Source organism: Ovis aries, chromosome 15 (assembly GCF_016772045.2).
Source record: "Ovis aries strain OAR_USU_Benz2616 breed Rambouillet chromosome 15, ARS-UI_Ramb_v3.0, whole genome shotgun sequence".
In the NCBI taxonomy this organism is placed as follows: Eukaryota; Metazoa; Chordata; class Mammalia; order Artiodactyla; family Bovidae; genus Ovis; species Ovis aries.
The window spans coordinates 43665947-43954304 of NC_056068.1; the positions used below are offsets into that span (position 1 = coordinate 43665947).

The 288358-nt window shown below is 41.8% G+C and overlaps 1 protein-coding gene across 8 annotated transcripts; it reads left to right on the top strand.

Annotated features, from left to right (window-relative positions):
* The first annotated feature begins 1109 nt into the window (after positions 1–1109).
* STK33 (serine/threonine kinase 33) lies at positions 1110–200634 on the top strand. 8 transcript variants are annotated; one of them, XM_060399945.1, is made up of 15 exons: positions 1293–1511; positions 61021–61139; positions 61793–61858; positions 99152–99546; positions 100861–100974; positions 107632–107745; positions 112741–112845; positions 131586–131724; positions 134622–134710; positions 136714–136798; positions 151533–151608; positions 156298–156410; positions 156861–156946; positions 179275–179472; positions 199819–200634. In XM_060399945.1, exons 4-15 carry the CDS (start codon positions 99322–99324, stop codon positions 200023–200025), a joined length of 1551 nt encoding a protein of 516 aa, XP_060255928.1. In that variant the 5' UTR covers positions 1293–1511; positions 61021–61139; positions 61793–61858; positions 99152–99321; the 3' UTR covers positions 200026–200634. The 8 variants fall into 8 exon arrangements, with proteins under 8 accessions (XP_060255927.1, XP_060255930.1, XP_060255928.1 ...); XM_012095813.5 differs by lacking the exon at positions 61793–61858; XM_060399944.1 differs by lacking the exons at positions 1293–1511; positions 61021–61139; positions 61793–61858 and adding an exon at positions 1110–1188.
* The last annotated feature ends 87724 nt before the right edge of the window (positions 200635–288358 follow it).

Sequence of the window (288358 nt, forward strand, 5' to 3'; positions counted from 1 at the left end):
GAGTGTAAGACTACACAGCTGCTGATTAAAGGCAGATTCATGCACTTCACAGCTCAGTGAAGCAGATGGTAGAGCTTCGTTTGTTGGACACTGTGGCACCAACACTCATGCTTGGATAAAGGCAGGGTTGGGGGAGACAGGCAGAGAGAAAATCCTTGCACGCTGTTCCAGACCCTTGTTAGACAACAGTTCTGTACTTCAGAACAAAGTATGGCCAATACCCCAAAGTTCTAGGGTATAGGACATGGTGGGGATTATTGAAAAATTTGTAATACTGAAGTTACCAGTTGCTCATTAGCAGCCATTATGAGTTGTCAGGTGAAACTGACAGGAGGAACCCATTGCCAAAGGTGGACTTCTACCTCTAAGAAGTAAAATGAATCGACCTCTGTACCAGGTTCTTGGCTATTAATCAAATAAACTGTAGAGGACATCTGTCTGAATAATTAGGCTAGTGTTAGGAGAGTTGAATTTCTTTCCCCCCAGCTGCTAAAGAGCAGGACCCGTGTCCACAGAAGCCATTCCTAGATCAGGTCAGAAATATATTAGCATACAGCTGGAGTCCGTGTTTCTAGCCGTTATTGCAGGGGGCATGCATTGAGATGGTCCACAGAGCTTTGCGGCTAACACATATTCCTGGGAATTGCCTTTTGATCTGTCAAGAGCCTTCTCAGCCCCTCTGTGGGGACAAACACCATGCACTTCGGGGGCCTTCCCCCAGCACCGATATTCATTTTCCTGACTTTTAGGCCAGCTCTGACCCCACTGCGGTGCGAGGCTTACAGGACCAGCTCCAACTGGCTGCCCCAGAAAGCTTCCGGGCCCTGAGCGAGAACTATGGCCTGGATATCCTCTCGGTTCAGTGATATCATTGCTATAAAGGTTTAATTTCCTGTAATAGGTGTCTGCTTCTCTGTACCTAAGATAGGGTTCTCAGGTCCAGCTCTAGGAGAAGCTGCTCGCGGGGACGCCCCTGAGCGCACCTGGGGGTCTCCCTCCTTGTCAGCCCGGCTGCGGGGAGAGGGGCTTCGCGCCGGCCGATGCACTTTGTCCCCAGGCGGCCCCCGTCCACCTCCCTGCGGTTGCCCCGCCGGCCGAAAAGTTTCTCCAGGTGCGGAATTCCGGGCTCGGCGACCACCGGAGCGGAGTGTGCGCGCCAGTGGGAAGCCAGCCCGCCTGCGGGCCCGGGTGAGTGGCCCCTGGCGTCGCGGCGCAGGGCGGGCCCCGCGGGGTGGGCGGGCCCCGCGGGATGGGCGGGAGGGCACCAGGCCGAAGCTGGCCCGGCCGTTGCTATGGTAACGCGCCGGCAAACCGGCCGCTGGGCCTCCTCTGCCCGGTCGGCTGGCGGCTCCCGGCGTCCCCTCTTAGTGTGTCCTGGGGCCCAGCCGTTGAGACCCCATTTCCCCTGGGTCGGCGTTTGGGGTGGTCCCTGGTTCATCTTCACCTTCTCACCTTGACCCCCGTCTTGGGACGTGAACCTTTTTTGAAATTTAAAGCGAACATACTCTAGGGTAAGTATAGCACATTCTTAAAAGTTCTAAATTTGTGGCTTCCCTTCCGCTATCCGCCTTCTCTCTTTTTTTACTCTCCTAGAGTCTGGCACCTAGGAGGACCTCATTATATGATATAGCTCTTCCTTACAGCACTTAGGGTAGTTCTTTGCACACAGTGGGTGCACGTACAAGGAGATAGATAATATGACGCTAAGAGGAGCCTCTGTGTGGACAGGTAATTTAAGCGCTCTACCTCAGTTTCCTCATCTGTAAATGTAGAGTATAATTTCTACAAAGTGTGGTGGGTTTGAAGGAGCCTGTATGTGAAACTGCTTTGTGAACCGTAAAATGTCAAGCACTTGGGGTTTAGTTTTAAGGGATCTTTATATGCTGCGCGTGGTTTAATTCTCCGGGTCCCACACTACCAGCCAAGGGGAGAACCTTCTCTTTTGTCTGACCACCGAACTGCTGCAATATCCAACCGGAAAATATGGTCGTGCATCAGAAGAGGGCTCTGCCAATGGAAAGAAACATCGTTTCACACTTAAACATTCTTAGTTTTAGGCACTCTTTCAGGTTCCCCCCACTTCACATTGCAACTGCCCTGCAGATGCCTCACACATTTAACTGTCTAACTCATGTAAAACTCTCTCATATTCCTATCTCAGTGAATCATACCAACATCCATCTAGTTTGCAAGCCAAAAGTCATGGACTCTTTCTCCATGTCCAGATCATCAAGTTCTGTTCATTTTATGTTCAAACCAGACTGAATTCCATCCACTTCTTTTAGTCTCTATCATTGTCACCCTAGACCGGGCTGTCAAGGTCTCTTGCCTGGCCTCCTGTAGTGGCCTCCAGACTAGTCTGAAGGTATTCACCTATCCTTTCAATATTCTCATCTATTCTTACCCTGCAGTAGGAGAAATCTTTTGAAAACTAAAATTTCATTATAATACCCTTCTCCTCTCCCTTGCTTAAAGTCTGTCAGGATTTCTTACTACTTTTAGGATAAAGGTACCACTCTTCAATGTGGTCTATAAATTGGGTGACCATATATTTTATTTCGCAGACCAAGATACCTTTGAGAGTAAAAGAGAATATTACTTACACTGGGAATGTCGCTCAGGCAAATAGGGGCTAATGTTATTCCACTTATAAGGTCCTGTAGCATCTACCTCCTCTATAGTGTGAAAATCTCTCAGTCATGTCTGACGATTTGCGGCCCCACGTGACCGACTTTATTTTTTGGGGCTCCAAAATCAGTGCAGATGGTCACTGCAGCCATGAAATTAAAAGATGCTTGCTCCTTGGGAGAACAGTTATGACCATTAAAAAGCAGAGACATTACTTTTTCAACAATGGTCCGTCTAGTCAAAGCTATGATTTTTCCAGGAGTCATGTATGGATGTGAGAGCTGGACTGTAAAGAAAGCTGAGCGCCGAAGAATTGATGCTTTTGAACTGTGGTGTTGGAGAAGACTCTTGAGAGTCCTTTGGGCAGCAAGGAGATCCAACCAGTCCATCCTAAAGGAAATCAGTCCTGAATATTCATTGGAAGAACTGATGCTTGAGCTGAAACTCTAATACTTTGGCCACCTGATGCGAAGAAATGACTCATTTGAAAAGACCCTGATGCTGGGAAAGATTGAAGGTGGGAAGAGAAGGGGATGACAGAGGATGAGATGGTTGGATGGCATCACCAACTCAATGGATATGAGTTTGAGTAAACTCGAGGAGTTGGTGATGGACGGGGAGGCCTGGCTTGCTGCAGTTCATGGAGTCACAAAGAGTTGGACACAGCTGAGCGACTGAACTGAACTGGACTGTAGCCTGCCAGGCTTCTCTGTCCATGGAATTCTCCAGGCCAGAATCTTGGAGTGGGTAGCTGTTTTCTTCTCCAGGGGATCTTACCAACCCAGGGATCGAACTCTGGTCTCCTGCACTGCAGGCAGATTCTTTACCATCTGAGCCACCAGGGAAGCTCCTTATCTTACACCAGGCTTCCCTTGTTCTCTGTGTTCCAGTTACACTGAGTCCTTTGTCTCCCGTCTTCCCTCCTACTACAGGGCCTTTGCACATGCTCCTCTCCTTCCAGGTATTCTCTTCCCTCATCTTGTTAACTCTTGCTCATCCTTCACTTCTCAGGTCAGATGATTCCCAGAAAAGCTGCCACTGACCACTCTGTCTAGGACAATGCCCCTCAGGGTATAAACTTTTCTGATACCAAGTATATCTCCTTAGTAGCATCATCACAATTTTAATTTTCTCCGTGTGTCTGATACATAGTATGTAGTTAATAAATACCTATATGTTTTTATTATAAAGATTTTCCTATTCCATTAAATGATCTCAAAATAACCATCATGGTTAAGAGCACAAACTCCAGAGCCAGGCAGATGGAGAGATTTGAATTTCAGTTCTGCCACAATTCCTTATCTGAAACCCATGGGGCTAGTTGTGCTTTAAGATTCAGAATTTTTTAGATTATAGAAGGACAACATGGTTTATAAACTGCATCCCTTCTGGTGTGGTTTTGGGCAGCACTCTGTAATCAAACACATTAATTTTTCTTTAGAAAGAAAACTTCACTCTAAGTGAGAGATAAGTAAAGACTATACATACTTTTACATGAGTTCAGGTCAGGTTTTGCCAAGAAATGGATTTGCCACAAATTTATGAGAACATGTGGTATTCAGAGCTTTTGGATTTTAGGATTTCAGATAAGGGTATATGAATCTGTGCCAGTGTAACTTTAAACCAACTACTTAACTTTTTGTGTCTCAGATTCCTCAGCTGTGAAAAGGAGATGATACTAGCACCTATTTACCTTACAAGTTCTGTTTATGCTGTTGGAGGAGTAAATGAGTTAATACATGTTAACTGCTTTGGACAGTGAATGTTACTTAATCAGGGCTATAGAGGAATCAGCTCTTACTATATCATTTTTATTTGCCCCATAATGACACTATGGATGAACCATAATTTATTTGTAATTTATGTATTGTTTGATAGTTATATTTAAAATACAGAAATGTAGAGATGAATTTCTTTATAGTTAAATCTTCCAAGTAGATTTTTGATTACTGAAGATCAGTTCCTGAAAATGAAATTACAGAGTCAAAGGACAGATGAATACTCTTCAAACATACTGCTACCTTTGGAAAGATTATACCAGTTTACCATCTTGCTGTCACTTTTATGACATCTGTGTTAGCATTATTATTTTAAAAAATCTTCAAATTTCACAGATAAAAATATTATCTCATTTTAACTCACATCTTCTATTGGAATGTGAAGTCAAGTGGGCCTTAGAAAGCATCCTATGAACAAAGCTAGTGGAGGTGATGGAATTCCAGTTGAGCTATTTCAAATCCTGAAAGATGATGCTGTGAAAGGGCTGCACTCAATGTGCCAGCAAATTTGGAAAACTCAGCAGTGGCCACAGGACTGGAAAAGTCAGTTTTCATTCCAATCCCAAAGAAAGGCAATGCCAAAGAATATTCAAACTACCACACAATTGCACTCATCTCACATGCTAGTAAAATAATGCTCAAAATTCTCCAAGCCAGGCTTCAGCAATACGTGAACCATGAACTTCCAGATGTTCAAGATGGTTTTAGAAAAGGCAGAGGAACCAGAGATCAAATTGCCAACATCTGCTGGATCATGGGAAAAGCAAGAGAGTTCCAGAAAAACATCTATTTCTGCTTCATTGACTATGCCAAAGCCTTTGACTGTGTGGATCACAATAAACTGTGGAAAATTCTGAAAGAGATAGCAATACCAGACCACCTGAACCTGCCTCTTGAGAAACCTGTATGCAGGTCAGGAAGCAGCAGTTAGAGCTGGACATGGAACAACAGACTGTTTCCAAATAGGAAAAGGAGTACGTCAAGGCTGTATATTGTCACCCTGCTTATTTAACTTCTATGCAGAGTACATCATGAGAAACGCTGGGCTGGAAGAAGCACAAGCTGGAATCAAGATTGCCGGGAGAAATATCAATAACCTCAGATATGCAGATGACGCCACCCTTATGGCAGAAAGTGAAGAGGAACTAAAAAGCCTCTCGATGAAAGTAAAAGAGGAGAGTGAAAACGTTGGCTTAAAGCTCAACATTCAGAAAACGAAGATCATGGCATCTGGTCCCATCACTTCATGGGAAATAGATGGGAAACAGTGGAAACAGTGTCAGACTTTATTTTTTGGGGCTCCAAAATCATTGCAGATGGTGATTGCAGCCATGAAATTAAAAGACGCTTACTCCTTGGAAGAAAAGTTATGACTAACCTAGATGGCATATTCAAAAGCAGAGATATTACTTTGTCAGCAAAAGTCCATCTAGTCAAGGCTATGGTTTTTCCAGCAGTCATGTATGGATGTGAGAGATGGACTGTGAAGAAAGCTGAGCACCGAAGAATTGCTGCTTTTGAACTGTGGTGTTGGAGAAGACTCTTGAGAGTCCTTTGGGCAGCAAGGAGATCCAACCAGTCCATCCTAAAGGAGATCAGTCCTGAATATTCATTGGAAGAACTGATGCTTGAGCTGAAACTCTAATACTTTGGCCACCTCATGTGAAGAGTTGACTCATTGGAAAAGACTCTGATGCTGGGAGGGATTGGGGGCAGGAGGAGAAGGGGACAACAGAGGATGAGATGGCTGGATGGCATCATGGACTGGATGGACATGAGTCTGAGTGAACTCCGGGAGATGGTGATAAACAGGGAGGCCTGGCATCCTGCGATTCATGGAGTCGCAAAGAGTCGGACACGACTGAGAGACTGAACTGAACTGAACTGAACTGATGTGGGGACAGGAGGAGAAGGGGACGACAGAGGATGAGATGGCTGGTTGGCATCACCAACTCAATGGACATGGGTTTGGGTGGACTCCGGGAGTTGGTAATGGACCGGGAGGCCTGGCATGCTGCAATTTATGGGGTCGTTAGGAGTTGGACACGACTGAGCGACTGAACTGAACTGAAGCATTAAAAAATCTTCTTACTAGCTATTAGCTATTTCTTTTCTGTGAATTGCCTGCACAAGTTCTTTGATTGTTTTACATGGAGTCTCAGCTTTTCCCTGGTGGCTCAGGTGGTAAAGTGTCTGTCTACAATGAGGGAGACCTGGGTTCGATCCCTGGGTTGGGAAGATTCCCCTGGAGAAGGAAATGGCAATCCACTCCAGTATTAGTGCCTGGAATATCCCATGGACAGAGGAGCCTGGTAGGCTAGAGTCCATGGGTTGCATAGAATCGGACACGACTGATCGACTGCACTTTTGCTTTCCTTTCAGCTTTTTGTTAATTGTTTAGTTTGATTTCGCCTTTCTGGCCCAGGCAAGAGGAGCCAGCATGCTGGACTTTGGCTGGAATTAGCTGGAATAGTTGAATTGGTTTGTATCCCTGGAGCCTGGGGCGAGCTGTTACTTGTCTGAAGATGGCAGAGCAATGTAGAAAGCTGGGTTGCAGAGGTTGGACCTTGGGGAAAATCTGAAGTCAAGATCAGGTTGTTTATCTGAGTCTCCTGGTTAACAGGCCTTAGGAGAAGGAGAGTATCCAGATAGGAGGCAAGGAACTAAGGCAGAAGAAAGAGGCAGACTGATCCTGAAAGCTCTGAGAAACTATAACGTTTTTTAAAAAGGAACCTAGCAATTTCTTGTATGGATGAGGAGGGGAACGTGGGGGTTGGGGTCGGGGTGGCACTGTCTAGGCCAGACACTGATTTGTGTAAACTCTTTATAGAGTAAGGATATTAACCCTTGCTTGCTGGGGCATTTCTCCTATAGTTGCCTTTTTTTTAAAAAAAAAATCTTTTTATAATTGCCTTTTCATTTAACTTATGGTGGTTTTTGATTTATAGAAATTAAAACAATTTTATATGGTCTACTCAACCTTTTCCTTTTTGATTCATTACTTTTTATGCTTAGGAAGTCTTTTTCATACAGAGACCAGTTAACAAATTACATTTTCTTTAAAAATGTTATTTTGTGAGGTCAGCAAATCAAGGAAGAGTTCATGAAAGTGAAAGTGAATTGAGTAGTGTGATTTCCAATAAAAAACCTAAAGGATGAGAATATAAAGGTTGATATTCATGTCATCTTCCTGTCTCCTTGAAGATAGAAGAAAAGAGCTTACACGCCGTAAAAGACCGATGAAGACTTTTTCTGCCAGTGTCTGTTGTACATTGTGAACTTGTAGAACTGTATCCTTAGAGACTTTTAGAAGTGTTCTGAAAGAGAAGATGTGATCTCTGAAGATATTTTCTACTTCTTTTATCTGCCTCACCATTCTATATAGTGTTTCAAGCACCCGCAGTTGTTAGATACTGAGAAATGATTTCCCTGTTCTTGTCAGAGGATATAAAAAGGGAAAATGCGATGTAGAATTAATTGCTGACCTTCCAGGCATTGGTAAATTAGTATGCTTTGAGATGTGCTTCAGGAAGAATTTCCCTTCCTGTGGAGCTCCAGTAGGGATCAGAGGTGAATTGTGTTTTGCTTGGATCTTAGGGTTCAGAATGTGACGAGTTAACAACTGTATCAATATATCTTTTCTTAGTTTATTAACTAAAATAAATTGTGAGATGAATGACTAATCACCTCACAAATTCCTGCAGTTTTATTGACCCAAAGTTGTTTCATTTCAGGATGTTTTGTAAGATGAGGGGCAGTAATTATTAGAATTAACTCAAACTATCCTTTCTATTAATACTTATAATAAACTAAATATCTTTGTTAATGACCATTGACTTTTCAGTTGGACTGTCAGTGAGGATGTGAGGTATAACATCAGGAATAACGCAAGTAAAAAACACCTTATTGATGAAGACAGGTTGATTCAGAAATTCTCTTTGCCTTATTATTTGATCTAAATTATTTAGTAGATAGTAAAGAGCCCACCTGCAATGCAGGAGACCCAGGTTTGATCCCTGGGTCAGGAATATCTCCTGGAGAAGGAAATGGCAACCCATTCCAGTATTCTTGCCTGGGAAACCCATGGACAGAGGAGACTGGCAGGCTACAATCCATGGGGTCACAAAGAGTTGGACACGACTTAGTGATTAAATCACAACTTTAAGTATATAAGCTTCATTCAGCAAGTATTTAGTCGGTGCTACAATGTTCCAGGTACAGTTAATAGAATACTGTCTTATATTTTTGATTTTACATTGTATGTGTGCAGAGTTTATTTGTAATTCAATATTCTTAACATGAGCTGTGTTCACCTGGAAAAACTGGTCGTTTGGACTCATACATATTCATTCAGAGAATATAAGAAAAAGCCCTATAGAAGACGTTCATCCAGTCTCTAAGGTTGAGATGCTGGTAATTGAAAAGTTCTACTCTGTTACTCTGTCGTTATCATGGTGGAATGCTTGTCTGCAGCAACAGAGCTTGCTAGGAGAGAATCCATTTACCATTTACCAAAGGCAGCTCATCTGAGGCTCAGTTTCTTATACTTGAATTCTTTCAAGTCTGTTTGCTGTCAGCAAATCTAACATAGAGGCTCTTATATCTGCTCCAGGGAGTTCAGCTTCCAACCAGCCGAGATATTGGGAAGAAAGCAAATAAATATCCTTGGATGGTTTTTCATGGAAATCAAATTAATTTTTCCTCTCAATCTTCTTTATGTTGGTGTGCAACTTATGACAAAAAATGCAATACTTTTCATATTTGTTATTATGAAAGTAAACACCAATGTCCAGCAGTGATTTTCAAGTTAACTTCATTGCTTCTCTGTCGTATCTCTTTGATAGTACATATGTTATAATGTGTACACTTAGCTCCTTTTTATACTTGCAGGTCACTTTAAAAAAATTGAGAGATAATTAAGATACCATATAATTTGTTTTTAAAGTGTAAAATTAAGTTTTTAGTACATCACAAGGTTTTGGAATCATCACCACTATCTAGTTCTAGGATGTTTCGTAACCTCCTAAAGAAACCTCACATCTGTTAGCAGTCACTTCCCATTCTCCCTTCCCCTAGCCCCTGGCAAGCACTAATCTGCTTTCTCTATGGATATGCCTGTTATCATGGACATTTTGTATAAATGGAATTGTACAATATGGACCCTTTTGCATTTGGCTTCTTTCACTTAGCATGATGTTTTAAAGAATCGTTTCCGTTGTAGTATGTATTAGTCCTTCATTCTTTTCTATAACCAAGTAAAAGTCCACTGTATGGATATACCACATTGTTTTTATCCATTTATCAGTAGATGGCGATTTTGGTTGTTTCCTTTTCTTTTTTTGCTATTATGAATAATGCTACTGTGAATATTTATGTATAAGTTTTTGTGGGAACACATCTTTTCATTTCTCTTAAGTATATATCTAGGATATCCAGGAGTAGAATTGCTAGTCATTTCTACGTGTGACTTTTTGAAAACTGCCAAACTGTTCTCCAAAGTATTTGATAGTTGCACCATTTTGCGTTTCCACCAGTAATGTGTGAGGAATCTCATTTTCCACGTCATCACTAATCCATCTTTTTGATTATAGCCATCTCTGCAGGTGTGAGGTGATACCTCATTATACTTTGGGTTTGCATTTCCCTTATGACGAATGATGTTGGATGTCATTGGCTATTTGTATATCTTCTTTGGAGAAGTAGCTATTTAACTCCTTTGTTTATTTTTAAAATTTGATTTTTTTTATTCTTGAGTTGTAATAGTTCTTTATATATTCTGAATATTAGACCCTTATCAGATGTATGATTTACAAACTTTTCCTCCCATTCTGAATGTTGTCTTTTTGGTTGTTGCCTGGTAGTGTCTTTTGAGGAAAAAAGGTTTTAGTTTTATGAAATTCAATATATACGTTGTTACTTTGATTGCTTGGCTTGAATGGAGAAGGGAATGGCAACCCACTCCAGTATTCTTGCCTGGAGAATCCCATGGACAGAGGAGCCTGGTGGGCTGCAGTCCATGGGATCACAAAGAGTGGGACACGACTGAGTGACTAACACTTGCTTGTCTTTAGATGTCATGTGTAAAAAATTGTTGCCTAATTCACGGTCGTGAAGATTTACTTGTATTTTTTTTTTTTTCCCTAAGAGTTTTGTGGTTTTAGCTCTTGTATTTAGGCCTTTGATCCATTTTGAGTTAGTTTTTGTGTATGTGTAGAGTAGGTGTTTAGATTCGTCCTTTTGCATGAGGAGAGCCTGTTGTCCCAAGACCATCTGTTGCAGACCTCACATTATTTGTTTAAGTCAACTTGTAAGTCCTGTTGTTTTGATGAAACATTTGGCTGATACCTTGTCACCTCAATTGGATGCCACCATCCTACACAGAAGACATTCCAGACAAAGGAACATCTGTATTGCTAATTAGTACTTTGGTTACCATCTCTATGTAGGCTTACAACCTGGTGAGTAGGCTTGCAGGGGATGTAAAAAGCTTCAGGGCTGCTTCCCCTTCTAATTTAAGGCCTCTCATGTCCACCGTGGTGATGCCTCCTTGCCCTCTTTCCTCTTAATTATAACTTGATTGCCACTTGACCTTTTAGAGAACAGGAAAAGTAAAAGAGGCTTTGCTTTTCTCTAAGCTGGAGAGGCCCTAAAATTATCCTTCCAGACTAATGGGAGGAACGTGGGAAGAGTTGTGAACCTTTCAACAAAGAAAAGGGAATATTCTCAAGGGAAGGCAGAACTCTTTCATTTCTTCATGCTTCCCATTGAAAGCTCCACCCTCTGGAATCATAACCCAATTGAGCCTTGGCTTGTTTCAGAACTCCTTTTTCTTGGAGTGGAGTGATAGGGCAGGGAGACTTGTGTTCCTCCCAGGGATTCAGGTGTGCAGTGGGGGAAAAGCTTAGGACTGGGGTCAGGCTCATCTGAGTTCAAATTTTGTCCCTGTGTGTCTATCATTGGTTTCTTTATCTATCAATCAAATGAGGATTATAATCTCAACTTCCCAGAATTATTATGAAAAACAAATCAAATATCATATCTAAAGTGCCTAACAAAATTGTAGCCTCTCAATAAAGGCTTGTTTCCCTTCTCTTTTCCCCAAATCTTCTGGGAAATTTGTGTAAATACAGCCTTTTAAAATTCCACAGAATCTTGACACTGAAAGAGACCTTCATACTGATGACCATATCACTTTGCTGAGCCTGTCAAAGCTCTTTTCATGTATATTTACTTGATTTATTCAGTCAATTGATTTTATTGATCAGTCAGTGTGCTTCAGGCACTGTCTTCTGTATTGTTTGTCACTAGTCAGTAGAGAAGAGATGAAAGACGTATGACACACAACCTGGCATGTGGTTGACACTTCACTTATCCTACTTCCCTGATTTGATTCATTCACTTACTGAACTGTGAGCCAGATGCTATGCTGGATTCTTGGAATACAAAGATACCGCTTTTGAGAGCTCACTATGTGTTTTGGAGGAAAGTACACCAAGAAACAATCATATCCCATAGGAGTTATCACAGCAACATGAGGCTTGGTGCCGTGGGAACTGGAGGGGAGCTCTCCTGAGTCTGCTAGGGGTAATCAGGGGAGGCTCAGCAGAAGGGGAAAGGGATCTGAGGCAGGATGAAGGCCTGGTGTTGGAAAGAGTGTAGGCCTTTAAGAAAGCTGATATCCAGGGGAACAATCGGAGACACTGACTGACAGGCTACCAGTGTCCAGCTTCCAAACAGCCTATTATGCTGGGCCAAGATTTGAGGTCAGTTTGGGTGGAGACAAAAGCATAATTTGTAGTTTAGAATCTGTTAACATCTGTCTTGGTTTTATTCTTCTTCTAAGTGAAAGTGAAAGTGAAGTCGCTCAGTTGTGTCCAGCTCTTTGCAACCCCATGGACTGTAGCCCACCAGGCTCCTCTGTCCATGGGATTCTCCAGGCCTGGAGTGGGTTGCCATTTCTTTCCTTCTCCAGGGGATCTTCCCGACCCAGGGATCGAACCCAGGTCTCCTGCATTGCAGGCAGATGCTTTAACCTCTGAGCCACCAGGGAAGCCCTTATTCTGAGCCTAGCTTAAAAAATCCTTTTGTCTTTAGCATTTCCCCCAAGCATCTAATCTAATATGTTAGGCTTTTGCCTTCCTGCTTCTCTTTTGATAGCGTTCTGCCACTTGAATATTGTCCTAGGTTACTTGCCCATCTACTTTGGTATTATGACCTTACAGTTCATGGAGAGCTCCCTCTGTGACTATGTGCTTTCTCTGGAGGAATCTCTGTCCTGCTTGCCCCAGGGCTTAGTCAGAAATAGGAAAGACCCATCAGGGTGGCTGAGCCCTAGTAGAGAGGGCTATTGAAGAATGGCTGGGTACAAGGGAGGCCCCTGAACTGGAGCTGCTATCCGCTGGAGATTGTGATGTTGGCACAGGCATGGCCTCCCTTCTGAGCTTCCCATAGTCACTCACCCATGGGCTCTGCTCCCGGGCTGTGTCCTCAGGCCCCTCTTGCTTTGCCTGAAGCAGAGGAATTGAGGGTTGAAGAGTGGCTCGAGAGTCTTCATTTTGTTGGGGACAGCCTCCTCCCGGAAGCCACTCACTTATCCCCTCAAGACAGTCTAAGCTGGCCCTTCAGATGTGAAGGAACATGTCTGAATTTCCAGAAGTCACTTGATGTAGGAATTTGTTCTGAGATCCTTCCTTTATTATAAGTCATTGAAGGAACTGGCCTTGGAAAGAAGATTGGTGGGAAGGGGGGATATGAGAGCTGTTTTGAGATATTTGAAAGGTTGTTCCAGCACAGTAGACAAGGTGCCAGATTTCGGTCTTTAATTCTGACGGTCCTTCTTACTGGTGGTGGTTTTTTTTTTTTTCCATCTAAATTCCTTTCAGCCTAAAACAATTCTGTGAGTCAACAAATGAAGCAGGCAGTGACTATACTGATTAGATCTAGATTCTTGAGGCAGATTGAATGGCAGTGATTTAGCTTTCTGAGCTCAGTCACTAGTAAATTGAAATGGTAATAGCTGTATTTATTATACTCAGAATTGAATGAGTAATTAATAAGCCATCCCTTAACCCCATATTATCTCTGTTTTACAGACTAATTTTTTTCAATAGGATTTCCTTAATTGTATCAAATGTTTCTAGAATGCTTAACATGTCTGATTTGTATAATCTCCAGGGAAACTGAACAGTCTTAATTACATCCAGTATTTTTATTTCATTTGACTCTTTAGATGAAATGAAAAGTAATTTATTTTAAAGGCTACGGTTGCTTTATATATGCCTATGCTTATGGAAAATTTAGCAAGTTTTGGTCATATTACTTTCTCATTACCAGTATCTCAGGTAATTTAGATTGTGGACTAGCATGTAGTGCGGTTAACTTCTTTCAGAATGAATAGCTAGATGACACTATATTTTAAGCTACCTCCCCCTCCATTTTTCTCATCACTATCTTTGGTTAAAACTGACTTATATTTTCTATTTATCTGGCTATGTCTATAGTACATGTTAAGACTTGTTCCCTAGGAAGGACAGCGTTCTTTGGTTTTACTCTTTCCTAGTGAATAAATGTTGGTAATAACTTGTGGAGTATGACTGTTCTAGATGCCATTCTTTAGTTAAGATATTGGCAAATTGAACTATGCCTAGAGGAGATTGAAGGGCCTGGAATGGTGCAAGGTCTTTAAATGATATGAAGGACAGCTAAGGTATTGGGGATGTAGAAACGATGGCTATCCTCTAGGAAATATGACCGGGGGACACACATTCATTTCCTTTATACCTAGAAGACTGAGACCTGTTAAAGATGGATTAGGCATATCTGCAAGGACAGACGAGTTACATCCTGAAAGGAGGGTTTATAGGGTGATGATTTTGGCTTGATATGAGGAAAAATATTCTATTGTTGGCGTCTGATGGAAACGAACTTCTTGGGGAAAGTAAAGACTGGGATCCCTGTGGTTGGAAAACTTTTAACAGTGACCATGTCAACATCGCTCAGTTCTGTGAAGGAAATTCCATGCTGCATCAGATGTCCTTTGAAATCCTTTCCAATTCTAGGATTCTGTGATTGCCTTTCCACTCCTGATACTATGACATGACCGCTTCTCCATTCTAGGTTTCACTTTAGTGATTTAAGTGATTGATTTTATATTCATGATCATACTGTGGCCAAGAAGGCTGTGATATGATAGATAAAATCTTCCTGACATTAAATTGTTTTCGTAGATAATTCACAAAGTGTATATGTACCACATGCACGTGTATGTTTATACACATATCCATACATCTATTTTGTATAATTGAGTTGCTATACTTTCATAGTTTTGTCCTTTGTTCCTGTTGTTCTAAAATGTATCAAGCTATAACCTATATAGACTTCTGAGTCTCATAAGAACTTTTTTTAAACATTTATTTATCACATTGATTTAAAAAAATACAGTTAAGTGTTCAAAATAAAGCCGATAAAAGAGCTTTTGTGGAAGTAGGAATTAAAAACTGGTAATTTTATTTTGAGAATATTTGAGAAAGATCTATAAATAAAATAGTAAGGACATTCAATTAATGTCTTATATATTTAAGAATAGGAAGTAGGAGCACTATAGTCATTTTGGAAAATTGTGTTTTCAGACTCCCTTACTAATTGGATTTTTGAGTGCAGTATTAGTGGTTTCAAATGGAATCACAATTCATTGCAGTTCTGACCTGGGGTAATAGATATAGAGGTAAAATGAAATCCATCTTCCTGAAGAAATACTGGTTTTATGAAATGATTAAACTGATTTTAAAATAAAGCATTAAGTACAAACCACTAAGAGTTCAAAAAATACTTACAGGCCCTGTGAAAGAAGATTTAGTGCATTTAGCTTTCAAACAGTTTGCTCATTGTCGATGCAATGCCTTTACATTGATGTGAATTATCACGCCAATAAATTAATAAAAAGGGGGAAGTTAGCATGTCTTCTCTTTGGAATGGGCTAAACCTCCAGGGATAGATGGTTCTCTTTTGGAATAGACTTTCTTCTGAGGTGATAAGGCTCCATCTAAGTGTTGGGTTTCTTTTCCAAAGCCTTTAGAGAACTTTAGAGCAGTCTGTTTTTTGGGATGAACCTGAGTACAATGTGGGTGCTCTTAAAGCTTTGATTTGATTTGGTATTATGAAAAAGAAAGTCATTGTGCTGGGAGAATTTCCCTGGTGAGAAAGATACAAGTTTTATAGGACTCTAAGAATTCTTTAATACTTTTCATTGTGTATGTGATGATAGCAGATTACATCTCTCTTCCATGAACTTTACACAGTCCAGGCTATTGGCATTAGAGTATTTTATGGGGAATGTCCTTCAGTTTACTGGGGAGGGAGGTAAATCCTTGGCAGTCTTGGAGAATGAACATATTGTATGACTCTGCTAAAAATGAATCTTCCATAGGATAGTCTTTTCTTCTAACTCTGGTCTGAACACTGTGTAATGTAATAGTGATATAGAATGTTGAAATAATCATTTTTCCAATATTTGGGTATCTGTTACAAATATTGAACAAATGAATTTATCACTTCATGTTTGACCATTTCAGAGTCATGTTGCTAAGTGAAAATATGACAATGAATTTCTGTTGAGAATATCTCACATTTCCCCCTAGTAGTAAAACATCCTCATACATCTTTCTTAAAATATTAAAAATATTGGCCATGGACAACCATTTTTGAAGTGGTTTGAATCATTTACAAACCTACCGGGGTATGGAACAATTTTAATTTTTTCTTTTTCTCTTCCCACTTCTGCTCTCCCTGCTTCTCTCCCTCCTTATTTTTTGGGAGGGGGATGCCCTGTCCTTCTATATAGGCTGTATAAAGACATCAACATGGAGCTCCTTACTTTGTAAGCTTTTTTTGTAGAGTGCCATTGGTTGAGACTGAGTAGTCCTTATTTCTCTTATTAATTAATATTAAAGTTCACTGGATTATCTGAACGTTAACTTTTAGCAATTTAACTTCTTTGAGGCTTTTCTCCCCTTATTTCTGTGGGAATTCTCTACCACTTCAACTACTGCCTTGTGACTTACTTGTATAAACAGATTGCTCTTTCTCTTCCTTTTTCTCATTTCTGCAAACACCAAATACCTACTATATGCAGTGATAGCGCTGTAGATATAGTGATGAATTAAAAACACCGTCTCTGTCTTAATCAGAATCTGGCGACAGAGAGGTACTTAAGTAATAGAGTGTGATGAAAGTAATGCCAGAGCTGTGTATAAATTGCTACAAGTATAGAGGGTAGAGAAGGCTTCCCTGGTAGCTCAGCTGGTAAAGAATCCGTCTGCCAGGCAGGAGACGCCAGTTTGATTCCTGGGTTGGGAAGATCCCCTGGAGAAGGGCATGGCAGCCCACTCCAATATTCTTGCCTGGAGAATCCTCATGGACAGAGGAGCCTGGCGGGCTACAGTCCACGGGGTTGCACAGAGTCGGATACGACTGAGCGACCAAGCGCAGCTTGGCAGCATAGAAAGTGGAGAAGCTTATTTTGTGTATGGGAATGGGGAAAATAAGAGAACTGAAAATTGACTGTTAAGGTAGAGGTAAGATTGAATACTTATTAAATTTTTTACTTGTCAATGTGTTAATCTGCATGGATTTTAGGCAGTGATTTTTCAGTTCAGTGTGGTGGAACTTACAGTTGGTCAGGAGATTCCCTATGATAGGTTTTTGTTTTTCTTATTTTCCAGAGGCTCTTAGCAGGAGCTATATTGTTGCTCATGATTTCTTGCTTCTGTAAGAAACTCGTTTTCTATTGGAAACTATTTCTACCTATTCTTCAGAGAGGCCTTTTTTTTTTTTTTTTAACCATTTCCCAAAGATTCTGACCTTGTCACTGGAGAGTCACAATGATTAGATTCTATGTCACATTGAGTGTCTTTTTAAAACTTTTAACTTCTGAAGTTATTACATTTTATTTACTTGACTTACTTTAGTTAAAATAATCCTTACACTTAATGTTGTTTGAAAAATATTCATAAATCTTATGAAGCTCTATTTGTGATATTAAGTAATTTATTCAACAGATATTTAATAAAGCAGGCATGTGACAGACATTGTGGTGAACTTTGGGATAAAAGAAATATGTGGTCTCTACCTCCATATAACTTGTAGTTAGATGGAGGACTATAGACAAGCAAATAGGCAGTAGAGAAAAGGGCTCTGATAGGGGGATATATGGTGCTGCTTGACCCATAGGAAGGGCACCTGGTCCAGATCTGGGGGCCAGGAGATGTGTGTTTTTGATGAAGTAGCATCTAAATTAAGACTGAAGCGTAGGTAGAAATTATCCAGGTAAGAGGTAGAGTGGTGGGGCATGGTATTTCAAGCAGAGGACATAACATATTTAAAGGTATGGACCTGAGAGATGTGAGACCTGAAAGAATTTTATGTGTGGAAAGAATGATGACAGGAACCTGCATGGTGGCTGGGGTGGGAAAGTGGATAAGGATGAGGCTTGAGCCCATATCACACATATCATGCTGGACTCCTTAAGTCACATTAACAAATTCTAGACTTTAATTCACAGTAATAGGGAGTGATTGAAGGACTTTAAGAATGTTGTAAGTAGATATGCATTTTAGAAAAATCATTTTGGCTGCAGTTTGGAGAACATGTTGGGAGAGGGCTAGAGATGAAGAGATCAATTAATTGGAGGCTGGTATAGTAATCTAGGTAAGAGATATTGGAGTTGTACAGTAGAGAGATAGCCATGGGCACAACATGACTAAAACTTTAAGTGGGATGGAGGCCCAGATTAATTGGACATTGGACCATGTTTTGGTTGTCTGTCTTGATGAAAAACTTGGATTTTACACCAATGTAGAACAAATATCTTATGACATTAAAAAATACCATGTTTCTGTTAAAAATAGTAGTGAATACTATGAAGTTTACCAGACATTATGCTAAGCCCTTTACATTATATTAATTCTTTTGTACTTTACAATAATCCTATGAGATAGTTATCAGCACTTTCTCAACTAGACAGATGAGAAAAATGAGGCATAGGTTCAGTAATATGCCCAAGGTCAGATGCTGGTAAGTGCCCAAGCTGGGATTTGAACCATGCTAATTTGGTGCCAGGGTCAGTCCCCTCGGTCAACTGCTCTCCAGTCCTGGAAGTTCTGGGCTAGGTGTGGGCCCTCATCTCCAGCTTTGTCTCTTTTCCTATTCTGAATCCATTCTGAAGAGAAGTAGATTCATTCTATAGATATTTAGAGGTAGAAGCAGGGTTGGTGGATTTAGGGAGAGGATTGGAGGAGAGTAGCACGACTCTTAGAGTTATGAGGGTGATGGGGGGACTCTTCGGGGGTGACAGGGGGACCATTCACTGAAGTAGGGGTCTCAGGAGGTGAAGGTGGAAGGACAAGTCCAGGCAAGGGTTGAGGATGGAGGATGAGGCAAGATAGTCATTACTGATGTGAACATGTTGAATTTGAGTTGCTTGTAGGTCATGCTTGTTGATATAATCAGTGCAGGCCTAAGTTGTTTGCTGTTGCAGTAGACGGAACTCAGAAACCTAGGGCTACCAGATTCAAGGGAGCCTCTGTGGACAAAGTCTTGGGGGGCATAGTTCTAGGTAAGGGAAGAACAGTGTGCTTGATGACATCTTGGTAAGAATAGACACTTCCTGGCAAGACTGTAGATGAAATGAGCATTGAAATGAGAAGATCTGAATTCTAGGCATTCTTTCCCCTGTAAAGCATGTGGCCTATGGCATGTCACTCCTCTTCTTTGGCTTTCATTTAATTAATTATTAAAATCATTTAAATTCATGTGTACATTCATATATAAAAATCATTTGAATTCATATTTAATAGATTGGTCTTCCACCAAAAATGTTCATCTACAAAAGAGGAATAAAGATGTCTGCTCAGCGTGTTTCATAGTTGTTGAAAATTGAGAATGTCCTTTAATGGATCTTCTATTTCCGAGATTCAGTCCCAGGAATCGAACTAAAGTGTTTGAAAATACTTTATAAACAGTAAAATGGTAATACGCTTTATAAATTGGTGGCCTTTGTTATTTATTAGAGATTTTATATTAATAGATATGTCTGTATGTAATGGCAGATGTATAATGGCTCCTAATTGACTTGCTTATGAAATTCAAAGTCTTTAGCTAATACTCCAGGGTCTGGGCCAGTCTCTAGTGGTTATACAGTAGATATAAATGGTTGGATGCTGTATCTTTTTAAACGAGGAACTAACAAAATTTGCTCACTGAGAATAAGAAAGGGAAAAAATGACTGATGATGATGGTAACTTTGTGACTTCCAAGTCTACAGTGACATTTATGTAGAATATTGAATAATCATAGTTTCCAGGATCTGTGCTAAGTGATTTATATACTTGATTCACTCTGATTCTCGCAGTCACTATCATCCTCATTTTACAGATTTAGGAAACTGGGGCTTGGAGAACTTGCCTAAGAGCTGGGACTTAGTTCAGATCTTTTATCTACAGAGCCTCTGTGTGTAACTACTGCACTGTATTTTATTTTAAAGTCTAATTATTTTTTTGAATAGATAATAGTTGTATTTGGTACATAATTTAAAAATAGACTGGTATAAAGTGAAAGTCTTCCTTTCGTCCCTGTCTTCTTGACACTTATTTTCCTACAATAAGTATCCTTTCAGAGATTTGTGTGTATAAATATATAAAACATTCATGTAATAACATTTAGTACATTATATACAAATATAATTCCACCCTTCTTTTATGTAAATGGTAGTATGCTGTATGTCTTCACCTTGATTTTTTTGCCTGATAGTATCTAGGAGATTGTTCTATTTTTTAAAAAAGTCTTCATTTTCCATTGCTGCATAATATTCTCGGAGAAGGCAATGGCACCCCACTCCAGAACTCTTGCCTGGAGAATCCCATGGATGGAGGAGCCTGGTGGGCTGCAGCCCATGGGGTCACTAGGAGTTGGACATGACTGAGCAACTTCACTTTTCACTTTTCACTTTCATGCATTGGAGAAGGAAATGGCAACCCACTCCAGTGTTCTTGCCTGGAGAATCCCAGGGATGGGGGAGCCTGGTGGGCTGCCGTCTATGGGGTCGCACAGAGTCGGACATGACTGAAGCGACTTAGCAGCAGCAGCAGCATAATATCCATTGTATAAATGTACCACTAATCCTTTATCAAAGGGCATTTGAATGTTTCCCAATATTTTGCTATCGTGAGCAATGCTATAATATTAATAAATAACTTTGAATTTAGGTTGTTTAGTACATCTGTGAGTCTACTGTGGATGGTAAACAAGATCCAAGGAGATTGCTCTGAATATGGTGAAATTCACTGTGCTCTATTTTATTACTAACATGGAAGGTTTTTTTTTATCCCAAGTACAGATATGTGATAAATCAACAAATATGTGAGTGCTTTTCTGTCAGCAGGGCTCTGCATCAAGCAATGCAGTCACATATATGTAAAGGCTTGTGAATTTCAAAAAAATGAGAAAAGAGAGGGTTATAGCATAGTTGACTGACTAATGAGAAATGAGCAGTCATTTCCTCAACAAAGTTAAACTTTGATTTCTGAAGAAAAATGGCTCGTTACTGCACAGAAAGACTTCCCCAGAGAAGCAGTGATACATTTGACCTTTAGTAGGTTTATCGTATGATTCTTGTTCAAGAAATTTGCCATATGAAAATGGCTATAATGGCTCTGTTGCCAGTGAATATATCCAGAAAATGGGCAAAAATAGATTCATTTCTGTATGTGAAATGAAGAAAACTAAAGAAAGACCTGCAGAGCTGATCAAATGGAAAAGAGTGAGAGTGGAATATGTACTCATATCTTCTTAGCTTCAGTGCAGGTAGAATATAAAATGACTATGAAGATAAACATCTATATTGCACAGTACTTTTTAAATCTGTTACTGAGTAGACAATTACTATTTTTCAGGAGTGGTACTAGATACTTTAAAATAAGCATGAAGAGTATAGAAATGTATTTATATGCCCAGATAAACAGAATTAAGGAGGGTGACATGGCAGAATCAGGAAACACATATAAGATCATTCTATTTACAGCACATTGCATTAATAGTAAATAATAAATTAAGTTTGTGAAAAGTCATATTCAGTTCAGTCACTCAGTCATGTCTGACTCTTCGCGACCCTATGCACTGCAGCACACCAGGCCTCCCTGTCCATCACCATCTCCCAGAGTTTACCCAAACTCATGTCCGTTGAGTTGGTAACCATCTCATCCTCTGTCGTCCCCTTCTCTTGCCTTCAGTCTTTTCCAGCATCAGGGTCTTTTCAAATGAGTCAGCTCTTTGCATCAGGTGGCCAAAGTATTGGAGTTTCAGCTTCAACATCAGTCTTTCCAATGAACACCCAGGACTGATCTCCTTTAGGATGGACTGGTTGGATCTCCTCGAAGTCAAGGGACTCTCAAGAGTCTTCTCCAACACCACAGTTCAAAAACATCAATTCTTTGGCACTCAGCCTTCTTCACAGTCCAACTCTCACATCCATACATGACCACTGGAAAAACCATAGCCTTGATTAGACGGACTTTTGTTGGCAAAGTAATGTCCCTGCTTTTTAATAAGCTGTCTAGGTTGGTCATAACTTTCCTTCCAAGGAGTAAGTATCTTACAGTTTCATGGCTGTAGTCACCATCTGCAGTGATTTTGGAAATCTGACAAAATTGGTCCACTGGAGATGGGAATGGCAAACCACTTCAGTATTCTTGCCTTGAGAACCCCATGAACAGTATGAGAAGGCAAAAAGATAGGACACTGAAAGATAAACTCCCCAGGTCGGTAGGCACCAATATGCTACTGGAGATCAGTGGAGAAATAACTGCAGAAAGAATGAAGGGATGGAGCCAAAGCAAAAATAACAGCCAGTTGTGGATGTGACTGGTGATAGAAACAAGGTCTGATGCTGTAAAGAGCAATATTGCATAGTAACCTAGAATGTTAGGTTCCATGAATCAAGGCAAATTGGAGGTGGTCAAACAGGAGATGGCAAGAGTAAATGTCGACATTTTAGGAATCAGGAAACTAAAATGGACTGGAATGGGTGAATTTAACTCAGATGACCATTATATCTACTACTGTGGGCAAGAATCCCTTAGAAGAAATAGAGTAGCCATCATAGTCAACAAGAGTCCGAAATGCAGTACTTGGATGCAATCTCAAAAATGACAGAATGATCTCTGTTTGTTTCCAAGGCAAACCATTCAATATCATGGTAATCCAAGTCTATGCCCTGACCAGTAATGCTGAAGAATCTGAAGTTGAACGGTTCTATGAAGACCTTTTAGAACTAACACCCCCTAAAGATGTCCTTTTCATTATAGGGGACTGGGATGCAAAAGTAGGAAGTCAAGAAACACCTGGAGTAACAGGCCTTGGAGTACAGAATGAAGCAGGGCAAAGGCTAATAGAGTTCTGCCAAGAGACTCTACTGGTCATAGCAAACACCCTCTTCCAACAACACAAGAGAAGACTCTACACATGGACATCACCAGATGGGCAACACCAAAATCAGATTGATTATATTCTTTGCAGCCAAAGATAGAGAAGCTCTATACAGTCAGCAAAAACAAGGCCAGGAGCTGACTGTGGCTCAGATCATGAACTCCTTGTTGCCAAATTCAGACTTAAATTGAAGAAAGTGGGAAAACCACTAGACCATTCAGATATGACCTAAATCAAATCCCTTATGATTATACAGTGGAAAAGTCGTATAGGCTTTTGAAATTAGAGTCAAGACTGAGTTTGATTTGCTCTGTATGATCCTAATTTATTAATTATGCATTGGAATGTCTGTTGATTTTCCTTTCTGGCTATTTTCTGTTTCTTAGTTGTTAGCTCTAGAATCTGTAGTTAATGAACATTTTTTTCTGTATTAAGCATTGTTTTATTTATTTACTGTTTATTTTTGGCTGTGCTGTTTCTTTGTTGCTGCATGCAGGCTTTCTCTAGTTGTGGCGAGCGGGAGGTACTCTCTAGTTGCGGTGCACAGGCTTCTCACTGTGGTGGTTTCTGTTACTGCAGAGCCAGGGCTCTAGGCATGCGGGCTCTGACAGTTGCAGCGTGTGGGCTCAGTAGTTACAGCTCACGGGCTCTAGAGTCTGAGCTTAGTAGTTGTGACACAAGGGCCCAGCTGCTCCGCAGCATGTGGGATCCTTCTGTCTCAGGAGTTGAACCCATGTCTGCCACACTGACAGCTGGATTCCCAACCACTGGACCACCAGGGAAATCCATTAAAAAACTTTAGAATGCAGACTAAGGTTACTTTAATTGTTGAAAAAAAATTAAAATCTCTCATCCAAAAATATAACTTCTTATTTGTATTGTATTTGGTAGATAATTACTGCATGTAGCAGAGTGATTACTATCATATTTTGGTAGTTGTATCATATAAGCTATTATAGTACTCTCTGTTAACTCTCTGCTAGATTTTTTGGGCTTCTGTCCTCCTGCATTTTCTAAATGAATCTTCCTGTCCCACAACCTCTGTTTTGACACATCGGGGTTCTTGCTGTAGCCGACTGTCTTCCCTCAATGTGTGATTAGACTAGAGTTGGCTAATTGATACTTAAGTTTTCTGCACTTAATTACCTGGGCTCCTTGGTATATAAAGGTGAAATGATCAGATATTCTCATTTGTATAACACTTGACTGTCGGTATCTAAGGACTTTTCTTATTTCCCATAATTTTTCAAGGTCTGTCAATATTGGCTCTGAGGTTACATCTGCAGCTTTTCTTTAGCAGATAGTTCAGGGGCGCCTAGAGTGGTTATGCCCTTTTTTTTGTCTCACATCACCTGTCTGCATCTTCTCTTCTCACTTTGTGTATTCTGTACATTACATTCTCTTTGCTAAAGAAGGAAGAAACAAAATAGGAATCAACACATTTTATGATGTGATCATACATATATCTTATTACTGTTTCATTCTTTTATGAGTTGTGACACTTCTGAGGAATGCTTACATTTATGTTTAGTCTGATATAACAAGTTAATCCATTTATAAAATAACTATTAAATCAACTATTGTTATAAAGTTACTATGTCTTTGAGTCAGGCATTAGTTTTTAAATGTTCTAGTGATAATATTCAACTTCTCATGATATTCATCCAGGTATTTGGAGATAAAATGGAAAGCAGTAAGAGTTTGGGGTTCACTCTGGCACTTTTGGAAGTTTTGCTTGAGCAAGAACTGCTGTAACCTATTGGGTTGTGGTAGCTTAGAACTTACTTTCCGCTTTAGCATCCCTGTGTGTGAACTGGCAGCTATGATGATTCTCATTTTACAGCTCAGAAGATTGAGGTGCAAAGGTTAAATAGCTTTCTCAAGAATACTGAATGTTCTATAGCACAGTAGGAGTTGGATCTGAGTATTATTCTACCAATGGGATCATATATCTCTGAGTCTCTCTGATTAAGTAGTTTCAGGTGAAGCTGCTGCTGCTGCTGCTAAGTCGCTTCAGTCGTGTCTGACTCTGTGCGACCCCATAGATGGCAGCCCACCAGGCTCCCCCATCCCTGGGATTCTCCAGGCAAGAACACTGGAGTGAGTTGCCATTTCCTTCTCCAATGCATGAAAGTGAAAAGTGAAAGTGAAGAGGCTCAGTCGTGTCTGACTCCTAGCGACCCCATGGACTGCAGCCCACCAGGCTCCTCCGTCCATGGGATTTTCCAGGCAAGAGGACTGGAGTGGGGTGCCATCGCCTTCTCCGGAAGCTACTGCAGTCTGTTCTTTTGTCCTTGGTCACTTACTGTTAATCAAGGAGTGGCAATGAATCATAGTGATTTGTTTAAAAATAGTTGCCTGGTTATTTAAGTTATCCTGCATGGTGCATTCTGCTTTGATTGTTTCTCATAAATTTGTCAAAATTCTTTAGTAGGATTCTTTTTTTCCAAAAACGCTTATTTAATTTCTGTTTCTTTTCCCAATAGTTTTTTATATTTAAGAATCTAGAGTAATACCTTTTACGTTCTGAAATTTGGGAAACATTTTCACTTTAAAATTAAATTAGCCTTTAATTTCTGGTTTCAAAAATTTATTTCCCCCAAAATGTATTATTAGCATTGCTTAATTATAGAATATATATAGGAAAGTTGAAATTCTTGTTGCCTTTATCAGCTTAGTGCATTTGACTTTCTTTCTTTCAGTGGTATAAGTTTATTTTCTGAGTCCTGGTTTGAAAATGATTGAAGTTAAAGTATATTTACAGTTAGGTCACAGTTTGCAATTATAGATACCTCTTATATGAAAAATGCATATTTTCTAAATTTTTGGTCTATAAATCTCTATTTTACTGTTTTTGATGAGAACTAGTTCTTAAATTAGACCAGTGGATTAGTGCATGAAATTTGTTGAAAACTGTTTCTTTGCAGTATTCTGATGCTTCCTAAATATGTATCTGACATTCACCTCATATTAAAAATTTTTTTTTTAATTTATTTTGAGATACTTGTAGAGTCATATGCAACTGTAGAAATAATACAGAGATTTTGTTGGAGTCACCATCCAGTTTCTCACAGTGGTAACATCTTATATAACCACAGTACAGTGTCACAATGGGGAAATTGACATAAATATGACCTGTGTACCTTGTTCAGATTTAACCAGTTTTACATGCCCCTGTGTGTGTGTGTGTGTGTAGGATCTCTCATGCCACGATCTCCTCCCTCTCTCTCCACCCAACCCCTGGCAACCACTAATCTAGTTTCTGTGGTGTTGTCATTTCAATAATGTTATATTCAAGCCCCTTATTATTTTTTCCCCTTCATATGCATGGTGTCTGAAAATAAGAACACTTACAAGAAGAAGGACTAACAATTCTTAATATTTGCTTCTATATTATTAGCTAGTCTAAGGTTCTCTTCTCTTTGTTAGGAGGGTAAGGTTATCACCTTAATGTTTTCTAGGTAAATTACTTTCCCTGGGCATAACTCATAGTTTTCATATACTAAAACGCTGAGTTAGTAAATCTGTGTAGTTGACACACTAAAAATGCTTTTAATTCAACTTTCCATTTAAATATCACCTTTTAGAGAGACTTTTGATTATTCACACTAAAGTAGCCTCCAAGTTATTCTTGATCTCATTGTCCTATTATTTTAATTTTTATTGTTTATTAGTCCATCTCTCCCTCTTTACCCTCTTAAAACAAACTCCATGAGCATAGGAACTTTATTTGTGTTTTCCACTTCATATTTCCGGTGCCCAGAGTGTAACTATACATACAATGCTGTTACTGAATGAAAAGTATTTTATGAGCCTAAAAACAGAAGCCAATTTTTAAATTTTGATGATAAATTTTAACTTTTTATGATACCCTGACAATGCCTGAGTTTTGGTATATATTGCTGAAATGTTTGAATCATTTTATTATAATTTGGTTCACCAATGATTTATTTGGAACATTAAATCTCAGGGAGGTGAAACAGTTCTTTCATATCCTAATCAGGGTCCTTTAAAGTCACCCAGCAGTCTTTTGAATTGATAGGATTCTAGAACATCTAGCACTGGCTTAATTTTATAGTATTACTCTTAACAGTTCAGTCTGGCAGCCAATTTCCTGGGATGGAAGCCTGGGATTGAATAAATGATAGGCATTTATTATTAGCTGTGTGGCCTTGTGCAAATTACCTAGTTACCTCTCTATACCTTGGTTTCAAAATCTGTAAAATGGGGATAACATTAGAACTTATTTTATAGGATTCTTATAAGAATTAAGTGAGACTGCATTCAAAAAGCATTTAGACAAATTCCTGCCAGATAGGGCTTCCCAGGTGGCACTAGTGGTAAAGAAGCTGCCTGCCAGTTCAGGAGATGCAAGAGTTGCAGGTTCGATCCTTGGGTTGGGAAGATCCCCTTGAGGAGGGTTCGGCAACCCACTCCAGTATTCTTACCTGGAGAATCCCATGGACAGAGGTGCCTGGTGGGCTACAGTCCATAAGGTTGCAAAGAATCAGACGTGACTGAGGCAAATTAGCATGCATGCATGCACCTGCCACATAAAAGATGTTTAATAAATGTAAGCTGTTATTATTTGGAATGAGAAAGTTATTATTTGTTTTATTCACATATCAAGCACTTGAAATAACACCAATTTGTGATATACATTTAATCATATAGTGATGTATCATAAGAGTTTTATCTGTAATTGGAAAATGGATTCTAGATTTTTTTATTTCCTCTTCAAATAATTTGGAAGGTACTAAAAAACCCCAAAGCTTGAATGCCTAAGAACATACTTTCTTATTTGCTGTTTATACTTCTTGCTTTGAATGAGAGTGATCAATTCAGAATATAGACTGTTCATTTGTTGTCCATGTAAATTATGATCACTAGTATGAGTTTCCCAGGCATTGGTTAAATGCTGATGGTGAGAGAATGAGAAGGATTAGGAATCTACTGCCGTTTGTTTTTAGCTCTCTTCAGTCCTCTTAGAGCTCTCTCTTCATTCTTTCATCTCAAATGCCTGGTTTCTGCTTGCTGCCCTCTGGCACACCATCCTATAGACATTTTCGACACTATCTGCAAATGTTGATTTGCTAACTCTGGCTAGCTCTTTAGATTAAGTTAGTTTCTGTAATGTCTGCTGCTGCTGCTAACTCGCTTCAGTTGTGTCTGACTCTGTGCGACCCTATGGACAGCAACCCACCAGACTCCCCTGTCCATGGGATTCTCCAGGCAGGAATACTGGAGCAGGTTGCCATTTCCTTCTCCATCTGTAACGTCTCCCTTCTGTGTAACAGATTTATAGGAAGTTGCATAGAAATGTTCAGGGAATTCTGTGTACTTATGGGCTTCCCAGGTAGCACTAGTGGTAAAGAACCCACCTACCAATGCAGGTTCGCTCCCTGGGTCAGGAAGATCCCCTAGAGGAGGGTCCACTGCAGTATTCATGCCTGGAGAATCCTGTGGACAGAGGAGCCTATGTACTAGGGTTCACATAGTTGTAAAGAGTTGGGTACAGCTGAAGCGACTTGACAGCAGCAGCATGTGCTTGTTACCCATCCCCCTCCGACACTAACGTCTTACGTAACTATAATGTAGGATCAATACCAGGAAATTTCTGTATGATTTTTGGGGTTGTGTGTCTGTGTGTTTGTATATTTATGATTCTGTGGAACATTTTGTCACGTGTGTCACTTTGTACAACTATCACTATGTCAAGATACTGTTCTCTACCGTCACCATAAGGCTCCCTTGTGTTCCTCTTTTATAATCATACCCACCTCTCCTGCTGTCTGTTAACCCCTTGACAACCAGTAATTTGTTCTATAGTTTTGCTATTTCATGAATGTTATAAAAATAGAATCATAGAGTATGTCACATTTGGAGATTAATTCATAAAGTATGTTACATTTTGGGATTGGCATTTTTTACTCAGCATATTTCCCTTGAGGTTCCTTTCCTTGTTATTGCTGAGTAGTATTCCTTGATGTGGATGTACCACAGTATGTTAATGGTTCACCCATTGAAGATCTTTTGGGTGGTTTATGGCAGTCCACTCCAGCACTCTTGCCTGGAAAATCCCATGGATGGAGGAGCCTGATAGGCTACAGTCCATGGGGTCGCAAAGAGTCGGACACGACTGAGTGACTTCACTTCGCTTCTTGGGTGGTTTCCAGTTTTTGACTGGTACTCATAAACTTCTGTGAACATTTATGTACAAGTTTCTGTGTGAACATAAGTTATCATTTCTTTGAGATAAATGCCCAAGAGTACAATTGCTTGGTATGGTAAGTCCATTTTAGTCTTTTAAAAAACTGCCAATCTATGTTTTAGAGCAGCTGTGTCATTTTATATTTCTACCAGCACTGAGTAGTCTGATTTTTCCAGATTCTAACCAATATTTCATATTGTCCTTATTTTTTATTTTGGCTGTTCTGATTGGTGATAGCTCATGATTATAATTTGTATTTCCCTAATGACTGATACTGCTGATCATCTTTTCATGTGCTTATTTGCTGCTTATGTATCTTCTTTGGTGAAATGTCTACTCATGTTTTTTTTTTTTTTTTTCCTGTTTTCTAACTGGAGTTTTTTCAATGTTGAGAGTTCTTTATGTATTCTAGATACAAGTCCTTGTCAGACATGTGATTTGCAAATAGTTTCTCCTAGCCTGTAATTTGCTATTTTAATCTTTAACAGGGTCTTTCACAGAGCAAAATTTAAGAAATTTCAATGAAGTTAACTTATCAGTTTTTTCTTTTCTTTTGAAAAAACTGATATTCAGTTTGGAGTTTCTTGAACTTCTTACATCTGTGAGTTTATAGTTTTCATCATGTTTGGAAAAATTTCAGCCATTATTTCTTTATTTTTTCCCCTCTTTTCTCTCCTTTTGATTTTCCTTTTATAGGTATACTAGGTGTTTGGTATTGTCCCATGGATCACTGAAGCTCTGTTTATTTTTTTCTGTGGCATTTTTTGCCTCTCTGTAGTTTTGTTTTGGATAGTTCCTTTTGCTGTGTCTTCAAATTCACTGATTTTTCCTTCAGAAGTACCCAATCTGCTGTTACTCTTACCCACTCTGTATTTCATTTCAGGTATTGTATTTTTTATCTGTAGAGATTCCATTTGAATCATTTAAACAATATCTTCCATTTCTCTCTTAATCTTGCTTATGTATTTCTTTTTTAAACATGGATAGCGTATTTATAGTAGTGATTTTAACATCCTTGTCTGCTAGTTCTATCAGCTCTGACAACTTGGGGCCATATTTTCCTGAATCTTTGCATGTTAGCCAGTTTTTAATTGGATACCAGACATTATGACTTTCATGTTGTTTGTTAATGAAGTTAGTTGACTTTCTTTACGCAGTGTTGGATTTTGTTCTGGTATGGGGTCAAGTTACTCAGAGTTAGCTAGCTAAAGCCTTTTGAGACTTGCTTTTTAAAACTTGGCAGCCTTTGTTGTTGTTTAGTCGCTAAGTCACTAAGTCGTGTCCCACTTTTTTGCAACCCCATGGGCTGTAGCCCACCAGGCTCCTCTATCCATGGGATTTTCCAGGCAAGAATACTAGAGTGGGTTGCCCTTTCCTTCTGCAGGGGATCTTCCCGACTTGGGGATCAAACCGAGTCTCCTGCATTGTGGGAGGGTCCTTTACTACTGAGCCACCAGGAAGCCTAGAGTAGCCTTTAGTGTAAGGCCAATTGATCTCTTTATTAAGATGAGCCCCTTCTAAGAATCATGTCTGTTGCTCTATGTATTTTGAGATCTCTGTTTTCTGGCTGGTGTGAACAGGAACTGCTCCCAGTCTTGTATGAGCTCTGGGAGTTGTTCTGCTTTTTCTTCTCAAATCTGTCTTTCCTCTCCTCTGTGCCCCCTGCCCCTCACCAAGTCTTGGGTAGAGTTTAAAAAAATTAATTTTTTATTGTGATAAAATACATGTAACATAACATTTGCCATTTAAACCATTTTTGGACACACAATTAAATGGCATTAATTATACTTGCAATGTCATGCAGCTATTACCATCATATAGTCCCAGAACCTTATTATCACTCCAAAAGAAACTCTGTAACCATTAAGCAGTAACTTTCCATGATCTCCTCCTCCAGCCCCTGGTAACCTCTAATCTACTTTCTGTCTCTCTGAATTTGCCTATTCTGGGTGTTTCATATAAGTGGAATCCTGCAGTGTTTCTGTTTTTGTACCTGGTTTCTTTCACATAGCATAATGTCTTCCAGCTTTATCTGTATTGGGGAGTTTTGGTCTCACACATGTGCACATCAGGTCTTAGCCAGAGACTCATGTATACCTTTCTATAACTCTCTGGAACTCTGTGAGTTTCCTCCTGGAACTAACTTGGACTGCTGGGCTTTTTTGGGGGGGAGGATCCTCCTCCCTGTGCTGCATTCTGGAAACAACTACTGGGCAGCAAGCTGGTACAAGTGTAGAACCCACTGTGTCCGTTTTCCTTCTCGCGGCTAACACAATCCTGTTGTCCCTTTGTGTGAATACCTGAAAACTGTTGTATCACATATTTTGTCCAGTTTAAGGTAGAAGGGTAAATATGCCACTTGTTATTCCATCTTGACTGGAAGTAGAAATCTCCGGTATGGGTATATGTATGTGTGTGTTTTTGACAGTTGTATTGGTTTATAACTGACATGCAATAAACTATACACGCTTATAGTTTGATTTATTTTGGTATGTGTATACTTGTGAAACTATCATCACAATCAAGATGATAAACATATCCCCCACCCTCAAAAGTTCCCTCATGGACCTTTTAATTACTTCTTCCTGCCTTTCTATACCAATTCCCCATCCCTAGGCAACCCGTGATCATTTTTTGGTCACTATCGATTAATTTGCATTTTCTAGAACTTTTTGTAATTGGAATCATACTGTTCTCTCTCTCTTTTTTGTTTGCCTTCTTTTGCTCAGTGTAATTGCTTTGATATTTATCCATGTCGTGGTGTGTATCAGTGATTTATTCTTACTGCTGGGCAGCATTCTGTTGTATGGATATACCACAGTCTATTTACCTTTGCACCTGTTGGTGGACATTTGGATGTTAGTAGTTTTTGGCCATCACACATAAAGCCGCCATGAATATATATGTATAAGGCTTTTTGTGAATGTTTTTATTTCCCTTTGGCATATACCTAGGGTGTACCAAACTGGATTCATAGGATGGATAGGTGTATGTTTATAACATTATTTCCTAAAGTGATTATACCATTTTATAGTCTCAGCAACCACATGAGATGGTTCCTATTGTTCCACATCATCCCCAATATCTGTTGTTAGTCTTTGTAATTATAACTTTTCTCAAGGTGTTCAGGAGTATCTCATTGTGGTTTTGACTTGCATCTATCTAATGACTAGTGATTTTGTGAATTTTTTCTATGCTTATTGTCCATTCATTTGTCGTTTATAAGGTTGCCCATTTTTGTGATGGGTTATATATGTTTTTATAAATGGCACCCCACTGCAGTACTCTTGCCTGGAAAATCCCATGGACGGAGGAGCCTGGTAGGCTGCAGTCCATGGGGTCACTAGGAGTCAGACACGACTGAGCAAATTCACTTTCCCTTTTTACTTTCATGCACTGGAGAAGGAAATGGCAACCCACTCCAGTGTTCTTGCCTGGAGAATCCCAGGGACGGGGGAGCCTAGTGGGCTGCCATCTATGGAGTCTCACAGAGTCAGACATGACTGAAGCGACTTAGCAGCAGCAGCAGCATATATGTTTTTTATTATTGAATTGTAGAAGTTCTTTATGATTCTGTTAAATATATGTATTATATATATTTTTTTCAGTCTGTGGCTTACATATTCATTTTCTTATTGTTGCTTTTTTTTCTTTCTTATTTTCTTTTTGAGGAACAGAAGTAATTTTGATGAACTAAAAGTTATCAGTTTTCTTTTGTTATTGATATTTTCTATGTTCTTTCTAAGAAGTCTGTAACTTGTTTTAAAGTCATGAAAGTATTCTATATTTTCTTCTAAAAGCTTTTTAGTTGCAACTTCTCCTTTTATCCATTTCCCATATCATCCATTTCAAGTTAATGTTTTTATGTTGTGGAAGATAGGATTTGAAGTTAAAAATTTTTTTCATATGAGTATGCAGTTGTTTCAGCACCATTTGTGGAAAAGACTCTTCTAATTCGTTGAGTTACTTTGCCACCTTGTTGAAAATTAGTTGCCCTCTGTTCTGTTCCATCAATTTCTCTAATCTTATTCCTTTTAATGGGCTTCCCTGGTGGCTCAGATGGTAAAGAATCCATCTGTAATACAGGAAACATGGGTTTGATCCTTGGGTTGGGAAGATCCACTAGAGAAGGGAATGGCAACCCACTCCAGTATTCTTGCCTGGAGAATTCCATGGACAGAGGATCCTGGTGGGGTACAGTCCACGGGGTCACAAAGAGCTGGACACATCTGAGTGACTAACATACACACACAAGTCCTTTTTAGTACCATTAAAGTATCCTGATTACTATAGTTTCATACCAATTCTTGAAGCCAACTTTTCTCTTTTTCAGAATTATTTTGATTTTTCTGGGATGTATGTATTTACAAATACGTTCTGGAATCAGTTAGCCAGTTTCTATAAAGTGTGTAGAAAGGTTGAGAATCACAGAACAGACACTGGTAAATCCATGCCTTTTGATGTTGATTAGAAGTCATCTTGGGGTCTTCTCTAGAAAACATTGCCTAGGAGAACTGGGCTTTATTTTGTTTGAACTTTCATATATTTTAATTCCTAAAAAGGAAACTTATGCTAATAACCTTCAGGTCTTTGCCTGAGTATATAATTGCCTTGTCTGTTTTGGCATCTTTGGTAGAATTGAATTGTTACTGTCTCTGTCTTAAGAAATTCAAGTGTTGATTTAGTACAAGAAAAACAAGAAGATAACAGAGGAGGCACATCACTGATTAAGTATGTCTACAAAAGATATGTAAGAGAATGAGGTTTTTTCCTCTAGTATCAGAATTAATCTTCCTTCTACTACCTTACATATTCTAGACAGGTATTAGGGACATACTCAGAGACACAATTTTTATGGCACTGTGCTTAGCTTTATTGCTTTTATATTTCCAAATAAACTTGAATTTTCAAAAAACTTTAAACAGCCTATTTTTTGGCTGTTTATCCTCAAACACTATATGCTTTAATAGTGTTACATTTTTTAGTGACTTTAAATTACAGACAGAATTATATTATAGTATGTATGATGCCTTCTAGAATTTACCTAACCACACTGTAGTATTCATTTTTATAATTAATTCTGAGTTGTGGTTTTTACATATATAGAGCATTATCCACAATTTATGATTCCAATTACATAAATTGGTCCTTTTTACTCTCTTGTATTAATATATGGAAATGTTATGAATAAGATCTTAGAGGAACTTTTACGTCATTTTAATGGGTTCATATTTGTATTGAATAAATGAATTGCAACTTTTAATTTCAAATTGGAGTGTTCACAGAATAAAAAATTTGAGTTAGCTGAAATAAACTAGGGCACCTCAGGACAGTGATGGAAATAACCAAGAACCGTGTTCATTTTATTAGAGAGATCATATTGTTTTATGGGAAAAACAATCCATTTCGCTCCAGATTACAATTATTTGTTGTAATGAAGTACCTGGGAATTATAGATCATTTTTCAACTTTATGGGCATTTCTTTCACCTGAAAATAATTATTGACTTGAGCTTTCTTTGGGAAAAGAGGTGGAATTTTTATCATTAACTTTGTAGAAAATAATCTTTTTATTCATTAATTAGATATATTCTAGATGTGGTGGGATACTATTTTAAAAAGTTAGAATTCTGCACGGTAAGCCCAGTCAATGGATAAGTTGGTTGTAGAAAAATGCTACACGTATGATTCAGAGAATCTGAGACAGGTGGTGATTTAGTGTGCATATGCTCCAGACATTAAGCACACAAGGAGTCCAAAGCCTGACAGATCCAGGTGATCTGGAGCTGCAAGTGGTTTTCGTTTAAAAGAGTATGTGGTGTTGTTCATCATGCTTGTATTGGGACAGCAGAAATACTTCCCAGGATTTCCCACAGAATATCATCCACACACAGTTCACTTGCTTCTGAGTGCCTCCTGTGTTCTATTATAAACAGGCATAGCTCATGCATTTCTGCAAATAGGAGGACAAACTGAGCTGTTGCTGTGCTAGTACATTATTGCCTAATCCCTGAAGAAATGTGTTCCTCCCAAGACTCTTTTGCTTTTCTCCATATCCTCTGAAATTATTATTTGCCTCCAGCCATAATACCTTCTTATGGTTCAGATGGTAAAGAATCTGCCTGCAATGCAAGAGACCTGGGTTCAATTCCTAGGTTGGGAAGATCCCCTGGAGAAAGGAAAAGCTATCCATTCCAGTATTCTTGCCTGAGAAATTCCGTGGACAGAGAAGCCTGACGGGCTACAGTTCATGGGTTCACAAAGAGTTGGACACAGCTGAGTGACTAACACACACACACACACATAATCCCTTCTAGCTATGGATAATAATGACCAATAGTGTTATATCACTGAGTTGTGTATCATAATGTTCTGTATATGTTTTGTATATTGATACATTTACTCCTCATGTCAGCCCATCGAGGTAGGTAATATTTTTCCCGTTTTACAGATAAGGAAACTGAGACAAACATTACACAGCTAGAAAGTAACAGAGATGAGCTATGAAACAGAGTCTTTGCTTTTACCCTATTATGTTCTGCCTATCTTGAATTAAGTAAATCCCAATTTACTTACACTGAATCAGTAAATTTTATTGAATGTTTTAAACATCCTTTTAACAGTGTTGTAAGTTAGCTCTATGCACATATTCGAGATCTCTTCAAAAAGCTTGTGTAGTAATTTCTTTAATTTCCACTAGAGGTCAGTCTATCACCTAGGAATGTTTATGTTTATTATCTACTGTCTATTCTTGGAAGTGCAAAATTTAAAGCATACTAAGTTAAAGAAGTATGCTTTGAAAGAGACTTGGGCAATAGAGTAACTTTTGAATTATAAATATAATCAAAGTCATCTTTATAGTAAAAGCATATATGACTATTACGAGACCCAGTAATTGGCTCAATAAATTGTATTTACAGAATTTAATCAAGATGTCCCATGAGATGATATCCAGCATAGAAAAAGCTAATGACCTTGACCTTTCTATATTCCATCTAAGCTACCCACAAATTAAGCATTAAACCAATCTTGGCTTACTAGTACTCTAGATTCTTTCTTGATTCATTTAATTCAGTCAAGGAATTATAATATACTGTGAGAGTAATGGAATAGTGAAATTATTTAAAGTCCCCTAATAGACATTCTCTGGTAATTTTAAGGCAATATAGGTCTAAGGATTTTTTAAGTATCCTAGAGACTTCTACTTATCAGCTTTCTAGTTTTCGAAATAACAATGTATTGAGTTACAGAAACCAAGAAACCAAGAGTCTTCATTTAGAAGCGACATTTCGAGGCAATTTTTATGGTTATAAAAGGGTCCTGAGCACAGAGTGATTTATCAGTTGACCAATAATGTTAGTTATATGTAAGTTAATGGTTCTGGCTATCTCTAGGCTAAATAAAGCCTTTTAGGCAACCTTCAAAGTAATGGAAACAATCTGACTTGACTTCAGATTTGTCACAGTGAAATGAAAGGTAGCGTACAGAAGAGGAGGCAGGGAGGGAAGTTACATAGCAGCGGTGAGTCAGCAGAGTTTATAGGTCTGGATAGGTAATAAATTGGGCTTCCCTGGTGGCTCAGCAGTAATGAATCTGTCTGCCAGTGTAGGAGATGCAAGTTCTCTCCCTAGATCGGAAAGATCCCCTGCAGAAGGCAATGGCAATCCACTCCAGTATTCTTGCCTGCGAAATCCCTTGGACAGAGAAGCCTGGCAGGCTATAGTCCTTGGGGTCACATAAAGTTGAACATGACTGAGTGACTAAATGACAACAACAACGTAATAAGTTAAACCCAGGGACTGTTGATAGAGTGAGGGATGATAGCGTGAGTCCTGTGAAAGTTGCTCAGTCATGTCCAGCTCTTTGCAACCCCATGGACTGTAGCCTGGCAGGCTCTTTTGTCTATGGAATTCTCCAGGCAAGAACACTGGAGTGGGTAGCCAGCCATTCCCTTCTCTAGGGGATCTTCCCAACCTAGGGCTTGAACCCAGATCCAACTGAGCCACCAGGGAAGCCTAAGAATACTGGAATAGGTAGCCTATCCCTTCTCCAGGAGTTCTTCCCAACCCAGAAATCAACCCGGGGTCTCCTGCAGATTCTCCAGGCAGATTCTTTACCAGCTGAGCTACCAAGGAAGCCCTGTTCAGTTCAGTTCAGTTCAGTTCAGTTCAGTCACTCAGTCGTGTCCGTAGATAGAGATAAATAGGCAGAAGCAGAGAGAATATTGGTGTTCCAGGTAGATAAGTTACATCCAAGACCAGAGACTTCTTCAAAGGCAACAGAGAAGAACAAAAGGGTATTAATGTAAGAGTTTATGATTTCTAATTCCAGCAGTACATTTCCCCTGTTGTGTACTTGCTGTGTGTCAGGTACTGTGCTAAGACACTTTATATATATTATCTCATTTTCTCCTTATAATCATCTTTTAATACAAACAAGGTGACTGAATCTCAGAAAGTTTCAGTAACCTGCCTGGAGTCATATATAGCTTGTAAATAGTAGAACTGGGATTTGAACCCAGGGGTTTGGGACTCTAGCCATAAGACTCTGTTTCCTGACGCAGAAGGTGTTTTGTTTTTTTTTTCCCTGCCCCAGTTTTATTTTGCCTGCAGTATAGGCATACTCATAGGCTTACATCCAATGGGAAATTAACCCCACAGGTAAACCCCACTTACAACAAAAGTAGAGGGTTATCACTTCCAGGGAGATGGGGATGGGGATATTTTTGTTCAGAATGTGAAGTTTTTTAACCTTTGCCTGTAAATCACAGTAAAGACCTATATTCTTCATGCGGCAGTGATTAGATGGTGGTGAATCTTTCCCTTGTACTTCTCACCACTTTGTTGTTTTTTTTTTTTCCCTCTCCTAAAATCCACTAATTATCTTACTAGGTGTCCTCTCTGTTGCTTTGGTTTTTCATAAATGACACTCCTGGAGGTGCCCTCTCAAGGACTTTCTAGAGTCTTAATAGGAAGAGTAGTGGGCCAACCTAAAAGGAAGTTTAGGGATCACTAATTTGGTCTGTCAGTGTACTTTTGTCACTTTATTTTTATACCTGCAGGCAGCAGTGCTTCTGAGACCTTTTAGTCCTTTAAAGATAGCTTTGATCCTAGATCTCTTTCTGCTTGGGATATGTTTTTGAAGGGATGAGGACAGAATGTCAGCTTTCTTCTCCCAAAGGCACCCGTTGCTGAATTTCCCCTATAATCTAGGGCTTTCATCATTTCCTCCATGTTGATGGTGGCACTAGACCTGGGGAATAGCATTTATCTTTTGTTTTTTGACCTAAGTGACTGGTAAATGGTGAAAGGGCCATCAGCTAAGAATGCTTTTAATAAGGCCCTCTTTTCTTGTGGTCTAGCCAGGGTCTACCTGTGGTCAACTGCAAAAGTATTTCCCAAGTTCTCTCACTTTTTTATCTGAAGTTGCTTGAAGGTGATACTCAGGAAGAGAACATTCACATGCCATACAAGGGCAAGCAAATGGAAAGTTCTTTTCTTTGTATAGCTTTTAATCTCTTGGGTAAAACTTTGATTTATTTTGACAAAATAATACAGAATTCTTAACCCAGCAGTATAATGTAACACTAAATCCACAAGGGCCAGAATTCCCTTCCAAGCCTTTAGTAGAATTCTGTAAGGCCAAAGTGTCCACTTTCTTCCAAGAGGCTTTTGGGATTGAATTTACTCATCCTTTGAATCCCATGCATGTCCCCAAGTCAATCCTGTCTTCTACCTGCTCTGACATAGACGAGGAAGATGGCTAATGGGAATTCCCTACAACCAAATCTATAAGCCCACTTGCACCTGCACCCCCTGCTCTTCCTCAGATAACTTCCCAGCTGGCTTTCCTACTTGTTTCCACTCTTGTTCTCGTACACCCTACAAATAGAGTCATATTTTACAAATACAGATATGATCATGTCATGCTTGAAGCTTAATTATTACCTTGCATTGCTCTTGGGATAAAGCCTCAAATATTTAATGTAGATTACAAAGCCCAATAGGAGATGGCCCCTTGCCTACCTCACCATCTTTGACTGTCAGCAGCATAGCCCTTTTTTCACAATCCGGGCACACTGACTCTCTTTAATTTCCTCCAATCTGCCAAATTTCCTCCTGGATCCTCCTTTTGGAATATATCCTTTACAACAAGATAACTGCTGGTTGTTCTTCAGATCTCTGCTGAAGTGTCACCTTTTCAGAGAAATCCCAATATAGTCATATCGCTTTAAATTATCAAGTTAATTTGCATTATTTTCCACATGCTTTTATTGCCAGAAAGTTCTTATCTTCCTTTTGAGGACTCTTCCTTCACTGTGTATTATCTAAGAACCTGGAGGTTCATGCACCAGGTCAGGGGTGAACTGGAATCTGGTAAGTATATCAGTCAGTCAGTCAGTCAGTCCGTTCAGCCTCTCAGTCGTGTCCGACTCTTTGCGACCCCATGAATCGCAGCACCCCAGGCCTCCCTGTCCATCACCAACTCCCGCAGTTCACTCAGACTCACGTCCATCGAGTTAGTGATGCCATCCAGCCATCTCATCCTCTGTCATCCCCTTCTCCTCCTGCCCCCAATCCCTCCCAGCATCAGAGTCTTTTCCAGTGAGTCAGCTCTTCCCACAAGGTGGCCAAAGTACTGGAGTTTCAGCCTTAGCATCATTCCTTCCAAAGAAATCCCAGGGCTGATCTCCTTCAGAATGGACTGGTTGGATCTCCTTGCAGTCCAAGGGACTCTCAAGAGTCTTCTCCAACACCACAGTTCAACTGTTGCCAAAAAAGACTGTTGATGTTGAAAATGGCCCTGCACATCCCAGAGTGAAACTGAAAGTGAAAGTCTCTCAGTTGTGTCCAACTCTCTGGAACCTCATGGACTATCCATGAACTATTCCATGGACAGTCCATGGAATTCTCTAGGCCAGAATATTGGAGTGAGTAGCCTTTCCCTTCTCCAGTGGATCTTCCTGACCCAGGAATCGAACTGGGGTCTCCTGCATTGCCAGTGGATTCTTTACCAACTGAGCTGTCAGGGAAGCCCTGATCCCAAAGGGGCAGATTATCTTTTGCATTGTGATGACCTACTCAGGCTGAAGGATGTATCGTTAGTTTATATTCACATACCCATTATTCCTCAAAGCATAACCATATATCATGGTGGTTCTAGGCTGGGCTAAAGTCACTTATCCTCCATAAACCTTTGGGCCTGCTTGAGCTTAGATTACCAACTCAGACAGCTCCTGCGTATCAAGTATCTTTTTGATAACAAGCGTTTGTTTTGTTAAAAAAATTTGCACCAGGGCTTTCCTGGTGGCTCAGATGATAAAGAATCTGCCTGCAATGCAGGAGACCTCGGTTTGATCCCTGGGTCAGGAGGATCCTTGAAAAAGGAAATAGCAGCCCACTAAAGTATTCTTGCCTGGAGAATCCCATGGGCAGAGTTCATAGGATTGCAAAGAGTCGGACACAACTGAGCAACCAACACTTGCTTGCATCCCTTCTTGCCAGAGACTCTGGTAAGTGCCATGTCAACAGGTTTCCTTAACTTTGAATCCCAAGAAATATCCCAGAAGGCCAATAAACTTTGCATTCACCGAGAATAAAAGGTAGTTATTTTTAGACTGGACCATCAAGAAAGGTTCTACTAATACCCAGATATGGGGTATGTCCTTATCTTGCATTCTGTGTCTAAAGGAGGCAACTTAGGTGATGTCACAAAATAAATAAAATAAGCTTCAAGGAGACTTTTGACTCTCATACTGAAAGGGACTAGCTAGATAGCTTAATCTACACCTCTTGGGTACTCTATGTAATTTTTCCTCTGACACAACTACCTTTTTACTCATTTATTGATCTGTTATCCTTGTGATTATCTGTTTAGATGTTTGTCTTCCTCATTGTAATATAAGCTCCAAGAGAGTTGGAACTATTTCAGCTTTCCTCATTGAGTATCTTTAGTGCCTCTCAGAGTGCCTTGCATATAGTTAACATTCTATGCATGTTTGTTGAGTATGGACTGTAAGATTTTCAAAGTAGATTTTAATAGTAACTATTATTTCTAAAAATTCAGAAGATTTTAGAAAAGTAAAGTCATGTTGTTGCTGCTGCTGCTGCTAAGTTGCTTCAGTTGTGTCCGACTCTGTGCGACCCCTTGGACTGCAGCCCACCAGGCTCCCCCGTCCCTGGGATTTTCCAGGCAAGAACACTGGAGTGGGTTGCCATTTCCTTCTCCAGTGCATGAAAGTGAAGTCACTCAGTCATGTCTGGCTCTTAGCGACCTCATGGACTGTAGCCTACCAGGCTCCTCTGTCCATGGGATTTTCCAGGCAAGAGTACTGGAGTGGGGTGTCATTGCCTTCTCTGAAAGGCATGTTAACCAGTCTCTATCATGAAACTAATTCAAACTCAATAATCAGAATAAAAAGCAAACACAAAAATTTGATGAAACCAGGAAAGGACTCAGTATACGTTATGGACTGGTATCTAAGAAGTTTAGTAAAATATGGACAAAATCAAGGGAAGATGCTAAGACTTGATACACACCTCTCTAGATTGTAAATGGTGCAAATTTCACTCAAAGTGGAAGATCCTGAGTGCCTCATCCTTTGAGGTTTACACATTGGGGCAGGCCATGTGAAAAATTGGAAAATCCCCAAGGGAGCAGGTTCCATATCTTAGAACAGAGGGAGAAATAAGGCTAAGGGAACAGAATCTTTTTATACTGGACTTCTAACCTATAATGAAGTAGGGAGGAAGAAATGACAATGAGTTTTGTAGAATGTTGACCAAAACAAATGAACAGAAATGAATAGGTAATGAATTAGCAGACCAAAGTTGGCTAAACTGCTTTACTCTAAGCATACATTTCAGATTCAGGATTATTTTGGGAAATAGAAATTCTAGAAAAATACATATATATTAATTTGAAAGGAATGTAGGATTTTTAACAATTGGAATTATGGCATTGAAACATGTATAATATCATATAAGAAATGAATTGCCAGTCCAGGTTTGATGTAGAATACAGGATGCTTGGGGTGGTGCACTGGGATGACCCAAAGGGATGGTATGGGGAGGGAGGTGGGAGGGGGGTTCAGGATGGGGAGCGCATGTACACCCATGGCAGATTCATGTTGATGTATGGTAAAACCAATACAATGTTGTAAAGTAATTAGCCTCCAATTAAAATAAATAAATTTAAATTAAAAAAATAAAATTAAAAAAAATAAAAGGAAAGCAAGGCAATCACTCACTGCAGTAAGAATCTTGGGATGTGAGACTTCAGCAGCTGGCCACCATGTTTCCTGCCTTGTGAAGGAAGTTGGTCTCCCTGTGGTGGTAAGAACCAAGACAATATGTAGAAGAAAAAATAAAAGATGAGAGAAACACTGCTGGTTGAGATCAACAGTCCTGGTAGTGGTGGTGTTCATGTCTGTGGTTCCGGTTATCCCTGAGGGCCAGCTGCTCTTTATGCATTTCCTGGAGTTATGTGGGGTATTCTAGAGTCTTTTCAATGCATTCCTTTTGTCCAAGCTAGTTCAAGTTTACCTTCTGCTGTAGATGTACAACTAAAAATTCTAACTGATATACTATAGACAATAAAGACAGGCAGAGAGGATCCAACATAGGCATTATTGGTGTGCCTAATAAAGAGAGGAGGACAGATGGGTAGAAAATATTCAGGTATATAATGGAAGGAAAAGGCCTTCAGAGATGAAGGAAATTTGTAATCTACAGATTAAAAGGGCACACAGTTCCAGGAAAAACTGAGACAGGACAGACAATACCAAGTAAGCATATAATAGCAAAGTTAGTATACTTTAAGCCTGAGAAAAGGCTCTTACAGGCTTCCAGGCAGAAAAAAAAGTTACCCAAAAGGGGGAGAATCAGGTTGGCTTCAGGTATCAGGGTGGTGGTGGCTGGTGGTTTAGTCACAGAGTCTTGTCAGACTCTACGACCCCATGGCCTGTAGCTCACTAGGCTCCACTGTAGCCCACTAGGCTCCGTGGCTGTCTATGGGATTTTCCAGGCAAGAAGACTGGAGTGGGTTGCCATTTCCTTCTTGAGGGGATATTCCCAACCCAGGGATCAAACCGGGGTCTCCTGCATGGTAGTCAGTCTCCTGCATTACGGGTGGATTCTTTACTGACTGCCCCACCAGGGAAGCTCAGGTATCGTGGTAACACTCAAAGCCAGGAGGCAGTGGCGCAGTGTCTCTGTATGTGGGCAGACTTGATGCCTAGTCAAGCAGTGGTTTACATATAAAGGTAGCAAATTATATTCACAAACATTCGAGGATCTAGTTCCCCCCAAACTGCCTCATGAATAAAATTAGTTTGCTCAGTGATAAGTAAGGATAAAGAATTTGAGAGTGGAGAAACAGGTCTAGTAAAGGGCTCCCAGAGTATGTGGAATCCATTTAAGTATGGATCTAAAATATGAGTGACTGCAACAGAAGAAATGTAAAGGCTGTACAGTTAATAATGAAAAAGGAATTACATAATAAATATAAGATGGGAAGAAAGAAGAGGTAAAGGTATGTAGAAGTATGTGAGCTGCTTGTTTTTCTTAGTGGAGTCACTAAGAGTTAGAGAAAATCAGTAGTTAGAGCTTAAAGTTGATGAATTTCCTGGTCTGAGTTGAAATCTTGGCACTGCTTCATACCAGCTGTGTAACCTCAGATAAGTTTAAACCTCATCCATAGTCACAGAATCTTCATCTGTATCATGGCGATAATAACACTACCCACCTACTTAGCTTGTTGTGAGGATTAAGTGCAAAGGATACAAGGATTAAGTGCAAAGTGTTGTGAGGATACAAAGTGCTTAGAATAGTGCTTGGCCCTGAGTAAGCATTCAGTAAAACTTACTTGTTATTATTTTAAGGAGAAAATTTGGGCAAGTAGTTTTATAATCTTAGGGCAGAGAAGGTCTTCCTAAGTATAACTCTAAACCCAGAGATCATCGAGGTAAAGATTAATAATTTGACTTCATAAAAAGCAAAGGGCCTTTGCATAGCAAAATCACCATGATAAGAATCAATGAACAAACACTCAAGTGGGGAAGAATAATTGTAAAATGTTTTGACAGAAGAAGGATTGATGTTGGTAATATTCAGGGGTCACTGATAAGTCAACAAGAAAATATGAGCAAACCAGTAAAAAAATGGATAATCATATGACTTTATAGAAAAATAAAAATATTAAAAATTTGAAAAGTTACTTAGTTTCACTTATAATTAAAGAGGTAAAATGAGATTGGGATGCCATTTTTCACTTATCAATTTGACAAAGATGAAAAACTTGGAAATTTCTAATGGTGAAAAGGATGTAATGAAATAGGCATTCTCATATCCTTTCTTGAAGACAATTTGGCATTTATCAAAATTATAAATATTCATATATTTTACCTCTGCAGTGCTACTTCTAAGAATACATTCTACAAATATATTTATTCTAAGGTACAAAGATATATGTAATAGGATGTTTTTTTTATTGCATTGCTTATAATAGAAACAATTTGAGAACAATTTACTTGACTATTGATAATAGTTTATTAAATATTTTAAGGTACTTATATACCTTGTAATATTACATAGTCACTAAAACAAAGGCTGTATGAATATATTATTGACAATGAAAAATGACTGCACTATAAATTTAGGGAAAAAAGTAATTTATATGAGAATACATGTGTGTGTATGCTAAGTCACTTCAGTTGTATCCAACTCTTTGCAACGCTATGGACGGTAGCCCTCCAGGCTCCTCTGTCCATGGGATTCTCCAGGTAAGAATGCTGGAATGGGTTGCCATTCCCTTCTCCAGGGGATTTTCTCAACCCAGGGATTGAACCTGCATCTCTTGCATCTCCTGCATTGCCAGGAAGGTTCTTTACCACTGGCACCACCTGGGAAGCCAATATAAGGATATAGTGTGATCTTATTTACTAAAAATAATGCATAATATATTCTTACATATATGTATAGAAAACGTCTAGAATACTACATGAGAGCCATTAAAATTAGTTCTCTCTTGAGGTGAGGAATAGAGGTGCTGTTAGTATCCTCTCAAGACTTAGTACCCTCAACACTCAAGTTTTCCAAATTTTTTTACAGCAATCATCTTCTAATTTCATAGTAATTAAATAAAAGTAATCTTCAACTAGTGGTAACTGCTGACTGTGTTGCTTTTGAAAATGGAATTTAATATTTTGGTACTGAAATTGTTTTGGATAAATAGCAAAACCAATCAAGTAAGTTCAACTAACATTTATTCAATGGAAATAAATAAGCCCCTATTTTTTATAAAGCACTGACCTGAGTGCTCTTGATGCTTACAAGCCTGTGGAATAAACAATGCTCGATAAACACTGTAAATAGAGGCTCAGACATTTCTCCTGGAGGTTGGATTTTCCTAAATAGAAACAGGTGAAATGGGATCTGTTAACAGATACTCTTTTCACTATATGACCATTGTTATGATACCAGCCTAGCCCCAAGGACAAGAGCAGTGCTACTGGAAAGATTTATGAGTTCAGGTATGCCAGTGTGTTGGCTTCGTTGCCTTGGTTATCATAGTAGTGACTGCTGAGGATGAAGAGAAAGTGTGAGAAGGTGTGCTAATGATGGTAGTGAAGATGACAGGACAAGATGATCCTAATTTCTAAGTAAAAACCAGATTTGATCAAATGTTATGTTTATCAGTAATATTTAGATTTTATGTCACTATATACTTATTGCTTTAAAGGCAGTGATTTTATGAAGAAGATTGTACTTTCATGGAGCCTAGCAGGCTCCAGTATTTCCAGAGTTTGCCCATATGACTTACACAAATCTATTTAGGAATTGTGACTTTTTTCCTATTAGAGAGTCTGTGATTCTTCAAAGTCTTGTGAACTCAAGACATTTGAGCAATGAGAAATGATTGCAGTATCCGGTTGGCACTGGTTGGTTGATTCTAAATACCCATGCAGTCAGTTCTGCTATTAAAACTTGAGAATTTATCTCAGCATGTTTATTATATATTAGGAAGCAATTTGGGCTTCCCTGGTGGCTCAGACAGTAAAGAATCTGCCTGCAATGCAAGATACCTAGGAAGATCCCCTGGACAAGGGAATGGCTACCCACTCCAGTATTCTTGCCTGGATAATTCCATGGACAGAGGAACCTGGTGGGCATGGGGTCGCAAAGAGTTGGACACTGCAATTTCAGATAACCTTATTTCTATCACTTAACAATTAATTCACAAACTACAACCTTTCAAGCACTCACATCCACAAACAAGCTTCAGGTCTTTTTCAAGATAAAGTACAATATTTATATATTTTCCTTACCATTTGATTTGCGTGAAACTGTGCTACCAGTTGTATTGGATTCTTGTATTTTGTGTGTGTGTCTCTGACAATATTTTTGAACGTTGTGTCCCTAACTGCATTTTTTCATAAAGCACATGTGTTCTATTGTGCGATTTTTGTGTAATGGTGTTTTTGAGAATGCAGATATCTCTTTGTAGCAAAACAATCTACCTCCTTGCACAAATCTATGTTGATCTTTTCATTTTCAGTTTCTGTAGTGCATCTGGTTTGCAGAATTTAGTTGCACAAAGACCTCCAAATGAATGTTGAAAATCGTGTTTTCCCTTTGTTCTAGGTACTCCAGTGTACCAAGTTAGCTCAGCATTTTGAGTTCAGCCAACTTCTTTAGTTCCTTACTGCTGGTTAGGCCTTCCTAGTACAGGTATACTGGTGAATTAGGTGATTTTTCTAAATTTTTATGAGGGCTGCATCTGGTCATAAAGTCCCAAATGCCACATGTTGAACTCCTTTGGACTTTTATTTTGGTCTCTGAGGGAGAGGGAGAGGGTGGGATGATTTAGAAGAATGGCATTGAAACATGTCGGCTGTCATGTAAGAAACGAATCGCCAGTCTAGGTTTGATACAGGATGCTTGGGGCTGGTGCACTGGGATGACCCAGAGAGATGATATGGGGAGAGAGGTGGGAGGGGATTCAGGATTGGGAACTCATGTACACTCATGGCGGATTCATGTCAATGTATGGCAAAACCAATACGGTATTGTAAAGTAAAAAAAAAAAAAAAGGTTCATTAATTGCTAATCATTTTTTTTTCCTTTTAAACTTTTTATTTTATGTTGAAGTGTAGCCAGTTAACAATGTTGTGATAGTTTCAGGTGGACAGCAAAGGGATTCAGCCATATATATACCATTTTCCCCCAACTCCCTTTCCATCCAGTTTGCCACATGACATTAAACAGAGTTCCCTGTGCTATACAGTCCTTGTTGGTTATCTGTTTTAAACAGTGGGTACATGTCCTTCCCAAACTCCCCATCCCTTAACCTCCATTCTTCCCCACTGAGAACCATAAGTTCATTCTCTAAATCTGTGAGCCTATTTCTGTTTTATAAATAAGTTCATTTGTATAATTTCTTTTTTAGATTCCACATATAAGGGATGCCATATCTTATTCTCCTTCTCTGTCTTATTTCACTCAGCGTGACAATCTCTAGGTCCATCAGGACGTGTGTGCTAAGTCACTTCAGTTGTGTCCGACTCTTGCAACCTATGGACTGTATCCCTGCAGGCTCCTCTGACCATGAGATTCTCCAGGCAAGAACCCTGGCATGTGTTGCCGTGTCCTCCTCCAGGGGATCTTCCCAACCCGAGGATGGAACCTGTGTCTCCTGCACTGCAGGTGGATTCTTTACCACTGAGCCACCAGGGAAGCTCCTAGGTCCACCCATGTTGCTGCAAATGACAGTGTTTTGTTGTTTTTAATGACTGAATAAGATTCCTTGCTAACCTCCTATGAAACATTATACCATGTTTGTGGCCTGGAGGTCAAAAGTATAAATAGCTTGTGATTTAAAGCCATATATTTATCATGTGGAAATGAATTGTTTGTGAAGAAATTTAGTCATCTTTCTTTGAGGGTTTCGTCTACTCCAGTGATGATTTAGGTTAACATAAAATATTTCCTGTTGAATGCTGAAGTTCTTTTTGAGGCTCTAACATGGCATGCATAGATCAAGGAGTTACTACAAGTATATAATCACCTATTTACAACTGACTTATAATGTTTACTCTGTACTCAGATTCCAGTCCTTATTCCAGTTATTTAGTAGTTGCTTTATGAATTTTCTCATAAAAATATGAGAAGTAGAAATGTATATTCTGACTGGAATATTTGATTTAAGATTTTCTGTGTAAGAAGTATAGACTTTTATTATGATTCTAGAAGACAAATTTTATTCTGATTTTAGAAGAGAGGAATTTGGGCTTGTTCTAAGTTGAAATTTAAGATTTCTTTAAATCCTCCCTTTGGAAGAAAGTATTTTTACCAATAGCACATTTAGCAGAGAGGGACATTACAGTGGTGGCCTAGAAACCTGTTCTTCTCCTCTTCATTCATTCATTCTTCACAGACCAAGTGTTTGTCAGGCACCTACCCTGTGTTGTCCCTGATAGCTCAGTTGGTAAAGAATCCACCTGCAATGCAGGAGACCCTGGTTCAGTTCCTGGGTTGGGAAGGTCCACTGGAAAAGGGGTAGGCTACCCGCTCTAGTATTCTTGGGTTTCCCTTGTGGCTCAGCTGGTAAAGAATCTGCCTGCAATAAGGGAGACCTGGGTTTGATCACTGGGTTGGGAAGATTCTCTGGAGAAGGGAAAGGCTACCTCCTCCAGTATTTTGGTCTGGAGAATTCCATGGACTGTATGGTCCATGAGGTTGCAAAAAGTTGGACACAACTGAGTGACTTTCACTTTACTTACCCTGTATTATACGGTTTTAGGCTCTGGAGAATATGATGATGAACAAAAATAGTAATGTCCTTTCACAATCTAGTGGGAGAGAGAGATTTTAATCAAATTATTGACCAAAATATATAATTATAAATTGTGATAAATGCTGTGAAGAAAAAGTATATATTCTTTTGAAAGGAAAAAAAACCAGGTAGACCTAATTTGGATAAGTGATTAAAAAAGGCCTTTCTGAGGAAGTGACATTTAAACTTAGACCTACAGGATAAGGAGTTTACCGGAAGGGAAAGGGGGTGGAAGGATTTCCAGGCAGAGGCAAGAGGTTTTGTGATATCATTTTATAGTACTTATGACCTTTTTAGATGCTTATATAATTAGGTACTAGTCTATGAGCAAGACAGTTTATAGAGCTGTGTAACTGAAAAGATGCATATAAATTACATTTTTATAAATGAATTCCTGAATTCCTGCAGGCTTACATTATATTCACTGTGCTATATCATCTGCCTTTGATTGATGTTCAGTTACTTCAATTACAGCTAGATTGATTTTTCTAAAGCACAATTTTGATGATGCTTTTTCCTGCTCAGAAACCTTTACCAGCTCCCCAGTTACCCAACAAAGTCCTTACTTTTCAGCCCTCCCGCATTGGTCCTGGTCTTGGTGTCCTACCTCATCTTTAATTACTTCTTTTTCTTCAGTGCTCTCTGTTAGCCAGTGGAATTTCTGGATGAGCCACGGATGCTTTCTCATAGGTCCACCTTCACTTGTATTGTTTCTATTCCCTTATGTTTACCTCCTGAGATTGTCCAAATCGCATGTATATTTCCAGGCCCATCACAGATATCCCCACTTAATCTCAGTGTTCTTCTCTGATCAGCCCAGCTGAAAGTCACCTTTTTTTTTAAAAAAAGTTTTATTTATTCATTTATTTTATGACTATATTTCATTCATTAATTCATATGATATAAAATATTCATTTATTTTACTTATTTTGGCTGCACCCTCCAGTATGTGGGATCTTAGTTCCACAACCAGAGATTGAACCCACACCCCCTGCATTGGAAGGTGGAGTCTTTACTGGACTGTGGGTGAAATCCTCTTCTGACTTCTTGCATGCATGCATGCTAAGTTGCTTCAGTCGTGTCTGACTCTATGTGACCCGTTGGACTGTAGCCTCCCAGGCTCCTCTGTCCATGAAATTCTCCAGGCAAGAATACTGGAATGGGTTGCCATGCCCTCCCCAAGGGGATCTTCCTGACCCCAGGGATCAAACTCGCATCTTTTATATCTCCTCCATGGGCAAGTGGGTTCTTTACCACTAGTGCCACCTGGGAAGCCCTCTGACTTCATATGACACATTATTTTTACTGCTCTTTAAGCTCTTTACTCTTCTTGTTTTGTTTTGAAGTTATTTCTAGTCATGTCTTCCCCACTAGACCTGTAAGCTTCTTGAGGCCAGAATTTGTGAAGGATGAGTCTTTGCTTTTCTCACTGTGCCTAACATAATCTCTTGCATATGGTAAGGTCTAAACAAAAAAATTTTGGAAGGGATTTAAAAGTTAATTGTTGGTTGCTAGATTGCTTATAGAAAGTTGTTAGTGGCCTCTAACAAAATGCATCAAGAGATTGATATAAAAAAAATCTTTTGTAATGTTGGTCATCCTAAATTCTTGTTTTCTTACAGAGCTGCTACTCACTTGGGATGTTTGTATGTCTTTTTGCCCATTTCACTGACACTGATTCACAGAGATCATTTTAGATTCATAAATGGTACTGTCATTTCCAGTTTTACCTCTCTTTTGAAGGTTTGCATGCTCATTTAGCTGTAAAAAAGACGAAAAGAACAAATCAGCCCTCTCCAGTTGTTGATACCCAGCGGGGAGAAATAGATTTGAAAGCATGTCTAGATAATGTACTTATTTTGATTGTTTTGGGTTTTCCAAGTGCAAGTGACTTCAAATGAGTTTGGAACAATCCCACACAGAATTTCCTTATTCATTGGTTCATCTGGACCTATACCTCTGGTGGACAACTTTATAAGTTTTTATTAAAACCCATTTCTCTTTGAGAAGCTGTGCCCTTTATTTCTGCCTGAATAAACATTTGAACAGCTTTTAGATTACTCTTCAATCTATGACTATAGGACCATGCCATAGCTTTAGTTGACGTAATTCTTAGTTTATTTTTTATATTGAAATAACATTATCTAAGGCAATATTTAAATATGCAGGATTTCTGATAGAAACATTTCTCTCCAAGGACAAGTAAAACAAAGTATAGTTGCAGAATAATGTGTAAGTATCTATGATTTATTTAGTATTTGTAATTCATTTAAGATTACTGTTTTGGCTAGAAGCATCTCTTTGTCAGTCTTTTTCAATTTTATTCACGTTACCCTTTATATTAACAGCAGATTCTTTCAAAAGAAATCATTTAGAAATTTCATATTTTTATGATTAACTCTATTGTTCTTAAAATTTAACCCTTGAATAATGTATGATTCTCTGTAAATTGATGAGTTTATCAGAGGTTCTTTCTCTTTGACTGTGATTTACTTTTCTTATAAAATTACTGTATAAATATTAATAGTAAAACAAATAAAATCTTTTAAGTTATAAGTAAAAAATGAAATATCTGTAATTCTTTTCAGGGGCAATCATGATTCTAGGTATTTGTTAATTTAAGAAATCTCTAAATAGACAGTGATTAAGGAGACATAAATCTGGATTAAAAAAGTAGAAAAATCTTAATTTCCTCTCTGGATGCAGTTTTCATATTAAATTAGGGACCCTAGAGTTTAAAAATAATTTTCTTTCTTTTAAAAAAATATTTTTTCATTGATTTGGCTGTATCAGGTCTTAGCTGTGGCATGTGGAATCTTGTTGAGTTGCATGGGCTTCTAATTGTGGGGTGGGCTCAGTAGATGTGGTGCAGGGGCTCAGTTGCTCCACAGTACTTGGGACCTTAGTTCCCTGACCAGGGATTGAACTTGTGTCCCCTGTGTTGAAAGGCAGATTCTTAACCACTGGACCACCAGGGAAGTCCCCCAAAATTTCTTGAAGATTGTTTTGACCTGGAAGTTGTGCATTACTATTTAAGAAGATCATGTGGGCCTTTTAACCTTTCCTTGTTACATTGTTCACATGATGAGTATTTGCTAAAGACTATTTGTTTTAATTATTTAGTCTTAACATGTAAATTTGAAATACACTGATTTATCAACAAATATGGCCAAATAAAGTAATAGTGTTTTAACTCCCGTAGTTAAAAACTATATATTCTTGAACTCTTAATAACTGAGGGCATTTGAAGGTGTTTTCATTTGCTAATTTGAATGACAATTAAATGGTCAATATAGTGTTCTTCTTTTGGATTCCCTTGGAACCATATCATAGGGCAAGATCCTTGACAGACACGTGGTTTCATTTGGTCATACTTGATACCATAGGGGAATGAGATGAATGAGTAGCTAAAGGTCTTGAGGATAGAAATAGAGCCTGTATTAGGCACAATCAGATTGACAGAGATAATCAGAAGGTATAAAAAGTACAAATGAAGTGATTTTACTTATTAAGGTTCATTCTTTCATTCAACAAATATTTCTTCATTGTTCAAGCACATCTGATTGTGTGCTTGGTATTGCTTTAGATCAAGGGTACTCAGCCTTAGCACTGCTGTTGTTTTGGGTTGGATAATTCTTTGTAGTGGGCCTTTCTTGCATTGTGGATGTTCAGCAACATCCTTGGCTTTTAACCTTTAGATGCCAGTAGCACTCCCCTGGTTGTGACAATTGAAAATGTCCCCATACATTGCCAAGTGTTCCCTGGAAGACAAAATCACCAGTGATTGAGAACTACTATTTTAAATAAACATTCTAAAAGCAAATGTCTTGAACTATATTTTGCATTGTTTCCCTGTTTCAAATGGTGTACATGTTCCATGTAATTTGGTCTTTCAGTGTTTCCTGGGTAGTGCCCTCTATGGAAAAATGACTTAGGTTTTATAATGGAATATGCAACTAGGCATATTAACTATAAAAATAACAAATAAATACCTTATATTTTAATATTAACTGTTGATTTAATCATAATTTGATAGCATTTATGACATCTGGGATAAAATAATCTATTTCTTGATCTTTTAAAAAACACTTTGTACCTAAGAGCAAATTCTTACAAAGAAACCTAAATGCTTGTTATTTTTCCCTCCTTTTAAGAATGATCCTATTCATCTTTTGTTTTAAAGGCTCTGTAACTTATTGGTGCTGCATAAAAATTCCATTATTGTAGAAACTGTTCTCTTTGCTTCTCTGCAGCATCCTTTTCTGAAGTTATGAGAGATATGAAACATATTCTGAAAATTCATTCAAAGCTTTAAAACTTATTATATCCAGGAGAGACAGATTTAAGATTGCTGAGGTTTCTGGTTGAAGTACTTCAAGCAGAAATCCATACTCCATTAGACTCTCTAACATTGTGACCTTAATTTTCCAGATATTTTGCCCTTTAAATTGAAAGCAGTATTTTAATACTGTTTAAGTCTTCTGGAGGGGCTTGTAATATCACAGACTTAAGTTGTGAAACATTTGAAGCAATTGAAAAGTAAAATAGCAACTGACTTGAGACTGTGTATCATTATATATATTTTTTACTTCAGAATATACAATGATAGAAGGATATGCAGGAACATATCTAACGCATTGAAATTTGTGAAAAAAGCTATTTAGTAAGTTGTTCACACTGTACTCGAGCAGAATTTCTTACATGGGGCTGATTCCTGGCATTGCCTAAAGAGTTTCTCATTGGGAATAGTTGTTATATTCTCTGAAGTTAGGAAATTTACTTTGTATAAAACTCTGCTGTAGGTGAAATGAAAATCTAGCTACTGAGTTATCCTGCTTCAGCAGATAAAGCAGGAAATATAAAATTGTCTTACACTACCAAGTCAAGAAACTGAGAACTCTTTACCAAAAATCCCTATATGGAAAAGGAGAAATGAAAAGCCTCTGTTCTTTCATTAGTAAATAGTCAGTTTTTAAATATATACTCATTGAAAAATGTATATATTTTCTCAAGTAATTGATATATTGGGTTGGCCAAAAAGCTCATTTGGGTTTTTCCTTAACATATTATAGAAAAACCCAAAGAACTTTTTCACTAACCCAATAATTTAATCCAATTCCTATCTTAAAGGTATTAAACTGAATTGAATTCCTTAGGGACCCTTAATTGCTTTGTCTATTTTCCACTGTAAAATGTTGTTTAGAACCTAAATTGATCATATAATCTTTAGTTTATGGCTCCACTGAAGGATGATTTATCAAGTATCTTTATTAATTTATAGCTTAAATTTTATATTAGCCTCTGTGTATTACCTAAATTATGAGTTAGCTATTAAAGGGCTATGGTACCCTCTCCAAGTTCTTTTACACATATTCATGTGAGTTAAATGCCAGATAAATCACATGACTATATTAATGCCAGGTAATTATTGCATGAGTTGCTAGGGTGCATTCTTTAGCATAAAAAAGCAATTGCAGGTAGTTTCTTTAAATCTTTTGCTGTCCTGTTGTAATCCAAAACGAGGGTAGTTTGCCCTTATTAGTACTGATGTTTTATGAGTTCTCCATTGCTTAGGCTAAAAGTGAAAATATCCTTGCCTTTTGGCAGAATGTAACCTGTTTTTGGAGAAGGAAATGGCAACCCACTCCGGTATTCTTGCCTGGAGAATCCCCATGGACAAAGGGGCCTGCCAGGCTATAGTCCATGGGGTCGCACAGTCGGATATGACTGAGCGACTAAGCACACAACCTGTTTTTGCTGAGAGTTTGGTTTGGTGAGTCTTCAGGTGAGTTTTTAATCTCTACTTTGTTGGTCAGCAGTCTTAGCGCCTATTCACTGATGCACTGTCTCCCAAAAGATTATTCATATCCTCATTAGATCAGGACAGAGAGATCCTTTGCCTCCACTGAAAGGACAACTTGTGAGATGCAGTGCAGTGTCCAGAGATTGTCTTCAAGCCCCTGGAGGATTGAGCTTGATACACGGTATAAGAATGCCTTTTCTGTGAACTTGCCATATCATTCAGGAGTGAAGTCCTCTGGCTAGACCTGACACTTCTTGGATGTGGCTGAACATCAAAGGGAGAGCAGATTCTGGACAACTCAAACTTAATCATGCCAGTTTATATCAGAAGTATATTTGGAAACATTCCTCTTAGCTTTTATATACTTTTACTCTTGTGAGAATGGTTAATTGGCCAGACAGTAGTGGTTCATTGTTCTTTATTTATCTCCTGAAGCAGTTCCTGACCCTGACTTTTAGGAGCTCTTCTTTTTGGAAAGTAAAGCTTTAGATTTCTCCCCTCTTTAGGACCTTTTAAAAGGAGTAGGCACTCTGCTTCTCTTTCAAAATCTGTAGAGATGTGCATACGTGTGTGTCCATTCATTAAGCATTTGTTGAACACCAGACATTAGTGCAGGACACATTCTGTTAGTTTGGGTTACTCTGCAAAATTAATGGGAAATTGGCTATATTCCCGACCTATTTTGTTTTTCCAGAAAAATTTTTGCAATTGGCGTTTTTTCTTTAGTGACAACAAAGTAATTTATAAAAATATACCTTATGAGTGCTAAAGACAAAGTCCACCCTTAATATTTCCCTTGACAGAACATCTCAGCATGGAAATAGAAGATATAAAGAGTAATAACCGAGTGAAATTTTAGTATTCAAATGAAATTTTAGTACTCAAAAATATGATTTAAATAAAAAGCTCTTTAGTAGTTAGATTTGTTTGGCTAAGTTCTAGTTCAACTATTACACAATAATACTTCATAAGTAGTGTTGTGTATTTCCTATTGTTTCATGTCATAAATTTCGCATTACATCATCAGACACATAGTGTCCGGTGGTCCCACTTTTAGTGGGATTAATGTTCATCAGTCCCCCTGTTCATGGTGAAGGTACCTTACCGATCTTTCTTCTCTTTCTTCTCAGTGTTCTGAAATTTCGTGATTATCAGTGTGGATCATTTTTCATTAATTTTGCTGTGAAATCTGTGGGCTCTGTCAATTTGGAAATTCTTTACTCCTATGAAAGTTTATTTGTATTATTTCTTTGATAATTGCTTCTCTTTTATTTTCTATATTTTTTGTTTGAACTCTGGTTATTCACATGTTGGACCTCCTGGGCTGATCCTTAATTTTCCCATCTATTCACTCTCATTTCCACCTTTTTGTCATTTGGTCTGTTTTCTAAGATATTTCCCAAATTTATCTTCTAACTACTTTTTTAGATTTTTCAGGACTCCCTCTGGTTTCTGAATATTCTTTTATTGTGGCTTCTTATTTTATGGATATGATATCTTTTAACTCTCAGAGGATATTTTTATATATATGGTATAATTTTGCTCCTGGCCTTCTCTCTTTTTTCTCTGAGATCCTTTCCCCCTACTTGTTTGTTCTCTTTCATACTTGAGACTTTCATAAAATGTCTAACTATGGTTTCCTATTTAAGAGTGAGGTATTAAAGTTGTGTCACAAGCTCTGTGTCACCTAGTAAAGGTGCCCTGGTAACAATCTAAGCTCTTTTACTAGGGGATGCAGTGGTTGTGGTGGCTTGGTGGTAAAGAAGCCACCTGCCAATGCAGGAGATGCGAGTTTGATCCCTGGGTCGGGAAGATCCCCTGGCAAAGGAAATGGCAACCCACTCCAGTATCCTTGTCTGGGAAATCCCATGGACAGAGGAGCCTGGTGGGTGACGGTCCATGGGACTGCAAAAGAATTGGAAATGATTTAGCAACCAAACAACAACAAGCAGGGATTAGGGGAAGAACCCCATTCGGTCAGTACCTATGCCCCTTTTTGCGTATCAGGCAGTTTCTCCAGTGAGGAAGTTTTGGTCTCCAGCTAGGGTGATGTAAGCCTGGTTCCATGCATTATAGGGGGTAAGCAGGGCAAGAGGGATGGAGTATCTCAGTATGGTACTTCACTTTTTGGTTTCAGGTATACTTGAACCCCAAGCCAGAACCTGTCTGAGGGATAACTTCTAGTCTTTTGTAGATTGAGGAAGGTAGTGGTCTGGCTGTGCAAAATCTAGGACACTTATGAAAATTTTGCATTGACTAGGACAATTCAAATCTATAAATTGCTTTAGTAATAATATTTTAGACCATAAACAAAGTAATCCAATGCCTGGGCCATTTTTGTTTCTTATCTTGAGGCTTAGAAGAGAATAGTAGACAGTACCAGATACTGGTAATTGGGACTAAAGTGACACCCCTACACCCAAGTGGTCTTGGCAAATTTACTGTATCTTTTGTGTAAAAGAAGTAATAATCTTTATAAAACTCATTGCTGTGCCAGGTTTAAGGATGGATTTACATACTCTCCCCTTCCCTGATATCCTTCTGAGATGCTGAGAAGATTCTGTCTAAGGGAAAAGTGTGCACTTTTCTCATTCCTAAACACTTAATTCAGTGTTTCACATTTTCCCAGAGATAGCCAGTGTGCAGGGTCCTTTCAAAGGCAACCTTTTTATAGTCCTTGGTCTCCTTAAGATCAATAGGACCTTCTAAGATATATGTTCTTTTCTGAGTATTGCAGATTGCAGTTCTCTAATAATAGCAGTTTTATTTTGGTGGATCATGTGTCACTCAAAACAGCAGAATACCCACTGGACCCACAGCTCACCTAATTGTTTTCAATGGATAGTGATTTAATGTTACAAAGTTGTGTATAGCCATTTCTTATGCCTTAGAGCAGTGGCTCTCAAACATTTTGACCCAGACCTCAGTATGAAAAAATTTACCTTGCTACACACACACACACACACACACACACACACACACACGCACGCACGCATACCTGAACCTAGTTTGAAGAAATAATACCTTTATGACAAGTGTTATACTCTCATATCTTCTTTTATATTTAAATTTAGAATGTTGTGTCCCACAAATGATCTAGTTTGTGAATCATGGCAGTTGTGGTTCTTAAAGTTGGGGTAAGGGGGTATGGTAGATTGTAGACCTTTTGGTACTCTTCTCAGAAGAATGCCCACACACTCACAGACACAAATTTTTATACATGTTTTCAGGAGATGTACAGTCTTTAGTTATAAACATGGACTCCCCAGTTCTAAAAACTTCTATGCTGCATAAAATCTGGAGTTATCTAGCTTTTCAATACATTTCACCCAGCATACTGAATATCATCAACTTTACAGTCCCATCTGCCCTTCCTCCTTTTCTGTTGCTAGGTGTTAATACAGGATTTTAGGCCAGAGAGACCACATAATAAATAATGCTTCCTCTTGTGCATCAAGGTTAAAAGTCTCAGAGGATTCATATTCTTTCTGGGAATGCAGTTGTCTTTGTGGTATTTAGAGACAGTGCACAGTAACTAGAGAGACTTGCTTCAAATATGTCAGAAGCCATTGTGTCCTTTGCAGAGCTGCTCCTTGTCTCTGCATATCAGATGCTTAGCAACTGTAGGCTGATTACCTGCCCACCTTCACTTTAAGTTGAGAAAGTTATTTATTACCAGTTACCTTCCCCAAATAGATGCCAAATAGATGGGGAAGCAATGGAAACAGTGACAGACTTTATTTTGGGGGGCTCCAAAATTACTGCAGATGGTCGCTGCAGCCATGAAATTAAAAGACACTTGCTCCTTGGAAGAAAAGTTATGACCATCCTAGATAGCATATTAAAAAGCAGAGACATTAATTTTCCAACAAAGGTCTGTCTAGTCAAGGCTATGATTTTTCCAGTGGTCATGTATGGATGTGAGAGTTGGACTATAAAGAAAGCTGAGCACCAAAGAATTAATGCTTTTGAACTGTGGTGTTGGAGAAGACTCTTGAAAGTCCCTTTGACTGCAAAGGAATCCAACCAGTCCATCCTAAAGGAGATCAGTCCTGAATATTCATTGGAAGGACTGATGCTGAAGAACTGACTGACTCATTTGAAAAGACCCTGATGCTGGGAAAGATTGAATGTGGGAGGAGAAGGGGACGACAGAGGATGAAATGGTTGGATAGCATCACCGACTCAACGGATGCAAGTTTGAGTAAACTCCAGGAGTTGGTGATGGACAGGGAGTCCTGGCGTGCTGCAGTCCATGGGGTCACAAAGAGTCAAACACAGCTGAGCAACTGAATGAACTGAACCTTCCCCAAGTGTTCTTTGTAATCACCACCTGATATTTCAAATGGAGCCACAGCTTTGTTGTATGTACTTCTGCCCCACCCACTGCTGCTTTCACTTTTCATGCTTTCTACCTTTCCTTCCACAGATGTTTATTGAGTTTTTCCTACATTCCAGGCTTTGTGAATGCAAGGAGTAATACAGGGGTAGGAAAAATCCTATCTGTGTATGCCTGGCCACCCTTGCCTTGCTCCTCTGGGACCTCTGCTATGTGGTCAGTTTTCCCGGGCCACCATCCTTGGGCTTCATGGCAGCCCTGCTGCTGACTTCCTGATTTATTGGGGTTGAGTATTTAACTGTTTCTTGCCCACACTGGAAATTTTCATCTGCAATTTTTTTTCTGCCTGGAACTATAAGCACACACATATATTTTCTTGTGCACTTTTTCTTTTGCCTAGCACCAAAAAAATGCATACTTTCTTTTAAAATAATAATGTAAATATGCAAAGTTTAAAATGTCATTTCTGCTGTTGGTATGTTCTGAGTCACTATTTTAGAACTAACATCATGGGAAAATGGTGTTAATGTGCAAAACTCACCCCTAATATTAAGAGGATCTTTGAAAGATGTCTTAATAATGGGGACATTTTCAACTGATAAAATATAGGCTCACAGCATTTGAAACATTATTAGTATTCTTTCATGAGCAGACATCAATCTCAGAAATCTTGTGTACAAGCATGATAAATTTGGTCTGTATTACACTCTGATAAAATATCAAAAGAATTCTATTTACTTCACTTCGTTATGAATGTGAAATATTTATATATTTTTGCAATAACTTCCACAGCAGTTGGAACAAAATCTAATACATTGTTAATGGTGTAGTTAAAAATGTGTGCATTATATCCCTGTTTGGTTGCAGTTATCCAACAGTGTTTTTTTTTTTTTTTTTTTTTTGAGAAGATTCTTAAAACTCATTTATTTTGTAGTCAGGTTCCACAAGTAAATGCCCATGGTAAACATCTCTAACCAATCATAACATTCTTCCTCACTGAACCTGGACAGTTTCACATCCTCTTCAACATGGTGATGCAGGTGGTGAACTGAGTGCCTGTAAGATGAAAGCTATTTATCATATTTCTTTTGCACTTTAGCCATTAGTGTCAACAGGAGTTACCAAAAGTTCTGAAGTTTGGAAAAGGGAAGCTATAATGAAGTAGAATAATATAGTGGTGTAGTCAAGGGTTGGCAAACTTTGTTGGCAGAGGGCCAGATTTTAGGTAATTTAGGTATTTTTAGGCTTTATGGATCATGGAAGTAGACATAGGCACTATCTAAATGAATGAGCGTGGCTATATTTGAATAAAACTTTATAAAAACCGGTGGCAGGCCAGACTTGGCCAGCAAACCAGTTGCTGTTTTAAATCACTGCTATTCAAAGTCCATCTATGGACAAGTGCTGTGAACACTACCTGTTTGCTTCTTGGAAATGAAGTTTCTTATTCCACACTCTAGACTTACTGAATCAGAATCTCTGGAGATGGTACCCAGGAATCTGCATGTTTACTAGTTGATAAGGTGATTCTGGTGCTCATTAAAGTTTGAGATCCTCTAGTTTTATATGGCACTTCTTTCAAAGTTACATAGGGCTCAAGTATGAAACTACCCAATGCATTTAATTAATGGCTGATCTTTAATCACTTTTCCTATCTTTCTATGGTGTTTGATCTACTCAAGCTTTATACTTCTTTTTGGGTCATGACTGGGAATTCATGTTCTGCTAGAAAATTACTGATTTCCTCTAGGGTTCAGATTTTTTGCTGTGGTGGCTCTAAAACATTTCTGCAATTTTTAAAACAGTTCTGTTAAGGCTTGGATTTATGTTCACTCCCTTTGGATCTAGGTAGGATTATGGTTACTTCAGCCAATAGAATATGGTGGAAGTGATACTATGTAACTTCCAAGGCTGGTTCAGAAAAGGTCACGCACCTTTTATCCCGTTCTCAGGGGGTCTTTCTCTGGGAGAAGTCTGCTGCCAAATAAGAAGTCTGATGGCTCTGAGCCCGCTGTTCAGGAGAGGCCATGTGTAAGCTCCTAGCTATCCACCAGCATCTATTGCCCTCCAGGTGAGTGAGCCATGCTGGACACATTATCTAGTTGAACTTTCAGATGATGACAACTCAGCTGGCATATCAAGGCAGTCACAGGAAAGACTCTAGCCTAGATGAGCCTTCCCTGACTGATAAAATTTGTGAGCATAATAAAATAATTATTGCTTTAAGCCACTGATTTTGGGGTACTTTGTTATGCAATAATTGTGACTAAGAAAATTACTGTAGAATTGGAAGTATTATTGTTTTATAATTATTTTAATGACTTTCTCATCTGTGCTTATGATTTCTTTTATACTCTGAATCTTTTATATGTATATATATTTTTCCTCTGTTTCTTTTCTATTACAGTTTATTACTAGATATTAAATATAGTTCCTTGTGCTATACAGTAGGTCCTTGCTGTTTATCTGTTTTACATAGGGTGGCATGCATCCATTAACCTCATACTCCCAATATATCCCTCCCCACCTTCCCCTTAGCCATAATTTTTTTCCTATGCCTGTGAGTCTGTTTATTTTGTAAATAAGTTCGTTTGTATCACTTTTTTAGATTCCACATGTAAGCGATCCATATAATATCTGTCTTCGTCTGACTTACTTCACTTAGTATAATAAGCTCTGTATCCATTCAAGTTGCTGCAAATGCAACTTTATTCTTTTTTACAGCTGAGCAGCCATTGTGATGTATGCACCACATCTTCTTTATCGGTTCATCTGTTGGTGGACACTGAGGTGCGTCTATGTCTTGACTGTTGTAAATAGTTCCACTTTGAACATGGGTATGTATGTATCTTTTTGAATTAGAACTTTCATGTTTTCCAGATATATGCCCAGGAGTGGGATTTCTGGATCATATGGCAACTCTATTTTTAGCTTTTCAAGACACCTCCATACTGTTTTCCATAGTGACTGTACCAGTTTACGTTCCCACCAACAGTGTAAGAAGGTTCTCTTTTCTCTGTATTCTCTCCAGCATTTGTTATTTGTAGACTTTTTGATGATGGCCATTTGGACTGGAGTGAGGTGGTAACTTGTAGTTTTGATTTGGATTTCTCTAATCATTAGCAACAAAGGTCCGTCTAGTCAAGGCTATGGTTTTCCAGTGGTCATGTATGGATGTGAGAGTTGGACTGTGAAGAAAGCTGAGCACCGAAGAATTGATGCTTTTGAACTGTGGTTTTGGAGAAGAGCGCCACAGTGCTCTTGCGAGTCCCTTGGACTGCAAGGAGATCCAACCAGTCCATCCTAAAGGAGACCAGTCCTGGGTTTTCATTGGAAGGACTGATGCTGAGGCTGAAACTGCAATATTTTGGCCACCTCATGTGAAGAATACACTCACTGGAAAAGACACTGATGCTGGGAGGGGTTGGGGGCAGGAGGAGAAGGGGACAACAGAGGATGAGATGGCTGGATGGCATCACTGACTCAGTGCACATGAGTTTGGGTGAACTCCGGGAGTTGGTGATGGATAGGGAGGCCTGACGTGCTGTGATTCATGGGGTTGCAAAAAGTCAGACACGACTGAGTGACTGAACTGAACTGAATGATTAGCGATGTTGAGCATCTTTTCATATGCCTTTTGATCATCTGTATGTCTTCTTTGGAAAAATATCTAGTTAGGTCTTCTGCCCATTTTTTTATTGTTATTGAGCTGTTTGTGTATTTTAAAAATTAAGCCCTTGTTGGTCTTATCATTTGCAAAATATTTTCTCCCAGTCCATAGGTTATCTTTTCATTTTGTTTATGATTTCCTTTGGTGTGCAGAAACTTGTAAGTTCGATTAGATCTCATTAAAAAAATTTTTTTTGCTTTTATTTCTATTACCTTGGGATACTGACCTAGGAAAACATCACTATGATTTATGTTGGAAAATGTTTTACCTATGTTCTTTTCTAGGAGTTTTATGGTTTCATGGCTTATATTTACATCTTTAAGCTAATTTGAGCTTACTTTTGTGTATGGTGTGAGGCATGAGATGGTGGATAGTATCACCGACTTGATGGACATAAGTTTGAGCAAGCTCCAAAAGTTGGTGATGGACAGGGAGGCCTGGCGTGCTGCAGTCCATGGGGTTGCAAAGAGTTGGACACAACTAAGCAACTCAAATGAGCTGAGCTGATGATGTGAGGGAGTGATCTAACTTCATTGATTTACATGTGGCTATCCAACTTTCCCAACACCACTATCTTATCTCTTTTGTATATCATAGCATCCTTTGTTGAATATTAATTGACCAGAGGTGTGTGGGTTTATTCCTGGGCTCTCTAGTCTGTTCCATTGATCTATATATCTGTTTTTGTGACAATACTGTGCTGTTTTGACTACCATAGCATTGTAGTATTATCTGAAGTCTGGAAACATTATGCCTCCAGCTTTGTTTTTTCATCAGAAAAAACATTTCATCAGAATTGCCAAAGCAGTTCTAGTCTTTTGTCATTCTGTATACATCTTAGGATTACTTGTTCCAGTTCTGTGACAAATATTATTTGATAGGAATCATGTTAAATCTGTATATTGTTTTGGGTAGTGTGGCCATTTTAACTAAATTATTCTAGTCCAAGAACAAGGGATATCTTTCTGCTTCCTTGAATCATCTTTGATATCCTTTATCATTGTTTGATTCTCTGTGTATAAGTCTTTCACCTCCTTGGTTAGGTTTATTCTTAGGTATTTGTGTGATTTTAAATGAGGCTGTTTTTATTCTTTCTGATATTTCATTGTTAGTATAAAGAAATGCAACAGATTTCTGTATATTAATCTTGTATCCTGATACCTTGCTGAATTCATTTATCAGTTCTAATAGTTTTTTATAGAGTATCATGTCATCTTCATGTAAGGATAATTTTACCTCTTCTCTTCCAATTTGGACACTTTTTATTTCTTGTCTAATTGCTGTGACTAGGACTTCCCGTGCAATGTCAAGTAGAAATGGTAAGAGTGGGCATCCTTTTCTTGTTACAGAATTTAGTGGGAAGGCTTTCAGCTTTTCACTATTGAGTATTATGTTGGCTGTGGGTTTGTCAGAAATGGCTCCTGTTATTTTGAGATATGTTCCCTCTATACCCAGTTTTGGTAGAGTATTAATATTTATCATGAATGGATGGCTAATTTTATCAGATGCTGTTTCATTGTCTATTGAGATGAACAAACAAAACCTAAAGTCAGCAGAAGGAAGGCAATAAGAAAGATCAGAGAGTAAATAAATAAAATAAAGTTTAAAAAGATAGAAAAAAATCAATAAAACCAAGAGGTTTTTTTTTTGAAAGGAAAAGCAAAATAGACAAACCTCTGGCCAGGCTCACCAAGAAGAGTGGACCCAAATAAAATAAAAAATGAAAGAGGAGAAATTACAGCCAATATCACAGAAATAAAAAATACCATAAGAAAATATTATGAACAGTTATATGCCAACAAAGTGGACAATGTAGAAGAAATGTTTCTGGAAGCATACAGTCTGCTAAAACTGAATCTAGAAGAAACAGATAATTTGAACAGACCAATGACTAGAAGAGAAATATAATTTGTGAAAAACAAACCAAACCAAAAAAAAAAAAAAAAAAACAACTCCCTGCAAACAAGAGTCCAGGACTATATGTTTTCACAGGGAGATTCTACCAAATATAGAAAGAAGAACATATACCTTTCTCAAACTCTTCCAGAAGATTGAAGAGGAGGGGACATACCCAAAGTCATTCTATGAAGCCATCATTACCGTGATACTAAAAGCAGACAAAGATACTATCAAAAAAGAAAATTACAGGTCAATATTTTTGAAGACTATAGATGCAAAAAATCCTTAGCAAAATATTAGCAGATTGAATCCAACAACACATAAAAAAGATCATACACCATGATCAAGTTGAATCATATATATATTTTGATTTTCTTTATTTCTTTATCTTATTAATCATGTTAAAGAATCAGTTTTTAGATTTATTCATTTTCTATTTGAGATTTGTTTTATTAATTGAAGCTTTACTCTTTTCATCTTTTCTTTCTGCTTTCTATTTATTTGTTCTTTTCCTAGTTGCTAAATGTGAACACTAATTTTCTTTTTCATTTTTCTTCTTTTATAAGAAAAGCATTTGAAGCCATATAATTTCTTCTGACTATAACTTTCACTGTTCCCCATAATTTGGTAGGAAACATTTTGCTGTTCATAGTTTTCTTGAGAGTTTGTAATTTCAATATTGTTTTTCCTTTTATCAAAGCATTTTGGAAAATATTTCTAAATTTCCAAATAGTTTTTTCCTTTACTAAGGGAGGAAAGGGTCTTTCATTTATCTAACATATATAATAAGTACATATTTCTCTACTACTACAAGAAAATAATATTCTGTTTTCCACACCAAGACCCTCTCTTCTTCCTTTACCACTGAGTTTGTCTTTTCCTTTAGGATGCTTTTAATTCCTGATACCCCACATGAGAAGTTTAAATACTTTTCCTTCTACTGTCTCCACAGGCCTGTCTTCTCAAACCTAAGTTGCATTAACAAAAAATAGTTTAGTAAGTTGTTTCAGCCCATGATTAGTTTTTTATTCTTTGCTTAGTGTTTCAAGGTACCTTGATGCTCCCCACATTCTTGTCTCCTTGGATGCAAAGGCTTTCTTCCATCCTAGGGAGCAGGAGGGACATAGCACACTTCTTTAATCCCCACTTTCACTGGCCTCAGGACCTAGGGGAAAATACTTAATAAATAAATAAATAATGTACTTATTTTAATTCTGTCCCAATTTTGTATATATTTTATGGTTCAGATGTTCTGTTTAGACTGTTGATTTCATTGACAATTTTGGAATGAAATATTCCTGTAAATATAAAGAAAGGAAATCAACTGCAGCTAACAACAGAATTTCAGAAAAAAAATCTGCCTCATTGACTACGGATCACAACAAACTGTAGAAAATTCTTAAAGTGATGAGAATACCAAATCACCTTAACTGCCTCCTGAGAAACCTGTATACAGGTCAAGAAACAACAGTTAGAACCGGACATGGAACAATGGCCTGGTTCAAAATTGGGAAAGGAGTATGGCAAGGCTGTATATTGTCACCCTGATTATTTAACTTCTATGCAGAGTACATCATGCAAAATGCTGGACTGCATGAAGCACAAGCTGGAATCAAGATTGCAGGAAGAAATATCAACAACCTCAGATATGCAGATGATACCACTCTAATGACAGAAAGTGAAGAGTAACTAAAAAGCCTCTTGATGAAGGTGAAAGAGGAGAGTGAAAAAGCTGGCTTAAAACTGAACATTCAAAAAATGAGGATCATGGCATTTGGTCCCATCACTTTACATTAAATAGATGGGGAAACAATGGAAACAGTGACAGACTTTATTTACATGGGCTCCAAAATCACTGCAGATGGTGACTGCAGCCATGAAATTAAAGGATGCTTGCTCCTTGGAAGAAAAACTGTGACAAACCTAGACAGTGTATTAAGAAGCAGAGTTTTGTTTTCTTGTTTCAAAGGTGTATCAACTAGTTGTTATTTGTTAAATGTGATCTAAAATTTAATAAACCATAATTTGGGTTTGATAAATTAGTTTTTGATTACCTAAGTTGAAAGAGCCGTCTTGTGTTTTATATCTTTCCATCTTGTATTTTATACCTTTGTTTTCTGTCTTGCATGGAAACTATTTGTATATATGCCATATTATTTCTTTTTAGATTGAAATGATCTAGGACTTTACTATTTTGTTTCTTTTATAAGGCTCATAATTCCTCACAGATAGTAGAATTTGATATTATTATTCAATAAATGATTGAATAAATGGATATAATTACCATTGTGATAATATTAATAGTAAAGTGATTATAGTTATGATCATAAATTTACCATGGTAACTTTTTATTATTATATAGACTATATATTTTTGGATATAATTGAAATATAGTATATAGTACATACAAAGCTGAATTCTGTTCATCTGTGAATCTCATATTCATCTGTGAATCTCATATTTAGATACTGGATAGCTCTTTCAGCATCTGGATATGGCAAAATCAATGACTTAAGCAGTAATTTACCCATTTAATGCAGATTAAACATGTTTATGTGATAAGTTATTACTTCTCCTTTTGTCTTTCCAAAGCATATAGAACAGATTTGGGCCAAGTTTTGAAGCTGTTTTGCATGCGTGTGCTAAGTCGCTTCAGTCATGTCTAGCTCTTTGCGACCCTATGGACTGTAGCCTACCAGGCTCCTCTGTGCATGGGATTCTCAAGGCAAGGATACTGGAGTGGGTTGCCATGCTCTCCCCCAGGGGACCTTCCTGACCCAGGGATCAGACCCGTGGCTCCTGTAGCTCCTGCATTGCAGGCAGATTCTTTTCCTGCTGAGCCACTCGGGAAGCCCATGAAGCTGCTTACCAATGCCATATAGTGGTGGGGTAGTGGGGAAACTGTGTGGCAGACTTAAGGTAAAACTGGGGCTTGGAGAACACCTGAGCACCTTGGAAATGTAAGTAGAGGTAAAGGCAGGTGCTCTGAACAGTGAGTGGACTAGTGACAGGGCATTGAGAACTCTGTGATGTTTGGCGCTTATCCTAGAAGAGAGTAAAGGGACAAGAGAAACAACATTGTCTAATTAACAAATCAGATAACACCTGTCAAGTTTATGTCTAAGCTTTGCCATTAGTTAGTGTATTGAATATTTTAACAGCTTGTCTTCCACCCACATTGGGAAAATAGTAGTATAAAGGAGACTCAGTTCAGTTCAGTCACTCAGTCGTGTCTGACTCTTTGCGACCCCATGAATCGCAGCATGCCAGGCCTCCCTGTCCATCACCAACTCCCGGAGTTTACTTAAACTCATGTCTATCAAGTCGGTGATGCCATCCAGCCATCTCATACTCTGTCGTCCTTTTCTCCTCTTGCCCCCAATCCCAGCGTCAGGGTCTTTTTAAATGAGTCAACTCTTCGCATGAGGTGGCCAAAGTATTGGAGCTTCAGCTTTAGCATCAGTCCCTCCAATGAACACCCAGGACTGATCTCCTTTAGGATGGACTGGTTGGATCTCCTTGCAGTCCAATGGACTCTCAAGAATCTTTTCCAACACTACAATTCAAAAGCATCAATTCTTTGGTGCTCAGCTTTCTTCATAGTCCAACTCTGACATCCATACATGACCACTGGAAAAACCATAACCTTGACTAGATGGACCTTTGTTGGCAAAGTAATGTCTCTGCTTTTTAATATGCTATCTAGGTTGGTCATAACTTTCCTTCTAAGGAGTAAGCGTCTTTTAATTTCATGGCTGCAGTCACCATCTGCAGTGATTTTGGAGCCCCCCCAAATAGTCTTGACACTGTTTCCACTGTTCCCCATCTATTTCCCATGAACTGATGGGACCTGTTGCCATGATTTTCATTTTCTGAATGTTGAGCTTCAAGCCAACTTTTTCACTCTCCTCTTTCACTTTCATCGAGAGGCTCTTTAGTTCCTCTTCACTTTCTGCCATAAGGGTGGTGTCATCTGCATATCTGAGGTGATTGATATTTCTCCTGGCAATCTTGATTCCAGCTTGTGCTTCTTCCAGCCCAGCGTTTCTCATGATGTACTCTGCATATAAGTTAAATAAGCAGGGTGACAATATATAGCCTTGATGTACTCCTATTGGAACCAGTCTGTTGTTCCATGTCCAGTTCTAACTGTTGCTTCCTGACCTGCATACACATTTCTCAAGAGGCAAGTCAGGTGGTCTAGCATTCCCATCTCTTGAAGAATTTTCCACATTTTATTGTGATCCACACAGTCAAAGGCTTTGGCATAGTCAATAAAGCAGAAATAGATGTTTTTCTGGAACTCTCTTCCTTTTTCCTTGATCCAGCAGATGTTGGCAATTTGATCTCTGGTTCCTCTGCCTTTTCTAAAACCAGCTTTAACATCTGGAAGTTCACGGTTCATGTATTACTGAAGCCTGGCTTGGAGAATTTTGAGCATTACTTTACTAGCGTGTGAGATGAGTGCAATTGTGTGGTAGTTTGAGCATTCTTTGGCATTGCCTTTCTTTGGGATTGGAATGAAAACTGACTTTTTCCAGTCCTGTGGCCACTGCTGAGTTTTCCAAATTTGCTGGCATATTGAGTGCAGCACTTTCACAGCATCATCTTTCAGGATTTGAAACAGCTCAACTGGAATTCCATCACCTCCACTAGCTTTGTTCGTAGTGATGCTTTCTAAGGCCCACTTGACTTCACATTCTAGGATGTCTGGCTCTAGATGAGTGATCATACCATTGTGATTATCTGGGTCATGAAGATCTTTTTTGTACAGTTCTTCTGTGTATTCTTGCCACCTCTTCTTAATATCTTCTGCTTCTGTTAGGTCCATACCATTTCTGTCCTTTATCGAGCCCATCTTTGCATGAAATGTTCCCTTGGTATCTCTAATTTTCTTGAAGAGATCTCTAGTCTTTCCCATTCTGTTGTTTCCCTCTATTTCTTTGCATTGATCACCGAAGAACGCTCTCTTTTCTCTCCTTGCTATTTGGAACTCTGCATTCAGATACTTATATCTTTCCTTTTCTCCTTTGCTTTTTGCTTCTCTTCTTTTCACAGCTATTTGTAAGGCCTCCTCAGACAGCCATTTTGGTTTTTTGCATTTCTTTTTCTTGGGGATGGTCATGATCCCTGTTTCCTGTACAGTGTCACAAACCTCATTCCATAGTTCATCAGGCACTCTGTCTATCAGATCTAGTCCCTTAAATCTATTTCTCACTTTCACTGTATAATCATAAGGGATTTGATTTAGGTCATACCTGAATGGTCTAGTGGTTTCCCCTGCTTTCTTCAATTTAATTCTGAATTTGGCAATAAAGAGTTCACGATCTGAGCCACAGTCAGCTGGTCTTGTTTTTGTTGACTGTATAGAGCGTCTCCATCTTTGGCTGCAAAGAATATAATCAGTCTGATTTCAGTGCTGGCCATCTGGTGATGTCCATGTGTAAAGTCTTCTCTTGTGTTGTTGGAAGAGGGTGTTTACTATGACCAGTGTGTTCTCTTGGCAAAACTCTATTAGTCTTTGCCCTGCTTCATTCCGCATTCCAAGGCCAAATTTGCCTGTTACTCCAGGTGTTTCTTGACTTCCTACTTTTGCATTCCAGTCCCCTATAATGAAGAGGACATCTTTTTTAGGTGTTAGTTCTAAAAGGTCTTATAGGTCTTCATTGAACAGTTCAACTTCAGCTTCTTCAGTGTTACTGGTTGGGTCATAGGCTTGAATTACCGTCATATTAAAAGGAGACTAACTGTCACCAATTCTTAATTCCTAGTGTTTGAATTTCCATTCAAGTCCATAGTTGTATGCAGTGGATCCTAGGTGACCCAGTCCACTTATTATTTTTTTGTGTGTTCCCACAATACCAACCTTTATTGAGCACTTAATTCATTCTCCTTTGTGTTAAAATTCAGTTCATTTCAGTTCAGTCACTCAGTCATGTCCGACTATTTGCAATCCCATGGACTGCAGAAAGCCAGGCCTCCCTGTCCATCATCAACTCCTGTAGTTTACTCAGACTCATGCCCGTTGAGTCAGTGATGCCATCCAACCATCTCATCCTCTCTCATCCCCTTCTCCCGCCTTCAATCTTTCCCAGCATCAGGGTCTTTTCGAATGACTCAACTCTTCACATCAGGTGGCCAAAGTATTGGAAAGTGTTAAAATTAGTAGGTCACATGTCCAGATTTGTATTTTTCAATGCCAATTTGGTCAAACTTTGGACTATGACTATTACTGGGTGGGAAAATCAATTTAGTAGAGTGATAATAGGGTGATGTGACAAGAGTTTTTAAAAATTGGGAATAGAATAGATAAGAATAACAAATAGAGTATATTGTAAATATTAAGGGTGTTTTCAATTAATAGTCAATTTCATTGTGTATACACATGTGTATTAGTTCTTAATGTGAAAGTATTCTTTGCTATTATGGGTTTGACATGGATATGCATTATCTTTCCTCCTTCACTGTTACCTTTACCTTTCTCTTTACCACAGAACTTACCAATGAATAGATAGAACTTATCAAAGAATCTTTTCTGGGCATAAGGTGAAGCATTTGGTCATGATTTAGACTCATTCCCTGTTCCATTACCCTACAATGTGTATTGAGGGCTTATAATTCATTAGGCACTAGTGTAAGCATTTAATCCTCATAATAACCTATGAAATGTGCTCTATTATCCCAAGTTATTGATGAGGAAACTAAAGTACAAAAGTAGATTAAGTAGATTAAAAACACAAATTTAATAAGTGCGCAAGACTTGAACCTAGGCAGTCCATGATGTAATGCAAAGAATATAGCATTGTTCACCGGCAGAGAGCTAAGCTAGAGGGTTAGTTGGCCTAGGGTTTTGCTAAGGCTCTTTCTTGGGGTAAGGCTGCCGGAGAAAAGACTGCACATAGTCTTTTTTTGTATGACTGGGCCCTGAAATTAAGTAAAACTATAAGATAGACTGAATTCTTGCTTTTTAATTAATATTTTGATGCCTTGTGGACGGAGCTTGAGATAAGTGGCCAAATGTCTTGCCTTTTAAGAATTCATATTTAGTCTGCCCCCATCAAGTTACTTAATTTAATCTTGGCAACTTTTCAGGGACAACTTAATATTTGAAAGTTTTACCAGTTTAAAGTGTTTTACTCCATGGTTGCACAACCATCACTACCTTATAATTCTAGAACATCTTCGTCCCCCAGAGAACCTCATACCGATTAGTAATCACATCACATTGCCACCTTTTCCCCTTTCCCTGGGTCCTGACCATACGCTATTCTACTTTCTATCTGTATGGATTTGCCTCTTCTGGACATTTCTTATCAATAGAGTCATTTAATATATAGTCTTTGAATCTGGCTTCTTTAATTTATCATTTTATTTTCAAGGTTAATCCACATTGTACATGTATCAGTGGCTGAATTTTATATATATATATATATATATATATATATATATATATATCACATACCACATATTGTTTATTCATCAGTTGATAGATATTTAGATTGTTTCTAACTTTTCTAGCACTGTCAATAGTGCTGCTTTGTTCCATTATGTATAAGTTTTGTGTAATATGTTTTCAGTTCTCCTGGATCTATACCTAAGAGTTGTTGGGTGATATGGTGACTCTTTCCTGAAGAGATCTCTGGTCTTTCCCCTTTTGTTATTTTCTTCTAATACTAAGCAGTATTCACTGAAGAAGGACTTCTTGTCTCTTCTAGCTATTTTTTGGAATTCTGTATTAATTGGATGTACCTTTCCCCCTCTCCTTTGCTTTTTGCTTCTCTTCGTTCTTCTGCTATTTGTAAAGCCCCCTCGATAATCACTTTTCCTTCTTGCTTTTCTTTTTCTTTGGGATGGTTTTGTTCGCTGCCTCCTGTATAATACCATGGACCTCTGTTGTAGTTCTTTGGGCACACTGTTAACTAGATCTAGTCCCTCGGATTAGTTTGTTACCTCTACTGTGTATTCATATGGGATTTAAGTCATACCTGGCTGGCCTATTGTTTTTCCCAGTTTTCTTTAGTGTAAGCCTGAATTTTGCTATGAGAAGCTGATGGTCTGAGCCACAGTCAGCTGCAGGTCCTGTTTTTGCTGACTGTATTCAGCTTCTCCATCTTCGGCTACAAAAAAAAATTGGAAACATCATAGGAGCATTCCACCCAAAGATGGGCACAATAAAGGATAAACATGGTAGCGATCTAGTAGACACTGAAGAGATCAAGAAGAGATGGAAAGAAGACATGAAAGAACTGTATAGAAAGATCTTAACGAACCAGATTACTACGATGGTGTGGTTAGTCACCCAGAGCCGGACATTCTGGAGTGTGAAGTCAAGTGGGCCTTAAGTAGCATGGCTGTTAATAAAGCTAGTGGATATGATGAAATTCTAGCAGAACTATTCAGATCCCTAAAGGATGATGTCATCAAAGTTTTGTATTCATAATGTCAGAAAATCTGGAAGACCCAGCAGTGGCCACAGGACTGAAAAAGATCAGTCCTCATTCCAATTCCTGAGAATGGTAGTACCAAAGAGTGTGCTAATCAGTGGACAGTTGCACTCATCTCCCATGCTAATAAGGTCATGCTTAAAATCTTGCATGCTAGGCTTCAGCAGTATGTGAACCAAGAAATTCCAGATGGCCAAACTGGGTTTAGAAAAGAAAGAGAAACCAGAGATCAAATTGCCAACATTCGCTGAATTATAGAGAAAGTAAGAGAATTTCAGAAAAATATCTATTTCTGTTTCATCGACTATGCTTAGAGCCTTTGTGTGGATCGTGACAAACTAGAAAGCTCTTAGAGAGATGGGAGTGCCCAGACCGTCTTACCTGTCCACTGAGAAATCCGTATGCAGGTCAAGAAGCAACAGTTAGAACTCTGTATGAAACAACTGATTGGCCCAGGATTGAGAAAGGAGTACAACAGGGCTGTCTGTTGTCACTCTGTTTGTTTAATTTATACGCTCAGCACATCATGAGAAATGTCAGGCTGGATGAGTTACAAGCTGGAATCAAGATAGGCAGGAGAAACATCAACAACCTCAGATATGCAGATGTTACCACTCTCTAATGGCAAAAATCAAAGAGCAACTAAAGAGCCTCTTGATGAGGGTGAAGGAGGAGAGTGAACGAGCCAGCTCAAGACTAAACATTGAAAAAACTAAGATCATGGCATTTGATCCCATAACTCCATGGCAAATAGAAGGGGAAAAGATGGAAACAGTGAAAGGTTTCCTTTTCTTGGGCTCCAAAATCACTGCAGAATGGTGACTGCAGCCATGAAATCAGAAGACAGTTGCTTCTTGGCGGGAAAGTGATGACAAACCTAGACAGTGTGTTGAAAAGCAGAGACATTACTGTGCCAACAAAGGTCCATATAGTCAAGGATATGGGCTTCCCAGTGGTCATGCACGGTTGTGAGAGCTAGATGGTAAAGAAGGAAGAATGCCAAAGAATGATACCTTCGAACTGTGGTGCTGAAGAAGACTCCTGAAAGAAGACTCCCTTGAACAACAAGGAGATCAAACCAGTCAATCTTAAGGGAAATCAACCCTGAATATTCACTGGAAGGACTGATGCTGAAGCTGAAGCTCCAGTATTTTGGTCGTCTGATGCAGAAAAACAACTCATGGAAAAGTCCCTGATGCTGGGAAAGATTGAGGGCAGAAGGAGAAAAGGGCATCAGAGGATGAGATGGCTGGCTGGCATCACCAACTCAGTGGATATGAGTTGAGCAAGTTCCAAGAGATGGTGAAGGACAGGGAAGCCTGGCATGCTGCAGTCCATGGGGTCACAAAGAGTCAGACATGACTAGGTGACTGAACAACAACAACGTGGTAACTCTTTAATTCTGGAGAAAACACCAAATTGTTTTCCATGGCTATACCATTTTATTGATACATTCCCACCAGCTATACCATTTTGCATTTCAGTTATTTCATATTCTCTCCAGCACTTATTGTCTGGTTTTGTTTGTTTAACTGTAGCCATCCTGGTGAGTATGAGGTGATATCTCACTGTGGTTTTCATTTGCATTATAATAATGACTAAAGAAATTGAGTGTCTATTCATGTGCTTACTGGTATTTGTATATCTTCTTTGATAAATTAGAGTTTTTGATTACCCACATTGGAAAAGCTTGCTCTTTCCATCTTGTGCTTTATACTTTTGTTTTCTGCCTTGCACTGAAATTATTTGTATATATTCCATTTGTTTCCTTTTATATTGAAAGGATCTTTTTTTCCAAGATTATTTTGGCTATTCTGTATCCCTTGCATTTCCATATGAATTTTAGGATTGTCAATTTCTGCAAAAAAGAAAAAGACAATTGGAAGAGGATAGTGATTGCATTGAATTGGCAGATCAGTTTTGTGGAATATTGCCGTGTTAACAATATTAGGTTTTCCAGCCATGAAGACAGTGCCCTTTCATTTGTTTCTTAAATTTCTTTTGATAGAGTTTTTTTTGTTGTTTGTTTGTTTTCATATACAGATCTTATACTTATTTTGTTATTTAGTCATGTTTTTTAATATTATTGCATTGAACCACTTTCTTAATTTAATTTTCTGATTTTTCACTTTTGGTATATAGAAATACAACTGATTTACATATATTGATCTTAAATCCTGAAGCCTTCATTAGTTCATTAGTGAGTATATGTATGTGTATTCCTTAGAATGTTCTATATACATGATCATGTTATTTGTAAGTAGAGATAATTTTTTATTTTTTCCATTCTAATCTGGATACTTTTTATTTTATTTTCGTGTTTAGTACTCTTCAGGCTAGAACTTCCAGTACAATATTAAATAGGAGTGGTGAGGGTAGACATCCTTGACTTGTTCCTGATTTGGGGAGAAAAGTTTTCAGTCTTTCACCATTAACTATGATGTCAGCTATGGGTATTTTGTGTTCCCTTTGTCAGTTTGAAAAAATTCCCTTCTGTTCCTTGTTTGTTGAATTTTTTATCTTGAGAGAATATTAGAATTTATTTTTTTTTTTCTGCAGGTATTGAGATGATCATGTGTTTATTTTCCCTGGATTGTGTTAATATAGTGTATTACATTGATTTCATATGTCAAACCAACCTTGTATTCCTAGGACAACTCTCCTCTCATTGTATTGTGTAATCCTTTTCATATGTTGTTTGATTTAGTATTTTGGTGCTATATGCTGCTGGTACTTTGTTGAGGATTTTTGCACTTATCATCTATCATAAGGAATATTGATCTCTAGTTGTGCGTGTGTGCATGCATGTGCAAGTATGTGATGTCTTTGATTGTTTTGTTATTAATCTAATACTGGCCTTTGGCTACTCATTTCATTTTTGAAGGATAGTTTTTGCTGGATTTAGAATTCTTGACTTATAGATTTTTTTTTTTTCCCCAAGAACCTTGAATGCGTTATTCCATTTTCTTCATTCTGTTTCTGATAAGAATACAGCTGTTAATATTATCGAACGTTTCTTGAATGTGATAAGTCACTTCTCTCTTTCTGAATTCTGTTTGTCTTTTGACAGTTTGGCTAATATATGTCGAGATGTGGATCTTTTTGAGTTTGTTATATTTGGAGTATTTTGAGCTTCTAGATGTGGACATTAATGTTTTTAATCAAGTTTGGACGTTTTTGACCATTATTTCCTCACATATTCTTTCTTCCCATTTCTGTTTCTCCTTTTCTTTTGAGACTCCCATTATGCATATATTGGTACAGTTGATGGTATCTCCACATGTTTATGAGGCTATGTTTATTTTTCTTTATTCTTTTAACTTTTGTTCTTCAAACTAGGTCAACTTCATTGACATATCTTCAATTGAGTTCATTGTTTCTTTTTTTCTGCCTGCTCAAATCTGCTATGGAGTATCTCTAATGAAATATTCATTTCAATTATTATACTTTTCAAATCCAGAATTTGTTTGAGTTTTTAAAAAGTAACTCCTATATCACATTGATAATCTCTATTTGGCCAGATAACCTCATACTTTCTTTTAGTTCTTTAAACATAGTTTCCTTCAGCTCTTTGAACATATTTAAACTAACTCATTTGAAGTATTTGTTTAATAACATATGGCCTCCTCAGGACCAGTTTATATTGAGTGCTTTTGTTCTTCTGCATGGCCATACTTTCTAGGGTGTGTGTGTGTGTGTGTGTGTGTGTGTGTGTGTGTGTGTGTGTGTGTGTGTGTTTTGCATGGCTAATAATTTTTTGTTGAAAACTCAAAAATTTAAAAACGTAGCAACTTTAGAAATCAGACACTCTCCCATTCCTAGGCTGTTTTTGCTGCCTTGGTTGTTGTTGTAGTAGTTTGTTTAGTGACTTTTCTGAACTAATTATGTGAAGTCTATGTTGTTTGTTTTGTGTGGCCACTGATGTCTCTACTTGTTTAGCTTAGTGGTGACCCAGTGATTAGAAGAGTTTTCCATAAATGCCTGTGACAAACAAATCACCAGCCTTTGCTGAGAAGCTTTATGTTTATGTTGGGGTGTACCTTCAACACTCAGCAAGGTGTGTGACAACTGTTACCCTTCATTTCCTGCTTATGCAGAACCTCAGGGTCAGCCAGAGAATGAGAGCTTAGGGGCTTCTGCAGCCTTTATTTTGTTTGGATACAGCCTTATACATGGCTGTTTGTGGTCTCCTAGATTCCCAAGACTATGTTGGAGCTTTTCAAAGCTTGTATGGATTAATATTTCCTAGCTGTTCCTTTCAAGCTTTTTTGGTTAGTCTATTAGTTGCTCCATGTAGTAACCAATTCCTCAGGCAGCCGAGAAGTTAAAACACTTGCTTGTAATTGTTTTCAACAATTGCCCTTTGGGAGAAGGTTTTCTGTATGAGGTGAGTTTTGAGTCAGGCCAAATACAGACTGACTTATAAGTGGGGTCTTCCAGGGAACCAACAGAAAGGTCAAATAATGACAGTTAGTTGGGAATGAGGACTTAAAATGGCTCCAGTTCCCTTCTTCTCTACTCAGTGACTACTAGGATGTACCAGTAATGTGGGCTGTTATTTTTCAAGACTATTGCAGAGATGAGAATGGGGGATAGAACTAAGAGAAGTTAAAATGTCACAAAATGTGCTGTTCTTCCTGAGATATGCTATTTATTGATTTAAAGATAAACACTTCCAGTATTGCTGGAAGGCTTTTCCAGAGCTCTGAAAAAGTTTATTCTAAAAAGTTTGTCAGCTTTTTCATTGCTTTTATGGATGAACAAAATTTTGGAGGTCCCTAATCTGCCATTTTTGCCAACAGTACCCCATAGCTTAATTTTTAAATACAATTTTCCAGCCCTCATCTTTCTTAAAAGTTTTAAGGCATTTGGCTTTTGACAGTCTTTCCTTCATTAAATACCGCCCCCCCCTTTTTTTTTGCCTCTATGGTTATTCTTTTCCATTGTTCAGTGGATGTTCTTCCTCTGATTATCCTTTAGAAGTTGATGTTTTTGAAAGTTCTGTCCTTGACTCTCTTATGTTTTCATTCCACAATCCTTTCTGGGTGATCTCACCTATACATGATTTCAGTTGCCTCTTGCATGACATAATTCTTAAACACAAGTTTTAAATCTAGATGTCTCTTTATCTTTGGACTTATGTAGCCACTGTGTCTTAGACATTTCCACCTCAGTGTCCTCTAACTTTTCTCTCTCTCTCTCACCATGGTCATAGGCAAGCAGTTATAAAGTTCTATCACTCTACTTCCTAAATATCTGTAGAATCTATTTTCCTCATCCCTGATGCTGCTTTCCTAATTAAGACTTCATTTCTGTCTTGCTTAAATTGTTATAATACTTTCTTGTCTTTCCATCCCCAGTATTGTTCTGCCTTTCATACATTTTCTATACTGCAGGTAGAATACACCTTATAAAAAGCGTATTTCTTTTGGTAACTTCTTCACTGGGTAAACGATAGCTAACAATATAGACACCATCCCTGCTTTCAGGGAACTTTGGATATAGTGAAGGACACAAACAAGTAAGTGACCATGTGCAATTCAGAGTATGACGGAGCAAGTATAGTGCACAAAAGAGAGGCAGACACTCAGCTGGGATTCAGGGTATCAAGAAAATTTCAAAGGAGATGATGCCTAAGCTAAGATCTGCAAGAAGAGTAGAAATTATAACAATGAAGGGAAGAATGGGAAAGAACATTTCCAGGCTAAGAGTACATGTAGAAAGGCCTAGAGAAAGCATAACATCACAAGAAAGAAATTCCATATGTTAGAAAACTTTACATTGAGGAAGTAGTATGCATTAAGCCTGAAGAGGTAAACTGAGGCCATATCATACTGAAGTGATTTTTATTGGGAGGAAACATGGTGAGATTTACATATTAGAGAGAACAGTTTGGCTAGAGTATGGCAAATGCTTTGGATGAGAGGATTGATTTGATCAAGGTGACCAGTTAGAAAGCTCTTGCATAGTAATCCAGGCAATGGATAATGTTGATGTAGGCATTTGGAATAGAGAAAATTGAATGGATTTGAGAGCTGTTTTAGAAATAGAATTGTTGAATGTGGAGACCAAGGGAGAGAGAGAAACTAAGGAAAATTGTATTATTCAGTTAATAAAGCTGTCTATTCCAATAGCTATCTATTTAGAACATAAAGTTGTTTTTAAAAATTGAAGTAGAGTTGATTTACAATGTTGTATTAGTTTCAGGAGTACAGCAAAGTGATTCAGATATCTTTATCTATTTATCTATGAGGATTCTTGTCTATAATAATTATATTGAATATAGTTCCCTATATATTTACTATTTGTTTAAATATCCCCTATTTACTATATAGTTATAGTAAATCTTTGTGTTTTTTAAAATCAATTCCTTTTGTAGTATTGTGTGTCTGTTAATCCCATACTCCTAATTTATTCCTCCCTATCCCCCTTTCTCCTTTGGTAATCATGAGTTTGTTTTCTATGTCTGTGAATCTCTTTCTGTTTTGTAAATAAATTCATTTGTATTATTTTTTAGATTCCATGTTTAAGTGGTATAATATTTGTATTTGTCTGACTTAATTCACTCAGTGTGATATTTTCTAGATCCATCCATGTTGCTGCAAATGGCAATGTTGCATTCTTTTTATGGCTGGGTAATATTCTGTTGTATATATGTAGCCACATATTCTTTATACTTTCACCTCTTGATGGATATTTAGGTTGCTTCTATGTCTTGGATATTATAGATAATGCTACTATGAATATTAGGGTATATGTATCTTTTTAAATTCGTTTTCATCTTTTCTGGATACATGCCCCAAAGTGAACTATCTGGATCATATAATAGCTCTATTTTTATTTTTTTTAAAGGAACCTCCAATACTGTTTTCAGTAGTGGCTGCACCAATTTACATTCCCACCAGCAGTGTACAAGGGTTGCTCCGCACCCCCTCAACATTTGTTATTTGTAGCCTTTCTGATGACAACCATTTGGAGCTGAGTGAGGCGATACCTTAATGTATCAATAGTTTTGATTTGCATTTCCTTGGTGATTAGTGATGTTGAACATCTTTTCATGTACCTTAGAACATAAAGCTCTTATATATGTATGTAGGTAAGTAAGTATGTACATTAGTGATAAGAAAGTATATGGTACTTTATAGATTTTCTTTTAAAAGTTATCTATGTTTGACATAAGTCTAAAAATCTAAGCTCCCCTGGAAATTTAGTGTCCTCTTGGTAAAAGCTAGTATGGGCCTAAGATCCGGTCAGTTTATTTATTTCTGTGAGCCTAGCCTTGTATTTCCTATCAGGATTCATGATTAAAATCCTCTCAACATTTCTAGTCAACTTTTTTTTAATCATAAGGATAAAACTACATAGTTGATATTGTCAGTTTTCCCATGCTACAGAAGAATGTTTCTGTTTTGGAATTTTCTCTATAAATCAACCAAAAACTTCTGCAATTTTCTGTTTGTAGTGTAGTAGAAGATCTGACCAGGGTAAAAGTACTTTTTATCTAGCGAATTTATGTCTACATGACTACCTTTTGCTATCTGATTAAAAAGCATGCTTTGAAATGTAGCATTCTTTGAATTTGAAGGCCTGTTTTAAAGTTTATCATTTCATCACCAAGATAGAAAAGAGAATCGTTGATTGTTTTTTAGAAGAGGTTTAGAAATTCATATATTTGTACTTTCATATATTTCTGTATGGACTTTGAAGAAATAATAACCCCATAACCACTATTCCCTGAACTATTCTAGTATTTGTTAAGTGGATGGGTGGTTGGATATGATACTGTTAAACAAAAATAGCTTTCAGTTTAGCTTTAATCAGGATCATTAATCTGAATTTATTTTAGGAAACAAAGGAAAAATTTAGTATTAATATTATCTTTAAAATGTTATAGAGGACATTTTAAATCTTCATCATAAAAAAAGAGAGAAATAATGGTTTCCTTTTAATTGAAGACAAAAATCCCATGGCTCCAAAAAGGAAATCCTCTCTATTTTCAGTTGCTTTTAAAAATCTTGAACCTGTCAGTGAAATTGTGTAATCTAGTAATAACATGCCTAAGGCTTATTGCCTTTTCTTGGGCAACAGTATCAGCAAATGATGTGCTCTATCGATTTTAATCACATTGTTTTTACAGTTCCATTGCAATGTTTGGAAAACTCACCAAGTAAATAAATCTGTGGATGCAGACACCTCTTTTTCCTCTGAGAACCTAACCAATTACATATTATTCCTTCTTGATCAGTCATTGAGGTATAACGGAGTAGTAATATTTTGAGAGACTGTGGTCGTGGCTAGGCTAAAATGTTCTTGATGTCCAACATTATAATATTAAAAAATGTTTATAAATGTGATATTTGAGTGCCTGTAGCATTCAGAATTTAACATTTAACAAGCTGCTTGTGGGCTAGTTCAGCAAGCCATTTCCTCTACAATAAAGCTGCACACATCTAGAGCAAACTCCCATAAGGTTATATTCTAAACTAGCTATGAGCTAATTAGATGACAATTGTATATTGGAAACTGTGTAGAACAATATTTGGAGCATTAGATTGAGAAATTATGACTGATAAAATAATTTTCTGATCTATTGAGTTTTGGCAGAATTTCATAATAATAAAAATTTCAACTTATTGAAAACTTACAATATGTCAGGATTTTACATACATCAATCCTATCCTTGTAACAATTCTGCCATGTAGCTCTATAGACACCATCTATGTATTTTGCATATAAGGAAGTTGAGACCACATAGGTTAAGTCACTGGTGAGGAATTTGAACCTTGGTCTAACAGTAAAGCTCAGGTCTTTCTGATTACCAAGGGCAAACAAATTTCATTTAAAATATTCTATACATGTGAAATTGAACCATTATCTGAGAAAACTTCTGAGATTTTCTTGTTGTTCAGTAGATCAGTTGTGTCTGATTCTTTGCAATTCCATGGACTGCAGCACACTAGGCTTCCCTGTCCTTCACCATCTCCTGGAGCTTGTTCAAACTCATATCCATTGGGTTGGTGATGCCATCCAGCCATCTCATCTTCTGTCATCCCCTTCTCCTCATGCCCTTCTCCCCATGTCTCCTCAAGACCCTCCTCAGGGTCTTTTCCAATGAGTCTTCTCCTCCCACCAGAAGGCCAAAGTATTGGAGCTTCAGCTTCAACATTAGTCCTCCCAATGAATATTCAGTATTGATTTCCTTCAGGATTGACTGGTTTGATCTCCTTGCAGTCCAGGAGACTCTCACCACAATTCAAAAGCATCAGTTCTTCAGTACTCAGCCTTCTTTATGGTCCAACTGTCACATCCATATGTGACTACTGGAAAAATCATAGCTTTGACTAGACGGATCTTTGTCAGCAAAGTAATGTCTCTGCTTTTTAATATGATGTCTAGGTTTGTCATAGCTTTTCTTTTAAGGAGCAAGCGTCTTTTAATTTCATAGCTGCAGTCACCATCTGCAGTGATTTTGGAGCCCAAGTAAAGTCTGTCACTGTTTCCATTGTTGCCTCATAATGCTCATAAATTGTTCAGAAGTTTGGGGTCTTTAGACCCCAGATGGTAGAATGGTGCTGTTCTATTTTCTGGGACTGATGTAGCTTTGTTTGCAATAGTGCTGAATTTGGAGTAAGGATGTATGCATATGTCTGTAAAATAAATAACTTAATATTTTACTGTGGAAGTCATACTGGGGAGTTTCTCTTGATATTTTTTGTTATTTTGGAACTAATTAGAAATAAACCATATATTCTCTCACATTGAAACATTGACTCTAGTGAATTTGTCACTAGCCTCTTATTTGTTCATATGGCAGTAGATTTAGGTTGATTGTACTATCTAGGACTTATTCTGCATACTTTAGAGCTTTATAGCATACGTTGAAGTCCTCTGTCCCCTCCATGACTAAGCTTAAAATGTTGCTGGAGATATTAGTGTTGGCAGTCACTAATTAGTGTCACTAGCTAGTGTGGCTAATTTGTGTCAAGGTTGGAAGTGCTCACTTAAAACTGTTCGCAGCAGTGCTTTCTTTCTGGCAGCTCTCTCAGAGTGAGGACCTCATGTTCCGCTCTACCCCATCTGTCTTTTGTGCCTAGTGGAGCCCCTATTCTTCAGTGAAGATACTCTTGTTAAACCTGATATTTCCTGAAAGTGCTTCTTCTCTCTTTTTATCTTCGCGCAGACCTGACTTTCTGTCTCCCATTGTTTTTGTCTTCAAATGGAAACCACTTTCTTCTACTCCTCTCGAACCATAGGTTTTGGGCCCTTGCACGTGCTGGTGTCGCTGTCTAGAAAGCCTTTCTTTGACTTGTTCACCAAGTGAACTCCAACTCATTCCAGTTCTCCAGCTCATTCTGAGTCTTTAAGACTTAGTTTAATAGATGCAAAAAACTTTTGACAAAATTCAACATTTATTTGTGATTAAAAACTCTCCGAAAAGTGGATGTAGAGGGAATGTACTTCAAGATAATAAAGGCCAAAATTAATTAAACTTACCATCATACTGAACTGTGAATACCTCAGAGAATTTCCTGTAAGGTCAGGAAGACAAATATGCCTACTGTCTCCACTTTTATTCAACATAGTATTGGAAGTGCTAGTTATAGCAGTCAGACAAGAACAAGAAATAAAAGGAATCCAAATTGGAAAGAAAGAAGAAAAACAGTCACTGTTGGCAGATAATATGACATTACACAGAAAACCCTAAAAATGCCACAAAAAAACTACTAGAGGTCATCAATGAATTTAGTAAAGTTGCAGGATCCAAAATTAATATATAGAAATCTGTTGCATTTCTATATATTAACAACAAACTATTAGGGAAGGAGTTTCATTTGCCATCATATTAAAAATAATAAAATGCCTAGGAATCAGCCTATCTAAAGAGGTAAAAGACCTGTACTTGGAAAACTGAGACACTGATGAAAAAAATAGAAGACACAGTGAAAGAAATACTCATAGACTGGAAGAATTAATATTGTTAAGCTGCTCGTAGACTGGAAGAATTAATATTGATAAGATGAGCATAATACCCAAGGCAATCTAGAAGTCCAGTGCAATCTCTATTAAAATACATTTTTCACAGAACTAAAACAAATAATTTAAAAATTTGTATGGAAGGACAGAAGACCTCGAGTAGCCAAAATAATCTTGAGAAAGAGGAATAGGGGTGGAGCTATCATGTTCCCTGAGGTCGAACTCTACTGTTAATACAAAGCTATACATTCCTTTTCATGTTGTTGGTTGTCGCTCAGTTGCTAAGTCATGTCTGACTCTTTGAGACCCCATGGACTATATAGCACACCAGACTTCTCTGTACTTCACTATCTCCCGAGTTTGCTCAAACTCGTGTTCATTGAGTCGGTGATGCTATCTAACCATCTCATCCTCTGCTGTCCACTTCTCCTTTTTTTTTTTTTTTAAGTTTTTTATTTTTTAAATTTTAAAATCTTTAATTCTTACATGCTTTCCCAAACATGAACCCCCTCCCACCTCCCTCCCCATAACATCTTTCTGGGTCATCCCCATGCACCAGCCCCAAGCATGCTACATCCTGCGTCAGACATAGACTGGCGATTCAATTCACATGATAGTATACATGTTAGAATGTCATTCTCCCAAATCATCCCACCCTCTCCCGCTCCCTCTGAGTCCAAAAGTCCGTTATACACATCTGTGTCTCTTTCCCTGTCTTGCATACAGGGTCGTCATTGCCATCTTCCTAAATTCCATATATATGTGTTAGTATACTGTATTGGTGTTTTTCTTTCTGGCTTACTTCACTCTGTATAATCGGCTCCAGTTTCATCCATCTCATCAGAACTGATTCAAATGAATTCTTTTTAACGGCTGAGTAATACTCCATTGTGTATATGTACCACAGCTTTCTTATCCATTCATCTGCTGATGGACATCTAGGTTGTTTCCATGTCCTGGCTATTATAAACAGTGCTGCAATGAACATTGGGGTACATGTGTCTCTTTCAATTCTGGTTTCCTCGGTGTGTATGCCCAGCAGTGGGATTGCTGGGTCATAAGGTAGTTCTATTTGCAATTTTTTAAGGAATCTCCACACTGTTCTCCATAGTGGCTGTACTAGTTTGCATTCCCACCAGCAGTGTAGGAGGGTTCCCTTTTCTCCACACCCTCTCCAGCATTTATTGCTTGCAGATTTTTGGATCAAAGCAATCTTGAGAAAGAAGAATGGAACTGGAGGAATCAACTTGCCTGACTTCAGGCTCTACTACAAAGCCACAGTCATCAAGACAGTATGGTACTGGCACAAAGACAGACATATAGATCAATGGAACAAAATAGAAAGCCCAGAGATAAATCCACACACATATGGACACCTTATCTTTGACAAAGGAGGCAAGAATATACAATGGAGTAAAGACAATCTCTTTAACAAGTGGTGCTGGGAAAACTGGTCAACCACTTGTAAAAGAATGAAACTAGATCACTTCCTAACACCGCACACAAAAATAAACTCAAAATGGATTAAAGATCTAAATGTAAGATCAGAAACTATAAAACTCCTAGAGGAGAACATAGGCAAAACACTCTCAGACATAAATCACAGCAGGATCCTCTATGATCCACCTCCCAGAATTCTGGAAATAAAAGCAAAAATAAACAAATGGGATCTAATTAAAATTAAAAGCTTCTGCACAACAAAGGAAACTATAAGCAAGGTGAAAAGACAGCCTTCTGAATGGGAGAAAATAATAGCAAATGAAGCAACTGACAAACAACTAATCTCAAAAATATACAAGCAACTTATGCAGCTCAATTCCAGAAAAATAAACGACCCAATCAAAAAATGGGCCAAAGAACTAAATAGACATTTCTCCAAAGAAGACATACGGATGGCTAACAAACACATGAAAAGATGCTCAACATCACTCATTATTAGAGAAATGCAAATCAAAACCACAATGAGGTACCACTTCACACCAGTCAGAATGGCTGCGATCCAAAAATCTGCAAGCACTTCTCCTTTTGCCACCAATCTTCTCCAGCATCAGGGTCTTTTCCAGTGAGTTGGCTTTTTGCACCAGGTGGCCAAAGCATTGGAGCTTCAGCTTCAGTCTTTCCAATGAATATTCAGGATTGATTTCCTTGAAGGTTGACTGGTTTGATCTCCTTACAGTCCAGGGGACTCTTACGAATCTTCCCTAGGACCACAGATTGAAAATATCAATTCTTTGGCACTCAGTCTTCTTTATGGTCCAACTCTCACATCTGTACATGACTACTGGAAAAATCATAGCTTTGACTAGATGGATCTTTGTTGGCAAATGATGTCTTTGCTTATTAATAATGCTTCTAGGTTTGTCATAGCTCTCCTTCCAAGGAGCAAGCATCTTTTAATTTCATGGTTGCAGTGATTTTAAAGCCCAGGAAAATAAGATCTGTCACTGCTTCCACTTTCTCCCCTTCTATTTGCCATGTGATGGGACCAGATGCAATGATCTTAGATTTTTTAATGTTTAATAGGCACTGTACAAATGTTATTTAGTTAGTTGTCACGATAATCATATAAGAGAGTTACTATTAGCTCCTCTTTATATATCCCCATATGTACAGAGCTAGTAAGTAGTAGACGTGAAAATTTAATCCTGATCGCTATCATTCTAAATTTTGTTTCCCACTTGATTACATTACTTCCCTGGTAACTCCCTCTTTTATATTACTTTTATACTTTTTAAAAAATTTTTATTTTTACTTTATTTTACTTTACAATACTGTATTGGTTTTGCCATACATTGACATGAATCCACCACGGGTGTATATGCGTTCCCTTTTATACTTTTTATATACTGATGATTGTATGTGTGTGTGCTCAGTTGCTCAATCATGTCTGACTCTTTGCAACCACATGGACTGTAGCCTGCCAGTCTCCCCTGTCCATGGAATTTTCCAGGCAAGAATACTGGAATGAGTTCTTACTCCAGGGGATCTTCCTGACCTGGGGATTGAACCTGCATTTCTTGTGGCTCCTGTGTTGGTAGGCTGATTCTTTGCCACTGTGCCACCTGGGAAGCCTATACTGATCATTATCTTTATCATAATCATTATCACTAAGGCCCATGACTTGATAATTTCTTTATTCCCTGTGCCCAGAACAATCCTTGGTATATAACAGATATTCAGAAAGTGTTCGCTGGATACATGCACACATGGTTAGATGACTGGGTTCTATGTTGTTCTGTTCTCCTGCTTTGTCCTCTCTTGCTCACTGCTTAACTCATTACTGTTCCCTGAAGACTCTTGGCTAGTCGTACAGAACCCTTACCAGTAAGGGCCTTTTAGGTCTTATTTCCCCCCTCTTTGCTATTGTTGAAATTAACAGACATGCCACATTGATGACCAAGATATGACATTATAAATGCCTTTGTTCTGACTAAGTCTGGGGTTTGTGTGCTGCAGATAAATGACTCATCATTAGAAGTGAAGAGAACAGTCTCTTCTCAAAAAATAAGTATCCTTATTTGAGGTGATTTGGCTAGGGAGCCTGAGAAAATTAACATATATATCACATGAATTTTTTTGGTTTCATCTATGACAGTAGCCATCATGGTCAACAAAAGAGTCTGAAATGCAGTACTTGGATGCAATCTCAAAAATGACAGAATGATCTCTGTTCAAATCCAGGGCAAACCATTCAATATCACAGTAATCCAAGCCTATGCCCCAACTAGTAATGCTGAAGAAGCTGAAGTTGAATGGTTCTGTGAAGACCTACAAGACCTTTTAGAACTCAACTAACACCCAAAAAAGATGTCCTTTCATTATAGGGGACTGGAATGCAAAAGTAGGAAGTCAAGAAACACCTGGGGTAAGAGGCAAATTTGGCCTTGAGATATGGAATGAAGCAGGGCAAAGGCTAATAGAGTTTTGCCAAGAGAGTTTTGCACTGGTCATAGCAAACACCCTCTTACAACAACACAAGAGAAGACTTTACACATGGACATCACCAGATGGTCAACACCAAAATCAGATTGATTATATTCTTTACAGCCAAAGATGGAGAAGCTCTATACAGTCAACAAAAACAAGACCAGGAGCTGACTGTGGCTCAGATCGTGAACTCTTTATTGCCAAATTCAGACTTAAATTGAAGAAAGTAGGAAAAAAACCACTAGACCATTCAGGTATGACCTAAGTCAAATCCTTTATGACTATACAGTGGAAGTGAGAAATAGATTTAAGGGACTAGATCTGATAGACAGAGTGCCTGATGAACTGTGGATGGAGGTTCATGACATTGTACAGGAGACAGGGATCAAGACCATCCCCATGGAAAAGAAATGCAAAAAAGCAAAATGGCTGTCTGGGGAGGCCTTACAAATAGCTGTGAAAAGAAGAGAAGCAAAAGCAAAGGAGAAAAGGAAAGATACAAGCATCTGAATGCAGAGTTCCAAAGAATAGCAAGGAGAGATAAGAAAGCCTTCCTCAGCGATCAATGCAAAGAAATAGAGGAAAACAACAGAATGGGAAAGACTAGAGATCTCTTCAAAAAAATTAGAGATACCAAGGGAACATTTCATGCAAAGATGGGCTCAATAAAGGACAGAAATGGTATGGACCTAACAGAAGCAGAAGATGTTAAGAAGAAGTGGCAAGAATACACAGAAGAACTGTACAAAAAAGATCTTTATGACCCAGATAATCACAATGGTGTGATCACTCAGCTAGAGCCAGACATCCTAGAATGTGAAGTCAAGTGGGCCTTAGAAAGCATCACTGAACAAAGCTAGTGGAGGTGAGGGAATGCTAGTTGAGTTATTTCAAATTCTGAAAGATGATGCTGTGAAAGTGCTGCACTCAATATGCCAGCAAATTTGGAAAACTCAGCAGTGGCCACAGGACTGGAAAAGGTCCGTTTTCATTCCAATCCCAAAGAAAGGCAATGCCAAAGAATGCTCAAACTACCACACAATTGCACTCATCTCACACACTAGTAAAGTAATGCTCAAAATTCTCCAAGCCAGGCTTCAGCAATACGTGAACTGTGAACTTCCAGATGTTCAAGCTGGTTTTAGAAAAGGCAGAGGAACCAGAGATCAAATTGCCAACATCCGCTGGATCATGGAAAAAGCAAGAGAGTTCCAGAAAGACATCTATTTCTGCTTTATTGACTATGCCAAAGCCTTTGACTGTGTGGATCACAATAAACTGTGGAAAATTCTGAAAGAGATAGGAATACCAGACCACCTGACCTGCCTCTTGAGAAATGTGTATGCAGGTCAGGAAGCAACAGTTAGAACTGGACATGGAACAACAGACTGGTTCCAAATAGGAAAAGGAGTACGTCAAGGCTGTATATTGTCACCCTGCTCATTTAACTTATATGCAGAGTACAGCGTGAGAAACGCTGGACTGGGTAAAGCACAAGCTGGAATCAAGATTGCCAAGAGAAATATCAATATCAGATATGCAGATGACACCACCCTTATGGCAGAAAGTGAAGAGGAACTAAAGAGCCTCTTGATGAAAGTGAAAGAGGAGAGTGAAAAAGTTGGCTTAAAGCTCAACACTCAGAGAGCTATGATCATGGCATCTGGTCCCATCACTTCATGGCAAGTAGATGGGGAAACAATGGAAACAGTGTCAGACTTTATTTTTCAGGGCTCCAAAATCACAGCAGATGGTGATCGCAGCCATGAAATTAAAAGACTCTTGCTCCTTGGAAGGAAAATTATGACCAACCTAGACCAGCATATTAAAAAGCAGAGACATTACTTTGCCAACAAAGGTCCATCTAGTCAAAACTATGGCTTTTCCAGTGGTCATGTAAGGATGTGAGAGTTGGACTATAAAGAAAGCTGAGTGCCAAAGAATTGATGCTTTTGAATTGTGGTGTTGGAGAAGACTTGAGATTCCTTTGGACTGCAAGGAGATCCAACCAGTCCATCCTAAAGGAAATCAGTCCTGAATATTCATTGGAAGGACTGATGCTGAAGCTGAAACTCCAATACTTTGGCCACCTGATGCAAAGAGTTGAGTCATTTGAAAAGACCCTGATGTTGGGAAAGATTGAAGGCAGGAGGAGGGGATGACAGAGGATGAGATGGTTGGATGGCATCACTGACTCAATGGACACGAGTTTGAGTAAGCTCTGGGAGTTGGTGATGGACAGGGAAGCCTGGCCTGCTGCAGTCCATGGGGTTGCAAAGAGTTGGACACGACTGAGTGACTGAACTGAACTGATGACATGCATGTTTTATATGAAAGAAGCGCAAGTCAGTTATTGTTAGTTAAACAATGTGTCAAAAAGTAGTCATTTTTTTAAATTGAATATGAGGATCTGAGTAATATTAAGGTTTATTCAGTTCAGTTCAGTCACTCAGTGGTGTCCGAATATTTGTGAGCCCATGAATCGCAGCATACCAGGCCTCCCTGTCCATCACCAACTCCCAGAGTTCACCCAAACTCATGTGCATCGAGTCGGTGATGCCATCCAGCCATTTCATTCTCAGTCGTCCCCTTCTCCTCCTGACCCTAGTCTCTCCCAGCGTCAGGGTCTTTTCCAGTGAGTCAACTCTTTGCATGAGGTGGCCAGAGTATTGGAGTTTCAGATTCAGCATCAGTCCTTTCAGTGAACAACCAGGACTGGTCTCCTTTCAGATGGACTGGTTGGATCTCCTTGCAGTCCAAGGGACTCTGAAGAGTCTTTTCCAACACCACAGTTCAAAAGCATCAATTCTTCGGCGCTCAGGTCCAACCCTCACATCTATACATGACCACTGGAAAAACCATAGCCTTGACTAGACGGACCTTTTTTGGCAAAGTAATGTGTATGCTTTTGAATATGCTACCTAGGTTGGTCATAAGTTTCCTTCTAAGGAGTAAGCGTCTTTAAATTTCATGGCTGCAGTCACCATCTGCAGTGATTTTGGAGCCCAAAAAATAAAGTCTGATACTGTTTCCACTGTTTCCCCATCTATTTCGCATGAAATGATGGGACCAGATGCCGTGATGGTAGTTTTCTGAATGTTTTAAGCCAACTTTTTCACTCTCTAGGACAAAGCTTTATAGTTGTTAAAGACTGGGCTTAGTCAGCCGAAATCCTTAGAGTTTTACAATATGGTATATCATTGAAGTAAATACTTGTATATATATATCCTTTAAGATTCACAAATTTGGGAGTGTAGTTGTAACATCTTGTCTGATAGGAAAACTGTCAGAAGTAGATGGCAATTTAGAGTAGAGGATTAGGGTCAGGCTTGGTATTGGGGTTTTGGTGTTTTGCTCTAAAATGAGAGCTTCAAGGTAGAGTGAGTGTTGGCAGTTAGTTTTTTGGCCAGGAGGTGTCTTCAGGTATATTATTTTTTTACATGATAAGCACTGGCTCTTTTACCCTAGGCACCTACATTGCATATTATACTTGTGTGTTCAGAAACACTGTTTCTATCAATCACTGAATAGTTATCAATCAATAATCCTTATTTAATAATGGAGATCTTTACTGAATATAGCTGAAAAAGCTGAGTGCCAGAGAATTGATGCTTTTGAACTGTGGTGTTGGAGAAGACTCTTGAGAGTCCCTTGGACTGCAAGGAGATCCAACCAGTCCATCCTCAAGGAGATCAGCCCCGGGATTTCTTTGGAGGGAATGATGCTGAAGCTGAAACTCCAGTACTTTGGCCACCTCATGCGAAGAGTTGACTCATTGGAAAAGACTCTGATGCTGGGAGGGATTGAGGGCAGGAGGAGAAGGGGACGACTGAGGTTGAGATGGCTGTATGGCCTCACTGACTCGATGGACGTGAGTCTGAGTGAACTCCGGGAGTTGGTGATGGACAGGGAGGTCTGGTGTGCTGCGATTCATGGGGTCACGAAGAGTCGGACATGACTGAGTGACTGAACTGAACTGAACTGAACTTACTGAATATAAGATGACAAGGAGAATAGAACATAGTCCCTGCCCTGGATGTTGTCACAGTCAAGAGAAGTATTTTTGTTGTTGTTGTTGTTTTTTATTAAACTAATATTACTTATAAAGAATCTTAAAAACAGAGATCATGGAATGTATTGTTAGTGTTTTATTATAGACTGTTTGGAGTTGTCATGCCTTCAAACATCTGGCTACAAGAAGTAGGTTGCCTGTTTGTTCAGTTTCTGAGTCGTGTCCAACTCTGCAACCCTGTGGACTACAGCATGCCAGGCTACCCTATCCTTCATTATCTCTTGGAGTTTGCTCAAACTCAAGTCCATTGAGTCGGTGATGCCATCCAACCATCTCATCTTCTACTGCCCCCTTCCCCTTTTGCCTTAAATCTTTCCCAGCATCAGGGTCTTTTCCAATGAGTCTGCTCTTTGCATCAGATGGCCAAAGTGTTTTAACTTCAGCTTTAGTGTCACTCCTTCCAATGAATATTCAGGGTTGATTTCCTTTAGGATTGACTGGTTTGATCTACTTGCTGTCCAAGGGACTGTCAGTAGCCTTCTCCAGCACTACAGTTCAAAAGCATCAATTCTTCGGCACTTAGCTTCTTTACGGTGCAGCTATCACATCTGTACAAAAACTACTGCAAAAACCATAGCTTTGACTATATACACCTTTGTTGGCAAAGTGATGTCTCTGCTTTTTAATATGCTGACTAAGTTTGTCATAGCTTTTCTTCCAAAGAGCAAGCATCTTTTAATTTCATGACTTCAGTCACTGTCTGCAGTTATTTTGGAGTCCAAGAAAATAAAATCTGTCACTGTTTCCACTTTTCCCCTTCAATTTGCCATGAAGTGATGGGACTGGATGCCATGATCTTTGTTTTTCTAATGTTGAGTTTTAAGCCAGCTTTTTCACTCTCCTTTTTCACCCTCATCAAGAGGTTCTTTAGTTACTCTTCACTTTCTGTCATTAGAGTGGTATTGTCTGCACATCTGAGGTTGTTGATATTTCTCCTGGAAATCTTGATTCCAGCTTGTGATTCAGACAGCCCAGCATTTCGCATGGTGTACTCTGCATAGTATACCTAATACATATAGTACACATAAATAAGCAGGGTGAAAATATACAGCCTTGACATACTCCTTTCCCAATTTTGAACCAGTCTGTTGTTCCATGTCTAATTCTAACTATTGCTCCTTGACTTGCATTCAGGTGTCTCAGGAGACAGGTAAGGTGGTCTGGTATTCCCATCACTTTAAGAATGTTCCAAACATGAACCCCCCTCCATGAAAAATAAATAAATAAATAAAAAAAAAAAAAAAAAAAAAAAAAAAAGAATGTTCCAGTTTGTTGTGATCCACACAGTCAAAGGCTGTTGTGTAGTCAATGAAATGAAAGTAGATATTTTTCTGGAATTCCCTTGCTTTTTCTATGACATCCTTGTTTATGTTTAAATATCATCTATGATTTCTTACAGCTGACCTTCCAACCTCTATTTGAACACTTATAGTGACAGAGATAGTCTTTCCTGTTAACTTAGACAGTTCTGAATGTTGGGAAGCCCTTTGTATCAGGTTGATATTGGCTTGCAGTGTCTTTGAATCACAAAGAACTCTAATTCCCTCTGCAGATCTATGAAGAGACCTCTGATATTCCCTCCTCAACATGACCCCTTTGTTTCTTGATAATTTTTCTATACACCTGCTTATTTTCTGCCTAAGTGATTTGTGATTATGGCTCTTCCCCCGCAAAATAAACACTCACAGATTTTCATTGAGTGTCCATTATGTACAGGATCAGCTGTGCTGACATAATGGTCCCTGACTTCAGATTACTTTTAATGTACATGGAGAAAAGACACTGGATAACAACAAGAAAAACATCAGAGAAAGAATTGGCAGGGATGGGGGAATCTCTCCCGTTTCTTTAAACCGTACTTTCTTTGTAAAATCTCTGTTCTTAAACTGTCAACATGGGGACCACATTTAAGACTGTCCCTCCAGATTATAGTTTAATCAGTGAGGAGTATTATGCAAATTAAAAATTTTAAATCTGATGGCATATGCTAGGTGTTAAATGTCAGAATTTTTAAATGTCTGAAATAAAATAAAATGAAATTTAAACATACAATAAATCCTTTTATAAGACAATATAGACCAATTTTCCTAATTATGACCTTAATGGAGATAGTAAACAAGTGCTGGTCTCATTTAACAACAGTATGATCTAGAAAGCTCATTTGGCCCCTCTTTAGGTTCTGTAAGCATGTTATGAAGACAAGTAGTTGAGAAGTGAATATACAGTCATTCTGCTTGGTCTGCATAATGTCAGACAATCCATAAGGTTTTTTTCTTCACTTGAATAGGACACATTTTTTACTGAATTGACTTGACTGTTAGGTTCCTTGTAGACATAGTCTTAGCAAAGAAAGCTAAAAATTGCTTTTGGGGAAGAAAATTGTAGCTAGTTATATCTCATAAAACCATTCTTGTGTTCATTTTCGAGGAAATTACTGTAAGTGTGTCTCGTAGGGCCAGTGTGTTAAGAGACCTTTTTATGCTGAAATAAAAACTCAGAGAGTTTCCGTATCAGGGTTGTTCTATTGACTTGTTTTACTCCTGAAAATAAAATGAGAATCTCTCGCCAAAGGAAAGCTCACATTTGTTAAACACTGACATTATTTGACCTTATTGTATTTATTTACATTATGTTTAATACTATGCATGTCCAGTCTACGGGGACACAAAGAAACTATTACATTATAAGTTTCTTTGGTTTCCTAATATGTTTTTCTATCCAAAGTCCTGTTTACATGTAATTCCATGGTTCTACATAAGAAGAGCTATTCATCTTTGTATTTACATAGAGATACGCTAGGTTTGCAATACCTGGTTCATTTTATGCCCCTAAAATATGAATGACATCATTTGGCCCACTAGACAGGTTTATTTTACTAACAAATCTTTCAGATCAATTCATAAGTGAGACAGGAATAAACGTGAGTAAATGTTTGTTCTATTTTGGTTTTTAAGTTAAAATAATTAGAATTCAGCCAGCCAAAAAGAAATTAAATTCAAAAGCCAATCCTTCTCAAGAAATTTTGCATACAGCTATTCCACCTATTGTTTTAGCATTGCTAGGGTAAGAAAGTAGAACATTACTTTGGCAAATGTAACAGTTGGTAAGCTGGGAAGCAGAAATGAAGCTTGTCAGTGAATACCAGGAACTCCTATATTTTCTGAATATAGCTACCAAATACTTCTAGGGCAATGGATGTGTCAGAAACTGGAGCGAGAAAGTACCTGGAAGTCTATGTCAGTGTCAGTGATACTGTGATAACTTGACATTGAGAGACTGAGGGAGAAACTAAAGAAAATGCTTTCTGAACTGAGCTAAGAAAAATACAACTATTTTCAATCCACAAAATAAGCTGTCTTAGAAATGGGAAATTTAATATTTAAAGATTCTCTTGAAAGTTTGTGGATATATATATATATATATAAAAATATATGGAGAAGAAAATGGCAACCCACTCCAGTGCTCCTGCCTGGAAAATTCCATGAACTGAGGAGCCTTGACAGGGGCTCCTATCCATGGGGTTGCAAAGAGTCGGACATGACTGAGCGACTTCACTCACAGGATTGGGAACACGTGTACACCTGTGGCGGATTCATGTTGATGTATGGCAAAACCAATCAATATTGTAAAGTAATTAGCCTCCAATTAAAATAAATAAATTTAAATTAAAAAATGATTGTAATAAAAAATAAAATAAAAGGAACAATAAAAAACTTGAGGGATATAGTAAGAATGCTTTTAGGAGTATTGTTTATAATGAAGGAACTTAGCTACATTTTAAATAAACCTTTACATTATGAAAACTTCTTTCAGTTTCTTATAAAAAGTACTATAAAATCAGTATTCTTAATGCATGCATAAAATGATGCCTTGCATATCTGATATGGGACTTTTCTACACCTGCAGAGAGAAAGCATTATTTTTTTTTCTAAACAGAAAGGCTGTTATTTGCAGATCTACTCTGCTGCTCTGAGTCATTGATGGTTACAGGCTTATATATTTAACCTGAAATGCAAAGCATTTTCTTCCAAGGCCTAAAGTTAAATCATTTTTCAGTGTGCATAAAGGTACATTCTGAGTTTTGTTTGTCTTGCTACATATACTTGGAAAACAAGGTCAAGCATTTGTTAAAATGTGTGTATGTTGGCATCAGTTGCATTCTTTTTTCCCTCTGCCTGTCTGAAGGGTACCCTTGATGTACCTTTTCCAGTGCTCACCATTATGGGTTTTAATCACATCAGTAGGATTTTTTGTACTGCTTTGGTGAAAGGTCATACTTATTGGGCTGACTTGCCTATTTATTTCTATCTAGTAATCTTAGAATATGCTGTTACCTAGGATAAAGATAAATACAGGCACACCATTTAGGATTTTTGCATCTCTTCACAGAAAAGATTGGCATATAAGAGCTCCTCTGTTTTTGAGAACACTGCCATGATCTGATTTTGGTTATTCTAACTGAATGAAACGAATTGGATGGCTTTCATTGCTATGAAACAGTTTGTGTACTTAGTCACTTAGTTGTGTCCTACCCTTTGTGACTCATTGGCCTGCCAGCCTCTTCTGTCCATGGGAATTTTTAGGCAAGAATACTGAAGTAGGTTGCTATTTCTTTCTCCAGGGGATCTTCCAGACCCAGGAATCTAACCGTGTGTCTCCTGCATTGCAGGCAGATTCTTTACCCACTGAGCCTTCGAGGAAGCCTCATGAAACAATTTACATATATGGAAATAATCTGTTCCCTAAAAGTAGGAAGGAACTCTGATACAGAACTTCCCAAGTGAAATGATAAATGCTGTGAACAAAAATAAAGCAAAGTAAGGGAACAGAATGAATGGCCTGCTATTTCAGATGAGATGGTTAGAAGAGGTCTCTCAGATGAGCAGAAATCACCATGAAGTGAGGGAGCAAGCCATGCAAATATCTGAGGAAAGCGCATCCTAGCAGAGGAAGCAAGGGCCAAAGCCGCGAGAAGGCACTGTGCTTGGCATATGCAAGGAACAGCAAGGAGACCAGTGTATTTAGAGCAAGGGAGAGAGTGGAGAGAGAAATCTGAGAGGGAGTGAAGGTTCAGTTTATTTGAAGCCTTATAGGCAAAATTCAACAGAACCTACATTTCTTTTTCATTTCTGTTCATCTTAAATTTTGTTTTTTAATATGTTTTTCTCTTTCTTTGATTTGACTTCTCATGTAGTATTTTTTTTGTTCTTTCTTTTTCTATTTTTAATAAAGTTTTAAGAATAAAAGTTTTTCTTTAAGTACAACTTTGCTTGCATTCTGTAAGGTTCATGGCCAGAAGTCAACTGCAAGGGATGTGCAGAAATGGAGGATTTTAGTTAGCATATTGCTATCCCAGACAGAATTAGGGTTCTGTTAATAAGGAAGAGTGGGGGAATAAATATTGGATAAACTACTAGCAATATCTTTCACAAAATCCTTTGGGCCTGGAAGATTTTCCTATAGATTCCCAAGCTGTACAGACTATTACAAAGCTTCATGAGATGGAAGGATAGCCAATTTATTTTATAAAACTGCCAGAATCTTGTATCAAAACCTGATAAAGATGAGTGAAAAGGAAAATTAGAGACCAGTTTAACTTATGAATATAACTGTGAAAAGTCAGAATACAAACATTTCAATTTTTCAGCACATTGAAAGAATCATCCATCATGATCATGTAGGGTTCAGAACCAAAATGCAAGAGTGCTTTAATATTAAGAAAGCTTTTAATACCATAGAACATACCAAAAAATCAAATAAGAAAAATATGATAATCACGATAGGTAAAGATTTGATCAAAGTCAATCCTTATTTTTGATTAGAAAACCAATCTTAGATAACTAAAGCTAGAAATTTATTTCTTTAATGAAATAAAGATATCTAGCTCCTATTCTGGTCAAGTTTATTCCAGTTCGAAGAACAAAGGTATATTCTATATATCCCCAGACTTATCGATCTATGACTTCAAAATATGCTTTCAAGTAATATCTGAAGTAGGATGGCAGGGAACCATGATGCTGTACTCCCAGTTACTTCTGGAAGTTTCTCAGTTTCTTTTTCATGTGCTGCAGAACACATCCCCCCTCATTCCTAAACTCACATGTTTCCAACTTGCCACTATACATATTGCTGCAATAACTGGTTAGGTAGAATGATGGGCATACCTGTTTATTTAGGGAAAAGTAGCACACACTAGTTCCTGTTTTTCTATTTGAGAGTAAAAATAAGATACTTCTGATATTGCCTTTGAACTTTTAGCATTAGATAGCTTTATAGAATCAAATTACCTACTCCTTTGTGAAATGTATGGTATGGATTTGGGGCATTCCAGGTGACTCAGTGGTAAAGAATCTGCCTGCCGATGAAGGAGACACAGGTTCTCAATCCCTGGGTTGAGAAGATCCCCTGGAGGAGGAAATGGCAACCCACTCCAGTATTCTTGCCCGGAGAATCCCATGGACAGAGAAGCCTGGTGAGCTATATAGTGCATGGGGTGTAAAGAGTCAGACATGACTTAGCGACTGAGTGCACCACAACATGGATTTACTCTGATGGTATGTAGACAGAGGCTCATTAACTTTTGAAACCACAGTAATGTGTGTTTTATACAAGTATTTTAAAGCCTTTTTTATTTACTACAACCCACCTTATGAAATGCATTTTATATTGTGACCAAGTGTACACACACACATACACACACACACATGTTCTATACATTCATAACTAAGTAATTTTTTTAAAGTTTCATAAACCGTACCAAGGAGCTATGCAAAATGCTCTCATATATTTATCTATTTTATTCTACTTTATTTTTAAAAATTTGTATCAACCCACCGAATTTCCTTAGACCACACTTTTTAGCAGTTCAGAAGGTGATTCTTTGGGCTGTTAAATAAATATCCGGAGTTCAAGGAATCAATTCTGGAAGATAAGAATGTATTGGTTTTTAGAAATGTATTCTAATTTCATTGTAAATATTAACTTTTCATGTATAGGCAGGATGCTTTTGGTGCTAGTTGCTAGTTTGTCTTTGATTTCTAGGAGAGTGATAGGATAAGAAAGAATTTTCTAAATGGAGATTTCTTTTCTTCCTGCAGCTCTCATGTGTGACTGGAAGTGGAGTGCATCATTAACCTAAGGACCTCACCACTTGGAAGTTACAGTTTTCACCACCAGCCTACCTTTTCCTTTTCGGTCTGGTTCTTTTCCTCAAACAGCAGAAACATCTTTCTTTTAATAAAGTTGCTTTTGTTGCAGAGTTAAGCAAATGGCTGATAGCAGCTGTGGTAAAAAATCCACAAAGTGCCCCCACTGCTCATCTGCTTCTCAGAAAAATGCACTTTGTACATGTTCTTGTAAAACAAAGCTTTCTCCAATGTCAGTGGTGGAAATGTCACAGACATCAAGCACAGGCAGTTCAGAATTTACATTTTCACCAGAAAAAAAAAAAGAAAAAGGAGCCAGCAAAGATGTTACCTGTGGAAAAGATTCGGTAAATATTAAAGATTCTACATCTCAACACAAGTTGATGTCCCATTCCCTAATCCCATCCCTGCATTCATCCTTATCCATGGGTCAGTGCCTTCTTTACTATTAAGGTAACATTTCTTTCTTACAGAAGAGGTAAGAAAAATCAGTTGATAATTTCTTTCATTCTGTTAACCAACCACTGCCCCAAATTAATGATTTCCTAGGATTATAAGTAATTTGGAATGTTATTCCAGCTTTTATTTAAAAAATGGTTTATATGGAAATTGATCGGTTTTCAAATTGAATTAAACCTGAATTTGGGGGCGTTTTCTTCAACTGATGCAGAATGAGATTTATGATTGTGGTTAAATACAGGGTGGTTATTATTTAAGACAGTTCCTGGTTATCTAGATGGAATATCAAATATACCTTACAAAATTGATTTGCCTTAGTTACAATCTGTGAATATGCAGTTGGACAGGTTTGGGTATGTTTTCCTTTATAGAGAAGAGGCACTCTGGAAGATTGTCATTGATAGAGCATAAATTTGGAGACAGAGAGCAGTAAGTTTAAGAAAAGTTAGGTTATCAGTCCTCAAATTTATACCTTTTTCAAATTTTCACTATAAACTGTTATTTCTGAATTGTATTATGGTATAGTTATTGCCATATAGATGTCTCTGAGTGAATTGTTGCTATGTTATTTTCATTCAAAGAATATTTTGTGACTGTCTGGTCAGTAATTTCTTGTGTATAACCTATTTGAGATGATTGTTATGTCTTGAAACAAGAGTGATTGAGAAAACTGTGAAGTTGCCTTCTCTTGTGATTTTAAAGATTTTAAGTCTTGATTTATCTTCTGTGCAGGTCATCATGTAGAATTGCCTGGATTCAGGGGATTAGATTGAATAACTTCCTAAGGCCTCTTTTAGCCTAATGAGTGAATGAATTATATAGGGCTTTGAATTTGAAAAAGGCAATAAACTATCTTGTATACAATAAATATCTTGACACGTATTAAATTTTTTCAGATTATCTAAATTAGGGTTCTTACTTTGTTTGATCTTCCTGGTGGCTCAGATGGTAAAGCATCTGCCTGCAATGTGGGAGACCCGGGTTCTATTCCTGGGTTGGGAAGATCCCCTGGAGAAGGAAATGGCAATCCACTCCAGCACTCTTGCCTGGAAAATCCCTTGAATGGAGGAGCCTGATAGGCTACAGTCCATGGGGTCACAAAGAGTTGGACACGACTGAGCTACTTCACTTTCTTTCACTTCACTTTGTCAACAAGTATATTGTATCTTAATATTAATATCAAAATTTCTTTTTGGTTCAAGCCCTCAAAATCTTCAAATGTAGAGAGAAAACCATCTCAACAACAGTGGGGTCGGGGCAACTTCACAGAAGGAAAAATTCCTCACATAAGGATGGACAATGGAGCTGCTATTCAGGTATATAGAGGCCAAACTGAAGCTACTAGAACATTTTCAAATTTCTTCTAAGTCAATGTTCATGACAAATGTGATTTAAAAAGTCTGTCTGTAGGGAAAGAAAAGAAAAGAAGAAACTTAACTATTTTTAAGATTGTTGAAGTCTTTACTAAAGCAACTGCGGACTAATTATTTTTTTCTGTTCATAGAGATGTAACTTGACTTGCGTAATTAAGTGGAGGACATTTATTAGATAAAATGAGAGCATTTGGTCTCCAGGTCTTGCCGGTTGCTGAGGGCAGTTGTGAAATCTTTATATAGACCTATTTGAGAGGAAGAGAGAGACCAGATGACTTAGATGGTTTGGCTCTTCACTTCTTCGATGACCAGTAGGGAGGCCAAAATTTCCCTCGTGGACTTGCCCATTTTTTCCCAGCTTGTGATTGAATGAATACCAATATTATTCTTCCCAGGATTCTAGTTCTTATATGCAAATATGACTTAAATTAAATACCATCTTAGAAATTAAAATGTGTTCCTTTAATCCTAGATTGAAGGAACTACAATAGGAACAACTACAAGAGGAAAATTCCATTAATGTTAAATAACTTTGAACAATTCTTTTAAAAAATATTTAGCAATCTACTTGAAGTGATCAGAAAAACTTTCTAAGAAACTCTGACCTGAAAGCTTAAATCTTCCCCTGTGAAAGATTTTGTTAAGTCTTACAAAATCTTGCAAAAGACCTGCATTAAAAAAAAATCCACAAATTTACTGTTTTAAATTTGGTCATAAGAGCTTATTTTTTTTTCTTTTTTTTAAATTATTTTTTTATTTTTTATTTTTTTAAATTTTTATTTTTACTTTATTTTACTTTACAATACTGTATTGGTTTTGCCATACATTGACATGAATCCACCACGGGTGTACATGCGATCCCAAACATGAACCCCCCTCCCACCTCCCTCCCCACAACATCCCTCTGGGTCATTCCCGTGTACCAACCCCAAGCATGCTGTATCCTGCATTGGACATAGACTGGCGATTCGATTCTTACATGATAGTATACATGTTTCAATGCCATTCTCCCAAATCATCCCACCCTCTCCCTCTCCCTCTGAGTCCAAAAGTCTGCTCTACACATCTGTGTCTCCTTTTGCTGTCTTGCATACAGGGTCATCATTGCCATCTTTCTAAATTCCATATATATGTGTTAGTATACTTTATTGGTGTTTTTCTTTCTGGCTTACTTCACTCTGTATTATCGGCTCCAGTTTCATCCATCTCATCAGAACTGATTCAAATGTATTCTTTTTAATGGCTGAGTAATACTCCATTGTGTATATGTACCACAGCTTTCTTATCCATTCATCTGCAGATGGACATCTAGGTTGTTTCCATGTCCTGGCTATTATAAACAGTGCTGCGATGAACATTGGGGTACATGTGTCTCTTTCAATTCTGGTTTCCTTGGTGTGTATGCCCAGCAGTGGGATTGCTGGGTCATATGGCAGTTCTATTTGCAGTTTTTTAAGGAATCTCCACACTGTTCTCCATAGTGGCTGTACTAGTTTGCATTCCCACCAACAGTGTAGGAGGGTTCCCTTTTCTTCACACCCTCTCCAGCATTTATTACTTGCAGATTTTTGGATCGCAGACATTCTGACTGGTGTGAAGTGGTACCTCATTGTGGTTTTGATTTGCATTTCTCTAATAATGAGTGACGTTGAGCATCTTTTCATGTGTTTGTTAGCCATCCGTATGTCTTCTTTGGAGAAATGTCTATTTAGTTCTTTGGCCCATTTTTTGATTGGGTCGTTTATTTTTCTGGAGTTCAGCTGCATAAGTTGCTTGTATATTTTTGAGATTAGCTGTTTGTCAGTTGTTTCATTTGCTATTATTTTCTCCCATTCAGAAGGCTGTCTTTTCACCTTGCTTATATTTTCCTTTGTTGTGCAGAAGCTTTTAATTTTAATTAGATCCCATTTGTTTATTTTTGCTTTTATTTCCAGAATTCTGGGAGGTGGATCATAGAGGATCCTGCTGTGATTTATGTCGGAGAGTGTTTTGCCTATGTTCTCCTCTAGGAGTTTTATAGTTTCTGGTCTTACATTTAGATCTTTAATCCATTTTGAGTTTATTTTTGTGTGCAGTGTTAGAAAGTGATCTAGTCTCATTCTTTTACAAGTGGTTGACCAGTTTTCCCAGCACCACTTGTTAAAGAGATTGTCTTTACTCCATTGTATATTCTTGCCTCCTTTGTCAAAGATAAGGTGTCCACATGTGTGTGGATTTATCTCTGGGCTTTCTATTTTGTTCCATTGACCTATATGTCTGTCTTTATGCCAGTACCATACTGTCTTGATGACTGTGGCTTTGTAGTAGAGCCTGAAGTCAGGCAAGTTGATTCCTCCAGTTCCATTCTTCTTTCTCAAGATTGCTTTGGCAATTCGAGTTTTTTTGTATTTCCATACAAATCTTGAAATTATTTTTTCTAGTTCTGTGAAAAATATGGCTGGTAGCTTGATAGGGATTGCATTGAATTTGTAAATTGCTTTGGGTAGTATACTCATTTTCACTATATTGATTCTTCCAATCCATGAACATGGTATATTTCTCCATCTATTAGTGTCCTCTTTGATTTCTTTCACCAGTGTTTTATAGTTTTCTATATATAGGTCTTTAGTTTCTTTAGGTAGATATATTCCTAAGTATTTTATTCTTTTCGTTGCAATGGTGAATGGAATTGTTTCCTTAATTTCTTTTTCTACTTTCTCATTATTAGTGTATAGGAATGCTAAAGAAGGCCACTACATAATGATCAAAGGATCAATCCAAGAAGAAGATATAACAATTATAAATATATATGCACTCAATATAGGAGCACCGCAATATGTAAGACAAATGCTAACAAGTATGAAAGGGGAAATTAACAATAACACATTAATAGTGGGAGACTTTAATACCCCACTCACACCTATGGACAGATCAACTAAACAGAAAATTAACAAAGAAACACAAACTTTAAATGATACATTAGACCAGTTAGACTTAATTGATATCTATAGGACATTTCACCCCAAAACAATGAATTTCACCTTTTCTCAAGTGCTCATGGAATCTTCTCCAGGATAGATCACATCCTGGGCCATAAATCTAACTTTGATAAATTTAAAAAAATTGAAATCATTCCAAGCATCTTTTCTGACCATAATGCATTAAGATTAGATCTCAATTACAGGAAAAAAACTATTAAAAATTCCAACATATGGAGGTTGAACAACACACTTCTGAATAACCAACAAATCACAGAATAAATCAAAAAAGAAATCAAAATATGCATAGAAACGAATGAAAATGAAAACACAACAACCCCAAACCTGTGGGACACTATAAAAGCAGTGCTAAGAGGAAAGTTCATAGCACTACAGGCATACCTCAAGAAACAAGAAAAAAGTCAAATAAATAACCTAATTCTATACCTAAAGCAACTAGAAAAGGAAGAATTGGAGAACCCCAGAGTTAGTAGAAGGAAAGAAATCTTAAAAATTAGGGCAGAAATAAATGCAAAAGAAACAAAAGAGACCATAGCAAAAATCAACAAAGCCAAAAGCTGGTTCTTTGACAGGATAAATAAAATTGACAAACCATTAGCCAGACTCATCAAGAAGCAAAGAGAGAAAAATCAAATCAATAAAATTAGAAATGAAAATGGAGAGATCACAACAGACAACACAGAAATACAAAGGATCATAAGAGACTACTATCAGCAATTATATGCCAATAAAATGGACAACGTGGAAGAAATGGACAAATTCTTAGAAAAGTACAATATTCCAAAACTGAACCAGGAAGAAATAGAAAATCTTAACAGACCCATCACAAGCACGGAGATTGAAACTGTAATCAGAAATCTTCCAGCAAACAAAAGCCCAGGTCCAGATGGCTTCACAGCTGAATTCTACCAAAAATTTCAAGAAGAGCTAACACCTATCCTCCTCAAACTCTTCCAGAAATTGCAGAGGAAGGTAAACTTCCAAACTCATTCTATGAGGCCACCATCACCCTAATACCAAAACCTGATAAAGATGCCACAAAAAAAGAAAACTACAGGCCAATATCACTGATGAACATTCCTTTTCCCTTCCATTTCTTCCTTCTCCTTTTTCCTCATGCAAAAATCCTCCACAAAATTCTAGCAATCAGAATCCAACAACACACTAAAAAGATCATCCACCATGACCAAGTGGGCTTTATCCCAGGGATGCAAGGATTCTTCAATATCCGCAAATCAATTAATGTAATTCACCACATTAACAAATTGAAAAATAAAAGCCATATGATTATCTCAGTAGATGCAGAGAAGGCCTTTGACAAAAATCAACATCCATTTATGATTAAAACTCTCCAGAAAGCAGGAATAGAAGGAACATACCTCAACATAATAAAAGCTATATATGACAAACCCACAGCAAACATTATCCTCAATGGTGAAAAATTGAAAGCATTTCCCCTAAAGTCAGGAACAAGACAAGGGTGCCCACTTTCACCGCTACTATTCAACATAGTTCTGGAAGTTTTGGCCACAGCAATCAGAGCACAAAAAGAAATAAAAGGAATCCAAATTGGAAAAGAAGTAAAACTCTCACTGTTTGCAGATGACATGATCCTCAACATAGAAAACCCTAAAGACTCCACCAGAAAATTAGTAGAGCTAATCAATGAATATAGTAAAGTTGCAGGATATAAAATCAACACACATAAGAGCTTTTGTAAAAGAAAAATGTATTCATTTATCAGCTCACTCATTCATTCCTTGATTGGATTATGGGAAAAATTCTCAGTTTTCCTTCTTTTCTTTGCCTTTGTTCTCCCGCATGCTTCTCAGGAGCCATCTCTTTCATACCATTTTCCCTTATGTTCCCAGAATTTTAGCTCTGGTCTCTGGCCCCAGTGTCATTTTGTTTTTTTTTCTTTTAACTTAAGACTGTATGACTTAAGTAAAAATTTTCTCTCTTGAGTTACAAATGGTGTTGTGCAGTCACTGTGTCTGACTCTGCTGGACGGCAGCGTGCCAGGCTCTGTCCTCCACTGTCCTCCAGAGTTTGTTCAAATTCATGTCCATTGAGCCAGACATGAGACAAGCAATAAAAAAACAGGAATTATGTTTTATTCATCTTTGTAGTCCCCAAAGTATTTATCACAAGAAGATAGCTAAGAAAAATCCACATGTTGAAGCTGAACATTTTTCTTTTCTTCTTTTTTCTTTCCCTTTCTGTGTCTTCCCTTCTCGCCTTGTGTCTCTTTCCTTTCCTTGGTTCCTCTCTTCTTCTCTCTCCTCCCTTCCATTTCTTCCTTCTCCTTTTTCCTCATGCACTAAGCATGACTATTTTGCTTACAAGGTTTCAGGCAGGCTTTTTAAAGGATAAAAAAGAAACACCTTTATAAGGTGTTTCTAGACCGTCTTGGAAGGAAAAAATTGAGTCCAAATATTTGTAAGCTAGAGAGTAAATAATAGTGTTTGAGGACCAATGCATACATGTTGAAAAAAGTCAAAAGGACAATCACCATGGTGCAGAGTTAGGCAGAAAAGCCCTTTGTGAAGTAGGTAAGTAATTAGTTGGATACTCCATCTTCTTTTACAAAAGTCAGAAAGGAATGTAAGCAGGAAAAAATATGAAGTCTAGCAGTAATTTATCTGTTGCAGGGTGCAGATGAAAGTAGTCACACAGGGGGAATCTGGCATCTCTAAGGCAGGCTCTAAGAAGTCTCCAAGAGAGACTTCCTCCAGTGACATTAGCTCAGGGGTTCTCTTCTGTTCTAATCACTGGGCATAATGGGTCTAGAAACTCTTGTTAATGCCCTGGAGTTGATTTAGATTAGGGAGACTGGCTCTCTCCAACAAAATTCACAAGAACTGAAAGTGTAAATGAGTTACCTGCTTGTTATTTTACAACATGAAATGGAATGCTGGTATTGTCAAGACCAGTGCATTCCGTCTTTGTAAGCAGGAGTGAAGTGATAAACAGAAGGATCCTTGGTTTGGATAATGTTACTATGGATGGTTTTAATTTTTTTCTAAATGCTTATTTAAAAACTTTAATAAATATAAAAAAGGATTTATATGATCCTTTTCCTAAAACAAAACAAATAAAACAACAAAAATGATTATTTAGTAGAAACAATGAAGAGAAAGGTTACCTGGTAAACAGGAAAGCAGTTGTCTAGTGGTTAATATGTGTTGACTTTATAGTATAGTTCTCAGAGTTTGGGAATAATTTTTTGGACAACTTATTTTATACAAACAGTATATATTTATATATTTGTATACATGTTTTAATAGTCCGTTCTTCTTCTTGTGAAAACATTTCTTTAATATTATAGTTTATGAGAGTTTCATTTTTTATATATTTGAAGTTTTCCACGTTTCCTCATTAGGATTTTTATGGTTTTTCTCTAAAGGATATTTAATTAGACTCATCAAAACTTATTTTTGCTTAATTAAGATGTTTTTATTTATACTGAAGCAAATATGTGGTGTCGGTGCCTTCTATTTGATTTTGCCCTGGAGCACAGTCACTCTTCCCTTGGGTGGATGCCTGTCAGTATTATATGTTTATTTGTCATACCTGATGAGTGGCAGAGAAAGACAAAAGAACTCTTATTTTTTTTATCTAGGAAATCTATACCTTTGGAAGAGTACTGGGACAAGGGAGCTTTGGAATGGTCATTGAAGCCATAGACAAGGAAAGAGAAACTAAGTGGGCAATTAAAAAAGTGAACAAAGAAAAGGTAAGGCTTCTTAGCATCATACTGAGGGTGCAGTTCTACTGCAAGGTCGGGTAGGCAGTACAGTTTTTCACACTAATGCAGCTGACCCTTAGGGACAGACCCTGGGCTGTTGCCCTGGAGAAATGTGGGTATTTCTCTAGCCTTCTGGGCTTCCCTCATAGCTTAGTGGGTAAAGAATCCACCTGCAATGCAGGAGACCCCCGTTCAATTCCTGGGCTGGAAAGATCTGCTGGAGAAGGGATAGGCCACTCACTCCAATATTCCTGGGCTTCCCCTGTGGCTCAGCTTGTAAAGAATCTGCCTGCAATGTGGGAGACCTGGGTTCGATTGGGAAGATCCCCTGTAGAAGGGAAAGGCTTCAGTTCAGTCATATCCAACTCTTTGCGACCGCATGGGCTGCACGCAGCATGCCAGACCTCCCTGTCCATCAACTCCTGGAGTTTACTCAAACTCATGTCCATTGAGTAGGTGATACCATCCAACCATCTCATCCTCTGTTGTCCCTTTCTCCTGCCTTCAATCTTTCCCAGCACCAGGGTCTTTTCAAATGAGTCAGCTCTTCGCATCAGGTGGCCAAAGTATTGGAGTTTCAGCTTCAGCATCAGTCCTTCCAGTGAATATTCAGGACTGATTTCCTTTAGGATGGACTGGTTGGATATCCCATACAGTCCAAGGGACTCTCAAGAGTCTCCTCCAATACCACAGTTCAAAAGCATCAATTCTTCGGCGCTCAGCTTTCTTTATAGTCCAACTCTCACATCTATACATGACTACCGGAAAAACCATAGATTTGACTAGATGGACCTTTGTTGGCAAAGTAGTGTGTGTGCTTTTTAATATGCTGTCTAGGTTGGTCATAACTTTCCTTGCAAGGAGCAAGTGTCTTTTAATTTCATGGCTGCAGTCACCATCTGGTGTGATTTTGGAGCCCTGAAAAATGAAGTCTGTCACTGTTTCCACTGTTTCCCCATCTGTTTGCCATGAAGTGATGGGACCAGATGCCATTATCATAGTTTTCTGAGTGTTGAGTTTTAAGCCAACTTTTTCACTCTCCTCTTTCACTTTCATCAAGAGGCTCTTTAGTTCTTCTTCAGTTTCTGCCATGAGGGTGGTGTCATCGGCATATCTGAAGTTATTGATATTTCTCCTGGCAATCTTGATTCTAGCTTGTACTTTACCCAGCCTGGCATTTCGCATGATATACTCTGCATATAAATTAAATAAACAGGTGACAATATTCAGCCTTGACGCACTCCTTTCCCTATTTGGAACCAGTCTATTGTTCCATGTCCAGTTCTAACTGTTGCTTCCTGACCTGTGTACAGATTTCTCAAGAGGCAGGTCAGGTGGTCTGGTATTCCCATCTCTTGAAGAATTTTCCAAGGTTTGTTGTGATCCACACAGTCAAGGCTTTGGCATAGTCAATAAAGCAGAAATAGATGTTTTTCTGGAACTCTATTGCTTTTTCGATGATCCAACAGATGTTGGCAATTTGATCTCTGGTTCCTCTGCCTTTTCTAAAGCCAGCTTGAACATCAGGAAGTTCACGGTTCACGTATTGCTGAAGTCTGGCTTGGAGAATTTTGAGCATTACTTTACTAGTGTGTGAGATGAGTGCAATTGTGTGGTAGTTTGAGCATTCTTTGGCATTGCCTTTCTTTGGGATTGGAATGAAAACTGACCTTTTCCAGTCCTGTGGCCACTGCTGAGTTTTCCATATTTGCTGGCATATTGAGTGCAGCACTTTCACAGCATCATCTTTCAGGATTTGAAATAGCTCAACTGGAATTCCATCACCTCCACTAGCTTTGTTCGTAGTGATGCTTTCTAAGGCCCACTTGACTTCACATTCCAGGATGTCTGGCTCTAGGTGAGTGATCACACCAATCTTGGTTGTGAAGATCTTTTTTGTACAGTTCTTCTGTGTATTCCTGCCACCTCTTCTTGGGGCCAAACCATGGTGGAGGTAATGAAGATAATGGTAACTTCCTTCAAAAGGTCCCATGCGTGTACTGCTACACTCAGTGCCCCAACCCTGCAGCAGGCCACCACCAACCCATGCCTCTGCCGGAGACTCCTGGACATCTTGGACAAGTCTGGATCAGTCTCTTGTGTGGTCACTGCTCCTTTTTCCTCGGTCCTGGTGTGCACAAGGTTCTGTTTGTGCCCTCCGAGAGTCTATTTCCCCAGTCCTGTGTAAGTTCTGGCATCTCTGTGGTAGTGTTAATGGCAACCTCCTCCAAGAGGGCTTATGCCATACCCAAGTCTGCTGCACCCAGCCATACCCAAGGGAAATGCTACCCACTCTAGGGAAAGGCTACTCACTCCAGTATTCTGGCCTAGAGAATTCCATGGACTCATGGGGTTGCAAAGAGTGGTGCATGACTGAGTGACGTTCACTTTTGCTTTCTTTCTTTTACCAGAGTCAGTTGAAGATGAGGGTTGATTATCAGTATATGTAGATGTAGGGTTGTTGTCTTCCTAGTGAGCATTAGGTCCTGATAGTCTCTCCTGATGTGGTTCTGATATACTTTGCCCTATCCAGCCAGTCCATCCTAAAGGAGATCAGTCCTGGGTGTTCATTGAAAGGACTGATGCTCAAGCTGAAACTCCAATACTTTGGCCACCTCATGCGAAGAGTTGACTCATTGGAAAAGACCCTGATGCTGGGAGGGCTTGGGGGCAGGAGGAGAAGGGGGTGACAGAGGATGAGATGGCTGGATGGCATCACTGACTACATGGACATGAGTTTGGGTGAACTTCAGGAGTTGGTGATGAACAGGGAGGCCTGGCGTGCTGCAGTTCATGGGGTTGCAAAGAGTCAGACATGACTGAGTGACTGAACTGAACTGATCCTCTCCTTTCCTTTCATTCATTATTTCCTCATTGATAGCCAACTCTGTTCATCCTACCAGCTCTTTCCATTTGAATCACTTTCTCTCCAGCTCTCTTCTGTACTGTTTACCTTGTATCCGCTGTAGTTCCCACTTTAGATTGCACGGGAGTGACAAATGGAGTGGGCTTCTCTTTAAGGGAGAATCCAAGTCTTCAAACTTCATAACTGATCACTTCATCAACTTGAAAACAGTTTCTGTGCTTGAGGAAAAAGGCAACATTACCATGGTGTTTTTTCCCTTGGGTCTGTGATATTACATTTACAAAATGAAATAGTAGGTTATATGCATTCTTTAAAAAACAAACAATAGGGAATTACATATCATTTCTCCCTGAAGTTTAGCTTCCCTGGTGGCTCAGAGGTTAAAGCGTCTGCCTGCAATGCAGGAGACCTGGGTTCGATCCCTGGGTCCGGAAGATCCCCTGGAGAAGGAAACAGCAACCCACTTCAGTATTCTTGCCTGGAGAATCCCATGGACAGAGGAGCCTGGTGGGCTTCAGTCCACGGGGTCGCAAAGAGTCAGACACGACTGAGCGACTTCACACTCACACACACATATCATTTCTCCCTGAAATTTAATAAAGTAACATTAACTCTTAATAAGGGGAGATCCAGAGTCCTTCCAGAAATCCCTAGGATTAACTAAATGGGATTTCCTTTGTTTCTTTGGTGTCAGATAGGGTTAGGCTTAGCTTTCAGGGTTATATAGTCATTTTCTTGCAACTTTAGGAATTCATAATCTTGCACATAGATATTGATGCTGAGACTTTTCAGGACACCAAGATAGTAAAATAAAATTATATAGTCAGTATATGAATTGGACAATATATTACTGCATTAAATATAGATAAACCATTTGTGGTGGGAAGTAGGAATAGGCTTGAGATGAATTATTAGGAGAAATTGTGACATCTGTCCATGTCTATTCTCTACAGGAATTTATTCCTCAAAGCCACTATTTCTCTTAATAACTATAAAGTTATTTCTCCTCAAGGATTCATCCTCCATGGGTGGGGCACAGTGGGTTTTCAGTTTCCTATCACTTTTGAGATGGTAATGTTTAAAGGGTAAAGATACTTAGAAGCAGGCATGACAGTAGGTACAATTTTAACTAGGTAAAATTTGCCTTATGATCAATCTCTTTCCAAGTCCTTCAGGAACTGCTGTGTCTCTTCTAACTTTGGGGGAAGGAGTGGGTTAGGAGGAGGGAGGGAGGAATAAGAGCTTTGTTATTCCTTTCAGGGATATTTTTATGTGAATGAGGACAGTGTTTATTCTTGAATGATTACGGTAATTTAGATATCAAAAGGGATGATGATTGGGGTGGTGGTAGTGCTGGCAAAGGTGGAGAAAGCCCTTCCGGAGTATCTTAGATGATGGTGTAGATAATCAGTTACTTGCACACCTGACGGTCTGGTCAGGTATGGTTAAGGATTTCACCTAAGGAGGTAATTTGGAGTTGGGTTGGTCTGAAGGCAAAAATCTCCATTTCCATTGTGCACTCTCTCTCTTTCTCTCCTGCTCTTTCTCTCTCTATCAAATTTTTGAGGCTGGGGGACTAGGAAGTGATATAATGCAGGGCGAAGTGTAAAATCTCAACTGCCTATTGTTTCCTTTTGATATGTATATAAATGTAATGGAAACAAAGCAAGATAAAACAAAAACATTTTGTTTTACCAATAACTGACATTTAATGAGACAGATGCCTTATATCCATTTTCTAATTGACATCCCTAGAAAGTAGATTTTGTTTTTATTATGCTACCATCAAAGGATCAACATAGTTTTGAAGGAAATACCAAAAAGCATATTAAGAGCTGCAATAATTTTGTGATGTGACAGAGACCATGTTGTTAGCTAATTTATAGAAACCATCCAAGAAACAGATATGATTTGAGGCTGAATTATCTCTTAAAATTGGGCAAAGGAAAGAAAGGGTATATGTTAATCTTATCATGCAGATAGGTTGCATATTATCTTTTGGAAAAGGAACTTTCTGAAAAAAATATAGGAAAAAATATAAAATAACTCTAACTTTTGTATTGAGGTATGTGGTAATGAAATTCTTACATGAAATCTGTATTTCCTCATGATCTAAGGCTGGAAGCTCTGCTGTGAAGTTACTTGAACGGGAAGTGGACATCCTAAAAAGTGTGAAACATGAACATATCATACATCTGGAACAAGTATTTGAGACACCTAAGGTAAAGCTGGGCTTCCTTGGTGGCTCAGAGGGTAAAGAATCTGTCTGGAATGTGGGAGACCTGGGTTCAATCCCTGGGTTGGGAAGATCTCCTGGAGAAGCAAATGGCAACCCATTGCAATATTCTTACCTGGAGAATTCCATTAACAGAGGAGCCTGGCAAAGCTTTATCAGGTGCTGCATTCTGAAAGTTGTTATTTTTACAAAATTAATATCCCCTTGAGAAGTAGTCTCTTTGGGACACAGTGGCTTATGTTTTTGGCATGACTCTGTCACAGCACTCTGTCAGTGGAGATTGATGAAAAGCATTCTGGAGGATGTTTTATTGTTGATTGTATACTTAGGTGTCTGATGATTAGATTGATGTCTTCAGTGATATTTCTGGTGGCATGTTGGGAAAAAAATGAAACAACTTCAGATATAACCCAGAGTGATCAGAGCTTCCTTAGAAGTGGCTTTCCTTTTTGCTATGGTCCTTGGTTCTACATTAGAGTCCCTTGGATTAGTGTCATAATTCTGCAAGGTTAACTTCATAGTAGAGTTGGTATGGTTGTTTGCCATTCTGCAAAAGTTGTTTATTGCCCATGAGCCTGGGTGTCTCTCTGCTAGGAGGTGGTGTGATATAGTGGTTAGGTGTGCTAGGTCAGATTGCCTGTACAATTTAATACTGGATCTACCACTTATTAGTTGTGAGGCCATGGACAAATTACTCAACCTCTCTACTTAAGTTTCCTCATCTGTAAGACAGGTTTAATGATAGTTGGTTTTCAGTTGTTAAGTCGTGTCCAACTCTTTGAAACCCCATGGACTGCAGCATGCCAGGCTTGCCTCTCCTTCACTATTTCCTGGAGTTTGCTCAAACTCATGTCCATTGAGTCAGTGGTGCCATCCAACCGTCTCATCCTGTGTTGCCCCTTCTCCTCCTGTCTTCAATCTTTCCCAGGATTGGGGCCTTTTTCAGTGAGTTGGCTCTTCACATCAGGTGGCCAAAGTAATGGAGCTTCAGCTTCAGCATCAGTCCTTCCAATGAATATTCAGGGTTAATAGTATTAACCACATTTAGTTGTGGAGGGATTAAGTGGGAAAATGAGTATAAAGCATATGTCTCATTGAATGTTAGCTATTGTTCTTTGTTTCTTTTGCCAGTTTCTAAGGCAGCAGTAGTCAATTTGGGTTATGCATTGTGCTTGATTCATTAGGAGTGCTTGGTAACTATTAGAGATGACAGTTACCTTTACAGGAGGCCATAAATGGCAATGATGCCAAAAGCCTTCCCTGGTTTTTTAATCTTAGAGTTGTGACTTACTTTATCCTCAGATCTTCTTAGAATAGTTTTATCCTTTATCACTGGTTTTAACCAGTTTGATTGCGTCGTGCCTTAGTGTAGCTGTGTTCATGTTTCTTGGCTTGGGTTTCATGGAGCTTCTTGGATCTGTGAGTTTATGGTTTTCATAAAATTTAGGAACATTTTGGCCATTATTTTTTATGCCTCGAAGGACTTTCAAGTACACATGAGATTGCTTGATATTTTTCAGAGCTTACTGACTCTCTATTCATTTTTTTTCAATCTTTGTTCTTTCCTTATTGAATTTAGCAGAGTTTCTATTGTGATATCTTCAGATTCTATAACTTTTTTTCTGTAACATCATATATGCTGTTTATACTTTCTAGTGGAAATTTGATTTGGATCATTTTTGTATCGTCCATGTTTCTACATAACATGCTTACTATTTCCTCCTTCTTCTTAAATATAGTTTTAATAACTTTTACTGCCTTTTTCTATTAATTATATCATGTGTGCCCATTTAGGTCCATTTTAAGTGATTGATTTCCCCTACTTAATTATGAGTTATATTTTCCTGCTTCTTTTTATGCCTGTTCATTTTTTATTGGATGCTGGCTAATCTTTTATATTCTTACAGCTATTCTTGAGCTTTATTCAAGACATAGTTGAGTTATTTAGAAATAGTTTGATACTTTTGAAGCTTAATTTAAACTGTTTGGTGGCACCACAGAGCCTTTGGTCTGGGCTAATTTTTCCCTAAGTAATGAGGTAAGACCCTTTTGAGTACTCTGCCCAATGTCCCATGAATTATGAGATTTTCCACTCTGGCTAGTGGAAGTAGGAACTCTTCCTGGCCTTGTGGAGACTTCAGTCATTGTTCCCTCTGATACTTTTGCATGGTACTTTCCCCAGCTTTGGGTAGATTCTTTTTTTTTTTTTTAATTTACTTTTTATTGAAAGATAATTGCTTTACAGAATTTTGTTGTTTTTTGTCAAACCTCAACATGAATCAGCCATAGGTATACATATATCCCCTCCCTTTGGAACCTCCCTCCCATCTCCCCATCCCACCTCTCTAGGTTGATACAGAGCCCCTTGTTTGAGTTTCCTGAGCCATACAGCAAATTCCCGTTGGCTATCTATTTTACATATGGTGATGTCAGTTTCCATGATACTCTTTCCATGCATCTCATCCCTCTTCTCCCCGCTCCCCATGTCCATAAGTCTATTGGCTGTTTCTCCATTGCTGCCCTGTAAATAAATTCCTCAGTACCATTTTTCTAGATTCTGTATATGTGCATTAGAATATGATATTTATCTTTCTTTTTCTGACTCACTCCACTCTGTGTAATAGGTTCTAGGTTCATCCACCTCATCAAAACTGACTCAAATGTGTTCCTTTTTATGGCCGAGTAATATTCCATGTGTGTATGTACCACAGCTTCTTTATCCATTCATCTGTTGATGAACATCTAGGTTGTCTCCATGTCCTAGCTATTGTAAATAGTGCTGCAAAGAACAAGGGGATACATGTGTCTTTTTCAATTTTGTTTTCCTCAGGGTATATGCCTAGGACTGGGATTTCTGGGTCATATGGTGGTTTTATTTCTAGTTTTTTAAGGAATCTCCATACTGTTTTCCATAGTGGATGTATCAATTTACATTCCCACCAACAGTACAAGAGCATTCCATTTTCTCCACACCCTCTCCAGCATTTATTCTTAGTAGACTTTTTGATGATGGCCACTCTGACCAGTGTGAGGTTATATCTCATTGTAGTTTTGATTTGCATTTCTCTAATAATGAGTGACGGGAAGTAGATGGGGAAACAGTGTCAGACTTTATTTTTTTGGATGCCAAAATCACTGCAGATGGTGACTGCAGCCATGAAATTAAAAGATGCTTACTCCTTGGAGGGAAAGTTATGACCAACCTGGATAGCGCATTGAAAAGCAGAGATATTACTTTGCCAACAAATGTCCATCTAGTCAAGGCTATGGTTTTTCCAGTGGTCGTGTATGGATGTGAGAGTTGGACTGTGAAGAAAGCCGAGTGCCGAAGAATTGATGCTTTTGAACTGTGGTGTTGGAGAAGACTCTTGAGAGTCCCTTGGATTGCAAGGAGATCCAACCAATCCATTCTGAAGGAGATCAGCCCTGCATGTTCTTTGGAAGGAATGATGCTAAAGCTGAAACTCCAGTACTTTGGCCACCTCATGTGAAGAGTTGACTCATTGGAAAAGACCCTGATGCTGGGAGGGCTTGGGGGCAGGAGGAGAAGGGGATGACAGAGGATGAGATGGCTGGATGGCATCACCGACTCCATGGACATGAGTTTGAGAGACCTCCGGGAGTTGGTGATGGACAGGGAGGCCTGGCACGCTGTGATTCATGGGGTCGCAAAGAGTCAGACACGACTGAGCGACTGAACTGAACTGAATAATGAGTGATGTTGAGCATCTTTTCATGTGTTTGTTAGCTATCTGTATGTCTTCTTTGGAGAAATGTCTGTTTAGGTCTTTTTCTCACATTTTGTTTGTCGTGTGTTTTTCTGGCATTGAGTTCTGCCTGTATATTTTGGAAATTAATCCTTTGTCAGTTGTTTCATTTGCTATTATTTTCTCCCATTCTGAGGGTTGTCTTTTTACCTTGCTTATAGTTTCCTTTGCTGTGCGAAAGCTTTTACGTTTAATCAGATCCTGCTTATTTACTTTTATTTTTATTTCTGTTACTCTAGGAGGTCAGTCATAGAGGATCTTACTTTGATTTATGTCATTGAGTGTTCTGCCTATGTTGTCCTCTAAGAGTTTCATAGTTTCTGGTTTTACGTTTATGTCTTTAATCCATTTTGAGTTTATCTTTGTGTATGGTGTTAGGAAGTATTCTAATTTCATTCTTTTACATGTAGCTGTCCAGTTTTCCCAGCACCATTTATTGAAGAGGCTGTCTGCTCCATTGTATATTCTTGCCTCTTTTGTCAAAAATAAGGTACCCATAGATGTATGGGTTTATTTCTGGGCTTTCTATCTTGTTCCATTGGTCTATATTTCTGTTTTTGGGCCAGCACCATACTGTCTTGATGATTGTAGCTGAAGTTAGGAAGGTTGATTCCTCCAATTCCATTCTTTCTCAAGACTGCTTTCACTATTTGGAGTCTTTTGTGTTTCCATATGAATTGTGAAATTTTTTGTTCTAGTTCTATGAAAAATGCCATTGGTAATTTGATAGGGATCACTTTGAATCTGTAGGATGCATTTGGTAGTATAGTCATTTGCACAACATTGATTCTTCTAGCCAGGAACATGGAATATCTCTCCATCTGTTTATGTCATCTTTGATTTCTGTCATCAGTGTCTTATAATCTTCTGTGTGCAGTTCTTTTGTCTCCATAGGTAAGTTTATTCCTAGATATTTAATTCTTTTTGTTGCAATGGTACATGAGATTGATTCCTGAATTTATCTTTCTGATTTTTCATTGTTAGTTTATAGAAATGGAAGTGATGTCTATGTATTGATTTTGTATCCTGCAACTTTGCTAAATTCACTGATTAGCTCCAGTAATTTTCTGATACTATCTTTAGGGTTTTCCATGTATAGTATCATGTCATCTGCAAACAGTGAGAGCTTTACTTCTTTTCTGATCTGGATTACTTTTATTTCTTTTTCTTCTCTAATTGCTGTAGCTAGGACTTCCAGAACTATGTTGAATAATAGTGGCAAAAGTGGACACCCTTGTCTTGTTCCTGATCTTAGGGGGAATGCTTTCAATTTTTCACCGTTGAGAATAATGTTTGCTGTAGGCTTATCATATATGGCCTTTACTAGGTTGAGGTAGGTTCCTTCTATACCCATTTTTTAGAAGAGTTTTAAACATAATGGGTGCTGAATTTTGTCCAAGGCTTTTTCTTCATCTATTGAGATTATCCTATGGTTTTTATCTTTTAATTTGTTAATATGGTGTATCATATTGATTGATTTGCATATATTGAAGAATCCTTGCATCCCTGGAATAAACCCAACTTGATCATGGTGTATGAGCTTTTGATGTGTTGCTGAATTCTGTTTGCTAAAATTTTGTTGAGGATTTTTGCATCTATGTTCATCAGTGATATTTGCCAGCAGTTTTCTTTTTGTGTGTTGTCTTTGTCTGGTTTTGGTATCAGGGTAATGGTGGCCTCGTAGAATGAGTTTGGATGTGTTCCTTCCTCTGCAACTTTTTGAAAGAGTTTTAGAAGAATAGGCATTAGCTCTTCTCTAAATGTTTGATAGAATTCTCATGTGAAGCCATCTGGTCCTGGGCTTTTGCTTTTTTGGGAGATTTTGATCACAGCTTCAATTTCAGTGCTTATAATTGAGTTGTTCATAATTTCTATTTCTTCCTGGTTCAGTCTTAGAGGATTGAACTTTTCTAAGAACCTGTCCATTTCTTCCAGGTTATCCATTTTATTGCCATATAGTTGTTCATAATAGTCTCTTATAATCCTTTGTATTTCTGCGTTGTCTGTTGTAACCTCTTCTTTTTCATTTCTAATTTTGTTGATTTGATCTTCTCCCTTTTTTTCTTGATGAGTCTGGCTAAAGGTTTGTCAAATTTGTGTATCTTCACAAAGAACCAGCTTTTAGTTTCATTAATCTTTACTATTATTTCTTTAATTTCTTTTTCATTTGTTTCTGCTCGGATCTTTATGATTTCTTTCTTTCTACTAATTTTGGAGTATTTTGTTTGTTTGTTTTTTTTCCACTTGTTTTAGGTGTAAAGTTAGGCTGTCTATTCGATGTTTTTCTTGTTTCTTGAGGTAGGACTGTATTGCTATAAACTTCCCGCTTAGGACTGCTTTTGCTGCATCCCATAGGTTTTGAGTTGTTGTGTTTTTATTGTCATTTGTTTCTAGAAATTTTTTTATTTCCCTTTTGATTTCTTCAGTAATCTGTTGGTTATTTAGAAATGTGTTCTTTAATCTCCATGTGTTTGTGTTTCCTACAGTTTTTTTCTTGTAATTGATACCTAGTTTCAAAGTGTTGTGGTCAGAGAAGATGCTTGATATGATTTCAATTTTCTTAAATTTACTGAGGCTTGATTTGTGACCCACGATGTGGTCTATACTGGAGAATATTCCATGTGCACTTGAGAAGAAGGTGTGTTCTTCTGCATTTGGATGGAATGTCCTGAAGATATCAGTGAGATCCATCTCATCTAATGTATCATTTAAGACTTGTGTTTCCTGGGAAAACTGGTCAACCACTTGTAAAAGAATGAAACTAGAACACTTTCTAACACCATACACAAAAATAAACTCAAAATGGATTAAAGATCTAAACATAAGACCAGAAGCTATAAAACTCCTCAAGGAAAACATAGACAAAACACTGTCTGACATAAATCACAGCAGGATCCTCTATGACCCACCTCCCAGAGTAATGGAAATAGAAGTAAAAATGCACAAATGGGACCTAATTAAACTTAAAAGCTTTTGCACAATGAAGGAAACTATAAGCAATGTGAAAAGACAGCCTTCAGAATGGGAGAAAATAATAGCAAATGAAGCAACTGACAAAGAATTAATCTCAAAAATATACAAGGAAGTCCTGTAGCTCAATTCCAGTAAAATAAACGACCCAATCAACAAATGGGCCAAAGAACTAAACAGACATTTCTCCAAAGAAGACATACAGATGGCTAACAAACACATGAAAAGATGTTCAACATCACTCATTATCAGAGAAATGCAAATCAGCACCACAATGAGGTACTATCTCATGCCGGTCAGAATGGCTGCGATCCAAAAATCTACAAACAATAAATGCTGGAGAGGGTGTGGAGAAAAGGGAACCCTCTTACACTGTTGGTGGGAATGCCAACTAGTACAGCCACTATGGAGAACAGTGTGGAGATTCCTTAAAAAGCTTGAAATAGAACTGCCATATGAACCAGCAACCTCACTGCTGGGAATACACACTGAGGAAACCATAATTGAAAGAGACATGTGTACCCCAGTGTTCATTGCAGCACTGTTTATAATAGCCAGGACATGGAAGCAACCTAGATGTCCATCACAGACGAATGGATAAGAAAGGTGTGACACATATACACAATGGAATATTGCTCAGCCATTAAAAAGAACACATTTGAATCAGTTTTAATGAGGTGGATGAAACTGGAAGTAAGAGTAAAGTAAGAAAGAAAGAAAAACACCAATACAGTATGCTGCTGCTGCTACTGCTAAGTCACTTCAGTCGTGTCCGACTCTGTGCGACCCCATAGACGGAAGCCCACCAGGCTCCCTCGTCCTTGGGATTCTCCAGGCAAGAACACTGGAGTGGGTTGCCATTTCCTTCTCCAATGCATGAAAGTGAAAAGTGAAAGGGAAGTCGCTCAGTCATGTCTGACTCTTAGCAACCCCATGCACTGCAGCCTACCCTGCTCCTCTGTCCATGGGATGTTCTAGGCAAGAGTACTGGAGTGGGGTGCCATTTGCATATATATGGAATTTAGAAAGATGGTATCGATAACCCTATATGCAAGACAGCAAAAGAGACGTAGATGTATAGAACAGTTTTTTGGACTCTGTGGGAGAAAGCGAGGGTGGGATGATCTGAGAGAATAGCACTGAAACATGTATATTATCTTATGTGAAACAGATTGCCAGTCCAGGTTTGGTGCATGAGACAGGGTGCTCAGGGCTGGTGCACTGGGATGACCTAAGGGATGGGATGGAGAGGGAAGTGGGTGGGGGGTTCAGGATGGGGAACACATGTAAACCCATGGCTGATTCATGTCAGTGTATGGCAAAAACCACTACAATATTGTAATGTAATTAGCCTCCAATTAAAGTAAATAAATAATAAAAAGACTTGTGTTTCCTTATTAATTTTCTGTTTTGATGATCTGTCCATTGGTGTGAGTGGGGTGTTAAAGTCTCCTACTATTATTGTGTTACTGTCAATTTCTCCTTTTGTGTCTGTTAATGTTAGTCTTATGTATTGAGGTGCTCCTTCCTATGTTGGGTGCATAGATATTTACAATTGTTATATCTTCCTCTTGGATTGATCCCTTGATCATTATGTAGTGTCCTTCCTTATCTCTTGTAATCTTCTTTATTTTAAGGTCTATTTAGTCTGATATGAGAATTGCTACTCCAGCTTTCTTTTGCTTCCCATTTGCATGAAATATATTTTTCCATCCTCACATTTTCAGTGTTTATGTGTCTTGAGGGCTAAAGTGGGTTTCTTGTAAATAGCATATATATGGTTCTTGTTTTTGTATCCATTCAGCCAGTCTGTGTCTTTTGGTTGGAGCATTTAATCCATTTACATTTAAAGTAATTATTGATATATATGTTCCTATTACTATTTTCTTAATTGTTTGGGGGTGATTTTGTAGATCTTTTTTCTTTTGTATTTCTTGACTATATAAGTCCATTTAATGTTTGCTGTAAAGCTGGTTTGGTGGTACTGAATTCTCTTAACTTTTGCTTGTCTGAAAAGCTTTTTATTTCTCCATCAATTTTGAATGAGATCCTTGCCGGGTATAGTAACCTTGAATGAATGAATGAATGAATGAATGAAGTTGCTCAGTTGTGTCCGACTCTTTGCGACCCCATAGACTGTAGCCTACCAGGCTCCTTTGTCCATGGGATTTTCCAGGCAATAGTGCTGCAGTGGATTGCCATTTCCTTCTCCAGGGGATCTTCCCAACCTAGGGCTCGAACCCAGGTCTCCCGCATTGTAGACAGAAGCTTTACCGTCTGAGCCACCACAGTAACCTTGGATGTAGATTTTTCCCTTTCAGTACTTTAAATATATCCTGCCATTCCCTTCTGGCCTGCAGAGTTTCTTTTGAAAAGATCAGCTATTAAGCAAATGGGGTTTCCTTTGTATGTTACTTGTTGCTTTTCCCTTGCTGTTTTTAATATTGTTTCTTTGTGTTTAGTCTTTGTTAGTTTGATTAGTATGTGTCTTGGCATGTTTCTCCTTGCGTTTATCCTGTATGGGACTCTTTGTGCCTCTTGGACTTGATTAGCTATTTCCTTTTCCATGTTGGGGAAATTTTCAACTATAATCTCTTCAAAAATTTTCTCTTCTTCTTCTGGGACTCCCATAATTTGAATATTGCTGTATTTGGTATTGTCCCAGAGGTCTCTGAGACTATTCTCAGTTCTTTTCATTCTTTTTACTTTATTCTGCTCCTCAGAAGTTATTCCCACCATTTTATCTTCCAACTTCCAACTTCCGATTTGTTCTTCTGCTTCAGATATTCTGCTATTGATTCCTTCTCAGTTCAGTTTAGTCACTCAGTGGTGTCCGATTCTTTGCGACCCCATGAATCACAGCACACCAGACCTCCCTGTCCATCAACAACCCCGAGTTCACTCAAACTCATGTCCATCGAGTTGGTGATGCCATTTGGCCATCTCATCCTCTGTTGTCCCCTTCTCCTCCTGCCCCAAATCCCTCCCAGCATCAGAGTCTTTTCCAGTGAGTCAACTCTTCGCATGAGGTGGCCAAAGTCTTGGGAGTTTCAGCTTCAGCATCAGTCCTTCCAGTGAACACCCAGGACTGGTCTCCTTTCAGATGGACTGGTTGGATCTCCTTGGAGTCCAAGGGACTCTCAAGAGTCTTCTCCAAAACCACAGTTCAAAAGCATCAATTCTTCGGTGCTCAGCTTTCTTCACAGTCCAACTCTCACATCCATACATGACCACAGGAAAAACCATAGCCTTGACTAGACGGACCTTTGTTGGCAAAGTAATTTCTCTGCTTTTCAATGTGCTATCCAGGTTGGTCATAACTTTCCCTCCAAGGAGTAAGCGTCCTTTAATTTCATGGCTACAATCACCATCTACAGTGATTTTGGAGCCCCAGAAAATAAAGTCTGACACTGTTTCCACTGTTTCCCCATCTGTTTCCCATGCAGTGATGGGACTGGATGCCATGATCTTCGTTTTCTGAATGTTGAGCTTTAAGCCAACTTTTTCACTCTCCTCTTTCACTTTCATCAAGAGGCTCTTTAGTTCTTCTTCAGTTTCTGTCATGAGGGTGGTGTCATCTGCATATCTGAGGTTATTGATATTTCTCCTGGCAATCTTGATTCCAGCTTGTGTTTCTTCCAGCCCAGCATTTCTCATGATGTACTCCGCATAGAAGTTAAATAAGCAGGGTGACAGTATACAGCCTTGACGTACTCCTTTTCCTATTTGGAACCAGTCTGTTGTTCCATGTCCAGTTCTGACTGTTCTAACTGACCTGCATATAGGTTTCTCAAGAGGCAGGTCAGATGGTCTGGTATTCCCATCTCTTTCAGAATTTTCCACAGTTTATTGTGATCCACACAGTCAAAGGCTTTGGCATAGTCAATGAAGCAGAAATAGATGTTTTTTTGGAACTCTCTTGCTTTTTCCATGATCCACTGGATGCTGGCAATTTGATCTCTGGTTCCTCTGCCTTTTCTAAAACCAGCTTGAACATCAGGAAGTTCACAGTTCACATATTGCTGAAGCCTGGTTTGGAGAATTTTGAGCATTACGTTACTAGCGTGTGAGATGAGTGCAATTGTGTGGTAGTTTGAGCATTCTTTGGCATTGCCTTTCTTTGAGATTGGAATGAAAACGGACCTTTTCCAGTCCTGTGGCCACTGCTGAGTTTTCCAAATTTGCTGGCATATTGAGTGCAGCACTTTCACAGCATCATCTTTCAGGATTTGAAATAGCTCAACTGGAATTCCATCATCTCCACTAGCTTTGTTCATAGTGATGCTTTCTAAGGGCCACTTGACTTCACATTCCAGGATGTCTGGCTCTAGGTGAGTGATCACACCATCATGATTATCTTGGTTGTGAAGATCTTTTTGTACAGTTCTTCTGTGTATTCTTGCCACCTCTTCTTAATATCTTCTGCTTCTGTTAGGTCCATACCATTTCTGTCCTTTATTGAGCCCGTCTTTGCATGAAATGTTCCATTGGTATCTCTAATTTTTTTGAAGAGATCTCTAGTCTTTCTCATTCTGTTGTTTTCCTCTATTTCTTTGCATTGATCACTGAAGAAGGCTTTCTTATCTCTCCTTGCTATTCTTTGGAACTCTGCATTCAGATGCTTATATCTTTCCTTTTCTCCTTTGCTTTTTGCTTCTCTTCTTTTCACAGCTATTTGTAAGGCCTCTTCAGACAGCCATATTGCTTTTTGCATTTTTTTCCCATGGGAATGGGATTGATCCCTGTCTCCTGTACAATGTGATGAACCTCTGTCCATAGTTCATCAGGCACTCTGTCTATCAGATCTAGTCCCTTAAATCTATTTCTCACTTCCACTGTATAATCATAATGGATTTGATTTAGGTCATACCTGAATGGTCTAGTGGTTTTCCCCACTTTCTTCAATTTAAGTCTGAATTTGGCAATAAGGTGTTCATGATCTGAGCCACAGTCAGCTCCCAGTCTTGTTTTTGCTGACTATATAGAGCTTCTCCATCTTTGGCTGCAAAGAATATAATCAATCTGATTTCGGTGTTGACCATCTGGTGATGTCCATGTATAGACTCTTCTCTTGTGTTGTTGGAAGAGGATATTTGCTATGACCAGTGCGTTCTCATGGCAAAACTCTATTAGCCTTTGCCCTGCTCCATTCCGTACTCCACGGCCAAATTTGCCTGTTCCTCCCCTAGAGTATTGTTAATTTCAGTAATTGGTTGTTTGTCTCTGCATGTTTATTCTTTAATTCTTCTAGATCTTTGTTAATTGATTCTTGCATTGTCTTCATTTTATTTTCAACATTTTTTAAATCATATTTACTATCATTATTCTGAATTCTTTTTCAGGTAGGTTGCCTCTTTCCTCTTGATTTATTTGGACTTCTGTGTTTCTAGTTTGTTCCTTTATTTGGGTAGTATTTCTCTGTGTGTGTGTGTTAGTCACTTAGTCGCGTCTGACTCTTTGCAACCCAGTGAACTGTAGCCTGCGAGGCCTCTCTGTCCATGGAATTCTCCAGGCAAGAATACTAGAGTGGATTGCCATTCCCTTCTCCAGAGGATCTTCCCAACCCAGGAATCGAACAATGTTCTCCTGCATTGCAGGCAGATTCCTTACTGTTTGAGCTACAGGAAAGTCCTTAGTGTTTCTCTTCCTTTTCATTATTTTTTTTTTTTAACTTATTGTGTTTGAGGTCTCCTTTTCCCAGGCTTCAAGGTTGAATTCTTTCTTCCTTTTCGTTTCTGCCCTCCTAAGGGGCTTCCCTTCTAGCTCAGTTGGTAAAGAATCTCCCTGCAGTGCAGGAGACCTGGGTTCTATCCCTTGGTTGGGAAGATCCCCTGGAGAAGGAAATGGCAACCCATTCCAGTATCCTTGCCTGGAAAATCTCATGTACAGAGAAGCCTAGTGGGCTGTAGTCCATGGGGTCACAAAGAGTCGGGCGCGACTGAGTGACTAACACGAACACTTAAGGTTGGTCCAGTGGTCTGTGTAAGCTTCCTATAGGATCAGATTTGTGCTAGGTTTTTGTTTGTTTTTCCTCTAATGGGCAAGGCTGAGTGAGGTGGTAACCCTGTCTGCTGATGATTGGGTTTGTATTTTTGTTTTGTTTGTTGTTTAGATGAGGTGTCCCACACAGGGTGCTACTGGTGGTTGGGTGATGCTGGGTCTTGTATTCCAGTGGTTTCCTTTGTGTGTGTTCTCACTATTTGATACCCCCTAGTAGGGTTAGTTCTCTGGTAGTGTAGGGTCTTGGAGTCAGTGCTCCCACTCCAAAGGCTCAGGTCTTGACCTCTGGTTAGGAGCGAAGGTTTCACACGTGGTTTATTATGGCATTAAGTGAGATTAAAACAAATACCCAAAAATGAGAAACCAAAGATGAACCTCAGACAAATGGCAGTTACAAATTCAGGCAAATAATAATTAAAATAATGAAATATACACATAGACATATATACCCATGAACAAAGCGAAAACAGTCCACAAAAATAAAATACAATAGATTGACCCGGTGAACAAAGGAAACCAAAAATTATATTTACCAGTTAAGAACAAAACTAACTAAAGCACAAACAGGAAAACAAAACTAAAGCAAGGTGCCAAGTGGAGAATAAAGCAACGAAAACAAAACTAACAAATATATTAAGAGGAAAAGAAAGAAAGAATAGATATGCAGAGTTAAATAGAGGTAGATGAAGAAGATTTATATACATTAAAGATTAACTGCAAGGAGAAAGGAACAGTAGGAAAGGCAAACAAAGGAATAAATGAAAAAATATAATAGGTTTAAAAAAATTAAAAGTTAAAATTATAAAAAAGAGAGAAGAAAAAAAAAACAGAAGAAGAAAAAAGGAAAACCCCACAGAACTGCAAAAGCCCGACAGAGATGCAGAGGTTTATAACAACAATAAAAAGTGTGACTGAATATACACAAATACATATACACCCATAAGCAAAATCAAAACAGTCCAACAAAAGTAAAGTATAATAGATTGACCTGGCAAACAAGGAACCAAAAATTATGTCTACCCGAACAAAACTAACTAAAGCACAAAATGCAAGACAAAACGAAAGCGAGGTGCCAACTGGGGAATAAAGTAATGAAGATAAAACTAACAACTATGTTGAGAGGAAAGGAAAGAAAGAAAAGAAAGAATAGATATGCAAAGTTAAATAGAGGTAGATAAAGAAGATTTATATATATTAAAGATTAACTGCAGGGGGAAAAGAACAGTAGGAAAAACAAAGGAATAAATGTAGAAAAAATAATAATAGGTTTAAAAAATTAAAATTAAAAGAAGGGAAGAGAAAAGAAAAAGGAAACTCCCCAGAACTGCAAAAGCCCAATGTAGAGGCAGAGGTTTATAACAACAAGAAAAAAATGTGACTGAGAAAAAATGAATAAAAAGAAAAAGCTCAAAAGCTTAATTAGATTTCATAGTGCCAATAAAATTGACAACTACAACAGAGGAGGGGAAAAAATCCAAAAGAATCTACAGAACAAGTCAAAACATAAGAATAATAAGTGTTTTCCTTGAGTCACTGCTGTCAGATTCCTTTCCCTCGCTGGGAATCACAGTCCACCTCACCTCCCTAGGATGCCCTCTAACACTGCTGATCTCTGGACCTGCTGTGGGGGCAGCTCAGATTCTAATCAAGTTCTACTCCTATGTGTTCTTGCCTCCAATGTCAACAGGTATTAGAACTAGTGTGTTTTCTCTTGTGGGAGCTCTCAATGACCTTTTGTATATTCCATAGAGACAGTCTGTCTAGTTGATCATGTGGATTTAATCTGTAGCTTGTACAGCTGGTAGGAGGGTTTTGGGTCTTCTTTCTTAGTCACACTGCCCCTGTGTTTCAATTGTGGTTTATTTCCACCACTGCATATGGGCCATCCACTGGGGGTTTGCTCCTGAGGCTGCCCTGGAGGACTTGGGTTTGCCCCTATGAGGGCCAGGTGTGATGGTGCAGCTCCCTGCAGAATCGCAGGGATTCTGGCAGTACCAGGTACTCAGAGGAGTTGGCGGCTAGGGCAGTAGGAAATATAGTGCTCTAGAAGGTTATGGCAACCAGTATTGACCAATAGCTCCAGTATTCTTACCTGGAGAACCCCCTTCCTGACAGCGAAGCCTGGCAGGCCACAGTCTACAGGGTCACAAAAAGTTGGACACTACCGAAGCGACCCTGCACGCATAGGTGCAAGACCTTTTTTGCCTGTGGCAGCTCTGCCCCGGTGAAAGCTGAGCGTGAAGGTGACACAACTGCTTGGCTTGGGGGACCCTGGAGGCGCCAAGTGTGCAGGTGCACAGACTGCCTCCGCTGCAGGAGTTACAGCCCCATCAGAATCTTTTTTTGTGCCTCTTGTGGCTGGTGATCAGAAGTCCTCTTTGGCCAGTCTTTCTCTCTAGCTCCACCGGTTCAGGCACTTAGAGGGCTTCCTTGCCTAGGGTCCTTCTCTGTTGTTCACTCATCAGGCACATAGAGGGGCCCTCGTGGTTGGGGTCCTACTCTGTAGATCAGCATGTCAAGCACTTAAAGGGGCATCCTGGGTGGGGTCCTACTCTGTAGTTCAGTGCCTCAGGCCTTTGCTGGGCCAGCCCCTCTGTTGTTCAGCTGCCAATGCTGGCATGTAGGGGAAGAGAGGCTATGGTGATGGCTCCAGCCCCTATGCATAACTCAGCAGTATCTCCTTGCTTCCCTGGCTGCCCAGCTTTCCTCTGCAGGCATTTCCCAGCACAACCTCCTCCCTCACATCCCTGATCCGTCTCTCCGCAGTCAATAGCAGCCCTCGCCCAGGGATTGCTCCACAATTCTTAAGCTCCATCTCCCAGCTGGTGTGCCTTCCAGGGGGTCTGCATCCCTGTCCAGGGCATGTATGGTTGAAGCAAGCGCTGTCTGATTCTCATTCCATTTAGGCTGCCACAGATCAGCTGTTTCACTCTCAGCCTTAAATATTTCTCCTCTGACTCAGACAATTGCCCGTATGTGGGGATCGGACCCCTGCTTCAGTTCCCCCACCTGCCAAAGGCAGGTCCAGTCCTACTAACACTCCTGTTTTTCCCCTTGGTTCCTTCATTCTACCAAGTTTTACGTGGGTCTATATATTATTTTCCACTGGTCAGGTACTCCTGTCCAGTCTCAGCTGGTGTTCTGCGTGCACTTCTGTGTCTGAAGGTGTATTCCTGATGTATCTGTGGAGAGAAATGTACTCCACGTCCACCTACTCCTCCACCATCTTGTTTTCCTCTGGGTAGATTCTTGATACATATGTGTTAGTTAGTACTTTGCTGAAGAGTTGAGGGTGGGATCGGCAGCCACCTACAAATCTATAGTGCTTTCTTTGTGTATAGCCTTACCCTCTTTGGCAGTCTCGCCTGTGGAGTTTAGTTGTCTTGGCCTTCCTGGACTCTCAGCACCATCTCCTCCGTTCATGTAGACTGTTGAGCTCTGCTTGGGTGTTCTTTCCCTTCTCTATAGCTTGGAATCTCTAGACAGTAAGCTAGGATAATCTTGGGGCTTGTCTCATAGGTTTCTCCTCTGTCAGGGATCACTGCCTTGTGCTGCCTGATGACTAATGTCTGAAAATTGTTACTTCATGTATTTTATCCATTTTTTAGGTTGTTTCAGGAAGGAGGACAAGTCTGGTCTGTTCCTTCATTTTGGAACATAAGTGGGAGTCCAAATCTAGAATAATTTGAAGGCAAAGGAAACCGTCATCTGTGATTGTATTTTTTACCTATTGTTTGCCTTTGATTCACAAAGGTCAGATCTGTCTCCCCATCTTCCCAGCTCACACAAATACCTAGACTTCCAGTTGAAGCCATCTTAAAGATTAAAGGGAATTGTTAACTGACTGGTTAGGCTAAGGTAGTAATACTGATCATCCGTTGACTATGTAGGGTTTCTTGTGAGGCCACATTCTCCAGGCCTACACAATTATTTTTTAATAATTACAGAAAGACTTCTGAAAAACCTTTATTGATAATAACTTTTATCAGCTTACATGTTTTAAATTGATCAATTTGTATTGTAAGCACTGCTAATGTAACTTTGCCTTCCAAATAATTCACTTACCATTTCATTTCATGATCTCTGCCATGCTGTCAGTGGAAAAACTATGGCCTAGTTCAAAAGCTTATTTTTGCATTAGACTTTACAGAATTCTGTAGTTACTTTTGAAATTCTAAAGCATCCTAAGGTTTAGTGAGTCAGAATTTTGACTATAGGAAGAAAGGTTGCTAGCCTTCTCTTGCTTTCCTGCTTGCCGACTGAACACAGAAGTTGCATCAGGAGTGGTAATAGAATAGGATCAGGTCCCAGAATCTTACAAACAACAATGAAAATGTAGTGGCACAGGACAAAATGGAGACGTGGAGGCTGTTCTGCGTCTGAATAGCAACAGGTATGAAAAAGGCATGCATTTTAGTTGACTGGGAATCTTTCTGACTCAATAGATGACCTGACTATTGGAATACTTAAAGTGAGTATAAGAAACATCCACAGATACAGCAAGTATGGAATAGGCATTTCATTTGTGGCTTTTACCACTTATACCCCGTTAGTCACTAAGTTCCACTATTTCTCCCTCTGCATATTTTCACATCGTTTTCTTCTTTTCTTCATTCTGCTCCTCACATCTACCCTTTTATGAACAGAGGTCAGTATACACAGCATGTGAGCCAGTCTGGAGTGCAGCCTGTTTTTTTTATGGCCTGTAAGTTAGGTTTTTTACGTTTTTAAATGGTTGGAAAGAAAGGTTAAAATAGTAATATTTCATGACATGTGAAAATTATATGAAACTAAGTTCCAAAGTCCATAAATAAAGTTTTATTGTATTGTTTATGGGTGCTTTTATGCTGTGACAGCAGAGCTGAGTGGTTACAGAAGAGGTTGTATGGCCTGTGAAACCAAAAATACTTACTATCTGTATCTGGCTTTCACAGAAAAGAAGTTTGTTGAGTTCTGCTCTGCATTGCTATTGGAGTGGAGTGTTTGTTTAGAAATGCAGAGTTGATGATAGCACATACACTTCCTCCACTCCAGACATAAGCTTAAAAATCTTCCCTGGTAGGACTTCCCTGGTGGTCCAGTGGTTAAGACACTGAGCTCCCACTATGGGGGGTATAGGTTCGATCCCTGGTTGGAGATCACAGAGTGGGTAAAAATTAAAAAAATATCTTCAGTGGCTACTTATTGCATATGGGGGGAAAAATCCAAGCTCCTTTGTGTGACATCCAGGACTCTACAGCCTGGCACCAACCTGTTCTTTCTGGCCTCCCCCCTCACCATTCCAGTCTTCTCTGACTTACCAAAATGCTATTAACACTGAGATATGTGTTATTCTTTAACTGCCCTAGTGTTATTTCCAGCTTTGGAGTCTGCAAATGCTGTGTGCTATGCCTGTCCTTGCCCATCTTTTCTACCCATAAATCCCTGTTCAGTCATCCAGACCTGCCTGAAATGGCACCTCTTCACAGTGAGTATTTTTTAGGCTCGCCCCCTCTCTGTAACCTCATCACATTTTGGACAGTCCTCTTCTGTTAGCACTTATCACATGACATTGTGATTATAACCATACTCTGAGCTCTTTGGAGGTAAATAGTATGTTTTATGCTTGCTTTTTCCTCTAGTAGAGCTTCCCTGGTGGCCTCTGCAATGTAGGAGACCCAGGTTCGATCCCTGGGTCAAGAAGATTCCCTGGGGAAGGGAATGGCTACCCACTTCAGTATTCCTGCCTAGAGAATTTCATGGACAGAGTAGCCTGACGGGCTACAGTCCATGGGTTTGGAAAGAGTCGGACATGACTGAGTGACTAATACTTCCACTTTTTCCCCCTCTAGTATCCTACAGAGTACCTTGTACATGACAGATAGCAACTATGTTAAATGAATAGACTGATTAAGATTATAATGATATTTCTATTCTCTGTATACAATATATAACATTTAAACATACCCAACTAAATAATTTGTGCTCTCTCTCTTTATATTTATGTCAGAAAATGTATCTTGTGATGGAGCTTTGTGAGGATGGAGAACTCAAAGAAATTCTGGATAGGAAAGGTCATTTCTCAGAGAATGAGACAAGATGGATCATTCAAAGTCTCGCCTCAGCTATAGCCTATCTTCACAATAACGGTAAGAAGAGGATCACCCAGCTTATTGACGCCATGAAGGCAGATAGCACTTTTGTTTAAGGCTGATTGTATTCAGGATTCATAGTCACAGAAGTAATGCCTACTGATACAGAAAATTTGATTTTAAAAATTAAATTTTTTCCTTTGTAACTTTATTGATATATTTTAATTAGAAACAAGACAGGTATGCAATTACATTGTCCATGGATAAGAATGAAATTATGAACATTTCTATTCAACAACTTGAAAAGAAGCTAATATTATTAAATCCAAAATAGAAAATCAATAGAAGTGAAATTTCTAAAAACGCATATATTAATAATAATGTTAAAAATCTGCATATACTAGGCATTTAAAAAATTTTGGACTTAATTATTAGAGCAGTTTTAGGTTCACAGCAAAATTGAGAAGTTACAGAGATTCCCAAATACTTCTATCCATGCATGCAAATACTTCCCCATTATTAGCATCCCCTGTCAGAGTGGTTACACTTGTTACAGTTGATGGACTTGCACTGACACATCGTTATCACCCAAAGTCCATAGTTTACATTAGTGTTCGCTCTTGGTATTGTACATTCTATGGGTTTTGACAAATGTATGATCCACCAGTAGAGTACCATATGGGAGTTGTTTCACTACTTTAATATCCACATTTAAATATTTTTCTAATTCTTCTAATTGCTTTACTATTCTTTGGTATTATTGCTACTGTTTTTCCTCATGCTCCTGCTTTTTTTTTCCCCTTCAGTGTTAGTTTGGCTTACATGTGACCTTAGAAGCTTCTCATTTTATCAGTTCGGTTCAGTTCAATTGCTCAGTCGTGTCTGACTCTTTGTGACCCCATGGACTGCAGCACACCAGGCTTCCCTGTCCATCACCAACTCCCGGAGGTTACTCAAACTCACGTCCATTGCATCTGTGATGCTGTCCAACCATCTCATCCTCTGTCATCCCCTTTTCCTCCTGCCCTCAATCTTTCCCAGCTTCAGGGTCTTTTCCAATGAGTAGGTTCATTGCATCAGGTGGCCAAAGTATTGGAGTTTCCGCTTCAGCATCAGTCCTTCCAATGAACACCCAAGGCTGATCTCCTTTAGGATTAACTGGTTGTATCTCTTTGCAGTCCAAGGGACTCTGAAGAGTCTTCTCGAACACCACAGTTCAAAAGAGATGAAAAAAACTGTTCCAGAGAGGTCAGGGGACATGGTTAGGTGTGCAGAGCTGGTGCTGGAACCTAGGGGCTCATTCAGCAGATGTTCCCTAAGCACCTACAGCATTGAGGTTGGTCTTAGAGTTTACAGAGGTTCAAACACAAGGCACCTGCCTCTCAGGGAAATTGGTGAGAAATGGCGTATGCAAACAAATTGATGATTTGTTTTCTAATGGAGTACAGAAAACAATATGATGATTTTTTGAGAGCAATATAGAGAGCATGGAGCATAGGTGTACTAAGTGCCTCATTTGATTTGTAAAGTCAAGCAAGAATTCACAGAGGAAGCAAAACTTGAGCTGAGGAATACAAACTCAGGTGAAAAAGGGAGGGCTTTCCAGGCAGAGAGTGAGGATTTTTGCAAGAGCAGAAAACCAAAGACTTGATATTTTGCTAATTTCAGTTCTCCCACATTAAGCTATAAAGTCAGTATATTTCAAACTAAATCTTAACAGGATTTATCATGGAACTTGATAAAATTATTTTGAGAGGGATGAGAATAGTAAAGAAAACAATGAAAAAGAACAGTGAAGGCAGCAGAGAGACTTGCCCTGCCAAGTGTCAAACCACATTATGAAGATATATTAGTTAAAGTTTTGTGGTGTTTATGTAAGAAGAAATAAGGAGAACAGTAGAAATTCTAAACACAGGTTGAGTGTGGAAGGGAACTGTAAACAACTAGGAATAGTAGACAGTCCAGGGCTCATCCAGCCTCCTTTCTCCGGAAATTATACCTATAGATTTTTAAGTTTAGGGAAATGATTGCAATGGACATGGACTGGATCAGTTATTTGCAAAGGAAATATTTGGTACATGAGAGTATTTGCATGTACATAAAAGTCCTGCCTGAGCCCTGACATATTCAACTGGTGATTTTATGTCTCACGGGTTTTTGTTTTTAACTTTAATGTATAAAGAGTAGAAAAGTGGGACTGATAGTGCAGAAAATATATTGAAATAAGTATAGCTTGTATACATGTAGCCAAGTTGCAGTATGTTAAATGTTTATGCTGACAGTAACATATGAATAGAAGTAAAGAGGTAATCCTGTCTTTAAAGAGTGAAGGGCATGGGAAAGCTTCCTCCTACAGGAAGTAGCTAACCTTGGACATGATCCTCTTTGACACTCACCAGGCCATTCATGATGAAGAGTGGCCAGTTGGAGCAGCAGGGGGCTGGGGAGAGGTCAGGGAGTCAAAGAAAGTGGCTCCTTAAGGTTAGAAACGTGGAGAAAAGGGATATGAATATAAGGGAATGAAACAGGGGAGAATTATACCTGGCCCGCCTCAGATTTTTTTCAACAGTTCAGTTCAGTTCAGTCGCTCAGTCGTATCTGACTCTTTGCGACCCCATGAACCACAGTACACCAGGCCTCCCTGTCCATCACCAGCTCCTGGAGTCTACCCAAACTCGTGCCCATTGTGTCGGTGATGCCATCCAACCATCTCATCCTCTGTCGTCCCCTTCTCTTTGCCCTCAATCTTTCCCAGCATCAGGGTCTTTTCAAATGAGTCACCTTTCTGCATCAGGTGGCCAATTCAGCTTCAACATCAGTCCCTCCAATGAACACCCAGGACTGATCTCCTTTTTCAACATCAGTGGATGTTAACTGGTCAAGTTCTATTTGTGTCCACTCTAATTATTTTTCATTATCCATTTCATTTGATTTGTTTTTTATTTTCTTGGTAGATATAGTACATAGAGATCTGAAACTGGAGAACATTATGGTTAAAAGCAGCTTTATTGATGCTAACAACGAAATGAACTTAAACATAAAGGTAAGAAATGGTGGTAAATGTTTGCCTATAAATAGTTTGATATCAAAGTGGCAACGTACGTCCTCTTTTTTAGATACATTTCAGAAGCTTTTTAACAGCCAAAAATAAGCAGCCTGTGCTAAAAAAATTAAAATTTCACAAAAGAGGTTGTGACTGACAAGAATAATTTTACAAGTTAAGTAGTGCTACTGAATTTTTTTAAAGTAGACATTCATTTGGATAGTTCTGAATCATTAGTTAATAGCAAACAAACAGATGCTCTGATTTCTAATTAATTTCAAAATTATGCCTGGTAGTTTGATGTAAATGTGTTACAGATTCAGAGAAAAAGTACACATTGGCTGTGCCTTTGATACTAAATTAATGCTAAAGTCTGTATTTCTCATTTAAAAATTTCTTGGGTATTAATATTTATGTCCTAAGCACAGTTAGTATGCCAAGTATTTATTCTTGAAGACTTTATTCAAATTAAATGTTCTTTAATGTCAAATAAATGATCAGATACATTATTTATTACTTAGCATTTTAAAAGTGGTTGCTTTCAAAATATATGAATGCATTAATTTGGGAATAAAATGTTGTCTTTGAATAACTTGCTCTGTTGCATTTATAACATAAATAGGATTAACAGTATTGTTGTTATACTCAAATAAATATTTTTAGATGTTTCCATTATAAGCTCTATGAGTGTAGGAATTCTGTGTGTGTCTTATTCACTGTTGGTACCTGGAATAATGCCTGAAATATAGTATGTGCTCAATTAATATTTGGTACATGAAGGAATAAATGCCCTCCAAAGAACTGAATTGGGTCATGAGAACTTTTATATATTTGATACCTGTATACATTTTCTGTGGAGAAAGATAATGTATCATGATGCTCCAAGTAGGGTCATCATGAACACTCCTGGAGAAATTTATTAATCTCTTTAGAGAAATAGTGATATCACGTTGTTGATAGGAATATTTTCTTACTCCATAAGGTACTGAAAACTTTACATTCAGTGTCTGTGGACCACAATCTTATCTTTGGTTGTATGATCAGTAAATGTGCCTGTTTTTTCTGCTTTCAGCCCAAGGCTGTTCCAACTTGGGAGACAATACCAAGGGCACACACTGAATATTTAATAACCAAATGTTTAACGACCAAGATTTAGACCTGAGCAGAAAGCCTGCAGTTGTAGCAGTAGGCCTCCCGTGTATTTGTAGTTATATTGTGTATTTTTTTCCCTGTTAATTTGCTTCTCGTAGTTTATAATAGTGTAATAATTTTTAAATTAGTATACTCTAGAAACACAGAGGAAATAATAGTAAAGAAAAGATAGCATTGACTAGAGAAAATATTTTATAAATAATTATAAAAAAGGAGGAGTTTCTGTGAGTGCTGACAAGAATAATGATTTGCATTTATAACAGTCCTTTAAACTGAAACATAGCTTGAGCATCCGAAAAATAGATAATAAACTTACCAAGGCCAGAATGTATTTTACAATGAAATAACTTTATAAAGATAAATTTTTATTTTAAAAAATGTTAAATGCCTTCTTGGACGAGTAACTCCCTATGTTAAACTGGTGAATTTAAATTAGAAGGAGTGAATAATCAACATTATGGGTGTTTTTTCAAATTTTGAAAAACCAAGTTTCTCTTGACCAGGTTTCTTTTTCACAAGGAGGGGCGGGTGGGAAGGGGAAGCAAGGTCTTTATTAGTAATGCAAGGAAAGCCACTCTGTCCTCAAGAATTCCTGACCCAGAAAGATGTTATGGGGAGGGAGGTGGGAGGGGGGTTCATGTTTGGGAATGCATGTAAGAATTAAAGATTTTAAAATTTAAAAATAAAAACTAAAAAAAAATAAAAAAAAATAAAATAAAATCAGAAATTAAAAAAAAAAAAAAAAGAATTCCTGAATTAAATGCAATACAGTGTAGTGAAAATCCTGTAGGCAGAATGTGTGAACTTTGGATCTGGAAAACTGGTGACTCTATGTGAATTTCTTCTTGCAGGTGACTGATTTTGGCCTAGCAGTGAAGAAGCACGGAAGGAGTGAGGTCATGCTGCAAACCACATGTGGGACACCCATCTATATGGGTAAGTTAGGAGGCTTTAAATGATTTTTTTTTTCCTATAGAAAAAAGTAGAACAACTTGTGTGGATTAAAATTTGAGCAGTTTGATTTTGCATCATGACTTAATGGCCCTGATCAATCTACCTTTTCTTTTCTTAAAAGTGAAAGTATTTTAGTTGTTGTCACAAATTTCATAGTTCTTATCTTTGGAGATTATAGTGTTCATCATTTCTCTGGGCTCTTCTTATAACTGTTTATGTCTCTTAGATATCATACACCCAAACCTAATTATCATTTTGTTAATTTATGCTAAAATAATACATGTGTTTTGCTTCTTTCCATTTTTTATCCAATTTCATTGCCATCCAGTAGTTTTTCATAGAGTCCTGATTAAATATATTTCATAAACCAACAGTTTCTCATTTTTATAAATGTGATTTTTAACAGCATTCTTGAAGTATAATTTAGATACCAAAAAAATGTACCATTCAGTGATTTTTCATACATTCACAGAGTTTTACAGCACCACCACAATCCAATTTAAGCAATTCTACCCCTAGCAGTTGCCTCATGCCCGTTTGCTCTCAATCTCATTCCCATCCCAATCCCAGGTAACCACTGATCTTTGTCTCTCTAGGTTTTCTGTTTCTGGATATTTCATATAAATGGAATCATATAACATCTAGGCTTATACACCTGGTTTTTTTTCACTTAGCATGATGTTTTTGAGGTACATCCCTGTTGCAACACATATGTGTAGTCTGTTCTGTTCTAATAGTAAACAGTTGTCCATTGTATAGACATGCAACACTTTGTTTACCTATTTATTAGTTGATGCACGTGTAGATTGTTTCCAATTTGGAGCTTTGAATAATCCTGCTTATGGATATTCATGTTCAAGTTTTTATGTGGGCATATGGTTTCATTTTCCCTGGGTAGCTACAAAGAAGTGAAATTGCTGAATCATATATTATTTATGTTTATGCTTTTTAAGAAACTACCAAACAGTTTTCCAAAGTACTATAAGATTTTACCTTCCCACTAGCAATGTATGAGAGTTCCAGTTTCTTCACATCCTTTCTAACTCTTTATATTACTTATCTTTGTAATTATAGCCATTCTGATGGGTAGGAAGTAGTATCTCATTGTGATTTTTAATTTTCATTACCTTAATGACCAATGATGTTGAACATCTTTTCATGTACTTGTTAGTCATTCATATGTCTTACAATAGATGAAATGTCTATTCAAATTTGTATCTATTGAGGCAATCATATACTTTTTAAATTTATTAAAGAAATAATTGCATTAATAGAAATGTTGAACTATCCTTGTACTTCTGGATTAAACCTCACTTGGTTTGATATATTGCTATATTCAGTTTGATCATAACAGTATGGATCACAACAAATCTGTGGAAAATTCTTAAAGAGATGGGAATACCAGACTGCCTTACCTGCCTCCTGAGAAATCTGTATGCAGGTCAAGGAGCAATAGTTAGAACTGGACATGAAACAACAGACTGGTTCAAAATAAGGAAAGGAGTATATCAACACTGTATATTATCATCTTGCTTATTTAACTTAAATGCGGAGTGCCTCATGTGAAATGCCAGGCTGGATGAAGCTCAAGCTGGAATTAAGATTGCTGGGAGAAATATCAATAACCTCAGATATTCAGATGTGCCACCCTTATGGCAGAAGGTGAAGAGGAACTGAAGAGCCTCTTGATGAAAGTGAAAGCGGAGAGTGAAAAACCTGGTTTAAAACTCAACATTCCAAAAATTAAGATCATGGCATCTGGTCCCATCACTTCGTGGCAAATAGATGGGGAAGCAATAGAAATTGTGACTGACTGTTTTTTCTTGAGCTCCAAAATTAGTGCAGATGTGACTAAAGCCATGATATTAAAAGACACTTGCTCCTTGGGAGAAAAGCTATGACAAACCTAGTCAGCATATTAAAAAACAGAGACATTACTTTACCTACAGAGGTCTGTCTAGTCAAAGCTATGGTTTTTCCAGTAGTCATATATGGATATGAGAGCTGGACCATAAAGAAAGCTGAGCACCGAAGAATTGATGCTTTAGAACTGTGGTGTTGGAGAAGACTCTTGAGAGTCCCTTGGACTTCAAGGAGATCCAACCAGTCCATCCTAAAGGAAATCAATCCTGAATATTCATTGGAAGGACTGATGCTTAAGCTGAAGCTCCATACTTTGGCCACCTGATACGAAGAGGCAACTCATTGGCAAAGATCCTGATGCTGAGAAATCTTGAGGGCAGAAGAGGAAGGAAGTGACAGAGGATGAGATGGTTGGATGGTGTCATCAACTCAGTGGACATGAGTTTGAACAAATTCTGGGAGATAGTGAAGGACAGGGAAACCTGGTGTGCTGCAGTCCTTGGGGTTGCGCAGAGTTGGACATGACTAAGCAACTGAACAACAGCAAATAATTCAGTTTGTTACCACTTTATTTCAGAACTTTGAGTGTAGCTTTCTTTCCTGCTGCCCTTATGTTTTTTGATGTTAGGATTATACTATCCTCATTTTAAAAGTAAAATATTTTCATTTTTTGTATATTCATGAACCATTTAAGTAATAGAAATTACCTACTCATTAATTATTTGATGAGATTTCCCCTTAAAAATTTTTGGTCCTGGTACCTTGTGGGGATAAAATTTCTATTATTTTTTTTAAGTTTCTGTTTATTTATTTATTTTGGCTGTGCTGGTTCTTTGTTGTTGCACACGAACTTTCTCTGGTTGTGGCAAGCAGGAGTTACTCTTTGTTGTAGTGTATGGGCTTCTCTTGTTGCAGAATATGGGCTCCAGGCACTCAGCTTGTGAGCTGAGTTGCTCCACGGCATGTGGGATCTTCCCAGACCAAGAATCAAACTTGCGTCTACTGCATTGGTAGATGACTTTCTAACCACTAGACCATCAGGGAAGTCCCTATTATTTTTAATTTATATTAGGTTATTTAAGTTTTTCACATCTTGAATCATTCTGATAATTTATATTTTTCAGAAAATTGTTCATTACATTGTGATTTTAAATTTTATTGGTATAAAGATGCGTATTACATTCACTTGTAATTCTTAGATCTGTGGTTTTAGCTCCATATTGATTCTTAATATTTATTTAGAAGGCAATATAATTTAATATTAGCAGTATGGCCTCTGACATCACTGGCTAACTTGGGACTGTAGATCTGCCACTTGCTTTCTGGTTAGCCCTGTACAAACAACTTTGTCATGGTTTCTACTTTTGTATAATAGGGATTATGCCACCCTTCTATTTAAAAAAATGTAAAACTCTCACTCTTTGCAGATGACATGATCCTCTACATAGAAAACCCTAAAGACTCCACCAGAAAATTACTAGAGCTAATCAATGAATACAGTAAAGTTGCAGGATATAAAATCAACACACAGAAATCCCTTGCATTCCTATACACTAATAAGAAAGTAGAAAAAGAAATTAAGGAAACAATTCCATTCACCATTGCAACGAAAAGAATAAAATACTTAGGAATATATCTACCTAAAGAAACTAAAGACCTATATATAGAAAACTATAAAACACTGATGAAAGAAATCAAAGAGGACACTAATAGGTGGAGAAATATACCATGTTCATGGATCGGAAAAATCAGTATAATGAAAATGAGTATACTACCCAAAGCAATCTACAAATTCAATGCAATCCCTATCAAGCTACCAGCCATATTTTTCACAGAACTAGAAAAAATAATTTCAAGATTTGTATGGAAATACAAAAAACCTCAAATAGCCAAAGCAATCTTGAGAAAGAAGAATGGAACTGGAGGAATCAACTTGCCTGACTTCAGGCTCTACTGCAAAGCCACAGTCATCAAGACAGTATGGTACTGGCATAAAGACAGACATATAGGTCAATGGAACAAAATAGAAAGCCCAGAGATAAATCCACACACATATGGACACCTTATCTTTGACAAAGGAGGCAAGAATATACAATGGAGTAAAGACAATCTCTTTAACAAGTGGTGCTGGGAAAACTGGTCAACCACTTGTAAAAGAATGAGACTAGATCACTTTCTAACACCACACACAAAAATAAACTCAGAATGGATTAAAGATCTAAATGTAAGACCAGAAACTATAAAACTCCTAGAGGAGAACATAGGCAAAACACTCTCCGACATAAATCACAGCAGGATCCTCTATGATCCACCTCCCAGAATTCTGGAAATAAAAGCAAAAATAAACAAATGGGATCTAATTAAAATTAAAAGCTTCTGCACAACAAAGGAAACTATAAGCAAGGTGAAAAGACAGCCTTCTGAATGGGAGAAAATAATAGCAAATGAAACAACTGACAAACAGCTAATCTCAAAAATATACAAGCAACTTATGCAACTCAATTCCAGAAAAATAAATGACCCAATCAAAAAATGGGCCAAAGAACTAAACAGACATTACTCCAAAGACATATGGATGGCTAACAAACACATGAAAAGATGCTCAACATCACTCATTATTAGAGAAATGCAAATCAAAACCACAATGAGGTACCACTTCACACCAGTCAGAATGTCTGTGATCCAAAAGTCTGCAAGCAATAAATGCTGGAGAGGGTGTGGAGAAAAGGGAACCCTCCTACACTGTTGGTGGGAATGCAAACCAGTACAGCCACTATGGAGAACAATGTGGAGATTCCTTAAAAAGTTGCAAATAGAACTGCCATATGACCCAGCAATCCCACTGCTGGGCATACACACCAAGGAAACCAGAATTGAAAGAGACACATGTACCCCAATGTTCATCGCAGCACTGTTTATAATAGCCAGGACATGGAAACAACCTAGATGTCCATCAGCAGATGAATGGATAAGAAAGCTGTGGTACATATACACAATGGAGTATTACTCAGCCATTAAAAAGAATACATTTGAATCAGTTCTAATGAGATGGATGAAACTGGAGCTAATTATACAGAGTGAAGTAAGCCAGAAAGAGAAACACCAATACAGTATACTAACACATATATATGGAATTTAGAAAGATGGCAATGATGACCCTGTATGCAAGACAGTAAAAGAGACACAGATGTGTAGAACAGACTTTTGGACTCAGAGGGAGAGGGAGAGGGTGGGATGATTTGGGAGAATGGCATTGAAACATGTATACTATCATGTAAGAATCGAATCACCTGTCTATGTCCGATGCAGGATACAGGATGCTTGGGGCTGGTGCACGGGTATGACCCAGAGAGATGTTATGGGGAGGGAGGTGGGAGGGGGGTTCATGTTTGGGAACGCATGTACACCTGTGGTGGATTCATGTCAATGTATGGCAAAACCAATACAGTATTGTAAAGTAAAATAAAGTAAAAATTAAAATTTAAAAAAAAGGACCTATTTTGTGTCAGACACTGTTCTAGGTGTTGGAAATATAACAATGAACAAAACAAGAAAATGTGTATTGGTGCAAACATTAATAAGAAAGATTAGAAAAAAATATCTGGTAGGTTAGTGAGAAATGCTAAGGAAGAAAAATAAAACAGAAAAGGGGAGAAGATGTACTTTATGATGGTAATAATAATATCTTTTTATCAGATTGACATAGAATTAAATATAAAGTGCTTAGCACAGTACCTGGCACTTAGTGCTCAATTTTAGTTTTTATAATAATACTAACCATTTTTTCTTGATCAAATTTATTATTGGCAAGACTATTTATTGAGCTTTCAAAACCCCGGCTTAAGTCTAGTGGTATTTGATTTTCATTGATTTCTACTTTTATTTTTCTCAATTCCTTCTTTCTACTTACTTTTGGTTTATTTTTAAACTTCGTAAGTTAAATGTTTATTTTCACTCTTCTTATTTTCTAATAAATGCATTTAAGGCTGTATATTTTCCTCTGAGTACTTCTTTAACTGTTTCTTTTACTATACAATGTTCTAATTGTTATTAATTTCTTAATAGTCTATGATTGTAGTCTTCTTCTTTAATCCAAAAATTACTTTGAAGTGCTTTTAGAATTTTCTGTGGGATGTATTTGACACTCATATGATTCTGTGTTAATTTATCTAGCCTTTTGGTTTTCTATCTAATTTTCTTCATTTTACTAGGTAATTGTGAGTTAAAAGATTTCAACTTTTAGGAATTTACTCTGTGGTTGAACACAGGTTCATTTTTGCAAACATTACTTCGGATATTTTGAAAGCATGTACCCTCAGCCCTTTATATCTGTGGGTTCTACACCTGCAGATTCAACTAACCAATGATTCAAAGTATTTGAGAAAAAAGTTTCCAGAAAGTTCTAAAAAGCAAAACTTGAATTTACTACACAGTGGCAACTATTTACATAGCATTTATATTGTGTTTGGTATTATATGTCAATCTAGAAATGATTTAAAGTATATGGGACAATGGTAGGCTGCAGTCCATGGGGTCACTAAGAGTCAGACACGACTGAGTGACTTCACTTTCACTCTTCACTTTCATGCATTGGAGAAGGAAATGGCAACCCACTCCAGTGTTCTTGCCTTGAGAATCCCAGGGGCAGGGGAGCCTGGTGGGCTGCTGTCTATGGGGTCGCACAGAGTTGGACACGACTGAAGCGACTTAGCAGCAGCAGCAGCAGCGTGGGTAGGTTACATTCAAATATTAAGCCAATTTGTATAAGGGACTTATGCATCCATGAATTTTGGTATCTGACAGGCCTGGGGGCTAAAGGGTTAGGGTCTGAATCCTGAAACCAATCCACTACAGAAACCGAGGGACAACTATATACTCCTTGTTTGTCAAGCATGAAAGTGTATGTATGTGTGTATTTATAAAACCAAACATGATACTTTTGTGATTCAAAATTTTCATTTTATTAATTTTATTGAGATATAGTTGATATGTGTCGTCATTTAAATAATTTTTAATTCTTCAAGCCCATTAGCAAAATTTACCTTTCCATTTGTTTGTGTTGTCTTCAGTTTTTTCTCCCAGTCTATAGGTTATCTTTTCATTTTGTTTGCTGTAGGGAAACTTTTAAGTTTGAGTAGATCTCATATGTTTATTTTTCCTTTTATTTCTATTGCCTTGGGAAATTGACCTAAGAACACATTGGTATGATTTATGTTAGAGAATGTTTTGCTTATGTTCTTTTCTAGGAATTTTATGGTGTTGTGTCTTATATTTCAGACTTTAAGCCGTTTTGAGGTTTTTTTTTTTGTATGGTGTGAAGATGTGTTATAAATTCATTGGTTTGCATGTGGCTGTCCAACTTTCCCAGCACCACTGTTGAAGAGATTGTCTTTTTTCTATTGTGTGTCCTTGCCCACTTTGTTGATGGTTAATTGACCATAGGTGTGTAGGTTTATTTCTGGGCTCTCTGTTCTGTTCCATTGATCCATATGTGGGATTGTTTTCTTAATTTTTTTCTGATAATTTGTTGTTAGTATATAGAATAAATATCTGCATATTCTATATCTTGCTATTTTACTGTATTCATTTATTCTAATAGTTCTCTGGTGGCATCTTTAGGATTTTCTGTATATAATATCATGTCATCTGCAAACAGTGACAGTTTTACTTCTTCCTTTCCAATTTGGATTCTTTTTACTTTTTCTTATCTAATTGCTATGGCTAGGACTTCCACTACTTTGTTGAATAAAAGTGAAAAGAGTAGATATCCTTATCTTGTTCCTGCTCTTAGAGGATAAGAGTTTTTTTTACCATGTAGAAGGAACAGATAAATGTTCTCCGTTCTTTACCATTGAGTATGATGTTCACTGTGGGTTTGTCATTATGGCCTTTATTATATTGAGGTATGTTCCCTCTCTACCAATTTTCTAGAGAGTTTTTGTCATACTGCTACTGCTACTGCTAAGTCACCTCAGTCATGTCCGACTCTGTGCGACCCCAGAGATGGCAGCCCACCAGGCTCCCCCGTCCCTGGGATTCTCCAGGCAAAAACACTGGAGTGGGTTAAAAGTGAAAGTGAAGTCGCTCAGTCGTGTCCGACTCCTAGCGACCCCATGGACTGCAGCCTACCAGGCTCCTCCGTCCATGGGATTTCCCACACAAGAGTACTGGAGTGGGGTGCTGTTGCCTTCTCCGTTTTTTTGTCATAAATGAATGTCAAATTTTGTCAAAAGCTTTTTCTGCATCTCTAGGGATGATCATATGATTTTTACCCTTCATTTGTTAATGTGGTGTATCACATTGATTGATTTGAAGATACTGAACCATCCTTGAGTTACTGGACTAAATTCTACTTAATCGTGGTGTGTGGTTCTTTTAATATATTGTTGAATTTAGTTTGCAAGTTTTTTACATCTGTGTTCATCAGTGATATTGGCTTATAATTTTCCTTTTTTTTTTTTTGTAGTATCTTTATCTAGTTTTGATAATAGGCTGATGCTGGCCTTGTGAAATGAGTTTGGAAATATTCCTTCCTCTTTAACTTTTTGGAATAGTTTGATAAGGATAGGTGTTAACTTTTCTTAAATGCTTTTTAGAATTTACCTGTGGCACTATCTGGTATTGGACTTTTATTTTGGGGGAATTTTTAAGTTACTGATCCAGTTTCATCACTGGTAATTGATCTGTTTCTGTTTTTTCCTGATTCAGCCTTAGGAGATTGTGTATTTCAAGAAATTTATCTCTTCCCTCTAAATTGTCCATTTCATTTGGTATATAGTTGTTCATAGTAATCTCTGATGATCCTTTGTATTTCTGTGGTATTGGTTGTAATTTCTGTTTCATTCTGATTTTGTATCTTTTTTCTTAATGAGTCTTGCTAAAGGTCTGTCAATTTTGCTTATCTTTTTAAAGAACTAGCTCTTAGTTCTGTCTCTTTTGGTGATCTTTTCAATATCTTTTTAGTCTCTGTCTCTTTTATTTCTGATCTGATCTTTTTTTTTTTCTTTCCTTCTATTAATTTCAGGTTTTCTTTGTTCTTCTTTTTCTAGTTCCTTTAGATATAACGTTAGATTGTTTATTTGAAGTTTTTGTTGTTTCCTGAAGTAAGGCTTGTATCTCTATAAACTTCTCTATTAGAACTACTTTTTTCTGTGTCCAGTAAATTGTAGATCATTGTGTTTCCATTTTTATTTCTCTTTAGGTATTTTTGATTTCCTCTTTTATTTCTTCAGTGGCCCATTGGTTGTTTAGTTGTATGTTATTTAGACTTCATGTCTTTGTGTCTTTGCAGTTTCTTTTCTTTTCATTTTGCCCAATTCTTTCTGTCTAATTTCTATGTATTAGGTATGTTGGTTATATCTTCTGATCTTGGAGAAATGGTGCCTTATATAGGCAATGTCCTGTGGGGACCACCAGTGTGCTCCCCTCTGACCACTGGAGTTGTATGTTCTAGGGGTGTCCCCTATGTGGGCTGCAGGCACCCCTTTTTGGTGGGACTGACTACTGTGGGCACACTGGTAGATGGGACTGGTCCCCAACCTGCTTGGCTTTGAGGCTGTGCCACATAGTGACTCTGGGCTTGCTAGAAGGTGAGGTAGGCTTACTGCAGGATTAACTGCATGGCCTATGTAAGCCGTGCTTACACCTGCTATTGGCCTGCTGGTGTACAAGGCTTGGTGCCTACATGGCTGCATGGTAAAGGGGAGTGCTAGTTTGCTGTGGGGTGGGCCAGGTCTTGGTAACTGTCTACCAGGGGTTGTGGGGCTGGTTTGTGCCTGCTGGTGGGTGGGGCTGGTCCTGGCACTAATAAGCTAGAGGGAGGAAACCAAAATGATGCTTACCAGCACCAGTGTCCATGTGATAGAATGAACTCCCCACAATGGCTGCTGCCAGTCCCCTGGGGGAGTCCTAGCTGCTTCCTCCTTCCCTGGGAGGTTTTCCAAGATCTGCAACTGGATCTGACCTGTTTTTCAAACTACTGCCTCTGAGCTGGGTTTCAGAGTGTGAGATATTGTGTGCACCCTTGAAGAGCAAAGTCTGTTGTTTCCTCTAGCACTCCAGCTCTCCTGGATATAAGCCTTGCTGGTCGTCAAAGCCAGATGTTCTGGGGGCTTATATTGCTGGTGCAGAACCCCTAGACTGGGGAGCCTGATGTGGGGCTAAGAGTCCTCACTCCTTGTGGAGGAATTCTGAGATTGTGACATTCCTCCTGTTAGTGTTTCACTGACCTGGAAATGTAGGTTCTAACTATAGTATGTCTCCTCCCCTCCTTCCCATATTCTTGTACTTCCTACTTTGTGTCTTAATTGTGGAAAATTCTTTTCTGCTAGTTTTCAGGTCATCCCTATAAATAGTTACTCTGTAAGTAGTAGTCTTCAGTTCTGTCATCTCAGCCACCAGCCCATATTATTAATTTTGCTTGCTTCCTCTGTTTATTTCTAAGAGAGTTATAAAAGTCACTCACTAATGTAGGGCTTTAGTAGGTTTTTTTGTACTTTTAGTAGATTTATTAAAAATATTCTTTATGGAAGCATAATTTGTATATAATAAAATACACAGATTTTAAGTGTAAAGTTTAATGAGTTTTGACAAATGTATATACTTGCACATTACCACCTCAGTGAAAATATAGAATATTTCCATCACCCTAGAAATTTCCTTTGTGTCCCTCTCAGTCAATCCCCCACCCAAACCTTAGCAACCACTGAGGATTTCCATTGCCTTAGATTAGTTTTGCTTGTCTAGAATTTATACAAATTGAATCATAAGTATATATTCTTTTGTGTCTATCTTTTTCTGTTCCATGTAATGATTTTGAGACTTGGCCATGTTGTTATATCAGTAGTTTATTCATTTTTATTCCTGAGGAGTATGCCTGGTTCATTGTTTGTCTATTTGATGCATAAAGTTTCTAAGTTGTTTTATCTTATTTGGGAAGAGGCTACTTTAGATTCTGTTCATATCCTCCTGTTGGCAAAAGACATCTGGTCTGTAGTTACAAGGGGAAAATATATCCAAGCATCCTGAGTTTTATGCCTGCTTATTAGTTGTCTACACTGATAACAAGTGAGAGAACAAGAGAGAAGACAGATGGTTTGTGGGGCTTTGCTGACTTCCTAAATGGCTCTTTGGCACAGTTGCTTTGGCCTCTGCCTCCCTGTGAGAGCTGTGATGACAGTTCACGTAGAAATGCCCCTGGTAATTAAGATGACTCTGAAACAATGAGGGCTCTGAATTCCAGGCCCCCACTGTGTGGTAGACCTACGTGGAAATCTGTCAGGGAATCAGATCATGGAATCGGCCCCTGTCATAGACACATGGCCATAGAGCAGCTTGAATGTTTATGATTCAGTATCTAAAAGTTTAAGGAGGGTTATAGAATACAAGTAATTGCTTAAAGGAAAACAGTAATTAGTTAATTTTAAGTGATTTGAAGACAAATTACTTAGTTTGTTAATTATCTATAGTTGAGTCTTTTCTCATTCTTCTGTTTACCTTTCAGCTCCTTTTTTTGTTGCTTTTTAGTTCCTTTAAATAGTTAGAGGAAATGAAATTTCATTTACTTTTACTGGTTACAGACACACTGTGTGTGTGTGTGTGTGTTGGGAGGGGTGATTGAAACTGTTTTCTAAAGTGAAAACACCTTTTACATGGCAGATACTCTGTAACTGTGTTACTTTAGGTGAGTCACTTAATATGTGTATCCAGACCTTAATTTCCTCACTGGCAAAGTGAGTCAAATGCCTGTGTACCCATCTCACATGATTCTTAACATAATTTATATGAATAGCATCACTGATGCAAAAGTACTTTGTAAATTTTAAATTTCTATTCAAATACACACAGTTGACCCTTAAACAATGTGGGAGTGAAGCTACGTGTTAACTTACTGTTGGCCCTCTGGGGTGTGCCCTAACTGTAAGGGTGTAATAGATATATTCCTGGAATAGCAAGCATATTCAACTTTTTAAAAACCCAGCCATTATTTAAAAATCTAATCATTAAAAAAGACCTTCATGACCCAGATAATCACGATGCTGTGATCACTCACCTAGAGCCAAACATCCTGGAATGTGAAGTCAAGTGGGCCTTAGGAAGCATCACTAAGTGGAGGTGATGGAATTCCAGTTGAGCTATTTCAAATCCTGAAAGATGATGCTGTGAAAGTGCTGCACTGTATATGCCAGCAAATTTGGAAAACTCAGCAGTGGCCACAGGACTGGAAAAGGTCAGTTTTCATTCCAATCCCAAAGAAAGGCAATGCAAAAGAATATTCAAACTACCACACAATTGCACTCATCTCACACGCTAGTAAAGTGATGCTTAAAATTCTCCAAACCAGGCTTCAGCAATATGTGAACCGTGAACTTCCAGATGTTCAAGCTGGTTTTAGAAAAGGCAGAGGAACCAGAGATCAAATTGCCAGCACCCAGTGGATCATGGAAAAAGCAAGAGAGTTCCAGAAAGACATCTATTTCTGCTTTATTGACTATGCCAAAGCCTTTGACTGTGTGGATCACAATAACCTGTGGAAAATTCTGAAAGAGATGGGAATACAGACCACCTGACCTGCCTCTTGAGAAACCTATATGCAGGTCAGGAAATGACAGTTAGAACTGGACATGGAACAACAGACTGGTTCCAAATAGGAAAAGGAGTATGTCAAGGCTGTATATTGTCACCCTGCTTATTGAACTTCTATGCAGAGTACATCATGAGAAATGCTGGGCTGGAGGAAGCACAAACTGGAATCAAGATTGCCGGGAGAAATATCAATAACCTCAGATATGCAGATGACACCACTCTTATGGCAGAAAGTGAAGAAGAACTAAAGAGCCTCTTGATGAAAGTGAAAGAGGAGAGTGAAAAAGTTGGCTTAAAGCTCAACATTCAGAAAACGAAGATCATGGCATCTGGTCCCATTACTTCATGGCAAGTAGATGGGAAAACAGTGGAAACAGTGGCTGACTTTATATTTTGGGGGCCTCCAAAATCACTGCAGATGGTGACTGCAGCCATGAAATTAAAAGATGCTTACTCCTTGGAAGAAAAGTTATGACCAACCTAGACAGCATATTGAAAAGCAGAGACATTACTTTGCCAACAAAAGTCTGTCTAGTCAAAGCTATGGTTTTTCCAGTGGTCATGTATGGATGTGAGAGTTGGACTATAAAGAAAGCTGAGTGCCAAAGAATTGATGCTTTTGAACTGTGGTGTTGGAGAAGACTCTTGAGAGTCCCTTGGACTGCAAGGAGATCCAACCAGTCCATCCTAAAGATCAGTCCTGGATGTTCATTGGAAGGACTGATGTTGAAGCTGAAACTCCAAAACTTTGGCCACCTGATACGAAGAGCTGACTCATTTGAAAAGACCCTGATGCTGGGAAAGATTGAAGGCAGGATGAGAAGGGGATGACAGAGGATAAGATGGTTGGATGGCATCACCAACTCAATGGACATGGGTTTGGGTGGACTCTGGGAGTTGGTGATGGACAGGGAGGCCTCGTGTGCTGCAGTTCATGGGGCCACAAAGAGTCGGACATGACTGAGCGACTGAACTGAACTGAATCATTAAAAGATGTGCTGCTGCTGCTGCTGCTGCTGCTGCTGCTGCTGCTAAGTCGCTTTAGTCGTGTCTGACTCTGTGGGATCCTGTAGACCGCAGCCCACCAGCCTCCCCCATCCCTGGGATTCTCCAGGCAAGAATAGTGGAGTGGGTTGCCATTTCCTTCTCCAATGCCTGAAAGTGAAAAGTGAAAGTGAAGTCGCTCAGTCGTGTCCGACCCTTAGAGACCCCATGGACTACAGCCTACCAGGCTCCTCTGTCCATGGGATTTTCCAGGCAAGAGTACTGGAGTGGGGTGCCATCACCTTCTCTGAAAGATTGCTACCTCAAAATAAAATAAAGTTCTACTTTGCGAAGATTGTTTGAAGGAACCCTATCATCTCAATAGATGCAGAAAAAGTGTTGACAACATGCAACATCCTTTCAAAGGGCTTCCCAGGTGGCTTAGAAATAAAGAAACCAGCTGTAATTCAGGAGACTTGAGTTCGATCCCTGGGTCAGGAAGATCCCCTGGAGAAGGAAATGGCAACTCACTCCAGTATTCTGCCTGGGAAATCCCGTGGTCAGAGAAGCCTGGTTGGCTACAGTCCATGGGGTCACAAAAGAGACAGACATCACTGAGCAACTAAACAATAACAACAATCCTGGGCCCATTGTAAGTAAGAAGCACAGAGTTGAGGAGTCAGAAATACCTGGACCCTAGGCCTCCCCTGTGACTAACTGCCTCTTTGATTGAGTTATATTATAGGTGCTCTCTCTTTGTCTTAGTTTTCTCATTTAGAAAATGTGGAAGATAATTCATACTGTCATAGGAGTGCTATGAAGTTACTATCACTACTGTTATTTTGCCGAAGTGATTTATAACCGTTTATCTTAGTTTCTCTGTAAATCCAGATTTCCACATTTGGGGCTTGCTTTAAATTGTATCTACTTAAGACATGTTTTCAAAATTATTTTTGGCAAAAACGAAGATATAGTTGCCTTCTACTATAACTCCATGATCTTTGCAAGATCATTTCTTAACAACGTGAAAGAGATGAAAAGTTGTACATGTAGCTGTGCAGTGTGTGCCGTCATTCCATTAGAAGCTAAATGACAGGAGGGAGGATACAGCGACATCAGTTGTTAAGGCCTGTACATTATTCATTCAACATCTGCTGTTGGTTCTCTTTTTCCCTATGGGGGAATAAATTACATCACATCAGCACGTTTTTCATGCTTTGTGTTTAAGCATTTAAAAGTCATTTATTGTATTATTAATATTATTTTATTTCTGCTTGTTTGGCAGCCCCTGAAGTTATCAATGCCCACGACTATAGCCAGCAGTGTGACATTTGGAGCATAGGTGTCATAATGTACATTTTGTAAGTAGCCTGCTAAATGTACAATTTTAAATGAATGGATGTCCTCTAACAGTGGAATTACATAGATTTTAATTGAAAGCGAAACAGTATAATGTCAAGAAAGCAACTGAAGAAACAACTGGGAAGTTATTCTAAAATTTGTCTTATTCATTGTCAGGTCCATCTATTAGGTATTTTTTTTTAAATACAATCAACTTGTAAGTTTCAACTTTGCTTTTCATTGATCTATAAATGCTGCAATGCACTGTATGATCTGAGCAAAGTGAAAAACTTGCCTCAACACCTCTCTGATCCTTTGCTACAAACTAAAAGCTTGTTTGTCTTTTCTTGAGATTCACTTATAGAGTATCAGGTAGATTCACTTATAGAGCATCAGGTAGAGGGAAGGTCCTGGACCTGGCACTAGGGCTCCCCCGTGGACAGGGCATGTTCAAGCAGCCGGCAGTAACCAGATAAAGGTTCAGTCCAGGGTCCAGGGAGTATTCTGTGGTTCCTAATTCTCTTCATGGTACTGAAAACATTGGTCTTTCTTGTTCTCTCTTTTGCCTCGCTCCCAGGATTCAGTCAGACCCCATGGCCTATACTTTTCCTTTGAGGCGTCCTCACATATTCAATTTTTCTTCACTTGTATCATTTCTCCTTATGACCCCTTTCTAGAAGATTACAGTGTCTTTTTGTCTGTTCTCCTTCTTCTGGTTCATCCTTCACACAGTTGTCAGGGTTGTCTTTCTAAATCACAAATCTGGTTATACTGCTTTCCTGACTAACAGCCTCTGTTGATTCTCCCTTGCTATGGAAACTGTCAGCGCAGCCCCACATGACATGATGCAAGGCTTTCCCAGCCTGGCTCCAGCATGCCTTTCCAGCCTTGGTCTGCATGTGTGTTCCCATGCACTTTCCCTCTTGTGGTGTCCACTCGAGGCTGCTCCTTATGACTCAAGTGCCCTGTGTTTCATGCCTCTGGGTCTTTGCTCATGTCCTTCATTCTGCCTCAGTGTTCATTTTTCTTCTGTACTAACCTCTTTCCTGGGTGTGTCCAGCTCATACATTCGCAACTTCTATTTCCCTGAGTCCTACTCTGCCCCAGCAGAGTTAGTATGCTCATGGTGTATATACATTCCCTTACTCCATGGGATTTAAGGCAACATATTAATATAAAGGTGCATGCAAAACAGTAACACTGAAAGAAAAACAAGATAATAATATTTAATCAGGCAAATTTGCACATGTATAAGTTTGATGGAATTAATTTTTCACTGTTCTGTGTTCTCATTATACTTCTAAAAGCTATATTAAAATGTGCAATTATTGTATTATATGTATTGTCTCTGTTTTTCTTGCTCTAAATTCCATGAAGGACAGAGATCTGATTCATCTTTGCATCCCTAGTATCTGGCACCATAGTAGACACGTAGTCAGCGCTCAATATATGTTTTTTATATTGAATTAAAGTGAATTGTCTGAGAGTGTTCTGAAAAGTTAGTGGTCATTGTTCTGCTTCTTGGTGAGTATGAACATTTTTCTGTTGATGCAACATTAGTTTTATGGTCACATTGAAGATTTCACTGTGCACTACCTCTTCCAGATCGTTTCTAAATATTGACATCACAGTAGTTACATTTTCACAGTCCTGTGAAATGAAATACACAGGCAGTAGAAATTGGATGTTGTGATTGTAGCTGTAACTCAGATACTCAGCACATCACTGCTTAGACTGCATAAAGTATAAATGTATTCACAAAATTTTTGATCATTGTTTTGTGCTGCTTAGGATTATATTAAAACTCTGAGCCTTAGTTTTAAATTAAAATATAGCTATTTAAAATTAGTGTTTTATTCTCTCATGACTTCTAGACAATACAAGTCAAACATAACATATATATGTAATCTATTATTATACCAGTTGTGGTGTTTGCTGCCTTCTTGATTTGAATTTGGTGTATTACATGTCTTAAATTTTTTCCTCCTACTTAAAGATATAATTTTAATTTTTCTGCTTCTGAGTGTGACTGCATATCATAATAAAGATATTTTTTTTCCTTTACAGTAGATTCTTACTTCAGAGAAGGCAATGGCACCCCACTCTAGTACTCTTGCCTGGAAAATCCCATGGATGGAGGAGCCTGGTGGGCCACAGTCCATGGGGTCGCTAAGAGTTGGACACAACTGAGCGACTTCACTTTCACTTTTCACTTTCATGCATTGGAGAAGGAAATGGCAACCCACTCCAGTGTTCTTGCCTGGAGAATCCCAGGGACTGGGGAGCTGGTGGGCTGCCGTTTATGGGGTCGCACAGAGTCAGACACGACTGAAGTAACTTGGCAGCAGCAGCAGCAGCAGCAGCAGCAGCAGCAGCAGCAGACTCTTACATAGCTAATCAGTGCCTGTTCGTTAATCTACCTGAGCCCAGTGGTCTTATAGATCATTTCCTTCACCAAGGGCACAAACATATTACCTTCTCCAGGGGTGGGGAGGGGTTTCTTATTTATCAGTTACCCCTGATTCATTGCTACTTAATTGGACAATGATAGCATACTTTCTCAAGGTGAAATTAATATGAATGCTCTTTATGGGCACCATCTTTTGCTGTTTTGATTCCTGTGAAACAGAAAATAATCGGAAGGCCATAAGAGGCATTTTTCATGTTCTGGATTCTCTTTTCTGGATGTGCAGAAAATTGCTGTCATAAAATTTCATGTGCTGCTGATTGACCAACCATTAGATACATTTTGTGTAAGTAAAATTGTAAAGGACAGAAAAAAGTGAAATTTTAAAAACATAGCCCTTGAGCTATAGTTGCATGTTAGGCAGTATAGGAGCAGCTAAGAAATCAGTGAATGTGCATACCACTGGTTGTTAACAGACTCAATGAGCTGGGCTTTTGCTGGCCTGTACTTGTTATAATAGATAGTAACTGCCCATAAGACCATTTTTCTGACTTTTTTTGAATGGCATTTAAAAACTAAATAATAGTAAGGCAAATTGAATAAACTGAGCCAATTGAATCAGAGAGAGAAGGGTTAGAATGAGCTGGAGAAAGAGAAAGTATTAAAATCAAAGTTTGTGGAACAATTTAATATTTATTGCTTAACAAGAACCTATTGGTGATGAAAAGCTCTATTGTCCACCCTGGTTCGATAAGCTACTAGGATGAAAATGACTCCCCCTCCACACTGGAAAAATCATTATTATCATAATCATTATCATGTAGAATATTTATCAAATGTAGACTTATTCACGGAGAAGGCAACGGCACCCCACTCCAGTACTCGTGCCTGGAAAGTCCCATGGATGGAGGAGCCTAGTGGGTGGCAGTCCATGGGGTCGCAAAGAGTCAGACACGACTGAGCGACTTCACTTTCACTTTTCACTTTCATGCATTGGAGAAGGAAATGGCAACCCACTCCAGTGTTCTTGCCAGGAGAATCACAGGGACGGGGGAGCTTGGTGGGCTGCTGTCCATGGGGTCTCACAGAGTTGGACACGACTGAAGTGACTTAGTGGTAGCAGCAGCAGACTTATTCAAAAAATACGAATGGGAAAGATTTTTAAAGAAACTTAAGAAAAATGTAACTTTAAAAAATCAGTAAAAATCTGTTAAGAGACCTAGAAAACATACTTATGTACATAACAGACCAGCATTTGGAAAGTGTAATGGACTTATGCCAATTTATTCTTTCAGTAATAAAGTGGAAAAATATAATCCTGAGAGCTGAAGAATAGACATAGAGAGTTAGAATTGCCTCTGTGATGAGTCCAGGTCCAACTTCTGTCTGGTTGTCATTGGGAGAATCTGGTTGTTATCTACAGAATTGCCCTCAGATGTTGGATTGACAATAAAGATGATGGCTAACATTCGCAACTTTTAAGCACATAGTTTTGGACTGGATCACCTACTGATGCATAGGCTTGCCATGCTCTTTGTAAAGTACAGCATAGTACTTCCTTTAAAAGGTTCTAAAGACTCATAGTCCTGTACTACTGAATTTACAATAAGTCCATGCTTACTGTATACACAGTACTCATGGCTTTACTGACGCTGGTTGTTGCATGCACTCAGCTTTCACACTTCCAGACGGAAGGGTCAAATTCATCATCTGGTTTTCCGCCTTCAGATTTTCTTCATTTTGTATATAATTTTTGAAGAGTTGTGGCTATTTTAATGGATTTTTAATTTTGACTCAGAGCCAGTAGGCCCCACAATCATTCTTACCATCATCACCAGTCTTTGTGTAACATTTTACTATGGATAAAATTCTTCCATTGTCACTAGAAGAAGTAATCTCATTAGACTGTGATAACTCAGTGTATCTTTCTGTTAAGTCCAGTATACCTTAAGGCATAACCTTACCCTTGCTCACATTGAAGTGTTTCTCCTCTGTTATCCACCACTATTACTGTGCACCTAAACTCACGCACCTTTTTGTATTTTAACCCCATTTAAGCTTAGTGTTTTCCCACCTGGAAGAGCTTTGCACATGTGGAAGTTCCAACGGATACAAGAGCCTAGCACTAATCTCCCCAACCCCCTTTTTTTCCATTTCTACATCCAGAGAAGTTCCCACCTCTTCCTCTCCTTTACTTAAATATGAAGCACCACTGCTTTCAAGTCCTATGGAAACTTAATTTTTAATAGCCTTATTTTGATTGTTCAAAAGAATCTAAACAGAATGATTGCCTTTTCTGTAGATTATGTGGAAAAGCACCCTTTATGGCAAGCTCAGAAGAGAAGCTTTTTGAATTGATAAAAAAGGGGGAACTACATTTTAAAAATTCAGTCTGGAATTCCATAAGTGATTGTGGTAAGTATAGATGTTTTATTATTTATTAAAGCAAATATGCACAATATAAGAAAGCCAGCCAGTAATTTAGATACTTTAAATCTCTGAGTAGCCGTTAAATTTACTTGTAGAAATAAAAACTATTTTCTTGTGGAAATAGTGCTATCTTCACTGTGACTTTTATAGCTGAAACTTTAAACAAAAACAGAAAATGTATACTAAACATTGAAGAGGAAATTTTCTGATCAAATAGTTAATTTTTACTGAAGACTATAAGCCAGGTAATTCAGTCAATAAAACCTCACTTTCAGCCTTAAACTTTATTTAGTATTAACCATATGTACTGATGATATTTATTTTATAACTGATATGTTTCCTTCATGTCATACAGACCTAATCCTAAAATTGGAAAATACGTGATATTAATTATAGTCAAGATATATAAGATAGGATTTTTTCCTTTATTTGCAGCTAAAAGTGTTTTGAAGCAACTTATGAAAGTAGACCCTGCTCACAGAATCACAGCTAAGGAGCTGCTAGATAACCAGTGGTTAACAGTAAGTTTCAGTACTACTGCCTTTTAAAAAAATTTTGGCATGCTAGCATTGCTTATTTCTTTTCATCTGGCCTTATAACCTATATATAGTCTTAAAACAGTCATTTAGTTTCATCTTCTGACAAGTTAAAAAAATTGAGTGCTGACACATTTCTGAAATGGGTATTTTCAAACTGTTAAAATTACTACCACAGTTGTTTATATGTGTTTATAGAGGTTTAAATGAACTTTTCTACTGTATCAAGTCCAGTAGAATAGAGCTGAGAAATGTCCTTTATTAAAGATGTAGACTGTTGAAGCAGTCTGTATAGTTTAGTGATGTAAAGCACTGGAACTGTCTACTTCTCTTTCAGCTCTTTGGATGCAGAGAATCTACAGGGACTCAGAAAAGCCAAGGTCTTCTAACAGTGGCTGTTGCCTGGCTTGAAATCTTGTCATTATTCATTTGCATATCTATTTCCCCCATTACACTAATGCCTCGAGCAGTAACCCTATGTCTTAAGTGATCTTTGTATCCCTGTACCCAGAACATTTCCTGGTCACAACAGAACTTTGGAAGAGGATGCTACTACCTCTCAATAATTATTCTCTCTTTCTTCTTTGGTCATGAAGATCCTGACTTTTCACTGGTAACATTCTTATCTAGTCTTCTTTACTAGTTATCCCCTATCTTTGCTAGTTACAGTGCTGGTCAATGAGATCTAAGTGCAAGTAAGAGTAATCTCTGGGAAGTGCCCTTAAATGGAAGGAATACGGCATTCCTCACATCCATCTTCTTTTCTAGTGACTGCAGTGCAGCTGTGATGGATGGAGTTTGAGTAGCCATATTAGATAATAAAGTGGAATATAAACAGGATAGCAGAGCAGCACAATTCTAGGAACCAGGGCTCTTAGCATATAGAGCTGCCACACCAGCCCTTGACTGCCTTCCTCCAGACATTTTTAGATGAACAGGAAACAAGTGACTGTCATCTTTGAGATACTGTGAAATGTGCAGTTAAGCCTAATACCAGTTAGTACAGTATTCAGTAAATAATGGCTGAATGAGTAGATGATTCAGTAAATGAATAAGTCTGTAGGTATGTCAGAAAATGCCTGAGAATGGAAACTGGAGATTCCAGACACATAGGAATATTTTATATCTTTTACTTACTAGACATTGTGTTAGGTACTGGAGATACATGATATGCTTATATTGCAGTAGTACTGTTGAAGAATGATGGTGGCTTGGGCAAGGTGGTAGCAATAGAATTGAAGAGAAATAAATGTGATATATTTTTAGATATATTTGTTAGTACTTGATGATGGATTAGATAAGGGATGAGGATAAGGGAGGAATCAAGGATGAATTTTGGATTTTGCTTTAATGACTGGTTGGATGGTAGTGCCCTTTACCGAGATGTGGAAGAGATACATTTTTTTCCTGGAGGAAGAGTGGTGAGTCAAGAGTTCCACACTGGACTTGATAAATTTGAGATGCCTATGTCACATTCAAGTGGAGATTTCCAATAGATCATCAAAACTATGAGCCTGGAACTGGAGAGGAATGAACTGGAGATATAAATCTGTGAATCCTGAGTATACAGATGCCATATAAAGCCATTTGTGTTGAAGAGATGAATTAGGAAGAAAATGCAGATAGAAAGGACAAGAGGCCTCAGCAGTCTGCCTTCAGACACTGCAACATTTAGAAGAGTAGAAGCTAGCAATGGAGGCTGAAAAGGAATAGCTAATGAGGAAAGAGGAACGTTAGGAGAGTAGTGCCAAGGAAGATGAGTGAGAAAAGTGTTTAAGAAAGCAAGAACAGTCAGCCCCCAGATAAATGCTGCCTAGAGGTCAAGATGAGAATGAGTTTTCATAAGAATGGCCAACAGAGGAGTTGATGGTGACCCTGGAGTCCTTGATAGATTTTAGATACCATAAATTTATAGTGATACCACTGTGATTTTCCTTTGGGAATTTCTAATCATTTATTGGAATAATTCTTTTTCTTTAAGGGCTAAAAAATTGCCTTCACTCAAAAATGGTTTATAATGCCCTCTTCTATGAATGTGTTGAACTCTCAAATGATTCTGTGCAATAAGTATTTCTGGCCTAAAGTAATTGTGCAAATGAGTTAGCAGCTAGATCATTGCAAAACAACTGAGTAGATTTGTAGTAGAGCAAAATAAAAAAACTGTAAAACAGATGGTGTGCTTTAGAAATCTATCTCTTTTCAGCATCACACAACATTCGGGTTTGGCCATTTAATTATTTGTTTTCTAATTAGTGAAACTTTATTTCTGGCTTTGGTCATTTTTCCAGAAGTCTCCATTTTTGAGCCTCTGTAACAATTTGTCTCTATGTAGTCCTTGCCAAATGGATAGAGAAGTGACAGATAGCGTGTACTATATCAGACTATCCTGAGGAGTTCAGTATATGAAGTTTAGAATACTGGCATTTTGTAAACTTCTGAAAGGCAAAACTCTTTTCTTCTTAACCACTTGAAGTCTCGCTTCCTGTAATTCATGTCCTCTGTTTGAAATAATCTAAAGAGGACATGTTAGTTCTCTCAGTGCCTTACCGCTTTGTAACCAGAGCTTATCTTCCAATACCGGACGAATAGTGACCTTCTTTTCAAAGAGCTTTATTGGATAAAAGTCTCCATGGTTTAGTCTATATATCATGCATTTTGAAATACCGTACGTATCTGAAAAGTATTCTGAGAAAAATAATCATTGCTTCCCTATGTACATTTAAATGAATGGGTCTTAAACAGATATTGTCATCCTGATTTCAAAAATCCAAGGTCAGATGCAAGGAAAAACAGCCAATAAATGACTTTCCTACAAAGGGAGGGTTTGATGATGACACCCATTGCCAGGAGTGTGCCTGTTACCCTCTTTATCTGTTTCTACCTTTTTGCCCTCTTTATTCTCAACAATAGTTCAGGAGTTCATTCCTTGTTAGATAGTTACAGTTGCCCCTTGGTATTCAATCCCCTGATAACAACTAACACCAAGAATTTGCACATTAAACAAGTTTCCCTGGTACTTTCAATGCCTGCTATATTTAAGAACCTTGCTATAAATTAATGAAACATTTTTCTTCTATGGCTTGTCAAAAAGCAGTTTCCAGATTTGAGCTCTGTTGATATTATTCAACAATTCCTTCAAAAGATTTTTTTTTTTGTGCCTGCCATGTACCATGCCTTGTGCTAGGTAATAAAATTCAGTTAAAGACATATAGGACCCAGTCTCTGACATGAGGAATTTACAATATAATAAGGGAAACAAGCTATGTATAAGATATAATGCAAGGAAGAAAATGATAAATGGCATAAGAGATTGCCAAATGACCAGAGAGGTACAGAGGCAAGCGAGTGTGAAATCAGGAAGTTTAGTTTGACTGGCAGATAAGATGCCTGCAGGAAACAAGTGGGAAATCAGACTTTTAGAAAAGGAAGGAAAATTGTGAGGGCCCTTGAATCCCAGACTAAGGAGTTTTAACTTCCTGCCATAGATAGTAGAGAACAATTGCATGCTCTTTGAAAGAAGGAAATTATTATTATAGTGTGTCAGTCTTGCAGAGTGGCTTATTGTAAATGGGACAACAGTCATTTAAATGTCTATGTTGATTTTAACAAGTGTTTTCTTTATTTTAATTCATAAGACACTATATGGGTACAAAGATGATTAAAACAGTCTCTCCCTTGAGTAATTCACCACAAATTACAGTGTACTTTGCTTTATAGACACACTTTACAAAGCTCTTATAATGAAGTGTAGGGTCTAATTTCAGAACACTCTTTCCTACATATGAACAGGTCTTTGTTCACTAATTTACAAATTGTTATTCAGGTTTTAGTCATTAGCTTTTGACCTTTAGCCTGTGCACTTTATGTAAAAGAATTGAAATTTTCTGATACCTAACTAATTATTGGGTGTTTTTTTGCTACCATATATTTTCATCCGAAATATATTAAGGCTCTAACCTTTATATTACTATATTTAGTTACTCTTAAATTATGAATTATCTTATGTATATGAATATGATTTTGAAGTCCTCTTTAATGAAGTTTTTTTAAATTATGTTAAAAAGAACCTCATGAACCAGAACCTTGGGCACTTATTCAATATTCAATGATTGATACATACTTAATAATTTAAACAAATATTTATTGAATAACTACTATGTACTGTGGAGGACACAAAGATGAGTCTGGCATAGTCCTTTCCTATAAGTTGCCCACACCCTAGTGGAGGGATTAAAGAAAAAACACAGGCAGAGAATGCATATTTGATATGTGTGTGTGCAAAAGTCTGCCTGCAATACAGGAGACCCGGGTTTAATCCCTGGGTCGTGAAGATCCCCTGGAGAAGGAAATGGCAACCCACTCCAGTATTCTTGCCTGGGAAACCTCATGGATAGAGAAGCCTGGTGAGCTACAGTCTATGGGGGTCACAAAGAGTCAGACATGACTGAGCAAGTTTCACTTCACTTAATATATATATATTTAAAATAAGCATATAAAAATGTATTCTATATATATGTGGTATGTAATAAAATATACACTATAAAATATGTAAATGTTCTCTAAATATTATTATATACTTATATTTATATTATATGTATATTATATACTATATTTAATATATAAAACATGTATTTATAAAAGTAAGTAGTAGTAGTACTATTAGGTTTTTAAGAAGAGAGCTATTATTCCTTTTAGTGGATTATAAAAGCTACTTAAGTGAGAAACTTGTATGCAGGACAAGAAGCAACAGTTAGAAATGGACGTGGAACAGTAGACTGGTTCAAAATTGGGAAAGGAGTACATTAAGGCTGTAAATTGTCACCCTGCTTATTTAACTTCTGTGCAGAGTACATCACGTGAAATGCCAGGCTGGATGAATCACAAACTGGAATCAAGATTGCTAGGGGAAATAGTAACAACCTCAGAAACGCAGATGATACCACTTTAACACTTAAATGGCAGAAAGTGAAGAGGAACTAAAGAGCCTCTTGATGAAGGTGAAAAGGGAGTGAAAAAGCTGGCTTAAAACTCAACATCCAGAAAACTAAGATCATGGCATCCAATCTCATCACTTCATGGAAAATAGATGGAAACAGTGGAAACAATGACATACTTTATTTTGTTGGGCTCCAAAATCACTGCAGATGGTAGTGATTGCAACCATGAAATTAAAAGACACTTACTCCTTGGAAGAAAAGTTGTGACCTACCTAGACAGCATATTAAAAAGCAAAGACATTACTTTGCCAACAAAGGTCCATCTAGTCAAAGCTATGATTTTTCCAGTAGTCACATATGGATGTGAGACTTGGACTATAAAGAAAGCTGAGTGCCGAAGAATTGATGCTTTTGAACTGTGTTGTTGGAGAAGACTATTGAGACTCCTTTGGACTGCAAGGAAATCAAACCAGTCAATCCTAAAGGAAATCACTGCTGAATATTGATTGGAAAGACTGGTGCTGAAGCTGAAGCTCCAATCTTTTGGCCTCCTGATGCGAAGAACTGACTCATTTGAAAAGACCCTGATGCTGGGAAAGATTGAAGGCAGGAGGAGAAGGGGACAGCAGAGGACAAGATGGTTGGATGGCATCACCAACTCAATGGACATGAGTTTGAGCAAGCTTCAGGAGATGGTGAAGGACAGGGAAGCTTGGCATGCTGCAGTCCATGGGGCTGCAAAGAGTCGGACACAGCTGAGTGACTGAACAACTGCATCTTTTCTGAGGATTAAACCTAGGGTAACTTTAGAGAGAAACCTCATGATAACAGGATTCAGAGAATAGTGATACCCCAGGAAGATAAAGGGCTGTTTTGAGATGGCATGTATGGTGGGTGAGACTACAACCTGGGCAGGAAGTAAAAATAGGAAGACAAAGACAACCCAAGTTCCCCCTTTGCTTCGCTTTTTGCCTTGTGACACTGGTGCCTGTTCTCTCACAGGGATCAGAAGTAATAAAATCTGAGCAGTGCTGATGCCCTGCTTGAGTGAGAAGCTAAGGAAAATGGGTGGGAACTACTGGGTCTAAACCAATGACTTACCTGTTGGCCTCCACCCCCTAGGATAGGTAGATTATAGTTTTAGAAGTGTCTCCTCCTAAGGTGACTTCTCCTTGGAAGAGAAGGTTATGAAATCCTGAATTGAGGAGTTGCTTGGTGGGGGCAGATTTTTGGTGCCTGGAATTTTGAGCTCCTGGGGCTGAAGATCTGGTTCTGGTCTGTTTTCCTGAGGAGCTAGTACTCCCCAAGGAGTGTGAGCTCACAGGCCACATTTCACACACTGTTAAGAGAGTTTAGACTAGGCAGACCCAGACTTTAGAAGTCAACAAAGTGAACATGCTAAAAGAGATATGTGAAGATGTTAATAACATAAAGCAAGAAAAAAAGAGAACCAAGTAGAACCATTTAGGTGTAATAGTTGACAGAGATGCAGTTACATAGGATAAGTAGTGAAGTGGGTGCAAATGAAGAGTGAATTAAAAAAACTACATGATCAGATTATGTAACTTTAATAGAGCTTTATAGAAGGGAACAGATGAAGATAAACATACTGAAAACTTAAGCAAAAATGAAGCTATGTGGAGCTGAAAGTAAAAGTTACAAGATTCATATAATAGTAATCTCAGGCAAAAAAGTGAAAATGAGCAGAAGGAAATCTTTTAAAAATAATAGAGATAATTCATCACAATTAAAAACAAAAGACTTCAGCTTTAAATAATGATAGACTACCAGATAGGAAAGAGAGGGAAAAACTGCCAAATAGACATAATAAGATCTAAGAACATCAAAAACAGAAAATTCTCAATGTTCCCAGAGAGGAAGAGCAATATCATAAAAAGAACAGGAATAACCTTGACATCTTACTTTTTAGCAGCATTACTGGATGCACGTTTAAATGGAGTAATAATTCTAAATGTATTAAAGGAAAAACATTTAAACTTAGAATTTTATATCCATTGACATTGTCATTCAAATGAAAGGCAATGATAAAAAATATTGTTAAGTATACAAAGCCTCAGGTTTGCCACATAAGTCATAGATTTAAAACTTGTAAAAATAGTTAAATAGATCAAAGAAACTCAGTAGACGCTGTAAGAGCTGTGTGTACCAAGAGTCTTGAAACACCTTGGTAAAGTCTGTTGGTGTCCAAAGAAAAAAGGAGAGAAAGACCAAAGAAGAGGACACAGTATATTGATGATAACACAGATTTAAAATGTGAGATAATGTACACATGATAAGCATTGAGAAAGGAGAGAGAACATTGTTACATCAGAGGATGCTAAACTGGAAGATGTAGACAACAGATTTTCAAAGCCATAAAGGATTAAAAAAAAAAAGTATAGAGTGGGACAAGTTGTAATAAACTTGAATAGTAGAAACAATTTCAAATAAGTTAATAGGTTAGAAGTACCTGTTAAAAGACATAATGTCAGGCTGAATTTTTAAATTTCTAGCTAAGTGCTATTTTACAGGAAGCACATTTGAAGCATAAGGGCACAGAAATATTGAAAGAAAAAGAGTGGAAAAGAACACACTAGGCAAATACTAACCAAAAAAAGCGTGAGTAACTGAACTAATATTAATTAAATCTACCTTGCTACAAACAAATCATCCTCATTAGAGATACTGAAGATTACTGTATAATGATAACAGTTCAATCCAAACAAAATGTGTAAGTTTAAACACATGCAACTAATAAGGTAATCTCAAAAATATGTGTCAAAAATCGACAAAGTTCCATAGAGGAATTGGCAAATTCACCACTATAGTGGGAGATTTTAACGCACTTCTCTCAATTACTAATATGTGAAACATATGAAAACAGAAGTAAGGATATTTAACAATACAATTAACAAGCTTATTTTGGTGGACACATACAATTGTGCATCTAACAATTAAGGAATATACATTTTTCTTAACCACACATGGAAAGAACATTTACCAGAATTAATCTAACCAGGAAGGAAGCAAGCCTTAATAAATGTCACAGATTATGTTCTCTAACAATACACAATTAAGTTGAAAGTTAATCAAAATGAGATTAAATACTGCATATATTTGGAAATTAAATCACATGCTTCTAGATAAGTCATGGGTTAAAAAAATAGATCCTAATGAGAAAAAGTTTTTAATTTCTAGAACTGAATGGTAATGAAAACACAGCATAAATGTGTTTCAGCAGAAATTTATTAATATCACCTAATGTATATACATTAGGAAGAAGAAAGGCTAAAAGGGAACTATATATCCAACTGAAAATTTTGGGAAAATATCCCAACAGAATATACACAAATAAGTAGTAGGAAAAATAAACCTAAGGATGAAAATAAATAGAAAGCAAAGGTACAAAAGAGAAGATCAGTAAGACCAACATTTTATTCTTCAAAAAGACCAACAAATAGACAAACCTTTGGCAAAAATAGGAAAGAAAGAAAGAAGTCAAAAATAATATTTCATAGGAAAAAAGAAATACAGCTGCAAATAAGGCAAAAATTAAAAGGATAAAGATTAAAAAGATATAGGAATAGCATCACCAACTGTTTACTAATAAATCTAAAAACTTAGGCAGCATATTAATTCTTCATATTCTAGTATAACAAAATTAGACCAGTGAAAAGCAAACATATGAAAAAGATCTATTTTGTTTATTTATATAGATCTAAAACCTTAAATAAAATATTAGGAAGTTGGATTCAACTGTGCTTATAAGTAGGTCATAATCATGTTGGATTTTCCCTAAAATACAATGATGGTTTAATTTCAGAAAAAACTATAAATATAAATTCCTACATTAATATATTAAAGGAGAAAAGATATCATCATTTCAAAGAAAGCACTTGTCTTGTAGTAAGACCCAACATACATTCATAATTTAATTAGGAATGAAAGAAAACCTCCATAACCTGATAAAAGATTACAGCAAATATCATTTTAAATGGGAAATGTGAGAATCATTTTCTTTAACGAAAGAGCTAGTCAAGGAAATCAGCTTCTAGTAGTTTTTTCAATATTGTTGATCTTTGTCTAAGACAAGGAAAATAAAGTCATGAGAATTGGAAAGCAGAAATAAAACTTTTATTATTTGTATTATTTGTACAAATGAGTAGACAAACTCTTATAATAATAAGAGAGCTGACAAAGATAGCTAGATTTAAGGATGGTATACATCAATAAGAGTGTCAAATCAATACATTGTACACCTTAAACTTACACAGTGTTGTATACCAGCTGTGTGTGTGTGTGCTCATTCAGTCATGTCCAACTCTTTGTGATCCATGGGCTGTAGCCCACCAGGCTTCTTTGTCCATGGAATCCTGCAGGCAAGAATACTGGAGCAGGTTGCCATTTCCTACTCCAGGGGATCTTCCTGACCCAGGGATCACACCCACTGCTCTTGCTCCTCCTGCCTTGGCGTGAGGATTCCTTACCTCTGTGCCACCTGGAAGCCCTATATACTAATTATACCTCAGTAAAACTGGGGAAAAGAAGATTGATATGCAAAGTCGATTGCACTTCTTTTCACTAGCAACCAACAATATAAAATGCAAAAAAAAAATGAAGACATGTAAAACTGTATTCACAAATTTATAATTTCTAGAAATGCAGCATTAGATTTGTAAGGCCTCTTTGAGGAAAGTTATGAAATTTTATGGGAAAACATTGAAGAAAAGCTCAAGTATAAATATATACCATAATTTAGGTCAAGAGACTAAATATCATAAAAATGTATTTCCTCGTATTGATGTACATATACAATGCAAATCCAATCAAAATTCCTCTTTTCGCAACCCTAAAATTTATAGTGAAGTACAGAGGGTCAAAAATAGCCAAGGCTTTTTTGAGTATTTTGCTGTAACAGAAAATAAGACTAGTAGCACAGTGTGATAATGATATAGTAGTAAGCAAATTGACCAGTAGAATAAAATAGAAAGTGTAGAAACATATCCATACATGTCTGGAACATTTATGACAGTGGTAGTATGGTGCATCAGTGGAAAAAAGGAGAGATTATTCAATAACTGGAGTTCAAATAAATGGCTGTCCACAGGAAGAAAAAGAAATTGGGTTCCTATCTCACATGGTAGACAAAAGTCAACTTCTAATCAGTCAAGGACTTAAATAATAAAAATTTACATTTAACTTTTAGTGTAAATATAGGTGAAACCCAAAGTTATTAACATAAAAGAAATGAGGAATAAACTTGACTTACATTAATCTTTAGAACTTCTATTCATAAAACAGCATTTTAGGGAAAGATGATAGGATTATAGACTAGGAGAAGGCTTTTGTAACCCAAATAACCAAGAAAAAATTAATATCATGAAATCTCAGTGTTTCTTACAAATCAATACGAAGTAGACCAACCACCTAGTAGAAAATGGACAAGCAACTGGACAGGACCAGACATTTTTACAAACAAGGACCTACATTTGGCTAATGAACATGCAATGAGATGTTCAGTTTCATTAGTGATCAGGGAAATACAAATCAGGACTTCAGTGAGATAAACTAAAAATTAAAAAGTCTGACAGTAATAGGTTTTGGAAGAGATGCAGATAAAGAGTCTCTTTAAATCATTGCTGGTGAGAGTAAACTGGTACAACTACTTTGGAAAAAGGGTTTGAAAATGTTTTGAAAAACATTATCTATTAAAGTTAACCATTCACATACTCTATACCAAGAAACTTAATTTTTAAGAATATACCCAAGGAGTTCTTCTACATATATACCCTTGGAGACATACACAGTAATATTTGTAGAAGTGTTTATAGGAGCAAAAAACCCAGAGTCACCCCAAATTCCCTCTTCCTAGAGAATGAATAAATTGTGGTATAGTCTGACAATGGAATATTGTACAACTGTGAAATGGTTGAGCTACATGTAATAATATCAATGAAGCTATGAAATTTATTTTTAAAGTAATCATAGTTTTATTAAGATATAATTTACTTAGTGTAAAATAGACAGATTTTAAGAGTTTAGCTGATGAATTTTTTATATGTATACTTTTGTGTAACCACTGCCCAGAACAAAATACAGAACATTTCTACCCCCACCAGAAAGTTCTTTTGTTCCTTTTTCCTAAGTGCACTTTGTGCCACTCACCAGCAATGGTGTGAGAGTTCTAGTGTTGCTCCACATCCTCTCCAGTGCTTGGTATTATTCAGTTCAGTCGCTCAGTCGTGTCCGACTCTTTGCGACCCCATGAATCACAGCACGCCAGGCCTCCCTGTCCATCACCATCTCCCGGAGTTCACTCAGACTCACGTCCATCGAGTCCATGATGCATTCCAGCCATCTCATCCTCGGTTGTCCCCTTCTCCTCCTGCCCCCCAATCCCTCCCAGCATCAGAGTCTTTTCCAATGAGTCAACTCTTCGCATGAGGTGGCCAAAGTACTGGAGTTTCAGCTTTAGCATCATTCCTTCCAAAGAAATCCCAGGGCTGATCTCTTTCAGAATGGACTGGTTGGATCTCCTTGCAGTCCAAGGGACTCTCAAGAGTCTTCTCCAACACCACAGTTCAAAAGCATCAATTCTTCAGCGCTCAGCCTTCTTCACAGTCCAACTCTCACATCCATACATGACCACTGGAAAAACCATAGCCTTGACTAGACAGACCTTAGTCGGCAAAGTAATGTCTCTGCTTTTGAATATGCTATCTAGGTTGGTCATAACTTTTCTTCCAAGGAGTAAGCATCTTTTAATTTCATGGCTGCAGTCACCATCTGCAGTGATTTTGGAGCCCCCCAAAATAAAGTCTGACACTGTTTCCACTGTTTCCCCATCTATTTCCCATGAAGTGATGGGACCAGATGCCATGATCTTCGTTTTCTGAATGTTGAGCTTTAAGCCAACTTTTTCGCTCTCCTCTTTCACTTTCATGAACAGGCTTTTTAGCTCCTCTTCACTTTCTGCCATAAGGGTGGTGTCATCTGCATATCTGAGGTTATTGATATTCTTCCTGGAAATCTTGATTCCAGCGTGTGTTTCTTCCAGTCCAGCATTTCTCATGATGTACTCTGCATAGAAGTTCAATAAGCAGGGTGACATTATACAGCCTTGACGTACTCCTTTTCCTATTTGGAACCAGTCTGTTGTTCCATGTCCAGTTCTAACTGTTGCTTCCTGGCCTGCATACAGATTTCTCAAGAGGCAGGTTAGGTGGTCTGGTATTCCCATCTCTTGAAGAATTTTCCACAGTTTCTTGTGATCCACACAGTCAAAGGCTTTGGCATAGTCAATAAAGCAGAAATAGATGTCTTTCTGGAACTCTCTTGCTTTTTCCATGATCCAGCGGATGTTGGCAATTTGATCTCTGGTTCCTCTGCCTTTTCTAAAACCAGCTTGAACATTAGGGAGTTCACGGTTCACGTATTGCTGAAGCCTGGCTTGGAGAATTTTGAGCATTACGTTACTAGCGTGTGAGATGAGTGCAGTTGTGCGGTAGTTTGAGCATTCTTTGGCATTGCCTTTCTTTGAGATTGGAATGAAAACAGACCTTTTCCGGTCCTGTGGCCACTGCTGAGTTTTCCAAACTTGCTGGCATATACAGTGCATCATTTTCACAGCATCATCTTTCAGGATTTGAAACAGCTCAACTGGAATTCCATCACCTCCACTAGCTTTGTTCATAGCTTGGTATAGTTAGTATTTTTAATTTAGATACTTTGGTAGATATATAATGGTATCTCATTGTGGTTTTAATCTGTGTTTCCCAAATGACAAATGAAATTGGTCATGTTTCATATTTATGCTTATTAATTTATGCTAATTGGTCTTTGAATATCTTTTTTTATGAAATGTCTGTTCAAGTCTTTCTCCCATTTTCTATTTCTTTTTAAAATGTATTGATTTATAGAAGTTGGTTACATATTTTAGATGTAAGCCTTTGTCACATACACAAATAAATGTATGCATAGTAATAAGCATTATAAGAAGGTGACTTAAGAAGAGAACATGAAAAGAATTACTGCATATCCTTGCTCAAGCAGGTGTCTTATGAAAAAAAAAAAAAAGAGATCATTAGAAATTGAGGGTCTTGAAACTGATTCCCTGCAAACTGTCCCTGCCCCCGCAGGCCATATGAAGTCTCCTTCTACAGGCAGGTACACACTACATACTCCAGTCTGAAGAATGTTGGTTTGGAATATATTGAGTCTGTTTTCATTTTTCTAGCTTTATTGAGATATAATTGACATATAACATATAAATTTAAGATGTACAACAATGATTTTATACATATATTATGAAATGCTAATCACAATAAGTTTAGTTAATACATCCATCTCCTCGCATAGATTAATGTTTTTATTGTGATAGAAACTTTACACAATGGTGTATTACTCAGCCATTAAAAAGAATACATTTGAATCAGTTCTGATGAGATGGATGAAACTGGAGCCGATTATACAGAGTGAAGTAAGCCAGAAAGAAAAACACCAATGCAGTATACTAACACATATATATGGAATTTAGAAAGATGGCAATGATGACCCTGTATGCAAGACAGCAAAAAAGACACAGATGTGTATAGTGGACTTTTGGACTCAGAGGGAGAGGGTAGGATGATTTGGGAGAATGGCATTGAAACATGTATACTATCATGTAAGAATCGAATCGCCAGTCTATGTCCGATGCAGGATACAGGATGCTTGGGGCTGGTGCATGGGGATGACCCAGAGGGATGTTGTGGGGAGGGAGGTGGGAGGGGGGTTCATGTTTGGGAACGCATGTACACCCGTGGTGGATTCATGTCAATGTATGGCAAAACCAATACAGTATTGTAAAGTAAAATAAAGTAAAAATAAAAATTAAAATAAAATAAAGATCTATCCTTTTAGCAGCTTTCAAGTATACATTACAGTATTGAAGGCTCAGCAGCACCTCTAGCTAGAAATTCTTGGCAGACAATTGGAAATGCACTTTTGGTATAAGGGTAAATTACTCAATTTCTCAGGCTGTTTCCTCTTAAAGAACAGGAGTATCAACACCAACCTTGTCTATTTTCATTATTTGTTCTACTTGTGAAAACAAAATCACTGAGGTGACTGTTAGGAAAAACTTTTAAGTGGTGCACTTGCTTACTTTGCTGCTGCTGCTGCTAAGTCGCTTCAGTCGTGTCCAACTCCGTGCGACCCCATAAACGGAAGCCCACCCAGACTCCCCCATCCCTGGTAGTCTCCAGGCAAGAACACTGGAGTGCGTTTCCATTTCCTTCTCCAATGTGTGAAAGAAAAGTGAAAGGGAAGTCGCTCAGTCGTGTCCGACTCTTAGCGACCCCATGGACTGCAGCCTACCAGGCTCCTCCATCCATGGAATTTTCCAGGCAAGAGTACTGGAGTGGGGTGCCATTGCCTTCTCCCTTGCTTACTTTAGTGATCCATTATTACCTTTCTCCACTGCTGCCTTGGACTCACTGAGACCCATTAGGGCATGTTTAGTGATTTTGGGTGCCATCAGTCCTATGACTTACATTGTTTCTTTCCCATATAATTTATATTAATTATTAGTCATATAATAGTTGCCATTGCTGCTACTGCTAAGTCACTTCAGTCATGTCCGACTCTGTGTGACCCCATAGATGGCAGTCCACTAGGCTCCTCTGTCCCTGGGATTCTCCAGGCAAGAACACTGGAGTGGGTTGCCATTTCCGTCTCCAATGCATGAAAGTAAAAAGTGAAAGGGAAGTCACTCAGTTGTGCCCAACTCTTAGCAACCCCATGGACAGCAGCCTGCCAGGCTCCTCCGTCAATGGGATTTTCCAGGCAAGAGTACTGGAGTGGGTTGCCATTGCCTTCTCCAAATAGTTGCCATTACCCTTGGTAAATGATTTGAATGGTAAACAAAGCAGGAAAAATAACTTCTTCCGTCTATTCCCTCATTCCCTCTTATTAAAGATAACCATTGTTAAATCTCTTATGTGTTCTTTTAAATACATTCTGTATAATTTTTGGCATCCACTTTTCACAAATGAATTTACATTACATAAACTTTTCTTTTTCATCGAATGTATTTTGGGATGATTTCCTTATTCTTTTTTAAAAAAAAGCAGCCTTGTATCCAAAACCATGGATTATTTTATTATTTTATAATTTTATATAAAATTATTATTTTATTTATTTCTATTATGTTTCCCTTCTGAATATGAAATATTTAAACTGTTTCAGGCCTTTTCTATTACAAACAGTGGTGCCACAAATGTTCTTGTAAATATACATTTGTATACTGTGTCAGCATATAGGATAAATTCTTAAAAGTTGAACTACTGATCTCTGAGAGTGTGCTTTACACATTTTGATGGTTTATAACTGACTAATCCTCCCATAAAAAGCAAGTAAATGAGAAACCTGTTTCCCCACACCCTCACCAAGAGAATCGTCAAACTTAAATTTATGTCCATCTATTAGGTATAAATTGGTAACTCATTGTTTTGATTTGGATTTTATTAATTTTGTAAAGTTGAGCATCCTTTTATGTGCTTTTTTATAAAGTGACTGTTCCATTTTCCTGGTGGTAAAGAATCTGCCTGAAATGTGGGAGGACCTGGGCTCATCCCTGGGTCGGGAAGATCTCCTGGAGAAGGGAATGGCAATCTACTCCAGTATTCTCGCCTGGAGGATCCCATGGACAGAGAAGCCTCACAGTTTACAGTGCATAGGGTTGCAAGGAGTCAGACACAACTGAGCAATTAAGCAGCAGCAGCATTCCATTTTCCTATTGAAAAGATTTTATCCCTCAGTAAAGTATTCTAGCTATTTATGAAAAGTAGAAAATAAAGACTATGAAGTCCCAGAATGTTTCCTTTTAGCTTAGCTTATTTTATATTTTATACCATCTTATCCCAACTCATACATATTATTCATTCATTTAAAAATATGTATTAAATATTTATTATTTACAAAATACCAATAGGCTCTATCCTTGAAAAGGCAAATTTTGTTAGGTGAGGATGTATGCTTGGGTCTCTATTTGTAGGACCTGCCTACTCAGGTATTAAGTCCAAATATTGGTATTTGACCAAACTTCTCCTCTATGAATGTTCAGCTTTCTAGCTTTTCGAAATAAAATAATCTCAAGCTGTTAGTTAAACAAGTAGAAATTTGTTAACCAAAAGGTTGGTTTTCTACTTATGATAGCCTCAGATTATCAGCCTATTACTGCTGAGTTCTTGCTATTTGCTGTTTCATGGTTGATAAGTTCGGGGCGTGACTCCCTGAACACAGCCAGTAAAGGGAGTTCAGAAGTTACTGTTCTGATGGTGAGGTATCTCCGCAATCTGCAGTGTCTACCCTAAAATTATACCAGTTTTTCTTTGGTTGATTCATGTATAATTTCTCTTCAGCCTAGAAGGCTCACGACACGCAGCCCTGGGCCACTTAATCATCTGATCAGTGCAAGTATTTGATGCAGTTTCTCCTTCAACTGCTAGCAAGCAAGAAGCGGGGAGTCTAGTAAGTTATTGGATGGACTTTAGACAAGAGAGAAAGTGTGGAGTCCATACCACTGCTTGTGTCCTGTTTGCTATCACAAACAAATATAGGAAGCAAATAGTTAAAATTTTATAAATAAGTAGAGTGTTTTTGAGGGGATGATGTTCCTGTTCTGGATCTTTTGCCCTTCTCCCCAGTCTCTTTGAAATAAGAAATAGGATCATTTCTTTGAATACTAAGTTCCTCTACTTTAGACTTGTAGAGTGTCAGTCACCAAGCTCTTGGGTGTGTGTGTGTGTGTGTGTGTGTGTGTGTGTGTGTGTGTGTGTGTGTAAACCAAGTGTTTGAAAGATTGCTAGAAATGCAGGTTCAAGATAGTACAGGTAGTTCTTGCTTTACACAATAGTGCAGAACCATAAAGATAGTATATATTGAAGCTGTGAAAAATGATTTTAATAATCAATGGGAAAAATTATGATCCATGCCCTTTAAATTTTTGTTAAATATTTAAAAAAACTCCCTGTTAGTTATAAATAAATATAGGGAATGAGACAAAAGTAAAGCTATTTTTTTTGCACTGTAATTTAAAACATTAGAAATATTGAGAATTAAAGTATCTTATTTTTTGGTTAAAAAGTTATCAAGATTAGTTTAAAGAATGCTTACCTTCTTATAATACAGAGGGAAATATCTTTTTTATGCCTTGGCAAATTGTCATAGTGTTTTACAAGCTTGGATTAACTTGTAACATGGTATCCTTTGTCTTTCCAATGTCACGAAATATCTCTGAAAATTCTTTAAATTTGTTTTTTGTGGGCACCATATTCCCTGAAGTATCTTCATCCTTCCTCATTTGTGCTGCTAAGTTTGCCTTACTAAGTTCCCTTGGTTGCACATCTGGATTCTTTCAGTGACGGTGTCAACATTCTCATGGTCAGCTATTTCTTCTATCATCACTCCATTTACATGTGATTCAGCTTTTACTTCCAGTATTATCACTTTAGTTTCTTTGTTGCAGTTTCATCTTTGTTGGCAAGTTACCTGGGAGACAAAGAGGCAACACAACTGTAAACATTGCTGTCTGTGTGTGAACCGAGTAGCAGATGGATGGTGTCCAGTCACCAATAGACATGACTGGTCACTGGCCATGATGCATATCTGTAATTACATGGTGATGGTGTATTGAAGAGCTCGCAGTGAAGTTTGAACTTTATGTAATGATAGTTATCGTACCATAGTGACTAAAATTTGAACTATGTTGCTGGGTGACTGATACTATTTAACTAATTCATGATGACTGAAATTCATGTGTATCAGGGCTGTGCAAAGCCAATACTGCCTAAATAAATTGGCTATCACATGGTACTGATTGCATATGATTTCTGTAGTAATTACAGTTTGTTGGGTATGCTGATTGTACAGTGAGCCCATTCTTTTGGGCTTTTTGGAGGTGACTCACAGAATGTAAATTTTAATCTTCTATCTACCTATATCAGGACAGGCTAGATTATGCTGTGGTAATAAATGACCCAAATCTCAGTGTTCTTGACGCCTTCCATGGCACATTGGCTTGGAGGAGGGAAGCAAGTTCTGTTTCCCTTTGTCTTCACTCAGGGACCCAGGCTGAGGGAACTCTGTCTTTGTGCTTCTATTGTTACTAATACAGGTATTGAGAACATGTAAACCACAAGCTTTCAAAGTTTCTGTCTAGAAGTGACATGCACTATTTCAAATCACATTTTCACTGATCAAAACAAGTCATATGGTCATGTCTCAAAAGACGTAGAGAGGCAAGATTCTAATATGCGCCTTGAAGACAGGAATGTTGGGTAAGCACCATCAATAACTTCTATGGATCCAGAGAGTTAACTTGTGGAGTTTATCAGGGAAGGGCAGTTGAGGACTAGGATTACAGACCTAGATGTGTGAGATTATTTCTGTTTTCTAATGAGAGGTTAAAGTTCAAGGCAAAGTTGTGTGTACTGGTATTCTATGAGCCTGGACACTGTGATTAGTGTTCAAGGTTGCAAGGAAGCCAGGAAGTTATAATAGAGAGGCCAGATAAATCACTGGGGTAAAGCAGGACTGTTGACAGAACCCTGGAGATCAGAAATCATTCAGACGAGACCTCTGAGACTGTCTACTGTTCTAAACAATTTCAGTTCCTTTTTGGTCTGAGCCTTCATCTGTGCTTCATTTAAGTTGATGACATCTTTGGAAGTTCTGGGATACTTAACAGAGAACTTAGGCCTCGAAAGAAGTGTAGGCTAGGGGTTGGCAGAAGGCATGGTAAGGGTATTCTAGGAGTAAATGGGTAGAGGCTGCAGAAGTGCAACCAAAAGTAGGATGCTGTGAAAGTGGTAAGAATATAGATCTTCTTTAAAAAGGATAACGTTGAAGAACGACAGGGAGTGAATTGCATAATGATCCTCACACATGGACATCACCAGATGGTTAACACCGAAATCAGATTGATTATATTAAAGATGGAGAAGCTCTATACAGTCAACAAAAACAAGACCAGGAGCTGACTGTGGCTCAGATCATGAACTCCTTATTACCAAATTCAGACTGAAATTGAAGAAAACAGGGAAAGCAGCTAGACCATTCAGGTATGACCTCAATCAAATCCCTTATGATTATCCAGTAGAAGTGAGAAATAGATTTAAGGGCCTAAATCTGATAGATAAAGTGCCTGATGAACTGTGGAATGAGGTTCGTGATATTGTACAGGAGACAAGGATCAAGACCATCCCCATGGAAAAGAAATGCAAAAAACCAAAATGGCTCTCTGGGGAAGCCTTACAAATAGCTGTGAAAAGAAAAGAAGCAAAAAGCCAAGGAGAAAAGGAAAGATATAAGCATCTGAATGCAGAGTTTCAAAGAATAGCAAGAAGAGATAAGAAAGCCTTCTTTAGCGATCAATGCAAAGAAATAGAGGAAAACAACAGAATGGGAAAGACTAGAGATCTCTTCAAGATAACTAGAGATATCAAGGGAACATTTCATGCAAAGATGGGCTCGATAAAGGACAGAAATGGTATGGACCTAACAGAAGCAGAAGATATTAAGAAGAGATGGCAAGAATACACAGAAAAACTGTACAAAAAGGATCTTCACGACCTGGATAATCCCGATGGTGTGATCACTCATCTAGAGCCAGACATCCTAGAATGTGAAGTCAAGTGGGCCTTAGAAAGCATCACTATGAACAAAGCTAGTGGAGGTGATGGAATTCCAGTTGAGCTATTTCAAATCCTGAAAGATGATGCTGTGAAAGTGCTGCACTCTATATGCCAGCAAATTTGGAAAACTCAGCAGTGGCCACAGGACTGGAAAAGGTCTGTTTTCATTCCAATCTCAAAGAAAGGCAATGCAAAAGTATGCTCAAACTACCGCACAATTGCACTCATCTCACATGCTAGTAAAATAATGCTCAAAATTCTCCAAGCCAGGCTTCAGCAATACATGAACTGTGAACTTCCTGATGTTCAAGCTGGTTTTAGAAAAGGCAGAGGAACCAGAGGTCAAATTGCCAACATCCGCTGGATCATGGAAAAAGCAAGAGAGTTCCAGAAAACATCTATTTCTGCTTTATTGACTATGCCAAAGCCTTTGACTGTGTGGATCACAAGAAACTGTGGAAAATCCTGAAAGAGATGGGAATACCAGACCACCTGACCTGCCTCTTGAGAAATCTGTATGCAGGTCAGGAAGCAACAGTTAGACCTGGACATGGAACAACAGACTGGTTCCAAATAGGAAAAGGAGTACGTCAAGGCTGTATATTGTCACCCTGCTTATTGAACTTCTATGCAGAGTACATCATGAGAAACGCTGGACTGGAAGAAACACACGCTGGAATCAAGATTGCCAGGAGGAATATCAATAACCTCAGATATGCAGATGACACCACCCTTATGGCAGAAAGTGAAGAGGAGCTAAAAAGCCTGTTCATGAAAGTGAAAGAGGAGAGCGAAAAAGTTGGCTTAAAGCTCAACATTCAAAAAACGAAGATCATGGCATCTGGTCCCATCACTTCATGGGAAATAGATGGGGAAACAGTGGAAACAGTGTCAGACTTTATTTTTGGGGTCTCCAAAATCACTGCAGATGGTGACTGCAGCCATGAAATTAAAAGATGCTTACTCCTTGGAAGAAAAGTTATGACCAACCTAGATAGCATATTCAAAAGCAGAGACATTACTTTGCCGACTAAGGTCTGTCTAGTCAAGGCTATGGTTTTTCCAGTGGTCATGTATGGATGTGAGAGTTGGACTGTGAAGAAGGCTGAGCGCTGAAGAATTGATGCTTTTGAACTGTGGCGTTGGAGAAGACTCTTGAGAGTCCCTTGGACTGCAAGGAGATCCAACCAGTCCATTCTAAAGGAGATCAACCTGGGGATTTCTTTGGAAGGAATGATGCTAAAGCTGAAACTCCAGTACTTTGGCCACCTCATGCGAAGAGTTGACTCATTGGAGAAGACTCTGATGCTTGGAAGGATTGGGGGCAGGAGGAGAAGGGGACGACCGAGGATGAGATGGCTGGAATGCATCATGGACTTGATGGACGTGAGTCTGAGTGAACTCCGGGAGATGGTGATGGACAGGGAGGCCTGGCGTGCTGTGATTCATGGGGTCGCAAAGAGTCGGGCGACTGAGCGACTGAACTGAATTGAACTGAACTGATTCCATGCTTTGTATTTGTCTGTGTCTTTAACCCTGAATTTATTAAGCTCTGCTAATCCTCCACAGTGTACTCAGATGGCTGCCCTTAAAGTGCTTGGCTGTATACTACTCTGTATCCCTGTTGCTTAATGCTTCAATCCATTCACATGTCAAATTAATTTAGAATCACACCATAGTTGTACTCATGCCTAAACTTTCTATTTTTAATCTAAATGTGATCCAAACTTCTTGTCCAGACTTTCTCTACTAGTCTGCATTAGGAACAAAAATATTTAAGGCATAACTAGTCTAGCAGGAGCCCTTTGAGACTGCATTCATGCATTTCCTGGCATTAGATGGAATATTTTATTTGAGAAAAATATAGCTAATATTAAGTGGTTAATTTTGGTATGAGCTACTCACATCTGGAATTAAACAGCGCATAGAGTACATTATAATCAAATGGTCACATTATATTTAAATCTTCCAGTCAACTAAGAGCTTTCAAGTCGAACGTCTTTATTCTTGGATACAATACCAGACTAATCAGCTGAACCTAGATTTTCTACCTAGACATTTTGATGTTATGTAGACTCACCCTAGGGCTTCCCTGGTAACTCAGAAGGTAAAGAATCTGCCTGCAATGCAGGAGACCCAGGTCAGTCCCTGGGTAGGGAAGATTCCCTAGAGAAGGGAATGGCAACCCATTCCAATATTCTGGCCTGGAGAGTTCCATGGTCAGAGGAGTCTGGTGGGCTACAGTCTATGGGGTTGCAGAGTTGGACATGACTGAGCGACTAACACACATGTACACACAGGCTTACGCTTAGTGTTAGACCCAGTAGACTTTGGACAACTTTTTTCATTCTTTCAGTTTCTTATTAATTTTCTAAGAACAGAGCTATAAGGGGGTCTTTGGATTCTCGGGACTTGCCCTATCTAGTGTTCTTTTGCACAAGCATGCTGTATTATTCTTTTGAAACTGAATATTCTCCCACCCCTAAATTTTGGTATATTATAAAAAGTATTACTGAAGAGGTCTGAGACATGTCAGTTCAAGGAGTATTCTCAAAAGGGCATCAGAAGTTTTGCTATTTATTCAATATTATAATTTTTCCGTGTGACTTAGTGAATTTGTGAGATTATATTACTGAAATATGTAAGAGTCTTCAATTTTTTAAACTGTTTATAACACCAAAAATTCGTCATTTAATATTAGGGCAATACACTTTCTTCAGCGAGACCAACCAATGTGTTAGAAATGATGAAAGAATGGAAAAATAACCCAGAAAGTGATGAGGAAAGCACAACAGACCAAAGAGACAGCAGGTCTGGACAAGAGGAGCTGAAAGTTTACAAACCCAGCCGAAATGTCCCTGATGTCAGTAACTCTTCAGATGAAGAAGAAGGAAAACAGGTAGGAAGAACCAACAAAACATAGGAAGAACCAACAAAACAGGTAGGAAAAACAATACCTTCACAACACTTGGAACATTTTTGCAACTCTTTTTGCTGTTGGATTGTAATGCTTTGTAACAAAAGAGCCCCGCATGATAAAGAAAGTAAAGCTTGAAACTAGCATGATTTAGTGATGTGGCCTAGATGCTTATTTTAAGATCCGTGATTATATAGTGGAGGGGTCTGCAAACTTTCCCTTTAACAAAGAGTGAATATTTTAGGCTTTGTAGGCCGTAATAGTCTCTGTCACAACTTCTCAATGCTGATATTATAGCATGAACACAGGCATAGACAGCAAATGAGTGTTCCAGCGAAACTTTACAGACAGGTGGTGTGCCAGATTTGGCTAATGAGTCACAATGAATAATGTATGTATTTTACCAGATTATACAATTTGGAATGGGTTTATGTATTACTTCAAAAATTACTATTACATTAGTTAGTCATTTCCAGTTTTATGATACCTAAAATTGTTTGTATAGGCTTACTATTTTACTTTATTAGATACAGTTTTACTGTTTTTGGTGAATAAAATCTAGCAACATTTGGTTAATTCTAGATTGCATTCTACCAACTCAATATCCTGACAATTTACCCACATCCTCTTTTCTTTTGTTTCTGTGTTTGAGGAAAAACTTTCTGTACATTTGTTCTCATTCTCATCTTGAAGTCTAATCAGCATGTTTGAGCTCTTCTTTAATGATGGAACATCTTGCCACCGAGGGCCAGATTTACCTCCAGGCACGCCACTTCTTATGAGGAGTTGCTGCTTTTCAGTTCTCTGAGACCTAGAGACGGGCAGAGTGGAGAGAGGGACTGAAGGGTAAATCCTGACCCACAGTCAGGAAGGTACAGCGTGGCTGTCTGTACCTGCCCTGCCACGAATTCTGTCAGACACTTGAGGAAAGAGACCCAGTGATCTGGTTGATTTTTATTTATGCATTGGGAATTTCTTCGTCTAGTTGATAGCAAATGTCTAGATAATAAGCTTAATGTTTAATTATTTAGACATTTTGAAATAGCCATATTTTTATGTAATGTAAACATAAGGTTATTGAATCCCTCTCACCCTCTCCAGTCTGTCAACAACTCCTGCAGTGCTTAGCAGCTGTGTGTATTTGGTATTCTTGTTAAAAATAATATCCTAAAAACCCATGTTTGCACTTCCTCATTGAACATAGTTTGAAAAATTTCTTGTTAGCTGACTTGGAATTTTATACACACATACATGTGCACACACATATATAAACATACTCACACATATATACATACACACACACACTCACACACTCTCATGCACATACATTACGTTTTACGCACATGCATCAACAATATACTCACACATGGTAGTGATGATTTAGTTGCTAAGTCATGTCTGACTCTTGTGACCCCATGGACCCACCAGGCTCCTTTGTCCATGGGAAACCCCAACCAAGATTACTGGAGTGGGTTGCCTTTTCCTTTTCCAGAGGATCTTCCTGACCCGGGGATCAAACCCAGGTCTCTTGCAGGCAGTCTCCTGTATTGCAGATGGATTCTTTACCAGCTGAGCCACCAGGGAAGCTTGTATATGTGTATATATCTACATATATGCATATATACAAGTATATATATGTGTGTGTATACTCACATATATACAAACACAAATCCAGACATACACATGTATATACACATTATCTTTTGTAGTCTTGGATCATATCTATGTTCACTGAATCTGAACATAAAATATCCTTGTAAACCAAATGTTTGGTTGTCTTCCATCTCCTTTTTCATTGCTCTGTCACGTCTCTGCTCTCCTCCTACGTTCTCTTTGAGTCAGAGTAGAGGGGTAACACTTGCCGTGATGTTCTCAATGTGATGTTCTCAGCTACTTCCAATTAGGGAACAGAAGGATTGGAATTTGAGGTGCTTATGGATGCTAGAACTAGACTCAGTGGATTGAAAATTTAAGAATATACATTTCTACTTATCAACAAGAGCTTTTCCACAATCAGAGCTCACCTGCAGTAGCGCAGGTGGGACTGTGGATAGTAAACCTCACCTTTCAGCCATTGAATATATTCATGCAGGCTCTGGAAAACTACTTGTTATAAATGCTGTGCCAGGAATTTCTACATAGTGGGTAGGAGTTTGCCCTGGATGTCCTTTAAGGACTTTCCTGTGCTTAGGTTTTGGCTGTGACATCTTGGGAGGAATACCTTACCTCATTTGGGAGTTTTTCTGAAGAGTGTTATCCCTTAAAAGAAAATCTTCTCTTGTATATTAAGTTTTTTCATGGATTTTTATGAATAAATATGCACTTTGTTAATTGCATTGAAGTTGAGTTTAAGAAACTACTTCTTTTTCCCCCAAGATCTTCATTAACAGCAAATAGTAGAGAATAAGATTTAAAGTGATAACTGAAATTAGGATTGGCCATTTAGTCTTGAGTCCATGCAGGATTCATATAGTAACTAATATCCTTAAGAGTGAAACTTTAATTTTATTAAAAATCATTCCAATAATATTGAAATATTTCCCATGGGAAAAATTCATTTGTTAAAATTAGATTATATGGATAATTTGATATGATAAATATTTACCCTTACTATAAAGAGATGTATATGATTCTTTTTCCATTAAAATACTTGAAATTTGGCTTTACTGTAAATGCAGATTGCCACAGATCTGCTTTCCATTGTATCATTGTTCTCTCTTCTGGAGAATCTGATAAATCCCTTTAGAGCTCCTGATTTTGTAATTCTCACAAATGAGAGTAATCACACTTTTCAGATAAGTGACAAAGTACTTGGAAAACTAGCAGAAAAAGTGAGGAATTATTTAAAAACAAAAACAAAAAACACTTGAACTAAGCACCTTCCTCTTTCTCTGGGTAACTCAATGCCCTGGGCATTATGGAAAAATACACTGTGTATCTCCTCATTGTTCATGTTTGGATGAAGATATTATACTTCACCATTTCAATCTTATTTTCAAATAGTTGGCGTTTGGCAATGTCCATTTTTTTATTTTCATTTTCAACCTTTAGTTTGTTTTCGGTAGGTGTATTTTTTTGAAGATAGAAATGTTCTCTCATATATCTTGTATTTTACAGCCTGAGTATGACTAGAAAGTGTTTTGTGTTATTGGGAACCCTCTAAATTCCCCACAATGGGTTCTTAATCTACTCTATCAGGCAGACCCAAGAGTTTAACTCCTATAGCAGCATTGACTCATCTTCAAATGAGACACTTGGCAGACTATTGCTTATTGCAGGAACATGCCTTTTCACATTCAGCCCTTAGTGATTTCTGATAAGCAGTACACTACTTTCATTGTTCATTAAGCTCAAAAAACAATCGAGGAGAAATGAAGGTCTGTAATTAAAATGCACAGCCCCATAACCATAGAGGGAGCGACTAGCAACTCTGCATGTAACAAAAGTATATTTGCATTATAGAATTCTCGCTTAATAAGGAAGAAACTTCTTAGCTGTTAATTTGCTTATTGAACACAGTCTTGAATATACTTATTCAGTGAAAATGGAAAATTTTTGTGATCATTTTTCTTGACCGAAGACATGGACTTTGCAAAATGAAGGAAATGGTACGTGTATCAGATATTTTTTATCCAGTCTAGAAAATAGAAAGGCAAGGTGTTTTAGCAATTTTGAACAGTTATTTTGAGCAATGCAATGTGTTCATTAGCAGTTCTTCAAAGACAAAGAATATCTGAATTTAAATAAGATTGAAATTAAACGGTCGAACTTTGTAGTATATTGACCTGTTGTTGTGAGGAAAAAGTCAAGTTTTCTTAGTATTTTAGTAGTGTAGGATAAAAATTTCTGTTGTTACAAATTAAATCTTAGTTCCCGGAACCCCTGTGAATCATGTGCAAGGTTTGTGGTGCTTCCATATTTGGGGCACACTTTTATATTCCATTCCTGAAGCACTGTAATCTGGCATGTGTGCCAAAGCATTCCATTTACAATGTCCTACTGGTTAAAAGCACAGGCTCTAGATCTGGGCTGCCTAGATTCAAACCCTGGCTTTACCACTTACAAGCTCTAGGACCTTGGGCAAGTCTCTTGGCCTCTGTTTCCTCATATCTAACATGGGAATAATAATGACATCAACCAAGAGGTAAATGAAATCATGCATATAATACTCTTGACATATGGTAAGCGTGCATTAATGTTAGCTATTATTAATTTTATTATTATTTTGCTAAAGAGCGTGCATGGCTTCCATGTGGCTCAGATGGTAAAGAATCTGCCTGCAATGTGGGAGACCTAGGTTCGATCCTGGGTTGGGAAGATCCCCTGGAGAATCCCATGGACTGACAGGCTGCAATCCATGGGGTCTTAAAGAGCTGGATGTGACTGAGAGACTGACACTCTCACTTCACTTTAAAGAGCTTGCATAGAGTATTGCTAAAATCGCATGTTCTTTCTTGTCTGCTTTAAGGCTCCTTTGGGCAGAGGTGTGGGCCTAAACTAATGAACAAACTGAGAAATATCATTCTCAAAGGTGATCAGGTGATGCTTCCAGCCTCTCTTGCCCTCTCAGTTTGGCAAGATCCCTAAGGCACTGTGGTAGATTGGATTGTTTTTCCCAATTATTTAAAACCTCTCTGTAAGGAATATGTACATTCCTACCCTTTCTCCCTATTAGAGTAGATGGATATTTTCTCATCTCACTAATGTTGGTCTTAGCTATATTACTGACTTTAGCAAACAGAATGTTGAGGTGTGATATAAGCAGAGACCATAAAAGCGTTTGCATGATTTAGCTTGCTCTTATTTCGGCCACCTGCCGTGAGAAGAACATGACTACAGAAGCCACAGTTCTTGGAATTATGAAGGTCTGTGGAACAGACTTGGAACTCAGTACAAAACCTGAAGTCCAGCCTAGCACCACCAAGTGAAAATTAATGTTCATTGTTTTAACATACTGAGACTTTTCTAGTTCTTTTTTATGTAGTTGTATAGAAAAGAGTTAACATAGCAAGCCTAAGCAGCTATCCTTAAAAAGGCCTGGTTTCAAGGTTGGCCTTTGGCTGGCTTTTGGGAACTTAGATTTTGGGATAGCTACTATTAACTGATAAGAATGATTAATTGTGCCTAAACCTTACGAACAATACAGTTAATACTGACCACCTGCTTTTCCTCTGGAAGTCTGGAATTTTGGTAGGTTCTAGGCAGAGAATGCCCCCATGGCCAGCTCACAATAAAAATGCTGGGTGTTGAGCCTCTCTGAGCTTCCCTGGTTGGCAGCCTTTCACATGTGTTGTCACAACTTGTTGCTGGGGTAATTAAGTGCTTCCTGTGTGACTCCTGGGAGAGGACTCTTAGAAGCTGGAACATAGTTTCCACTGGACTTCTCCTCAAGGGTCTTTTCACTTCCTAATAGTGCTCTGCATCCTTTCACTGTAATAAATCATAGCAATGAGTACAGCTCTATGCTGGTTTCTGTGAGTCTTCATAGTGAATCGTAGGACCTGGAGACCTCTCAAACACAGTAGCATAGCTGTAGCAGTAGCTGACTAATACAGGTACAAATAATTAATTGTGCTAACATGAATTTTGGCCTGTTGTTCTTTGATCTAATGCTGTCAGCAAAGCCACTTGCTAGTTTGGATTCATAGGCTTCCAATAAATAACAAGGCTTTTGTCCCTACTTCTCTTCCCATTAGAATCTCCTATGTAAGACTTGAGTTTCACCACAGATTTAGCCAGACTTCCATGATTGAAGGGACATAGTAGTGAATCTTTTCAAATCATTTCCCTGCTCTCCCAAACCTGGCTTTTGCTCAGCTGCCCTTAGAGATTATACCTGTTAGTATATGCTATGTATATTTTTCCCGATGGAGAACCAACCCATTGGGTTGGGTTGTAAAAACACTGCTTCAATTTCAAATGTATTCATTTGGGTCCATTCATCTCTTATCCTACCTTTGTGCTATAATTGTCTCATGTATTACATACATGTAATTATCAACCCTACAAAACAGTGTTTTAATTTTTGCTTTGAGTAGTCTTATTTCCAAGAAATTAAAAGGAAAATTGTCTTTTATATTTACCCAGATACTTATCATTTCTGATCATCTTCTTTCCTTTCAGAAAAGCTGTGCTTCCTGTATCTAGTATTGTTTCTCTTCAACCTGATGAACTTCCTTTGCATTTCTTGTATTGAATGTTTGCTCTCAGTTTTCTTTTATCTAAAGATGTCTTTATTTTGTCTTAATTTTTGAAGGACATTTTCTCTGTTTACAGAGTTCTGGTTTGACAGGTAATTTTGGTCCACACTCTAAAGATGTTATTCTTCTGCCTTCTGGTGTCAGATTCTCTGATAAGAAGTCATTGGTAATTTGAAGTGTTCTTTTCCTGTATGTAATGTGTTGCTTTTCTCTGAATGTTTTCAGGATTCTCTCTTCATCTTTGGTTTTCAGCAGTTTGACAGTCATATTGCTTAGACGTGTTCTTCACATTTATCTTGCTTGGGATTTGCTGAACTTTTTGGATCTGTATTTCTGTCTTTTGCTAAGTTTGGGAAATTTTGTAATCAGTTTCTTTTTGCTGATACTCTTAATTACTCATATGTTAGACCACTTGATATTGTTCAGTAAGCCTCCAAGGCTTCATGTGTTCATTTTTCTCAACCTGTTCTTTAAATTGGATGCACTCTATTGATCTATCTTCAGGGTTACTCTTTTCTCAGTTGTGTCCATTTTCCTGTTAAATCTGTCTGGTTTGATACTTAATTTCAGATACCATATTTTGTTCTAAAATTCTTATTTGGGTCTTTTTTAAATTATTATTTCTATTTTTCTATGGAGACCTATTTTATTTATGATATAATTTTTCACTTTACATCATTGATAATAGTAATGATAATCACTTATTTGCTAATTCCAATATTTGGGTTCATCTCAGAATCTGTCTCTATTGATTATTATTTCCGTTAAGTAATTTTGGATTGTATCCTGGACATTGGAAATGTTGTGTTGTATTAACTCTGAATTCAACTGTGTTCCTTCAAAAAGTGTTGACATTTCTGTTTTAGCAGGTAATTAGTTGATTGGATAAAAACTGAAAATTGTTTCTTAGCAGTTCAAATCTTAGGTTGGTTCATTTATCTTAGGTGAATGGAATGTAAGAGTCTCTTTCTCTGGCTATCTGCTTTAGGAATCCCCTCACTACGCTTTGGCGTCTGTGGTTGCTTCAAATTGTGCCCACTAGTTCTTTAAATCAGAGAGAGAAAATTGTGAAAGCATCTGGAGTAAAGGGAGGAGGCACATTGCCATCAAAGGAGCAATTTTGACATATCAACAGAAATAATGGAAGCCAGAAAATAATGGAACAACATTGTTAAACTGCTAAGTGGGAAATAATATAAAACAAGAAACCTGTCAACTTGGAATTCTATATCTGGTGATATTTTCCTTCAAAGATATTCATAAAATTTTTAAAAGTTTTCAACTGTGTAAAAGATGAGAGAATTTTTACGAGCATATCTTACTATGAAAAGTGAAAGTGTTATAATTGCTCAGTTGTGTCTCACACTAAGCAATCCCATGAACTGCAGCAGGCCAGGCTTCCCTGTCCTTCACTGTTTTCTGGAGCTTGCTCAAACTCATGTCCATTGAGTCAGTGATGCTATCCAGCCATCTCGTCCTCTGTCATCCCCTTCTCCTCCTGCCCTCAATCTTTCCCAGAACCGGGGTCTTTTCCTGTGAGTTGGTTCTTTGTGTCAGGTGGCCAAAGTATTGGAGCTTTAGCTTCAGCATCAGTACTTCTAATGAATATTCAGGGTTGATTTCCTTTAAGATTGACTGGTTTGATCTCTTTGCTGTCCAAGGGACTCTTAAGAGTCTTCTGTAACACCACAATTTGAAAACATCAGTTCTTTGGCACTCAGCCTTCTTTATGGTCCAGCTCTCACATCCATACATGACTACTGGAAAAACCATGGCTTTGACTAGACGGACCTTTGTCAGTAAAGTGATATCTCTACTTTTTAATAGGCTGTGTAGGTTGGTCATAGCTTTTCTTCCAAGGAGCAAGCATCTTTTAATTTCATGGCTGCAGCCACCATCTGCAGTGATTTTGGAGCCCAAGAAAATAGTCTGTCACTGTTTCCATTGTTTCCCCGTCTATTTGCCATGAAGTGATGGGACTGGGTACCATGATCTTTTGAATGTTGAGTTTTAAGCTAGCTTTTTCACTCTCCTCTTTCATGTTCAAGAGGCTCTTTAGTTCCTCTTTGCTTTCTACTATTAGTGTTACATCATCTGCATATCTAGGTTATTGATATTTCTCCTGGCAATCTCAATTCTAGCTTGTGCTTCATCCAGCCCAGCATTTTGCATGATGTACTCTACATAGAAGTTAAAAAAGCAGGGTGACAATATACAGCCTTGACACACTTCTTTCCTAATTTTAAACCAGTCTGTTTTTCCATGTCTGGTTCTAACTGTTGCTTCTTGACCTGCATACAGGTTTCTCAGGAGATAGGTAAGGTTGTCTGGTATTCCTGTCTTTTTAAGAATTTTCCACAGTTTGTTGTGATCCACACAGTCAAAGGCTTTAGTGTAGTCAAAGAAGAAGTAGATGTTTTTCTGGAATTCCTTTGCTTTTTCTATGATCCATCAGATGTTGGCAATTTGATCTCTGATTCCTCTGTCTTTTCTAAATCCAGCTTGTATATCTGGAAATTCTTGGTTCACATGCTATTGAAGCCTTGCTTGAAGGATTTTGAGCATTACCTTGCTAGCATGTGAAATGAGCTCAGTTGTACTGTAGTTTGAACATTCTTTAGCATTGCTCTTCTTTGGGATTGGAATGAAAACTCACCTTTTCCAGTCCTGTGGCCACTGTTGAGTTTTCCAAATTTGCTGGCATATGGAGTGGAGCATTTAACAGCATCATCTTTTAGGATTTGAAATAGCTCAGCTAGAATTCCATCACCTCCACTAGCTTTGCTCTTTATGTGAGTAGCCTTATATAAGAAATATATTGATATATATTTGGAGTTCAATTTCTCTTCTTCCCTTTGCTTTTCTTTCCCTTCCTTCTTTCTTTTGAAAAGCACAGGACTGTGAGAGCTAGTAAAACTATAGCTGAAAACTTACACCAGAATATTCTATCACTTGGACCTTGTGCAGGCCTATAATTTGAATGTGTGACTCTAGAAATGGTTGCTATGGTGATAAACCACTTTACTTAAATAGCATGTATTTTACTCAAAATTCAGAGAAATGGTAGCAGTTTCTAGTAATCATGTACTGGTATTAACTTCAAGGATATGCCCAGAGCTTACAGGTTTTGCATGTATTATATCCAGATGAGTTTATCAGGTTAAAGTTATGCCAGTGAATAATGAAATACGTGCACTTAGCCCAATTTTCTTGTTATGTATATCACTTGGCACATATGGAGTCCCCTTTTCAAGATTAATAATATGATCTGGAGAAATCAGGCCCATGGTGCTGGATTACTGAAAAATGGAACTTGGGTGGGGGAAACCATATAAGGTTATCTTAATCCATCATTCTACCTCGAGTAGGAATGACTGTTCTTCAGCAGTCCTAGACAGTGAGAGTTCACCAAAGATGAGGAACAATTGAAATGCTGCTTAGGTGAGCCCCTGTTGTAACCATCCTGACTGCAGCACTCGAGACGCTGTCTAGCTCCACAGCGCTAGACAGCATATTTCCTCTTATTCTTTATAAATTTAGATTGATTAACTCTTATAAAGAAACTTCCATCCATTCTCACATCAATAGCCTGTATATAAACCTTCTCTGGTCCCTTTGTATCTATTCAGACTGGTTGCAGAATTTCAGGTATGAATTCTTCATGATAACTAAGGATAGAAGAATTTTTTCTTTGACTTCTAAGATGCTTTCTGATGATAGCCAGGTTCTTTTGGTCACTGTGCAGTGGTATGGCACACCAGTATCTTTAGAGCAGTTTGCAATGAATTTTAGATTCTCTCTTGGAGAACAATCTATAGTGTTTTTTAGGTGTTCTTTTGGACTAATAGTTATGACCAAAAATCTCATAATGATCATTTAGATAGCCTCTTTCCCCCTAGAAATGAATATGGAGATTCCTCTCTCATCTTTCTCCCCGTTTGTACAATCTTATGGGAGCTCATCATCTTCTATGCACCTTTCATGGCCTGGAAGATCTTAGTAACTTCTAGCCTTGGCTATGGAAATTTCACTTTCCATTTCTCTGTTCTAATACTTACAAAACATACAAAACTGTAAAATTGCATCAGTTACAGCATAGATCCCTGAAGAATCGCATCAACTATGAGAGAAGAAAAAGAGAAACTTAAATTTTAGATAACCTATAACCTACAGAAGAAACCTTCAAAAAATCCTAGAGAAAAGCATGGAAGTTGGAATTTGCCCTGGTTGTTTATATTCCAAGGAGATGAGAGGCTTGGCTTTTGGTGAAGAAATCTATAGCTTGGCCTGAAGAGCACCACGTGGGCCAGCCTGCATCCACGTTTCTGTTAGCATCAGAGAACAGTTTCAGTGAGGGGATGTTTAAGAAGGAAGGCTCAGTCTTTAGGAAAGCTCTAATGATTCTGATTCCTAAACAATGGCATCCTAAATTTAATGCAACTTCAGATTAGCAAAGAGAAATGGTAGAGTACATACACATATAACGTTTTACAAGGTACACACATACCACACAAAAGCTTTTAAGCATTTGCAATAAATATTTGCATAAAGGTAATAGATTTGCATTAATGTTACCAGGGAGTAAAGAATAAACAAACATTGTGATTTGTTTCCATGCAGCCAGTTTCAGGCTGATTTTGAAACTCAGTTAAAATATAGTTGAATAAAAATATTTTCAAATAATGCTACCAACAAGGGATTAACTTCCAAAATATACAAACAGCTCATACAGCTTAATATCCAAAAATCAAAGAACCCAACCAAAAAGTAGACATTTTTCCAAAGAAGACATATAGATGACCAAAGGCACATGCAAAGATACTCAGTATTGCTAATTGTTAGAGAAATGCAAATTAAAGCTACAAAAACACACTAGTCAGATGGCCATCATTAAAAAACCTACAAATAATAAATGCTGGAGACAATGTGGATAAAAAGGAACCCTCCCGGTTTGTGGGAATATAAATTGGTGCAGCTACTATGGAGGTTTCTTAAAAAACTAGTTACCATATGATCCTGCAATCCCACTCCTGGGCATATTTGCAGAGAAAACAGTCATTTTAAAAGATACATGCACCCTTTGTTCATAACAGCACAATTTAAAATAGCCAACACATGGAAGCAACCTAAATGTCCATCAGCAGATGAATGAATAAATAAGATGTGGCGCATATATATATATATAATGGAATATTAAATATTACTCAGCTGTAAAAAGTATGAAATAATGCCATTTGTAGCAACATGGATGAACCTAGAGATTATCATATTAAATGAAGTAAGTCAGAGAAAGACAAATATCATAATATTTTTTATATGTGGAATCTACAAAATGGTACAGATGGACTTATTTACAAAACACAAATAAACTCACAAACATAGAAAACAAACTTGGCATTACCAAAGGGGATACCAGGAGCAGGGGAAGAGATAAATTAGGAGGTTTTGATTAATATATTCATACTACTAATAAAATAGGTAAGCAACAAGGACCTATTGTATAGTACTGGAAACTGTTCTCAGTATCTTATAGTAACCTATAATGGAAAAGAATCTGAAAAAGAATATATATAGAACTGAATCACTTTGCTATATATGTGAAACTAACCTAGCATTGTGAATTAAATATTATTGCTGTTGTTTAATTGCTAATTTTTGTCTGACTCTTTGTGACCCCATGGACTGCAGCCCACCAGGCTCCTCTGTCCATGGGATTTCCCAGGCAAGAATACTGGAGTGGCTTGCCAGTTCCTTCTCCAGAGGATCTTCCTGACCCAGGGATCGAACCCACGTCTCCTGTATTGCAGGCGGATTCTTTATCACTGAGCCACCAGGGAAGCCCAAATTGACTACACTTCAATTTAAAAAACAAGCAAAGCAAAAACATAAAAATAGAGTCATAATAACCCCAAATTATGGTTGACTGTATTCGTTTTCATCAGTTTTTGATACCAAATTGAAAAAGAAATAAGAAAGTAGGTACTCATAATGTTTCTGTAAGTGTATAAGTTGGTACAGCTACAACAGAAGGCAATATGATGATGTCTCTCTAAATTACAGACCCATACAACTTTGACCCAGAAGTTCTACTTCTAAAATATATATCCTGTAGATATCCTTACACATGTGCACAATGACACAAGTACCAGATTATTCACAGAAGCATTCTTTTTACCAGTTAAGATTAGAAGCAACCTGAATGTCCATTAGCAAGAAGCTGGCTAAATCCATTATGGTGCATTCAGACATGAGGACACTGCATATGCTGAAAGAAGAGTGAGAACTCTTTTATGTATTGACATGGAATGATGTTCAAGACTATTGTTAGTTTAAAAATATCAAGGTTTAAAGACTGTTTACAGTGGGCTACCCATATGTTTTAAAAAGTGAGAAGAAAGTGTATTGATATATAGATTAGATTAAACCATATAAAATTGCCATTATTAAGCTGTTTTCACAGAAAAAATAATGACCAGTTCCATTTGGTTCCACCTAATACTTGCTTGAAGTTCCATAAAATTTCTCTGGGAAGGGGCACTGTAAATTGACAGTTACTCATTGTCTCCAATGGGAGGCAGAGCTGAGTTAACTGGAGAGCAAGGAGGAGATTTTGAATGCTATGGATAAAGCTGTGGTACATATACACAATGGAGTATTACTCAGCCGTTAAAAAGAATTCATTTGAATCAGTTCTGATGAGATGGATGAAACTGGAGCCGATTATACAGAGTGAAGTAAGCCAGAAAGAAAAACACCAGTACAGTATACTAACACATATATATGGAATTTAGGAAGATGGCAATGACGACCCTGTATGCAAGACAGGGAAAGAGACACAGATGTGTATAACGGACTTTTGGACTCAGAGGGAGAGGGAGAGGTGGGATGATTTGGGAGAATGACATTCTAACATGTATACTATCATGTGAATTGAATCGCCAGTCTATGTCTGACGCAGGATGCAGCATGCTTGGGGCTGGTGCATGGGGATGACCCAGAGGGATGTTGTGGGAGGGAGGTGGGAGGGGGTTCATGTTTGGGATTGCATGTAAGAATTAAAGATTTTAAAATTTAAAAAATAAAAAACTAAAAATAAGTAAAAAAAAAAAAATAAATCATGGGAAGGTACTACCTTTAAAAAAATAATTTACTAAAATTCTATATAAGTAAAATAGATAAATGTGGCTGAGTAATATCATTTTCTCATCTTGTTCTAAATGAAATTGAGACATACCATGTTCCTACCCTGAAGTAACTAAACATTTTGGTTTAGTTTCCTTTTTCCTTCCACTTTGCCAGGAAATTCTGGGAATTATCTTAAGATATCTTATCCAAAGAAACCAGAACCTCAAGTGTTGCTGAAAAAAAAAAGAGAGAGAGAGAGAGAGACAATATTTATATCACTAATCCTGCCCATGGAGGCTGTTTCTGAGTATTTCTTCTTGATGACTTCAGCTTCTGAGTCTACTTTAATGACTCAAGTACATTAACAAATGGAAAATGAAGAAGGATGAAAATGTTAAACCAGATATGAGTATGAACACGTTAAAGGGAAAATGACTATCTCTGTTTCTATTCTATAGATTATTAGTTGCAGTGGACACATTGAAAAGCATTTCTTCAACTACTTAGGTGATAACTCAAGAGGTGGAAGTGTCAAAAAAGAGGTTAAACTCAGATTCGCCTTTTAAAAGAATTTGTATGTCAAGTGACTTAAAATTTTTTAAAAAACTAAAATTTTATGAATTTAAATGCCCAAGCTAGGGACCAGTTCTGTATTTTTTAAACAAAGCAACTTTTCTTCAGCCTGTCTCTAGAATATCATGGGTGTTATACTGTTAGCCTGTTGCTAAGTGTAAAGAGTTTTCAAGGAGAAGACATAACCTGTATTACTGAACGCTAACACATTTTAATTATTTTCTGTTCGTTGAAACATTACACAGAGAAGCAATCCAGAAATTTTCTTGAGAAAATGAATCTAAACAGAAAACAGACATGTAAAAAGACACCTTTTTACATGTCCAAATTTATACAAATTAATTTTTCAGTGTGCAAAAATTACCAACTTAAGAACTGACATATACTATTATTAAAGTCATATATGAGTGATGGTCTGAAGCGGCACATGTTTAAGGGCTGTCTGCAATAAGCAAACATCTGGTAAAGTTTCTCTTTCTTGAAATATAGGTACCAAAAATCCGTAAGTGACCTGAGGCTTTGCTGAAGCCCTGGGAGGTCACTTATTCACTGGACAAATATATATGAAGTGCCTACAGCCATGTATAGAACATGGTCACTTGTGTGATAAGAGTGATTAAAAAAAACAAAATCTAACAACACACACACATGAGGTTTATTTGTTTTGTGTTACATGTAACCTTTTCACATTCTTTGAAAATTGTTAACCTGGTTATTAACTCTTATATATAATTTCAGTTAGCTAGAGTATTAAGGTTGCAAGCCTTTTCCAGATCATTCTATGTACATAAGCAGTTGCTGCATCTGTACCCCTATGTCTCGTCCCCCATCCTGCTTGTATAGGTCTCCTGAGACATTCTCTGCTCTATGAACTCTATGCCCAGCTTCTTTTAATGAGAAGTGATCACTTTTAAAATGAGTCTAAGGTCAACACATATTAATCAAATTAACAAATATCAAACACAAAGAACAAATATTAGAAGCAGCAAGGGAAAAACAACAAATAACACACAAGGGGATTCCCATAAGGATAACAGCTGATCTTTCAATAGAAACTCCTCAGGCCAGGAGGGAATGGCAAGACATACTTAGAGTGATGAAAGACAATAACCTACAGCCCAGATTACGGTACCCAGCAAGGATCTCATTCAAATACGAAGGAGAAATCAAAACTTTACAGACAAGCAAAAGCTGAGAGAATTCAGCACCACCAAACCAGCTCTCCAACAAATTCTAAAGGATAGTCTCTAGACAGGAAACACAAAAGGGTGTATAAACCCGAACCCAAAACAATAACGTAAATGGTAACGGGATCATACTTATCAATAATTACCTTAAACGTAAATGGGTTGAACGCCCCAACCAAAAGGCAAAGACTGGCCGAATGGATACAAAAACAAGACCCCTCTATATGCGGCTTACAAGAGACCCACCTCAAAACAAGGGACACATACAGACTGAAAGAGAAGGCCTGGAAAAAGATATACCACGCAAATAGAGACCAAAAGAAAGCAGGAGTGGCAATACTCATATCCAATAAAATAGACTTTAAAACAAAGGCTGTGAAAAGAGACAAAGAAGGCCACTACATAATGATCAAAGGATCAATCCAAGAAGAAGATATAACAATTATAAATATATATGCACCCAATATAGGAGCACTGCAATATGTAACACAAATGCTAAGAAGTATGAAAGGGGAAATCAACAAAAATACAGTAATAGTGGGAGGCTTTAATACCCCACTCACACCTATGGACAGATCAACTAAACAGAAAATTAACAAAGAAATGCAAACTTTAAATGATACATTAGATCAGTTAGACCTAATTGATATCTATAGGACATTTCACCCCAAAACAATGAATTTCACCTTTTCTCAAGTGCTCATGGAACCTTCTCCAGGATAGATCACATCCTGGGCCATAAATCTAAACTTGATAAATTCAAAAAATCGAAATCATTCCAAGCATCTTTTCTGACCATAATGCATTAAGATTAGATCTCAATTACAGGAGAAAAACTATTAAAAATTCCAACATATGGAGGTTGAACAACACACTTCTGAATAACCAACAAATCACAGAATAAATCAAAAAAAATCAAAATATGCATAGAAACTAATGAAAATGAAAACACAACAACCCAATACCTGTGGGACACTATAAAAGCAGTGCTAAGAGGAAAGTTCATAGCACTACAGGCATACCTCAAGAAACAAGAAAAAAGTCAAATAAATAACCTAACTCTACAACTAAAGCAACTAGAAAAGGAAGAATTGGAGAACCCCAGAGTTAGTAGAAGGAAAGAAATCTTAAAAATTAGGGCAGAAATAAATGCAAAAGAAACAAAAGAGACCATAGCAAAAATCAACAAAGCCAAAAGCTGGTTCTTTGAAAGGATAAATAAAATTGACAAACCATTAGCCAGACTCATCAAGAAGCAAAGAGAGAAAAATAAAATCAATAAAATAGAAATGAAAATGGAGAGATCACAACAGACAACACAGAAACACAAAGGATCATAAGAGACTACTATCAGCAATTATATGCCAATAAAATGGACAACGTGGAAGAAATGGACAAATTCTTAGAAAAGTACAATTTTCCAAAACTGAACCAGGAAGAAATAGAAAATCTTAACAGACCCATCACAAGCACGGAAATTGAAACTGTAATCAGAAATCTTCCAGCAAACAAAAACCCAGGTCCAGACGGCTTCACAGCTGAATTCTACCAAAAATTTCGAGAAGAGCTAACACCTATCCTCCTCAAACTCTTCCAGAAATTGCAGAGGAAGGTAAACTTCCAAACTCATTCTATGAGGCCACCATCACCCTAATACCAAAACCTGACAAAGATGTCACAAAAAAAGAAAACTACAGGCCAATATCACTGATGAACATAGATGCAAAAATCCTCCACAAAATTCTAGCAATCAGAATCCAACAACACATTAAAAAGATCATACACCATAACCAAGTGGGCTTTATCCCAGGGATGCAAGGATTCTTCAATATCCTCAAATCAATCAATGTAATTCACCACATTAACAAATTGAAAAATAAAACCCATATGATTATCTCAATAGATGCAGAGAAGGCCTTTGACAAAATTCAACATCCATTTATGATTAAAACTCTCCAGAAAGCAGGAATAGAAGGAACATACCTCAACATAATAAAAGCTTTATATGACAAACCCACAGCAAACATTATCCTCAATGGTGAAAAATTGAAAGCATTTCCCTAAAGTCAGGAACAAGACAGGGTGCCCACTTTCACCGCTACTATTTAACATAGTTCTGGAAGTTTTGGCCACAGCAATCAGAGCAGAAAAAGAAATAAAAGGAATCCAAATTGGAAAAGAAGTAAAACTTTCACTGTTTGCAGATGACATGATCCTCTACATAGAAAACCCTAAAGACTCCACCAGAAAATTACTAGAGCTAATCAATGAATACAGTAAAGTTGCAGGATATAAAATCAACACACAGAAATCCCTTGCATTCCTATACACTAATAATGAGAAAGTAGAAAAAGAAATTAAGGAAACAATTCCATTCACCATTGCAACGAAAAGAATAAAATAAAGACCTATATATAGAAAACTATAAAACACTGATGAAAGAAATCAAAGAGGACACTAATAGATGGAGAAATATACCATGTTCATGGATCGGAAGAATCAATATAGTGAAAATGAGTATACTACCCAAAGCAATTTACAAATTCAATGCAATCCCTATCAAGCTACAAGCCATATTTTTCACAGAACTAGAACAAATAATTTCAAGATTTGTATGGAAATACAAAAACCTCAAATAGCCAAAAGCAATCTTGAGAAAGAAGAATGGAACTGGAGGAATCAACTTGCCTGACTTCAGGCTCTACTACAAAGCCACAGTCATCAAGACAGTATGGTACTGGCATAAAGACAGACATATAGATCAATGGAACAAAATAGAAAGCCCAGAGATAAATCCACACACATATGGACACCTTATCTTTGACAAAGGAGGCAAGAATATACAATGGAGTAAAGACAATCTCTTTAACAAGTGGTGCTGGGAAAACTGGTCAACCACTTGTAAAAGAATGAAATTAGATCACTTTCTAACACCGCACACAAAAATAAACTCAAAATGGATTAAAGATCTAAATGTAAGACCAGAAACTATAAAACTCCTAGAGGAGAACATAGGCAACACACTCTCCAACATAAATCACAGCAGGATCCTCTATGATCCACCTCCCAGAATTCTGGAAATAAAAGCAAAAATAAACAAATGGGATCTAATTAAAATTAAAAGCTTCTGCACAACAAAGGAAACTATAAGCAAGGTGAAAAGACAGCCTTCAGAATGGGAGAAAATAATAGCAAATGAAGCAACTGACAAACAACTAATCTCAAAAATATACAAGCAACTTATGCAGCTCAATTCCAGAAAAATAAACGACCTAATCAAAAAATGGGCCAAAGAACTAAATAAACATTTCTCCAAAGAAGACATACGGATGGCTAACAAACACATGAAAAGATGCTCAACATCACTCATTATTAAAGAAATGCAAATCAAAACCACAATGAGGTACCACTTCACACCAGTCAGAGTGTCTGCGATCCAAAAATCTGCAAGCAATAAATGCTGGAGAGGGTGTGGAGAAAAGGGAACCCTCCTACACTGTTGGTGGGAATGCAAACTAGTACAGCCACTATGGAGAACAGTGTGGAGATTCCTTAAAAAATTGCAAATAGAACTACCTTATGACCCAGCAATCCCACTGCTGGGCATACACACCGAGGAAACCAGAATTGAAAGAGACACATGTACCCCAATGTTCATCGCAGCACTGTTTATAATAGCCAGGACATGGAAACAACCTAGATGTCCATCAGCAGATGAATGGATAAGAAAGCTGTGGTACATATACACAATGGAGTATTACTCAGCCATTAAAAAGAATTCATTTGAATCAGTTCTGATGAGATGGATGAAACTGGAGCCAATTATACAGAGTGAAGTAAGCCAGAAAGAAAAACACCAATACAGTATACTAACACATATATATGGAATTTAGAAAGATGGCAATGATGACTCTGTATGCAAGACAGCAAAAAAGACACAGATGTGTATAACGGACTTTTGGACTCAGAGGGAGAGGGAGAGGGTGGGATGGTTTGGGAGAATGGCATTCTAACATGTATACTATCATGTAAGAATCGAATCGCCAGTCTATGTCTGACGCAGGATACAGCATGCTTGGGGCTGGTGCATGGGGATGACCCAGAGAGATGTTATGGGGAGGGAGATGGGAGGGGGGTTCATGTTTGGGAACTCATGTAAGAATTAAAGATTTTAAAATTAAAAAAAATAAAATAAAATGAGTCTAAGGTCAAAATGGACTTTGCTTCCCTCACGACAGCAGGATTAGAGACCGTTTCTTCTACTGTGGGGTGAAGTGACCTGAGAAAACACAATTGCCGATTAAAGTTCTTTTGACTTGTTTCATGCTTTAAAGCTCACAAAGTACTTCCATGGCTACCAGAGTAGTTCGTTCTCATCATAAGCCCATGTGGTAAATGTGCAAATATCATTTTCCTCATTTAAGTGTGAGGCATCAAGACTCCAAGAGGTCTTCATTCTTGCCCAAGTGGTGTGACTAAGGTTAGAAGCCAGGCCCTGGAATCAAGGCAGAAAAGGGTGAACATGTGAGGAGAGGGCCACATGCAGCAACCTTATACCAAGTTAGGATAGTCACAATGCGCTTGTCACCGAAGGCTCGTCTGCTGCTGCTGCTGCTGCTGCTGCTGCTGCTGCTGCTAAGTCGCTTCAGTCATGTCCAACTCTATGTGACCCCATAGACAGCAGCCCACCAGGCTCCGCCGTCCCTGGGATTCTCAGGCAAGAACACTAGAGTGGGTTACCATTTCCTTCTCCAGTGCATGAAAGTGAAAAGTGAAAGTGAAGTCACTCAGTCGTGTCTGACTCTTCACGACCCCATGGACTGCAGCCCACCAGGTTCCTCCACCCATGGGATTTTCCATGCAGGAGTACTGGAGCGGGTTGCCATTGCCTTCTCCAGGCTCGTCTAGAAGTCTGTAAAGATGAATGACCACAGCTGTGTTCAGATGGACTTCCCTGTATGAATGGTACTAGATATCTACTGCCATTTTGTAGGGCAGTGGATTTGAAGTTGTGCCGGTAGTTTGTTCTACCCCATACACTAAAGAATTCAGTGTTCTTAAAGGAGCTACTGGAGCTTTCTTTGGCATTTAATGACAGTTTCACAATATAATTAGTTTATACCTCATATCTGAAGAGAGCTCAGCCTGTACATCCTGGGCAACTTTGTAGCCCCTGCCTCTTTGAACTGATGTATATTGCTTTGTGTCTGAACATTAATCCAGGCCTTTTCTTTTATTTCTAGCCCACTGCTTATGAAAAGACTCCTGTGCCCAGTAAGAAGGAAAATATAGACAACTTTGACACGAGTTTTACAAGTTCTGTAGGTAACAGACTCCCTCCAGTTGAGCTCAAGGGAGAAGTTGAGAAACCACCTGTGACTTCAAGCCAAGGAACAGCCAAAGGCACTGCTAAATCCTTTGCCCTGCCTAGATCCAAAAAGAAGCCCTAACAATGCTGAATGGTGCAGAAACAGAGCTGCTCTTTCTAGTGCTAAGAATGAAGGGGTAGGAGGGGAAAAGGACAGTACTGTGCTGAGCTTTTAGCCTTTTAGCTGCACCGAGCCCTGCCAAGTGTTTGTACTAGTTTAGAATTGAAGCTCCTCATCTCCAAAGCAGCGTGGTATTGAAGGACAGACACCAACAGACTTGATGGCAGGTGTGGCTGAAATCAACTCAAGGTGTTTTCGAGAGTTATTTAGAGGAGGGGATGCCCTCAAAGCAAAGCTGTGGGTACACTTGCCCAGTTTTACTGAAGATTCTTACATTTAGGCACAATTAGTTTTAGGGGAAACTGAGAGCCAAATATGGTAGTAGAGGCTCCAGATGATTATGTGCACTTTGCACTAGGAGATTTGTTAGGAAATTACTAATAAACTTGCCATAGGCATAATAGCTGAAGTGCTTCAGCCATTCACGTGTGTTCTTGTGATTTTAGATTGCTGTAGATTGTTTAAGACAGCTTATTTTAAATGTAGAAAAATAGATTTTGTAACTATTTACCATTAACTTGCTGCTAAATTCCCAGTGTATTGATTTAATCAATAAAAAAACAGATATTACCCATGCATGTTAATTTTTATATTAATAAGAGGTGACTATAATCAGGTCCCCTAGGCCCTGAAAAGCATATTTTGAGCTTGATCTGCTGCTGCAAAGGTAGGCACACATCTTTGGGGAAGGTCATGAGGCAGGACATAGGGGAAGGTACAGGGTTTCGCTTAGTATTAAAGGTCTCTCCTTTGTGCGTGCTCTGTTGTTCAGTCATATCCAATTCTTTGCGACCCTATGGGGCATAGTCTGCCAGGCTCCTCTGTCCATGGGACTCTCCAGGCAAGAATACTGGAGTGGTTTGCCATGCCCTCCTCCAAGGGATCTTCCTAACCCAGGGATCAAACCCACGTCTCCTGTGTCTCCTGCATTGCAGGCAGATCCTTTGCACCTGGACAAATAGTTTTGCTATTCTAGATCACACTGGGTGAAGAGATGGTTCCATTGGCCTCACAGACAAACTCTCAGGAAGCAATTTGTATCTGCTTTTCCCGTTATAAAGTAGTAATCTACACGTCACTCCAGGCCCTCGTGGGATTGTCCTCTGGGCCTCCAAAATGCCCCACACCTAGCCAGCTGAGCAGGTACTAATCGCATAGAAATTCCCCCAGTGACTGAAGATAGTAGATGTGCTTCTTGCAATTAATTGGAAGACACAGCTGGGCCTCCAAATGGGTCAAAGATAACACTGATATGTGTCACTCCTGGCTAAGTAGTTCAGCCAGTGTTTTCTCAGCACGTTCAATATGCTTCCCCTGAGGGAATCTGCCAGCCAAAACATGGCTAGTGTACATGGTCTCCACTTTATTTTAAAACTGGCATTGGAGACTTCCCTTGTGGTCCAGTGGTCAGGAATCTGCCACTACTAAGGCAGGGGACAGGTTCTGTCCTGGTTCAGGAAGATCCCACATGCTACGGGGCAACAAAGCTTAAGTGTCACAACTACTGACCCCATGCGCTCTAGAGCCCAAGAGCCCGCTTGTGGTCCTATGCACCACAGCTGCTGAACCCCCCAAGCCCTAGAGCCTGTGCTCTGCAGTGAGAGAAGCCACTGCAATGAGAAGCCCACTCCACACAACAAAGAGTAGCCCCTACTCGCCACAACTGGAGAGAGTCTGTGCACAGCAACAAAGACCCAGCACAGCCAAAGATTAAATAAATAAATAATAATTTTTTTTAAATGAAAAAACCTGAAGATGAAGCTTCTACAAGTTTTCTCCTTCCTCATTATTACTTCCAGTCCTACCAGGAGCCTATAAACCCTCTCTCCGGGATTAGTGAGCTATCTTTGAAGAGCATGTCCTGTTCACCAGTGGAGAAACCAACCTCGGGTACGTGGAGATGCCCCCTTCCCAGAGGAGCCCCCAGAGGCAGAGGTGAGGTGGCTGGTCGCCTGGCAGAAAAGTCAACTGGGACAGTGGCTATGGTTCTGCCAACTTCCTGGGCTAAAAAATGGAACACTCTCTATGTTCAAAATGCTCTTATTTTCATGGTGATACCTTCTTCTGTGTCATGCGTTGGAGAAATCTGTTGTTAAAATGAATGGCATCCAAATTTCTATCCATATTTCTCTTTAGTCTTAAGTAAGTAATTCTGCTGAGTAAATTTGAGTAAAGGTCCAGAACCATGCACTAAGTAAAAGGTGAAATGATTTTATAACCTTCTAGCGTGTCCCTGGTAGCTCAGCTGGTAAAGAATCCACCTGCAATGCAGGAGACCCCGGTTCCATTCCTGGGTCAGGAAGATCCCTGGAGAAAGGTATGGCAACCCACTCCAGTACTCTTGCCTGGAGAATCCTCACGGACAGAGGAACCTGGTGGGCTATAGTCCACTGGGTCGCAAAGAGTCGGGCACAGCTGAGCTTCCAAGCAAAGTGCTTCTATACCTTTCCCCAGCTTAGCACCAGGCCAGACCAACTGTCCCTCTACCATACGATGCATTCTGTTAGTTCTCCTCTGTCCAGACCTTCATTTTGATGGGAACTTAGCTCACTCCTAAGGGGAATTTTCAAATTATTTTTGTCATTTATTTTTATGGAACACACTTGGGCCAGACCATGTCTGAGTTTCGTTTTCCAACTGTGTACCTCTTTAATATCTGGGGATCTGCAGCCTCAGTTTCTCCATCTGCTTTCATAGCTGTGAAAATAGTCACTTTTCTGTTTCAGAGGTGTTTTCAGGGGTGATAGGCCTACTCCAAGACACTGATAATCACTCTGACACCTCCTGTATACCACAGCACGGAAGCGTGGGCTTCATTATGACCCACAGGGACATACTCTGCCCAGGACAGTGCAGAGCAGGTGTGATTTCCAAGGAATGCAAATGCCAATCAGCACTCTGGCTTGAATGACAGACAAGTCCAGACATGAGAAATATGATGAAAAATAAATTCAGGCTGGGAGGCTGGGGAGAAGGTCGGTGGAGAAGAACAAGATGATGTCAGAGAGGGACTTAGAAAAGAAAGGAAAATGGGTTGGGATCGGGGGAGCAAAAAAGAGAACAAGTGTAATTAATAAAGAATACTGACTAGATAACAACGCGTGGATCTGCCAGACCCAGAAGCAGGAGTCAGAGGATGGAAGTGGGGGTCGTTAACGTGGTCCTTGTTCCAGGCCAGTCTGCAGGAGGACCAGCCCCTCTCGTGGCCTGAACACCAGCACGCTGAGATGAGGATACAGGCTGAAGAAATGAAGACCGGGGGAAACAAGCTGACAGAGGCTCTGGTTTTAAGAGGTGGCAGTGGAATTGTCCTTACATTTTGAATAGGAATGTTCTGTGGTGTTGGGGGTGGGGGAGAAAAAATACAAAATATTTTGTGCTTATCACTGAAATGCTTTGTTTAAATAATTCTATTTGACTCCAAAATGTAAGTTCCAGGTTAGAAAGATCAAAAGCAGCCAGTCTTGAAAATGAAGCTTTTTAAATTCCAGCTCTGCTGTTGGAATAGAGAATAAAAGGCTTTGTTCAAACATGCATTCCCAGCAGTGAGCAGAGCTTTGAAATTGGTCAGGGAAGTTGTGTTCCATAATGGCTGCGCTTGCCTGGAGACCAAGGAGCTGTGGACTCTGGGAAATGACTCTGGGCTGGATACTTTCCATCTGCCCCTTCAGAACCTCTCTGCCCTCCCCACCCAAAGAGGTGATCTTCCAGGATTGCATTAATAGGTTCTCTTGGCATCTGGGTTCATTGGGATTCTGTCAGTGGGGGACACCAGCAGGCACCCAGGGTGGAGAGCAATCCTGATTCCCCTGGTGCTGGGCTGCTGGGAAGTCTCTGCATTCTCCTTCTATAGATTCCAGCTCCTGCCAACAGCACCCCCTTACAGCTGTGTCCCCCCGCCTTCAAGCCAAGACCAGGGCTACTGTCCATAGGTCTGTGTCTTCTTTTTTGGGTTTCCCTAAACTCAGTACCTTTGCAACTAGTCTCTTTGTTAGAGTCTCAACTACCCCATTTGAGTATGTACCATCTCTCTCCTCCTGGGACCCAAGGTGATCCAGACCCTTGTCAGTTCTGCATGGTTCTGACCTGGGGCAACTTTGTCTGTGATTGTCAAGTGAAGACTGGAAAGTGTAAATGCGTTCTTCCTGAAATTGATGCCCTTGGGTGGTCACTGGGGCTTGAGGGGGGTGGCAGCAGGAGAGAGGATCCTGGCGTTGGAACCTGGACCCGGTGAGATAAGTCTAGCATTGCCCAGCTGGATCTGAGATTGTGTGGACCCAGAAGGTCCCACACCATGGCCTCTGGGAGTCAACAAGAAAGAAATGCTTGACTTGTAACAGTCAAGAAGACCCACAGGGATGGGAGCCACCTTTGCCATCTCCTGACTGTGGACTCAGGGCTCAGCAGAGTCTTGAAGCACAGGAAGCCTAAAAGACAAGAGGCTGTTTGTTTCATCTCTGCAAGGACTAAAATCACTTTACAAAGCATTTTAGAGTAAAATTTTCACTCTTCGGAGGTCTCACATAGTTCAGTTTTACTCTTCAGGATCTGGTATTTTCTGAGTGAGCAGGCTTAGGACTGATGGTGATTTGTGCTCAGTACATGGCTATCACTTAATTCTCATTGGTGAGCCAATTTTCTTTGCTTTTGTTCTTCAAAGAAAGGCCATATTCAGTGTCTGGCTCGCTTTTTTGGTGGCTGCCTCCCTCAGTTGCTGGTATAACGAGCTCTCCCTGTTCTCTCTCTCTCTGTTCCCTAAATTATCCAGAGCAGCCCTCAGCTGGAGCTGCAGGGGTTCCCACCACTGCCTCGGTGGCCTCACTTCAAGCAGCAGCACAGTGGAACACTGAGAAGATGGATAGGGCCACTGCAGTGTCACCACTGGCTGTCTTAGAGCCTTCCCCTCTTAGTTGCCCGGTTCCACCCCAGACATCCTCAAGGGATGCAGTGAACTCAGGGTAAAGACCTCAGAGGACCTTCTCTCCAAAAGGACTGACCTCCCAGAGGACAGGTCCACGGATGCAGTGTGCACTCTTCTCCCTAGTATGAACTTCTCCTAAGTGGACTCCGCAGAATCTCCAGACCAGACATAGCCTTGGCATGGACACAGAGGTGACATCAATCTCCCTGCCCTTGGGGGACCAAGACAGTCTTTGACGCTCTCACCCATGGCAGGCTCTGCAGACAAGATCCTGACATCACGCTGTTGTTTAGGAAAGACTCTTCTCATCAGCACAGAAAGATATCTCCATCCTCAGGGCAACTGCACAGTCCCAGGAGTCAGCATTTCCAGTCTGACCCAGGGACCTGCAGGTAGAGGATGAGCAGCTGACATCCTCACTGGCCCCTGAAGAGGAAGTTCTCGTGGAGAGACGGCAGCCAGTATTTCCTGGGCTAGACACTGGTTCACGCTGGGTTTACTAGGGATCAGAGTCCTCTTGTTGGCTGGACTTTGATCTGTATTAGTGGAAGGGACAGAGAAGGCAATGGCACCTCACTCCAGTACTCTTGCCTGGAAAATCCTATGAACAAAGGAGCCTGGTAGGCTGCAGTCCATGGGGTCGCTAAGAGTCAGATACAACTGAGCGACTTCCCTTTCACTTTTCATTTTCATGCATTGGAGAAGGAAATGGCAACCCACTCCAGTGTTCTTGCCTGGAGAATCCCAGAGCTGGGGGAGCCTGGTGGGCTGCTGTCTATGGGGTCGCACAGAGTCGGACATGACTGAAGTGACTTAGCAGCAGCAGTGGAAGGGATCTCTGTCTCTTAACTGAAGCTCCTCTTCAGGTTATAATGTAATAATAGCAGCAACATCTACAGAGCATTTGCCACATGCCAGACCATCCAGAGCCCTTTACAGGTTATTATTTTAATCCTTATGGCAGCTCCTGAAGTTGGCTTTTTTTATCTCTAAAGAGAAATTAAGGCACAGAGAGGTTAAGAAATGTTCATAGTCACACAGCTATGAAGTAGCAGAACCAATGTTTGAACCCAGGCAGCAGGTTCAGATGGTAAAGAATCCGCCTGCAATGTGGGAGACCTGGGTCCGATTCCTGGGTTGGGAAGATCCCCTGGAGAAGGGCATGGCAACCTGCTCCAGTATTCTTACCTGAGGAATCCCCAAGGACAGAGGAGCCTGGTGGGCTACCGTCCATGGGGTCACAGAGTCAGACACGACTGAACAATTAAGCACAACACAGCACAACAGGCTCAAGTATATCTCGAGGCATTTTTCGTTCAGACCTGAGCCTCCTGGAAAGTTCCATCTGAGTTCCAAAAGGCCAGGTGACTCCTGAACTCTGTCTTCTGGCAAAAGTCAAGGTAATTTGGGTATGTTTGGGCCTTGAGGTCTCAGAACAGGAACAGATTATTTTGCAAGCTAATAAATTTGAGCAGGACCTACCTAGCCACACCCAGGGAGTGCTGCATTCTGCAGGACTTTGCATAATATCAATAAAAATGAGTTCTGAATGCTCTAACTGGTCATTGTCAGGAGCAGTCTTTAGAAGCCTTTGAATATGTTTTTGACAGAAGAGAGAAAGGGGGCTCCATTGCCTCCAGAGGAATTCGCAGAAGCCGTCCAGTCTGTGTAAACGTGATAGATTGATGCTTACAGGAGCCAAGTGCTGTAATTCCCATCACAGGGCAGTGGGGGCTGAGAATCACTATTATGTTTCGATTTCCCATATTTCTTCATCAGGTAATGTGTGTAGCTGTGCAGCTGAAAATATAGAGTTCAGAAGTCAGCTGCTGGACCATTTCTCCACCCTGCCTAGCACCTATATCTTTAGCATTTGCCATCACTTACCTCTTTAAGGTAATGTGAGGTGGAATAATGATTTTCCTTGTCATACCAACAGCTTCCTGGTTCAAGGAGCACAGGCTGTTTCTGAAGGCTTGGGCCCTTCTGTGGTATAGGACAGGGCAACTGTCTGCTCTGGAATGAAGGCCGGAAGCCAAGGATGGTGCCTCCTGCCCCCACCCGCTGCCACCCATCCCTCAGTCTGCTTCCTGCACTGGAGGAGAGGGAGTTCCTACATAGGGTCCTCATTGCTGTTTTGGAAATTTGGTAGAATAGAAAAGGCTTCTAATGAATGGAGAAGATCCCAAAGCCCCTTGAAATGGGTAATGTTTTTACAAGAGTTGTTTTGCCTCTAGAAACAGTTACCTGGTCGTAGCTTGACATCCATCCTTGCATCAGTATAAAATTTAGTTGTTCAATCACTTGAGTTTTATACCAACTTTTGGCTCACTGTTTTTTTAGTTTTATATATTTTTTATTAATTTATTTTTAATGAGAAGATAATTGGTTTACAATATTGTGTTGGTTTCTGCCACACATCAACATGAATCAGCCATAAGTAAATAGACGCCCTCTCCCTCTTCACTGTTTCTTTTTCATACAGCCCCTGACCATGAACCATTGTCGGCTCCCCCACCCCCTTACTCATTCTCGGCAGTGATGTCTTGCCTGCAGTGCACTCTGCTTGCCTGGAGGGGAACAGCAGTCTGACCACTCACTGCCCACTCCTTTTTCCTCCAGGTGACCAGCTGCACACTCTTGGAGCACCAGGGTGAAGGACCAGGAGTTGCACAAAGAACTCAGTAGAATTGGATTGAGAGACTCAGTCCTTCTTCCAAGAAGTATTTATTGAGCAGCTACTCTGTGCTGGGCATTGTGCCTGGCACTGGACAGAAAATGATGTAACAGACAGTCAAAGTCATTGCCCTTAAGGAACCTGCAGTCTTGCAGGAGGGAGGGAAAGATGATTGAGACCTATACAAATAGCAGAATAGTTATGATTAAAGCAATAAAGGAAATAGAGCAATGTAAATAGAGAATAACAGGATAGGACCCTTGTCCTAAAATCGTTCTGAGGATACTTAAAGGCTAACGGGAAGAATGCTTTAGGCAGAGTAAACAGGGAAAGTCCTGGAACCCAGGTCCAAAGGCCAGACACAACAGGGGTGAGGGAGAGACAGGGCCAGGTACTACAGGACCTCAGGGGCCACAGCAAGGAACCTATTTATTCTCAACATAGCATAAAATGATCATGTGTTCAGCTGGGGGATGGAAACTGATTCAAGGATGTCTGCGCCTTCCCTGTAACAAATGACTCAGGTGGAGCTAGAGACTGGAGCCTGGTGAGAGGACACTGAGTAAGAGGGCGGCAGAGAAGATGAAGAGAAGTCGGTGGACATGAAACAGGTTTTGGAGACAGAATTGATGGGATCCAGTGATGGTTGGATCCAAGGGTGAAGGAGAAGGGGCAGGAGGCCAAGAATGACTTTTGGCTTCAGTAACCAGACCTACAGTGGTTTCACTCACTGAGGAACACCAGGCCAGGGACGGCAGCAGAATGAAGAGCTCCACCTGCATATTATTAATAAGTTGAGATGCCATCAGACCTTGAAGCAGAAATGGCTGGTTGAGATGGACTTGAAGGCTGGAGTGGATCAAGGTGGATGGAGAGAGGAGAAAATGGCCTAGAGGAAAGAAAGCATGTGAAGAGAGACTCAGGGTTAATAGTGAGTTTTGCACAAGGGCTTTTGCACACTGAACAGAACTCACAGAACCCAAAGGCCCAATAACTCAGGATTTCAGGCACCATCTGGTCACCCAGCAGACTGTCTCCCTCTCTCAAGAACTGGACAGTGACAATGTGTTGGCGAGAAAAAGAACAAGAACGGGAATAAGAATGGAGTGGACTGACACGAAATGCCATTGGGAGAAGTATCCCTGGGAGATGTGGCCAAACCTCCTTATAAGGTTGATTAACCAAATCTGAATAGTGATAGGTAACATGTCCTCAATAGCTAAATCATACTTCCATAGCTGCCCATCAGCAGTAAACCAGAAAAGGATGGGTCACACTTTCCTGAAGCCCAGATCTGTAGAATCATGAACCGTCTACACTGTTTCTTCTGCCCAACAATCCCCCAGGGGAAGAACCCCACCCACAGCCTCTGATGATGAGCTACCTGAAATGCAGGGCTCCCCACCTTCCAGGACAGATGAATTCCACTGTGGAAACACCAGGACTAGAGAAATCTTCATATTAACCGACACCCGCTCCTGACTTGCCACCTGGTAACTATTTAAAGTCTGTTCCTTCCACCACATAATGGCCTCTGAAGAATTGAAGGTGTACCCCCACAGCCCTGTGAGCGTTCTCTAGTGTGTCTTCACTTCTTTTGGGTGCTGCCTCATATGACATGTGTTTTGGCCCTTCATTCTAGTTCATCCAAATGAACCCAGGCCTCCAAGTATGGCCACCACTCCCAGTCCTCTGGACACTGGGCCCCTGTTACTGCAGCTCATCATGTTCCTTTTAGCAAGGACTTGTGGGCACTCTGGTTCAAGTTTACTAGGAGAGCCTCTAATGACGATGTGTCCGTGAAGCACGTTTATTTCCCCATCGATGTCCTTGTGGCAGACTCTTGGTGACCACAGATGAGCCCGTTTCCAGGGTGCTGCCAGTGGGGAGTGACGGAGAGCGAGCCTGGGTTGAGTCTGAGGCACAGAAGGCTCAGATTTCCCTGAGATTACCCAGGAAGACACTCATTTTCCTTAAGTGTCTGTTTTCTAATTGTCCACTGGGTTATATGGAGAGGGAAGAAGGCCCAAACTGAACCACAGCCTGTTTGCCAGAGGATGCATTAGTGGCTTCACTACTGCTGGCTGGCACTGAGAGGCAGGAGAGGCTTGGCAGTCTCAGAAGGGACCTGTCCCAGGCCCTCCCAACGGGATGACCACAGGGCATCCTCTGCATCACCATCACCTAATGTCCCTGAGCCTCTCAGCCTTGGGGACACAGGCACATCCCATGCCTAAATGAAGTGGCTCTGCACCCTTGCTCCATGTTACCTGCAGGATCTGAGACTTTGTCAGAGGATTGCCTGCCCAGCCCTCCATGAGAACTCCCGGAACTGCTCACCCGTGTGCGTGTTCACATGTGCTTTTTGCCTGCAAGCAGAGGTTCAGACGTGACCCTTGAAACCAGGGCATAAATCCTGAGCCCCTTGCCCCTCACTTTTCTCTTCAGGACTTCTACTGCCGCAGCTTCTGGGAAGCTCCTGGGAGCCAAAGGCCATGACAGCAGCCTGCCCATCAAGATGCCATGTTTTCACAGCGATGAGAGCAAGGCCCAAATCATAGGTGTCCCACCTGGATGTGGTGGGACAGAGCAGCCTGGACGCTCCCTCACGTAGCCCTTGCTTGCTATGGACTCAGCCTTGTGCAGTGGGTGGACGTGGGTGGGAACAAGTGCTGAGGTGCCTGAGATGTGACATGCTGGGCTGGGTGGGGTAGGGTCTGTGGGAGGAGTGTCACATGCAAGGGAGGAAATGCACAGAGGAACGTGGTGGGAGGGCCCTCAGAGATCTCTCAGGCCTTCCCTAGCCCCACTCCCAGACCTTGGGGCTCTCCAGCTAATCCTGATACACGACAGTTCTACTTCCTATCTGGGCCCCAAAGTAAGTGATGGGATTTGCAGGCTGTTACATAACGGGAAGAGCATCTCTGCCTATGATGAATGGCTCTGGCCACATGTATAACCTGAATCTTTCAAAGCACAGAGCCCATAAAAGAAATAAAAAGGCATCTCTAGGGTGACAAGGGTAGGATGTGGCCAATCCCTCTCTGTATGCAAGGCTCAGCTCTGACAGCTCAGTGGCCCCTGGACCAGAAGCCAGGCTGGGGTCCAGTTGGGAGTGGGAGCTGGGTGCTAGGTGGCCTCTCAGGACTCTTCATTCATTCAGGATGTCTCCTGCAGAATGTCCCTTCCAGATATATGGAAGGCAGAGGCTCCAATAGCTCCTCACCTAGCAGCTTCCCTCCTCCTTCCCTATGAGGCAGTAGCAGGAGCCCAACCCTCAGCTATGTTGAGGGGGAGGGGGCAGCAGGAGACTTCAGCCGACCTGAGTTTCTTGGAAGACCCTTGATCAATCATGCCCTGGTCCCCAGCACTGCCTTTGGGTGTTAAGAGATTTAAAATGATATTGAATGTTTTTTTAGGGGGGATTTGTTTCAGACCAGGAGAGAAGACTGAGAAGTCTGCAGCATTCCCATCTTGGCAACAGGACAATGGCAGTAATCCACGGCTGGGGACTGTTTACTGCTCCCTCCCACCCCAGTAATATGACCAGCATTTACTGGCCATTTGGCGCTAGTGGTAAAGAACCCACCTGCCAGTGCAGGAGATGTAAGAGACACGGGTTCAGTCTCTGGGTCAGGATGATCCCCTGGAGAAGGGCATGGCAACCCACTCCAGTATTCTTGCCTGGAGAATCCCATGGACAGAGGAACCTGGTAGACTATGGTTTATAGGGTTGCAAAGAGTCGGACACAACTGAAGCAACTGAGGAAGCATGCACTTGGTCAAGTGGACACCATCTCCAGCTTCCAGGTTTTGCTTTATCTTTGACATGGTTGAAGGAAAATGGAGGATTTTACAGGGTGCAAAAGGGCACAGTCAGGTCACTGATTCTGATGATGGATCATCTTCCATGGGACATGGGACACCAAGGAGGGAGAACAGATGCTGGGAGAACAGCTTCCGATTCTGCCATGGAGGAACGTTTCCTGCCCGGGCAGAGTGTTGGAAACTTCAGGGACTGTAGGAGCCAGTGTGTTAGTGCAGACCTCATCCAGTGGCAGAGATCCCAGCTAATGACAGGGGCACCACCCAGGTGGCCAGGAGAAAGGAGTACCCAGCTCTGCCTCAACGCCCTGCCTTCCGGCTCCGGCTCAAGGCTTTACATAACGACCCCCAGCACCGCCACCACCACCACCCAACACACACAGTCGTGTGCACCCTCTGACTCACAGGAAATGGATTTTAGCTGCACAGATGACAGACTTAAATGATTCACATTCACTGTCTGCCCCTCCGGCCCAGGACCCAGGTGCCTGAGACTTAGCCAAGACTCAAGTTCCCAAGAGCCCTGCCCCAGCTGGGTGCCACTCAGTGATGCCTGGGTTGGAACCAAAACGCTAATACTGCTCATTTCCCCGGGGCATCTCTGGGAACTTCTATAGGCTCAGGAAGGAAGCAAGGGGGCGCAAGTGTCTGGAAATCTCGGTGGCCCGAGTGCCCAGCGAATGTGCTGTGTTCTCTATGCTGAATTTCCCTCCCAAGGCTCACCCAACCTGCTTCTTTTTCCTAGGGAAAAAGAATTCTCAAGTAAGCTGCAGTATGGCTGCAACTTACTGGCAGCTGGCAGTATGTATGAACGGCATATTTACTGTTGATGAATATTAAGCTTAAATGCATTATAAAACAGTTCTCTGAGAACTTGAAAATCAGGCAATAGTTGTGCTATTCTTACCTTGATGGTGTATCACCAGTTACTTAAGTAATACAAACTGTAGGAGTTCATCACCAGTAATGAGTTTCTTTCAGCAGTGGGGTTGGGGGTGAGTAACATGCACCTCCAAGGTAGGCACAGGACAGAAATGTTCCACTTTTGCACCAACATGAATGCCCATCTCCAATGCTAGGTGGTGGGAAGTTATATGTTGGAAACCCTGTTGTTGCAACTATGTGTCCTCGCCCATTGTACGGTTAACTGACAAGCCACTAAATGGATAATGGTGAAGCAAGCTAAATTAATAGTAGTCTGTAGTTAAAAGGGAAGAATAGCAGCTAATTAAAACCACAGCCACTCGGGACAGCTTTCTTCAAACCCTGCAAGTGCGTTCAGGTGTGGCCAGGCTCTAGGGGGGTGGGCTGCAGGATCCTCTGCAGACTCTGGAAACACACTAAGACATTTCATTTAGGTTACATTATTGGGAAAACGTGATTCATGAAAGTCCTCCTGGGAAGGAAAACATACTCGTTGGCGAAATATCCTTCGGTGGGTCCTGGGGCTGAATTGAGTGGAAAGGTTGAGGGAGTGATGGGTGGGGGAGGCAAGTTCGTTGCTCTGGGAGAGGAAGTGAGAGAGGAGCACCAGATGGTGGAAATCTTTCATTTGCAACCTAACCTGTCTGTATCAACACCCCTGTTATGGACTGAATTGTATCTTCCCTCCAGTTCATACCAATCTCCAGTGTGACTATATTTAGACATAGGGTCTGGAGGGAGGTAATTAGGTTGAATGAGGTCATATGGGGGCCCTGATCCAATGGGAGTAGAGTCCTTATAGGAAGAGACATGGGAGAGCTCCCTCTGTCTCCCTGTTGTGTGAGGACTCAGTGAGAAGGCGGCTATCTGCAAGCCAGGAAGAAGGCCCTCACCAGAAGCTGATCCTGCTGGACCTCGATCTTGAACTTCCCAGTCTCTGGAACTGTAAGAAAATATATTTCTGTTGTTTGGGCCACATGGTCTGTGTTATTTCATCATGGCAGCCCTAGCGGACTAAGTCAGTCCCCTGCCTCTATTGATCTCCACTTCCTCCCAACTTGCAAAGTGCCTGAGTGCTCGGGGATGGGATGGAGCCAGAGACGGGGCAGGCTCTGGGCTCTGACTGTCCCTGAGGTGGGTTCGGGTGGGTCTAGGGCAGTGTAAGAGGTGGTGGGAGCCCAGAGGCAGAGAGAAGCACAGGAAGCCCCTGGAACTTGGAGAGGACTCTAGAATCCTCCCACAGGCCATGCAACTGGAGTCTGAGGCAGCTGGGAGCTCAGCTGAGCGAGATCAGGAGGCACATGTGAGTATTAGCGTTAACACCTCAGAAGCTTGCATCTCTTGGTGGTGTTAAGGAGGCCCAGGATGAAGAAAGACGGCGGGGGGCGGGGGTGGGGGGGGGGGGGGGGGTGGGATCAGAACTGCATATTACTTGTGGCCAGGTGGCGCTAGTGGTAAAGAGCCCACCTGTCAATGCAGGAGGCATGCAGGTGCCATCCCTGGGTTGGGAAGATCCCTTGGAGAGGGTCATGGCAACCCATTCCAGTATTCTTGCCTGGAGAATTCCATGGACAGAGGAGCCTGGCGAGTACAGTACACAGGGTCTCAAAGAGTTGGACACGACTGAAGGCACTTAGCAAGAGTCAGGAAAGGGCCTGCCTGCTGGGCCTGGTGACAGGAGGATAAGAACCCTGGGCTCCCGAGGCTGCAGGCACATCTCCTCTTGGGAACTGCTGAGAGGCAGGAGACCCAGGCTGTGCCCAGGATGGAGGACAGTTGAGCTTTCCCAAGGGCCCTGGGCCCTGCTTCCTGCTGCCTGGGTCTCTGTTGCTAGGATGAGCCGCCTGCAAATAGAGTCTGCCCCAGTGGCAGTGGAGCCAGTGTGACCTGCTGGTGCTTCAAGCTGAGACCATCCTGGGCTCCCTGTGGCAAGGCTGCCTCCTGCCTGGTTCCTGCCTTTCTTCCCTCATGTTCTCCCCAACCATGCCTGGCCTCAGTTGGGCCCTCACACTGTCACTGACATCCTCTGCCGGGCACTGCCCCTCCCCACTCCCCCGGCCCTGAGCCTTTATCCTCAGGGTTTCCAGTAGAGTGGCAGTGGGATGTCTTATTGTCACCTGGGAAGTTTCCTCCACATCCACATGTGGCTGGACCCTCCACATGGTATCCACACCCTCGCCATGTGGTTGTACAGTCTATCTCCCCTCCCTGAGTCCAGGCTGGTCGGTGACTTGCTCCAACTGGGCAAAGGCAGCAGAAGTGACTCATGCTGTTTCTGAGCTGAAGTTCCAGAGGCCTCAGGTGCTTCCACTCTCACTCTTGCTCCTCTACCTTCCCATCAACCCAGATTAGCCTCCTGGAGACAAAGAGACCACATGGCATGGAGCCCAGTCATCCAAGCCAAGGGCCCAGCCATGGTCAGTGGAGGCCCTCAGACTTGGGCCTGCCTGGGGGGATCTGGGGGAGCTCATGGACTCTGCAGCTGGCGGAACCACTTACTATGTAAACCCCCTGCTCCAGAACCATCTTTCCGGCTGACCTTCGGGTTCACAGTGAGCCCTCATGGGTGCCTCCAGGCTAGCCCTCATCTTCCTGAGGCTTGAGCAGGGTTCCCCAGAGTGAATGGCCGGTGAGAGGGCCCCTGAGCCCTTGGAGAGGCCAGTGCCCAGGCTGAGCTGGTCTCTACCTCTCTGGCCGTTGGCCTGCATGCTCTCTGCAGCTACCAGGGTGAATTCCTTTGGACGTGATCTTGGGGTACCTCTTCTAGAGGAAAGTTTTAGAAGTGAAGGTGTGTCTTGGCTGTGAGAGGTCATCATAATGGCCTGCAATGGGTGACCCTGAGTGCAGGTTGGTGCCCCTGGGGAGGTGGCAGCTTGTCTGAGACATGCAGACCATGGGTACAAGATCAGCCTCACCCCTTCACCTGGCCTGTGGGATTGCCAGCGACCAGGCTATGTGAAAAGCAGAATTCAAGCCCCAGTGCTCAAACCTCAAGGGCACACTGTCCGCAGATCCCTCTTCCAAGTGCCCACATTTCCGCCAGTTTCTAGTTGGGAGACAAAGTTGCAAGGCTTTTCTGACAGACTAGGGTGTCTGCTGCTCATGCTGGAGCTCAGCTGTGGTGAGAAAGTCAAGCATGGGGCAAGCTTTCCCTCCTTGGGCCCCACACACTCTTTGTCGAGCCAGGGTCAGCCCAGATCAGAAACACTTGACCTTGAGCTAAATAAGTCACTTGGATCCCTGGAAGCCCTCCCCTTTCCAGAGTGGGGCTCCTCCATCCCTACAATGGTCTGATGGTATTCACAGAACTTGGCCTGAGCCCTTACAGCCACAGGGAGCTCATTACCTTACAGGACAATCTGCTCTTTCTGTGTGATTCCTGCGATTAGAAAACATATTACTCTGAAAGCTTCCTTCATCCTTTCTCCTTGTGTCAGTTTCCTAGAGCAGCTGAAAAAATTAAAGTCAGTAGCTTAAAACAATGGAATTTACTCTCACAGTTCAGGAAGCCAGGAGTCCACAACAATGTGTTGGCAGGTCTGTTCTCTCTCTGAAGCCTCTAGAGGAAGCCCCTCCCTTGCCTCTTCCAACCTCTGGTGGCTCCTGGCGTTCCTTGGCTTGTGGCAGCATTACCCCAGTCTCTGCCTCCATCTTCCCTTGACCTCCTGAGCCTGCGAGTCCTCTCCTCTTATAGGATCTAGGGCTATGATTTAATTGAGAGAGCTTTCACTAATTAACATCACAAAGACTCTCCCTATTTCCAAATTGGTCACATTCTGAGGCTCCAGGTAGACATGAATTGCCGGAAGTTGGGGGGAGGGCATTATTCAATACACTACACTGCCCCATGGCCTGTCCCCGGCCCCATCAGCCTGACAGAGATCTGACAGTATCAGCCATGCCCCTGGCTTTGTTTCATGGCAAATAACCCCATTCCTCTCCTCGTCCCAGTTCCTGGTCTCCAGACCCATCACTCTCCTGTTCATCCCACTCTGAACCACCCAGGTGTCAAAGCCTCTGAAAACATGGCCTTGAAACTGAGCACATCACTGAAGCCACGGTTGAGCAGTGGGGCAGAACCAGGCCTCCTGGCCACTCCCTGTGACTGGGTGTGCTCTTGCGCTAGATGCCTGTGGTCACAGCATACGTGCCCGGAATTCCTCGGATCCTTCTCCAGGTCCATTTTTCACATGAGCTACCTTGTTTCCTCTACCTTCAACTCCAGCAATTAACTTTTTATTGAAGTATAGTTGCTGTACAAAATTATATGAGTTACAGGTGTACAATAATGTGGTTCATAATTTTTTAAGGTTACAGTCCATTTGGGCTTCCCTGGTGCCTCAGATGGTAAAGAATTTGCCTGCAATTTGGGAGACCCGGGTTTGATCCCTGGGTTGGAAAGATTCCCTGGAGAAGGGAATGGCTACCCATTCCAGTATTCTTGGCTGGAGAATTCCATAGACAGAGGAGCCTGGCAGGCTATGGGCCATGGGGTCGCAAAGAGTTGGACATGACTGAGTGACTAACACTTTTAACATACTCAGTTTATAATATAAAATGTTGGTCGCATTCCCCATTTTGTGCAATATACTCTTATAGCTCATTTTATACCTTAAGAGTGTGTACCTCTTAATCTCCTACACTTAGATTGCCTGTCCCTGCTTCCCTCTCACCACTGGTAACCACTGGTTTGCCTTCTATATCTGTGAATCTGCTTCTTTTTTAAAAGTTAAAGTCTACAAGCAATAAATGCTGGAGAGGATGTGGAGAAAAGGGAACCCTCTTACATTGTTGGTGGGAATGCAAACTAGTACAGCCACTATGGAAAACAGTGTGGAGATTCCTTAAAAATTGCAAATAGAACTGCCTTTTGACCCAGCAATCCCACTTCTGGGCATACACACCGAGGAAACCAGAATTGAAAGAGACACATGTACCCCAATGTTCATTGCAGCACTGTTTATAATAGCCAGGACATGGAAGCAACCTAGATGTCCATCAGCAGATGAATGGATAAGAAAGCCGTGGTACATATACACAATGGAGTATTACTCAGCCGTTAAAAAGAATACATTTGAATCAGTTCTAATGAGATGGATGAAACTGGAGCTGATTATACAGAGTGAAGTAAGCCAGAAAGAAAAACACCAGTACAGTATACTGACACATATATACGGAATTTAGAAAGATGGTAATGATGACCCTGTATGTGAGACAGCAAAAGAGACACAGATGTATAGAACGGACTTTTGGACTCAGAGGGAGAGGGTGGGATGATTTGGGAGAATGGCATTGAAACATGTATACTATCATGTAAGAAACGAATCGCCAGTCTATGTCCGATGCAGGATACAGGATGCTTGGGGCTGGTGCACGGGGATGACCCAGAGAGATGTTATGGGGAGGGAGGTGGGAGGGGGGTTCATGTTTGGAAACGCATGTACACCCATGGTGGATTCATGTCAATGTATGGCAAAACCAATACAGTATTGTAAAATAAAGTAAAAATAACAAAAAAAAAAGTTAAAGTTACTAGCTTGTATTTTGTAAACTTTACATTAAATGATATCATACAATATTTGTCTTTCTCTTTGTAATTTATTTCACTTAGCAAAATGCCCTCTAAGTCCATCCATGCAAATGGCAAAGTTTCATTCTTCTTTATGGCTGAGTAGTATTCCATTGTACATGAATGCATATCATCTTTATCCATCTGTTGATGGATGTTGTTTCTATATCTTGGCAATTATAAATAATGCTGGTATGGACATCGGGGTGTATGTATCTTTTGAAATTACAATCATATTAATTACGTATCAGTGTATACACACGCAGACACAGGAGTAGAATTGTGGGTCATACAAGTTCAACCCTAGGTTGAGAAGATGGCAACCCACTCCAGTACTGTTGCCTGCAACATTCCATGGACAGAAGAGCCTGGCAAGCAACAGTCCATGGGGTCTCAGAGTTGGGCACGACTGCGCATGCACATCGTAATTCTGTTTAATTTTTTTTTTAATTTCCATATTGTTTGCCACAATGGCTGCACCAGTTTACAGCCCCACCTAGTGTGCTAGGTTTGCCTTCTCTCCACATCCTTGCCAGCATTTGTTATTTGTGTTCTTTCTTGATGATAGCCAGTCTGACCCATGTGAGGAGATATCTGACTGTGGCTATGGTTTGCATTTCCCTGAAGATTCATGATGTTGAACACCTTTGCGGGTACCTCCAGCAGTTAATTTTTTGACCGGAGATCCAGGATGTTGCCTTTACCCCTGTGAGGGCCCACCTGGAAGGGCTGTATGCAGTACTTTGGTTGTAGGAATTGGGAATTTTGGCCCAGTGTTGCCCTGTGCTTTTCCCTTAAGGAAAAAGGGAAAAAGTGATTTTCTTCACTTGGAGAAAGCACCAAAGAGTTGTATAAACTCTCAGCTTTTGATGCTTTGGGCCTGAATGGGTTTTTCCCCCTTAACTCTGTTCCAAGAATCCCCAAGACACCTCCAACCTCAGACGTGGCCTACAGGAGGAGCAGGGGGCCTTGGCAGGCCTCCTCCTGACTTCTCTGGCAGCAGATGCAGCTGGAGCCCGTGGGCTGTTCGGTTCTTAAAGCTGAGGGGCCTTGAGTCAGGAATTCAGAGATAACAGACACCTGCCTCTGTTTGGGGCCCTCCACCCTAACCTCTGAGTCCTCATTAAAGAAAACAGACACACAGGATTGAGCGCTTGGTCTGCAAGTGTGCCCAAGACACTCCTTGGCTCTGAGGTTAAAACTCCCATCTCATGTCAGAAGCTTTCTCTATCTCCTCTATACTTTAATAAAACTTCATTACACACATTAAAAAAAAAAAAAAAACTCCCTTCTCTCAGGCCTACATGACCCCTGACAAGGCCCTCAGAGTAAGGTGGACCAGCCTTGACCTGAACCCTTTGAGTACTTCTCATTAAGTCCTAGGGACTTGCTGGGCCAGTATCTAAAGAGTCTCCATGCTCTGGGATTTCAGAGTTTTCAAACTAAGTAACTGAGGTCCAGTGAATGGAAACCGAAGTCTGGGAGCTCCAGTCCCAGAGCTTTCTCTCCCCCACAAGCCAGCTGCACTCTCCCCTACTGGAGGGGCAGGAAAAGAGAAGCTATACCAGCAGGCGATTCCCTCCCCTCCTCGAAAACCCTCCCCTCACCCACCCCACCCTCTACCCCAAATAGTCTTGCTTTCCTCACAAATTAAGAAGCAGTTTCCTCTGGCAGACTTGCTCAGCTCCCCTGCCCCCTGGAGGCTCGTCCCAAGTGCTCTTAGGTTAAAAGATCCTTTAATAAAAAAAGAAAAAAAAGGGAAAAAGCCTACCAGCCTCTCCAGCTACCCCTGGGGCACCAAGCACCTGTCTCTCTTCAGCCTTTCAGCGCCCTCCATCACATCAGTGTATCTTAGCTGGACTTTCTGATTTGAATACACACAGTGAGCTTCCCAGGTGGCTCTAATGGTGAAGAACCCTCCTGCAGAGGCAGGAGCCATAAGAGACACTGGTTTCATCCCTGGGTTGGGAAGATTCCCTGGAACAGGAAATGGAAACCACTTCAGTGAGAATCCCATGGACAGAGGAACCTGGCGGGCTACAGTCCATAGGGTAACAAAGAGTTGGACACAACTGAAGTGACTTAGCACAGCACAGCACATATAAATATAAACACCGCAAAGAAATGGAAAAAAAAAAAGTTAAAAAAACCACCTGAGATTTCACCACTGAGAAATAATAACTGTTAACATTTTGGGAGCTTTAAAACATCCATCTCTTGAGACTTTTCCTTTCTCTTGCTCTCAACAAATATGATTTTATGTAAATGTCATATATATAAATGCATTTTAGTAACCTACAGCTTTGCCAAAACAGTGTATAACAGACATTTTCCATGGCAGTAACTACAGATTTATGTCACTGCCCAGCAGAACTGTTGGCCCCATAAGAAGCCCTCCCTCCCCTGTGGACCTCAGCTGGTTGCGACTTTGGCTGTGACCGTCAGTACTGTGAAGGTGCTCATTTGTGTGATCAGCTCCTTTCTATCAATTCCCAGATATGGATTGGAAGGTGGAAGGGCATGTATATTTCATGTCTCGATCAGACTGCCCGACATCTTGGGGTGGCTGGGGCCCTCCCTTGGGGCCTAAGATGAATGGGAAGCTGCTGTTAAATGGAATCAAGACCGAGGCTCCTTGAGGGCAGGGGCCAGTCTCCCATCCACGGGGAGGCTGGGCTTTGGAACTGGAGGGGTTAATTAAAGAGGGATTGAGAAATCTATAAACACCAGAAATGACTGACAGGTGCTAATTTCTTCTTTAGTATTCACAATGGCTTTCTGTTAATTAAGAAGAGAGGAGAGCCCAGGGGAGGGACGGCAAGCAGGCTTTCTGGCACAGACAGGGCAGGGCAGCCTACCCTTGGGTGACTTCTGGGGGATGAGGGTGTGGCCGGAGCACTGCTTGACCTTGGGGGAGCACGTCAGGGACAGCCTGGCCCTCAGGGAGCCTCCTTGAGCCAGAGGCAGCATCCATGCACTGGGCAGGCAGCAGCTTTTAGGTCTTTTTCTTATTAAACCTAGATGACTTCTGGCCCTGCAGGGGACTGGGGACGTGTGAGGCTTGTGGGGAATGGCGTCTGGGAATGGGGTCTCCCATTTCCCAGAGAATCCTTTCCACAGGCTTGGGCAGGGACAGGGTGGCAGTGTTCCTCCCCCAAGGCTGATGGAGAAAGTGAGCTATGCTGGGGTCTGTGGAGCATGTGTGCTTGTTTAGGTTCTGCATGGGGAGGACCCTACCCTCTGTTCTTGGGCTGCAGGGGTGGGGTTACAAGGTGAAGACCACCCCCCGGGCACTTCCCTCTGGTCCTCCTTCATCTCATGCTCACTGCCTTCCTCCCCCTAGGTGCCCACCCCCAACAAAGCCAGGGCTGGGCTAGAGCTCTGGTCTGGGTCACCGTGGACAGCTGGGGACACTGCACACAGCCTGGGTGTGGGTGTGTACATGTGAGTGGGTGCACACGTGTGTGCCCAGCATGCCTGTGTGATCATGAGCATGTGTCCATTGCCTTGTCTACATGTGCACTGTGTATATGAGCCAGTGTGGGTGTTTGTTCAAATCCTGATTTACCACTTTCAAGCTATGTGTCTTTGGACGACACCTCTGTGCCTCATTTTCCTCATCTGTCAAATGGAGCTAAGGATGATGCCCACTCCACAGGGTTTCTGTAAAGATATATGAATGTATGGTTCACCCTTAGAACATTTAGGAACCCCCTTCCCTCTCTACCACTCCATTTGCTTGGTGAACTCCTATTTACCCTTTGAGATACACACGAAGGTCAGGCAGCCTCAGGTCCATGTCAGAGCACAAGAAGACCTACCCGTAGACCTCTGGGCTCAAGGGCAGAACCCAGCCCCAAGGAAGCCAAGAGGAGCCTCTACCCCTGCCTACCCGCACCACTGCAGCAAGCAGGATCTGCTGGTCAGGGCTCCACACAGTCAGCACACAAATGCACAAGTGAGCACACATCCACAGGTGTGTGTACAATGACGCAGGCACACACAGAAGGTACTCCCACAGAGATGCAAATTCTCTGTGTCCTCACTGTTTCTTGGCATAGCACTCACACACAGAACCTTCACACACACACAGTGCACACAGATGAGCCCTACATTGTGTACAAACATATAGAGGCATAATTTTTATGTACACACTTTGTACACATATAAGGACACATATACTTTACACATACATAAAGATGTAGACTTGTACACACATTGTGTATACACATGACACATACAGAGTACACACGGGTACACACATAAACCAGTAACAATGAGCATTGCCTTTACATACAGGCAGCACAAGGATAATGAACACACACAGTGGTACACACACATCACACAGACCGGCCTGTAACTGTCATCCCGGGGAAGAGCCACACTGAGCTGGTGCCCCTCCCTTTAACCTTCAGCGCTGAAGGCAGCAGGGGACCCACAGATGGGGAATTAATTGGTGTCATTAAAATGTGGCGATGATAATGGCTTCCCATCGATCCCAGTGGCAGACGTACAGCCACCCTGAGGTGGAGCCGGGAGCTCAGGATTGGGAGCCAGGCTGGCCTTGCAATGCCCTGACCTTTGGCGGCCACACCAGGCACCCAGTCCTTGGTGAGGTCTGACCTTGCATGGTTCCCATGGAGTGTGATAGAAAGACAGAACTGAAATCCAGGGGAGGGAAGTGACTTTTCCAAGGTCAGTGGGCTGAAGGAGTCTGGGACTGCCTGGGCCCTTCCCCTCTGACTTTCCTCTCCCCTCCTGCATGCCTGCCCACCCCTATGTCCTGTTCTTTCCTTCTCCCATCCCCTCCCTAGAAGTCACTATGTCTCTCCCTGGCCCCTCCAGGCTCTAGCTGTCTCCCGTGGGGGTGTCTCCATTCCCAGTCTCTGTCCTCTGCTCCCGGAGCCTTCGGTGGGTCCGAGGCCCTCAGGTGGAGGGGCTCATCTATAAGGAGGGGGGCCTGGGCTACAGTGAGAAGAATGAAGGCACAGAGGTGATGCTCTGAAGGATAAACAGACCACAAACCCCTGCTCCTCCTTCAAGATACTACCTCCTCCAGGAAGCCTCCCCTGACAGGTCCAACCCCTGGAGTCCTGGAGTCCTCTCTTCTGAGGTGTCTGCAGTTTCTACTCCATCCTTTACCCAACCTTTTCCATAGGCCTGTGATGTCTGTTTACGCCTCTCCTTTCCGCTGTGTCCTGAGTCCTTTACTTCAGGACTTGATGTAACCTAGCTCTTTGTAGCTACTTCTGGTTTAGCACAGAACAGGTAAATCATAGGTGCCTAATGAATGTTGAAGGCATGGGGATAGATTCAGACAGACAGACAGAGCTTTGACAAGAGTGGGAGGGACAAGTGGAGAAGAGTTTGGATTGCATGCACCCCAGCATGCAGTGAGCGGACAGAGGGGCACTCAGGTCTCCGGGCACAGCCTGGTACCCAGTGCTGGGCAGAGAATCTGGGCTCTCTGGGACTCCCTAGAGGCTTTGGAGTACCCTACCTTGTCTTGGAGCCAGCCTGCCTCCTCCTACCTGGTCCTCAAGGGAGAGAAGCCCACAGGAGGGTAGCTGAGTGTCCTGCAGCTGGAGGTGGGGCTGGAAAGTGGCAGTGGGCAGGTGGTTGGAGGGGGGCATGTTTTAATGGGATCCAAGGACTAGGATTCAGGCTCTGAGGATTCAGACATGGGCACAGAAGCTGAGCTCATTCCCAGTAGCTTCCCGCCCCCTACCCCATGCCGGTACCCACAAGCCCAGCGTGGGTCAGGCCCCTGGGGACACCCCCAGACTGCCTGGTTGCACCAAATTTGTTACTGTCACTGCATTTCCAGGGCTTCTAATGAGCTGCTAATGAGCTGTCAGCTAATTATGAAAATTAAATGGGGCAGCCAGGCCTGCTGAGCTTTTACTGAGAACTTCTGGAGTATCAGGAGAAGGGAAGGTTTCAGTTTTTCCGGCCTCCCAGCGCCACACACCTGATTTGACCTCAGTGTCATGTAGATGGGGTGGAGTTGTTTTCCTGTAGAGAGAGAGGGAGGGGAAAACCCCACTAGTCCCAGCATAAGGCACGCTCTAGCCCCATAACCAGGACGACTGACCCTTGAGGGTAACCCTCCACAGGGCAGGCAGGTTTCATAGAGGGCAGGTGAGAGGGCCCCAGAGATCTCACTCTGTGTGATCTCAGGGAAGTCCCTCTGGATCTAGAGTCTATCTTCCTAACTGTGAAATGGTTCTGGAGGAGGGGAAGGAGCAAACTAGGTGATCCCTCCCGGTCCTTTCTCCCACATCAGTCCAATTACCACCCTGTGAACCCTCTCTCTTTACAGGTGTGGCTCAGATGCCCCAGCTCTGTGAGGATGGGGACTTGCCTGGCGTCACATGAAATAATTGGATAGAAAAAGCTTTAACCAACCAAAATGAGTGCATATGTTCTCAGAGACAGGTACAATGAAATTCATAGCAGCTTTATTCATAATAGAGGCAAACTGGAAACAACCCAAGTATCCATCAACAGGAGGAGGAACAAATAGAGACACAGTCACACGGCGGAGTAGTATACAGCAGTGAAAAAGAACCAGTATCTACACAAGCAAGCTTCATTTTACATGGTTCCAATATGCATAAATCTCAATTACCATAATTTAGACAGATAATGCAATTTCACAATAACATGGTTCAATTTTTAGTTACCATGGTTGCACCTGTGTAGAACACAAACTTCCCTACTCGGTCTTCAGTCTGCAAACCACTACTCAAAGAGCAGGTGCACATCATGGTCTGTGGCCAGTCATGCCACTTCTTTGAGAGTCTGTGGGTGACTAGCCACTGGGCATCTGCTGTTTATTTTATGAACAGACGGCAGCTGTATCGTTGTGTTGCCGCCTCATCTCTAAATTATACATCCAACACTTGCAAAACCTGTTACATGAAAGAAGGAATTAGTCACAAAGATGAAAGTGCAACAAAGAAATGAAAATCAATAATGATGGAGTTGAAATCTGAATCAAATGTTAAGCGGAGTTACAGAAGAGATAGCTGATCGTGAGAATGCTGACATAGCCACGGGTTGACTTTAGACAGGCAGCCAGAGGAACTTAGTGAGGACGAGCTTATCATAACTGAGGAACATGGTTGTGACGGAATGGATGAAGATGTCCCAGAGAAAGGGAAGCTCACACAAAACTTCGAATTAAAGAACTTTCAGAGATATTTCACCACACTGAGAGCACAAAAGGCACAAAGTTGGAAGCTGATCCAGACTTAGAAAACAGCAGGATGGTTTGCCAAACACAGGGGCCTGGAGCCAACGCCTCGCAGATAGCAATGGACCACTATATTTCCAGCACCCTGCAGCTTCTCATGACTCCTCGAAATTAATAGAGCTCTTTCAGTTTGCTCTGTATTGTAAGTTACACAGCACAAGCAGAAGGAGACAAGTACTGTTCAAACTACTCTTGATACTTTTCTTTTTACAAAAAAATACAACACTTTAATTTTTAATGCTTTGAATTACAGGGTACTAAATATTAGTGTTACTATTTTTTCATTTCCTTGTAATTTATAACCAACAGGAAGTGTTTTTAATGTTTTGATTAAAAATTTTTAAAGTCGCAGAGCAATTATAATGTTCCCCACCGACTATCAAGATCACTTCGTGGGGTTTCAGCCTATATATTCATTACACAGTCCTGCTGTGCAAAGCAAGGACTGCTGGTGCATACAGCATGGATGAGTCTCACTGACACAAAATTGAAGGAAAGAAGCCAGGCGCAGAAAAGTACATACTTTGTGATTCCATTTACAAGAAATGCAAAGGCAGGCAAAACTAATGTATGAGGATAGATGCCAGAACAGTGTTTACCTAGGGCCATGTGGGGCTATTAATTTCAAGGAGTCGGAAGGCCACTGGGTACTGGAAATATAGTGGTCCTTTGGTATCCATGAGGTGCTGGCTCCAGGATCCTCCCTTGGATTCCAAAACTCAAGGATGCTCAAGTCCTTTATATCAAATGATGGAGTATTTGTATGTAATCTGTGCATATTTCCCCATGCATGCTCAGTCACTTTAGTTGAGTCCAACTCTTTGTGACTTTGTAGCCCACCATGCTTCTCGGTCCATGGGATTCTCTAGGCAAGATTGCTGGAGTGGGTTGCCATACCCTCCTCCGGGGGATCTTCCCAACCTAGGGATTGAAGCTGCATCTCCTGTGTCTCCTGCATTGGCAAGTGAATTCTTTACCACTGAGCCACCTGTGGTAGTCCATAAATAGTTGTCAGTGTGTGGCAAAACCAAATTTTGCTTTTTGGAGCTTTCTGGAATTATTGTTTCCCAAATACTCTCAAAGCTCAAATATTTTGAATTTATGGGTGCAGATGCCATGAATACACAGGGCTGACTATATCCTATACATCGATTATGTCGATTTGGGTGGTGATTACAGGGACGTATAACTTTGGAAAAAATCTCATCAAGCTGTACACTTCATATTTATGCACGCTGCCATAAGATAGTCCTAATTAAAGAATTTTTTAATTAGAGAAATTCCATGAATACCTTGGAGTTTTATGCTCCTTCTTCTAGAATTTGACAGTGTTTGACATGACTGGTCTTTTCCTCCTTCTTTAAACTCTTCTCTCGCCTGACTCCCGGGACCCAGGCCTCCTGGATCTCTCCTCCTCCTGTGTCCCTCCTCCTCTGGCACACCTCGCTCCTTGATACCCTGGATCTCTGTCCCTCCTCCTCTGGCACACCGCGCCCCTTGCTACCCAATTGTGCGTTTGTCTGCTGTGCCGCCCTGCTGATGGGACACCACCCTCCATCCTTGACCCTCCCTGTCCTCACTCCGTCCAGACGCCTAGTGGTTTGACCTGTCACCCTGTCTCCTTGCCATCTCTCCAGAGGGAAGGAGGGAAGGAAGGAGGATGGCAGGGAGGGAGGAAGGCCTGGCTGCAGGGGAAGACGCAGTGCTGGGAGAGGTTGCGCAGGCAGGAGCTGCTGAGGGCAGATTTGGGCCTGATCCCTACTCTAAAGAAGCGATGCCCCATTAATGCCTTTCCAGCCACCCAACGAGTCTCCCTAATCGAGCCTGGAACTCCACACTATTAGCCACAAATGGCATTTTGAAATGGCTTTTTTTTTTTTTGGGTGAACCCCAAAGACATTGCTAAGATTTACATTTTCAAATATATGCTGACCTTTTTTTCCTCTTTCTTTGAGTTCATTTGTCATCAGTGTATAATTGAATCAATATATTTCCCGATCAGCCCCAAGATTGAATAAGGTCACGGGGAGCCGTGTGTGGGCATTAGACATCATTATTTCACTCCGAACGAGCAGCCATGGCACGGAGCATTCCGGGCGCCAAATGAAATTCTATTAGATTCTATTACACTTTTACAATTATAGAGACGTTCCAATATTACAAGGGGAAATGAAGTCATAATAAAAAAAGCCCAGAGGTGTATTACAGAGAAATGGGCACACTATTTTTCTAGTTAAAAACTTGATGGAAGGAGCTCGACTGGCTTTCAGTTGCCAAGTCGTGACCTTGTTCTCAAAGCCCCTCAGCTGCTCGGTCAGGCCCAAGGCTGCTGACTAGAGAACGCTCAGAGCCAGCACCCAGGGAGTCAGCTCACCCTCTCTGTTAAACTGAGTCTGGGTCCTGAGTCCCAGGAGGTAGAGACACTTTTCCAAAACATGTCACCCCTAGGGAAACAGAGGCAGCTCAGACACTCAACCATTGTGGGTGGGGGTCCCAGAGCCCGTGACAAAGAGCTAGTGAAGTGAAGGCTGGACCACCACCCAGAGTGGGACAGGATAAGGAACCAAAGGCAGGGGGTTCAGGAGGGTCCCTGGGGCCTGGGTGGAGCTCAGATCCTAGGTCCAGGGCCGTCCTGGGAAGAGGACAGCGAAGGAGCTCCTTGGGAACAGGCCTGGGGCCCTCCTTTTCTCTTAGGCTCTGCCTACGTGCCGCTGAAGACTGTCTGTGGTCACAGGAGCGGATTTAGAGGTTTTTCAGGAACACGTGAGAGATATAATAATGGTTTGGGAACATGTCGCTTCCCTCTCTGGGGAGGCACATGGTTTCCCACCCACAGATGTTGGACTTGGTCTTGTGTGGTAAGCAGAATTCTAAAGATGCCCTCCAACCTCCAGGTTTCTTGACCCCAAGTTATTCAATAAAACACGAATCTAGGTGCTGCTGTGAAGGGACTTTGCAGACATAACTAAAGTCCCAGGTCAGCTGATCTTACAATCAGAGATTATCCAGGTGGGCCCAACCCACTCAAATAAGCCCCTTAAAAGCAGAGCAATTTCTCTGGCCAGCAGCAGAAAGCTAAGTCAGAAAGTTTCAAAGTATGAGATGAATTTGCTGCAATGTTGCTATATTAAGGACTGGGGAGGCCATGTGACAAGGAATGTGGGCGTCCTCCAGAAGCTGAGAGCAGCCCTGGCAGACAGCCAGCAAGGAAGTAGGGACTTCAGTGGGCTCAAGGAATGATCCTACCACCACAATAGTAGGAATGAGCTCGGAAGAGGATCTGGGCTCTAGATGAGAACAGCTCACACCCTGATTTCAGCCTGAGCAGAGAATCCATCTGGCTTCCCAGGTGGCACTAGTGGTAAAGAAGCCACTTGCCAGTGCAAGAGATGTGAGACGCAGGTTCCATCCCTGGGTCGGGAAGATCCCCTGGAGGAGGGCATGGCAACCCACTCCAGTAATCTTGCCTGAGGAATCCCATGGACAGACGAACTAGCAGGCCATAGTCCATAGGGTTGCACAGCACAGAAGCACAAGGAGAACCCATCACACCAAGCCGGGCTTCTGACCTACAGACTGTGAGCTAATAAATGGGTGTTATTTTAAGCGGCTCAGCTTATGGTACTTTGTTACACAGCAGTAGAAGACTGACACATTCTGCGACTTGTTTGAACAACGGAAGTGACAGTGTATGGGCTCTGGACAGGGCCCTGTGTTTCTGCTCAGCCTCCTCTTTCCTTTGATGGGCTATCAAGCACAAGCCCAGGGAGCTATTAGCCCTCTGCTGGGCTTACGAAGCCTGCCTAGACCCAACAAAAACCTGCAGCCAACCCAGCTGGCCTGCATCCTACCCAGCTGGCCTGCATCCTGAAGTGGCCACCTACCCAGCCTGCCAACCTGGGAGAGAGGTTGCTGTCTCCATGTACTTCTGGAGGGGTTTGTCACACTGATGATACAGCAATTATTGACTGTTACAAGCATCTACATCTGAGCAGCGGCTGGGGAGGAAGCTGGGGCTGTGTTTAGGTCCCGGAGCAGGACTCTCGTGTAATGTGAGCCCTGGTGACTTCGGACCCGGGCTGAGCAAGCGCTCCCTCTGACCCCTGGACTTAGTTCACTCAGAGCTCAGCTCACTGTGTCCTTACAACCACTCTTCTGGGCTTCTGCATGCCCTTCCGATTGGAGTCAACTCCTGAAGTCACTGTGCCCACCAGCGAGGACACTGTCCTCTTGGGGAGGATTCTTCCAAGAAAGCTGAGCCATGCAAACTTTCCCTTGCTCCTAGAGACCCCACCTTCACCTTCATTCAGCCAAACGCCACCAGCATACCTGGACCACTCGGGGTGTGAGTTCTCTGCTGGTCTCTGACTTTCAGATTTCCCTGGGAGATGTCAGGAACCTGCCCCAAACTCAGGGGCGAGGCCACATGCCCTCAAAATATCCTGTGATGGCCTGGCAGCCCTTTCCCACTGCTGGGGCAGGTGGGAGGCAAGCAGCAGTATGTGATCGTCCAGAGAATTCCTGGCTCCCAAATCTTCCCTTTGCCTCTGACTTCTCCCTCCGATGAGCTGGATGGAGGCTGATGCCTGGGGGAGGGGCCTGGGCTGGTTTGGGCCTCCCCTTGGCAAGCCTTGCAGAGGTATCCAGGACCTCCCCTGGAACATGAGCAACTGCGTTCTTGTTTTTTCCAGCTTTGGATCTCAGCCCAGAGCAGGACCTCCCCCCCAGTCCTTTTAAACTTTAATTCTTTTTTAAAAACTAATTTTATTGAAGTATAGTTGATTTACAATGCTGTGTTCATTTCTGCTGTACAGCCAAGTGATTCAGTTATATGCGTATATCCATTCTTTTTCATATATTTTCCATTGTGGTTTATCATGGGATATTGAATATAGTTCCCTGTGCTGTACAGTAGGATCTTGTTTATCCATCCTATGTATAATAGTTTGCCTCTGCCAATCCCTGACTCCCAAACTCCCCCTTGGCAATCACAAGTCTGTTCTCTGTCTGTGAGTCTGTTTCTGTTTTGTCAGTAGGTCCATCCGTGTCATATTTTAGATTTCACATATAAGTGGTATCATACGGTATTTTTCTCTTTCTGACTTCACTTAGCATGGTCATCTCTAAGTCTATGCAAATTGTTGCAAATGGCGTTTCTTTTTCTATGGTTGAGTAGTTATTCCATTAGTATATATGTACTACCTCTTCTTTATCCATTCATCTGTCAATGGATGTTGTTTCCATATCTTGGCTATTGTGAATAGTGTGGCTATGAATGTAAGGATGCAAGTATCTTTTTTGAAATACGGTTTACTCCAGGTATACTCCCAGGAGTGGGATTTCTGGATCATACAGTAGCTCTAACTTTAGGTTTTTTTTGAGGGCCTGCCATAAAATTTTCCAAAGTGACTGCACTAATTTACATTCCCACCAACAGTGTGGGAGAGTCCCTTTTTCTCCACACCCTCTCCAGCGTTTGTTATAAAGTTTAATTCTTATTTTGAAATAACCTCAACTTTACAGAAAAATGGTGACTACAACACACAAAACTGTCTTTTTCCCTGAACCATTTGAAAATAAGTTCCTTACAGGATGCCTTATCACCTTCCACCCACATGGGTTATGGTGCATTTTCTACCAAGAGGAACATTCTCCTACATAACCACCAGCCAGCCTGCAAAATCAGCAAGTTAACATCCATACCTAACTTACCAATTAGTCTTTAGATCCCACTCACACTGATCCCACTCAAACTTCACCAACTGTCCCAGTAATATTCCTTATAGCAAAAGGACCCAATTAGGGGAGATCACAGCTCATTGAGTTATCGTATTCCTTTTGTCTACTTCATTCCAGAAACAGTTTCTCAGCGTCTCCTTTGTGTTATCACTTTTGAGACTGCAAGCTAGTTCTTTGGTAGAATGTCCCTCAGTTTGGGTTTGTACAATGTTTTTCATGATTTGGTTCAGACCGAGCGTCTTTGGCAGAAACATGACAGGTGTGAGGCAAGGCTCTTTTCATTGTCTCTAATCAAGTGATGCCCAATTTTTATCTGTTTGATTACTAATATTCACTTCAATCACTTGATTAGATGGTGTCTGCTAGGCTGCTCCATTATAAAATCACTCTTTTCCCCTTTTAAATGAATAACTATGTGGGAAGGTACTTGGAGACTATATAAATATCCCATTCCTCATTAAGTTTTCCATTTAGTCATTTGTCACTATGGATTCATGGTTTCCTATTTTATTCAATGGGCTATAAACTGCTACTATCATTATTTATTTTGATGGTCAAACTGCCCCAGATTTGCCCAATGGGATGGAGGAGGGCATGGCAACCCACTCCAGTATCCTTGCCTGGATAATCCCATGATTATCCAAGCTCCACAGAGGAGCCTGGCGGTACAGTTCACACGGTCGTGCAGAGTCACACACGGCTGAAGCGACTGAGCGTGCACAGCCCCTTCAAGCTGACTTCTGTTTCCTTTTGATATATCCACATTGGGATCTCAGCATACTGGCTTTTTGGCACAGTAGGATATCCTAGGTTAATCTGGTACTTTCCCTGCTCTGGCCCTGGAATCAGGCATTTCTCCAAGAAATGCTGGTTTATTTTAGGACAGGGTACCCACCCTCCAGGATCTAATGCCTGATGATCTAAGGTGGAGTTGATGTAATAATAATAGGAAGTGCACAGTAAATATGGAGAAGGCAATGGCACTCCAGTACTCTTGCCTGGAAGATCCCATGGATGGAGGAGCCTGGTAGGCTGCAGTCCATGGGGTCACTAAGAGTCAGACACGACTGAGCGACTTCACTTTCACTTTTCACTTTCATGCATTGGAGAAGGCAATGGCACCCCACCCCAGTGTTCTTGCCTGGAGAATCCCAGGGACGGGGGAGCCTGGTGGGCTGCCGTCTATGGAGTCGCACAGAGTCGGACACGACTGAAGTGACTTAGCAGTAGCAGCACAATAAATATAATGCACTTATGGCAGTTTAGTCGATAAGTCGTGTCTGATTCTTGTGACCTCATGGACTCCAGGCGCCTCTGTCCATGGGATTCTCCAGGCAAGAATACTGGAGTGGGTTGTCAAACACACTTGAATCATCTCCAAACCACCCACCACCCAAGTCTGTGGAAAAATTGTCTTCCACGAAACCTGTCCCTGGTGCCAAAAAGATTGGTCACCACTGTTTCAGGGACAACTATGTTTAGAATTCAAGATCTGGGTGCAAGGTACACTCTTTACTATTGGTGTGTCACTGTTCCCATGCTCTCTCTGTGGACTGAGCAAAGGAATAAATTAATATAGGTCGATTGACCAATAGATCACATTACATCTATACTTTTGCTTTTATCTATCTATCATCTATCTATCTTATCTATGTCTCTACTGAGAACTGTGAGTTCCCACTGACAACTCCAACTCTAACCCAGGATCATTCAATCCCTTCACCCAAAGTGTGAAACATGAATCCCATGATCCTCCATATATCTATACATTTTATCCCCTCTATGTAATTAGGCTCTCCCTGCCATACCATTCTCCCAGGCACCTTCCTCACCCTGTCTGTATTCTGACCCACTGAAGCGGACACCCCTCCACATGGGGTTCATGTGCTCAAAATCCAACAGGACACACTGCTCTGGGCCACTGTGGCCTCTCCTGGCCTTCAGAGAAGACAATGACCTTGCTTGGCCTCACCTAGTAGCTTTTGGACAAAGTTGTTCATAAAAGGAAGGAAAGGGAAGGGATGGGAAGAGGAGGAGGGGAAGGGAGAAAAGAGAAAGAATAGCAAATCCATTTAAAATCCCTCTCACTCACCTGTGATGGGAGGCCACCCCCTTTCCTGCAGGCCCCTGTGGCATTGCCATTTGTAGATCATGGGAATCAGACTGGGGAGTGGCTTTGCTTGTGCTCAGCTTTCCTCTATGTGCCTCGGCCTTCTTACGAGCAGAATGCAGACAGTGGCATCCACCTCACACACTGTTGAGAGGATGCAACGCTCCAGCCATTCTGGGGGCCCAACCCAGGGCCTGTCGCAGCTCCTGCCTCCCCCTCATGGTTCCAGCCTGCTCTTGGCCACTGCTCCAGCAGAAGTGCACCTGGACAAGCTTAAAGTCCATCCTTCCACCCTCCTGCATTCACTCTCAGGAGGGCCTGCTGGGCACCCACTTCCCATCCCCACTGTGGGGCAGAGGCAGGCCCTTTCCCGGGGGCACACCTCAGCCCCTGACCCTGGCTGGAGCAGATATGGGGCTGAGCCAGGGGCCTTCTGGTACCCCACCCACTAGCATGTAGGAGGCAGGATGGGCTATGGGCTCCAGTGGGGGCCGCCCTGGGTGTGGGCTCATTCCCGGGGCTCAGATGTGCCCTCCTCCTGGGCTGTGGCTCCTCCCAGTCCTCAAGACCCTGAAGTCTCCTTCCCTGTGGTCTCCAAGTCCAAGTTGCAGGAGAGGGCAGGGCTCAGCATTGCTCTCCGGCCACCTGCAGGCACTCTGTGATGTTTTAGGCTGTGAAGGCCTGGTAGCAGCTGTGTCATAATGGAGGTCATCTGGGCAGAGTCTAGGCAAACAAGAGAGTGTGGAGAGGCTGAGTGACACCCGGGATCTGGGTGGGGTGGCACCCGGAGTCCCTCTGGCCACAGAGGCTGGGTCTCCAGAAGGCCAGCCTTCATGATGGACAGCAGCCACACCAGGCTGAGTCCTTACAATTTTCTGGCTTCAGTTCCCATGCATCTCTAGATGCTTCTTGGTGCAGGAGCTCCAGTTACGGACTGGGCAAGAGGTCTCTGGGCTGACAGCCCCACAGGGGAGCAGTCTGTGTGGTTCAAATGGGACTCTGGGGTCCACCCAAAGGTCGCAGTTCCCAGGATTCCTGTGGGATTCCTGGAGGGGACACTGCAGGCTGCCTACACCTAGCGGGGAGGTCTCAGGGCAGAGGCACCCTGGGCTGTACAGGGTCTTCCCTGCGGGCGGCCCTACCCCTGCCCCCATTCAGAGCCCAGTTCCAGCCGTGCACAGGCCTGGAGCTCCAGGCTAATTGTGAATTAGGAGCCCAATTACGCCCAGCAGAATTGGCTCCGCGCTGCCGCCTCTTCCCGACAGACATGTATATTAATAGTTGGCACTTATTGAACCAAATATGAATATTCATCTTCATTTATATTTCAAGGCCTTTCCTCCTGGAGGCCCGCGGGGCTGCGACCAGCTCCAGCCCCATCACGGAGCTGACAGCTCACACTCCTGGGCCCTGACTCCTGGCTCGGCGGGGCTGCGGCGGCGGCCCGGCTCCCAGCTGTCCACAAACACTCATTAGGGGCCGGACCCAGCGAGCTGCGGAGAATGTGTAATCGCGCCGCGCGCTGCTAATTAGGGAGCTGTTGGGGCATGGAGGGCGAGAGGACGAATTCTTTAAACAGAGGACGGGGAAACTTGAAGAGCTGTAATTACTTGGAGCAGAGTTCATTTCAGAACTTGGGAGCCAATGAGTCTGATGACAGCCCTGCCGGTTTGGGGTGGGGGGCGGAAGGGTGACAGGGAGAGAGGAGCCAGCCGGGCACCCAGACTCCGCCGTTCCCAGGGGGTGGGGATATACCTTCATTCTGTTCAAGGCAATGGAGCTGTGTGCACCCGCTCCCGCCCCAACCCCCCCCCACCCCCCCCCAAACTCCCCGCAAACCGCCCCCCCCCCCGCCCCGCCCCACCAAGACAAATTCCTCGCCCTCAGGGTCACCTTGGGCTCAGGCTCCTAGCTCTCCAGAATGCTCCCCTGGCATGGCGGGTTGTCCCTGGGGGCTCCCAGCTCCCCGGACGGCCTTGACTCTCTGCTGCCAGCCACCATGGTGGGTCATGATCCAGCCATCTGACCGCTGATGTTGCTCTTCGATGGAGGGCTTCAGGCTCCCCCAGAGCCCCGGGGCTGGCACTGATAGGAGTGGTGCCACATGGTTGGGGGGTGGAGGCGGATGGGGAGTTTAGGGCCCTTGCCGACAGGACTCCCAGACTCCAGAATCTCCCAGGCGTGTCACCGCAGGCCTCAGACCTGGAGAGACGGCGTTGATGCCTAGGTGTGCTCCAGTCCCTGTCTGCCCCCTCCCAATTCCAAGACCACTGCCCCACCAGGGCTCTCCTGCAAACCTCCATCTGAAATCCCACCCACCTGCCTCAGGAAGACCTCACCACTCCCAGCTGGCGTCTGTCCTTCTGCCCCGTGTAGAGTCCCACGTCAGTTATCCAGTTCAGAGCACCCTCCCCTTTAAGGTCCAACACCACGAGGCCCCCCAGCTCAGCTGTGGGCAGGAAGAGCGCCAGGGCCATGGTCAACAGTGGACATGGGAGCTTCTGGGTGCATTGTCCTATCTCTGTCCCCACTGGGGCGAGCTGCAGGCCTGATTGTTCCCATGACAGCTGACAAATCCCATTCAACATGTGCATCCCTTGCCCAGCCCTCCAACGCAGGGGGCATCAGTTATTAGGTCTGTCCATACTCTGAAAGAACATACCTCCTCAATTAGCAGAGGGTATTGCCCCCTCTCCCCATTATTGGTTAGAGCAGTGTTCGGGATTTCTTCTGACAGCCTTTACTCACCGTTGCTCTTAGAGAAGCTCCTGGCTCAACCTGCATTTTTAAGGTCTACAGTCTCCCTCTAGAAGACAGTTGTCAATACTTCCTTCTAGTTCTAGTTGCAACTTTGCATGCTGACTGATGGTGATGATGATAATGGTGGTAAAAGCAACAAAAACTTCCATCTGTTGAGTGCTTCCGTGTGCCAGGCACTAGTCTTGGTGCTTCACATGTATTAACTCACGCCTTGCTCACAGTGACCCAGAGTGGATGCTAGTATTGTTTATGATGCCCCATTTTACAGATGAGGAAACAGAGGTTCAGAAAAGCTGGGTGGATTGTTTTAAGTGGCAGAGGAACAATGGATTTGAACTCCAGTCTGTCTAGCCCCAAAGCCCATGCTTCTAACCTCACTCCTTGAGTGTTCCTAGAAGCCCAGTCAGCAAGACCTGGGGCTCCCAGGGCAGAACCCATTCTGGATGCGGAGAGAAAGGAAAGGCCAGTGGAGAGAAAGGGAGTAGGGGACAGTCATGTCATTCCTCAGGGCCCCCGAAGGGACCTGGAAGGAATCTGGGCAGCATCTTCCTCACTTCAGTCTAGATCTGTGCTGGCCAGGGCTGTAGCCACTCACCCCATGTGGCTTTCGAAATGAACCCAACAAAATTATACATTGGGTTCCTCAGTCACGCCAGTCACATTTCCGTGTTCAGTACTCAGATGTGGAGAATTAACCTTTGCTGTTACCAGTCACCCCATACTGAACACCAGTGGACTTCTTAGCTCGGGGTAGAGCTCGGAGTCAGCAATCTTCAGGACTCTTCTCTCGGGTGTCCTTCAGGGCCTCGGAGCATGACAGGGACAGGGTGGGAAGGGGCTGAGTGGGGAAGCATGAGAGCCCCACCTTTACACCTGCCTCTGCAGCCCACCGTCAGGCATCAGGAGCTGCAGTTAGCAAGCAGGGGCCGCTGCTTAACCTGCTGCTCATTCCCTCCTCCCAGAGGCAAGCGGCTCCCAGCAGCTTTGCTCTTTGTCCTCAAGAAGAGATCAGAAACAGAAACCTTTAGGCCTTGCCTGGCTCTCTCCTCTTTCTCAGCATGAAGTCTGTGTCCAGCCCTGCAGGCTCCATTTCCAAATAGGGAAGCAAGGCTGTGGCCGTGGTGGGGCTGGAGCCCAGCCCGCAGCCCACCTGGCCCCCTCCCCACCAGCCAGATCCCAGCTGATGCTCGGGCTTGCTCGGCAGTGTTCCCTTTGCTCCGCGGGCCCAGCTGTCTCTTCTCCCTAGGAAAGGGCTCAGCCCTTTGTCCCAGCAAGTCTGAAACCATCTAGAAAAAGGCGGGAGCCCTGTGTTCACAGCACTCAGGACTTCCTTCATGCCCCTGGGGAAGATTGCTGGGAGAGAAAGTTCCTTGACATGATGTAACCTGTCCTGCCCTGGGCGGGGCTGGGCCAGATGTGAGGCACCCCCAGGGCTGTACTTTGGTGCCTGAGTTTACATCTGGACATCTAGGTATCCTTAGGCCTGTGCCTTAGGACACCCTCTCTCTGGATAAGCAGAGATGGCAGGGAAGGGCACAGAGTTAAGAAGGGAGATAAGGCCTGAGGGTGAGTGTGAAAGTAGGGGCAGAGGTGAGAAGACTCTGGAGGTTGGCTCAGGCTGGGCCTGGCAGGGGCGTTTCCTCACTGATGCCACCTTGGCCTTGGAGCTGATCCACATGGAAGAAAGCCAAGGAAGGGAGGAGGGGACACATCCAGAGAGCATTCTCCTTTTGGGTCTCACTCCACAGTTATAAAGTGCTTCCACTCGGTTTATCCCCATAGGTTTGGGAAAGAAGCAGTAGAACTATCATTCCCATTCTGCAGTAGGAAAAACTGAGGCCCATGGGTGGAACTGATTTGCTCAAGGACATGTAGGGTTAGAGGGAGAGTTGAAAGCTGACCTTGGTCCTCTTGCTTTCCAGTCCAGGGTTCTAACAGAGGCTGTGGTCCATGGTTGCCTATAGAAACATCAGAGCTTCACTTCCCCTGGGGAATGTTATTTCTTGATAATGTGGCCATACTTGTTTCCAAATCGCCTGGATCGGGGGCTGTGACTGATGTTTCTTATATGGAGTTTTAGGAAAAATGGCACAGATGAGAGAGTTTGAATTCAGTTCAGTTCAGTTGGGTCACTCAGTCTTGTCCGACTCTTTGCAACCCCATGGACTGCCGCACACTAGGCCTCCCTGTGCATTACCAATTCCTAGAGCTGGCTTAAACTCATGTCCACTGAGTCAGTGATGCCATCCAACCATCTCATCCTCTGTCATCCCCTTCTCCTCCTGCCTTCAGTCTTTTCCAGCATCAGGGTCTTTTCCAATGAGTCAGTTCTTCGTATCAGGTGGCCAAAGTATGCCAAAGTATGACTTTGGAAACCAAAGTGTTTTGGTCCAGGCTGCAAATGTGAGGAGGTTCCCTCAAGGATTTCACTGGTGGTCCAGTGGTTAAGAATCTGCCTGCCAGTGCAGGGGGCATGGATTTGAACCCTGTTCCAGCAGGATCCCACATTCCACAGTGCAACTAAGGCTGTGCACCACAGTTACTGAGCTCACATGAGAAGCCACCACAATGAGAGGCCCTCACAGTGCAGCTAGAGAAAGCCCATGTGCAGCAATGAAGACCCAGTGCAACCAAAAATAAATATACAAAAATTAAAAGAAGTACCCTTGACAACACCCAGGCCTCCAAGAAAGGCCCTCTTCCCTTGGGGCTACTGAAAAAATGATAGGAAGGGAGAATTTTGAATATGGATTAACACATGGAAAGGGATTTCATTTGGGGCATTAGTTTCCCTGTAAGAACTTCATGAGGAGATAAGGCTCAGCCTTGGGGGCATTTTTCTGCTACTAATTAGACTTCTGCTGCCTGTGCTGCCATTGGTGCCCCTGAGTAAACTAGCAGAGGGCTGCTCAGAACTTAAGGTGGGGAGATGGAAGGGAGGCTGAATTTTTGGCCTAAGTTGATGGGACAGCCTTGGGTTATTCGGTTAATGTCCTGTTTTTTCCCCATAACTCAGGACATGTGGAATCTTAGTTCCCCCGATCAGGATCGAACGCATGCAGTACAAGTGTGGAGTCTTAGCCACTGGAGCACTAGGGAAGTCCCACCAATAGGGACTGATGGAGGAGCTTTAGTGAGCTGGGCACAGAACTGCACCAGTGGTCTCCTAGCTGTGTCCCCTCCCCCGGGAGGCAGCCAATGCCCTCTACTAGGTAGACCAGAAAGTCAAGAGAAAACGAAAACAGGCTGCTTCACCCCTCCACTGTGCCCTCCCCAGACCGTCCCCGCCCACTGTCCTCCACCAAAGGAGAGCTCTGCCGGCTCCCATGGTCAGAACCCAGGACACCGGCTGGGCCATGTCACTGCTTTAGTGACCTCCAGCTTAGGTTCATGATATCTTGATGACCCAGGCAGTGCATGAACCCTGGGTCCTGGGACCAACCCTCCTCTGCTCGTCCCCTCTGACTCTACATCCTGGGAGGATAAGCAGACTGAGAACCTCTTCCAGGGCTTTGCTCTTTCCCCAGACCCTTGGGAGCTGCGGATGCCACATCTAGATCTGGGGAAGTGTTCAGCCCCCCCAAAGCCGATGCTCCATGTTCCAGGTTCCAGCCCTTCAGAGTGCTGCACTGGGCATCACGCATTATGTAGCTGTGAAGAAAGCAGGGCTCAGATCTTCTCTCTGCTCCTGCTTCCCCAAGAGTCCCACCGGGAAGGGGAGGTTACCTAGAGTAGAATGCAGGCGTTCCTGGGTCCCTGGCAGAGAGCTTACAGCACAAAACCTCACCCTTAATCTAGAATGGTTATTAACATATTAATTAATATTTAAAAACTCATTATGCCTTGATGATGGCTTCCTTAAGCTGTTTTTATATTCATTGCAGCCACCCAGGAGCAATAACCATGCTTACGTGGCAAAATAGAGTCATTCTGCTTAATCACCGAGGAGGTTTTACAGGCAGTCTTCAAAGCCCATAAACAGCCAGAGAGTTGATGACATGTCTTCTTTTTAGATTTTCTTTTACACTGGATGCTGTGTTAGGAAGCTGTTTTCTTATATTGAGGTGAAACCTTACTGTCAACACTCTACTTTCCTCCCACTATGCCAGGCTGGAGCCCCTGGTGGCCCCAGGCAGAGGACCCTGTGTGGTAGCCTGTGCACTCCCTGACAGCCACCCTGCACCTTGGGGCTGCACCACAGGACAACCCCACAAGCTGAGGCCCCAGATCTGGAAATGCTTTTCCATCTCTTCCTGGCAGAATTCTGCCTCTGAGCCTCAGGCTGAAACCCTAGCACTCCGTGGTTCACATCAGTTTTCTGGGGGGTGGAGGTGGTACCTTCAATGTTTTCAGGTCCCAGCGGTGATCCTACCAGGCTCTGTGACAGCATCCCTCCTCCTTGTTACCTGCAGGCTTCTTCTTGAATCATTTATCCCACACCAGCGCCCAACTCTCCAAAGGGTCAGGCAGCCACTAACCATCCACTGCCCACAGGGTCCTGTGACAGCAGTAAAGACAGCTCACATGCACTTTGTTGGGACAGTTGCGAAGGGCAAAGGTGGTGGGAGAGAGACCACAGCAAAGTCTGCTCAAGTCCCTCCAACCAGAGGGGCTAGAGACACAGCGTCACAGGGACCCCCAGTAGCCTTGGCCTCACCTGCCTTCTTCGGACTCCAAGGTGATGGAGATTCTTATGGGGACCTGGAGGCCTCAGAGGAGCCAGGAGTTCTGGGTCCAGGCCAGAGGGGTCCAGGTGGCCAGCAGAATGTGTGACTGCTGACATGGCCTACCTGTTAGTGTCAGCAAAATGATCACACACTGGGCTATCCCTTCTGGGTCCTGGGTCAAGGAAGCCCTCCGAGGCAGGGATGGAGTCAAATGGTGTTGAGAGAAGGAACTGGCTTACTGTGCTTTAGAAAGTGCGGTAAGTGACAGGCAGGGAAATGGGTGAATCCCTCCTGAGGTGCTGATGATGCCAGCGCTCATCCATCACGTGCAGGTGCAGCCGGAACTGTGTGGAGCCCCAGGCACTCTAAGGTGGTCCCCTGTGGCACTCAGGGCGAGGTAAGCAGAGGCTGGCGGCTGCCAGGTGCCAATCATGGTCCTTCTGAACTAGTGAAGCCAGGGCCCTGGACACACACAATCCAGCACCTGCTGTTGGGACTGAGGTCCCAGGCTCACAAAGAACGTTCAGTTTCAGGGGAGAGCATGAGTGAGGTTTCCAGTTGGATCTAGGCTGTCAGGGCAGGCTTGCAGTAAGGCTGAATTCAGGCCAGGGGTCAAGGGAGGCTTCCATGGAAGCTTGGGAGAAGGGTCAGTTTTATTCCAGGGAATAGCACTGGAGTTTGGTCTTAGCAGGAAAGGATTTTGTCCTGGATGAGGGTGCAGGTGGGGTTATGTATGTGTCGGGTGGAGGATTTCCTCATTTAGGGGATACCATCTAGGGACCCAGACAGAGGACAAGACCAGGCGTGTCATCCCCAGGGACTACTCCAGCTTGCCCCTGGAGAACTCCTGGGTTTTGCTTCTCTTGTTTCCAGCCCAGGGTTCTATGCTCCCTTACCCCTGTCCTTGTCCCCTCTCCTGCCCCCAAGCATTTCCTTTTTTTAAAAAGTTTATGTACTTTTAACTGGAGGACAGTTGCTTTACAATGTTGTGTTGCTTTCTGCTTTACATCAACATGAATCAGCCATAGGTATACATATATTCCCTCCCTCTTAAACTCCCCTCCCATCTCCCACCCCATGCCACTCATCTAGGTTGTCACAGAGCACCAGCCAACCATTTTCTGAGGCTAGGGGTGTTAGGGGCTGGTGACCCTGTGGAAGTCGTGAAACTGAAGGTCCCTACATACTTCCGTTGCTGCCAGTGTGGGCTGCGTGGTGCCATCTCCAAAGGACAGTGATTCTTTGGCTTCTCTCTTCTCTCTCTCTCCTCCCTGCCCACAGCCACGGCCACTTGCCCACACCTGTGATTAGCTGCAAGCCCTGTCTGCAGCTCAGGTGGAAGCTTGGTCCCAGATCTTAGGAAGGCACTCTTTGAACTCCTGTGTGGGCTGCACTTGACCCACAGCCACTCCTGCAGCCTCCTGGGTCTTACGCAGAAGCTGCCCTATGATGGGTCCCAGCTATGGGTCACTCCTGCCTTCCCCTGCTGACCCTCACTGTCCAGCTGAGGTCCATGCTATTCCCAGGTCCCTCATCAGGGGCTAGATCAGGATAATCTTTCCCCCAGTTCAGATTCAAACATGTCCTGTGGGGGTTGTGTCTCCAAGCTCAGCCCAGGACCCTCTCTGAGCTGACCCCCCTGCCCTGGGTGTCCCACACGGCCTATCCCTTCCTCCTTGGGGGCTGGAGCTATGCTGGGAGTGTTCTAGTACAGAGGAAGTGGCTGCACCCAGGAGAGTGATGTTGGGCAACCAGGGTCCCTGCAAGGGACTGGTGAGATGTGTGCTGCAACCCCCTGAATGCCCCTGGTGTGTCTGTGTCGTGGTGGTGTGTACACATCCCGTGTTGTGTATAAGCCATGTGTGTCAGCGTGGGGCAGGAGAGGGAACAGTCTGTAGTCTGACCCCTGTCTCTTGTAGTGCCTGTGGGCTGGCTCAGCCCTGACCCTTCCCAATCCCCCTTGCTGGCTGGGGTCTGCCCCTCCTCCCAAGGCCCCACTTTGAGCTCTTTGTTTTCAGTCACGTCTGACTCTTTGCGACCCCATGGACTGTAAGCTACGAGGCTCCTCCATCCATGGGATTTTCCAGTGGGTTGCCATTTCCTTCTCCAGAGGATCTTCCCAACCCAGGGATCGAACCCAGGTCTCCTGAATTGTAGGCAGATGCTTTACCATCTGAGCCACCAGGGCAGTCCTGCTCTTCTACAATTCCTCCAAAAAGGATCTTGTTCTTCCTCATATTAATTACCTTACCTCCTGCTGTGGGAATCTGGGCTGTGTTAACCCACTGAGCACCCTGAGGTGGGGGTATGCATGGTGGGGGAGCAGGTTGCAGGGTCCCACAGTCTTGGATCCAAATCTTGCTCTACCACATATGGGCCCAATGGTCATCAGCAAGTCACATGACTGCTGTAAGCCTCAATTTCCTCATCTGTAAAATAGGAATAATAATGATGTGTCCTAGCTGGCAGTTCAGTTCTGAAGGTTGACAGAGACCACGTGAAAGGCCATGCACACAGTAGGCACTCGATGAGCAGCTGGTACTCTCAACCGTACCTGTGCATGCTCACAGCTCTGTGGGACCTGTGCTGTGCCAGGTGGCATTTTCTACAGCAAACCCTAAGTAAGATGAGAAATCATGTACAAGTGGCTTATGAAGGAGATGCTCCCAGGATGAGCATGTGAAGAGCAAGAGTGGGCAGAGGGCCAGAAGGGAAAAACCAGGCTGGTGTGTAGGAGGGGAAAATAGAGAATGGAGGCTATCACAGGGAGGAAGTTCCCCTCCCCAGGCAGAGGAAGTAGAGGAATGGACACCACTGAGACGGCAAGCAGGAAGAAAGGCAAAGGGTCAATTCACTGGTTGCTCCCAGCGTGGAAGAGCCAGGGAAGTGGAATCAGTCACCGAGATGGGGCTGGAGGCCTCCATGTATGACAATCTCCAGGTCCGTCTGTGTTGCTGCAAATGACATTATTTCATTCTTTGTTATGGCTGAGTAATATTCTATTGTCTATATACCATATATTCTTTATTCATTTGTTGATGGACAGCTAGGTGGCTTCCATGTCTTGGCTATTGTAAAGAGTGCCACTGTGAACACTGGGGTGCGTGTGCCTTCAGTTTACAGTTTTCATCTTTTCTGGATATGTGATCTCACTTACATGTGGAAACTAAAAAGTAGTACAAAGGAACTTATTTACAAAACAGAAACAGACCCGCAGACACAGAAAACAAACTTATGGTTACCAAGGAGAGGGGAAAGAGAGAGAAATTGGAAGTAGGGGATTAACAGATGCCTATAAGTAGAGACATTACTTTGCCAACAAATGTCCATCTAGTCAAGGCTATGGTTTTTCCAGTGATCATGTATGGATGTGAGAGTTGGACTGTGAAGAAAGCTGAGTGCCAAAGAATTGATGCTTTTGAACTGTGGTATTGGAGAAGACTCTTGAGAGTCCCTTGGACTGCAAGGAGATCCAACCAGTCCATCCTAAAGGAGATCAGCCCTGGGTGTTCTTTTGGAAGGAATGATGCTGAAGCTGAAACTCCAGTACTTTGGCCACCTCATGTGAAGAGTTGACTCATTGGAAAAGACTCTGATGCTAGGAGGGATTGGGGGCAGGAGGAAAAGGGGATGACGGAGGATGAGATGGCTGGATGGCACCACCGACTCGATGAACGTGAGTCTGAGTGAACTCCGGGAGTTGGTGATGGACAGGGAGGCCTGGCGTGCTGCGATTCATGGGGTCGCAAAGAGTCGGACACGACTGAGCCACTGAACTGACTACCATATGTAAAATAGACAAACAACAAGGATTTACTATATAGAACAGGAAACCATATTCAATATCTTGTAATAAACTGTAATGGAAAGGAACAGGAAAAAAAGAATATAGATATACACGCATATATATAACCAAGTCACTTTGCTATACACCTGAAACTAACACAACATTGTAAATCAACTATACTTTGGTAAAAATAATACTTACGTACATTTTTTTAAATGGCAAAGGAAGGTATCTGGGTGACTGAGCCAAAGGGCAGCCCCACAAGACCTCCCGCACTCTACTCTGTCAAGGGTAGGGGTGAAAGGTGGAGAAAACCTGTCTGTGTTTCCAGCCCACAAAGGGATTTGGGGGAGAATGATGATGGATTCAAGTAGGTCTGGGGTTGGTCAGGTACTGGCGAACGCAGAACGGAATCTTACTGGAGGTCATTAGTGCTATTCTCCAAGTGTTCCAGCTTCTCTCCCTTTCCTGGCACAGGGAAGCGCTGAGATCCTGGCTCTGTGGTGGGGTCACAAGTCCAGGGCTAGTCAAAGCATCGTGAGCAAAAGCGGCTGGTGCCACTTCTTGGACAGAGCACTCAGCCATGAAGTGAAACCCTCCATACCACTTCCTTCCCCCTGCTGCGTCATTCACAGTGTTCCGGAGGGTGACTGCTCCGTCAGCCTGCATCCTGAAAGGAGCAGTGATGATATGGCTCAGAGCCCATGGCTGACTTGTGATGGACATGTAACACAGTGAGAAATACTCCGTTGTTGTATGTCCCTGAGATTTGGGGACTGTTTGTTGTCACAGCATAAACCTAGCTGATACTGGCTGATACAGGCTTCATGACTAGAAGCCAAGATAAAGCTCAAGGACTCAATACCTCGGTGAATACCAGGAGCTGGTCACACAGTCTGAGACCAGTGAGAGGCCAATGGGCAGCACGGGTGTCTAAAGCCTTTACTCATCCGCCAGGAGAGGTGCCAGCTGCCCTCTGCAGTCAGTTGCTGTCTGTAAGAAGGGAGTAAAATGAAGATACAATGAAGGGGGAAACTGAGATCTTGAATTTTGAGAGACTTGAGTATTTATGCCAAAGATGTTGAATTAACCTGAAAGAGACTGTTTTAAGCTTGAAAAGTCTGAGCGATCTTTAATTGACGAGTTAAAAGATCTCCCCAACTCCTTTCCTTGGCATCAGTGGGAATACAAGCACAAGCGCAAGATAAGATGAATTATAGAAAATAAGAGTCTGTGCTTTTGCACATCTGAATGTATAAAATTCCCTTTTTATGCCTGCCCAACTCAACTTCCATCTGACTCCAGAGTCTGGCCTTTCTCTCTCTTGCTGTCCCCAGATGTTCCCTAAAAGGCTGCCCTCCTGGGTGGCAGAAGGGAGGGAGTTAGAGGGTAGGGAGAAAGGCTCCAAGGGCCATGTACTAGCTCAGAGTTGTGACAGTAAGAAAGATGAGTGCTTGGTTAGGGGACAAAAGGAGGCCATTCCCAGTAGCTGGTCAGTCCTTTGTTTTAGAAATAAGGCAGGCCCTCAGGGACTACATGGAAGCCTGGGCGTGGAGGCAAGGGCCTTCCCCCACAGAGGTCCTGCCCTCCTTTCCCTTTGACTCTATCTCAGAGCATCACGCCACCATCTGCCACCATTGTCCAACCAGAAATCTGAGTCACCCTTAACTCCTCCTCTGCATTCAGTCCCCAGGCCCTCTGGCCTTGACCGTGTGCTGGGCCCTCCAGGACTGTCCTCTCCCACTGAGCCCTGTGCCCAGGAGGCCGATCACCTGGTCTGCCCCCATGTGGTTGTTACACTCCTCCTAGTTCTCCTTCCTGCAGGGTCACCACGGTGTGGTGTGGCCCCCCAGCTGAAGCACCCTTCCCTCTTCGGTGCGCCCCAGAGCTCTCCTCTCTGGGCCCCAGTAGCTGCTTCCTCTTCGTCTCCTTTCTGGCCTCAGGTTCCTGGCTCTGGGATGCCATACCATTCTGTAGAGTTTTCCTTAACCCTGCTCACATCTGTGAAACAGCCCATTGATTAAACTCTTCTTATGGTGCTGAGTCTGAGGGTGCCATCTGCCTTCTGCCAGCATGTTTGATAGAAGCTCAGTGGAAGAATTTCTGTAAGGATGGAGATAATGGATAATGAACAAAGATCCAACATCGAGGACACAGTTGTCACTTGATAACTAGAAGCTGTAATTAATTGTAACCTCTAAACACTGTTGAAGTGTCATTTATCTCTGACCTCACTGACACTTTCCTAGAAGAGGTGGCCGTTATCTTTCTCCTGACCATTTTAGTTCTCCTTTTTGGCACTTTCCTGGGCAGCCAGCACAAACCTTGGCTCACAGCAAGCGCTCGGTACAGAAGTAAAGAAGGAAGGAAGGGAGACTAGAGTTTAATGACTTCTGCTCTGTGCCAGGCCCTGGGCACATTATCTTTTGTTTGCATAAGAATTACTGGCCTTTAATTGTGTTAATATAGACATAGTGAGTTGATGATGAATACTAGCCAGAACTTTATAAGTGGTGTTAAGATTACAAGGCTGGGATTGTCAACACTTGGAATTTGGACCAAAGCAGGATAATAGATTTTAAATTGGATTCTGGGACTTCCCTGGTGGTCCAGTGGTTAAGACTCCACACTCCCAATGCAGGGGGCCTGGGTTTGATCTCTGTTTGAGAAACTAGATCCTGCATGCTGCAACTAAGCATTTGCATGCCACAACTAAAGACTCTGCAGGATGCAACTAACACCTGACGCAGCCAAATAAAAAAATAAATAAAAGCAAATTTTTAAAAAATTGAGCTCTGCATGGCCTCTTAGGGGAGCTCTGGAGATGCCTGTTGTCACGGGGCTCCAACATCACCATTCTCTGGGGCTGAACGTGGTGGAGAGTGGAGATGGGAGAATGGGGAGATTTAGAGGCAAAAGTTTGGACTGGCACTTTTTCTAGGAGCCTGAGCTGATTTGGGGACTGTCAAATCCAACTGGGAGGTCTTTGTCAGGCAGCTCCAGAGACACATGGGTAATGCTGTGAAAAGCCAAGCTCTGGGAGACAGGGATGGTGCCCAGGAGAGGATCTGCCCATACGAGATGTTCCCAGTGATGCAGGGGGTAGGGATCAAAGCCCCCTGCCCACCTGGGTCATCAGTCAACTGTGGAATTCAGTCCCACTCAGGCAAAGAGCTATGGAGTGAAGAAGATACAGGCTTCCTCTTTACACCCTCAGTTCAGTTCAGTCGCTTGTGTCCAGCTTTTGAGACCCCATGGACTGCAGCACACCAGGCCTCCCTGTCCGTCACCAACTCCCAGAGGCCACTCAATCTCATGTCCATTGAGTTGGTGATGTCATTCAACCATCTCATCCTCTGTTGTCCCCTTCTCCTCCCGCCTTCAATCTTTCCCAGCATCAGCGTCTTTTCAAAGTAGTCAGTTCCTCGCATCAGGTGGAGTTTCAGCTTCACCATCAGTCCTTTCAGTGAATATTCAGGACTGATTTCCTTTAGGATTGACTGGTTGGAACTTCTTGCAGTCCAAGGTACTCTCAAGAGTCTTCTCCAACACCACAGTTCCAAAGCATTAATTCTTCAGCACTCAGCTTTCTTTATGGTCCAACTCTCACATCCATACATGACTACTGGAAAAACCATAGCTTTGATTAGGTGGACCTTTCTTGGCAAAGTAATGTCTCTGCTTTTTAATATGCTATCTAGGTTGGTTGCTTTTCTTCAAAGGAGCAAGCATCTTTTAATTTCATGGCTGAAGTCACCATCTGCAGTGATTTTGTAGCCTAAGAAAATAGTCTGTCACTGTTTCCACTGTTTCCCCATATATGTGCCATGAAGTTTTGGGACCGGATGCTGTGATCTTCATTTCCTGAATGTTGAGTTTTAAGCCAACTTTTTCATTCTCCTCTTTCACTTTCATCAAGACTCTAGTTCTTTCTTTGCTTCACACCTAGAAGGAAACAAAGCCTATAACCAACACCCAAACCCATGAGTCTCAAATCATGGTTAAGGCTCTAAAACCATGCTCTCCAGGTCTGAATATCAGTTATACTCCTTACTAGCTGTGTGACCCTGGACCCATTACTTAACCTATCTATACTCAGTCTTCTAATCTGTGAAATGGGACAGATATAATATTTATGTCACACAACTGTAAGGGTGAAAAGACTTAGTGCAGTAAAGCTAACTAACCCAGAATAGTGCTCAAATAGTGCTGGAACATAGCAAGTGCTATAGAAGTGGTTGCTGTCATTTTTGTACTTATCGTCTGGAGGCTCCAGGAAGAAAAAGAGGGATTGAGGAGGGGGGGGGTGCCTCATGATACAAGGAGCGATGGGTTTGGCCTTTGACGAACTAATACAATTTCCTGTGGAGAAGAGAGTGGAAGGGCCTTCAAAGCTGAGGACAGAATCTGAGTTGGTAATTAGATTGCCCTTTGGGAGAATGGTAAGGGCTGAGGTGATGGGGGCTCAGGAGGGAGAGTTTTGGTGGGTGGCGAGACCAGGCTGAGGATTGAGCTCTGCTCTTGGGTGCTGAGAAGCCACTGGAAGCTGTTACCAGGGTCAAGGCAGAGGCAGAAGTGTGTTCTGGAATCAGTGTGGAGCAGTGGAGAATAAGAGATCATTGGGTAGGGGATTATAGAGTGAGGGTGGTGCAGGGAGGCTGGCTAGCAGGCTCACACCCAGCCTCAGTGAGGACAGGGCCTGCAGAGTGGGGAATGGAAGCAGCCCTATGAACTGGGGTGAGGAGGGGGCCTCCTGGTGCCCAGCTCCCTGACCCCTCTCCCTTTTTCTCCCTTTGCCTGGGGCATGGCCCAGGGCTCAGCGGCTCCTCTGTGGAGCTGTTCTTGCCTGCTCTGGTCCTGGGCATTCTCTCCTTCCTGGGTCGCAGAGTGAGAAACCACACATTTCCACACCTGTCATTTTCTTCATAGCCCCCAGCAAGACCCCTGGCTCAGTCTCCTTGAGGGGCTTCCTGCAGACAGTGGCAGAAATCACAGCAGAGGTGAGATAGGTGGCCAGCGCCCTGCCTGGCGAGTTGCCGGCCTACAGCTCTGATAACCTTGGCCCTGGCTTCCTTCCTGCAGGCGGAGCTCATCCTCACTCCTCCCTAACCTGCCTGAGGGCTGCGAATTCTCTTGTCCAACAGGAAGAGTCCATCGAGCCAGGACAGCTGGGGCCTTCTTGGCTCCAAGAGGAAACTCCTATGGGCTCCTCCAGGCTGGGATCCACCCAGGGCTCAAGGCCTCGGGCCAGCCATGTGGGGCCCACGGGGGCACTGCCGTATGTGGTGGAAGGCAACCTGGAATGGGGTTGAGTGTGTGGACCTGAGACCAGGCCACCTGGTGCCACCACTTCCTAGAAGTGCAGTGCTGAGCCTCTTCTACTCAGCCTCTCTGGGTCTCCGTTTCCCCATCTGTGAAATGAGGGCTAATAATCCCTGGGTGACCTGTCCTGAGGCCACGAATGGGTCAGGATCCACGGAGTCACAGCACACAGTTCCCCTAGGTGTTAGCTCACTGTTTCTGTCATCGTCTTGTGCTCTGTGGCTGTATGGGGGCCTGATGATGTGTGAACAGAGAAACCCTGGGAGAGAAAAGCATTGGATGGAAACTGGGCAAACCTGGGGAGGGGAGGGGAAGAGAGAAGGAAGCAGAGAGAGAAAGGAAGGATGAATCAGGGGGGCTTATCTCACACCTCTCTGGACAGGCCTGGGAACCTCTCCTCAGCAGCCCTGGTGGACAGTGCTTTAACCTCTACTGACACACGCCCAGCGTCAGAGACCTCATTCCCATTTCAGGTTGCTGGGTTTATTGTTAGACTCTCTGATGTTAGCAAGCTCCTCCCTGTATGTCTCAGGCCTTAGCAAAGCCCCTGGATCCCCATGGCCCTACTCCAGCTCGGGTATCCGTGGATCTCCCTTTCTCGAGTCTTTTGGGGGCTTGAGGTATCTCCAGAAGTTCCTGACATGATTTGTGCTCACAGGGGCAGCCCACCGAGCCAGAACCCTGGCCAAGATTTAGAGTCACCTTGGAGCTCACTGTGCCAGCGTTTCCTGCTGCCCCTACTGTGGACAGAGGAGCCTGGTGGGTACTGTCCACGCGGTGGCAAAGAGCTGGACACGACTCATCACCTTACACTTTCGCTGCTGCCAATCACATGGCAAGCTCAACTTGTGTCTTCTGGGCCTCCCCTTCCAAGTGGGGGGAGCTCTGCCTCCAGCCATGCCAGTTAGGGGTCCCACACAGCTGACGGCCTGGCTTCAGGGTGTGAGTGACCTGACTCAGGCTGTAATGGTTTCCTCCCCACAGAGCACAGTACGTGCATACTCTCAGGGTAGCCAGCCAGGCTGTGTTCCTCCCCCAGCTACAGGGCCAAGCCCCACATCCCCACTGGGGTCTTGATCTGGCTGGTTTACCCTCAGTCCAGCTGCCATCCCTTGTTTGGGTGGGTGCTCACCTAGGGCTTCTCTGCTCTCTCAGAGCCCTGGAGCCCATAGGAAATGATTGTATCTGATCTAAATTCAAGGCCTTTTCCCAGTATACATCTTGGCTCTTATGTAAACCTTGGATGCAAACACTTTGAGGGGATGTGCCTCGATGCTCCATCAGAAGTGTTAGAGGCAGCTCTTGTCCCCGCCCCACCCAACACCTGCTCCATTACACTCTCCTTAGCATGCAACTTGCTCATCCTGCTCTTTGGACTGGTACAAAGAAAATCAAGCCATAATGATAGCAATAAGACTACTAAGCGAGTGCTTGAAGTGAAGTGAAGTAAGTTGCTCGGTCGTGTCCGACTCTGTTTGAGACCTCTTGGACAGTCCATGCAGTTCTCCAGGCCAGAGTACTGGAGTGGGTAGCTATTCCCTTCTCCAGGGGACCTTCCCAATCCAGGGATCGAACCCAGGTCTCCCTCAATGCAGGTGGATTCCTTACCAGCTGAGCCACCAGGGAAGCCCACTTGAGTGCTTACAGTGTACCAAGTCTATTACATCCGTTGGAAGAATGCCTACTAGCTGTGTGACCTTGGGCAAGTAACCTAATGTCTCTGGTTCTCATGTACCTGATCTGTAAAATGGGGAACTAATATCTACCTCATAGGTGTGTTGTTGTTCAGTCGCTCAGTCATGTCTATTTGAGGCTTTCCTGTCTTTTACTATCTACCGAAGCTTGCTCAAACTCGTGTCCATTGAGTCAGTGATGCCATCCAACCATCTCATCCTCTGTTATCCCCTTTTCCTCCTGCCTTCTATCTTTCCCAGCATCAGGGTCTTTTCCAGCGAGATGGCTCTTCTCATCAGGTGGCCAAGATATTGGAGCTTCAGCCTCAGCATCAGTCCCTCCAATGAATAGTCAGGATTAATTTCCTTTAGGATTGACTGGTTTGATCTCCTTGCAGTCCAAGGGACTCTCAAGAGTCTTCTCCAACACCACAGTTCAGAAGCATCAATTCTTTGGCACTCAACCTTCTTGATGGTCCAACTCTCACATCCATACATGACTAGTGGAAAAACCATAGCTTTAACTAGACAGACCTTTACTGGCAAAGCAATGTCTCTGCTTTTTAATATGCTGTCTAGGTTTGCCATAGCTTTTCTTCCAAGAAGCAAGCATCTTTTAATTTTGTGACTGCAGTCACCATCTGCAGTGATTTTTCAGCCCAAAAAAATAAAGTCTGTCACTGTTTCCATTGCTTCCCCATCTATTTCCCAGGAAGTGATGGGACCTGAGGCCAGGATCTTAGTTTTTTGAATGTTGAGTTTTAAGCCAGCTTTTTCACTGTCCTCTTCCACTTTCATCAAGAGGCTCTTTAGTTCCTCTTGGCTTTTTGCCATCTGCATATCTGACATTATTGATATTTCTCCCAGCAATGTTGGTTCCAGCTTGTGCTTCATCCAACCCTGCATTTTGCATGATGTACTCTGCATATAAGTTAAGCAAGCAGGGTGACAATATATAGCCTTGACATACTCCTTTCCCAATTTGGAACCAGTCTGTTCCATGTCCAGTTCTAACTGTTTCTTCTTGATCTGTATACAGGTTTCTCAAGAGGCAGGTTAGGTGGTCTGGTATTCCCATCTCTTGAAGAATTTTCCACAGTTTGTTGTGATCCACACAGTCAAAGGCTTCAGCGTAGTCAATAAAGCAGAAATAGATGTTTTTCTGGAACTCTCTCGCTTTTTCCATGATCCAGTGGATGCTGGCAATTTGATCTCTGGTTCCTCTGCCTTTTCTAAATCCAGCTTGAACATCTGGAAGTTCTTAATTCATGTACTGTTGAAGCCTGGCTTGGAGAACTTTGAGCATTAATATGCTAGTGTGTGAAATGACTGCAGTTGAGTGCAGTTGTGCGGTAGTTTGAACATTCTTTGGCATTGCCTTTCTTTGGTATTGGAATGAAAACTGACCTTTTCCAGTTCAGTGGCCACTGCTGAGTTTCCCAAATTTACTGGCATGTTGAGTGCATCAGTGTGTAGTGCAAGTTGAATGAATAATGGTAAAGTGTTCAGAATAGAGTTTGGTACATAGCAAGTGTTCAAAACACATTAACTCTCATTATTAAACAATTAAGTGATTTTAGGTGCTAAATTTTCCAGGAAAATCATGCCTTTTTTCAGGCAAGAAAACAGTCTGTGAGAGGTGGTGCGATTTGGGGAGCCATACAGTTGATTAAAAGAGGGGTGGGACTTTTTTAGGACCTGCTCTCCTAACCCCTAACTGTTAAACTGCTTTCCCATTTAGTCCTTGAATTTGGTCTATTCTTGCAAAATGCCTCCAATTCTTCCAGTTGTCCTCAGGTTATTATTGTTGAACAATTTATTTTTTCTTCCATAAACAGAAGGTGAGGACACAGTCACGGAAATCCTGGAGGAAGCCAGTGGGTGAGGATGTGACTCTAGGCCGATGGCAGAACTGATCTGGGAGTCCACGGGCCAGGAGCAAAGAAGGTTTCAGGGAGACCATGGGAGCGGTGTGGAAATGGCCCCCTCTGATGCTCCAAAAGCTGCCTGGGCTGGAGTGGGGACAGTAGAATGAGCCAGGAGTTAGAAGGCAAAGAGGCAGCCTCTATGTTCTGTGAGATCCCTGTCCTCTGACCAAGTGACCTTACTAGATAGACGGAACTAAGCCTTGTGACCCCCAAGGGAACCAAAGGCAGTGATGGGGAGCCTGGCCTTATCTCCGAGGCTGCATGCTGATATCAGAAAGTCAGGAAAACAGCCCCTTCCAGGTGTGACCAGAGGCAAGGCTCTATTCTGTGAGCCTGGCTTCTCTGACTGCTAACTGGAAGCGTGTAGCCAAAGCACTCTTGGAAGCCCTGCTCACTGTTCGGGCTCTTTTGAGGGTGCTTCTTTTCAGATGGGGCCAGGCTGGTGTTGGGAGGCAGCCCAGACTCCAGGAGAGACTAGGCTCTGGAAATTGGAGACCCAGTCTCCAGCCCTGCTTCCGCCTCTGACATGCTTTGTTTGTTGGCCAAGACTTAGTCTCTCAGAGCTTGCTACCCCGGCTGGATGACAGAGAAGAGGGTCAGTGATCACACTCAAGAGTCTTTCCAACACTGGTGTCCTTTGCTCAAGATCTGAAGACTGGCTCTCAGAGGCCCCTGGGGAGAGGTGCCTGGGTTCCCCAGGACTCCATCTCTGTAAACAGTATTTATTGCCCACCATCTCCTGGCAGGCACAGCTGTGGGCACTTGGATGCATCAGTGAACAAAAGGACCCCTGATAGAGAGCGTGTCAGGTCAAGCAGGGGTTTGGGGGCATTGCATTATACTATCTGTGAAGGAAAGGACCTTGATCTTCCAGGAAACCAAGTTGGAATCCCTTTATAAATCAAGGGAAGTCTCTTCATTACATTCCTGAAAAAAACAGCCTAGTTGTTATCAACTGTTTTTGCTTAATAGGAAGCCATCAGAGTCCAGCCAGCTTCCAGGCTGTTGGAGGTACTTATTTGCATATGGCTCTGCTATTTATAAACGCACTCCTATTCATTAAAGCAGGTTCCCCAAGGCCCTCAGTTGCTCAACAAGGTGTGGGTTGCCTTGTGCACCTTCTGTGTGAAAGGTGCGTCCTCTATGCCCAGACACCGCACAACCTCACAGGGGCACCGAGAAGGGGATGAGGTGGGGCCAGGAGCCAGCAGGGCGAGGGGCCTGTGAGGGGGACAGTCTGGTGGAGTAGTGGAAGGGCCAGCGGGTGGCAGGTGGGAGGGGGTGGTTGAGGAGCCAGGAGGAGAGACTTGAATACGAGGGCTCCGCTGGGCTGCACTGGACTCCAAGCAGCTTCCAGGGATGGCTCGGGAAGGTGCGCTTTCTCTCCCCAGCCATGAGGACCGTGGCAGTGGTGGGGTAATGACCTTTTGCCCAGCCCTTGCAGCCCTCCTGCAGAGAAAGTCTGCGCTGGTCCCTGTAGTTGCACCCTGCTCAGCCTAGGAGGCTTCCATGGGTCCATGGTGGGGCGGCGGTGAGGCGGCTGCAAAGTCCCTTTCCACCAAGGCCCGCTACCCTCTAAGCGCACATCTTTCTAATGGGATTAGGCTTCACACAGGTCAGGGAACAATTTATTATTCTGCTGGCTAGAGCCAAGTTTCCCTTTGAAAAATGGTTACTCCTGGAGTCGGCAATTACTTCAAAATAAATTTACCAAAGACAAAATTGTGCCTCTTGGGTCAGTAAACGACTTGCCTGTTTGGGGCTGAGGAGACAAGGTGTTTATTAAGGACCGCCTTCGTTTCCTGTGCAGGTTTTCCAGTTTGAATAATTGTCCAATTAAATATAATTTGGAAGTCAGTGCTAACCCAGTGCCTGTATCGCAGGAGGAAGAATCACTCGGAGGCGTGCATTAATAAATCCCTGGGAGCCTCACCACTCCCCAAACCCCTCCTTTGGTTTAATTTTGAGAAATTTTTTTGTCTTCCCATGGCCTGTATGCCTCTCGTTTGGAAATGAGCTTCTTCCCCCCATAGAATTCTTCGGCCTCCCTCCCTTCCATCTGTCTGTCTGCTTCTCTCCAGCAAGCAGATGCATGATGCCTCTCGGTGGGACGGTTCCTTTATGGGGCTGTGGACCTGTGGGTTCTTCTTTCAGTCATCCAGCCTTTCATTCCATGAACGCCTACTGAGAACTTAACTCTGGAACTTGCCCTAAGCTGCAGAAAAAGCAGATGTTGTTCAGGCCCTCAAAGATGACTCAACTATCAAGACAGAGGGACCCAAAATGGACCTGCATAATGCCATGTGACTACTCTAAGTCTCCTACATACAAACCTTCAAGGTATGAGCTTTCAAAGATACAAATGTGTGTTTCATCAACATCAGGCTTGAGTGAAATTGCAGCTTGCCATCCATCTCCTATTGCTGATGATCCTTCAGCTCTACCATCTCCCACCTCGTCTTTCTCCTCCAGTCAGTAACTCTTCTTGCCTGTTCACTTGATGCCAGCCTCTGTAAGCCAACCATTGTGCTGTACTATTATGCTTTTCAAGGTACTGTACTGTAAGATCAAAAATGTTTTCTTTATTTTTGTGTGTTTGTTTTTATGTAGTATTTGTATAAAAAGGATTATAAACCTATTGCTGTACAGTACTATATAGCTGATTGTGTTAGTTGGATACTTAGGCTAACTTTTTTGGATTTACAAACAAACTAGACTTACAAACACGCTCTCAGAATAGAACTCATTCGTAGGCAGGGGACTCACTGCCGTGCCGTGCGCTGCTCCCCAGGGGACCCTGGTCAAAGGCTTACCTGGAGAAAGAAACGGCCCAGTGAGGCCTGGAAGGACAAGAAAGACAAGTCTTGGAGAAAAGAAGGTATGTCAGGAGCATGCAGAAACACGAAGTGGGAGGGCGCTGAGGGTGCTCGCCTGGGTGCGTCAGTGTGGCCAGGCGCAGCAGTGTGGGATTTGGGAGGAAATAGACATGGGAGGGCTGGCCTGGGATGTGGCGGTACCTTGAGCCTAGTGTAGAAATCTGGAATTTATCTGGATTTAAGGGCACTGGGCTAGGACTGGGTGGGTCCAGCAGAGCCCCTAGGGATTTAAGGCGGCATTGATTTTTAGGCTGGCCTGCGCTGGCTGGCACAACCTAGAGGGAGAGGGCATTCTTAAATTTTGTGCCCCAGTCTGGGACCTGGGGCAATGGAAATTTTCCAAGAGAGAGGTACAGGACCAGACTGTTTTAGAAAGATTGTTGGTGGCTGTGTGCTGGAACCCATCCTCCCAGCCCAGTGCAGCCCAGGGGTTAGGGTCAGGGAGGCCAGCTAGGAAGTGGCTGCAGGGGTCCTAGAGAGAGAACACCTTGGTCAAGGTGAGGCAGGGAGAATGGGGGAGGGGCTGTGCTCGCGCAGAGGGACTGGAGGAAGCACTGGTGGGCCTCACTGGGAGAGTCCCTAGATTAATGAGAGAACAGGCCTCCTGGAGGCTGGGTGGGGTGGGGTAGGGCGGCGGGGTGAGGTGTATCACTGCGGGCAAAGCTGTCCCCTGCCTGGCCACAAGAGGAAATCTGACGGAGATGGACGCAGGGAGGTACTCATGCTCCCTGCAGCTCAGCTCAGCCAGAGGCTGGCAGGCTGGAGGGTAGCATGGCCTTTGGGGTAGGAGATCTTGGCTGGGCCTGGTCCAGGGTCAAGGTCTGTGACAGAGTCAAGCTCAGGCATGAATTTGTGACCAGGATTCTACTCAGCATACTCAGGCTGGTAGAAGGGACACCACAGGGTCATGGACTCTGAGTCAGATGCTCCTGGCTACCACCCGTCACTCCTGGTCTCTGACCAGTATAAAGTTCCCTTGAGCGCTGATGTCAGGTTTGGTGGCCTTTGGATGCTCGCAGCCCAACCACCTGGCCCTTGTGGCTCATCTGAGGCCCAAGAACAAAGGGGAATGAAGTAAGAACTTGGGACATGTACCTCTGACCTGGCCAGGGCACTGTTGCAGGTCCAAGGATCCACCCTGCCCTAGGCTCTCAACCCTCCCTTCTGACCCAGTGTAGCCCAAAGATATGAACTGCCCTGAGAAGGTCAGTCTCACTGGTGGACTTGCCCTGCCTGCAGCCCCAGCACCTCCAGCCAGAGAGTCTAATCTTTGCCAGAATGAGCCAGAGGGGGCTCTGACCTACAAAGGGGTCCGTGGTTCTCTGGCTCACTCCTTCCATGTTGCAGATGGGGAAACTCAAGTCAGGAGATGGAAAAAAGTCCCTCGGAGCCATACAGAGAGTAACTCCTGAGCCAAGGCTAGCCTGGGGCTCCCGGTGGCCAGCCAGGGTATTTGTACAGCATCTTAGTCTCTTTGGGCTGATAGAACACAATCCCACAGACTGGGTGGCTCACACAGGACAGAAATGCATTTCTCACAGTTCTGGAGGCTGTAAGGCCAAGGTCAGGATGCCAGTGTGGTCAGGATCCAGGGCAGGCCCTCTTCCATCTTGTGGATTGTGACTTCTTGCTGTGCTCTCACCTGGTGGAACTGGCTAGGGAGCTCTGTGAGCCCTCTTTTATAATCACTTCCCAAGGTCCCCTCTTCCTAATTACCTTGGGGATTAGAATTTCTGCATTTGAGTTTGGAGGCAACAACTAGACCACAGTGTACAGTAATTATTATACCACTTGTCCAGTATAAGGATGGAGCATGGAAGATGGGCAGCAGCCCTGTGGTCCCCAAAGGAGGATCTGTCCTCTGGGGGTGGCTTGGGGAGGGCAGCTAAGGACCCAGAGTGTTCCTGTGGTACCACCGCAGTGGGCTAGATCTGATGGGTTGAAATACCTTCATACCAGGGGCCTATCCCCAGTAGAAGGAGACTGTTGGGCTCGAGATGTGGTCATGGGCTTAGACCCATGGCAGATTGGCCGCCTTCTTAGAAACGTGGGCTGAGGCCACAGCTGGACCAGGCAGTGTCTAGGCCAAGCTGCAGGCCTAAGGAAGGATATTTTTCCTGGGAGCCTGTGGTCACGTCAAGTAGAGGTGATGATGAAGTGAGAATGTGGCCTGGGCCTCCTGTGTGGTGTCCCCTGGAGGCTGGAGACTGGATCAGAAGAGGGATGCTAGCACGGGCTGGGCCTCTGTATGTGTGTGTTAGTCGCTCAGTCATGTCCGACTCTTTGCAACCCCATGGACTGTAGCCCACCAGGCTCCTTTGTCCATGTGATTCTCCAGGCAAAAGTACTGGAGTGGGTTGCCATTTCCTTCTCCAGGGCCCCTGTATGACTTGTACCAAATAACTGTTTACAAAGCATCTTTGCATACTGAATGCTAGTCTAGGTATTGGTGACACTATAGTGAACCAAAGGGGCAAACAGCTCTGTTGGCATGGAGTTTAGACTTTAGAGGGGGCAGATAACCAACCAACACAAGCAGGTAGAACATAGAGCATGTGAATTATAAGCGCAATGCAGGCAAATAAAGTGGGGAGGGGGCAGGGGCACCTAGAGGGATGGGTACAATTTTACATGGGGTGGCCCAAGGAAGTTTCACTGAGAGGTTGACATTTGAGTGGAGACTTGAAGGAGGTGAGGGAAAGAGGCTTGGGGATCTTTCCGGGCATGGGAGCAGCAGTGCTAAGGCCCTGAGGTGGGAGTGTGCAAGGGCTATTCAGCAAAGAGGTCAAGGCTAGAAATGGAGTAAGCGAAGTGGCCAGTGCTTGGGGGTGGGAGTTACAGATGACAAGCGGTGGGAGGCCCAGGACCTGAGAGGACAGGCTGAGGGCGTGTAGCAGGGAGATGAGTTCAAGGGCCCCTGGAGTTGTCCTCCCAAGCCAGGAAGGATTGGCAAGGCCCTGTCTGCTGGCTGCAGTCCCAGAGCCTCCCTGAGGCCTCCCGTGCCTCCCCAGCTCCCCCAGAAAAATGCCGATCCTGTGGGAAGGCACACAGGGGGTGGTGAGGAGCAGGCAGCTGCCCTCGTCGTCTGGGGCCCCTCTGGCTGCCACCCCCATTCTTCCTCTGCCCCGCTGGGAAGGAAGGAGCAGGATTTGTCTGCCCATGTTCACAGCGATGGAGGTGATCCAGGTTGAAAGAAAATCAATAAGATGTGTCCATTTATGTGCCACAAAGGAAGAAAGGTCTGCAGACAGAAATAGGCCGGGATTCACACACAGGTGACTTAATAAGACTTTTCCCCAGTTTGAAGAGAACGGTAATTTAGATTTGCCTTTGAACATCTCTCTCTTTTTTTTTTTTTTTTTGGTGCCTCAATAACTGTCAGGATCAGCCTGCTTAGGAAGCAAGGGAAAGGAGATTGGCCGCCTTCTTAGAAGACAAGCCCGTTTGGGAAGGCCGCTTGCTTGGAAAAGTTCAAACACTGGCCTTGAGAAAAGATGAAAGTGCCGCCTCAGCACATCCTCGGCCCATTGATCGTGATTGAGGCCTGGGCCTGGTGCATTTGGGCTGGAGTGGGACAATGAGAACAAGGCCTGACTGCCAGGAGGCCTCCTCTGAGCCACGGTGGAGCCGGAGATGCTCATTACCAGCACTGGGGCTTCGTGGCCAGGTCGGGGCAAGAGGCACCAAGGCCTCACCGGCACAGTGCAGCCCCAGAGACCCCCAGGCCCCAGAGACTGCCATCCAGCCTTAGCCCAGGAGGAGGCCAGCCGGACTCTCAGGTGGTGGCTTCCCCAGCTTTCGGCAGGCAGGACTCAGGCCACCTCTCTGGTTCCACAGGCAGATTCAGTTCACCCCAAGCAAGTCTGGAATGGCCGAAGGGAAGGGGGAGGGCCGAGGCCAGACTCCATGGGGCTCTCCTGAGGGGCACATGGCACCAGGCTCCCCTGAGCCTGGCTGTTGCCTGTCTAACAGGACTGTGGGCAGGGTTGGGCTGCCTACTTTGTGCTATTGGGCTGTCCTCACCTGGGCTGTTCACCCTTCAGGGACAGCTGAGGTCCTGGGGTCTTAGGAAACTAGGGGAAGGAGTGGGGGTCTGAGCTGCAGAAAGAGACCTCCGAGCAGAATTTCTGCTCCTCTTCCCAGACCCAGGTCAGCTTTTGCCTCTCCCGGATCCCCATGAAAGATGAACACCGTGTCCCCGATGCCCCCACAGCCTGTGCTTCTCTCCTGGTGGGCCTTAGTGCCTGTACTGTCCTTGTCCCATCCCCACCGCGAGCTCCTCAGCGCGAGGACTGCCCCCAGTGCGCCACAGGGCTCCGGGCACAGAGCAGCTGCTGGCAATGTCTCCTGCTTTGATGTGTTTTCATCAGGCCTCCTTGTGCAGCCCGCAGCACCGGAAGGCAGGGCTGGTAGGGTCCCCACGTTCAGTGCCACTCCTGGTCCGCCCAAGGCCATGCGTGGGGAGGTTAGCAGGAGACCCAGCATGTGATGCCCACCTCTGGCCCAGCCCAGTGTCTTCTGCCTCAGCGTCCTCAGTGCCCTGGACCCCCTCAGCGTCCATCAGGGTCCTTCTGTGGGAAGGCCAAAAGCTGGAGTCAGGAGACTGTGTCCGAAAGTCGGGTTTGCATTTGACTCTGAGCAAGTCGATCTTAGCTATAATAGAGTACCATAGACTGGGTGACGCGTAAAGAATAGAACTTTCCCTCTCACAGTTCTGGAGTCTGGAAATGCAAGATCGGGGCATCAGCGTAGTTGGCTGGGTTCTGGGGAGGGCGCTCTTCTGGGCTGCAGACCGCCGACGTGTCATATGGTAGCCAACAGAGAGAAGAAGCAAGCTCTCTTATGATTCTTATAAGGATGCTAATCCCATTCATGAGGGCCTGCCCTCGTGATCTCTTCTAATTCTAATTACCTCCCAAAGGTCCCACTGCCTAATACCTTCACACTGAGGGTGGGTTTCAACACATGGATTTTGAGGAGACACAAACATACAATCTATAACGAAGTCCACTCCCCTCTTTCCCAGTTTCTTCACCCAGCGACACACTGGGCTGGCCTCTGTGCTGTCCACTTAGTAGCCACTAGCCACTTCTGTTGATGCACATGGGTTTGAGCAAACTCCTGGCGATAGTGAAGGACAGGGAAGCCTGGTGTGCTGCAGTCCACAGGGTTATAAACAGTCAGACATGCCTTAGCAACTGAGCAACAACAAGCTGTTTGTGGCCACGGAACACTTAAAATGTGCCTAGTTGGAAGGGAGATATGCTGTCAGTGTAAAATACACACTAGATTTCTAAGACTTATTACCAAAAAAAAAAAAAAAAATACCACCTCATTAATAACTTTACATTGGTTACATATTTAAATGATAATGTTTTGGGTTACATAAACCCAGTAATAATATTGGACTAAGGAAAATAAATTACTAGCTTTATCTTTTCAATGTGACTACTAGAAACTTGAAAAATCCTGTATGTGGCTTGCAGTGTATCTTGCAGTGTATTTCTATTGGACAACACCTGTCTATGTGGGTTCTGAGCATGAATGTTCTAGAGATCTATACATGAGATATGGGTGAGAGAGTGCTTTGAACAGAGCCAATTTCATAGGGATAACACCGGCCAGCCAGGAGAAACCAGGCCTGCCTCAGGAAGGGTTAATGCCAAAAGCTGGGCATTTTGGATATCTCTTTCAGGCTTTTCTAGTCCCCAAATCAAAGGCCATTGTCGTGGATGAGGTGATGCTTTCAAGAAGTCTCTCTCACTGGAGGTGAGGGTATCACAGACACTTCCTTCTTTCCCTCTCTGAGGTTCTGTGCTGGGCAATACTGTTACTAGAACACTTGGACCTCATATAGGGCCTGGGGACCTGGGCTAGGGATCAGGAAGGGATACTGCGGTTGCCTGAGCTGAGAGCTGCATTTCTTGTTATTCCCAGGCTCCCCTGCCTCCCTGTGTTTGCACATTGCTCTACCTACTGGAAGGTCCTGTGTTCTTCTGCCCACCTGGTGACTTCCTACTGAAGCTCACTGGCACCTCCTCAGGGAGCCCCAGATGGAACTCTCTGATGCCTGTGTACTGCGATGGGCCAGCACTCTTACTTTGGATGGAAGCATCCCAAGATCAGGGTCTGGGCCCTGTGCTCCAGCACCCAGTCCGGGCCAGGCACAGAGCAGGTCTGCACATTGGCAGAGGGTTTGAGTGGGAGGACAGAATCTAGTTCTGCATCAGCCTTGGAGAGGGGCACAGTGCCTAGTGGGGACCGGGCAGGTGACGGGGAGAGCTTGGAGATGATGCAGAAAAGCAGCGGGTATTGGGAGAAGCGAGGGACGACTGAGGATTAAAAGTCTTCAAGGTGCCGGAGTCCTCTCCGTAAGGGGTGACACCAAACAGGTTTAGGGGCATCCTGGCTGAGGGGAGCAGGAGGGATAGGTCCTGCCCCACGGCTTCTGGGGAAGGCTGAACAGGAGCTGAGAGTACAAATGGAGGATTTGGTCCAGGAGCCGAGGGGGGCCGAGGGGGGCCCAGGAGGCCCTGCAGGCCCCTGAGGGACTTTAGAAAGGAACAGCTATAGAGACTGGGGGAGGGGAGCCCCCTGCCTGGAGGTGGGAGGCTCTCCCTGGCCTGGGAATCTGGAATCTGGAATGGAGAGTCTCTTGAGAGATGAACATACCAGAATGACTCTGGTGATGGAGCCCTTCTGGGGCTCATTCTGGGCCTGGGTCATGGGGAGCAGCAGGCCAGGGTGAGGCTGGGCTGGCGGCACTGGTCCAGCAAGGGGAGAGGTCAGGCTTGGGGGTGGGAGGAGGCTCACTGGGTTCCAGAAGGGAGGCTGCCGGGACTGGAGAGGAGTGTTCAGACCCTGCAGTGCCTCCAGACACGGCCATGACATGGACAGATGTGTGGGCAAGACTGCAGGACTGGACTTCCCAGGTGGTCCAGGGGTTAAGAATCTGCCTGCCAATGCAGGGGACACAGGTTCAAGCCCTGGTCTGGGAAGAGTCCACATACTGCAGCACAACTAAGCTTGCGTGCCACAGCTACTGAGCCTGCTCTAGAGAGCCCATGCTCTGCAGCAAGAGAAGCTACCACGATAAGAAGCCTGTACACCGCAACTAGAGTTACTCCTGCTCACTGCAACCAGAGAAAGCCTGTGCGCAGCACGGAAGACCCAGCGTAGCCAAAAATAAGTAAAACAAGTAAATTTTTAAAATTTTAAAATATCATTATTTTTTTAAAAAAATGCAGCAAGCCTCCATACTCTGTAAGGCTCTCTACACTCCTACCAGCCCAGTGAGCCGAGAGCACCAGTGTGGCCTCAGGCAGGCAGACCCAAGGCCCACCCTGGGTCCAAATGCCTGGCTCCAACTGCCACTGCCCTCTCTGAGACTTGAGCTTCTCATCTGCAGGACCCTTGGGGGTTGCCAGTTCCTGCCCACCACGAAGGGCCCAGGTTACAGCCTAGCTTTTGCCCTTTGGGGAGGGGTCTTTGGCATCTCAACCAGCAGGGACAGATGCCCAGAGCTCCTGCGGGTAGCCAGATGAAAGGCACAGTCCTGCTCCCTCCCCCAGTCTCCAGGGCTGCCACTTTCCCTCTCCTCCTCTCCTTAGCAGAACTGTAAGAATTATTATTTTTTTAAAATCCTCATTGGAATGCTAATTTTGATTTTGAGTGTCTGTCATGGGCTCTTTGAAGTTTTTCAGACAAAATAAGTATCTCCTTAACAGAGGGGATTAGCGCCTACTTGTTTAGAATCCTCTGACTGAGAGTGACAACCAATTTCAGAATCTGTGGGGTTTAGGGAGGCTGCAGGAAGAGGGGCCGCCTCCCTCCCTGGTGGTCAGCTTTCCATAAATGGCTTAATGGGGTTAGAGTTTAACCCCTCAAACAGGGATCGGAGCCCCCAGCTTGAAAGCCAGTGAGCAGAGAGGCAGATCTTGCAATTTAAATCCAGCAGAGCTTGGTTAGAACTCTTTCATTCTCTCAAGTTTAAAGAAAACAAACCCACTTCCCTTGCAGAATGCAGGGCCCCGCTTCAGCCAGCCTCCCGGGCTTCCTCCCTGGAGTGCAGGCCTTCCTGCCTTCCTGCCGCAGGTAATTTCTGGCCCAGGCTCAGCCCAGGCTGGGATGCTCCTGGTTAGAATTCCATTCAGTTGAGGAGTACTAATGGGCCAATTTGTAAAGAAAGAAATACAATGAGTTATCACAAAGCTCAGCAAGAACTCGACAAACCGGGCACTTCCCATCCATCAAGCACCCCAGTGTGCTCACAGACCAGCTGTGCTGGAAGTCCTGTGGGGACCCTGGGAGTGCAGTCCTTCTTCGGCTGCTGGCAGCCCCTGCGGTGGTTTCCTTCCTCCTTCACTCATCCCCCAAATCATGGTCCTTAAGGGCCAGATGGCTGAGAGTGATGGTGTGGGGAACATGGAGGTATAAGGAGGGATACTTAAGGACTTATTTGCTGCAGCAAAATTATCATAGTAGTAGAGTAGTAGTGTTAGTCACTCGGTCGTGTCCGACTCTTTGTGACCCCATGGACCGTAGCCCGCCAGGCTCCGCCGTCCATGGGCTTTTCCAGGCAAGAATACTGGTGTGGGTTGCCATTCCCTTCTCCAGAGGATCTTCCCCATCCAGGGATTGAACCCCAGTCTCCTGCACTGCAGGCAGATTCTTAACTGTCTGAGCTATCTTGAGCTGCCATACAATGTTCCAGGCAGGACATATTTTAAAGAGCATTAGGAATCCCCTTGTGGTCGAGTGGTTAAGAATCCACCTGCCAGTGCAGGGGACACAGGTTCAATCCCTGGTTCAGGAAGATTCCACATGCTATGGGCCAACTAGGCCCGTGGGCCACAAATACTGTAGCCTGTGCTCCACAACACAGCCTTCACAATGAGAAGCCCATGTACTATAACCCAGAGCACCACCTGCTTGCCACTACTAGAGAGAAAGCCCGTGGGAAGCAACAAAGATCCAGTGCAGCCAAAATTAAACAAATAAATTTTTTTTAAAAAGAGCATTATTACTATGTGAGGGCCCATGAGCCCTGGCTGGGCAACAGCATTTCCCCAGGACTCCCACAGCCAGCCCGTGCCCAGGAGCTGGGGCTATGCGGCTCCGTCCATCATTAACCCTAAGTCATGGATGGTGTTGGAGGGCAGAACCCATCCAGTATGTCACAAGAAGCCAAACTGAGCCCCACCTGGACCTATAGGTGGGCTGTGGGACCTCCTCTGCAGAGAACAGGAGAGTGACGGGCTGTGTCCATTCTGCTGAGATAACAGGCTGTGAACTTGAATCATAGATCTCTAGGTAGGTAAGAACCCTCCTGTTCTTTCAGATGTGCAAAATCAGGTCCCGACCAGGAAGGTGAACTGCCGGAGGACTCTCATGGAGGCACTGGCAGCTTATCACACGGTGTACATGTGATGGCCTAGGACAGGCTGTTGTTGAAGCTGGTGAGGGGCAGTGGGAAGGGCTGGGAGCCCTGGAGACCTAGAGGGAGACTCTGGGCCCAGCCTGGCCTGGCCTGCTCACCTTGCAGGCTGAGATGCCTGGAGTCACTGCCATTCCATCCCTGGCCAGCCACTGCCCTGGTCTAGCCCAGGCCTGGGGACCTGAAGGACAGAGATCTTGGCCAGCTTGGGAAGGCACGCTAGCCCACACAGAGAGAATGTCTGGGCTGACGTATCCTTGTGGTCTCATTCCTGCCTCTCCAGCCTCAGCTGCCTGCACAGAGGGCCTGCACCCCAGAATCTGCCCTATAAAGTATATCAGGAGGCTTTTCCAGAACTGCAGGTGATGGAAAGGTCCCGTCACCCACACATGGGACAGGTAGAGTTCTGCCCACTATAAGGACTGCTTGATCTCAGAAAGATGTGCTCCAGACTGGCCCTCAATGAGGTGTCTATTGGCCCTGTCCTGCCCACTCAGATCCTGCCTCATTTCCCTGTGTTTTTGTGGAGATCCCTCAGGCTCAAACTCAAGCCTTAGAACAGGCAGGTTCCACAGAGTGGGCCATAGTTATCTTCCTCATAATGATAGTAAATAACAATAACTAGCATAGTTAGTGTTCCCTGTGAGGCAAGTATGATTCTGAATGCTGTACATTAACTTAACAACTCTTAATAGCACTATGATGAGATACTATTATTATCCCCATTTTGCAGATTAGGAAAACTGAGGCTTAGAGAGGCTAAATAACTTGTTCAAGATCACCGAGCTAGTAAATGACAGAGTGAGAGTTCAAATCCAGGCAACGTGGCCCCAGAATCAGTGTTCTAGTGGCCACTTGTGCCTGGGGTCCAGTAGAATCTTGAGATACAACCTTGGCATCAATCATAAAGCCAGACTGAGTGGCTAGAGGCTGAGATTTTCCTGTGCTATGAAAAATGAGGCACAGAGAGGTGGCAGTGGATGCAGGGCATAGACTTGGGTATATGGAGCTAATGGGATAAACACCCGCTGTGTGCCGGGCACTGTGCCTAGCGTCTCACCCACAGTACCTGATGGGAGTCCCCAGCAGCCCTGCAAGGTCAGAATTACTGTCTCTATTTAACTGATGAATATGATGGAGTCTCAGAAAGGTTAAGTAACTCGTCCATAGTCACACAGCTTCTAAAAAGCATTGCTGGGTTTCAAACCCAGGTTCATATGATTTCAAAGGTGGGTCTAAGGCCATCATGGGCCAGAGGAAGGTGGAGTAGGGATGGAGGAAGAGGAGAGGGAAGACGAGAACTCAGAATAACATACCTGGGGAAGCCTTGTTGGCCATTCTGCAGCTGGCCTGAGCCAAGCACACCAGGAAGTCACACTGAGAGCCAGAGGACGCTGAGTCAGACTGGCTCATGGCCAGATGAGGATTCTTAAGAGCAGTAGGGACTCTTCCTGTGGCAGGCAGGCTGCAGGGACTGACCTCAACTCCCAGTTAAGTCATCGCTCCAAGCATCCTCTAGGGCAGTGGGGAGGTGAACCGTTACTAACCAAGAGGAAACTGTACCCCATGGACTCGGGTCGGAGAGTGGGGAGGCCAAAGCCCTTGCTCACCCTAGTTTTCAGCTCCTGGGGGCTCCATCACCACTACAGCTTTCCTCACTCCTATGTCTGTTGTGTTGCCACACCTTCTAGGTCACCAACATCCGCGTCCCAGGCTCCCATGTCCCATGGCCCGTCCTGGGAGCGGAAGGGTTACGGCTTCTGCTGCTGAGTGGAGGCTGCTGTTCCCCAGCGTTAAGCAGCTTTAGTGTCTCCTACCCCAGCCCTGATTTAAAATTCATAAATGCTAATCCTTCATAATTTACGGTTTAAAAGCAGCCCCACTCACAGGCCCCGTGGCTACAGCTCTGTCAGAGTAATTATGCCGCCAAGCTGAAATTGGACTACTAACTGAGATATTAAACAGGGGGGGAAATCCTCGCGCTGGCAGCCGACCCAATTATTCCAAATAAGCAAACAGATTAGTGAGTAATTTTCCAGTTAAATTTGGTGATTGGTGCCAGAATTGTATGTTAAATATTCAGAAGTAAATAGATTAAAGATGAAATGTGCCCCCCTCCTTTTTTCTGGGCTTAATTTACTGTGTATATTAAAACTTTTTCATGAGGAGAAAAAAAGTAAAAATTATAATTAAAAAATCCAAATAAACCCCTCTGGGCCTCCCCAGTGCAGCTTGGCAGAGGCCAGAGCCCGGTACAGGCCCCTCCAGCCTCCTCGACTTTCCAGCCCATCTTGGGCAGGGCTAACCAAGCCCCTCTGATCCCCAATTCCAGCCCTTCCGAGAGAAAGGGGCATGTGGGATTCTGGGCTTCTGGGTGGGGTAGGGACCTCACAGCTGGGTCCACTGGGGTTGTATTTCTTTACAAAAAGAAATCTCAAATCTATTAGTCCTACAATCAGAGCTGAGAAAACCCTGGTAGAGGTCGTGGAGGGAGGGGTTGTTCATAGGCTTGTGAGGCCCCATGGGGTACTAGGCTCCTCCAGGCACACAGCAGTCTCTGGTTCTTAGGCCCCTTGCCTATAGCTGCGACACCAGCCACCATGCTCTGGCGCCATGCTTTCCCGCGGTCTGTAGCCTCTGGTCTGCTGTCCTGGGGGTGGGGGATGCTGAGAAGGGGCACACACCTGCTGGGGCGGCCCCACTGCCTAGCCTCCTACACTTCTTCCAGGCAGCCTGAATACTCCGTTCTCCACCTCCTCCTTGGATTCTCTGCAGCAGTTCAGTTACAGAATTCTGACAGGAAGGGGATTGTGAGTCATCTCCCCAAAAAGCCGGTGAAGAAACGGAGGCCCAGAGAGGGCAGTGGATTGCCCCCCAAGGAACCCAACAAGCAACTCACGGACAGAAATGCATCTGGAACAGGGCTCTTAGGCTGCTCAGCCTGTGTGTACTCTCTCTCTGCTGCCCCCTAGAGGCCCTGGGCTGTGGGCACAGGCTCACCTGTGCAGGTACAGAGCTCTGCACAGGAATACAGGGAGAACAACAGGACAGGAACTCCCGTGCCCTGCCAGGAGTGAGCAGCTGGGTCTGCAGAGGGGCCAGAGGGTGGAGGGGGAGAAGACCAGGGGCCCAGTCTGGGACATCCAGGCAGAGGGAGGGTCTGCAAGTGGCGAGAGGTGGGTAAAGCCTACAGGCCAGGAAGGGAGGACAGTGCAAGGACCAGCACCTCTTGTCTGGCTCCAGCCGACCCCCACCCCTGCCCCTTGGCGTCCCAGTTCCAGCCCTGGATCAACCTTAGGCACAGCCTCCTACAGGGCAAGCCCCCTTTCTCCCCATTCTCTCAGGGAACCCTTTCCATTAGGTTCCGACTTCCAAAGCACTGAGAGAGACAGGGGAAGGTTAGGGGCCCAGGGACTGAGTCACCATCTCCAAAGGCCCCCTTCCTTCCTCCTGTCTGTCAGAGGAAACTCCGTGGCCCCAGCCATGCGGGACGATGCCCTGTTCTCGGAGATGACAGGCATCCCCTTGTCTCTCCTTCAGCCTCTGAGAGGCACACCCAGAGCAGGGAGTCAGGGGTGGAGGGTGGTGTAACCACCTCTCCCCAATACAGTCATAAGAAGGCCCACCCAGACAGCCAAGACAGCACCCGGAAAAGCATAAGACAGACGGGCAGGCGTCTGGCCCATGTCCAGTCGAGGAGGATGCTGTGGAGACACAGAAGGGACACTATCTGTGGGACCTGCCCACTTCAGCCTTCCCTGACCCGCTAGGCTACTGGTGCTCAGACAGGGCAAATCAGAGCGCCAGAGAATCTTGAATAAAACACATGCAAGCCTTCCACCCTCATGTGGAATCCCCTAAAGGCTATTATTAACAAACCTACCTAATGAAATAGCTACCCCTAGAACAATGATTTGGGCTTCCCTCGTGGCTCAGCTGGTAAAGAATCTGCCCGCAATGCGGGAGACCTGGTTTCGATCCCTGGGTTGGAAAGATCCCCTGAAGAAGGGAAAGGCTACCCACTCCAGTATTCTGGCCTGGCAAATTCCATGGACTGTATAGTCCATGGGGTTGCAAAGAGTCGGACACGACTGAGCAACTTTCACTCACTTAAGAATGATGATTTACAATTTTCAAAAAGTAGTTGAACCTTTTCTTCCAACAAAACCTGTAAAAGCAAATAACCTGTAAAAGCAAAGCAGATAAGAGAACTTGAGTTACATATCTTAATTGCCATTCCTGTACCTCCCCTATTGGGCTTCCTCGGTGGCGCTAGCGGTAAAGAACCCACCTGCCAATGCAGGAGACGTAAGAGATGCAGGTTCAATTCCTGAGTCAGGAAGATTCCCTGGAGAAAGGCGTGGCAACCCACTCCAGTAATTCTTGCCTGGAAAAGGTCATGGACAGAGGAGACTGGCGGGTTACAGTCCACAGGTTTGCAAAGAGTCAGACATGACTGAAGCAACTTAGCAACCACACATGCACCTCCCCTCTATTATGAGGCATCTGGGGGAAGCCCTAGAATTTCCCCAGGGGGCAGCCACTCAGGCACCAGGAAGGTGAGCCTCTAGTTTGTGGTTCCTGGGGACTCCTCCTGGAGGACCCCATCTGTGGGTACAGCCAGCTGAATGTAGGATGGTCAGGGAGTAAGTAGGGGTACAGCTGAGTTCCTCCAGGTCTCCTGAGGACAGAGGCTGTGGCAGGAAGGCTGAGAAACTTTATAATGCACTGCTCTTAGAGCTCTAGTTCAAACTAGAGAGCAAGTGGGTCCTGGCCTGATGTCCTGACCCTCTTGGTCACCCATTGTGCAAGCAGATGCCCTCCCCGGCTTCTTTCCTTTGGGGACATAGCAACATAGTTCTTCCCTCTTAGAACTTCAGGGAAGATGAGAGAGGGGCCTGAATTATTATCTTTACATCCTGGGCTCTAACCAGCATCTGGAGGATCCAGGGTACACAGACATATTCAGTCCTCATCCAGGAGAAAGAAAAAGAGGAAGGAGGAGGAAGGAAAGAAAGAAGAGGGAGGAAGACTCCCAAATAAAAGAACAATAAAAAACAAAACAAAACACTGATTAAGCACCTCCTGTGAGTGAGCTGCATGGGGCCACGGCAGTGTTACTTCACTGTCAGCCTTCCCATTTTGGGTGCACCCAGGTCTGCCTGATGGCCTCTGTAGACTGAGGGAAAAAGTCCCACCTTCTTCCACCAGTGCCGAGCTGGACTGAGTCCTAGGCTCTCCCCAGCCCTGGTAGCACACTGAGCTTGTTTCACAGTCTTTTTCCTCATCATGTTGGAGTTGCCATAGAACCAGGCCTTCCTTACTGCCTCCTTCTGTCTTCTCCATGGTTTTCTCTGGAGATCCTGTGAGTATAACTTTGCATGAAAAGCTAAGGATTATCTCTTAACTAACTTCTGATATTAATAATTTGTTGTTTCATTTTATTTAGTTTTAAACTGTTTTAGACTTAAGACTTTCCAAAGGGGCTAAATTGTGTTTTCTACAAATATTAAAATAAACAACCAAAGGAATCAGAACACAGTTTGTGAACAGAGCTAGACCAGCTGCCAGAATTCTGGGGCTGCTAATGGGCTTATGTGCACAGAAGCCCCAAGCCATTATTATAAGGAACTGAGGCCCCTGGGGTCTGGCAGGAGAGCCTGCATGGTCACAGAGTGGAGTCCCCTGCTGGACCTCTGGGGGACGCTTCCCCTACTAAAATGGGTGAAGTAAGAGTCTCTCAGTCGTGTCCAACTCTTGTAACCCGGTGGACTATATGGTCCATGGAATTCTCCAGGCCAGAATACTGTAGCGGGTAGCCTTTCCCTTCTCCAGAGGATCTTCCCAACCCAGGGATCGAACCCAGGTCTCCCATATTGCAGGCGGATTCTCTACCAGCTAAGCCACAAGGAAAGCCCAAGAACACTGGAGTGGGTAGCCTATTTCTTCTCCAGCAGATCTTCCCAACACAGGAATCGAACCAGGGTCTCCTGCATTGCAGGCAGATTTTTTTACCAACTGAGCTATCGGTAGTTTTGGTTGTCAGAGAAGCCACACTCCCAGTCCCTTTGCTGAAACACACACATGTGTGCACACACATGGAAACACCTATAGAGACTCACACAAGAGCAAACACACACACGCACATATAAGCAAACACACAGACACACACATATAAGTATTAGTAATCACGTCTGACTCTTTGCAACCCTATGGACTGTAGCCCGCCAGGCTCCTCTGTCCATAGGATCCTTCAGGCAAGAATACTAGAGTGGGTTGCCATGCTCTTCTCCAGGGGATCTTCCTGACCCAGGACCGAACCTGTGTCTCCTGTGGCTCTTGCAGTGTGGGTAGATTCTTTACCACTGAGCCACTGGGGAAACCAGGAAACCCTCTAGGCCTTTCCAAACCCTGGGTCTATGGAAATCAGGGTTCCAGGCTGTGGTGAGTTAGTAAACCGCCTCTCAAGGTAAAAATTGGCCCTGCTTTGTAGTGTTTGCATTTCCTTGGTGTAAATACTTCCGCCTTGGCATCTTTTAAGTTACCAACAGTTTAACTTGCAGAATTCTTGCATTTTTAACAGTTGGTGCTTACTGACTCCCAGGACACTGTGTATTCCATCCCAGGCCAGGCTGCTGTAGGAGTGACTGTCTGAGGGGGTCTGGACAGACAGAGACAGGAAGGGCATTGGCCTGGAGCAGGCTTAGTTTCTGGAGGAGGGGGTTGAGCTCCCAGTGAGTGCAGAAGGATTATTCAAGCCCTGAGAGGACCCAGTTAGCCCCTGAGGGAAGGAAGTCCAGGCAGGAGGATGGTGGTGCTGGATTGACCAGTGACATTCCCACAGCTCCCCTGGGAGACAGTGGGTCCCCTGTCCCTGGAAGCATGGAAGCAGGGCCAGAGGCCCAGTAGGCTGAGACATGAGGAGAGGTTCACACCTCCTTTACTCCCTCCACAGGACCTACATCAGGCCTTTTGCCCTGAATCACACCACAGAGTAATGCAGGCTTGGATTGCAATGGGTCACACCTGGAATGGAGAGAGGTAACCAGGGCTTGAGGGCCCCGCCAGGGGTAGGGAGCAGGCCCAGAGCTCATCCACGGGAGTAGGTAGAAACTGGACTGTGCTCCACGCCCCCAGCACATGCTTCACCTAGTAGGCTTCACCCCTAAAACATAAATTCTTATGTAAAATTAGAAGAATTCCAAGACGGCAACTGCAGAGCATTTAACTTCAAGCACTTCTGAGCCCGGGCCACCACACCCAGGCCACTGCCGCTTGTTCAACAACCAGGTCCCACGGATCTGCACCCAAATGCCTCTTCATCAGGCCCCTGCGTGGTCATTTTCCTCCTGAGTGTCTGGAAAAGCCCCCTTCAGCCCCAGGAGGGAGTCCTTGCTCACTGCTGTCTGTGACCAGAGCCTCCTTCCTCCTCCACCCCATCTCCTGCCCCTGCGCCTGTGCCCAGGCTATGCCAATCCACTTACACTTTGCAGGCTTTTGTCTCTCCCAGCCTTTGGCTATGCCTGTGCTCAGTGCATTTCCCAGTGCCCCCTGCAAGCTCTAGGTCAACTCTTCCAAATTCATCTAGCTCATCACCTGCCTCCTGAAGTCTTCCTTGATCTCCAGGAAGTGGTAAAGAGGCTTCTTTTCTTTTCTCTCCTTGCGCCTTGTTCTGTGATAACCTACTGTGACACTCACTACATTTGTTCACTTATTTGCTTAATATATATTTATTGAGCATGTTTTATGTTCAGTTACAGCCTGGCTAACATTCTCCCTTGAGGGTTAACCAACCCCTAGAGATAGCTGTCTCATCATCTTTATATCATCAGGGTCTGGAAGCAACTAATAAATATTTGTTGAATTAAAGAAGGAGGGAAGAAAAGAAGGAAGGAAGGTCTACCCGAGGCCACTTCTGACCCCATTGTTTACTGGTATTGGAAGCCAAATGTTTTAAACCTGCCTCTGGTGACACAGCTGTGAAGGCGTGAAGCAGTGGCCTGTTGGGATGGGATGGGCACTGGGGAGGGAGAAGAGGAAGAATAGGTGGGCAGGGGCTGGTTAACTCAAGGGAAAGCGTTGAAGGGCTTGGAATGCTCTGGTAAGGATTTTGCACTTTACTCTCTAGGTGATGGGGAGCCGTTAAAGGTTTCAGACAGTCTACTGACTTGATTCCATCTGAGTAAGGTCACTGTGACTGCTGTCATAGGACGGATGGAGGACAGTGATCTTCACTCTGATGCTGACCCAGGTGAGGGACTAGTTTGGACTCAGTGAGGTTAATGGCCAGGGAGTAAGAGCAGCAGGGTAGGAACATTCCAGACTCAGGGGGTCAGTTCTTTACCAACTGCCCCCTGCCATATTTCCACCAATTGGGAATGCATCCTCCTGAAGCTGACAAGGACCAGAGCTCTTCTCTCTCCATATGGCTTCCAAAGTTCTTCAACCTTGAGAAGTTATCAGGAAATGAGATGGGACACTTGGCCATAGCTTTGAGGGATTTGCATCTAGTTTCTGATTATAATCCTCAATCTGTTCAGTGCTTTTAGAAAACATAAGCACAGATGCACTATACAAAATATGCAAGCGCTAAATGCTTTACCTGCTTTATCTCTTTATCTGATGGAATCCTCACAATAAACCCCTAAGGAGACAACTATTATCCCCATTCTACAGATGGGACTACTGAGGCTGAAGAAAGTTAAAAATTTTGTCTGAGTTCACATACTTGGTGAATGAAGGAACCAGAATGCCAGTCTAAGCCTAGCTGACTCCGAACACCCCACTCTTTTTTTAAAATTTATTTTTAACTGGAGGATAGTTACTTTAAAATGTTATGTTGGTTTCTACCCTACAACAAGGTGAATCAGCCATAAGTATACATATATCCCCTCCCTTTAGAACCTCCTTCCCCTACCCACTCCCTACTCTTAACAGCTGCATTGTATCACCTCCTCAGATGGTAACCCCTGCTTGTAGGTGTAAGCCTTGGGGCTGCACTGACCTTGTATTCAGGGTAACTCACTGGAGTTTCTGCCTCTGTTCACTGCTTTTGAGCTCCAGAGTGGAGCTCAGTCTTCCTTCACATGGCTCTGGATCTGTGTAGGGACAGGCTCCAGTGCTGGGGGGCTGCTGGGGGCTTACCTGAGTGCCTGGAAGCCACAGAGATTGGTGTGGGTAGGGACCTAGAGCCAGGGCAGCAGCCTGACTTCTAGTCACACATTTCAGAGCGGAGCACTGTGTCTTCCCAGGCCTCTTCTGTCCATTGTCACCTGTCCTTCCACTGTCTGAGCTGGACCCCGGGACAGAGGGTAAGGCATTTCATGGGATTTGCAAAGGCTGGATTGGGGAACTGGCCTCTGTGGAGCAGAGAATCAAGGCGGGCAGGGGGCGCCACAGACCCCTCCAGGGTGGTGGACACCTCTAAGGTTGAACCTGATGACCTCACCTGAGCAACCAAGCACAGGAAAATCAATACCATTTTCCACCTTAAGTGCTGGGCGACTACTTCTCATTACATCTCACACTTCTTTCTCTGCGCTTCTGGGGAGCGAGACGGTTCTCTGGCCACAGTCCCAGCCCTAATCTCTGTGCAGGCTGACAAGCCTGGTGAACACATGGCTCTGGGACCCCTGGTTTGTTTCACACTGCCTGGGAAGCCGAGGCCTAACACCTTGCCCTTAGCTACATCCATCCCTGCTTCCCCTTCTCTCTCTCTCTCTCTCTCTCTCTCTCACACACACACACGCACACACACACACGAACATGCACACCATCGACCCTGACTCAAAGGTCCACATTTTCTAGACAGTGGAATATGTATGACTGTATAAGCACCCACTTTATCATTTTAACCTTTTTGGATGAAAAATTTTTCCAAATCTCCTGACATTAAGAAAAGACTATATCTTTATCTCTTTTTATTAAAATAATAAATATTCATTATACAAAGTTTGGCAACTATAGGCCATTATGAGGAGAAATTATTTCATTCAGGAGTCATTAATGAAGAAGAAAATGCATACAGGTGTGCATGTATATGGAGTCTGTAAGGATTTGCATGTGGGCACCAAGAGAGGGGTGTGTTTATCTCAGCTCAAACATCATCTCCTCAGGGGAAGAAGGAGACTCTATGACCCACAGTGCCCAGAAAGGTGCCTGGTCCACAGTCGGGGCTCGATACACAAAGATTTGTAAAATGAATCAATGAACACACTTTAGCATAAGGATAGAGCTCCTGCCAGCCTCCATCCAGGTCCTTTCTCAGCTCCAGATCAGCTGAGAATCAGGAAGGAAACAAAGAGCTCTGAATAAAACACACATCCTGATTCTTCCTTTGACGAGAGTCCCCATGCTCACGACAAAGTCTATTTCATCTTCTTTACAAATAGTGTATAAAGTTTGGTTTTCTAGTCTTCATGCTCCAAAGCTAACTTCCTGGTCTCCAAGCTCACCAAAGATTAGGAGCAGCATGAAAAGTGTAGATGCTAGAGACAGACACCCTGGTGGTTATAACCCTGTACACACATCACCTATATACACAAGGCTCAGAAACGCACAGTTGTGGGACATTCTGTGAAAGGGCTTACACTCCTGCAGCCCCCATAGCCTCGTGCATGCTAAGTCACTTCAGTCATGTCCAAATCTGTGCAACCCTATGGACTGTAGCCCACCAGGCTCCTCTGTCCGCGGGATTCTCCAGGCAAGAATGCTAGAATGGGTTGCCATATCCTCCTCCAGGGTATCTTCCTGATCCATGGATCAAACCTGCGACTCTTACATCTCCTGCATTGGCAGGTAGCTTCTTCACCACTAGCGCCACCTAGGAAGCCTCCCTAGCCTCAGAGTGAATCAATTTATTCCACTTCCAAACATTAATGGTGACCTTGGCCGTCTCAAGAAGATGAAATCCTATCTAGAATGCTGTCTTAGAGAAGGCACCAGAGGCATATGACATTCAAGTTTTATTCTTTTCTTCCAAGCGACTCCACCCTAGCCTTTCTCGTGCCTCTGGCCAGTGGGCCCACCCTAAACTATGCTGGGGACAGAGAGGAGCCGCTCCGTGTTGTCTCCAGTGACAGGATGATCTGGAAGGCACAGCTGTGGCTCCCCGCCCCTCCCATCCCCTGCGCGCTGTCCCGATGTTATTTTTAGCTTTTCCCCCTCCAACCATGCTCCTCAGTGGGGTGTGTTCTGGTGCACCAGGAGCAGATCAGCCTTCCCAACAATGATTAATAGAGCCTAGCAGTTTAAGAATGCTTATTTGCACACAGTTATGAAGTGTCGCAATATGTCTCCAATGCAAGCGGCTTCCATTACAAGCGGAACGGCAGAGCGGGAAGCACGAGCAATATTTCCTTAAAAGTTCATCGTAGGCAATGGGGTAGTGTGCGAAGCCAAACAAATCCAGGCAATAATGGAAATGTAGCATGAAATTACTTCTGTAAACAACAACCATTCATTATTTGAACATTTTTCATAAGCGAGCAGGCAGGGAGAGGGGCAGGGGCTGTGGGCGAGAGGGGAGGGGGCCGCGGCGGGCAGGGTCCATCCACCCACCGGAATTTCCGGGCGGAGCTTTCTCAGGGCTCCCGGTGCCCATCTGTCTTCGGCAAAACGCCGAGGCGAGGCTCCATCCAGCCCAGCGCCCGCCGCCGCCGTCAGGTTCCCTTTCTTCATTAAGCGGGATTGGTGCAGGCAGAGGGAATGTATGATTTAAGGAGGAAAGAGAGGCCCACTACTTAATGTTGATTTGGCGGAGTGTATAACCCTGGAGAGAAATGTAAATAGCAGCCTGCAATAACATGACAGCCCACTAATCATATTTACAAACGATATTAAATCTGTCCGCACGCAGGCCTGCCTGCGGATTGGCCGGGCCGTAATTGTCATTGTAACCAGCGCCGGCTTATGGGAGGATTTAACTGCAGTGATATAAGGTGAGTCGCGGGCTTATTATGACTTTATTATTACCCGGTTTATGTTTATTAAAACAATTTGTCATGCAGAGCAGGAATGGAGGAATGGGAGCATTAAATCGTGCCATACTCAACCTGGAGAGATGACTCCGGGGATGAATGGCAGCAGGTCCTGAGCCTCAACTCAGTCGCCTCTGGAGCCGGCCCCGTTGGTACCAGCTGCCCAGAACCCTGGTCCGGCTGAGAAAGACCAGTCCACCAAAACCTCAGAACTGGGCAACGCACAGCCTGAGTCATTTCTGTGTCTCTAACTGCCTTTCAAATAGGAGTCAACTCAGGACAGCCATGGGAAGGACCATGACTCGAGTTATTGCCGGGCGTCTGCAGGAGGGACCAAGATAGCCAGCCTTGAGGTTTCCCCTTGCCGATAGGATCAGAGCCAAGCCTGCAAAGGCTGCACCCAGGCAGCCTGCAGAGGCTCAGCACAAAGGTCTTGGAAGAAGTTTAATAAAATCTGCTTTATTTTCTCTGGGGGTCCTTATTGGTTATTTTTGAATTCATTTCATCCCCCATCTTCATTCTTTGGCAAAGGCAGAGAATGGGAGGTGGGGGACGGAGAGGAATAGGTCTAAGCGACTGGTAAATAATGTTTCCTTCCCCCAATCGAATTAGCCAAGGGCAAGTGGCTTGAGGAGGCAGGAGGACTGAGGTAACAGCTCCTGAGATAACGGGCTGAAGCCTCGTGTGCAGACATGAAAGTTACAGGCACCAGTTCATGCTGCCAGCCCCAGGAAAGGCCCTGCATGCTGGGGACACACCAGCTGAGTCTTTGACTGTCCTAAAGGCCTCAAAGTTCAACCCTTGGTCAGAGTGCTCTGGAGAGGAATGACCAGTCCTCACAGACCAGGTGGGTTCTTCAGGGTCTCCACTAGCCCGTACGGTGCCTCTGCATATCTTACTCCAGGCAGGGGTGGGCCAAGCAGGGCCCGCAGGTTGGATTCTAATCCTCATTTGTTCCCTTTGCCCTTGTGCAGTGAACAACCTATACAACTGTATGTGACACCCCTACCCCCTGCTTGAAGTGTCAGGATGCTACTATTTAAGCAACTCACTGCCTGTACAATGTCTCCAAAGCCATTAACGTTCAGGGCAGTAAAGCAAGGTGAGTCTCCAGAGAGGACCTCATAGCAGGTGAGGGTAGGCAGAACAGACAAATTGTTCGTTTTCCCTTCTGAGCCCTGGGCATTGCTGCCTATGAGATATGATGCCAGGTGCTCCCAGCAAAGGGTGCCCTGGGACATGGTACCACCTCTCAGGCTCCATTCCCAGGGTTGTGGGACACCTAGCTTCCGGATGTGTGCAGTACCAGGTGGTGGCCTCAGGTGCAGAGTGTGTCTGGAAGAGTCACACTAGCCCTCTGCTCCCCACACTCCATCCCTGCCAGGCCAGGAGGACCCCCTTGGGGATCCTGAGTCTGGGCATTTGGGCAATGGAAGTGAGCTTCAGGCTCAGGTGTCAGCCTTCATTCTGGGCACACTCATAGCAGGTGGGTTTCTGGCTTCTGCCTACATACCTCCTGTGGTGGGGAACTCACTCCCTTATGTAGCAGCCTCTCTGGTTATGGAAATCTTTCCTGGGACACCCTCCCCAGGAAGACTCAGAAAATGAGGCTTGTCTCCTCCAGCCCCCGTAGCTGCTCCTCTGCTGGCCTTGTGGCTCCCCTGCAGAGGGACTTTGGGGCCCCTCCCTGTCAGAGTCCCTCCTCCTGATGCTCTAGGGTCCCCTGGAGTCCCTACTGAAGTGTGGGTTCCACGGTCAGTGCCCTCAGCCTGCCTTCTCCTGTGGGTACAGTTCAGACGGAGGCAGACCTGGGCCTTCCTCACAGGTCCTGGCTCTGGGGGAGCCTGGAGAGGCTTGCTAATTGCGGGCCCAGCCCCCAAGCCTGGGGAGGCCTATGGGCCTTGGGTTCCCTTTGTCTCACTTAAGAAAGGAGTCACCAAGCGGTGGCTCAGAGGAGGAACAATAAGCCTTTATTGCGGCTGCCCTTCTCCATAAACACTCAACCTGCTGGCCGGCAGGAGAGGCCGTGCTGGCAAATTAAAAGTCTCTAAACTTTCTTTATGTCTCCTTGGACACTCCAGCGGCTTTAACACTGAACTGGCCGGGCTTGCTCAAAGACAAAGAGGCAGACTGAAGTCAATGAGGATCTGCCTGGGCAGTCCCTTCCTGGCCAGTGAATGATGGGTAGCTGGCTGGGGTGGGGTGAGTCTGGGGAGCCCTGGGGCCCTAGAAGGTCTCTTGGGGGATCCCAGCCTCCTGACAGTCTCCATCCTGTGGATGCCAGATACTGTGTCCTCACCAGCCCCTTCTGAAGTCCACATGCAAGGAAAGTGCAGCCTGGGCCTAGCAGAACTAGATGAGCTGGCTGCCAGCAGAGGCAAAGGAAGCCTCTCTCAGGCCTACAGGGTGTCTTGCCTGCCCCCACCCTTCTTGCTGAGTCCTGAGGCTGGTGGACCCCTAGAAGGGATTGGTGGGCCTGGTCTGGTCCTACTACAAGTGAGGGCCCCCGCATGCCTGCACGCTCAGTTGCTTCAGTTGTGTGACTCTTGTGACCCCATGGACTGCAGCCCGCCAAGCTGTCCATGGGATTTCCTAGGCAAGAATACTGGAGATCTCCTCCAGGAGATCTTCCTGACCCAGGGATCGAACCCGGGTCTCCTGCATTGCAGAAGGACTCTTTACCCACTGAACCACCTGGGAAGCCCCAAAAGGCTCCCATCAAAAACCTTGCATTAGAGCCTCTGGACTCTCCCTGCAGGTTGAGCAGCAGCAGGGCTGGATAGAGAAAGAGACTGGGACAGTCCCTGATAATACCTGATGTCATAACTCTTTTCACTTCTCAAAGTGCCAGGGTTTCCACCTATGTGCCCGTCAGGTGCTGGGTTGCCATTTTTCCAGCAACATCTGAGTCGTAGCTACCAGGGGAAAGCCCTTCTCGGCCAATGAATCCTCTTGCTCGCAAAAATATGCATGATGTGCAGAATAGAGAAGAACTTTGTGGGAGTGTACTGGCTGGAAAGGGGCACAAAGGAGCCTCTGGGATGCTGGGAATCTAGCCCTTGAATTGGGTGATGGTTACCTGGGTGCACACTTATGTGAAAAACCATTGAGCTGCTGTTGCACGCTTTGCTCTACGTAAATTTAAAATTTTAGTGATAACAAACAAATAAGCCCAGGTCTTGCCCTTAAGGAGCTTGTTGGAATCTCAACTCTACCACCCGCCAGCTGGGTGATGAGGTACATCAGCCAAGGTCTGAGGTTCAGTCTATAAACAGAAAGAAAGTGTTAGTCGCTCAGTCATATCCTACTCTTTGCCACCCCATGGACTGGAGCCCGCCAGGCTCCTCTATCCATGAGATTTTCCAGGCAAGAATACTGGAGTGGGTTGCCATTTCCTTCTCCAGGGGATCTTCCCAATCCAGGGATCGAACTCCGGTCTCCTATATTGCAGGCAGGCTCTTTACCGTCTGAGCCACCAGGGAAGCCCCATAAACAGGGAGAGCATCAAATACCTCTTTCCACTGGCCTGCGAGCTCCATGAGAGTAGGCACCACAGAGGAACTTCTCAGCAGAGAATGGGGACTCCGTTCTGTGTCCTTCCTTGCCCTACTAAGGGTCTGGCTTAAGAATTGCCGATATAAAAAGACCCTCCCCCAGGTGTGGGAAGGGCTGTGGGTCTGAAGGAACCCACAGCTCCCCAGGAAACATCTTATCTTGCTTTGCCGACATCCTAGTTATAATGTGGCTGTTGATGTGTCTCCATGAACCTCCTGCTGCTCTTCCATAAAGGGCTTGGGGTGTCCTCTCTCTCCCATGGAAGAAGAGGGCCAGAACTGGGGTGCTAAGGCTAACATATGCCTCGACACTGGAAATCAGAAGTGGGAGTCCCTAGAAGTATTGGGACAGCTGAGTTTGGCTTGGAGACCGCTCAGAGTGGGCTTTGCTGTCCTGGGTAGGAAGGGGAGGGGGCATTAAAAAGCTGTGCTTAGACCAAAGTCCCAACAATAACTGGTTAAGGGACTGGTTCTCTGGGAGAGAAGAGGACTTGGGGTCTAGGTTAGAGATGGTGGGGAAGTGTGCTGGTCTCTGGCACTGAACACACCCAGACCCTGCCCACTGGTTAACCCTGCCTCTCTTGGGGAGGGGGTGGGGAGCCCATTGGGCTGGACGTTCCAAGCTGCTTTGTGGGGAAGGGCCCCTTCTCTCCATCACTCTATCTGATCGTCTGCTAGGCTAGTTCACGGCAATTTCTTGCTCTGTTTCTTTAATCCCTGATTCTCTTCAAGCGCAGAGGGAAGAGAAAAAGCAAAAGCCTGTTGGTGGGACGAGTAGGGGAGGGGTGAAAAGGACTGAAGGAATGGGCTCCAGCCCTAGGCATCCAGACTCGATACCGGGTGGGGATAGCAAGGGCCTTTGAGGGTCCCAGACCAGAGCTGTGAGACTCAGGACTGGGGCTGCCTCCTCTTTCTTGACCTCTCCAGGATGGGCACAGTGTAAGTGGCTGTGGGCTGAGATTGCTGAGCTGCAGTCATTTTTATAGGCTGAGAACAGAGGCCTGGGGCGAGCAGCTAAAAAAAAAAAGCCAAAAGCCAGACCACAGGGCTCAAGATGCTGTCAGTTCACTGTAGCTCCGCAAACTCCCAGGACTGAGCTAACACCTGAGCAAGACTCAAGCCAGGGCTCAGACACAGTCTAGGCTGGGTCGGGGGTCCACAGGCCCCAGAATGGTGGCTTTCCTGCCAGCTGCTGGAGCTGGTGGCAAGGAGGGCCTTGTGACCTCAGGCCAACCCAAAGCTTTGTGCTCCCCTCCAATGGCGTCCCTGGCCCAGCCTGGCCTCTGAGACCTGCCTGCTTCCAGGGAAGGGGTGGGAGAGGCCATGGTGCAAGAATAAGCTCTGGACATTGGAGCCGATGTGGAGTCTACAGCTTCTTAGAGGAGAAACCTATTGAGACACTCAAATCATGGCAGTAATTAGGCCACTTATTTGCAAAAGTCCAAATTAAATGGAAAATTTGGTGCTAATGAAAATGTTCCATTTTCCCCTTTTATTAAATCTAGTTCTGTGCCTTCCAAGAGTTTGGGAATAGCCAGCCCCTGATGGCTTTCTCACAGCCAGTTCATATCCTCTGATTGTAGAGTTGCTGAGACAGAACACACGCTCAGGGCCTCCAGTTACTGGCTCAATTGAAAAATGTCCTTCATAAGGTAGCAGCATTAACCCACCCCAGCCACCCACTCCTCCAGCCCTCTCCTGCCACATTGCTACCAGCCTTCTGCCTGTCACCATCCAAAGCGTGGGCCCCTAGGAACCCAGGCCCAAGAAGGGGGGGCCATGTGCTCACTGTGGAGCTGGGCTTCTGGTCTACCCCTTCTGGAGCCCGGAAAATCTGAGCTCAGCCTTTGTCCTTCCCAGGCCACTACCACTTCAGGCTGCCTGCCTCCTGACAATAGCTCTGGAATGAGCTGATGCACCCAAGATTCTGATTGGACCTGCACTGGATCCCCCACTTTACCAACGAGGGGCCTCAGGCAACCTACTTTACCTCTCTGGACTCCAGTTTCCTTCTCTGTAAGTTGGGGGACAAGGCTAGTGTCTGCCTCATAGAGTGTTGTGAGTGAGGGTGAGTGGAGGGAGGGCATCATAGAACCCTGTCCACGGTGGGGTAGAGCACCTGTCTGTGGTCAGATCCCTCCTTGAAGCACCCTCTCTGGCTGGGGTTAGGACATGTCACTCCAGCCTCTCTAGGATTTCCTCTGAAAGGTTTGGCAGAGGTGGGAAGAGTGGAGCTATAGAAGGAGAAGGTCTCAGGACATTCCACACACCAGGCAAAGTAGCAGGGGAGGAGCAGCCAACCCTGATCCCACCAGCAGGATACATGGGCGTGGGAACCTGGCTGGCATCTCCCACAGGCACACGACCTCCTCAGTGAGCTCTCAAGGACTTGGCAAGGGGGCCCCAAGGAGACCTACATCTTGAAGCACAAACCACAGTTAGCATCTACATTTCAATGCAACTTCCAAGTAGTCCGCTGCCTGTAAAGATGTGTCAGGAACCTGGTGTGTATGCAGCACTAGGCTTGAAGAAGTTGGGGAGAGGAGCAGAGCCACAGCCTCCATTTAAAATAATGGACCCATCGCACTCGTGCTCTCCATCTCAGTGATGAGCACCCATACTCGTGAGAAGCGTGGAGGTCACCTTGACTCCTCTCTCTTCTTCATCTCCCCATCCTTTCTTACCGCATCCTACAGTCTCTGCTTCTCTGTCAGTTTACTATCCGGTCATTCTCTGCCCTCTGCCCTACAAGGCTTCCTTTTCCTCTACCTCATTTCAGGCCCCTCACTGAGATTGTCATAAAAGCCCTCACTCTCAGTCCCTCCCTCCCACAGGTCGCAGGGAGATCATTCTGAGTGAACCTTTGAACTCCTCACCCTCTGCTTCAACCCCTTCAATCACTAGAAAGTTCCCCGTTGAATCCAGGATAAATTTAAACTTGCCAGTTCACATATTCTGCATCTCTTTCACCTCCTGCAGACATCCCTCTTCATCACATCCTCCAGTTGTACCAAATAGCTTGTCATGTCTCAGATGCAAAGGAGTCTCTCATACTTCGGGTGGATTCTGGTTGTTTTTGCTTTCTTGAGATGCCTTCTCACGTCTGAGACCTGAACCATTGTTTGAAAGAAGATGGGTAGGTGATCTTGGTCTTTGATCTAGGATGATAACAACACTCATTCCTTCTAGGCACAGTGATTAATGCAGGAATGTTAGGGTGCTCCCTGAGAATCACAGCTGAAACTTAAGAAAGAAAATACTTCCTGTTGATAATGTTATGCTGAAAGAAAGTGAGTCTTAGGGTGGGGACAACCTGATTCATCACATAGAAAAAGCCTATTTGAATGATGTAGAGAGAAATAGAACCTCAAAATCAATCAAGCTCCTGGATCCAGCCCTGCCTGAACCCACTACACATGACTTTTCAATTATGTAAATTAAAAACAAAATTTATTTTTGCCTACTTTGAATCTTGACTAAGACAAGGCTGAATTGCTTCACACTATGTATTCAAAACTGTCAGTAATTCTCAACTTCCCTTGTCTTATTGGAAAATAAGGCAACTAATTTTGAGACATATCTCAGATGTCAACTGCTCTGAGAAGTCTCTCTTTTTCCCATTCTGATTGTGATAATACCCCTTCTCTGTGCTTCCATATCTTACTTCATACTGTGTCATAATTGCCCATTCCCACAATCAGATGTGATCATGTTGACAGCAGGATCCATGTCTGATTTATCTCTATAATCCCTTTGTGCAGCACGTGATTAGACACCAAGCAGGGAATATGGGTATGATTCAGTTAGTATTGTTGTTGCTGTTCAGCCACTCAGTCCTGTCCGGCTCTTTGCGACCGCATGGACTGCAGCACGCCAGGCTTCCCTGTCCTTCTCTATCTCCCAGAGTTTGGTCAAACTCATGTCCATTGAGTCTATGATACCATCCAACCACCTCCTCCTCTGTCACCACCTTCTCCTCCTGCCCTCAATCTTTCCCAGCATCAAGGTCTTTTTTAGTGAGTCAGCTCTTCACATCAGGTGGCCGAAGTATTGTAGCTTCAGCTTCAGCATCAGTCCTTCCAATGAATATTCAGGACTGATTTCCTTTAGGATTGACTAGTTTGATCGCCTTGCTGTCCAGGGGACTCTCAAGAGTTTTCTCCAGCACCACAGTTCAAAAGGATCAATTCTTTGAACTGTGGTTCAAAGCCATGAAATTTAAAAGATGCTTGCTCCTTGGAAGAAAAGCTATGACAAACCTAGACAGTGTATTAAAAAGCAGAGATATCACTTTGCCGACAAAGGTCTGTATAGTCAAAGCTCTGGTTTTTCCAGTAGTCATATATGGAGGTGAGAGTTGGACCATAAAAAAGGCTGAGAGCCAAAGAATTGATGCTTTTGAAGAACTGATGCTTTCAGTTAGTATAAAGATAAAAAACAGATAGCTAATCAATACTATTTAAGGATGCATACATAAACAGTAAAACAGTAAGAAAAAAACAAGAGAAGTATTTTCCTAGAAGTCAGAGTGGTGGTTATCCCCGGGGAAAAGGAAGAGAATGCAGCTGGTAAAGAAAGAGTCTGGAAATATAATATTTTTAAATCTGAGTGATGTTACACAGATGTTCATTTTATTATATTTCTTTAAATTCTATATATATTATGTATACTTTTATACATATAGTTTCACTACAAAGAAGAAAATGAATGAGATTTTTTTAGGCCTTTTTCTATTGTTTTCTAACTTTATGGCACTGGAGTTATAGACTATGTCATTAATTATGTCAAGTATTTAGTGTCTGTTAAAACATCCTTTGTGGCCTATTATATAATCAATTTTGTTAATGTTTCATGTATACTTGAAAATAAAGTGTAGTCTCTTGGACTCACTGTTTTTATAGTAAACAACTATTAATTGTATAATTCAGTTCAGTTCAGTTGCTCAGTTGTGTCCGACTCTTTGCGACCCCATGAATCGCAGCACGCCAGGCCTCCCTGTCCATCACCAACTCCTGGAGTTCACTCAGACTCACGTCCATCGAGTCAGTGATGTCATCCATTCTACTGCCTATGTTTTTAACTAATTTTTTTCTGTTCCGTCAGTTTCTTAAAAAACAATGTTAAAATTTCCCATTGTAATTGTAAGTTTGTCAGTTTCTCTGACAGTTCTGTCAAATTTTCCTATGTAATTTTGCTTAATGTATTGTCAATTTTTCCTCATAATTCTTTCATTTTAAGGTTATATTATTAATAGCAATCAGGTTCAGCATCAATATAGATCTCTATCTCAGTGTTTCCTCTTGCCAGTAAATACTCACCTTCTTTAAATCTGAAATATTTATAGTCATAAAATCCCTTTCACTTGCTATTAATATTACTATGTCTCCTTTCTTTTGGTTACGTATTTACAATATATTCTTCTGTCCTTTTACCAACAAGCATTCTGCAAAAGTATGTCTTAGTTTTTATGTCTCTTATAAACAACCTATGACTAGATTTTAACTTCTTATCTGAGAGTATCTCAGAATGTTTTTGTTCAGTCACTAAGTCGTGTCTGACTCTGCAACCACGTGGACTGCAGCATGCCAGGCCTCCCTGTCCATCGCTATCTCCTGGAGTTTGCCCAAGTTAATGTCCATCTCAGAATAAGTGGGTTTAATTCACTTAAATTTATTGTAATAACTGGTAAAGTTGAACTATGTTATACCATCTTTAACATTTTTGGCCATGTACTTTTTTTTTTTTTCCTTTTCTGTATTCATTAGGATTTACTGAGACTTTTGTTGCTGTTGTTTTTTGACTGCGAGTCTTAGTTTCAGCGTGCAGGATATTTGTTGCAATATGTGGGGATCTTTAGTTGCTGTGCACAGGCTCTCTAGTTGTGACTCCAGAAGTTGCCGCATACAGATTTCATTGCTCTGTGGCATGTGGGATCTCAGTTCTCCAACCAGGGATCAAACTCATGACCTCTGTATTATAAGACGGATTCTTAACCAGTGGACCACCAGGGAAGGCCCTATGGAGTTCTTTTTATTACCTGTTTTCTTCTCTCTTCTGGTTTGAATGTTATACCTTTTTTAAAAGTCCAAACTTAGTTTCTTCATTTGCCTCCAATAATAAAAAAATTTGTAATGTTTTAACTTCAATCCCCACTCCTATCTTCTCGCTATTGTTATAAAATATTTTAGTTCTACTTTGTTTTTAACACCTTCTAAAGATTAGTCTTCATTTTGCTTATTTTATTGTTGTTGTTCAGTCAGTCGTGTCTGACTGTTTGAGACCCCATGCCAGGGGTCTGTCCTGGCATGCCAGGCTTTCCTGTCCTTCACCATCTCCCAGAGACTGCTTAAACTCATGTCCATTGAATCGCTGATGCCATCCAACCATCTCATCCTCTGTCATCCCCTTCTCCTCCTGCCTTCAGTCTTTCCCAGCATCAGGGTCTTTTCCAAGGAGTCAGTTCTTGGCATCAGGTGGCCAAAGTATTGGAGCTTCAGCTTCAGCATCAGTCCTTCCAATGAATATTCAGGGTTGATTTCCTTTAGGATTGACTGGATTGATCTTGCTGTCCAAGGGACTCTCAAGAGTCTTCTCCAACATCACAGTTTGAAAGCATCATATATATATATATATTTAAAAACATATATACATATTTATTCAAACACACACACACATATATATATGGCTTTCCCCATGGTTCAGCATTAAAGAATCCACCTACAATGCAGGCTATGTGGCGATTCAGGTTCAATCCTTGAGTTAGGAAGATCTTCTGGAGGAGGAAATGGCAACCCACTTCAGTATTCTTGCCTGGAAAATCTCCATGGGCAGAGAAGCCTGGTAGGCTACAGTCCATGGGGTTGCAAAAGAGTCAGACATGACTGAGCGACTAAACAACAACAAATACATACACACACACATATATACAAATATACACATATATATGTGTGTCGGAGAAGGCAATGGCACCCCACTCCAGTACTCTTGCCTGGAAAGTCCCGTGGACAGAGGAGCCTGGTGGGCTGTATTCCATGGGGTTGCTAACAGTCGGGCACAACTGAGCTACTTCACTTTCACTTTTCACTTTCACGCATTGGAGAAGGAAATGGCAACCCACTCCAGTGTTCTTGCCTGGAGAATCCCAGGGTCGGGGGAGCCTGGTGGGCTGCCGTCTATGGGGTCGCACAGAGTTGGATATGACTGAAGCGACTTAGCGGCAGCAGCATATATGTGTGTGCGTCTAATATATATATGATTTGTATTCCATTTCTGGTTCATGGAGATACTAAT

Bases quoted from the DNA above. Each gene is read 5' to 3' on its own strand.
- STK33 (XM_060399944.1), top strand. From the start codon at position 99,322: ATGGCTGATAGCAGCTGTGGTAAAAAATCCACAAAGTGCCCCCACTGC. The intron at 112,846-131,585 runs GTAAAGCTGGGC...TATTTATGTCAG, and splicing joins AAGTATTTGAGACACCTAAG to AAAATGTATCTTGTGATGGA. The intron at 134,711-136,713 runs GTAAGAAATGGT...TTCTTCTTGCAG, and splicing joins AAATGAACTTAAACATAAAG to GTGACTGATTTTGGCCTAGC.